The sequence below is a fragment of the Giraffa tippelskirchi genome, chromosome 3 (genome assembly GCF_054371585.1).
Source record: "Giraffa tippelskirchi isolate mGirTip1 chromosome 3, T2T-mGirTip1v1.2.pri, whole genome shotgun sequence".
Classification (NCBI taxonomy): Eukaryota; Metazoa; Chordata; class Mammalia; order Artiodactyla; family Giraffidae; genus Giraffa; species Giraffa tippelskirchi.
In genome coordinates, this window is record NC_137277.1 from 36,197,101 (window position 1) to 36,474,515 (window position 277,415).

The following is a 277,415-nucleotide window of genomic DNA, read 5'->3' on the forward strand; positions in this document are numbered from 1 at the left end:
CAGGGATCCCCCAGCCTCTCTGTTGGGAGCACAGAGTCTTAGTCACTGGACCACCAGGGAAGTTCCAAGAAAATGAATTTCTGTTGTTTAAACCCTCCAGTCTGCGGTACTTTGTCACAGCAGCACTAGCAAACAAAGGCAGCTTCCTTCCTGGATGGATGCTTGTAAAAATCAGAGTCACCTCTGAAAACCTGTGATGCTACCAGAGAACCAAATCCACCAATAAAAAATCTCTCTCCAAAGCATTTAGGATTATTAAGGAATAAAACCCTACAAGGGAGGAAGGCACCCAGCAAGGTTTGTACTGATGAATTCCTGTTTTGGAATCCCAATTGATTGATGACATTCCTCCTTTGCATGAAGTCAGTGTGGGCAGAGAAGGCTGATGTGAAAGGATAGCACTGTCTTTTTTTCTCTTTTTTTAGGCCACGCTGTATGACATGTGGGATCTTAGTTCCCCAACCAGGGATTGAACCTGCTCCACCTGCTTTGGGAGCATGGAGTCTTGACCACTGGCTGCTGCTGCTGCTGCTGCTGCTGCTGCTAAGTCGCTTCAGTCATGTCCGACTCTGTGCGACCCCATAGATGGCAGCCCACCAGGCTCCTCCGCCCCTGGGATTCTCCAGGCAAAAATACTGGAGTGGGTTGCCATTTCCTTCTCCAGCACATGAAAGGGAAAAGTGAAAGTAAAGTCGCTCAGTCGTGTCTGACTCTTAGCGACCCCATGGACTGTAGCCTACCAGGCTCCTCCGTCCATGGGATTTTCCAGGCAAGAGTATGGAGTGGGGTGCCATTGCCTTCTCCCTTGACCACTGGACCGCCAGGAAAGTCCCAAGACAGCACTGCTTTGAACACAGATACATGCTGAGAGCGCTGTCAAGAGGTTAGCTCCCTGTGCCCTTGTAGGCACATGCCCCCACCCTATCCCCTCTGCAGTTTCTAGGCCATGAAGCAGAGGAAAAGCCTTCTTTCTTCCAATCTAAACCCTCACCGTCATAGCGACTGGCATTCCATCATCCATAAAGCGGAGGAGGGGCTTTGCTATCAAACAAGCCGCCCTTGTATTTTTAGCAGTTTGTTTTGCTGTGGAGAAATTTCTGGAGTGAAAGGAGCAAAAGTTCAACAGGCAGCTTTGAACTTCGGTTTGGATTTTGTCGTCCTTCTCAGTCAGCTCCTTCTCTCTCTCCTGCGGTTGGAGGCTTTATCACATGGGGAAACCGTTCTGCCCTCCCACTCACTCCCGAAGCAGGGCTGTGTTTTCTGCTTTTAGGGAGAAAAAGAGAACAACTCACAAACCAAAATACAAAATTAGTTATTCGCAATTCAATTCAACGTATAAATAACATTTTCTGATCTAACAACTCCAGTTCAACAACAACAGTCTACCTGGTATTCTTTGTCTTCGATACTGTTCAGAAGCATAATAAAGATATTCTAACCTCCCCTAACAAGAGGACGGTGCTCCAACCACAAGGTTTGTGGTTCAAGGGAGAGGCTCAGTCCTTAAACAAATGCATAACTGTATTTTTATTGCAAACATTCAAGAACCTCAAAAAAAAAAAAAAAAAAAAGAGGGTCATGTTCCCACGAAGGAAAGAATAACTTAGGTTTGTTATAGGAACAAGTAAACTCTTTTGTTATCAGCCCTTTCTGGGTTTGGGCTTCCCAGATGGCACTAGTAGTAAAGAACCCATCTGCCAATGCAAGAGACGTAAGAGACATGGGTTTGACCCCTGGGCTCGGGAAGTCCCCTGGAGGAGGGCATGGCAACCCACTCCAGTATGCTTGCCTGGAGAATCCCATGGACAGAGGAGCCTGGCGGGCTATGGTCCATGGGATTGCACAGAGTCAGACCCGACTGAAGTGACTTAGCATGCAGGGATGCACTAGGGAGGGCTTCACTGTGTGTGTTTTTTTTAAGTCATTTCCTCAAGTAAAGAAGACTTTTGATCTTGTCATTTTTGACAACAGTAAGGACATTATGCTGAGTGAAATAAGACAAAGATAAATATCGCATGATCTCACTCACATGTGGAATCTTAGGGAAAAAAACCTCCCCAAACAGAAATTGAAATCATAGATCCAGAGAACAGACTGGTGGTTGCCAGAGGTGGGGTGTATGCAGGGGTGAGTGAAATGTCCCCACGTCCTCTCAGCAGCCTCTCTGCACCAAGGCCTACGGAGAGGAGTGGTCTTGGCCAAACCTGGGGATAAATCCTGCGTTCCCTCCCGTGGCAGGCCGCTGGGCTCCTGACTTAAACAGCTGAGGAGAGGCTGCAGGGCTTCTAGCAGAGCACCGTCTCTTGCAAGGTCACTTGCTGACAGAGGATTTGTTAGCAAGTTTTACCTGTCAACTTGGGCAAACAGAACAAGCTTCTGTTCCTCTAATCAGACGCTGTGTTTCATCACGAACAGTTAATTAAAGGGACTTCTTTGGAGGTTCAGGGGCTAAGTCTTCACCTTTCAATGCAGGGGGTGTTGGTTCCACCCCTGGTTGGGAAGCTAAGATTCCTCATGGCTTATGGCCAAAAAGACCAAAACATAAAAAAGAAATCATATTGTGACAAATTCAATAAAGACTTTAAAAATGGTCCACATTAAAACAACAACAAAAAAGTTAATTAGAAGAAAAGCTATTGCCTAGGTGGGTCACAGGCAGCCAGGTGGCCCTGAACCAGAACTGGAGGGAGGGGGCTGGACTGAGAGTGTCAGTGGACAGACCCCAGAGGCCTATGCGGTGTGAAAGGAGTGGCGAGCAACCTGGGAGATGAATCCAAGATGAAACCAGGAAGTGTAGAACTCACCCACCGCCAACTGCTGACCAGTTTAAGACCTGGATGGTGGTTTACATTCAGAACCAGCCCAGGAGGAGGCCCAGGACTGAGCATGAGTCAAGCCTGAGCCTGGAGAGGACACAGGGTACTCTCCGGATGGGGGTGGGGAGACAGAGGGTCCCTAGCGGAGGCAGAGGGTGGTAGAGCAGGGAGTGGGCCATGGATCTCCACCTCCACCCACCCCTCACCCTCACCCCGAGGCCTGGCAGATGCCCTTCATCACACTTTCTGGACAGAGCTGGTGACAAGGGCACCCCCGCCTCCGCCTCCAGCACAGACTTGGGGAAACGGCGGGAGACTCCAACGTGAGCGAAGGCCGCTGGGTCCCGCTGGCCGCCCAGAACACTGGCCTCCTCAGCCTCTGCTCCCAGGTGCTCTCAGGCAGATTTGCATATTGCAAAACCACATGGAACTTCCCTGTCGGAAACTTGCCAAGGGGGTTGCTAAAAGGATGATGGGTAAAGATATGCTTATGGACATGAGCTTGGGCGAACTCCAGGAGATTGTGAGGGACAGGGAAGCCTGGCGTGCTGCAGTCCATGGGGTCTCGAGTTAAGAGACGACTTGGCTTGGAGACTGAAAAACAACAACAAAGATATGCTTTCATCTTACCCTGAAGGGAACAGCCCGAGGGTTTGCTGAGGCCGGTTGTCAAGCTGGCAGTCTGCTGAGTCATCAGCAGGGTGATGCTGGCAGAGGTGCCTTGGCCTTGGAGGTGTTTGTTGATACTGCTTGGCAGGAGTGGCCCATCTTTCTCCCACAAAAGCCTTTCTCCTTCCTGGAGAACGAAGACAGGGGGAGAGTGGAGTTGCTCTGTGTAGGTCCCTCCACTTTCCTAATTTGACTAAGAGACAGAAGGGAAGCAAAGATCTGATAGACGCTGCCCAGTAATTAAGTACTTTTGTGGAAAGTGTGGACTGAAAAAAGACGCACAAGGTCAGAGTTGAGAATTAAGTTTTATTTGGGGGCAAACTGAGGACTGCAGCCCAGGAGACAGCATCTCAGATAGCTCTGAGAAAGAGGTAGTGGGGCAAGGGCAATATATATGATTTGAGTGAAGGGGGGAGTTCAATGCAATCAAGCACTTACTTTACAAAAGATGTTCTGCTAGTCATGAGGAGCTGATGTCACCATGAAGGGATTTAGTACTTTTCTAGATATGAGGAGCAAGGATTGGGACCATGAAATCAGTTCCTGAAAATACCTAACTATCTAAATACCTGTTCCACCAGTTTCCCTGGAGCACAGAGTGCCTCACTCTCCACCCTGGACCCCGTTTAGTGGGTGTTGAAGGTCGACAGCTGCAGCAGCACAGGGTTCAATCTCCGCAGAGGCAGACAGCAAATGCCCTAGGCAAGCACGTCTGTAGTTGACAAAAGTAGAACTCAAGAACCCCTCCCCACTCCAGCTCTTGTAAACCTCTATGTGTGTGTGTGTGTGTGTGTGTGTGTGTGCGCGCGCGTGCTCAGTCACTAAGTCGTGTCCAACTCTGCAACCCCACGGACAGTAGCCCACCAGGCTCCTCTGTCCATGGGATTCTCCAGACAATAATACTGGAGTGGGTTGCCATTTCCTCATCCAGAGGATCTTCCCGACCCAGAAATAGAAGCTTCATCTTCTATGTCTTCTGCAATGGCAGGCAGATTCTTTACCACTGAGCCACCTGGGAAGGCCTTTCTTATAAATCTGGGGCTTATAAACTCAGTCATCCTGGTTTCTGAACTTGAGTTCAGGGGATCTGGTCATTTCACAGAAACTATCATCTTCTCATGCCCCTGGGACACCTTCAGTGTCTTTGCAAACCTTTACTAACTCTAACTCAGAGTAACCAGAAAGTGTATAGGATTGGAACTAAGTGAATGAAAGTTAATAAAAGAGAAACGATCAGAGGAAGAAGTTGCCACATTGCCCCCAGGAATTGATTTGTGGGAAATTTTTAGCTATTAGAATGATCCCTTTTGCTGTTTCATGTTCGCTTCAGCTATTTGGAGAGAGGTAAGATGTTAAATGGATGTGAGAGTTGGACTATAAAGAAAGCTGAGCGCTGAAGAATTGATGCTTTTGAACTGTGGTGTTGGAAAAGACTCTTGAGAGTCCCTTGGACTGCAAGGAGATCCAACCAGTCCATCCTAAAGGAGATCAGTCCTGGGTGTTCATTGGAAGGAATGATGTTGAAGCTGCAACTCCAATACTTGGGCCACCTGGTGTGAAGAGCTGACTCATTGGAAAAGACCCTGATGCTGGGAAAGATTGAGGGCGGGAGGAGAAGGGGACGACAGAGGATGAGATGTTTGGATGGCATCATCAACTCGATGGACATGGGTTTGGGTGGATTCAGGGTGTTGGTGATGGACAGGGAGGCCTGGCGTGCTGCAGTTCATGGGGTCGCAAAGAGTCGGACACGACTGAGCGACTGAACTGAACTGAACTGAAGATGTTAAAAGAATATTAAGGCGCAGGTCACTGGCAGAGTCTCCCTCCTCGAAGACACGTGCATCATGCAGGTATGACCACGAGGTGGCGTTACTATCCTGGATGTTGGGAATATAATAGCAAAAGGAAAGAAAAACCTAGCTGCTTAAGTGGTGAAAGAGTAAACCAAAACACGAAGTGACTTTGAAAGCCTGTTACAGTATTTTTTTTTTTTTAAATAAGACTGATCACATTTATTTATTTATTTTTGGCTGTGCTGGGTCTTCGTTGCTGTGTGAGTTTTTCTCTAGTTGCGGCTTGCGGGGGCTACTCTCTAGTTGTGGTGCGCCAGCTTCCCATTGGGATGGCTTCTCTTGTTGCAGAGCCTGGGCTCTAGGATGCAAGGGCTTCAGTAGTTGAGGTTCCCCAGCTCTAGAGCACAGACTCAATAGTGTGGTGCATGGGGCTTAGTTGCATATAGTATCCTCTCTGACCAGGAATTGAACCCATGTCTCCTGCATTGGCAGGTGGATTCTTTACCACTAAGCCATCTGGGAAGCCCTCCATCTCTTCCTTAGATCTCTTAAATTTATTATGATGACATGCATTTTTAAGGCCAGGCTCTCAAATTTCACTAGTTAGCATTCTAAGAGAAAAAGTCAACTTCTAGGCAGAAATACAGAGAGTTTAATAAGATTTTATTTAATAATAACAGAAAGTCCCATACTGAGATATTCTTTTATGTATCTTGTTTCTGGATTATTTCTTCACTTTCTATGGTACTGGTAAACATAGTAGAAATACAATATAAATATTCCGAGCCCTGGTATGTCTGAAAGTTATTTTTTTTTAAGTTTTTAAAAATTTTATTTATTTATGTAATTTATTTATTTGGCTGTGCTTGGTCTTAGTTACCACATGCAAGATATGCCTCCAATCAGCAAAGTGAATCCAGAAAACCCAATAGAAAAATGGATATAGGATGTGGAAAAGCCGTCCGTACAAGAGGAAATCTGAGCAAATAGAAAATAGATGGTGAAACGTTCAAACCCTCTATTAACCAGAAATGTAACATAGAAGAGCAGTGAGATGTCATTAGGGTGGTGAGAAGCTGAATAGTAACAAGTGTTGAGAAGGATGACCCAAAAGAGGGAGCCCTCAAATGCTGGTGATGGAAATGTCAACAGGCACAGCCGTTCTGGAAGATGTATAGCTTGGCTGGACTCAGATGAAATTAAGCTTGAGAATCCTTTGTGATGTGACACTTTCACGCCCGGATATGGTTCACAGGGAAATTCTCACCAAGCTCCACATGGGAACTTGATGAAGCATTAATAGCAGAGATAAAACAGTAAGACCATTAATATCACAGGAGGGGCAAGGATGGAGGATGTAGTGAATGGGTGAGGAGTATGAGGTAAGTGAGAAATGAAAGGGAATAAAAACTGTACTGAAAAAGAGTATTGTGAATAGGATCTCACTGATGCAAAAAAAAAAATGTGTGTGTGTGCACATTAAATTAAGTGTGAGAATCTTCTGTGACTTGGCAATTTCAGTCTTGGATATAGTCCTGAGAGATAGTCTCACCTAGGACCTCATGGGGACATGATGTGTCCATTGCTGTAGCTGGGTGTTCCTCATTTGGGGACTGGGTAAATATACAATGATGGATACGCACCATTGAATATTGTGCAGAGGTTCATAGCAACAAATCAGATGTACAAATAGCAACACAGATAGATCTTAAACATTTATTCTTGGGTGAAAAAGTCAGGAACAAATGAGATGTATGAAAACTTCACTTATCTATCTAAAAAATAAGCACGCAAACTATGCCACATATTTGATAAGGATGCATACTTAAGAATATATTTTATTTCAGTTACCTATTGATGCATAACAGTCTAACCCAAAGCTTCAGCGGCTTAAAACAAACAACTACAGTTGACCCTTGAACACAACGGGTTTGAACTGCACAGTTTCACTTTATAAACAGATTTTTTTCCACAAAAAATGTGTTACATCATCTGCAGACACTGATCAGGGGATACAAAGGGTATGGTAAAGTCATACTCAAGTTTTCAACTGCAGGGAGAGGGTCGGTGCCCCTAATTCCTGCACCATTCAAGCACCAGTTGTATTTATTTCTCAAGATTCTCTGGGTCAGGAACCTGTGCAGGGCTAGGCCAGGTGGACCATGTGGTCTTGGCTAGGGTCATACACTTGGATGCATTCAGCTGTTGGCTAGACTGGAAGCTCCCAGAAGGCTTTGTTCACATGTGGGGGTCCTCGGTTCTCCTTTGTGTTCTCTCTGACTCCATATGGTGTCAGGGAACTGGATCCCACATGCTGCAACTGAAGACCCCTTGTGCCATAACGAAGACCCAGTGTAGCCAAATAACTGATGTGTATGTATGGATATACATACACAGGAATGAAAACTGGGTTTTCTCTCTCAAGCTGTTGTTAGCGCAAGTGTAGATGGTGAAAGTGAAAGTCGCTCAGTCGAATCCGACTCTTTGCAACCCCATACAGTCCATGGAATTCTCCAGGCCAGAATACTGGAGTGGGTAGCCTTTCCGTTCTCCAGGGGATCTTCCCAACCCAGGGATCAAACCCAGGTCTCCCTCACTGCAGGCGGATTCTTTACCAACTGAGCTATGATTTCTCGGTTCGTGAAGCCCCGTCTTCCTCACAGGACTGTGAAGAACCCCACTCTGATGGGATGGCATTTTCCCTCGATCCATTTTCCCTCCCTCTGTTCCCCCTTCCTGCCCCCACCGTCCCCTGCTATACAGTCAAGTCACTTAATCTCCTCCAGGTTGTTTCCTCCTCTGTGAAGTGGGAACAGCATAAGTGAAGTGATCTGTTGTGACATGTTGTGCGAATTACCAGAGAGCATGTCTGTGGGTCATTTAGCACCGCGCCTGTATGTGAGGCCCAAGGCTTATGGATCCAGGGCCGCAAAAAGGCCTGCTCAGTCGCTCAGTCGTGTGACCCCATGGACTGTAGCCCACCAGGCTCCTCTGTCCATGGGATTTCTCAGGCAAGAATGCTGGGGTGGATTGCCCTTTCCTCCTCCAAGGGATCTTCCTGACCTGGGGATTGTACTCATGTCTCCTGTATCGCAGGCAGATTCTTTACCACTGAGCCACCAGGGAAGCCCAGCCAGGGCCGCAGAAGGGGCTTATTTACAAGGTTGAACCTCTCCTATCCACTGCTTTCTGGATGCTCTTTCCTCCTCTCCGCCCTCCCTGAATTTCTGGTCTCTGAGGGGCTTTACTCCCATGGAGAGTGAAGCCAGTTGGCCCAAAGCTGGGAAGCCTGAGGGCTGAGCCTACAGGACATGGGGCCTTGGCTCAGATGCCAGATTGGGCAAGAGCGCAGAAGCGGCCCCTCCAATCCTGGTCAGGGTTGTCTGACTAACACTTCCAGGAATCTGAGGCAGGAAGTGAAAGGGGAGTGGGGCAGAGAGGAACTAGCCAATTGCACCCTGGCTCCTCCTGGCTGGCCCCCCTCCCAAATATGCCGTGAAGAGTGAGGTGACTAGCTTCCGAGGGTAGAGAGGACAGGCCAGGAGATCCCTTCTCTGTGAAGGATAGAGACACAGTCCTGCCCTCCGCCCCCACCACATATTGACTGAGTTTCCAACTCAGTTTCCACTCTGTTTACTGTCCAAAGTCCCAGGGGCAGGAGATGCCAAGTTAGAAGCGCTTGGACACTCAGACACACAGGTTCAGGGCCCTCACCTGAACTAGTGCTCACCCCTTCCCTCCTCTCCTCCAGCACCACCTGGCCCCCAGTTCTCCTGGTTCAAGCCTTCCTGCATTCTGGGGCCTGGGCGGCCCTCTAGACCTTGAACAGGTAAACTGAGGTCACTGGGGAGGCAGGCGGGCCTGGGATGTCTGGGATTAGACGGACCCTGGTTCAGAGACAGTGGGGAGTGTCGATGGGAAGTTGTGGGGTGATTGGCACATGTGGAGGGGAGGCTCGAGGCCCAAGCAGTCTCCTGAGAGGGGATAGGACCCAGCGGCATTTCAGCTTCCATCTCCCCTCCAGCCTCAGATCCAACCCAAGCCATTGCCTAGACCCACTCTGAGCCTACATCCATCAGCCTCCACTTCAATTAGCATCTTAGCACGAGCATCAGCCCCAACTCAGTCCCAGCCCTAAAGCAGCCCAGAGCCCAGGCGGAGTCCAGCCACACCCAGAACCCAGCATGGCCAGGGACTTCCAGGACATCCAGCAGCTGGACTCCGAGGAGAACGACCACCAGCTCGGCAGAGGCGAGGGCCCAGGCACTGGTGAGCACAGCCCCAGAAGAGAAGAACCATTCTGGAAAGGCAAGTGTTTGGTGTCTGGGGCTCTTCTCCACCCTAGTCTAGATCCCAGTCACTCTCTGTCCCTCCAAGGCCTTTGTCACATTCACCCTGTGACCAGGGACTGTCCCTGACCTCACCCCCTTCTCCACCCCCAGAACCCCAGGAAAGGGGTCTCCCCTCTTCCTTCCAACCTGACCAGTATGTGCTGTGTGTGGTGGGGGGGGGGGGGGAAGGGTGTGTGTTGGAGGGAAAGGGCACAGAGAAATTCTGGAAGATCCTCACTCCCCTCCAAGCCCCCTGCCTGGAGCCTTCTCTAGCAAATCTTGACCAAAGTCCCCAAGTGTCTAGGAGAAGGTTTTCAGGCGAGAAAGAGCTGAGCCATTTCCAGGATGAAGGGCGGGAGCCGGGATGAGGGAGGGGGTGTCAGGTGTGGGTGCTGGTGATGGAGTGAAGCTCTGTGGAGACCAGGAGGGGTTGGGGGTCGAAGCTCAAGGAGGGGGACTGGTTAGCCTGGGCTGGGAGGAGGGACCCCCTCCTGCCTGAGCCTGGAAGAACTGCCGCTGTTGCAGCTGAGGGTGGGAGCTGGGCAGGGTAGAAAACTCCCGTCCCACCAGGCTTCTCCTTTTCCCGGTAGCAGGTTCACAAGCCTTTTCAACACACTGCGTGGGGCAGAGGCCACACCCACCTACACCCCTTTGCCCCTTCAGGTCCCACCAGCTGCCCGGTAGGTAGTAAACACTCAAAAGTAACTTTGGATATTATTGGATCTTCTGAGAATGAGAGGCTTCGTGTTTCAGCAGGAGGCTTGGAGAGAGTCCAGTGGTTTTGGATTTCACGGGACAGGGGGCTCGCCTGAAAGAGGCGGGGTGGACAGCCTGGCAGAGCGTGCCTGAGGGGTGCAACCATCAGCCAGCCTCTAGCAGCCTCTGCTGCCTGCAAGTGGGTTGACAGCTGGCCTGCTCACCTGGGAGCAGCTTCCACTCTTCCCAGCCTTTTATAGGCCTAGAGTTTTCAGAAGATTTGGAGATACACTGGCTATTGTTTCCTCAAAAAATTTTTCTTTCTGCCTCTCCAGCTCCCCCATCAATTATGCATATATTAGTGATCCCACAGCCCATTGGTGCTCTTCCTATTTTATGGGGGAGTGTGGGATTCTTTTCTTTCCTGGCGTTTCTTTTTATACAGCTGTTGTTGCTATGCCTCTAAGTTCATTGAGATGTATGCATGTCTCATCTATTAATTTTATCCAGAGTGTTTTTCATCTTAGAATCTACTTTCTCCGCCTGCCCTTGCCCCGCAAGGCTGTACTTCCTCAGGCTCTGCTCCTCTGATGCTCCATGAGGTTGGCTCTCTGGCCCCCTGCCTCCGACGCCCCTTGTCCTGACACCCCTTCTCTTGCAGGGATGCCTCCTCCCCAGCCTCTTGTGCTGCAGCGTCTCTGCTCCAAGTTCCGCCTCAGTTTGCTTGTCCTGGTCTTCAACATCCTGCTGCTGGTGGCCATCTGTGTGACAGGGTCCCAAAGTGAGGGTCGCAGGGGTGGGGCAGCGATGGGGGCGGGGGATTCGGGCAGTGCTGGAGACAGTGAGAGCCACGATAGGGAAGAGATGGAAGCAGCAAGGAGGCAGTGCTGGGGCGGGGAAGGGGACCATCCCACGGACAGTGATGAGGGCTGTCAGGTGGGACAGAGTGCGATCCACTTTGTCCTGTTTTGTCTCCTGACAAGGAGCACAGCTGCAAGGGGAGCTGCAGACGCTACAGGAAACTTTCAGCAACTTCTCGTCAAGCACCCTGATGGACATCCTGAATCTCAGCTCCTTTGGTGAGTGGGCGAGCCCCGAGGGGAGGGACTGGGATGTGCTGGGTGGTCGAGGGGTTGGTTTAGCAGCGAGGGTTGGCTGGGCTCCGTGCTAGGTGCTTCCCTGGTGGCTCAGACAGTAAAGAGTCTGCTTGCAATACATGAGAACTGGGTTTGATACCCGGTTCAGGAAGATCCCCTGGAGGAGGGGATGGCTACCCACTCCAGCACCCTTGCCTGGAGAATCCCAAGGATGGAGGATCCCGGCAGGCTACAGTCCATGGGGTTGCAAAAAGTCGGACATGACTGTGTGACTAAGCACACATGCATGCATGCTGGGTGCAACAGGGGAGTGTTTGGGGGTACCGGGGAGGAAGCACAGGCTAGAGCGGATAACCCAACCTGAGAAGCCAGGCAAGGGTTCCAAGGACGCTGCTTCCTGAGCCGAGGGTCCCTGAAGGATGAGTAAGGGTTAGAGTAGAGGGTGGAGGTGGGAACCAGGTAGAGAACAGAGTCTGATGACCAGGACATGAGGATGATCACTGCATGTCCTGGACTCTCAACATTTCCAGCGTGGCTGGAGGGGTGGGCCAAGGGTGGGCTAGAGTGGTGGGTAGGGGCCAGTCCATGCAGGCAAGCTGTGCTAACTCGTGGGGCTTTACTTTGAGAACATAGGGAGCTACGGGAAGGATTTAACAAGGGAGTGGCCTGAGCAGGTTGTGCTTCAGAACACCACTGTGCAGCCAGGAGAAGAGCAGGTGGGGTTGAGGAGACCAGAGAGCAGAGCATGCAACATCCCAGGTCAAGGTGGTGGTGGCCCGGACTGATGCGTCAGTGGCATGAGGATGGAGAAATGTTGGGGAGGCAGAGCGGAGGGGAGACAGTTTAGCTTTCCTCTGTTGCAGGAGGCTTCGTCAGGGACAATGTGAGATTTCTGGAAGCCAAGCTGGGAAAACAGCAGCAAGACCTGAAAGAAGGTCAGAGACTCTCTCTTGAGTGTGCGTGTGTGTGCTAGTGTTGTATCTCCCCAGCCAGATGCTGGAGTCCTGGTCTGTGGGCCATCCACACAGCCCACCACACCCTTGCCACCACTCTGACCCTTAGATCATGCCACTTTGCTGCTCCATCTGAAGCACTTCCCCATGGATCTGCGCACACTGACTTGTCAGATGGCACACTTCCAGAGCAACGGTAGGGATGTGGTGGGTTGGGGTTGGGGGGGGTGCGTCTCCAGTCCCTCTGCCTGTCCCCTCCAGCTGGATCTTATCTCCCTCTGTCTCTCCAACCCCCTCAGGCACAGAATGCTGCCCAGTGAACTGGGTGGACCATGAAGGCAGCTGCTACTGGTTCTCTCGCTCAGGGAAGTCCTGGCTCGAGGCTGAGAAGTACTGCCAGCTGGAGAATGCCCACCTGGTGGTCATCAACTCCAAAGAGGAGCAGGTGAAACCACAACCTTCCCAAAGGCAGGAGGAAACCTTGGGAATGCAAACTCTGGGAGGCTGGGTCAGGCTTGTTTTGTTATTTTTTTCTAACCCGAGGAAGAATCCAGAAGCAGAAATCTGTCCCCGCTCTGGGAGGTTCATGATGGAGCAGCCGTTGATTCTAAGAGGTGGGAGATTACATCCAGGAGCCAGGGCATAGGATAGGAGCCAGGAGACCAGGTGATGAGGATCAGGGCAGGAGACAGAATGAGTGGCAGGATGAACTAAAGGGCCAGGACTTCGGTGGAGAACAGCACTGTGGAGGCGCTGACAGTCCCTGCTTGCTCTGTGCTGGCCTGAGGAACGTGATGGGTCTTTGGGTGAAAGGAACAGAGTGGGTGGGATTTCCAGGAATGCACCTGGTATGAGTTACTGGGTCCTTCCAAAACGCCCCAAGTCTCCCTGCCCACTGCTGCCACCAGATCACAGCTCCAAAGTCCAGAGGGAAGACTCAACCCATTCGAACAAGTGGGACATGTTTGGGCAAAGGAGGGTATTAATGATGACATTTACTGAGCCCTTACTATGTGTCAGGCACTTTCATATATCCATTGCTTTAACCCTCACAACCCTGTGGAGCAGGCACTCTTGTTATCCCCACTTTGAGGTGAGGGTAGAGATGAGGGAACTAAAGAACACAGAGGTTAAGTACCTTACTGCACAGCTAATTAATCAAAATAAATATGTGTATTTATATACATACATACATATATATATGGATTACAGACATATTTTACTTAACTGATCAGGTTGAAATTGCCAGTATTCTATCAGTATTGGCCTATAAAGTTTCATGTGGGTCAATCTAAGACTCAGTCTGTGATTTGGCTCACAAGTTCATGCCACCTACAACTTTATGGGGCTTCCCTGGTAGCTCAGAGGGTAAAGCGTCTGCCTGCAATGCAGGAGACCTGGGTTCGATCCCTGGGTCGGGAAGATCCCCTGGAGAAGGAAATGGCAACCCACTCCAGTACTCTTGCCTGGAAAATCCCATGGACAGAGAAGCCTGATAGACTACAGTCCATGGGATTGCAAAGAGTCGGACACGACTGAGCGACTTCACTTTCACTTTCACAACTTTATGGAGGATGGGATGGTACCTTTATCATTTTGAAATGAACATCAGTACCCGATTAATGCTTTTTGCCTTGAATTCATCTTCATGTGATATGAAGGGACCGGTCCTTGATTTCTTTCCACTTACATTTGCTTCGTGTATCTCTGCCCATCCCTCTTGTTTCCAAACGTTTTGAGTCTCTGTTTTAGATGAATGATTCTCAGCCATTGCAGTGTATTGTAACCCCTTGAGGAGTTTAAAACATATTGATGCTTGGTCTTGCACTCAAAGACTCTGATTTAATTAATCTTGGATTCATCCTGAGTATTGAGAACTTTTTAGGCACCCCCACCCCACCCCCCATAAATGATGCTACTCTATTGTTCAGCCAAGCTTAAGGTATTTCTCCTATAGGTTGCATATAAGTTGTTTTATTTTATTTATTTAAAAAATATTTATTTGGTTGCATTGGGTCTTAGTGGGGGCACACTGGATCTTCACTGCATCATAAAAGATCTTTCATTGTGGTGTCCGGATTCTCGCTGTGTAAAGTGCACAGACTCAGTAGTTTCAGTGCACAGGTTTAGTTGCTTTTCAGCCTGTGGGATCTCAGTTTCCCACCATGGACCAAACCCCTCTCTGCCCGCTGCAGTGGAAACTCAGGGTCTTAATCACTGGACCCCCAGGGAAGTCCCTATTTTTAGTTTTTTAACGAACCTCTAGGCTGTTCTCCACAATGGCTGCACCAATTCACATTCCCACCAAGAGTATAGTAGGGTTCTCTTTTCTCCACACCCTCTTAACACTTATTACTTGTAGATTTTTTGATGATGGCCATTCTGACCTATGTGAGGTAAATCCTTATTGTGATTTTGATTTGCATTTCTTAGTAATTAGTAATGTTGAGCATCTTTTCACATGCCTGCTGGCTATCTGTATGTCTTCTTTGGAGAAATGTCTGTTTAGGTCTTCTGCCAATTTTTTTGTTGAGTTGTTTTTTTTGATGTTGTATGGGGTGTTTTTATATTTTGAATATTAACCCCTTGTCAGTTGCATCATTTGCAAATATTTTCTTTCATTCCATAAGGTGTCTTTTTGTTCTGTTGATAGTTTTCTTTGCTGTTGCAAAAGCTTTTAAGTTTGGTTAGGTCCCATTTGTTTATTTTTGCTTTTATTTCTTTTGCCTTGGGAGACTGGTCTAAGAAAATACTGCTGTGATTTATGTCTGAGAATATTTTGCCTATGTTCTCTTCTAGGAGTTTTAGGGTGTCATGTCTTATATTTAGGTTTTTAAACCATTTTGAGTTTATTTTTGTATATGGTGTGGGGGAGTGTTCTAATTTCATTGATTTACATGTAGTGTCCAGTTTTCCCAACACCAGGTGTTGAAGAGACTGTCTTTTCTCCATTGTATATTTTTGCCACCTTTGTCATAGATTAATTGACTGTAAGTGTGTGGGTTTATTTCTGGGCTCTCCCACTTGCATTTATTTTAAAATAGATATCTTTAATTAGTCTCCTTTTGTTCTGTTTTATATGCTTCTTTTGTTTTCTCCCATTTGCTATGTGAGATGTATTCTTTCTGTTTTCTCCACTGTGTTATTTTGGACTAAATGTGGCTTGTTTTTAGCTACACTAGTAAACACTGTCATAACTTTAAATAATGGGCTGAAACTTCTTGGCTTTAAAAACCAAAAGAGTTTATATAACTTTCATATGAAAGGTGAGGAAACCAGTACACTTCTTCACACGCCTCACTCTTTTCTCTTTTTTAAAACTGAGATATCATTGACATGTAACACTGTAAGTTTGAGGTGCACAACACCCTGGTTTGATATATTTATATGTTGCAATATGATGAATAAAGTAGTAGTAGCTCTTACCTTTACCATGTCACACAATCATCATTTCTTTTTAATTGAGAACAATTCAGATCTAGTCTCTTAGCAACTTAGAAGTTTATAATGCCTTGTTCATATCTCTCCCACATTCCTTACATGTGTGTGCAAATAGTTTTTCTTTGAATTTCATTAATCTCAGATATATCTCAGTGTTGCACATTCTCTATATTTTTGCTCTGAGGCTAGGAGAGTTCTTTTAACATATGAAGTTAGGTTTTCATATGTTTTGGAAACATATGTTTCATATGTTTTCGTATGTTTCATATGTTTTGTTTTCTTAAGCCATTTATTTGAATAGTTTTTCTTGCCCATTTGTTTGTTCTCTTTTCCTCTGGAGCACACCATTTAAAATGACCTCCATTGTCTACCCTCCATAGCCACTACTGTTTACTACCTTCTTTCTTTCTTTTCCTTTGTTTTCTGGGCTCTTTTCTCAAGCCTATCTTTTGTATCTCAGACTTGATTTTTTGTTGAGTTGTTTGTTTTTTTTTTAATGTAGCTCAAAATTTTCTCTTCACTCCTTCTCTTTATTTATCATTGTTATCTTTCTTCTTTGATCTCTTCTTTTGTAGTTTTATGTCGTGCATCTCCTCTTTAACGTTTCTGAGGATATAAGCTGTTCTCCAATAGCTTCTTAGGTTTGGAAATATGCTTTCTTTACAAAGTATATTTTTCACCTCTCTTTTTGATATCACAGTGCTTTTTTCTTCCTCTTCTTCCTTTCCATCCTCTTTATTTTTTCTCAGTTTCCATGATAAAACTCCCCCATGCTCCTTCTTTGAATGGGCTGAATTCTTTCTTGCCTGTTATTTACTCATGAATAGGACAGACGTGTTCTCATGGACTATCTTTTCTGATCATCTGACACTATTTCATCCCTCCCCTCAGTCTTCACCTGGGTTTCCCAGGTGGCACAATGGTAAAGAATCTGCCTGACAATGCAGGAGATGCAGGTTCAATCCCTGGGTTGGGAAGATCTTCTGGAGTAGGAAATGGGAATCTACTCCAGTCCTCTTGCCTGGAAAATTCCATGGACAGAGGAACCTGGTGGGCTACAGACCATGAGGTCACCAAGAGTCAGACATGACTGAGCACCCACATGCACACACACACTCAGGCTTCAACACAGAGGGCTGGATATTGATGCTTTGTATTGTTCATTCAGTTATTCAACTTCTTGTGGTGATGGGAAGAGGGGACTGGGGTGGTGGGCAGCAGCAAAGAGAATATCTTGCCTCCAGGCACTTTCCCTCTAGCTCTGTTGACCCTCCTGAATTTGGGGAATAGTCCTACGAGCCCCTAAGAGCTGTCCCTTCATGCACAGGATATTGACCTATTTGCAGGAGTCTCAAATTCAAGAATGCTACTGTATCTGCCTTCAGATGAGGTGACTAACTGCAGTTTTAGTTAGGTGTCTAGGAAGGGAGAGTGGAATTAGGAAATTTTCCTCCAGATGCAGTTGGAGACCCTTCATATGCTATCAAAGGATAGCATGCTACATATGCATGTTGGTGAACTGACCCCCTCTGTTTCCTTAATAAAACAAGGTGACTACACCCTATGCTGCTGCCCTCCCAAACCAGGGGGCTTAAGGCCTCAGAAAGAGCCATATCTCTTAGGAGAAAGCCACTTCCTCTTAGGAGGTATGCATGGGTCCTGGGAAGCTATCTCAAAGACCGCTTTTGTCCAGCCAGCTGTACAGCTTGGCTGCTCCTCACATATAGGGCGTCTTCTTATTTTCAGCCAGACTGCCAGAGCCCCTGTAGCCAAGTCATAACAGAGCTATGGGCAGTGGGTCCAAACTTGGAAGCTGTAGGGCCTGGAGAACAACAGAAATGACAGCTATATGTAGAAGTGAAGTGAAAGTGAAAGTTGCTCAGTTGTGTCTGACTCTTTGCAACCCTGTGGACTGTAGTCTGCCATATTTTTCTATCCATGGAATTCTCCAGGCAAGAATATTGAAGTGGGTAGCTGTTGCCTTCTCCAGGGGATCTTTCTAAGACAGGGATTGAACCCAGGTCTCCCACATTGCAGGCAGATTCTTTACCATCTGAGCCACCAAGGAAACCCATATGTAGAAGTAGGAGCAGATAAATGTACCTGAGAGACAAGTGAAACCCAGATCTTTACTGGGTCATTGAGTCACCCTGGGGGTGGCAGGGGTCAGGATCCAAGAGTTTGAGGCTGTGGGCAGAAGACAGGGAGAAGACTAGAATAGGGGCCTAGCAGCCGTGAGTTAGGAATGAAGTGGGAGGCCAGGTCAGGGGACAAGGGTCACCAACTCAGGCACTGAGTTGATACCCTGGGCTCCACAGATACCCTCAGTTCCTTCATCTCACATGTAAAGTATGAATCATTAGGGTGTCCAATTTACAGAGCTTTATGGGGATGAAACAAGATAATCCTTGTAAAGCAATTAGTGCAAGGTTTAGCCCAGTAAATGTTCACTAAATAATAGATATGGTTGCAGAAGAAAAAGCCAGGAACTTGTACTGGGAGCTGTTGCTCCAAGGTGGGGACAGATCAGACTGAGGGGTAGGGTGAGGGAGCCACAGCTAAGGCCTGCATGGAGGCACAAGGGACTAGAAACTTCCCTCCCACCTGTTTTCCAGAAGTTCATTGTACAATACACGAACCCCTTTAGAGTCTGGATAGGTCTCACCGACAGCGATGGCTCCTGGAAATGGGTGGACGGCACAGACTACAAGCACGGCTACAAGTAAGTGGCTTCTCCTTGTCTCTCCCCATTAATTTGTCCTGGGGATGGCCATCTGGTCTCTGCCCCCAGGACACTCCCAGTCGTCCCTCAGTGGCCAAATCCTCCCACCATCTCCCCCCTCACCCAGATTCTCAGCTCCCAAGACTGCAGCCACGTAACCCTGAACCCCACAAAGCCATGCATTTCTGAGGTGGGGGGTGAGGGTTGTTGGGATGAGGGGCCCATCTGGAGCGGAGCTCTGTCCTGCCTTCCTAGGAACTGGGCTGCCACTCAGCCCGATGACTGGCAGGGACACGAGCTGGGGGGCAGCGAGGACTGTGCAGAGATCCACTGGGATGGGCGCTGGAATGACGATTTCTGCCAGCAAGTGAAACGCTGGGTGTGTGAGATAAAGCGGAACATCACCATCTAGCCGCCCACCTCCCCCAGCCTCCAGCAGACCTCTGACCCGCAAACCCCCCTGCCTGGGCATTTTGAAGAAAGGAAGGAGAGGAGAGTGTTCAGAAGCATGGGGAGAGCTTGAAGAGGGATAGAAGCAGGTGGCTGAAGAAGCTCTGACCCTGGGTAGACAGATCCTGCCTTCTTCTGAAATTCACTGTAATTATTATTATTATAACTTTCAGCTTCCTCAGTGGAGTAGTGTGTAACTTGTGCTTAGTCACTTAGTCATGTGCGACTCTTTACGACCCATTGGACAGTAGCCTGGCAGGCTCTTCTGTCCATGGGATTTCCCAGGCAAGAATATCGGAAAGGGTTGCCATTTCCTTCTCCAGGGGTTTCTCCCCAACCCAGGGATCGAACCCACGTCTCCTGTGTCTCCTGCATGGCAGGCAGATTCTTTACCTGCTGAGCCATCAGGGAGTAGGAAAAGGACAAATACTTGAAACTTTGTGTGGACTGGTTATTTGGAACTGGGAAGTGTAGGATTCAAAGAAGAGGGAGGGAAAGGGTCTGGAAGAGAGAGCTCAAGGGTTGGACAGCTGTCTCTGACACTTAATCTTTTTTTTTGTGCTCCCCTACCTATGAAATTTTATATTTTTATTTGCTTATTTGTTTGGTAATTTGCTGTTTTATTTTTTTAATATTTTATTTTTTATTTTTTGAATTATGGAAGTATGATAACACATTTATAGGAGACTTGGAAAATACAGAACAAAGTTATATATAGTTTCACTATATATTACAAATTATTTTTTTTAAGTAGATAAAGATTTTTAATTGGAGTTTTATTATCAAACTCTCAAAAATTAATAAACTGAATAGACAGAAAAGTAAAAGGCTCTAGCAGACCTGAAAAGCACTATGAACCAATTCAACATAATTAATATTTATACAGTTTTCACACAACAGTCAGATACAAATTCTATTCAGGTTTCCATAGGCTGTAAACCAGGACACTGGAACATATCCAGGGATGTAAAACAAGGCTTGATACCTAATTTTTTTTTTTTTTTTTTTTTACCACCATAGCTTTATTGAACACCTCCTTCATGTTAAACAATTACCATTTATTGCAGTGTGGACATTTAACATTTACTGTCTTAGCAACCTTCAACTACATATATAGTATTATTAACTATAATAATCATGCTGTAAAAAAAAAAAACAAACAACAACAAAAAATAATCATGCTGTACATTAGATTCCCAGAACTTATTCCTCTTAAAACTGGAAGCATGTACCCTTTGACCGTCGTCTCCCCCTCCCCCACCAACCCCTGGTAACCAATGCTCTATGTATGACACCTAATCTTAAAGCACACAGGCCAGAGATGGGCACAGAGGAGCCCCTGGCTGGCACTAGTGCGGCTGGCATGGGGTGGGGGTGGAGCCAGCTTGGCTGGGGCTGCAGAGTCTGCCCTGAGGGCTTCACTGCAAAAGAGGTTTCAAAGAACACCCCTGCTCCACTGAACATCCCTGTTCCAAAGAACACCCCTGTCAGTCTGGGAACCGTGAACTGGGCTGGCAAAGGCCAGTGAGCAAGTTTGCTAAGAGAAGCAGGATTGAAAAGACCCCAGACTGACCTAGATGGCTCTCCAGTACAGGGTGTCTCCAACAGTCTCCACAGTGGGTAAACTGCACCTTCCAAGATCACTACAACCAACCTTAAACGAGTCTTGAAGCAATTAGGTTTTTTGGTTTTATTTTTATTTACAAAAGTAGTATAAACTAGTAGCAAAAAATGTTTTGCACACACACATACACACACAGCACGTGTCCTCCCTTCACCACTCCTACTTCTACCCAGAGTTAACCATTTCATGGATATTGTATTAGTCAAGGGTCTCCACAGAAACAGAACCAATGGGATCTATGTGTACCAATAGGAGATATATTGGCTCCTGGGAGTACGCATAAGTTCTGTAGATGAGTTGGTGATCTGGAAACCCCCAAAATCCATCAGAGTAAGATGCAGTCTGAGTCTAAAGGCTCAAGACCCAGGAAAAGTCAACGTCTCCATCTGAGTCTGCAGGTAGGAAAATAACTGATGTCCCAGTTTGGAGAGGGCCAGGCAGGAAGAACTCTCTTACCTTAAGAGGGTCGGCCTTGATCTATTCAGGGCTTCAGTGGTGTGGGTGAGGCCAGCCCATGTTAGGGAGGGCAATCTGCTTTCCCAATTCAAATGTTCATCTCATCCCCAAACACCCTCACAGACATACCCAGAATAATGTTGGACCCACTATCTGTGTCCCAGTCAAGCTGACACTTAAAAATGAACCATTTCAGGGTTTCTATAGGAAGTTTCCTGTGTACGTGCCCATATGCGATACCATGTACCATGATGTAGTTAGCTTTTTTCACTTTCCCATGTCCTATGGACATTGATCCAATCTACGCTGTTCCCTGAGAGGTTTTACTTCATTGAATTTAGCTGGGGTAGAGAATTCCAAAATATAGATGTGCCAGATGTTATTAAATAATCCTCTGTGGTGGGCAGGTAGTTGCTGTTTTTGTTTTCACATCTAATACTTCAAGTGATTTTTGCTTCTAAGCTTGTTCTGGGTCAAGACTTCCCAATTTTCAGTTGCAAATTTTTCTAGGACTTCTCCTTCAAAACGTATATAATTGGCATTGAATTAAAAAACTTATGACAGAAATAATACATACAATTTAAAGTCTTGTAGGGCTAAAAGCAGTTACCAGACCCTGTTTTTCACCTTCAGCCATTCCTGCTGTTCTGAGTAACCACATTCAGTGTTTTAGCTGTTTCCCTTAGACATTTGTACTTTCAAATAACACACACAAATTGATATCTCTTTATTTATCAATTGTAGACATTATTCAGTCACTTTTTATCATGTAGATGGGTATAATTTTCCAATTTAGTCTATAACAGTTTTTACTTGAATCCTAATTCAGAATCTGTGTTGGTTAGGGCTGTGGCTGCTGCTGCTGCTAAGTCGCTTCAGTCGTGTCCGACAGTATGGTTAATTGCTGAGCCAAGTAGTATAATCTGCTTAGGTTTCCTTTTTTGAACAACTTCTGTTTCTTCTGAAGTGAATACTTGAAAATTTTGCTTCGGATTCTGTGAATCGATTGCTAAGTCTTCCTTAACTGTAAAAAGCCTGACAACGTAATTTTCTGCACATGTGATCTGGTCACATCACCAGCACTTGAGTTGTACTCTTCTAAGAGCCATCAGGGTGAATCCAAGTTTTACAGGGCATGAAATATGCACAACTCGGGGCGCCTTCCTTAGGAAAAGATGCAAAATTATGAATACAAAATTAAGCATAAAAGTTACTATTTCCTTAAATTAGAAAAGAAGACACAAAAGCTGAAAGCTACTACAAACATCACAAAATCCAGACAACTGATATAACATTTTTAATAAACTTCCAACACACCTGTGAAATCCATTCTCCCCCCCTTCCCCGCTTTTTGGCTGCATACTTATTGTTTTCTTCTGCCTGTGACAAAATTATTGTAAGGAGACTTTCAGAAGAGAAAGATCGTTGAGGGTTTCCTCCAGCATATTTCTTCTTTACTACTGACGCCAGTGCTTCAGGGAGGCTCATGGCCCACCTTCATTCACCCCCAACGGAGTCTACACAATGGGTGCTAACAGTGCCCCCAAAAGCCATGACTGGGTAGGTGGGCCAACCCTAAGGATAAATTGACTGTAAAGCAAGTAACAGGGTCCCTCTCTATTCAAGCCAAACTGGTTTTTCAACCCAATTGCTTGGTTGGATTAAAAAAAATGCCACCTGACACAGAGGAAGATGTGAAGGAGGGGAAGTTGAAGTGGAAAGTGATGGTGGTCATCCTAACCGATTATATTATATATATAGTATATATTATTATATATATTATATTGAGTCCTTTGGACAGCAAGGAGATCAAACCAGTCAATCCTAAAGGAAATCAACCCTAAATATTCATTGGAAGGACGGATGCTGAAGCTGAAGCTCCAATCTTTTGGCCACCTGATGCAAAGAGCTGACTCACTGGAAAAGACCCTGACGTTGGGAAAGATTGAGGGCAGGAGGAGAAGGGGTCAACAGAGGATGAGATGGTTGGATGGCATCACTGACTCAATGGACGTGAGTTTGAGCAAACTCTGGGAGATAATGAAGGACAGGGAAGCCTGCTGTGCTGTAGTCCATGGGGTCACAAAGAACTGACTATTACATATGTTGCTGTGGTTGTTCAGTGGCTAAGTCAATAGTCAGTTAATCATTTTCATGGCCTCAGAGACGTTGTAAGGGGCCTACAGCTGGCTCCTTGAGTTCAAGCTCCCATAGACTTCCTGTTGATCCACTTCTGTGACTTCGGCTCCCCCTTCCTCTCCCCTCCTCCTGCCAGCAGTTTTCTTGGGACTTACCACTCCTCCTGAGATATCCCTGGACCGCCTCTTTCTTCTGGGCTGGATCCTCTCTTCCCTGGATCCATGTGTTCTTTCTTGGTTTATTCCTTCATTCTGTTGAAGCATCCCCTTCAGTAGCTTCCTGGGAAAGGAATGGACTCTTTCGGGATAGAATGATTGATCATTTGTGGAAATATGGAATTCTAGGTTGAAAATGATCTGTCATCATTTCCATTTGCAATGTGCTTCAGTGAAAGCTGACCCTATTCTAGGCCTGATCTCTTGGACAGGAAATCCCTCCCCCATTTTGTGATGTTCCCTTTATCCCACAGGTCTGAAAATCACCACTGAAGCCTCGGTATGGGGCTCAGAGTCATTACACTCAGCTCTCTCCAGGCTTCTTTCACCTGGAAGAGAGGAAAGATATGGTGTAAGGGATGTGCGGCTGAGAGCCAGGCGCTTGGTGGTCTTTGGGGCCATCATGAAGGTACTGATGCTATTTGCTCAAGTTCTGCTCCTGTGTCCCATGCTGTGTTCTGCCCTGTCCATTGCCCTTAACTTCCAGAGAGGTTTGTTCACATCCCCACCTCCATTTGGTCGCAATCACTATTCTTTAATCCCAGGGGTGCCTCCAGAGGTGTTTATTGCTTTGAGGTTTCCAGGTGGTGCTAGTGGTAAAGAACCTGTCTGCCAATGCAGGAGATTTAAAAGAAGTGGATTTGATCCTGGGGTTTGGAAGATCCCCTGAAGAAGGAAATGGCAACCCACTCCAATATTCTTGCCTGGAGAATTCCATGGACAGAGGAGCCTCATGAGCTACAGTCCATGGGGTCACACAGTGAGACACAACTGAGGTAACTTAGCACACACATACTATTTTTAAAAGAATTTTAACCATTCTGATAGGTGTGAGGTAATATATTACTGTGGTTTTAACTTGCATTTTCCTGATGGTTAATATTGTGCATCTTTTTATGTGCTTATTGTCCATCTGTATATCCTCTTTGACACAATGTCTCTTCATGTCTTTGTCCATTTTCTAACCGGATTTTCTTTCTTTTACTGTTGAGTCTTTAGAATTCTTTATTTATTCTAGATACCAGCCTTTAGTTGAAGATGTGGATTGCAAGCATTTTCTCCAAATCTGTCAAATCTGTGGCTTGTTTATCCTTTTAACAAAATCTCACGTCCTTTTTTTTTTTTTTGGCTGCGTAGGGTCTTAGTTGTGGAATGTGGGATCTAGTTCCCTGACCAGAGATCAAACCCAGGCCCCCTGTTTGGGAGTGCAGAGTCTTAGCCACTGGACCACCAGGGAATTCCCCAAATGTCATTTCTGAAAAGGCTAATGGGATAAATAAAAATTTGGCAAGGCCGATTAAGGAATTGAGAGACATGACAAGGCCATTTGAAATAGGAAGTTAAATGATGCTTTTCCTGTTTTGATAGAACATTGGTTGAATTCTGCAAAGTGAGAATGATTGTTGACAAATGCTTTAATTAATACATTTAAAGCCAAGAAGATCTGAGGAATGGGGGGAATGGGGAGATATAGGTCAAAGGGCACAAACTTCCATGATAAGATTCACAAGTTTGGGGAATCTAATGTACAGCATGGTGATTATATCTAACGATATTATATCATATACCTGAATGTTGCTAACAGAGGAGTTCTTAAATATTCTCACCACAAAAAAAAAAGAAATGGTAAATATGAAATGGGCTGGAAGTGGTAGGTAATACTGTGGAGACAGTCGTTTTACAACTTATAAATATATCAAATCAACACATTGTATATCTTAAACTTACACAATGTTACATGTCAATTACATCTCAATAAACCTGGAAAAGAAACTCAGAGAGGAGCAGGAGACATGGAGTCAGGACTTACTAAGAGGTGATAAAAAAGAAACCATTCTCCTTCCCAGACTCTGTAAGTGAGAAGTAGGAAGTTGAGATGATTTCGAGGGAATTCGTGCATGTAGCCAGAGAGTCATACAGGGGAGAGGACCGCTTCTTCACCTGCTCCTAGCCCAATGTGCTCAGTTGCTTCAGTCATGTCCAATTCTTTGCAACCCCATGGACGGTAGCCTGCCAGGCTCCTCTGTCCATGGGATTTTCCTGGCGAGAATACTGGAATGGGTTGCCATTTCCTTCTCCAGGGGATCTTCCCAACCCAGAGTCTGAATCCAAACGGGTTCTTTACCGCTGAGCCACCTGGGAAGCCTGTAGTTAAGCTGCAAACTTTGTTGGGATCCTGGAGCACTATTTGAGAGAGGCAAGAAGAGTGCAGGGAGGCTGTGGATGTGCTCTTATGTATTTCAAATTTTGGAGTAACGGCTCTGGGAAGTCCCGAGTAACAGCAATCTGGAATCCTAATTGGGAAAAGGTCCCGGGCAGTGCGTCCACTCCATGGGTTGAGACTTCAGACTGCAGTTTCGGGGGCTCCTGCTTGTAATCCCAGGCTGCAAACTGATATCATCAACAGTTTGCTTGCAAAAATGCAGCCCTGGTTTCACTTTAGCTTTATACAATGCGGTGTGTTTTATCTTGTGAGTCTTAGGATTTCATTAAACCCTGAGCCACCGGCCAGACTCCAGGGGCCCTAGAATTCCAAGACCCACTCCCTTTCTTATCTAAAGTGCCTTGCTTCAGGGCAGGGATGGAATCCAGGCAGTATCTGGACAATGTCCAGGCAGATCAGAAGCGAGGTCAAGGGCCTGCTCTCCTGTTTCTGAAGCCTGGACGAGACTTCCTCCCTCTTAATTTGCCTAACATCGCAATATGCGGGGTCTTTAGTTGTGGCTGTGGAACTCTTAGTTGTGCTACATGGGGTCTAGTTCCCTGATCAGGGATCAAATTCATGCCCCTTGCATTGTGAGCACAGAGTCTTAGCCACTGGACTACCAAGGAAGTCCCTATACTTAATCTTTTCTTACTCTAAAAAAAATTAAATCCCACCTCAGATCAAAGAAAGAACATTATCTGGATCACTGAAAGTGTAACAGGAGGGAAAGGGGCAGGGCACAACTTTTGAAAGAATGACATAGACCAAGGACACAACATAAACCGATTAAAATCAAATGGGACCAAGATGGCAGAGAAGACTAGACCTTGATCCTCAATCAGCAAGTGAAATGACACACTCAGAGGTGCCTTGACAGTTCCAAGCCTCTGTTAAAAGACCAAGGAGTGGTCAGTGGCCCAAATCCTGGAAATCTCCGCCCCTTCCCAAAAATAGTCGGAATAATCCTCCCACTCATTCAGTTCAATCACTCAGTCCAACTCTCTGAGACCCCATGGACTGCAGCACGCCAAGCTTCCCTGTCCACCACCAACTGCTGGAGTTTACTCAAACTCATGTCCATCGAGTTGGTGATGCCATCCAACCATCTCATCCTCTGTCGTCTGCTTCTCCTCCCACCTTCAATCTTTCGCAGCATCAGGGTCTTTTCCAATGAGTCAGTTCTACGAATTAGGTGGCCAAAGTATTGGGATTTCAGCTTCAGCATCAGTCCTTCCAATGAATAGTCAGGACTAATTTCCTTTACGATTGACTCATTAGCATATGAAATTACCCAGCCTATAAAAACTAACCATGCCGCATTTCCTCACTACACTCGCCCTCTGTGATGGCCCACACTCTGTGGAGTGTGCTTCTCTCTGTATCTGAATAAATCCAATTCTTACCTATCACTTTGTCTCTCACTGAATTCTTTCTGTGGTGAGACATCAAGAACCCGAGCTTCATTAGGTCCTGAAACCAGGTACCATGGGTTTTGGCTGGGCTTGAGTCCCGGCCACGTGGGTTTGAGTCCCAAACTGGGTTTTGGCTGGGTTGGAGTCCCAGTCTGCGGTAAACGGTTTCAACAGCATATCTCACTAAGTTCTCGTTTGTTGGCTCTTTTGTGTGTGGGTTCCCAGGAGGACAGGGACTGTTTCAGACCTGTGTCATGATTGATATGTAAACAATACAAGCCTCTTGGTAACAGTTTTTGAGAAAAATTAAATAGCAATATGGATAATAAATATATTTACAAGGAATGAGTTAGAGGGATATAAATTAAACTGCCTGACTGAAACTAAAACAAAAAATTGTAAGGGAAGCAGACTTTGGTAGGGCAGCCTTATCAAGTAAATCATATCACATATCTAAAGAAAAATTATGCATGATTACCAGATTTAACAAATTTTTATCAGTCTACTTCTGATGGCAAAACAGAACTTCTGTCAATGATTATCCTATTCACAAAATGTCATGACAGATCTAAAGATATCAGTAACGAAAAGCCAGGGGAAGGTTGTTTTTCCTAGAGAGTTAGCAACTTACGGAAAATGCTCAAAATTTCATATATTTAGAGGCACAGAAGGAGAACTGTTTTATGTGTGTGAAATCCACATACAATTTATCAGCAAAAACTCCCATCAATTATACCTTCACAATGTGTTCAGAATCAAAATGTTTTTCACCAGCACCATGCACAAACCACCATCATCTCTCACCCAGATATTACAATAGTTTTTTCTTAATTTTACTGGAGTCTAGTTGATTTACGTTGTGTTAGTTTCAGGTGTACAGTGAAGTGATTGTGTTATACGTATACTGTATATATATATTCATTCTTTTTCAGATTTGTTACCCATATAGGTTATTACAGAATGTTGAGTAGTTTCCCATGTGATACTGGAAGTTCTTTTTAGTTATCTATTTTATATGTGAAAGTGAAAGCTGCTCACTTGTGTCCAACTCTCTGCGACCCCCATGGTCTATACAGTCCATGGAATTCTCCAGGCCAGAATATTGGAGTGGGTAGCCTTTCCCTTCTCCAGGGGATCTTCCCAACCCAGGGATCAAACCCAGGGCTCCCGCATTGCAGGCAGATTCTTTACCAGCTGAGCCACTATGTAGTAGTGTGTATATATGTTCATCCCAAGCTCCTCATTTATCTCTCATCCCTCGCCGCCACCCCCCACTCTGGTCCCTTTCCACGAAATTCACAAGAGTCACATTGTCACAGTTAAAATGTAAATCAGCTCACTCACTCCTCTGCTCTCACCCCCACAAAGCCTGCCCCTCTTGGTCAAATCCGTGACAATAGCCTACAAAAGGCCCTGAAGAGCTGGAGCTCCAGGTTTCCTAGCTGAGCCTCATCTACTTCTCCCTCACCTCCTTCTGGGCTTTTGCTCAGATAATCAACTTCCCACTAAGATTATTCTTTTGAAAAATAAATTATTTTTTATTGAATCGGGTCTAAGTTGCAGCATGCTGGATCTTTTGTTGCTGCGGGCTTAGCTGCCCCAAGGCACGTGGAATCTTAATTCCCCAACCAGGGATTGAATGAACCCTTGTTCCCTGCCTTGGAAGGTGGATTCTTAACCACTGGACCACCAGGGAAGTCCCTCAGTAAGGTTGTTCTTGACATCCTAGTCTTGACAGCCTGTTAAAAATTGACCTTATTGTACCCACCTCCTTGCTATGTTGTCTTCCTTAGCATTTATCACTGTGTGACATTATATGTGTTTTACTCACTTATTCTGTTTATCTGTCACCCAGTAGAATATAAGGTCTGTGACCAGGTCCTTTCTTACCTGTTTGTATACTTCTGCAGGATGTCTCTTCTGAAGGAGGGGGCCTGACATATTGTAGACACTGTTGATGAAAATAATCAATAAGCCATAATAAGAATAGAAAAGAATTCTGTTTGAGCCCAGTTGAGGACTACAGCCCTGAAGCCAGCTTCTCAGATTTCTCTGAGAAATTAACAGGTCCGGAGTTTCAGCACAGTTTTCTATTGTGTCAGAACAAAGAACGTTAAATAATTCAGAAATATGTTTCTTCAAGGTTTTAAAAACAACCAGACCAAAACATACACAGTAAGAAGTATGGCTTTGGCACCTGGGAAGGGAGTCTTATGGTCAAAGGAGGAGCAGCGTTGGCATCCCAGGAAGAGGAGAATTTCATCTTTATTTTTGACATGGACATTCTTTACGTCTGATCAGTGTGCTCTTCCCTTTAAATAATTAAAGTGGATGCACAATGTGTATTTGATAGTTCACAAACACACTGTCATAACTTGGCATAAAATTCAAGTTAGCTCATGAAAAAGCCAGAATGACTTTCCCATATCTCCATATGTGACATTTTCTTTTATTAACACTCAATAAATATTTTTGAATGGATGGGTAAATGCTTGTGAAACCGACTGATGTCATTTCAGGCGGGCTCCAAAGAGCTCCAGTATCATAGTCCTTTATGTCTCATTGCAGAGAAGAATTCAGCAAGAGCAAAGTGGTAGATAAGCTATTTATTAGACAAGCATACTTGGGGGCCTACAAGTGGGTGAGCGAGAAATGCTGTGCCCTAAAAACTTAGTGGGCTGCAGTTTTTTAATCAAAGGGAAAGTAAGGGGGGGGGAAACCCTTCTTTGTCTTTCTTGAGTAGACATCATGCTTCAATCATTGGCTCCTCCTCCAAGTTGAGCATGAGAGTTTCCCTGTCCCTGTGTGGTCAAGCTAGGCCCACAAATTATTTTTTTGTGTGTATTCAGAGAACATGTACTAGGGATCATTAACTGACAGAGTTCACTGGGCATTCGCTATGTAGGTCTTAATGCAACCATTGTTTTATTGTTTTGGGGCATGTCCTGTGCTTTTTATGCATGGTTCTATTGCTAAGCAAACCTGCTTTCTCGAGTAATCATTAACTTATAGGGGTCTCCCATATTTTTCTACTTACACACCCCTGGTGGGATTAACTATTTAATCACCTATTTTGTCCCTTCATTCTGTCCCTACCACTTGGATAAATGAATGGAGAAACATACCATGTTCTTTGTGGGAAAGATTCAATAAAGCAAAAATTTGATTATCCCCCAATTAATGTGTGAATGTGAAGAAGGAATTCATGGGGCCTGGACTCCATTTTAGGCCTGTTCGTGCTGATCATGTTCGGCCACCTCTCTAATGGACTCTGAACTCTGTGCTTAGTGCCTGTGGAAACGACAATAGAAGGACAAGACCCTCTCCGGACAGGGGAATCTTGAAGATTGTATTCAGGTTACTCATCACCTAAGGGAAAACATACACTAATCCCCCTACCTCCGGACAGGTCATCGATTTTTTTCTGTCACCTCGGGCTTATTGATAATTGATTGTTTGAATATGGGGTTATTGTGATTGTATTTACCTTTCCTTTGTTTATGTAAGTCACAAGGAAATTGGGGTGGTGGGTTCAGACACGTACACATGGGGTATAAAAGATTTTCACAAATGCTGGTCAGGGTCTTTGGCTAAGAGAAGACTCTGCCTTGGGCCCGCCGGTGTAATAAACTGCACTCCACTACCTGCATTGTCCTTCTGAGTGAGTTTGTTTCCCAAAACGTGTGGCTATAACATTTGGTGCGTTGGCCGGGAAACTCCTCACTTTGAGGAGACAAGTCCCGTTTGGGACTATTCCGAGGCCTTGTGGCTTGAGTCTTCTAGAGGGGGGACGGCGCCTTGCCCTTCTAGAAAGATTCTGCTTCTCAATGCCCAGACCTTTCAGGTTAGCAGGTAGTGAATGGCAGCAGGGCAACTGAGCGCTCAGGTGAGGAGGAACCCACCCGGCAGGGTGGAAGAGGGGGCCTGATCATCCCCCTGGGAGGGACTAAAAGGGGCACGGACCCATAGGAGCCCGGAATAGGCAGGCGGCGATTGCTTGGTACACAGGTCGACGAGTGTGTTAGGGCTTAGGAAGGGAATTTGTGAAGGTCATTTAGGAGGTGTGTCCACGCCGTCTCAGGGGAAATTATTACCAAGCTATCGCCAGAGGATTTTTAGGATAGAGAACTGGTCCTTGTATGCTCGTATTTTGCCCTCCCCCAGGAGGTGTCCCGTCTGCTGTGAAATTCTTGACCCCCTCAGAATTGTCAGGCTAAAAGGAGGGGGATACATAAGTAACTATGAATTGGCTTTTCCGGAGACGGCCTGGGACATGGGATATTTAACCCAACTGTGTTTTCATCTGCACCTGATGAAGCCCACCAAGGCAGAACAGACTTTCATGGAGAAACAGTCTTGGACCACGTGGTGTTCTGGTTCGGCCGTGCTGACCAGCAGGTGAAGACACGCCGATCCCCCTTCTCCCTCTGGGATCTGGCAAGATTTGGACGAGGATGAGCTGCCCCTCCCCCATACTGGATGATGATGCGCCTGCAGCCCAGTGCTCCACCAGGACCGGAGGCCACCTTAATGCCCAATCCAGGGCCAGGTGATGTTCTTGCAGTAACCGTGGCTCCTCCGGCAGCTCTCCCGGAGGTTGTAGAGCCGCCACCTCGGCAGGCTCCGATCCCGGTGGCAAAAGCCTCTGGCCAACACTTCCAGGATCCGGCTCCAGCTGAACCGCCCAAGTTATACCCGTCTCTCCAGGTGAGTACTGACAAGAAGGGGAGGGAGACATTAGAATTAAGCAGAGACTGCGCTCTGCCAGAGAGCCGGAGGGAACGAAAGAGAACAGACAAGAGATTCCCAATGCTAGCTGCTACTCTGGGAAAGTCTATCTCGGGCCCTCCAAAAACCTCTGCCCCAGGGACAGGACAGTCCTTCAACCGGTCCCAACGGAGGCCCTGGTCCCCATTACAGCCAAACCAGTGTGCCCTGTGCTGAGGTTTTGGCCTCTGGAAAAATGAATGCCCTAAGGCAAGGGAGGAAGAGGAAGCTCCTGCAGTTGTGGGGCTTGCTGACTTGGAAATTAAATAGGGCTGCCGGGGCTCAGAGATATTAGGTCCCCGAGAGCCCATGGTAACCTTAAAAGTGGGGGACCAAACATTCCTGAGTGCCCAGTACCCCTGTTGGGAAGAGACTTGCTCTCCAAGCTAGGAGCACAAGTGACTTTCTCCCCTGAAGAGAGGCCCACCTTCTGGATGGGACTATGACTTGTTTGTTCTCTCTCTCAATACCCACCCCAAGATGAGTGGAGGTTGCATGAGCCTCCAAAGGAAGAACCAGGTGGGCTGGAAAAACATGAGAGAGAGATAACTCTATTCCCTGAGGTCTGGGCGGAAGACAACCGCCACCCCCCCACCCCCCGCAGGCTGGCTAAACATCAAGCCCCAGTGATAATAGAACTCAAGCCCAGTTAAAAAGCACCAGTACCCACTACCAACAGAGGCCCGGGCTGGCATACTACCCCACATCAATAGATTGAAACAAGTGGGCATTCTGGTAGAGGGCCAGTTGGCTTGGAATACGCCAATCCTGCCAGCCAAAAAGGAAGGAAGACAAGACTATAGGCCTCTACAAGATCTCAGGCTAGTCAACCAGGCTACTGTGACTTTACACCTCACTGTTCCAAACCCCTATACCTTACTTAGCCTCCTCCCACCGAGGACTAAAGTTTATACTTGCCTAGATCTCAAGGATGCCTTCTTCTGCATACGCCTTGCCCCAGTGTCACAGCCCGTCTTTGCCTTTGAATGGGAAGATCCAGTCGGGGGCACCAAACAACACCTCACCTGGGCTCCCCCACAAGGGTTTAAGAATTCCCCAGCCATCTTTGGGGAAGCCTTGGCTTCTGACCTGGACTCATTCCAGCTGGACAAGTATGGATGTTGGCTCCTACAATACATGGATGACCTGCTGCTGGCTGCCGAGACCAATTTAAAATGCTGGGAAGGGACAAAAGCACTACTCCAGCTGCTGATGGAATCAGGTTACCCGGTGTCGAAAAAGAAGGCACAGATCTGTGAGGAGGGGGTAAGGTATCTGGGGTTTGTTTTAAAAAAGGGCACAAGGTTACCATTACCTGCTGGTCATGGTGTGTACATTCTCGAGATGGGTAGAAGCTTTTCCTACCTGGACTGAAAGAGCATCAGAAGTAGCCCAGTGCCTGCTTAGAAAAATAAGTTTCCAGATTTGGATTTCCTACCAGCATTGGATCAGACAGGGGCCTGGCTTTTGTAGCTGATTTAGAACAACAAATAAACAAAACTTTAAACATCAAATGGAAACTGCACACTACATATAGGCCCAGAGTTCTGAGATGGTGAAATGAACCAACCGGACACTTAAAGAGACTCTCCAGGTGGATCATAGAGACTGACTGCTCCTGGGTGGACTTGCTTCCGACGGCTCTGCTCAGACTCAGGATGAACCCACGGTCCCAAAGCTACTCTCCATACGAAATTGTGTATGGGAGTCCCCCTCCCATAATAAAACAGGTGTCAACAAATTTGCCTCAGGTAAGGGGAGATAGAATTTCACAGCAGATGGAACTAGGTAAGGTAATAAATCAGGTAACTAAATTTGTACAAAAAAGGGTGCCGTTCCCCCTTGGGGAACAGATTCATAAGTTTATGCTTGGTGAGCAAGTACAGACCTACAGTCAATAGACTTGGGTCATGGAGTTACATATTATGTAAACAGCAGTTTCATAAAAGTAACAAAAGCGGTAATTCAAAATAAGATGGCATTAGACATACTCACAGCAGCCCAGGGGGGGGACTTGCGCCATAATTAAAGTCAAATGTTGTGTATACATCCCTGACCTGTCTGAAAATGTATCTACTGCCTTAGAGAATATGTAAAATCAAGTGAAAGCAGTGTCTGATGAAAATATTCCCTTTTGGACTTCGGTCCTGTTCTGGGTAAAGGGAGATTGGTGGAAAACTATTGTTACTGTTGTCATAATAGTTCTAATCATACTGCTTTGTGGGCCCTGCTTCTTACAATGTCTTGTGAACTTTGTAACCCGGAGGTTGATAGCGTTCTCTCATGTGGGTGGCCAGAGGGCTAAAGTACAATATATCTCAATGAATGATGCTCGTTATGAAAACTAGGAGCATCAAGAGGGGGGAATGAAGAAGGAATTCATGGGGCCTGGACTCCATCTTAGGCCTGTTCATGCTGATCACGTTCGGCCACCTCTCTAATGGACTCTGAACTCTGTGCTTAGTGCCTGTGGAAACGACAATAGAAGGACAAGACCCCCTCCAGACAGGGGAATCTTGAAGATTGTATTCAGGTTACTCATCACCTAAGGGAAAACATACACTAATCCCCCTACCTCCGGACAGGTCATCGATTTTTTTCTGTCACCTCGGGCTTATTGATAATTGATTGTTTGAATATGGGGTTATTGTGATTGTATTTACCTTTCCTTTGTTTATGTAAGTCACAAGGAAATTGGGGTGGTGGGTTCAGACACGTACACATGGGGTATAAAAGATTTTCACAAATGCTGGTCGGGGTCCTTGGCTAAGAGAAGACTCTGCCTTGGGCCCGCCGGTGTAATAAACTGCACTCCACTACCTGCATTGTCCTGAGTGAGTTTGTTTCCCAAAACGCGTGGCTATAACAAATGAAGCAGTACTGTGGTAGACGCAAAGATAAGACAGCCAGACCTCACTTCCAAAAAGGACTTGGTACCCAGTCATGGGGTGTGTAACCTGTGCACACAGCCACCTCCCCTGAGGTCCCACCCCTGCTGTGGTAGCCATATCCAGTAACAGCGAGATCAGGTAATAAAGGCCCCATTTCTATGCAGCAATGGGCAACTCTGACAGCCAATGCAGTTTGAACCCCTAGAAGCCCCTATCTGATGGGCTAAAGCTTTGAGGGGTCTTTGTAACTCTTTAACTTCTCCCTCTACCACCACCTTCTTTCCCCTTCCTTTCACAGGTGCTGATCCCTAATAACTAAACTGTACCCCAAATTCAGTCTCCACATTGATTCCAAAAACCCAGCCTGTAACAGATACTAATCAAAACACCGAATAAATGCAAAGCAAGAAAGCAAAGGAAAACTGGAAACAATCTAAATGTTTATCATAAGGGGAAAAGCTTAGTCAATAAATTATGGCACAGCTTATGAAATGAGATGAAGTTAAAAAAGGAATAAAGGACATCTTATGAACTGATGTGGCCAAATATTCCTGATACAATGTTAAATGAGTTTTAAAATGCAATTATCAGAGCACAATCGCATTTAACTAGAAAATAGAATCTGAAATGTATTTGCTTTCCTTCTTCCCCTTTTAAGACAATAAGAATCTTTCCTATGAAAAGATTGTGTGTGTGAATTCAGGGAAAACCCCTTAGAGGGATTTAGAGAGCTGACAGGATTAAACTGAACCCCTTTCATGAAGATAGTATATTCAGAGAGAGCCCAGGCTAGGGTGTAGGGCAGCCCTAGGCTGAAATTCTAGCTCTTAGGCTTATAGGCGAGTGATCTTGGGCAAGTCACAGGATGGTTCTGAGCCTAAGTCCTTCATCCGAAATCCCTCCCAACATTCTTGTGAGAATTGAATGGTTAATGCAAATGTCTGGCACAATCCTCATCACAGATTTGTGCTCAATAAGTTCTGTTCTTTCTCCTGGATCCTCCCTTCCCATTCCAGCCAGGAGATCCTATTCTCCGCCACCTCTTCCCTCCATTCAAATGAAATGAGGATGTGGCAGGGAAAAGCCAATTCTCACTCCATGTTGGAACTGTTTCTCTGAGTTGAATTTTGTTATTATAATCATACATAAAGACCTACCTCAGAGCATCTGCCCCTCTGCCTGACTGTTAAAGTGTTCAGGACTCTGTCCACCTGTGGATGGAAGGAAGGAAGAAATCAACACATCCCTGCCTGAGGTTTGCCATTCTGGGAGATATTTGCAAGACTAATGGCCTTTATACTTTGTTTCCTCACCCCTTTCCTGACCCCATCTCTGTTCTATAAAAGAAGATGGTTATTTTGAGACATTATTCTGCCATCTTCTGGCAGTCCAGCGCCTGCTTTCTGAATAAAGCCTTTTTCCTTGCCTCAACACCTCGTCCCTGTCATTCAGTGATCAGAGCAAGCTTGGACTTGATAATAAGGAGAGCTGGCCAGAACTCCAGGAGCTTGATGGCTGAGGCCCCAGAGGAACATGCCAGGGGCCCTGAGTCAGGATTGAGCAAGAGTAGAGCAAAGGGCTCCTCTGGACCTGGGTTTGCAACGATGGAGACATCAACAATTCCGAGATGTTCACATCAAGGAACTGTAAAGAAGGTGTGGGGCAGAGGAAAAGCAACACTGGAGCTCTGATTCCTTCTGATCCAATGTTTCACTGCCAAATAGTAAAATTAAGGAAGTCACAGGAGGTCTAAAAAAGTCCAGCTGCCCCACACATGCCACCTCTGCCTGAGTTTTGATTTCAATTCCTTCTTTTTTTTTTTTTTATTGCAGTTAATAACTTTATTTTTTTTATTTTTATTTTTTTAGTTTATGTAAAATTTATTTTTTTTTCTTTTTTTTTTATAAATTTATTTATTTTAGTTGGGGGCTAATTACTTTACAATATTGTAATAATTCCTTCTTATTAGTTACTGCCCCAAATTGAGGAAATGGGAGTTTCTCAGATTATAGCCTCTTGGTCATTCAGACACAAAGACCAGCAGGTCTCCACTCAGTTAGGTGACTCTTCCATCAGCCGCCCCCATCCCAACTGTCCAGGATTTAGTTTTTTCCAACTCTGGTCATTGCTGCACAAAGAACTCAAGAATCACAGCCTCTTGACTTCTCACAGATAAGGGGGCTGGGGATGCATGTGAGACTAAAAGGGCAGGGAGGGTGTCAGAGAAAGGAAGGAGAAGGGACCATGGGTCTTTGGTGGAACTGAATGGTAAGATATATAAGGGGGCAGGTTGGGGATTTAATGACTCAGTGGAGATTTTAGACTCTATTCCCTTCATTGGATTCAGTTTAAATTAGGGCAGATACAACCTTGGTCACAAACTGATACTCACAGTCAACCCCTTCCCTAGCCCGGTTCTAGCCCTGTCTTCAGCCTGCACTCCAGCCACATCTCAAACTCCATACCAACCCCAGTGGCAGCTTCACCCCCAGAGTTCTTACATCATTTAAAAAAAAAAAATTGGGGGCAGCCCAGCAGGGCACACAGGATCCTAGTTCCTGACTAGGGATCAAACTCCTGCCTTGTGAAGTGGAAGCATGGAGCCTTAACCATTGGACTGCCAGAGAATTCCCAAGTTAGCTTGACTCTTAACACCAGCCTGCCCTCCCCCGCAAAGCTTGAACCTCAACTCTGTCCTATTTTCAACTTCGCCACCAAGCCTAGGTCCATCTCCATTCATGGCTTCAACATGAGTACTGACCCCAGTACGAGTTCTGATCCTAGCAGGAGATGCAACCTCAGTTCCAGCCCCAACATCAGACCCAGTCCTAGCAATGCATTTAGCTCCAACTTTACCTCCACCGTCACTCCAAACTCAACCTGACCCTAGCTCAAACCCCATCCCTGACCCCACCTCTGACCTCAGCTGCAAACCCAAGTCCATCCCCATTCCTAGCCTTCACCATGGGTTCCTTTTCAAACCTCACTCTTCTCTCATCTCCAGCCCTGCCTGCAGCTCCTCCCTGGTCCCCACGTTCCCCTTTAATCCACCTCCTGCCCCAGCCTGCCTACTGGCCCTGCCTCCACTTCTACTCCAACAGACTCAGAGACCATGTTGGTCCAGACATGTCAGTGAAGTACAAAGACCTTCAGTACTTGGAGAGAAAAAAAGCCAGGGGTTTACAGAGTGTAAGGGAAAAGGGAAATGGTCTTTGCTAAAATCTCTTCTTAATATGTTTAGAAGGCTTTCTGCTGTCAAGTGTGTCATGTCTGCACCTCTACCATGTGTCCTGGTGGGGTCTCCCACTCTGAAGGGGATCAGGGCCTAGCCTCTGGGGGACCCAACATGAAGAGAATTCAAGATCCATAGTGGGCCTGACTTCCTGTGCCCTGAGGAAGAGCAAGAGTGCAAACTGTCTTTCTAATGTGTTTTCACCCTTGAGTGTGAGCTTTCCCTAAACCTTGTGGGCTTAGAGTGTGGGCTGCCCCTAGCTCTCTCTGGGTCCTCCTGCTACCTCCCCAACTCTAATGAGAGGACCTTACACATTGCGACGGTCCTCTGTCTGTGTGTCTTTGCGTACACGTGCCCCCAGGCATGTGAGGGGCCCCTGTATCTGAGCACTTGGGCTGGTCCATGAGGGGTCAGAGACCTGGACACCCCTTGCCCCACAGTTCTCATCCAGCCTCCAACCAGAATGAGCTGCACCAGCCTCCTCCCTGAGAGGTCCCTGTGGCCCCATCCTCGGCCCCATCTGTCCCACCAGCTGGACCCCCTCCTCCTGACACCCTCTCCTCCTGCAGCGCTGTTTTCTTCTCAGACTTTCCTGAAGTGGCTCCTCTCCAGCCCTTTCCTCCTCCTGCTCTCCCTGGGCCTCAGCCTCCTGCTGGCCAGCGTTTGTGTGAGGGGATACCAAAGTCAGTGGCACATGGTGGGCAAGGAAGAGAGAAATAATGAGGTGTGGTGGGGATGCTGAATGCAAGAGTGATTGGATGAGGATGACTGCTGGCTCTGTCACTTGTCAGCTGGGGAATGTAGTCAAATTATGTCCTCTGAGCCTTAATTGCCTCACCTGCGGTATCAGATAACAATAGGGCCCGTCCCTTTGGGTGGGGTCACTGAAGGGACCCATGAGATGATGCATGTTAGGGGCCTGATGCTGGCACAGAGAGGGCCTGATAACCCTTAGCACTGATTGTCCCATCCGCCAGATCAGATTTCAAGTTTCAGAGTGACCTGCAGACCCTGAGAACAAGTTTCAGTAACTTCACTTCAAACACTACTGCCGAGGTCCAGGCACTGAACTCCCAGGGTGAGCCTGGCATGAAACAGGCTCTGGACTGGGGTGAGGTGGTGTGGGGGAGGGGTGGAGGCTGACTCCCGAGTCCCTGAGTCCTCCAGGAGGCAACTTGCAAGAAATGAAAACATCACTGAAAGCTGAGGTGGAAAGTCACAAGCAAGAACTGCCAGCTGGTAAGAGACCCTCAGGGAGAGGGTGTGGAGAGTTGGGGGCTGGGCTCTCAGACTGGAGGGTGGGGGATGGGAGCAGTCACAGGGTGCTGAGTGTCCTCCCCTCCAGCCCGTAGCTTGAATGACAAGGTGCTTTCTCTGGAGAACAGGCTAGAAAAGCAACTGGAAGAACTCAAAGCAGGTCAGGCCCCTACTGCCTTCTATCTGGGCATGAGGTGTGTGGGAGGGCAGGGGGGTTCCTAGGCTGGGTCCTGGGCATGGACTCCCAGTCTCCAGGGACTTGTGGAGCAGAAGCCACACCCAGGGCACTGTACCCACTGCCCATCTGTGTGCATCCCAGGTGATTCTGAAAGGCTCCTTCGAGTCCAGCAGCTGGTCAAGAATCTGAACTCCCTGACCTGCAAGATGGATGCTCTCAAGAGCAATTGTAAGAGCTGTGTGGGGCATGCCTGGAGCCAGTTCCTGCCCACATCCCCCTGGGCAGCATCTCAACCACTCCTCCAACCCTGGTCCCTTAGGCTCTCAAAACACAGCCTGCTGTCCCCTCAACTGGCTGGAGCATGAAGGCCGCTGCTACTGGTTCTCTTCCTTGGGGAAGCCCTGGCCAGAAGCTGAGAAAGACTGCCAACTGAAGAATGCCCACCTGGTAGTCATCAACTCCAGAGAGGAGCAGTTGAGCCCCTCAAGCTCAGGTCCCAAGACTGGTCTCATTGGCATCACCTGGGGAGTTTTAACAACCTTTGCCATCTGAGCCAGATCCTCAGAGGTTCCACTGGTCCCAGCATTGGGATCAACACCCTGAATCTCCTCCATGGCTTTAATGAACCCATGAAGTTCAGAACTGCTAGTTCAAGGAGCTGGCCTGGCAGGGGCAGAAGTCACCACTGCCCTTCTGTCATCCCAGGATTTTATCCAGGCCAACCTACGTCCTCACTTCACCTGGATGGGCCTCAGTGATCTGGATGGAGTCTGGAAATGGGTGGATGGGTTGGACTATGAGACCAACATCAAGTGAGTGCCTTGGCTTTCTATGCCTTCTTCCTCCTTCAGCTCTGCTCCTCCAGAGTCTGACCCACAGCCCCTTCTCCTCAACCTGGATTCTGTTCCATCTGTTCTTCCTAGCTGGCTGTTTTCCTCTCACCCTCCCCCTCACCCACGAATTGGAAGCCAGGCCAGCTGGATGACTTTCATGGGCATGGGCTGGGTGGGGGTGAGGAGTGTGCCCATTTCTACCCCCATGGCGAGTGGAATGACGATGCCTGCCAAAGACTCTACCGCTGGATCTTCGAGGCTGGACTGAGCAAAGGCAACTAAGAGAATGGCCCCCTGCCTGGGAAATGGCAGGGTGGGGAAGGGGGACCCTTCTCCTTGTAGGACAGCAATAAACCCTGGGAGATTAGAGCACTGCCATTGATTTGAGGTTCTTTTTTTCCCCTTAACTTTTAAAAGACTAGAGTTCCTAAGGTATTTTTTAAAAATTTCTGCTTTATTGAGGTACAATTGACATATGAAATTGTAAGATATTTAAATATTGGGATTTGATACATGTATACTTTGTGAGAGGATTCTCACATCTAGTTAATTAACATATCCATAACCTCACAGGTTTATTATTTTTCCTAGGTGAGAACACTTAAGTTCTACTCTCTTAGCAAATTTCAATTGTAAAATACAGTGTTATCAACTATGGTTACCATGTTTTATGTTAGATTTTCAGCTATAAGACTTATTTTATAGTTGAAAGCTTGTTCCCTTTTACCAAACTCTTCCTATTCCCCTCAACCCCCAGCCACTGGCAACGACTTTTGCACTTTCTATTTTTCTTCCTGACTTTTTTTTTTAATGATTCTGCAGATAAGTGATATCATGCAGTACTGTCTTTCTCTACCTGGCTTATACTACTTGATATAAATACCCTCTAGTTCAATTCATATTGTTGCAAATGGCAGGATTTCCTTCTTTGTCAAGGCTGAATAATATTCTGTCATTATATATATATACGATAGAATATTATATATGTATATATGATAGAATATTATATTATTCTTTATCCGTTCATCCACTGATAGACACTTAGGTTGTTTCCATATCTTGATCATGGTGAACGATGCTCCAATAAACACGGGAGTGCAGGTATCTCTTTGATATCCTGTTTTAATTTCCTTTGGATATAAACCCAGAAATGGAATTACTGGATCATATGGTAGTTCTATTTTTCATTTTTTGAGAAACTTCTATTATGCTTTCCATACTGGCTGTACCAATTTACATTCCCACCAAGAGTGCATAGGTGTTTCTTTTTCTATACATCCTCACTAACCTAAGGTTTTTTTTTAACCTGAAAAATCAATTTTACTGAAGTGTAATCCTTACACAATAAAATGCACCACTTAAAGAGTAGAGATGACTTTTGGTGTGGCCCAAAAGTGTATTGTATATTGGTGTTGATAGACAATACAGTGTTATCAACTATGGTTACCATGTTTTTTTAATGTTATATTCTCAGACCTTTTCATCTTATAGCTGAAAGTTTGTTCTCTTTTACCAATCTCTTCCTATTCCCTTCCAACCCCCAGCCCCTGGCAACCACTTTTCCACTTTCTTTTTTTAATGATTCTGCAGATAAGTGATACCATATTGTATTGTCTTTCTCTATCTGGCTTATATTACTTGTTATAAATGCTCTTGAGTTCCATTCATCTTGTTGCAAATGGCAGGGTTTCCTTCTTTCACAAGGCTGAATAATATGCTGTCATTTTATACATACATATATGTATATATTGGATATGGACTTCCTAGGTGGCACTAATGGTAAAGAACCCACTTGCCAATGCACAAGACGTAAGAGATGCAGGTTCCATCCCTGGGTTGGGAAGATCCCCTGAAGAAGGGCATGGCAATCTACTCCAGTATTCTTGCCTGGAGATTCCCATGGACAGAGGAGGAGCCTGGTGGGCTACAGTCCATAGGGTCACAAAGAGTCGGACATGACTGAAGTTACTCAGCATGCACAATATATATTGGCTATATGATAGAATATTATATATAAGTATATATGATGTATAGATCATATATACTATTTTCCAGTAGTCATGTACAAATGTGAGAGTTGGACCATAAAGAAGGCTGAGCACTAAAGAACTGATACTTTCAAACTGTGGTGTTGGAGAAGACTCTTGAGAGTCCCTTGGACCACAAGGAAATCAAACCAGTCAATCCTAAAGGAAATCAATCCTGAATATTTATTGGAAGGATTGATGCTGAAACTAAAGCTCTAATACTTTGGCCACCAATGTGAAGAGCTGAGTCATTGGAAAAGATCCTGAAACTGGGAAGGATTGAGGGCAGGAGGAGAAGGGGGTGACAGAGGATGAGATGGTTGGATAGCATCACTGACTCAATGGACAAAATTTTGAGCAAACTCTGGGAGATAGTGAAGGACATGGAAGCCTGACATGCTTCAGCCCATGGGGTCACAAAGAGTTGGACACGACTTAGCCACTGGACAACAAACTAATGGAGTATTATATTATTCTTTATCCATTCATTCATTGTTAGACACTTAGGTTGTTTCCATATCTTGACTATTGTGAATGATGCTCCAATGAACACACAAGTGCAGATATCTCTTTGATGCCCTGTACAGAATCTGCCTGCAATGAAGGAGACCTGGGTTCGATCCCTGGATTGGGAAGATTCCCTGGAGGAGGGCATGGTAATCCACTCTAGTATTCTTGCCTGGAGAATCCCCATGGACAGAAGAACCTGCTGGGCTACAGTTCATGTGGTTGCAGAGTCAGACATGACTGAGAGACGAAGCACAGCACAGCATGGCAGTTCTATTTTTTATTTTTTGAGGCACTTCTATATACTGGCTATACCAGTTTACACTTCCATCAGTAGTGCTAAGTGTTTCTTTTTCTCCACATCCTCACCAATCTAAGATTTTTTTTAACCTTAAAAATCAGCTTTATTGAGATGTAATTCTTACACAATAAAACGTGTGTGTGTACTCAGTCATTCGTTGCGTCTGACTCTTTTCAACGCCATGGACTGTAGCCTGCCAGGTCCCTTTGTCCATGGGATTCTCCAGGCATGAATAGTGGTGTGGGTTCATAAGTATCTTATAAAGGTGCTCAGCATCACTTTGTACAACTCCCAGGCCCTAAGGACCCAGTCTCCTCTTTCACCCCCTCTGCAATTCTACTTCATCATGGGGAGGGAGTGCTTTGTTTCACTTGGCCTCATTCACCTTGGAGCAGGGTCCTCACGGGCCATTGCTGGAAGTGGGGTCCCTGCCCTCCCTGGTGCCTGAGGATAGGCTGGTTCTGCCTTCCAGGTGCCTTTCACAGCAGCACCTCAGGCTAGGGAAACTGGTGAGACCACTTTCCTAGGGTGGTACCTGGCAAGGCTCCTGTACCCCCTCCAGGACATTTCAAGCACAGAGCATGACATATTAAAAAATCTAGGAGTGAGAAAAAGCTAGAAACGCCCATAGAGCAGGTGAGCTGCTAATAGTTGATGGAAGGGTGTAGAAAAGAGGGGAGGGAGGGCTGGGATGGAAAGATAGTCTGGGTCTACCTCTGATTGGGAAAGGCTTTTATCCAAAGTAGAGAATTTTGTTTTGTTTTGTTTCCTCTTATAGGCAGTAGAGAGCCCTCGAAGACCATATTGTGTCGTTAGGTTCACAGTTTCACTAATTAAGTTGTTTTTATTTGCAGTTTCTCAACAATTAGAAAACACTGCCACCATGTGGCCGTCGGCCAAACTGTAATGCAAACGGCCAGGTTTTCTCTGATGTTGCTTAAACGAGAGAACACATCCCTTGATTCAAAGTAAATCAATGATAACCTTAATCTTAATGTAAAAAGGAAAGTTTTCCCAAGAAATCAATACCTGGGTTCAATTTTCGGATTTCTTACTTTGTTTTTAAAATTCCCATCTAAATCTTCAGGGATTCTGATCTCAAGAATCCTTTCTATTCCCAGAAATCCCTAGCTCAGAATCTATCTACCATTTCCAGGTCAGTTTGGCATCAAATTGTCTCCAGGCCGTTTCCCTCCGTGGTGGCAGATTCTATTTCAGTAGTAGGTCTGTTCTTGGATGGTTCCACAGTTGGACAGACCTAAACTCAAATATTTCTTTTTTTTTTTCTTTAAAGTTTGGTGATTCAGGCAAATCACCTAACCTCTCTAAGTCTCAGTGACTTCATCTGTAAAATGGGGGGAACACCTTTTCACAGCGTGATTGTGAAGATGCAACATGACGTGTATATGTCCCTGGCCCATCACAAGGAAGTCTTCCTTCCGCTCTGTCCTGGAGGGCGTATTGTCGTTGAGAACGCAACATGCACTGCATGGAGGTCTGTGATTTAACACCCGAGGTTTACCAGGTTCTCCAGCAACGTTCCCTGAGAACGTTGGAGCTACTCATCCCCTCAGGCTTTGGGAGGACCACTCCTATTTCCGTGCGTTGCCTACCAACGTTGGGTAGGCTGGCGATTGCAATCCATGCATCTCCCAGGTGCGCAGCCAGCCGCAGGTGCGTGGGCATGGGCGGGGAGGTGTTCATTCCTCGCCCCTCCCTTCCCTGGGATTGGGGGGTGTAAATGGATAATTCAATCCCCGTGGGACTCGGCTCGGTGGATTGGCTGTCTCAGCTCGCCTCCGCCCTCGGCACCCCCCGCGTCCCAGGTGGCTCAGGCGCCCTGTGGCGTTCTCTGTTTACCTTGAGAGCCGGTCCAAGTTGGGCTCCATCTCTGCATTTGCTCCCCTCTAAGGCCCCGCCCTCCGGGGAAGCGGGGAGAAAACCAGGCCGAGCCATTCTTCGCCCTTCCCCTTCCCCGGACCGCCCGGAGAGGTAGGGTTAGGGGAACCTGGTGTGTGTGGGAGGGGGAGTCTCAGAACTGGGGGATCTGGCTGTTATCCCGCTCTTGTACGGCGCGTACCTGAAGTTCTAGTCCTAGGCCCGAACACCGCCCTCACCCCACCCCACTCCCTCCCCGCCTCTGTCCTGATGTGCTCAGGGCTGGATCTCAGGTATGCCCAGGTCCCTAAAGGAGACACAGATTTGGCGACTTATCTGATAGATGTTCCCCCTTTCCCAGGAGGCGATGACCCCCAAGCCAACCGGACCCCCGGACGGGGGCTGGGGCTGGGTGGTGGCGGCCGCAGGGTTCGCGGTGAATGGGCTCTCCTACGGGGTGTTACGCTCCCTGGGCCTCGCCTTCCCTGACTTCGCGGAGTATTTTGACCGAAATGCTCAGGAGACGGCGTGGGTCAGCGCTCTGGCCCTGGCAGTGCAGCAGGCAGCCAGTGAGGAGGGGCCCCGAGGTGGGAGGCAGGAACTGGGGTGAGGGGAGGTGCCGTGAGAGCAGTGGTAGGGGACACACCTGACTGGTTACCAGACAACCTAAGAAAAGCCGACCTTTAGAGTTCGACCTTCAGACCTAGGTCGAATTTAGAATTCTAAGTTCTAGAGTTGAGTGGGTCTTGAGATGAAGCGGGGCGGGGTGGTGGTGTTGCTATAAGGCGGGGGAGAAGTTTAGGCCAGGAAAACAGACAATGAGAAGTGTTGGAGCGAGTTTGGGGGTCCAGGGGGCGTGCCTTCGCTTGACTCCGCCCCCTTCCAGGCCCAGTGGGCAGTGCCCTGAGCACCCGCTGGGGGGCGCGCCCCGTCGTGATGGTTGGGGGCGTCCTCACCTCGCTCGGCTTCGTCTTCTCGGCTTTCGCGCACAGTCTGCTGCACCTCTACCTTGGCCTGGGCGTCCTTGCTGGTGAGGGGAGAGGGATACCCGGGTTCTTAAGGGGGTGATGGTGGAGATAGGAGCTTGTCAGGTACGGAAGCCAAGAGGGCGGGGGCCTCCTGCGAGAAACAGAGCTGGGATGGCAGGGCCTGGCATCCCTGGTTTCTGTCTTTACCCGGTCCTATCCATTCGCAGGCTCCGGCTGGGCCCTGGTGTTCGCCCCTGCCCTGGGGACCATCTCCCGTTACTTCTCCCGCCGTCGAGTCTTGGCCGTGGGGCTGGCACTCACGGGCAACGGGGCCTCCTCGCTGCTCCTGGCGCCCGCTTTACAGCTCCTCCTTGATAATTTCGGCTGGCGGGGCGCCCTGCTCCTCCTTGGAGCCGTCACCCTCCACCTCACCCCCTGTGGCGCCCTGCTACGACCCCTGGCGCTTCCTGGCGACCCTCTGGCCCCACCCCGAAGCCCTCTAGCTGCCCTCGGCCTCAGTCTCTTCAGACGCCGGGCCTTCCTAGTATTGACACTAGGCACGGCCTTAGTGGGGGTCGGTTACTTCATCCCCTACGTGCACTTGGCTCCTCACGCTTTAGATCGCGGCCTGGGCGGGTATGGGGCGGCGCTGGTGGTGGCGGCGGCTGCGGTGGGGGATATGGGCGCTCGGATCCTCTGCGGGTGGCTGGCGGACCAGGGTTGGGTGCCCCTCCCGCGGTTGCTGACGATATTCGGGGCTCTGACAGGCCTGGGGCTGCTGGCGGTGGGATTGGTGCCCGTGGTGGGGAACGAGGACAGCTGGGGCGGCCCCCTGCTGGCCGCGGCTGGGGTCTACGGCCTGAGCGCCGGAAGTTACGCCCCGTTGGTTTTCTGTGTGCTCCCGGAGCTGGTGGGCATCGGAGATGTGGTACAGGCCACCGGGCTGGTGATGATGCTGCTGAGCCTCGGGGGGCTTCTAGGCCCTCCCCTGTCAGGTAAGGGCCAGAGCCAGCAGATCCGCTCGCCACCCCCCATCCACCTGCATCTGGGGACCCAGGCCTCTAAGTTCCTTTCCCTCTCCTCTCAGGCTTCCTAAGAGATGAGACCGGAGACTTCACCGCCTCCTTCCTCACGTGCGGCTCTTTCGTCCTCTCTGGCAGCTTCATCTATTTGGGGCTGCCCAAGGCGCTGCCCTCCTGCCATCCGGCCTCACGTCCAGGCACTACACCCCCTGAGATGGGGGAGCTGCTCCCGGTCCCTCAGGTTGCCCTGCTCTCCCCGGGAGACCCTCCCTCCACTCTGGACACCACTTGTTGAGCCCCTCCCCCAATAAAGACTTTTTATCTGCTTTTCCTGCAAGCTCCAATTGTTAGGCAATCTATGCTGCAAACATTCTGCTTAAGATATCCAGAAAAGCTGGTTGATGGGAACAGGATCCCCCTAAGCCATGGCGGGTGGGAAGGGTGTTTGTCCTGTCAGTCCATTTCTCTTTGCCCAAGTGCTTGCCATTATAACAGGAAAACTTTGAGGAACTGCTTGTCTGTCTGCTTCAGGTTTGTTGGGGGCAGGGGGGTGCTCATGAGTGCTAGCTGCCCCATCCTCATTTCCCAGATAAGTATTTCTGCATTTCAGTCCCCCTTTACTGGCCTGAGGAAAATACAAGCATCCCAGACTTCAGCTCTGAGATAAAGCTAAGAGCTTTATCTCTCCCTTCCAAACTAGCACCCCTCCCCCACATCTCACACCATTTTCTTCATTTCTAAGTTACAGGGGAGAGTAGGAAAGAGGGAGGTCAGTGGGCAAGTGGGAGGAACTGTGGTCCAGAGAGCACAGTCCAGAGTTAAATGCTCTGGGTCACCAGAGGTCCTGGATACCTCCCCTCCGCTCCCCAGTGTGACCCCATTCAGCCCACTCAGGCTTATGAGCCCAAGCACTTTCTGAGGTTCTGAATTTTGTCCAGTTTTCTTATTCAGTTTTATCCCAAAGACAGATCTTTTCCAAGGAGGGCAACACTAGAGATCACATGTAAAAAAACTATGATAAGCCTCTTGGCTTTTGATTTTCCACAGTTGATTCACAGCTCAGTGGAGCAGGCTGAACTCCTGGATCCTTCAGAAAAGGTTGTGGGAGCAAACATGAGACAAGAATCCTCGAGAAAATACAAAGGGTTGGCACACACATTGCAGGAGCCCCAGGCCTGCTCTGAGGGGCGGGGAGGGGGCACAGATCAAGATGTTTAAGGTATTGTGGTTCTGTGGGTGCCAAGATGGGGCAAGAGAAGACCTGGAGCCACCAACCTCTTGTTTTGTGGGTCTGTCTGCCCCTTCTTGGAGTTCAATCCTCTCCCAGCCCCTCCTCAGGTAGGGGGACTTTGGTATCCAGTGCCTCTGTTGCAAGGTCCTGGGGCTTGGAGGTAGGAGCTGAGAAGCAGAAGAAGTGGGGCAAAGTGATGAGAACTCCACTTCCTGCCAGAAGGAAGGCCCCAGCTACCACAAAAGAAGCTGTATAGTTGCCTGTCACATCCCGGAGGTGGCCTAGGTTCAAGAGAGAAAAAGAATACACATGGGTGATCTGTTTCCTGAGACTGATGGCTCTGACACATTTTGGGGTGGAGGGATGAAAATGATCCTTAACCCATCATCTTGGAAGAGTTCAGACTGGGTGAGCGTGAGAACTCTGGCTTCCCTAGGGGCCTCACGAGGTCATTTCAACCACCTTCCTGCCTTCAGAAAGGACCACCAAACTAGCCAGTTTAGGGCATCCCCAGATTTGGGGATACAGATTGAGTTAGACACACCTGTGCCTTTCTTTCCCTTCCATGCCTTCAGTTAATAGTTAGAGGAAAACGTTAAGGGTCTGAAGGTTCTGGCTTCTGAAGCATGGAGAACTTTGACCAGATGGCTCAGACCCCTGGCCTGGGGCCCTGTGGGCCAAGAGAGAAGGCAGGCACTAGCATGCTATGTCTGGTGGAGTCCTCTGAAAACCCCAGCTGTAGGTACACTGCCAAGGGTGCCTCCGAGGTCCTCTTAATCTTTCCACAGCCTCAGTTTCTTTCCCCGGACCTGTTTCAAGGCTGCTGTAACTGACCATATGGGCTGTGTATCTACCATGGCAGAGGGCAGTATTAACATACACTCTGTCAATTCCCCTCCCCCCCCCCATGGTAAAACAGAGCAGCCCTGGCCCACCTGGAAATCCTATTCCCCTTACCTGACAGAGGAGCCCCCAGCAGCCCCCCGACGCTTTCTACCATCTGCATCAGTCCCAGGCCACAGTATATCTTTCCAGTCCCCACCAGTTCAGGCAGCACGGAGAAGGCCACTGGGGTCAGGGCCCCTGATGTGAAGCCATAGGCCACAGTCAGGGCCACCAAGCCAGTGGGTGCCTCAGCCACAGGGTACAAGGCCAGTATCACTCCAGTCAGGGTGGTCCAGAGCATCAGGAGTCTTGCCACAGGCCCTGGGACAGCATCGCCTAGCCACCCAGAAGCCACACGCCCCACAAGGTCAGAAATAGCCGCCACCGAGAGGAGGAAGGCAGAGGGCAGTGGGTCCCAACCCAGGTCCCGAAGATGGGCCACCAGGTGCACGTAGGGAATGAAGTAGCCAGTGTTGATCAGGGTGAGGGCAATGGTGTAACGGAGGAAGGGGCTGTGACGCAGGAGGGAGGTAAGTTGGGCCCCAGGGCCACCCACGACAGGGTCCTCAGCCAGGGAGAGTGGACGGAGAAGAGCACCGCAGGCCACCAAGTGAAGGGAGAGGGCGGACACCAGCAGTAGGGCCCCCCGCCAGGCGTAGTGGTTGAGCAGCCATTGGAAGAGTGGGGCAAAAGCAAAGGAGGATAGGCCCACGCCCGTCAGTGCCAGCCCAGTGGCCAGGGATCGCCGGCGAGAGAAGTAACGGGACAGGCAGGCCAGGGTTGGAGTGAAGGTCAAGGCCCAGCCAGATCCTGTCAAAAAGGAAGAAATGGGGGTTGAGTTGAGGACCCCTTAAGGAACTCAGAGCACCCAGTCATCCCAACACTGCCCAGCAACAGAATGGAGCACAGGCCTAAATCACAACCCTGGCTCGATATTTTCTAGCTGTATAACCTTGTGTACTTTAACCTCCTGACCTCAATCTCATCTGCAAAATGGAGGTAATATAACTTAGCAGACTCTGGAAGCTTAGAGACAATGTTTGTAAAGTCACTACCACAGAACTTTGGAATTAGACCTGGGCTCTACCGTTGCTGGCTGTGTGAACTTCATTTGCCAAATTGCATAAGCTTTAAAGATTTTCTGCATCTGTAAATAGGATAATGATGTTTATTTCACAGCCACAGTATCTTACACAACTTTACAGTAATTCTTCCTTTTACATTCCAGTTCCACTAGTCCTTGCTTTGCATCTTTGAATTTCCTGATTTCCCCTAACCTGTTTATCACTTTAGTTACCTCTGTTAAGAATTCCCTTTAGGGCAGAGGTGCTAGCCAAAACTTTCTGTGAGAGTTTCCCCTAAGTCTTGCGGAAGGAGCAGGAAGAAGGTAAAAGTCCTGAGGCCAAGAAGACTCAGGTTTTGACTCACCGGCCCTGCTCAGGGTCTCACCTGAGAGCAACCCAATACTCAGGTACACGTGGGTCAAGGAGGTAGCAAAGGAGGCGAGTAGCATCCCCAGCGCAGCCAGGATACCCCCGGTCATCACCACAGGCCTGGGACCGAACTTCGTGCTCAGCGCACTGCCCACTGGGCCTGGAGAACAGGAAGAGTTCTGCGAGAAGATCTCAGGCGACCTTCTCCAGCACCGCTCCCCCTCACCATGTCCTTTATTGTCCCCGCATCCCCCACTGCCTTCCGAGGGTCGAGGGTCACAGGAGTCCGGGCCCAGGCGCAGCACTCACTCCCGAACTGCTGCACCGCGATTCCTATGGAGGCGATCCAGGAGACTCGCGCGGCCTGCTCTTCAAACGCCGCCACAAATTCCACAAAGAAGACGCCAAAAGAACGGAGCACCCCGAACACCAGCGCCGACTGGAAGAACGCTGAGAGCACCACCATCCATCCCCAGCCCCCGTCGGGGGGCTCGGCTCTATATGCCATCTGGGTGGTAACAGGGCTGCCTCTTTAAGCCTCTTCGGGAGCGGAGCTCGGGTAGTTCCACCTCTGCCCACCTACCCAGCCGGACAGCTCGGGGCAGCGCCGGAGAGGCGAGGATGGCAGAGAGGAAAGTACCAACGAGGGCTTGAAAGCTGCAGAGAGGCTGCGTGAGACGCCTGCGCTTCTCCCCTAGTGGGGGCGATTATAATGGGGAGACCAGGCCCGCGCTGACCCCCACGTTCAGCGCCGGGGGGGCGTGGCTCCGCCGGCTTCAAGTCTGGAGTCGAGGCCTGGGCGGGACAGACAGGGGAGGGGGCTGAACTGGGCCCCACCCCTGAGGTGCGCCCGTCTCCAGGTGGATTATCTATTTTATCATTGGAAGTGTTAGCACCTGGCCAGCCAGGGCTGCATCCCTGTCCGAAGCCCACCAATAAGGACTCGGGACTCCTCAGCAGGGGGCGGAGCCAGAGGGGCGGGGCGGAGTTTAGAACCTGTCCTGTACTGGGCAACGAATGGGGCGCATGCGTGAAGAGGGGACTTTCGGAGGCCAAATAGTCGGGCGGCACGTGACCCAGGATCGTGCCCTGCTGCAGCTTCAGTCTCCTGTCCACCTAGCGGGCTAATTTGATCGGAATTCTGCACAGAGATGCGCATGTAAGGAGTCCGTGGGGATTGGTGGTGGATAAACTGGTTCAGGAGAGGAAAATATATTTAATGAGGGGTCCAGGAGTTGAAACGCGGGGCGGGGGTGGGGGGCGTAGAGCGATTATGAGATAAGATTAAATCTAGATGCCGGGATCCCGGAGAGGGTTCAGAGGCCAAGGAAAGAGGAGAATGGGCTGTTGGACTCCTGGCTTATATTTCTGTAATGGGAACTTGTTCCTGTCCCTTCTGTTCCCACTAACAGGAAACCTACAGGTCACGGAGACCAAAAATAACTGGGCAGAGGAAGTGCATCTGTGAACTCACTCAGAGCCCCACCAGCACCCGTCTTCAGTGGGGCTGGAAACTTTCCCTCTGCCCTCCTATCCACTTCCTAACCACATTTTTCGATCCCATGATGGGATAGACTAAAGAGACAAGCCATGACCACTGGCTCAATCAGCCCTTCCTTCCCAACCAGTACCCAGTTCCTCCAACCTTATGTAGCACTAACAATTTGGCTTCAAGCTCCTTAAAACACTGACCTTGAAGTCTGAGCTCAAGGGGTCAGACAAGTGAGGCTGGGGTGGGGAGGGCGGCTGTGTAATTTTAAAAAGTGTATTGAGCCTTATACTTTTTTATATGTGGGAAATAAAAATAATCATACCCAAAAAGTTTTTTTCTTACTCTTTCTGTTTTTTTTGTAAGTGGAGTCAGAACTTTGGCCGGTAGGGACTATATCAAAGATGTAGAAGTTGGTGTGGCTATATAACATAATAGTTAAGAGCACAGTCTGTAGAATCAAATTGTAGTTCCAGTCCTGGCTTCATCACTTATTAACTTGGCCAAGATACTGAATCTCTCAGTTGGTTTCCCTACTTGTAAACTGAGGCTAATAATAGTTCCTACTTCTAGGTTGTCAGGGGGTTGAATTAGAAAATCTATACACTAAAATGCCTCGGGCTTCCCAGGTGGTGTTAGTGGTAAAGAACCTGCCTGCCAGTGCAGGAGACGTAAGAAATGTGGGTTAGATCTCTGGGTCAGGAAGATCCCCTGGAGGAGGGCATGGCAGTCTACTCCAGTCTTCTTTCCTGGAGAATCCCAGAATCTCTCCTGTGGACATAGGAATCTGGTGGGTTATAGTCCATAGGGTCAAAAAGAGTCAGACATGATTGAAGTGACTTAGCATGCACATGAAGCAGGAGATAAGTAATATTAGCTGGTCTTATTTTAAACGGGATAAGCTGTAGAGGGAGGGGAAGGGAAGTTTTAGCTTAGTTTGTTTTGTGCTTAAAAAACATCTAACCCATTCGTGGGTTTTAAAAGACTGAGACACACAACCACAAACTGTAAATGTTAGAAGGAAATTATTCCTCCCATGTTAATGGACTTATTTCACAGATGAGGAATTTAAGTCCAAGAGGGAGGTAATTTATCAGAATTAGTGACCTTTTACCCTCTGGGCAGAACAAAGCTGTGCATCCAAGACACACAGGACAAGAGAGGGTGGAAGATAATTGAGTACTAGGCACTGGATGGATTCCAAGACATGACTGCTGGGGGAGGGCTAGCGCTGGCACACTGGCTCTAACTACATGGTCTTCTCACTGGCACCTCTAGCATCTGTTGTCCTTAGGGGACCCAAGTCCTATCCATTTTCCATGGTGGTAGGGGGCGTCCCAAGCATTAAGTTCCCCTGCACAGATGCATCCCCCAGCATCTTGGTATTATTTGTGGCTTCCTGGTTTCTCCCTGCTGCCTCCACACTTCAGGCAGGAAGTGACTTCAGAGCAGCAGGATGCAGGTGGCTCCGGAGAGACTTCATGAAGTCACTGGTTCCTACACAATGAGCCGGAAGGCAAGGGCAGGGAAGGGGAGAACAAGGGCCGCTTAAAATGGATGGCACAGTGGGATGGGCACAGAATCCAAGATGGTATCCATGAGGAAGAACTCTCTTTCCCCAGTCCCCAGATCGCCACAGGCAAGAACCCAGGACACAACAGACAGCACAGAGAGGCTTCTTTATTCCATGATTCTGATCTTGCAAGATCTAACATCTCCCCTTGGCACTCTCCACCTGCCCACCCAATCTGCTTAAAATATATATATATATATATATATATATATATAGTTTCTTCTCAACTCTTTCCTCTGCTTTCCCTCCCTCCTTCAATTCTGCACTGAGGTTAAGAGGGAAAGAGGGAAAAGAGTAGCTTTCTAACCAGTCCTCAAGTGACAGCCACTAGGACTGACCTGTCTTGAGGAAGCTCCATCCCACAAATTCAAAGTGCTTCTTACCCTCTACCCCATGTCCCTAAACCAACAGGCCCCAGAGTAACAGGGGCAGGACTGTAATACTTCAGAGTATCATCTAACATTCCAGACGCTGCACACAGTTAAGAGGCAACCCATTTCTAACTTTCTACCTACTTGGCCTACACCAGAGACTGTGTCCCTCAAACAACCTCTTAATCCTACGGGATACTTGGTCAACTAGATGGTCCATCAGTCAGTCTTTTAAATCTTTAAACCCAACATTAATCTCGATCATAATCCCAAATATAGCAAATCCATAATGGAATTCAGCCCCCTTTCTCTCCCTGTGGAAGGGTCTACTGCTTTCACTGGTTCCAGACAGGAATGTAGTGATGGGAAGACCAGGTCACAGACTCAGCTTTTCTAAGGTAAGAAAGTTACCAAGCACCTATGACTTCTAGAGGAAAAGAAGTTTCTGAAATCTGGACACTTGCCAGAAGATGTCCAAATACCTACTAAAGGAAGAAGAGGTTCATCTCATGTAGAACCCCCAAGGAACATTCTAACCCAGATGACTGCAGTAAAGGAAGGGTCATACTCTTTACTCAAGATAATTCTCCCCTAGGTCATAGCATTCTTAGAGACTGGGCAGACTCAGAAAAGATTGCATCATTTCTGATAAGGAATTGCAGATCTCTCCTGCATGGAGGGATCAACTTCGTGCTAAGAACAGGCCCTAGTGGGAGGATTGTGGGCTCAACTCAAGCTCCTGGGTGAGTTCTATCAGATAAAAACTACCATGGAGCCAAACCTAGGTGACCAGACTAATAGGACAGTCAGGGGCCTAAGAGAAAGCCTCTCAAGTCATCCCCCAACTTCCAGGACTGACAAAGGCCCCACACCCGCTGCCTCCAGGAGGTATATATTACCTCCACTTCATCACAGGTTCCTTAAAGAACAGAATAAGTCTATATCCAGTGCTAGCCTGCTAGAAAACCTATAATATCCAGAATATTAGAGAGGGTTCCTGACCCAATTCCACAAACCCACATGTTCCCAGAGCTGCCCTAGAACAAATAAAGGTTCCAGACCTAGAATTGAAGGGGCAGGGTACAGGGAACCCTTTTCTCCATTTTAAACAAACCAACGAGCAAGTGGGAAAAGAACAATTCTAAAGATAAAAGTTAAGACAATAATAATATAAAACACTCAAGCCAAAGGAGGCGGCCAAGTGCTAATCTCTGCCAGCAGAGCTGTGACCTCACATTCCGTGTTTCAGGTCACTTTTGATCACACTTGTAGAAGAGGAACATGAGAAATGCGATAGTATGAAGGCCCTGGTGCCACCCAGAAGCCTCAATAAATTATATTTACAGATAAATGAGATGGGGGCTGTAGGTGGAGGCCTGATTCCTTAAGGAAATCAGGCTTCCAGTCTCTCTGCTCCTCCAGCTCCTAGCTTGTTCTCTGCTCAGAAACAATGTCGATTGCGGGGAAGAGGTTTTGACCAGCAAAACAGAGGCAGATCAAGCCAGGATCTCCCACCCCTGCTCCCCGCAGTGAGAAATTAAAGGGGGTGGCCGTCGCTGATATCCAGGGGCCTCGCACACCAGCACGCCCAAGCCTGGCAGCGAACCCAGGCGTGAGCCGCAGCTTTCGGTCTTCCGGGAAGGGAGTGGGGCCGGGGCGGCGCTCGGCTAGGGTCCCCCTAGAATGTGGTAGTGCACTTTGGTGTTGGTAGCAGCTCCGTGTTTCTGGCGCAGATGTAGCCGAAGTTGACTCTTGTGCCGGAAATGCAGACCGCAGGGGTCGCACTGTAGGATGACAGCCGGGTCAGGTCTCTTCCCCACCCACGACCACCTTTTAGATATTGAGCGAGGGAGAACCGCCCAGCACTCCACCTGAGAGAAGCTCTTGGGGATACAGGGAAGCCCCTTGAGGCCCCACATCCTCCCAAATCCTCGGGGGAAGGCCTAGGCGGCCCCATTCAACAAAGCACTTTTCCACCTGTCACCTCCTCTCCAGGAGGACTGTGCCCGGTCCAGGAGCCTAACTTCCATACCTGCCACCCCTACCTCCGACCCCACCCCTTTCTCACATGGACACCGCCCACCTAGCCTCGATCTAAAGGCCTCCAGGCCCGCTCCTTTCAGAGTCCCGCCCATCGGTAAACAGGAGGTAATTCCAAGGCTTTGGACCAGGCCAGGTCGCGTACTCACGTGGTAAGGCTTCTCTCCGGTATGGATGCGAACGTGACTCTTGAGGGTCTGTAGGTGGCGGAAGCGAGTCCCGCAGGTGGGGCAAGGATAGGGCTTCTCCCCGGTGTGGATCAGCACGTGCGCGCGCAGATGCGCTACCTGGGAAAGGAGGGAATCTCAGGCCGCGCCCCTGGGAGGGACGGAACCCTCCCCATTCGGCCCACCTCGCCCTCTCGCAAATTTGCCTGCGATCAGTCTCTGAAGCTGACTCCGTACCTGTACAAAGCGCGAGCCGCACGTCTCGCACTTATAGGGCTTCTCTCCCGAATGGATGCGGCTATGCGTTTTCAGGTTAGCCGGCCGGTTAAAGCGGGCTCCGCAGATGGAGCAGTGGTAGGGCTTTTCCCCTGGAGGCGGGGAGGAAGGGAGGTCAAGGAGAATAGCAGTGGGCACCAAGGCCAGGGTCCTCTCCCTGCTCCTCCCCTACCTGTGTGCACCGTGCGGTGACTGGCCAGGTTGCCCTTATAGCGGAAGGCAGACCGGCAGAGCTGACACTTGTAGGGCTTGTCCTCATCCCCAGAAGCCATGGGGTCCAGCCCCGATGAGCACCCAGCCACAGCCTCACAGTTCTGGCAGCTGAAAAATTCACCTCCTGGGGAGGGGGTGAGTCATGACAACAATGCCAGTGAATTCTCAGACCACAGGGTAGCAGGTTTTGTTTTGTTTTTCCCCCAATTTACTGTTAAGGCTGCTGAGGCTCATTTGACCTGCTCTGGGTCACATGGTTATTCGAGAGGACAAGCCAGGATCTGTCTCTATGTCTGTATAATATAAGAGTATTCTGCTAATCACTCCAATAGTGGTGGTAGGAAGTGGAGGCCCCTACTTATGGGTGGAAGTTTCTGTTTCTCTCTTTCTCTCTCACCTCTTTTGTTTTTAATTTTAAAATATTTGTTTCTTTGGCTGCATCGGTCTTAGTGGAGGCATGTGGGATCTAGTTCTTTGACCAGGGATTGAACCCAGGCCCTCTGCATTGGGAGTATGAAGTTTTAGCCATTGGACCACCAGGGAAGTCACCCCTCTCTTCTCTCTTGCACTACCCTGGATGACAGCTTGCCAGAGAGGCTTTGAAAGCCCTGGGCTGACCACTCAGCCCTGGAAGAGAACACGCCAGAAGTTCCCGAACACTGCTGCTCATTGGAAGCTTTAAAAAAATACTGATGCCTGGCTCCCACTTGCAGACATTCCGATCTATGGGGTGTAATCTGGGCAATGGGATTTTAAAAAGCTCTCTAGGTGATTCTAATTTGAAAATGGACTAGGCCTTCCCTGAGGTCTTTTGGCGAAAATCCTATGGATGGAGGAGCCTGGTAGGCTGCAGTCCATGGGGTCGCTCAGAGTCAGACAGGACTGAGTGACTTCACTTTCACTTTTCACTTTCATGCATTGGAGAAGGAAATGGCAACCTGCTCCAGTGTTCTTGCCTGGAGAATCCCAGGGACGGGGGAGCCTGGTGGGTTGCTGTCTATGGGGTCGCACAGAGTCGGACACCACTGAAGCGACTTAGCAGCAGCAGCAGCAGGCCTTGAGAAGCCACAGGAGAAAAGCCAAGGGGGTAGAAGGAGAGGCTCTTACCTGGTGGTGGATGAGCCCTCCCAGAAGGTGACCCAGTGGTCTCTGGAGCCTGGGGTGTGAGCTGATGGGGGGTATTGACTGGAGCCCCACATTTGAACTGTACAATGGCAGCAGTTGGAGAAAGCCTAGGCAGATGTCAAGGCCCAGAAAAATGGTTAGGAGACATCATATGGTGGGGTATTGACCAATGTGCCCTATCCAGTTGTATTGCCAAGGGCCCACCTCACCAAGTAAGCCTGGCTTCTGGCCAGCTCCCTAAGGTGAAGCCCACTCCCTCACTTCCTGTTACTGATCACCCAGGCCCAATGGCTGTGGCTCTTGAGCTGAGGCTGCTGCTACAAATTCTGGGGTTGGGGAGGGGTGGGGTGGTTTCCAGTTTCTGTACCTGCTCTGGGGACTGGAAATGGGTCCTTCTTCACTGCTGCTGCTGCTGCTGCTGCTGAAAGCCTCATCTCCACTGGGGAGCCGGGCCTGGGAGCAAAGTTGACCAGAACTCCTCTCCCCCGCCAGGCTCCCTGCTTGGGAGGCCTGAGAGTTCAGTACAATGAACTTGTATTTTTTCCAGTTGCAGGCCTTGGGGTCCGGGCTGTGTGGACTGGGGGGCCCTTGACTGCAGCTGCGAGACTCAGTAGGTGGGTCAGGGTGCCCTTCCGAGCGCCTGGGACTGCCTGGCGGAGGGGCCGTTGGTGGCGTGGGGGGTTCTGCCTCCAGGGGCCGCAGAGATATGCCCAGAGGTTCATAGCTGAGAAAAAGTGTGATGGACATTAGTGCTATTTCCTAATCTTGGCCTCTGCCCTTGATACCTGGGATGCCATTTCACCCACGAGGAACACCAAGTTGGGGCTCCCTCACCTGGCCTGGATGAAGCGGTGGCATGCCTGGACCACATGCTCCATCTGCAAGTAGGTGGCGGCCGCGAGGACTGCTGGTGCAGTGGCCGGAGAGAGGCGTAGGCGCGAAGTGTACATGAAGTCCAGAAGGGGAGCGAAGCCTCCGGCTTCGGGGCCCCCGGGCAGGGAGAGCATGTCTACCCCCACTCCTGCACGGCCTCGGAAAATTGAATAGAAGAAGCCACTGGAAAGGGGGAAGATAGGTCGGGTTAGGGGCTGGGGAATCAAGGGGGGTACTCGACCCTGTCGAAAGCCCCGCCCCTATAGAAAGCCCCGCCTCCCTGGCTATCACCCCGCCCTCAATTCCTTGTCGCTCCGCCTCCTGCTTGTGGAGGGCTTGGCTTCCGGGTCCTACCAAAGACCTTATAGCTCCGCCCCTTTCCCATTTGGTTCCACCCCACACCACGAGCCACCCCTCGAACCTGCAGGCAATAAGAACTGCCTTGTGAGCTCGAAGGGGTTGCCCGCCAACCAGCAGCGTGACGTCAGTGAGGATCCCGCGCAGGCGCAGCTCATTTAGGTTGCCGAGCACGTCGGAGGAGTGACGAGTAAACTCGCGGACGTAGCCCAGCGCTCCCTCCTGGGTAGCGGTGGAACCCATAGCGACGGAGGCCTGCGGGTTCCAAGGAAAGGGCTCAGGGATCCTTGTCGTCCCAAGACGGCTTCCCTTCCGCAGTTTGCCTCTTCCTCCTGAGATGCACGGGAAAGCCCTCGGCCCCGGCTTACGCAGTTTTACTTAATTCATCTCGATCTGTCAGCCCTCAATCTCAGTATCGCTCGATTTCCTCCTCTAAGATTCCCCAGCGCTTGGAGCGAGTTGAAGTTTCCCACACCGCTGCGTCGATGGCAAGCGTTGGGAATCCAGTCCGCAGCGCTCTTACTTAGACTCCCAAAGCCCTTCCAGTATCCCCATTTCCCCTCTGCCTCACCGCGCGCCTGGTCTCAGGTGTACGATCCTGCCTGGAGACCCCAGACGACCTGTGGTCCTCATCCCTCCATATCCCAATCGAGGCTCCCTTCCCTGAACCACGAGATTCCACTCTCTAGCCCTGGATTCCTAGTTTAGCCCAGTTTCTGGGCCTCGGTCTTCCTACCATCAACAAGCCCCAACTCTCTTAAGGGACCCAGGAGTCTGCCTCCCTCAGTCTCTGGTTCTTACCCCCGTCCTGCAGGGGCTTCAGCTTCTCTTCTCAAGGGGGGCGGGGTCTCTCTCCCCTCTTGGCCTCGGCTCCTTTATCTGGCCGGGATGTCGGGGGCGGGGGTGGAGGTGGGGTGAACGCCTGGGTCTGTATCCTTCCTTCCTCCCTCGCTCTCCAGATGGCGAACCCGGGGCGGGGTCTCCGGCTCCAGGGCGGGACCTCGGAAACGCTTGGGTGGTCGTAACGTAAGGGGTCTTGGGCCACTGAAAGTGGAACCGAGGGTGGGACACTGGTATTGGGGAGGAGGTTGGGGATATTGAGATGGGAAACATGGGTGACCTAGGTCGTTGGGTGACCTAGGTCGTCGGGGGACCTGGGACAGCGAAAATTGATGTGTCGGCTTTAGAAAGGAGCCTGTTACAGGAGAGTGAATACAGCAACCCCCCGCCCCTGCAATGTACGGTATTAAGGGAGATTGAGGGGAGTCCAAAGAAACACCGGGTTTGGGGAGGAGACAGTGGGCTCCCGTGGGGTCTCAGATAGGGAGGGTGTGGTCATTCAACAGGCTTCTTTAGCGGGGCCTGCAAAAGAGGGGCTCTGACCGGGCGCGTTAGGGAGGGGGCGGATATGATTTCTAGTTCGTTTCCTTCCATTGTCCTGCGACCGGACGGCTCCGCCAGCTGCTTCCCCTCGAAGAGGTGGGGAAAGCCCCGGGTGGCGGCCGAGAGACGCTCAAGAGACCTAGGGTCCGAACTTTTCGCTCCTGACGCTCTTCTGAATCCTTTTAGGGATCCAGAGAGGCAGACTCCCGCCCAAAGCCCGCTCGCCCTCCCCCAGTCCCAGCTCTTTAGGGCTTCGAGCACCCGCCCGTCGGCGACGCTTAGAGGCTGGCGGGACGCCGCGGTCCAGCGCGGCAAGCAGGCGAAGCTCGGCAATGTTCGGCTCCTTCCACGAGGGGGCGGAAGAGGACTAGCCTCGCCGCGCCCTTGGTCTCCACTCGGCTGGGGGTCCATTCAGCCGGGAGCGCAGGATCGATTAGGTCTGGGCGGTCATTCTCCCCCTCTTTGCTCGCATTTACGTTGTCCAGGGGACTAGGGTTGGGCGGAGGGAGGGCGAGTTAGGCGACAGAGGGGACTTCCCTCTGAACTTGGGGTTCCTGCCTGGGGTGAGAAATCCGCGGGCTTTGGGAACCAGGGAAATGAGCGGGGGATCTGAGCCCTGGGAGCCCAGGATTTCTTTCCTTATTAACCTAGATGCTATTATCTGTATTTAGAGGTGAATTTTTTAGTGAACATTAATATAAAAGTTAGATGCACTGAACAGACAGAAGAGGAAAGGGAGGGTCTCAGGGTAACAGAAGGGAGAGAGGGCAGAAGGGGCTGATAACCCCAATTTAAGTCTCTGATCTGGAAGGTAGGCACGGGTCACACCCTCGTATTTTGTTTGGGGAGACGAGGTTCATTTGGAGAATGGAGACGAGGTTCATTTGGATAACGGGGGCCAGAGCTGAGTCTAGCTGCCAAGCAGGACTTGCTCAGGAACGTCTACAGTTGCCCAGTAATGACTGGCCATAATCCGTGGAGCTGCATATAGAGACCTAGGGCCCTCCTCTTCAGAACTGAGGATGTCTTTATTTGGGTGCAGGAAAGAACTGCTGAGACATTGGGAATGGGGAACTAGGGATTCGAGATGGTGTGGTGGCTTCTGCAAATGAGGGTTACTTTGGTCTCTGCCCAGTTGGAGGTGGGAGTTAGACCTGCGGCTCCTTTGGTATCAGGGCAGAGTTACTTTTATGTTATCTGGTCTGTCAATTGTGGGGTGTTGAGTTTGATCATTCTGGGCCCTGAGGGCTGCATTCAGGGTTCAGGGCCAGTAGTAAGTCTGAGGTATGGAGCTGATTTTGAAGCTACATTGGGCTTCCCAGTGGCTCAGTTGGTAAAGAATCTGCCTGCAATACAGGAGACCTGGGTTCAATCCCTGGGTCGGGAAGATCCCATAGCGAAGGAAATAGCAACCCACTCCAGTATCCTTGGCTGGAAAATCCCATGGACAGAGGAGCCTGGTGGGCTTCAGTCCATGGGACTGCAAAGAGTTGGGCACGACTGAGTGCCTAACACTTTCATGGAGCTGATTTTGAAGCTACATTAGTTCTGGGGATTCTGACACCCCCAGTCAGCTAGGTATTCTTCAGAGATGGATGAAAATTTGGTTTAGGGGATTCATAGTCATTGGTGTATGTGGACAATCTGATTTCAAATAGAGTAATCATGGTGGTTTTAGGGTACAGTTGGATGGGGGTACCAGATAAGTTTTGAGCTTCAGATTATATTTGGGGGACATGAAATTCAATTTGGGGTTTTTATTAGCTTGAGGTTTAACATAATAGGAACCTGGGAGCAAGTTTGAAGGCTTTCTGTGATTGTGGGTCCTTGCTGGGAGCAAGGCTTTATATTTGAATGTTGTGCAAGCTTACTTTGAGGAGGGGGATATTTCTGTGTATGCATGAGAGCCAGGAGGCTTTTTCCAGGGGAAAAACACAAGGTGAGGGCCGAGGGTAGGAGACTAAAGTTTTGGGGTGTCCTTATTTTGGGGTGTTTTGCCACTCTTTGGTGCATTTGTTGAAGCTGAGTGGTGGATCATGATGTGAGATTGATTTTAGGGTTCACTTAATTTGGACTATGATAATGGTTTGGGAGATCCTTTGCTTTTAGCTCCCTCTCACCCTAGACTCTAGAAGTCTCTTTAGTGAACCTCCAAATATGCCCAAGATTTGAAGGAAGAAATTTGGAAAGGGCGTGTATCTCCTCTTATTTTTATGTGGCCTGGATAGATCTGAGGGAGGAAAGGTGGTTTCAGATTCTGAACCCCAATTTATTAAGGGCGCACACCTCGACTTAGGGGAAGGTGGGGGGAAGTGGGGTATCTTGTGGTCAAGTGGACACTCCCGACTAGGGCAGTGCTGTTGAAATTATGGCAAGGAGAGGTGGTGATGAGGTACAAGGAGGTGAATCTTGTACCCTGATTTTCTAGGATAAGAGCCCCAAACAGAAAGCAGACAGAGGACTGGGAGTGTGGGTGAGATGAGGGGGGGGTTCCCCACGGCAGCAGGGACTGGGGGGTAAGCCAGGCCAGCTCTGCACACCCCGGTCCCTGCTCTCTTCGGCTCTCCTCCCCTCTCTCCCTCCCACCGCCCACCCCCCCAACCCAAGGAAAAAAAAACTGCCTGTGCAATAGCAATGGCAGATTCCAATCCTCCAGGCTTTCCTAAACCACCACGGAGACCAGCCAGGGGGGAGGGGAAGGGAGGATCGGGCTTTCCTGCTTCCCTAAGACTGGGGCTATGAGCTTGACCTCCTGGCCCCTAGCCCTTCGAGGAGTGCCCCCCTCCCCCGGCCTGGAAGCCAGGTGTCCTGGACCCTAGCCCCCGAGCGGGGGGGCCTGGAGAGACGGGAGGAGGAAGGAGGGAGTGACTTCCAAAATTGGCATCGGGACAGAGCAGGGCTGGCGGGAGGCAGGTGAAAGACGGAATTTTCCTGAAAAAACGGGGGGATCTGAGGACCCCAAATTTGGGGAGCTAGTCCAGGATCGTCCTGCCAACATCCTAGATTTTTTTGGGATTTTTTGGGGCCCCCGGGACCCCTCTAGATGGGGTGAGGAATGTAGTGTTGGGGGAATCTGACTGGGGCACTGCAGCTGCCTCTCCCGCCGAGTTGGAGACGGATGGGCTGGGACGGGTTTGGGGGGGGGTGTCCCCAATTCTGACTGGAAGTGGAGGAACCCCCTCCTGTGCTCTCTTGTGGGGGTCCCCCCTCCCTAGGGCACTCCCCAATCCCTGAGCCAGCCGAGAGGAAGGAGGCCAGCGATGCGACTGGGGCGGCTCCTTTCTCCTGCACCCCAAATGTAAGGGATGCACCCCAAATTTTGTTCCTTTCAAAATAGGGGACCAGGATCTCAGGGGAGAGTAGCTGAGGTAAGTGGGGAGGAAAGTGTCCCCTGTTTTCAGGAGAGACGTGGCGGTTGGGGGGGAGGTTTGGAGGTGCGTGCTGGGGTGGGGTTGGGCTTTGTCAGTCTTGAAATTGGGGGGATGATTGAAGAGGCTTTCTCTTACACCCCGAAACTGCAGTCCCCCAGATGGAAACCAAAGACTGAGACCAGAGGGCCCCCCAACATCCCCAGCCGTTAGTATAGTGTTTGATTTCTGTTTCATCCATCCCCACAAAGGCTCTGCCGAGGATGGGAGCTGGGGGCAGCTGTTCAGTTTTGGGGTTATGGAGGGGGATGTGAGGAGCAGGAAGCCTTGGCAAGATTTGATGTGGGACAGATAGGGGTCTCGTCTGAAAGGGTCTGGCATCCCCCGGGGCCTAAAAAGACTGCTTACACCACCATCTTAGATCTTTTTGATTGCTAAGAGTTTTGGGGGGTGTGTCGGAAGCGGGGGTGGTAAAGGGAGGATAACTTTTGGGTTTTAGAGGATATTATTTTGATTTGCGGAAGAGATTTTGGCCCTTGGATTTTGCTTTCTGGGGGTTGTTTTTTAAAAATCAAGTCCTGAACAGGAGAAAAAGGCTGAGGGAAGGCCTAGGGTGGGGGTGGGGAGAGGCATGTTTGTCAGCTTAAACGTGGCTTTCTGGGGTGGGCCCGCCTTCCTGGGCCTGGTGAATAGACTGGTAGGGGTTGTTGCGGGGGGTGGGACTTGGGTCCTGGGGGGCCATGAGGAGTGGGGACAGTCCTGGGGGTTGAATACCTGGCCCCCAGGTCCAGAAGGCCCTCTTCCTGGGCCCTGCTGCTCCCCTTTCCCCCTGGCCTCCATTTCCTGCCTTTGGCCTCCATCTTGTGGCAGGCCCAGGGCCCAGGGCGACTTCCGGCCCCCCTCTCCCAACCATGTTCCGGCCCCACCACCTCTGGACTGCCAACTCCCAACACTGCTGTCCTTGGCCTTCTGTCTTTCCTTGCTTTCTCTTGGGTTCTGACCCAGGGAGGGGAGGAACGGACACAGGAAGCCTTGGGTCCCTGCCCTTGCTGAGTCGAGAGGCAGTCTGTTGGTCACCCACAGTCATTCCCTATTTCCTCAGATCCCACCCCCCCACACACTAGGGATCCCTTGAGCAGAGTTCTTACAGGGAAGATGGTTCCAGTCTTACTACACTGTAAGCTCACCCCATAGGCCTCTCTCCCTTCAGTTGTCTGCTCAGCTCCTATCTTTAGTGTCTTGTTTTCCCCAACCCTTCTTGGGGCCATATTTGCCTTTCAGCCTTCTCTATCTCCCCACCCTTAGTGGTGGGGGGTCTTCACAGCACTGTCTTGTGCTCCCTTTCTCTCAACCCACCCCAGTCCTGCTCCCGCCCCAGCAGCACACTGTGGTTTGTACGGCACTGTGGCCACGTCCAAACCACACTGTGGTGTTAGAGCGAGGGTGGGGGAGGCACCGCTGAGGCTTGGCTCGGGAGGCCACCCTGGAGAAGCGACACAGAAAACATCTGGGGCCTTCTGGTGAGGTGGGAGGTGTGATGGGGTGGGGCGGGGTGGGGCGGGGAATGGGAGATGTGAAAGCCCTGGAAGCTGCCCCTCTGAAGTCCCCAGGGCAGTCTCAGGAGTGCTGGCTACCAGAGACCCCGGAGTACATGCTGCCTCCAGAGAGCAAAGTGGAGTCTTTGTTGCCCACGCCCAGCTCCCCTGGCTCTAGCAGCACAGAAATATTGGCACTGGGAAGAGAGCCTGCCAATATTGGCTGTGCTGCTCCAGGCAGGGTGGTGAGAGCTGCCGAGGAGGGGCTAAGCCCTGGGGACTAAGCAGAGAGAGAAGTGTCCCCTGTACTCCAGTAATGTCAGGCAGAAAGCACCAGGCTGAGAGGGAGATCTTTATTGTTTTCTGTATAAAAACGTCCATCAGTCGGGGGGGGCCCAGGGGTTGGGGTACAGATGCTCATACAGGAACAGCAAGGTGGATCGCTCCTGGCAGCCTTTCCACCCTGTCTCATGCATGCCTTGCTCAGAGTCCCAAGCGATCCACAGGTCCAGGGTGAACAGTGAGAGGGGTCAGAGGTGGAAGGCTCAGCATGAGAGCAGAGGAGGATCAGCGGAGGTCAAGAGAAGGCCAGAATCCAGGGTCAGGCTGTCTGGAACAGGAAGTAAAATGGGCCGAGATGGAGCGAGTCCCAAGTATGACTCCTGCCTCCCCAGAGCACCTAGCTCCTTACAGACCTGACCCCTTCATGCAGAGCAGGGAACTTTCTCTTCCCCAGCTCACGGGAGGGGGCTCCTGCTGAGACCCTCCCCACCATCCCCCATCCCTTCAGCTGTTGTGGGAGGAAGAGGACTCCTACCCTGGTCGAAGTTGAGTTTCTTGGCTGGAGGAGTTTCTCCTAGTCCCTCAATATCCACCAGGTCACTGTTGGCGTCCGAGTCGTTCAGAGCACTGAGTGTCACATCTGGGAGGGGGGCACAAGCTAGGTTCTAGGTTCCCTGATGGTTCTCCCCCCACCCCACCCACTTCCCAAAGTTTCAATCTCTCCTTCCCTCCCTTCCCCACCCCAGCCAGTTTCTGGAACCTTCACTGAGAGAGGAAAAGAGATCTGTCCTCTGACCAAAGCCCAACTCTCTCACTGAACCTTGGATGGGACATCTAATCCCCAGGCAGCAACTCCACCGCCCTCACCAGCCTTCTGTTTCTTTATGGGGGGACCCCCGGCCTCAGGGACACTGGAGCTGCTCGGTGGAGGGGCAGTTGCAGGAGGCGACAATACACCAGATGCCACCTTCTTGGGCCCTTTCTTGGGTGAATCGGCTGGAAGAGGGATACCAGAGTCTTCATATACCTTTCGTTTCACGGTGGCCTTTATCTGAGCCCTAAAGAGACGAGAGAGCAAGTTAGGAAGGGAGTCATAAGAAAGGCTGAGGGAATAAAGGGGAGGGGGCAGGAGAGATGGGCCACTCTGAAGGACACTGGGGAGCCCCTTCATAGGAATCCAGGTGAGGGCCTCAATGACCTTTGCTAGGGTTCTTGTTTTCCCGGAAGCTTTGCAGCCAATGAGGGCAAATGGAGCGTGAAGAGTGGAGTCCCTCAACTGAGGAGTAGGAAAGGCCCACCTCCTAATTCTCTTATGGGAGAGATGTATGGATGTGGAAGGCTACCAGGTAAGCCTGGGTGACCTACAGGTAGATCAAAACTTATTAACAGATCCTGATCGACTAGTTCAGGATCATAATATCCCTGGAAACACCACAGAAGTGTTTAAAAGATCTGTATAAAAAACCAGGGAATTCTATTAGCAAATTCAACTATTGGGTATCTTAAACTACTGGGCAACCTAAAATTAAATTCATGTAAGGTCCTGATGATCACAGCATTTTAGTAACTTCTGACCAATTGTAACAATTCTTTTATTCTTTCAGTTCTTGAGGGACTCTGTTGCTAACAAAACTAGCAACGGAGTAGGAAAGATGTTGAGCTGGAAGGGAGTTTGAGGAAGATGGAACAAATGGGTATGGAGGAAGAAAGCTGCCCACCCGCCCTTTCTCTGCCAGCCAGCCCTCCCTCACACTGTCCGTTCCTTGATGACACAGCTGATGTGATTAAGATCGTCCCCAAATCGCTTCACAGCAGCCCTCAGCATCTCTATCTCCGTCTCCGTCCACTTGGCACTGTCAGAAGGGGAGAGGGGAATAGCGAAAGTGGGAGGAGGAGGGGTGTGGAGCCAGCCCACAGGCTACGCATTCCACAGCAACCAGCCTCCTCCCTGCAATGTCCGGGGCCCCCTCCATAAAGAGGTCCTCTTTAAAAAACAAACAGACAAAAAAAGCAAAAAAATTCTTAAGGCCCTGTGGGAACCCAGAGGACCCCCATCCAAACGATAATGCAACAACCTTAGAAGAAAACCGTTCCCCCATCAACGTGAAACAGCTGCTGTAAACAGCCCACTGAAACCAATTCAACAAGTGGGGGTGGTGAGGGTGGTGGTGTGTGTGTCTTACAAACAGATCCCCTAAACACAATCTGTTGCAGTCTGTCGGAATTCCACATGATTTGGGGTGAATGAGTAGTGGTGGTGGTCTATGCTCTGCCAATGCGCAGCAGGACAGAGCTGTGAAATGAGTCCGGATTACGAGCCCCAGTCTGTGGTTTATCTGTCATTCATTCATTCATTCAATAGTCATTTATTAAGACCTACTCTGCGATGTGCCAGGCACGAAGGGAAACTAACATCTGTCCCTGCCCTAGAGAGTGTCGGTGTCTGTGATCGAGTCTCAGCGTTTGCTCTCAGCGTCCAGGTCCCCAGCCCGGGCTCACGTACCCCGCGGGGGAAGAGTCGGCCACGGGATGCAGCTGCATCGTCAGTTCTCCGAGCTTCGTGAAGGCGGCGCCCGCCGCGGAGAAGATCTCTCCGACCTGGGGGCGGGGCAGCGTTACGGGGGGCCGGCGCACAGCTCCGCGCCGTCCCGCCCGGAGCCCCTAGCCCCACCCCAGGTTGGACTCCCGCCCGCCCCCCGCCCGGGACGGAAGAGCCGCGAGCCAACCGGGGGGCCCGCCCTCCCGTGGCCGCCAGGGAGCGCTGTCAGCGAGGGAGGTCGAACCTTTGTGGACGCTGACGTCATGGCCCCGCGCGCCTCCTCACGGAGACGCCGCCGCCGCCGCTACCTCGGAGCCGGGACCACGAAGAGCCAGGCAGTGCAACGGCTCCGGCCCCCGCGCAGGAAGTCCCGCCCCTTCCCGGAGCTGATTGGCTCCAGCTCGGGCGCTCACCGCCTCACCAGCCGCGGTTACTTAGGCCGCCTCGGCGCGCGGGAAGGAGAGTGGAAGACACCGCCTCACTTCCGGCCCGGTTTCACTCCACTTCCGTCGAGGGGTCGGGATTCCCTATTTGGAGGCCGACCTCTAGCCCGGGTACCCGCCTCCCAATCCAGACACACACACGTCTTAAGAGAGCAGTTTCTCTTTATTGTGGAACGGGACGAGACGAGGGGGCCGGAGGGACAGGGACCGGTCAAACCCAACCTCCCTCCACAGGAGCCGGGCGCTAGAGGTTGGAGAACAAGGGATGAGTCTCTCGCCAAGAAAACCTAGTCCGCAGAGGGCGCCAGAATGGGGGACGGGGGGTTGTGACCTGGTAGGGAGAGTCTTTAAATAGAGGAGGGGGCTGGAGAGGGGGAGCGCGACCGTGCTCTAGCGCACCATGTATTCCTTGCGCTTATTGAGACGAACTTGACAGAAAGAGAAGCCTCCGAGGAGGAGGTAAAGGCCCGCCGCGATGAAACAGTTGTAGCTGACTTGCTCGTAAAGGTTGTATATGTTCTGGGGGCCATTCCTAGAGGTGGGGATTAGGCAGAGAAATATCAGAAACATTAACAGCACACAACATTTACGGAGCACTTACTACATGCCCTGTACCGTTCTAAACGCTTTAACGTGTATTATCTTATTCAATCTTCATAACCCTTTGGGGTGAGTTCTGTTATAGCATCCACTTTGCAGGAGTGGACGGAGGCACAGAGAAGTCCAGTAAAATTCTTAACAGCCACATCTAAAGCGGTGGGTTTAGGATGGTCTCTGAGGTCTGACTCCCAAGACTGCTCCTGGGTACTAGAGAGAGCATCCAGTTTCCCATCCTCCGGGCCCCAAGTGTCCAGCCTCCTGCGATTGCCCCCCCCCGCCCCCGCAATTCTGACCACATCCCCCGCCTCTCCACTTACTCAAAATCTTTCTCCGTGAAGGGAACGTCCTCAATTAGCACAGCAGAATGGACATTGAAAAAGATTCCGAGCATTATCTGAAAAAAAGAAAGGGTAGGTTGTTTTAACTCAGGCATCGGACCTGGTCGCTGCCTGAACTCCTCCCACTTCGAATGTTGCCACAACATCTGGGTCTGGTAATTACCAGAATGAGCTGGGATTAGGGATGGTTGTTTCCGGATCTGGACTCCGGTCACCTGGAATAGAGCTTGAATGGTGACACAGAGAAGACGTGGTTGGGGCAAGGGCAGGAATAGTGAGCAACCCAGGAACCCTGATTATCCTCCTCTCTGGAGGCGTCATTATCACGGGACAGGGCAAAGGGGGGTAGAGGGAATCGGCACTTCTCCATATTATTTCTCCCTTTAGTGGAGCGGGTAGAGTCCTGAGGAAACAAGCCCTAGCTACCCATTTCGGGAACAAGCGGTCCCTCTCCCCACTGCCTGCCCTCCATTCAGCTCAAGGATCTCAAGAACCTAGGTCTCCTTCCTCTTACCTTGAGGGTACTCCAGATTTACCAGCCCGGCTCCCATTCCAAGCTCCAGCTTCCCCTCTCCCTTTCAAATTCCCATTTCTCAATCCAGTTCTGTCTCATTCTCCACAGGCTAATCAACCACCCCCTCCAGCCTGTTTGCTGCTTTTCAAGGCCTGGAGTCTCCTAGCCTTCCAGCCCTCCAACACTGAGCCCCTCAGGCCCTCTCCTCTCCGGTTGTCGCCCGGCAGTCCCCTCACCAACATGATCACTCCCCAGGCGCTGAGGACGATACCGCAGGCGGCCAGCTTGGGCCCACAGCACAGAAGCGACGCCATGAAGAAAGGAGTCGGGGATCGCCTAGATGTGGGCCAGGTAGGAAATAGGTAAGAGGAAGCAGCTAGGAGCTGCGAAAAGCGAGCTGGATTTGGGGGCTCGAGCTGCTGAGGACGCAGAGCCGGGAGGAGACCGAGGGGGCGTGGCCTCCGGGCTCAACCATCGGGCCGGGGGGCGCCAGGCGGAGAACGCTGGAGCCTCCGGGGCCTCTCGGGACTTCCTAGGGGAAGAGCGGTGCTTCTGAAATTAGAGCCCGTTATTGACCAATATGGATCAATAGATGAGGCGCGAGTTTTGTAGGAGCAAAGTCCTCTGGTTTCTTGGCTACCCCCTTCTCCAGTTTGGAATGGGAGGAGCCATGGTGTCACGTGACTAAGTTTGTCAAGTCACGTGACGAGGAAGACGTGGTAGCCCGTCTTGGAACACCGTTTATCTGTGGCGGAGCTCCAGGTAAACTTGGCGATGGGCTGTCAGCAGCCGAAGATTGAGATTATGTCATTTTTGGTCTCAGATACCTTAGTCTTGAGTGGTGTCCTGGGATGGGTAAATGGTAATTGAGACAGATTTACAGCCAGACAGATTTACACCGAGAGAACGCCTCTGTCTCCTCTCTGCTCACCTCTACCCTTTGAAATAGACACTGACACGGTAAAAGGAGATGGCAACCCCTTCCCAAGCCCAGGCGTGCTGTCGTGGCTAGAACGCTTTTAAATTGCTGAGAGTTCTTGGCATTGGAAATCCTTAAGTAACGTTTTGTTACCAAACATGGAATACTGAAGAGTTTTGGATACCAAATCCAGGAAAAATATGGGCGTTAGGAAAAGTCCAGGGAAAGCAGACTCAATGAACAAACTGTTAAGGTGAGTGGCCCTGCCAAGTGTGCTGAAGAAGGCAGTAAGCGCACAGAAATGTCACTTTTCTTCCTTACTGTAAACTGAGTTAACGGAAACTTTGAACACGATAGAGTCCAAGATTTTAAAGATATGAGTAGATTATATACCTTCCAAAGAAAAATTTTGTATACCTCACTGGTGAAAAACAGATCTATAAACATTAATCAGGGAAATAGTGGTCTTTGAGGAACATAATTTTTCACTGAGTTTCTTGTACCTTTTCTAGTGAGGACAGTGGTCATAGTATAATTGAGAGGGGTCATTTTGATCCCAAGACCCCAGAACCAGACAGACACTGCCAGTGGTTAGCATAACTTTGTGATATTTTCCCCTTTATTTTGTACATATTGTTCTTTAAAGGGTCCTGAAAGAGAACTGGGAACGTGAGAAACACTTAGAGACCCCAGGGCACTGAAGCTCCTGAGGAAGTGACCTTGAGAGATGTACCTGTGTCTTTTTTGTTTGAGACCGTCTGGAAGGAAACCATTTTGGAGTGAAAGTTTTTCTTTTGTCTTAGAAACACCATTCTCATTCAGGGACTTTGGGGTAGGTGTATGAATAGGAGAAACAGGGGTGGAGGGAAAGCTGCCAAGGTAGTCAGGAATTTTTAAGTTGGCCACCAAGCTTCTGGGAAAGGAGGATGAGTTGAGGTTGTTGCTTTCTCCAAGAAATCTTCCCTGCTCCCCCCCCCCCCCAGCATTCTCTGGATGTTTCTCAGGTAAGGTCAGTGCCTCAGGCTGCTGCAGGGGCACGCTGGTGCAGGTACTGCCCCTGAGGGTGAAAATCCACAGGGTTTTGTTGTTGTGATTTTTGCATTTTAAAATGGTTGGCTAAACTGAAAAGAGAATATTCTGTGCCACAAGAAGTTCATATTTCACTGTCCATAAATAAAGTTTTATTGGAACATAGTCACATTCATTTACACGTTGCCTGTGGCTGCTTTTGTGCTACAACAGGAGAGTTGAATAGCTGTGACAAGAGTCAGTGTGGCCTCCAAAGTGTAACATATTATCAGACCCTTTCCTTAGGGGCTTCCCAGGTGCAATGGTAAAGAATCCAACTGCCAGTGCAGGAGATGCAGGTTTGATCCCTGTATTGAGAAGATCCCCTGGAATAGGAAATGGCGACCCACTCCAGTATTCTTGCCTGGAGAATCCCATGGACAGAGGAGCCTGGTGGGCTACAGTCCATGGAGGTCGCATAAGAGTTGGACACAACTGAGCGACTCAGCATGCATACCTGCAAAGGCCCTTGGGCTCATAGGATACAGATGTAGGTGGTTTAATTGGGAAAGGAAATAACCTCAGCAGCAGGATGAATTTGAGCATACTCTGGGAGATAATGGAGGACAGAGGAGCCTGGGGTGCTTCAGTCTAGGGGGTTGCAAAGTGTCAGACACGACTTAGCAACTGAACAGCAGCACAGCAGAGACTTTAGGAAACGGTGCAACTCAAGATGGAATTGTCAGTCCCAGAGCTGATCTTCAGTCTTCCTATGGGGGGCGCCCTTGAGCTCAAATAGTGACGGAGCTCAAATAGTGACGCTGTTCTCTATGTGGCTGGGCTTTAGGTATTCATAGGGCAGGTCAAGTTGCTCATTTCGGGCTGTAATTTCCCTTTCCAGGTTTTCCAGATCTGTTTGGAATTGGATTAGTACCGACTTGGCCTTGGGGTCTGAGAAATACTTTTCTTTGTGATGCCCCAGAGGCACCTAAGGAAGAACAAACATCAGTTTTGAGTTCAAAGGCAGACACACCTAGAGCCTTGCCCTTCACTCTGCTGTTCCCTTCCAACTGTCATTTCCATTTCCCCAGAGTCCTCTCTTACCATGTCTGGCTGGCGGCGACCCAGATGCCATGTGATGGCCATTTGAAGACAGGCTTTTCGGACATCAGGTAGTGAGCCCATCACTGTGGCCATTGTCACATCTTCCTTGGTGGTGGGTGGGGGCATCCGCATTGTGCATGGGGCATTAGGGACCCAGGCATACCAGTCCAGCTGGGGGAAGAAACTGCAACCCTAGGATCCTAGTACTTAGGTTTGAACCCCCATCTCTCCCATGGGCATCCCAAGTCCAGACACTTGCCTTCAGGGATCTGGGCTTTCAGCGCTCCATACCTGGCCCTGGTTGATGGCCCCATGCTGAGCAGTGCACGTGAAGACACACATGGTAAGGAAATGGCAGAGCTGATTCTGGGACTGGAAGGAGACAGGGAAACCTGGGCAGAAAAGGAACAGGATTTAGAGGCTGCAGTCTGAGAGGAGAGAAATAAAGGCCGATGTCTTCGGATGTCTACATTTTGGAATTGACGGATGTTTGTTTAGTTCATTTGTTCAAATATATTTGCATCAGACATGGGCTTCAACTCAGACTCAAGTAACACAGTTGGGTTACTTAACCTCTCTGAACCTCAATTTCTTGACCTGTAAAGTGTGAGTGATACCTACTTTATAAATGAGTTAATCACCTGGTATGGAACAAGTGTTCCAATAAGCAGTTATTGTTATTTTGGAAGGGTGGGAGGCTGAAAAGGTTTGAGTGATCAGAAACCCTTTGCCTCAAAAAGTGGTTGAGAATTTAGAGATGTTTCCTCCTGTTTGCAGACAGGGAATTGCAGGTGTCTAATTTATAATGTGAAAGATAAGTGAAGTTATAGATTTACAATGTCACAGGCAAGAGAGGCTTTCTGCAAAGATTATGTTCAAGCCACTCAATTTACAGTGGAGGTGGGGGCTCACAGACCCAGTAATCCTGTCAGTTAAGGTGAACAAATGTAATCACTCCCTTTTTATAGATTAAAAAAAAATCAAAGGCTAAAGAGATTAAACTGCTTCTAGAGCTTTCCTGGTGGCTCAGTGATAAAGAATCCACCTGCCGATGCAGATGTGCAGTTCACTGGGTGGGGAAGATCCCATGGTGGAGGAAATGGCAACCCACTTTAGTATCCTTGCCTGGGAAATCCCATGGACAGAGGAGCCTGGTGAGCTACAGTCTAGGCCGTCTCATAAAAGTTAGACACGACTGAGCGGCTAAACAAAGAACAGGACTGTGGTAATTTGGGAAAAGGCAGAGGCTGACCTTGAACTTGGGTTCCTAACTGCTAATCTCAGGTTTGTTTTTACTTTAGCACATTTTTTTCTAAAAAGTCTGTTGAGAAAATGAGGCGAAAGTGATCTGTGAGAACTGAGGGAGAGTGGATGAAGAGAGAATGAGAAGCACTTATTGGAGGCTAAAGTTGACATGTGGGTTTTTATTTTCATTTTCCCAATGTAGATGCTGGTTGGGGAAAAGATGGCCAAGGAGAGGAGGAGGGTCTCCTGGGAGCCTGTGGAGCCCAGGGGATAGACTGAGATGTACTAGAGAAAGTTTGGTTCTGGAAGCGGGGTGGTGCAGCCATTGATGCCCCAGAGGGACGCTCCGTCTTGAGGGCGAGTGTCAGGCTAGTGCTCACGGCACCTCCCGAGGCTGGCCATAGCGGCTCCCCAGTAAATATCTCTAGTTGCCCCACAGAGGCAGAGATTTCGGTGTAAAATGTGAGGGACAGGGATGGAAGGAAGATTTGGAGCAGGCCATGCTGGCCTGTATGTGTTAGAGAGAGGAGGTGGAAGCCAGGAAGAGCTGAGAAAGGCTGCTTCTTCCCCAGAGGGTAGAATGCCAGTGGGGGTGCTGAAAGCAGTGACTTGGTTGTGGGGGAGGCTGGATCGGCCAAAGCGACGTGAGCCCCAAGGGGGCACTGACTTCAGGGTTGAGCCAAAGCCTGTAGAGCATTGTGTTTACATCTAAAAATGACCTTGCACTGTGGTCATTGTGCAGTGGGCCTGGACTTCCTCTGTGTATGCTGGACAGTGGGAGGCAGGAGAAGAAGAGGGAAAACAGAAGGGGTCATCATGGACTTTGGTGGAAAACTCTTCCCATTTATATCCTCAGGAAAGAATAGACAGCCATGAGGAAAGAACGTGAGCCCCAGCAGGGCCTGGGAAGATCCCCCACTGTTCCTGGGAGGTGCCATGCTGTGGCAGGTTAGGGGAGGGGATGGAAGTGAAGGATGATGGCCAGGGTCTCTAAGGAGGCTGATCCTTGGCCATCAGGAATTGTCCTCAGTCTTAGGAGGTGGGAATGATATTCAGATGTTTGAAGTGTGGAGGACGGGGATTGTGATGAACGGGCGGGGTTCTGAACTCAGACTCTGCTCTGGGCAGAGTGTCTGAGGAGCTCCCATCTCTGGGAGGGATCTCACCTCGCTCCTGGGCCTGGCAGAGCCCCACCTCAGTGATCTCCCGACACCAGGCCTGCAGCTCAGGGTCCCCTCTCACAACGTCATCCCCGCAGTAGAAGAGGTGGACGATCCCCTCCACATACCTGCCCCGGGGAGAAGGGAGGTGGGCTCCTTAAGAGGAGAAGGCTCTGGCCTCTGACCTCTACACTTTTCCATGGTCTCTGGCCAGCTGACTGTTGCTGCGTCTGAGTATAGAGTCTTCTAGACCTGCCTTTTGGGTCACTCCTAGCTGTTTCTACAACCTAGCCTAGAGAGGAAGAACACGTGGGTCCTTAGTTCTAGGCACTCCCAGACATTGTTGACAGCCTTTCTTCCTAACAAAACAGCTGATTTGTCCAGATCCCTCAGCCTCTGCATCCACAGCTTTCCCAATCTATGCTCTCTGTCCCCAGTCTGCTCCTCAGACCCTACCCACCGACTCCTCACTCTTCCTCATCTCTCCCCAGGATCCCTTCCTCTGCTCCTCCTGTCTGGACCTTCTCGTTTTCATGTTCTTTCTGCCCCATGCTGACCTTGAGAGCAGAGCCCCACTCGCCTTCTCCCCCCTTCACCCCCCTGACTCATTTCTTGGCTTCCCCCTCACCCACCGAGCAGTGATTTCCCAGAGCCGTAAAGCATCGCGGGCATAGAGAGCACCCGGGGTTCCCAGCAGGCGGCGATCAGCCAGATCATCAAGAGGACAGAGGGAGCGGTAGGTCAGCTGAGCCAGGGCCCGGCGGAGCAAGTGCACATGGCCCCCTCCACCGGTGCTCACTGCCTGGGACAAGAGAGATGCGAGGCCTTGAGGAAGAAGCCAGTGGACAGTATATAAGGGGTTCTCAGATGTGGGGTTTTCACATTTAGAGACATGGATATAAAGGGCTCATAGGTTTAAGGGTCAGGACATTCATCCAGGTTGGTCTGGGATCTTGAAAGCAGCAAGAGATGGTAGAAAGTCGGACAGTGATGCAGCCCCACTCACTTTATCAAATATGCCTCCGTCTGAGATGAGCTGAGTCCGTGCCCGCGTGTTGATTTCCATCGTGTAGCGGATGTGTGGCATCAGGAGCTGGGATGGAGGAGAGCAGAGGGGGCCGATTATAGGGGACATGCTCAGGTCCTTCCTTGTAGGCAGCATGATGGCCTTCTCTTCTCTTGATGCTTTCCTTCCTTGACAGGCTGGTCTCTTCCTGTTTCTGTAATCATTCCCTCATGATCTTGTCACCTCTGTGAGTCATCATTCTCTCTAGCCACACTTGACCTGGGTTTCACTTCAGCAGTCACTTTATATTTGTTCAAGGTACAGGACCCCCTGAGTGTTGATCTTTCTCACCTCCTATCCTCATGTGACAATAGCAGGTGATTATAGGGTCTTTTGTCTTAGGAGGCTGCAGTGATGCTTTCATGAGTGATGCCCTTGTGTAGCAGCTGCTATTTATCTGATGATTTCCACCTGGAGTGTAGGTGGCCTTTGAGAATCAGCCCCTTTTGATTTGCTTTTACTTTTTTTCTTACCCCCTTTGGCTTTGTGGCATGTGGGATCTTAGTTCCCTGACCAGGGATCGAACCTGCAGCCCCTGCATTGTAAGCGTGGAGTCTTAACCACTGGACCACCAGGGTCCCTAATATGCTTTTTTTTTTTTTTAATACTATACATTTATTAAAAAGGTCAAAAGTTTAAAGAGACTAAACATATTGGCAAGGATATGGAAGCATTGCAAGTCCCAAACTCTTCTGGTAGGAATACAAAAGAAAATAACCGTTTTAAATCGTAGTATGTGCTGATGTGCTCAGTCACTTAGTCATGTCTGACTCTTTGCAACCCCATGGACTGTAGCCCACCTGGCTCCTCTGTCCATGGGATTTTCCAGGCAAGAATACTGGAGTGGTTTGCTGTTTCCTAGTCCAGGCCTGAAATGCTTTTATACTCTGTCATCTTCACAGCTTAAATTAGTCTCTCTACCTCATTTCCAAAGCCACACCTCCATCCCCTGGTTGCTTCATTGTTAGGTTTTGGGGGGTAGGGTTGGGTACCTTCAGTGAGGAGGAGCCATACTGTGCCACCTGTGTAAGCAGCAGAGGTGAAGTGAAAGTCATTCAGTCACGTCTGACTCTTTGCGACCTCATGGACTATACAGTCCATGGAATTCTCCAGGCCAGAGTACTAGAGCGGGTCGCCGTTCCCTTCTCCAGAGAGGATCTTCCCAACCCAGGGATCGAACTCAGGTCTCCCGCATTGCAGGTGGATTTGAGCCACCAGGGCAGCAGAGAGGCTGTCATCAAATCTCCTCCCACCCCCAATTAGGCAGTTAGACTCCCTCTATTTTGCAAGCTTTTCAAGAAATAGCTTTTCCTTAGCTATTAAAAAAGGCCATCTGATCCTCCATGTGTTTCTTTTTATCTCAGACTATTTTGTTTTCATTTCCACCCAGTTTATGTAGAGATTTCACAAAGGGTTGGTATGTACTTAAGTAGTTGTTGCTGGAGACAGAATGAGCCAGAGAGAACTATGGGGTCAGAAGGTCAAAGCAGCTCGCATTGGACTGAAACTTTTCAGAAAGTTCATGAAAGATGCTGAATGTCATGGAAAGCCCAACATCCACTTGAGGAGAGGAGAAGCCTGAGGACCGACAACTCTTAATAATAGTAATAATCGGGACCTCCTTGATGGTCCAGTGGTTAGCCATCCACCTGCCAATTCAGGGGATGCTGGTTCGATCCCTGGTCCAACAACTAATATCCTACATGCCAGGGGGACAACTAAGCCGTATGCCAACTACTGAGCCCAAGCTCTAGAGCCCACAAGCTTCAACTACTGAAGTCCACTTGCCCTAGAGCCCATTCTCCACAAGAGACGCCACCACAGTGAGAAGCCTGTTCACCATAACTAGAAGGTAGCCCCTGCTCACCACAACTAGAGAAAGCCTGCGCACAGCAATGAAGACCCAGCACAGCTCCCCCCCCCAAAAGGTAATAATAATAAAAATTGCAAGAACTAATTTTTTTCTAGCTTTTAGCCTGTGTCATGCTATTAGGTCATTTTATCTTTTAGCAGCCCCACGATGGTGTTCCTTTCATCCCCTTTTAGACATGAGGACACTGAGCTCACACCTGAACAGAGGTTAGGACTCAGGATTCAAGCCTTGGCAGTCTGAATCCAGAGCCTGCACAGATCACCTCTGGGACATTGGCCAGCTTGGCTCGCCTGTGTGTGCTGATAACAGTGCAGCTCTTTGACATGATATTGCTCTGGGAGTGCAGACAGGTAGGCACAGGGCTCAACTCGTAAAGGGGGGATATTTTCAGTGTGAATAGAGGCTTAGCCTATCCAAGGTGAGCAGAAGATAGTGGTGTAGGAGCACCATGAGATGAGTAAAATCCAAGATTCTGCTCATCACACTGGACTCCCATCTTGTCGGTGCCACCCCAGCCTCCCGAGAGGCCACAGCTACTGCTGGCCAGGCTTTAAGGCACCTGGCAGGCCCCTGGCTGAAGTATAGTTCAGTCCTTCTCCCTGCCAGGTGCTCACCTGCATGTCCTGCTAACACTTCCGATTCCATGAACCTCAAACTGAATCTCATCTTTGCTTCCCAGCTGGCTTCTTTCCCTGCTTTCCTGTTTCTAACAATTGCTCTGGTTCATATGCTTGTTTCATAAGCATATGTTCATATGCAGTTTCGTCCCTTTTGCCTTGTTCCCTATATCTAAAATGTCATCAAGATCTTGAGGACATTTTTAAGCAAGCATGAGCCTTATGTTGCTGCTGTCAGCTGAGCAGTAGATGCTGAGCTCACTCTTTTATAAAATTACAGGATTTCTAAGTCAGTCTCCCACACCCACCCTTGGGCTTCTGAGTGTTGTAGAAGGTTAGACCTCTCACTTTTCTGTCTCTGGTCTGATATCCAGGCTTGCTGCAGCTACTGTTCCTTCTCTTTCCCAAGTCTGATGATTATTATTTTTTTAGCTGAGCCATGTGGCATGTGGGATCTTAATTCCCAGACCAGGGATCGAACCTGTACCCCCTGCAGTGGAAGTGTGGTGTCTTAACCAGTGGACAGCCAGGGAAGTCCCTGATTTTCTTTTTAAATTCTGGTCACCACCTTGCCAACATGTCTTTCTCCATTTCTCTCCTGGGCTGGGATAAGCACCCTGTTGGGCTGCTCTCCTCACCTCTTGCTCTGTTCCTACTTAGCACTCTCAGTTGGGGTGGAACGTTCTCCATCAATATTCTAATGTTTACCAGCTGTCTTGTGATTTCAAATTCTAGGTCCAGGTATTGTTCTCTGAGTAGTTCTTAGGGGCACCACATGTCTTTCTGGCTAAACTGTAAATCTACTAAGGCAGGAACAAGGCTTTTGTTTTACTGGCAATATTCTGGCTATACTCTCGGCCCATTGCTAGATTGTCAGATCTGAGAATTTCAGAGGGTTCCTTTGTAATATGTCCTGAAGAAATGTTAAGTGACTCAACTTAATTAAAACACAAGTCTCAAAATATTGATACAGTCTTTCTTCCTTCTGTTCTCCCTTCTTTTACAAAGTGATAAAATTTTTTTGCTGCTATAATATCATATGATGGGGCTTCCCAGGTGGTGCTAGTGATAAAGAACCTGCCTGCCAGTGCAGGAGATGTAAAAGTCCTGGTTCGATCCCTGGTTCAGGAAAATCCCCCAGAGGAGGGCATGGCAACCCACTCCAGTAGTCTTGCCTGGAGAATCCCATGGACAGAGGAGCCTGGTGAGCTACAGTCCATAGGGCCGCAGAGTCAGAAACGACTGAAGCAACTTAGCATGCACACATGCAGTATCATATGACATTGGCCTCTTTCCTTTCTCTGGGGTCTGAATGAAGTAGGACATGGAGGGTAGAGGTAGTACCTTGAAGACAGGGTGCAGCCCTGGGAGGCACCTCATGGTGGCCACAGCGATGACCTCAGCCAGGAGATGGGTGTTGAGCAGATGGTATTGGAGCTGGTGCAGTTGGAAATCTGAATTTCGGACCCAAGTCTTTGCCAGGAGCCAGGCGAGTGGAGGATCTGAGGGCAGGAACAGTGGTGGGGTCGGGGAGATGGGGCTGGGAGGCTGGATCTGGGAAAAAGAAATTAAGCCTTCATTGAATTCCCACTTTATGTGTGACCTTATGGTCAGCCATCTTGGGAAAACAGATGAGTAAGTATGATTATTGCCAGCCAGGAGGTTGTAATCTAGAGGATTAGGAGAAGGAAGAATGAGGCCCCTTCCACCCTGCCTCTCACTGCTGTGGCACCGCGCACCCATCGTGGTCTTCGGGGTGAATGCAGGGGGTCTGAAGCAGGGAGTCCAGTGAGGAGGTCCTGATGGTGGTTTGGGAGAAATGTGATGGGGGTCTGAGTTATGGTGGGGGATGGAAGGGGAAGCTGGGTGTATGAGATAACTGACAGGGTTTGTTAAACTGACTATTGAGAACAGTGGGAGAAAGAGTGGACTGAGGGGTTAATTAGTAACTCTTAAAATGTGTTCCCAATCTCGAAGCATCCACGTCACTTTGGAACTTAGAAAAACAAATTCTCACTCCCCATCCCAGACGGACTGAATCAGAAAATCTCAGGCTGGGACCCAGCAAACTGTGTTTTAACAAGCCCTCTAGGTCATTCTGAGGCACACTGCAGTTCGAGAACCACCGGGTATAGGATGAGAACTCCAAAAGGCCATTATGACTCTTGAACAAGTCCTTCCAGTTGGGCGAGTCAGGAGAAACCAGGCTGTAAGCAGAGTGACATGAGGACAGGTCTCACTGTGTGAGGATGGAGCTTGGGAGCCAAGAACCAGGGGGCTGGGTCCTCAGGAGCAGAGGTGGAGGTGAACAGCAGCAGAGTTGGGAGGGGGTGCCTGGGGCACCTCACCTGGATGACCATAGGTAGCAGCTTCCCACTGGGGTCCATCTTGAGCATGACGAGGGGGGCAGCCAGGTACTGCTGCTCTCCTCGGATCACGTTGGCTGGAATTCCGTCCAGGAGGATGAAATCAGCCTCAAACAGGGAACCGTTCTGGGGAAAGGAGGAATGTATCCATCCTTTGAGTTTAAAGTCTAACGCAAGAGGGCAGAGGCAAAGGGGGAAGACATTTCAAGACATTTATCTTGATTCTTGCCATCATCCTGTGTCAGTTATGGAGTCTTATTGGCAGAACCAGAGCATCTGGCCTGATTCCTCTCATTTTAAGTGACAGACAGCCTAGTGAAGGTAAGCGTCTTGTGCAGGTCCGATTTCAGAACAGGCCTGCCCAGTCCAGTGTACAAGCTGGCGCCTTGTCCAGATGACCAGGCCCCTGCCCCACCATCCTGCAGTGATCTGCTTCCTGTGTTCAGCTGTCACCAGTTCAGCAAACACTCTTTCACTCCCTCTCCAAAACTCAGCTCCTCTGTCAAGGAATCTGCAGAGGTTGCCCTGCCAGCACTGCTGCCTAGTCCAGTGCATACATGCCCATGACATGCTCACATCTGGCCTCGCTCATCATCCTCACGTGCAGCTCATCTCCTCCAAACCCAAGTAACCTCCACAGTTCTCCCCACTGATGGCACATTTTCCATCTTTCTTCCTCCCTTTGAACACTGGTGTCCAGGGCACTGACATCAACCAGGAGATGACATTGTCCCTGCTAACACCACTGGCCTTGTCTGTGCCCTGGGGATCCATCCTGTTTCCCCTCCATGCTGGGAGCTCCTCAGAGTTTTCCCTGTGTACTGTATCACCTCTAGTTTTTTTCAGCACTGGAGTCTGGACCAAAGGTTACCACAGCCTCCCTTCTTCATCCCATCTTTGGTCCCTCCCCTTCACCACTTCTGGCTGCACTGCCAAGGTGAGAACAGCATAGGGTGGGAGGGATACCTGGAGCTCTCTCTCCAGCTGGGCCCGTAGCTCCTCCATCCCCGAAGGCAGCACCAGCCGGGAGGGCAGAGAGGTGCAGCGTCTCAACAGCATGGGGTTGGCGCCATTGAGGAACTGGTAGCCAAACAACTCATCGTCCCGCCAGTGCTTGTGAACCTTCTCTGTGGGGTCAGGTTGGAGTGGAGTGGAGTGGAGGAGGAGGTTTACACAGTCAGGATGTCCCTCCTCCAGGTCCTACCCCAGCGATGTAGGCATGTGACCACCCCGTATCCAGTCCCTATCTTTTCATCTTGGGGCCTCTGAGAAATGACCCAGCACAATATAGTCTCATCTGTGAAACACTTATGAGGGACTGTGGAGTGTGAAGGTCAGGACATGAAAAGAGGCCATCGACAGGTTATAGAGACCTGGGGAACCACTGACCAGCCAGGGGACTCTTCTGGCCCCAGAAGATGAGATCAAAATCCTCCAGACTGGTCCAGGAGCTCAGGAGGGTGTAAACGCGTTTGAGGACCGTCTCCAGAGCCCTAGGACAGGAATCAAGGTGTGAACCCACTCGCCCATCCCTCAGCCCCTCACCATCTACCACCATTTTTAGATCTCCCGGCCCTTTCACCACTCTGAACTCCAGGCCTGTTCTCACCCCGCCTTCAGTGTCCACTCAAAGTCCAGCCTCTTCTCCTCGTGGAATCTCATATTTGCAGGTAGATCGTCCTCACAGCCCGCAGCTATTGTCAGGGGTAACCCTTCTTTCCAGGTGGCCCAGCTAGGAAATGGGGACAAGGCTTCAGGAAGGGTGCCCAGGTCAGTAGTGGGGGCGGGGTCAGGGAAGGGGGGTACCGCTGAGAGGCTATGTGGGTGGGTGGTCACCGGTATATCTGATGTCTTTCTTTCAGTTCCTTCTCTCGATGTCTCTGGAACACGTCCAGTGCATTGTTTCCTGCCAGGCGGGCTGGGGAGATGTTAAGACAGTTGGCCACAGTCTGTGTGGTCCTGGGCTCTCCCCTGGTTGTCCTCATCTTCTTTTCAGCAGTCATGGGCCCTGTGTTCAGTTCTGTTCTGCTGCTTTTATCTCTGGCCTTGCATCACTCCATTGATCTCTGAGACACATTTACCTTGTCATTGCCAACTGTGTACTCTGGGTTTTGTTAATCTCAACCCTTATCTCTTGCCTTGAGACAATCTCATGTTTGACATCTTTTCTTGTCCGTTAACTCACCTTTCCCCACTTGATCCTATTTCATCAGTATCTATTGTTGGAAAAATCACCGTAATTAAGGTGATTAAATCTTGTGAATCCCTGGCATCCCAGTGGTTAAGACTCTGCAAGTCCATTGCAGGGGGCCCGGGTTCAATCCCTGGTTGGGGAACTAAAGTCCCACATGCTGAGCAGTGCAGCCAAAAAAAAAAAAAAAGTGATAAAGTCTTAGTCACCCATATGCCCTTACCTGTTTTCTACTATATATTGCCTTGGTTAATTTCACATGTGCTGAACCTCACCTACCACACCTCAGCTGTCTTTGGAAAGCTATGAGGAACAGCTCTTGCTTTCTTTCTCTGACTTCATTCTGCTGAGACCATCAGAGTCTATTATCACCTTGTTCCTGCTCTTAGCTGCATGTATACTCACCAGTGTCAAAGTGATGTTTTTCTATCCTTACTTGCCCTGGCCTGCATTTTCCTCCGTGATCATCTCTCTTACTATTTCCCATGGTAACAGATTCTGTATTGGCTGTCCTCATTCACCCCCACCCGCTGTCAGTGTGCACCCTGTCCCTCATGGTTTGCTTCCATGTTTTTCCAACCAAACCAGCTCTCCAAGTCACATTGTTTATTATTTCCCATAGCTGTCTCCTCTCAGGGTCGCTTCCATCCGCTATTCCACATGCTACCTGTACCTGCCCTGCCCCAACTTGTTCCTCATCCCATACAGATCTTTCTGCTTTTACTTGGGCGCTTCTGTTTCCCATCATTGCTGCGACTCCCATCCCCTGCCCTCATCTTCTTGGAGGGTGCGATCTGCACGCGAACTTATGTCCTTGTCCAGCTCCACTTGCAGCTTTTTTTTTTCTGTGTATAAATTTGGTATTTTATAACTTTCCAGTGTTCTGCCTTCTCCACACTTAACTTACTGAACGCTCACTTTCCTCAAGGCCCTCTGACCTTCCTCAGCTCCCCCCTCCCCACCCTTTCCCATCTGTTCTCCAGGACCGTACACCCCTCCTCCCGACACTGTTCCTCACCGGTGGCCTCGGGCAGGCACAGCACGCCGTCACCCTGCACCCAGCGGTAGCACGGGAACGCGGCCTCTTCGCAGGCTCCAGGGCCCCGCACTGTGATGCGGTCGCAGAACCACGCGTCGTCCACTAGGGAGTGGTGTTTGCGCAACTTCACGAACTGCAACGGTCCCAGGTCCTCCGGAACTTCGTGCTCAAACTCCTCCTTCTGTGGGACCAGAACCCAGAGACAGTAGCAGGGTTCCAGGAGAGGCCGTTTTGCCGGGGTGGGTGGGGGGTAAGTAATGCGGTGGGGACAAGAGAGGAGGGGACCTTTGTGGAGCCTCGGTTGGCAAGGCCTCCAAATACAGCATTCCTCGTTCTGCCTCCGGACCCTTGCGCGGTGGGTCTCACCCGCATCGCACCGGCAGAATGAGGGAGGCCGGCGCGTGGCCCGCAGTGTCTTGAACTGATGTCTGAGCATCAGCACCTCAGTCGGTCCTTTAACTGAGCTCCCCCCGCACCCTCCTTACTAGGAGCATCCCGCTTGACTTCAGATCCTATACTGACACTGGCACGGGTCATTTGGAAAAGGAGTTGGAGGGTGTGAGGAACAGGGCCGTCGGGGATGGAGAAGGGTGTGCGCCCTGCCTGGACCCTGGCTCCCGATCCTCTCCTGGCCCAGGCATCGGCGTCCCAACACCTGAAGGCCCCAGCGGACACGGTCCTGCCGTCGTTTCGCCCCCTATCCCGCCGCCCCCTCGCCGGCCTCCCGAGTCCCGTCTCGCCCGCTAACCTGGCCCCGCGCCGGCCGCAGCTGCAGCTCCAGCTCCGTTTCCCCGCGCGCCCCGACCAGCCACAGCTGCACGCGGTTGTGCGAGCCGGCAAAGAGCGAGGCCCCGGTGGCCACGAGGATGCGATAGCGGCCCATGGCCGCCCCGGCGGCTGAAGCGAGGGGAGCCGGGTCCGTGCGCGTTTCTCGAGGCCACCCGGGGCCGCCGGCAAGTGTCGAGGCGCCTCAGGGCCGGTCCCGGGCCTTTAAAGATGGGCCCGCATCCCCGCCCTCCTCACCACATTCAGGCGTTCCCAGTCTCCGCCCCAGACTAGCCCGAACCTGCGAGCCGCCGCAGAGCCGGCTGTGGGGAAGAGCCGCGCCTCCCGGCCCGAGCGCAGCTGCGAGGGAGATAAAGGGGCTCCGGCCTGGGGAAAGCCGAGAGGACGGATGTGACCGGGTTTCTCCTCCTTCCGAGGAGGTCAGGGGCCTCGGGATTGAAGGGAGCAGGACGAGGACACTCTCCGAGGTCGCCGGGACTTTTGGGGAGCTCGAAGGAAGAGGGAGCGTGTCGATCTTCCAAACGGAGGAGGAAGTCCCTGTTTTTGTGGGCTAGGACCTAGTGAAGACCGTGGGCCGAGCCCTGGAAGGTCGACCTGGGTGGCTGCGATGGGACATTCCTGGAGAGTGGGCTTCTCTGGACCCAGTGCAGCCCAGTCAGTCTTCAGTTTCGGATTGCTACCTGATTTGAGCGCAGTCCTTCAATAAATGACCAGCGTTTCCCCAGGTTGCCTAAAACTTGGAAAAGTAACGGCTGAGAGACTTGCTCCCCACCCCACCCCCAACCTCGTGTCAAACATGGCTGGGTTAGGACACCCCCCACAAACACATACACGTCAGATACTGAATGCTATGCATGTTAAGTCGCTTCAGTCGTGTCTGACTCTTTGGGACCCTATGTACTATATAGCCCACCAGGCTCCTCTGTCCCAGGGATTCTCCAGGAAAGAATACTGGAGCGGGTTGCCATTTTCTTCTCCAGGGGGTCTTCCGGACCCAGGGATTGAACGAACCCTCATCACTTTATGTTTCCTTCATTGGCAGTTGGTTCTTTACCGCTAGCTCCACCTGCCAACCCCTTCAGACACTGCTGCTGCTAAGTCGCTTCAGTCGTGTCCGACTCGAGGGAGGCCTAACTGAGGCAGGGCAGTGAGAGTCTCCTTTTGTCCTGTTTTCATAGTGGGTGCAGAGAATGTTAGGGACCCAGGTGTGAGGGTGCAATGTGGAGCCACTTAGGGACTCAGCATCCTTGGGCGATTCCCATGGACTTTGTCCCTCCAGAATGAGTGCAGCCTCTTTCTCTTCTATATGTTCCAGGTACACTTTTATTCTGGCCTCACTGACCCTGGTGCTTGCTTTCCCCACAAGAATCCAATTTTCTTCTAAAAAAAAAATCAGGTGTAAAGTTCTTATTAGTCATGAAGTTCTGCTTCTTTCATCTTCCCCCTTGTCTTTATCCCACTTTGAGCACACACCCCAACTCCCACTGTTTCCTGGTCATTTGTGGCACTTAGGGCCAGAAACTGGGGAACCAGGGAGCAGCGGTGGGATTTTGTCAGGAGGATGATTTCACGGCTCAGGCTTTAGCACCCACCCAGGAAGCCTCTTGCTGGTCCCTACCCAAGTCTTCTTGGCCCTAGCCTTTATAAGCATTTGGCTCACAGTGGACGTGTTTGGCAGCCTGGGCTAGGCCAGGGCAAGGTAAACCTGCTTTCTTGAGCCAGACCCTCATAAATGACTTGACATGTTGGTCTTTGGTGGGCATGAGAGGGATTCCAGTCCTGCCTTCCAACCTCCAGACCCTACAGAAGTGTCTGATCCTTACTGGGTGCCCTCCCCCTTCTTATCTTCTGGGCCCACTCCCACCTACTGCATCCTCAGTGCTGGGGGCTGGTGTCTGCTGGCCCCCGGTTTCCTCCAGTTTGGGGTATCTTGTAATATCCAAATAGTGTGGCTCACATTCCCCATCTTTTGTAGTAGCTGAACCTGGCCTTTCCACACATGCCCTTCAGGTGTCACTTTTACCTAAAAAGAAAGTTTGTGTGATACTTCCAAGACTAGTCCATACTTCAGCCTGCTTCTCTGCTGTTCCGTGACACCTTTTCTGCCTGCTGGAGCATACTCAGAGGCAGGGTGGGGATGGATAATTAAGAACAATAATCCAAGCTACTACATATGCTAATAAGTTAATGTTTAAAACAGAACAATACCTGGCAGTAGTCTCCATATGTATTCATTGCTATTATTCTATTACTTACATTCTGGAAACAGTTTTCAATTGAATGTCAGCATCACTGTTTCTAGAACTTTCTCTGCCTCTCCTCACCCCATACTATTTTTCTGTGTCCTTTCCATTTAGAGGTCTTACTCCTCAAAACCTCACTTCTTTTTTTTCTTTTTCAGCTCATGCATTATATTGGGAAATATAACGAAAAACAAGATTTCCCAACTCAGGAAAAGCTCTCCACAAAGGCAGTGGAGGAAAGAAAATAGTTTTATACTTGAATAAGCATTACCAGAATGTGATGTGCGTCACAGGCCATCTGCTAAGAGATTGTAAAGATAAAGTAATCCCATCCTGTTATAGTGCCAAACAGATGCAGCCTTTACACATGTTCTCAAGATAAACAGTAACTAGTTCTCAAGTAAGAGGCTTGAGAGCACCATTTGTCACACACCGTTCATCCTAACTTTACCTGGTGATTGGTGATCCTTGGTGTTATCAATAGGGTTAATCACAGGAAAACCAATATCCTCATATCTTTATGACAAGAGGTAGTTTTGCAACTCAGAGCAAGGTGCTCACTTCAGTTAGGGTCCTACCCTCTCACAGAAACTGGGAGGTGGGGGTGCTCTCTCTCCAGATTCTTCCATTTCAAAAAGATGAATGCCAGGGCCTTGGGAGACATTCCTGGGTTGTAAAGCTTACAGAGGCTGGCTTAGCTTCTAAAAAGATTCCCATACATTTCAAAGAGACAGAGAAAGAACTTACAAGTTCTCTATCATTAATGCTCTAAGGAAGGGATTGAAGATACTTCCCTGGTGAGTCCAGTGCCTATGACTCCACACTCCCAATGCAGGGAGTCCAGGTTCCATCCCTGGTCAGGGAACTAGACCCCATGTGCTGCAGCTACGAGGTCTCATGCTGCAGCTGAACAGCCCACATGCAGCAACGAAGGTCGAAAATTTGCCTGTGCCTCAACTAAGACCCGACGCAGCCAAATAAATAGTAAAAGAAAAGAAAGGCTTGGAAGAAGTCTCTTATTTTCAACAGGGAGAATTAAGCTTCTTATTTTAAAATGTTTCCTGGTCCTTACAGTTACGTTTGTTCTGTTTACCACAGGAAGGACCAGGGGCTGGGTTTTGCAGTAGGGAAGCCCATATGTGCACTCCAAAGCTGAACTCTCCTCTTCTTCCAGATCCCCAGGGCCCTGTTTTCTGTCTCACATTCCCACCACCTCTCTTTGCAGAACGATTTAGCTTCTTGATCAAAGCTTCTCTTATACTTCCCCAGGGACTGTGGGCGAGGGGGATGGACCTTGCATTTCATAGCCAAAAAGGCTTATTTAAGTGTTCTGAACACAAGAGCAATTTCATCCCCTTCTTTTCTCCTGTACCATTGTGGCTCAGACTTCAGTTGTCTAGAGGGTCACCCCACTGTCCCCACTCCATGAGTGTTTGGAGCCCATATTTGGCACAGGACTACAGAAGTTTGTGTTTATTCCTTGAGGACAAATTGGACATACAAACACAACATTATAAACTATGTAACTTTAAACATAGGCTCCGATTTGAGGGTAGACTTTATATCACATATTTTTCCAGTTAGTAATTTGAGTACCCCTCCCCAGTGTGTAGGAAGCCCAACACCCCCTCTCTGAGTGTGGTACTCACTCCTGTTCTTGTTCACTGGTGGCACTAGGGAAACATTGTTCCTGGACCATCTGATGGGTCATTTCTAGTGCCACATGGGCCTGCTGCACAGGCCGCAACAGTGACCCACACTTGGGCTTCCCAGCTCTTAGCTCACGCAGGGTCTCCCAGCGTGACTGTGCTGCCAGGGGCCAGGGTCAGGGCCATGTCCAGCCTTAGCCCCTTAAACCTTGAGGCCTTGATGCTGAGCCTGGTCATTTGACCAGATGACTTTGCTCACAGGGGCTTCCCTTTGGAGAACTTTAGGGTTCTTTCCTGCTGGTGGATCTCTGTTGGAACCTTCTCAATCTTTCAGAGAGAACTTCATTAGTGTCAAACAGTGTGAAAAAGAATTCAGTCTCAACCTCTTTTCTTCCAGGTAGAGTCTTGGTCCTTGAGGCGTATTTGCCCCCTTGTCCTCATACCAGCTCTGCCTACGAAGGGAGTATTGGGATGGGGTTGAGAGGGAAGAGCCTTGGTGGGACCTCAAAAGGGTGCTGGTGAGGGGATGCTCAAGGCTCAGAGGAGAGTCAAAGAAGGTTTGCTCCCAGGGAGCTATGTCCATTCAGAGAGAAGAAAGCTGGCAGATTCTTGGCCCCTTGCCACCTGTCCCCACCACCTCTGCTGCCTTGATCCCAAGTATCCCCAAGTCAAGACCAAAGAGAATCTGCTCAGGTTTCTGTGGATTGCATAGAATCATCTTCAATCATGAATACACTTCTGGGAGTGGCTGGTTCTTGTTGTTTAAAAAATCTGTGCCCTACTGTATACTTCTTCCTTTCTTAAGAGCTCTATCTCATGGACATCTCTGTAGTTCAGTAGTTATGCCTTGGACTCATTCTTTCTTTTTTGGCCAGGCCATTGGCACTTGGGATCTGAATTCCCTGACCAGGGATTGAACCCATACCCCACTTCAGTGGAAGTATGTAGTCCTAACCACTGGACAACCAGGGAATTCCTTGGACTTTTTCTTTTTAACAGCTGCATGGTGCTCCACGTTGGTTTTAACCATTCCTCTGCCAGTGATCATTCAGTTTACACTTTTTAGACATATGATGAATGTTACAGAGAGCATGTTTGTATTTATATCCTTATATACTTGGTGGCTTTATTTCTATGGGTTAAAGTTCAAGAAAAGGTACAAAGTGTGAAAGACCACCAAATAAAAAAACAAGAACAAAATAAAATGAACAGATAAAAACAGTCAACAAAATTGTCTTTTTTTTGTCAGGCAGAAGAACCCACTAGAGAAGACATTAACTGAATTATTCATGGAGGAGCCTAAGTCAGGGATTTCTGACTGCTTGAAAGGGGCTGTTCTTAATGTTTATGATGATTAAAAGTTGCAAGTTGTACACTGGAGAGGCTGGAGAGAATCCACAGGTTTGTACACGGCGGAGACAAGTCCTGTTGTTCCAAGGGAGTCTTAAGTTAGGACCACTAAGGATTGGGCAGAGCAATGTTACTCAATAGTCACAACTGTTTAAAATCTTCCACTGGTTAGAAAGAGTTGTGGTGAAACATAGTGTTCAGTTTTGCTATCTTCTAGGCACATGCTGGTAAAGTTTCTTTGACATGGAGATTGCTGGGTGGAAGAGTATGTGTTGAGGTCAGGGGGCTTGGAGTTCGTTTGTAGTATTATGGAGAGCAGGTTCAGTAGACAGAAGGAGACAGAATGCAGATCAGAGTGTAGCATGTTGTTCAAGAAATAAGGCTGGGCACTTCCCTGGTGGTCCAGTGGTTAAGACTCCATGCTTCCATTTCATGGGGCATGGGTTCCATCCCTGGTCAGGGTACTAAATCCCTCATGCCACATAGCCAAAAACTAAAATAAAAATAAAACATATTTACAGGAGAAGGAAATGACAACCCACTCCCGTGTTCTTGCCTGGAGAATCCCAGGGATGGGGGAGCCTGGTGGGCTGCTGTCTATGGGGCTGCACAGAGTCAGACACAACTGAAGCAACTTAGCAGCAGCAGCAGCAGCAGAGGTACCCTCTAGGTACTCCCTGCTTCTCTGCTGTGGGAATTTGGTCCTAAAAGTGTGGCTGTGCTGTCACGGGGTCCTTCTGGATCATGCTGGTCCCATCAACTCAAGACTGGTTGCTCCTCCTCAAAACCAGGATGAAAAAGTTCTGAGGTCCATGGATGAGAAGAAACATGATTGTGTGATCTGAAATAAGCCACTTTATTTCAGGTTTTGAATAAAATCTTTCAAAGGCGAAAAGGAAAACATATGTCAATTCACTTAACCAGTATCTATTTTTCTCCTGATCAAATTGTATAATTTTAGTATCTGATGAAGTTTATCTTTCATTGCCATTTTGCTCTTTGTATTAGGAAGCTAAGTCATGAAAAATGTGTTTCAAAACTGAAAATAAATGGAAGCTGCTTTGACTAGTTAAAAAAGAAAAAAAAAACTTATTTATAATGTATTACCCTTAAAAAAAATTTTTTTAAGTAGATCATCTAAAATTCTAAACCTAACAGTGTACTACAAGGCCTTTCATTTACACCCCATTTCAATTAAACCAGAATTTCTTGAAAGAAAGAAAAAGGGCCAGGCAGGGAACAGAGAGGGGGCTATGGCTGGAGGTAGGTGGAGAGGTTGAGATGTGGAGGAACAAGAGTGTAAGTGATGAGGGGAAGTCCCTGAGGGGGGAAATAAAATCCAGAAAGTGTGGGGAGGAACTGGCTACAGACCATGCATTCTCATGGGTGGAGCCACATCATAGATTCTATAATGGCTTATGGCCCTTCAAAGGGCCACATACATAAACAGATACCTGACAGTAAAGGCTTTGTAAGGGGGCAATCAGAAAAAAGGTAGAGAAACATGACTTGAGGTGTGATTTCCCTAGCAGTACTCACTGCTTGGTTGCTGATGGGAGAAAAATCAAAGATTGGAATCATCCAGAACATTATCCTGAGACTCCGTCTGGCAGAGGATGATGTGAGCCCCTCCCGTATCCTTATCTCCCCAGCATCACTAGTAGAGCAGGCAGGGACCCACACTTGTATGTTACCAATTAGCATTTTATGTAAACCTTGTATCAAGAAAGGCCTCTCAGAATCCCTTTCCACTAGATTGACATTTTGAAACTACTTGGATTTACTTGTTCTGACACTGGCTTTTCTCAACATTTCTGTAAAGATGTTGAGAAGTTAATCCTAGGCCTTTCTCCAGCCCCCACTACTTATCTCTGTTCCTCAGGGATCCAGTCTCAAACCCTTGCACTCTCTTCTCAGGACTGAACTGCAAGCCCAGACCTGTGGCATCTCAGGCTTCTCACTCCATCTTGGAGAGACAAAGATTAAGGGACAAATGAGTTGTGGGGTTCATCAGAAGATATAGGGAACACAGAAATTCCACCTCTTCTCTGGGATCCCTGCCAATACCCGAAACCAGCCTAAACTCTTTGTTCTAAGTATTCAAATTTTTTCTTTTTTTAAAAAATAATCTTGTTTATTTAGTTTTGGCTGTGTTGGGTCTTCATTGCTGCATGGGCTTTTCTCTAGTTGCAGCGCAAAATATGCCAGATGACTTGTTGCAAAATATGGGCTGTAGAACATGTGGGCTTCAGTGTTTGCAGCACCTGGGCCCAGTAGTTGCAGCTTCCAGGCTCTCGAGCACAGGCTTGCTCAGTAGTTGTGGCATACAGGCTTAGTTGCTCCTCAGCATGTGGGATCTTCCCCGACCAAGGACTGAACCTGTGTCTCCTGCATTGGCAGGTGGATTCTTTACCACTGAGCCACCAGGAAAGCCCCAGATTTCTTATTCACACTGATTTCTAGGTGATTTTCATGTCTTGTCCACTGCTGATGAATCTCTGCTCCACCCTGTGTTGGACCATGTTTAAAAGCGATCACTAACCCAAAGCTATTCCTTGAAACAGATTTGTGCTAAAGGTTTGACAAGGCAGTAACCTAGGTGAGGACTAGAAAGAGGGAAGTGAGGCACTTAGCTTGGGTGCCTCAAAACCTGGTAATCAAGGTAAATAGTATTTGAATGCAATATTTGAAAAAAATCAGTTAGTGCAAAAAATTAACAGTCAACAAAATATCAGAATTTTAAATAAAGACAGGATCGGTTGAAAGACTTAATATTAGCTATCTCCATGTAGTCTAAAAATTTTTTGCGATCGTTTGTGCCACCAGAAATTTCTCTCTGATGAACTTGAGCCCCAGTTCATTAACCCAGGGATTAATGGAGGCTGTTTGCTTGCTTTTCATACAGATTTTCAGTCAGTCTTACTGTGTTCAGTCTTAACCTGCACCCGTGTCTTCAGGGATCACTGGAGCTCTAATTTCTGAGCCTTTCTGGGGACCTGAGCTAATTGCTCCCAACATACCCTGGAGCCATTTGACTTTTAAAAAAATCATCCGTTATTTTATTTATTCTTTTATTTTTTAAATTGAACTTTAGTTGATGTACAATGTTGTGTTAGTTTCAGGTGTACAGCAAAGTGATCTAAGGGTGTGTGTGTGTGTGTGTGTGTGTGTATGCGTGCGCATTTTTTTTCAGATTCATTTCCATTATGGGTAGAGTTTGCTGTAGGAGAGTGGACTCCAGAATCTATCAGTCCACCATCTTGTAATCAGTATTGAGTATTTATTCACTCCCAAATCCCCTTGTAGAGATGACTGAAAAGATATTTTAAAACAATCATGTGGCAAACTCTGGATCAAAGAAGCAAAAAGTAGTTTAACCAATATAGCCTGTTTTACCAGTTTGTTACAAAATTAGGTTACACTCCTTTCAATTTTTTTTTTTTTTTTTTGGCCACACCACTCTGTGGCATGCAGGATCTCAGTTCCCCAACCAGGGATCAAACCCGTGCCCCCTACAGTGGATGTGTGGAGTCTCAACCACCGGACCACCAGGGAAGTTCCTCCTTTCAGCAGTATTGAAACTATTCTATACCTCTACCCTGCTTGTTATGATGTTTTTCCTTCTCCAGGATCCTTCTTCCATGATGATAGTTAACAGTTCTGTAATATTTACATTGGGTCAGACTTTCTTGTAAGTGCTTTTTACATATATTAGCTCATAGTAATTCCAGACTCCTCAGGGAAGCTTTTTAAAGTATAATGCTTGTTATTATTATCTTGAGGAGAACAAACTCTAAAAGACTGCTCAGTCTACCAGAGAGGCCTCGCTGTTGTGTGTGTGTTGACTGTTGTTGCTCTTACTCAGATGTGGATTGTTGGTGAAACTCAGGTTGCCTAATGATTTTGATTCTTGTCTACTAATAAGTGACCCATTGAACACTAGTCAATGACAGTAACATATCCTCTTGGGCAGTGATTGCTTAAGAAGTGGACACATGACCTAGGCTGGGCTAATCAGAGCCAAAGATGCTTGCTTCTGGAATTTGGATGGAAATGGAAAGAATGAAGTCTCTGTGTTTCCATGGTGGCTCCCAAACTTGCAGACTATAGGCCTGTTGATGGCAGTGGCCTCCACTTAAAGAAAACCTAACAGAGAATATAGCCAACGTCAAGGAAAGCAAAGCTGAATCATGGAGGGAGACACTGAGTCCTGATGGTATTGTTTGAACCCCATGATTTAGCCACATTTGAGGTCAGATTGCTCCTGACTTTTCAGACTACAGGAACCAATCAATGTCTTTTCCTTTTTTAAAAGCCACTTTGAATCGACTTTCTGATACATGGATACAAAGAATCCTAATAATGTGAAGTGTAGGGCAGTGATAGTCTGTAGGCTGGAGCACCTGGGCGCCTGTAATCTGAGTTCAAGAGATAGTGACTTATCACATGATGCCAGCCTGTGAGCACCATTCTCCCCAGGCAGCCTAGAATCTGTATAAGTCTGTTTGGATATGGATTTCTCACTCTCTTTCTAGGGTCCTTTTCCAGGTTATACTCTTCCTTTTAAAATATTTATTTTTATTTATTTGACTGTGCCTGGTCTTTAGTTGTGGTGCACAGGATCTTTGATCTTTGTTTTGGCATGCAAACCCACAGTTGTGCCAAGTGGGATCTAGTTCCCTGACCAGAGATCAGACCAGGGCCCCCTGCAGTGGGAGCTCGGAATCTTAGCCACTGGATCACCAGGGAAGTCCTGGTACTCTTTTCTTAATTGCTGGGACTTTCTCCTCTCAGGGGCGGGAACCTGGCATGTCCTGACTTTTTTCCTATTTCTAGAAACTCTCTGGGTGAGTCAGTTAGTTTAAAAGGCATTGCATTTGGGTATGGGAAGACTGCCCAGTGACTGGCCTTATATTTTCACTTTGAGTCACTATTTAATATTTCCTCTTTCCTCCTATATATAATTGGCAGTAGAAATTCTGGGTGGTTTTTTTTTTTTTTCTTTTCTGAACAACTGTGGTAGGTATTTTTTTTTTGGAGGGGGTGGATTTTGTCCCAGTGCCTACCTGCCTAGCTTCGGAGGGGTGGCAGGACAGTTCTGTCCACCAGCTGGCTTAGATGAGCTACTTTAAAGTAAGTCTCCTTACGAATCAGTGTGTCTTCGAAGCAGAAATAGACTCATAGACATAGAGAACAGGCTTGTGGCTGCCAAGAGCGGGGGTGGAAGAGGGAAGGACTGGGAGTTTGGGGTTAGAGGCAAACTATTATTTATAGGATGGATAAACAACACGGCCCTACTGCATAGCACAGGGAACTATATTCAGTATCCTCTGATAAACCTTAATGGGAAAGAATATGAAAAAGAATACATTTTATGTATAAGTGAATCACTTTGCTGTGTAGCAGAAATTAACATAACATTGTAAATGAACCATACTTCAGTAAAGAAAAAAGTAGATCTCCTTAATGTGGCCTCTCTCATTCAATTTGTATTTGTTGACAGTTATTATTCCAGATCTTTTCATCAATAGGCAGAGAGCAACTGTCCACTGGTCAACAAGTTTATGTTATTTTTATAGTAGTATTGGTTATCTTTTCCATCGTTCCTGGCATCTAAAAGCATTTTTATGAGCAGCAGCAATAGTTAACTGATAGGTTTTGGGGGGTGTATTTTGAGTGTGGTTTTCTAAGTCTCTCTTCCACAAATCCACTCTAGAGCATTCATCTGTGAACACTTTTGTAGTCTCCACCTAACATCAAAAAGCAGCATGTAAAGCTGGTGACGTCATGAAGGTTTCACCAATTCATGTTTCAAAAATGTCACAACTCCTGCTCAGGTCGCAGTGTCAACAGTATTTGTATATAAAGTTCAGTGGGTTATTTTATAAAGGAATAAGTTCTTTTTTTTCCGGACTTCCCTGATGGCTCAGATGGTAAAGCGTCTGCTTAATGTGGGAGACCCGGGTTCAATGCCTGGGTCTGGAAGCTCTCCTGGAGAAGGAAATGGCAACCCACTCCAGTATTCTTGCCTGGAAAATCCCATGGACAGAGGAGCCTGGTAGGCTACAGTCCATGGGGTCGCAAAGAGTCGGACATGACTGAGCGACTTCACTTACTTACTTAAGTTCTTTTTAAAAGAAGATAAACTTTAATTTTATAATAGTTTTAGATTTACAGGAAAACTGTGAAGATAGTGTAGAGTTTTTGTCGTCAATAATTTGCACTTTGTTTGAAAAGTTTTAAATTGAGGGTTGTCTCTGGGGTTATATGGTGGTGACTCTGTACTTCTGTGCACTGTTGACTGTTTCAGGCGGTGGCTAGATCTCACCCTCTCTGTCTCATAATCAGAGTGGATTATAGTAAGAAACCCTTATACTGAAGCATCACTTCCCCTCCATTATATTTGTGCAACTGTGGTCACTTTCTGGCTTCAGGTGGGCTACACCATACACAGCTAGTGAAGTAATTGATCAACATATGTGCCTTTCTGAAGGCTCCAACTCTCAGTCTTTGAGGATGATCTGAGGGTATACAATGTCCAAATATTACCTGGAAGACCTATGTAAAGTGTCAGTGTTAGCAAGGCTTTTATGTAAATATTGGGTATTACAATTGGATGTGACTTTCTCATCTATCTTATACTCAAATGGCCAAAAAAATGCCATATTTTATAATGAAAACATAAAATTTAATATCTTACTGTACATTAAAATATTTTCTTTTTTCTTTGATTTGATAATCTTCTTTCATTTTATTGTGATCTTAAATCAGCTTTAATGAGGAATAGTTTAGGTATGATAAAATGCATTCATTTTAAGTGTAAATTCCCATGAGTTTTGACCTTCTATCTGTGACCACATAAATATATGGAACATTTTTATTAACCTAAAATGTTCTTTTGTGCCCCACACCTGTCAACCTCCTTAGCCCCAGGCAACCACTGGTTCGCTTTCAGTCACCATAGATTAGATTTCTCTTTTCTAGAGTTATATAAATGGAATCATATTTAAAAAAATGCACACACACACACATATATATATATAGCTTTATCCACTCAACATAATGTCTTTGTGATGTCTACTTTATTATGGATATCATTAGTTCATTCCTTTTTAAAAACCTTTTATTTTGAAATATTTATAGGTTCACAGGAAACTGCAAAGAGGTCCTTAATGTTAACTATAGTACAAGATCAAAACCCAGAAATTAACACTGGTACAATAGGTATGTATAGTAGTCTACCATTTCATCATATGTGAAGATTTGTGTAACCACCACTGCAAGTGAGATACATAACTGTTCCCTTAACCCAGAGGTCTCCCAGTTTCGGGGCTTCCCAGGTGATGTAGTGTAAAGAATCCTCCTGCCAATGCAGGAGATGCTAGGGTTCGATCACAAAGAGTCAGCTATGACTGAGCATGCATGCACTCATCCTCCCTGGTTTCACATTCTCCCTCTTCCCTTCAACATCCCTGACCCTTGGCAACCAACGAATCTGTTCTCCATCTCTGTAATTTTGTCATTTCTAGAATATTATACAAATGGAATGAATAGTATATGGCCTTTTGAGACTGGCTTATTTTTTTTCTTACTCAGCATAGTGTTCTTGCATCTAGTTGAGTCATGTTTTTTAATCTACTCTACCAATGCCCTTGGCCTCCTCTGAGTCTGGTGGGGAGTGGGAGTGGCACCTGGTTATCACTGGGTGGGTATGGGAGTCTGTGATCACCTTGTGAAGGGAGGCTCCATCGATACCAAATAGGGATGAAAGTCCTAGATCTCTACCACGTCTTCTCCCATACCACCCCAGCAGTACCTATTAGAGGTACCTTGTTACAGCCAGGCAAGAATGGAAGTCTAGGGACTTCCCTGGTGGTCCAGTGGCTAAGACTCCACATTTCCAATGCAGGGGCCCTGGATTCAATCCCTAGTCAGGGAACTGGATATTACATGCCACACCTGAGAGTTCACATGCCACAACTAAAATAAATATCCTGAATGCCACAACTACAGAACCCACCTGCTGCAACAAAGATTGAAGATCCTATGTACCGCTACTAAGATCCAGGTGCAGCTAAATAAATGAGTAATAAATGTTTTAAAAAAAAGAAAAAGCATGGAAGTCTGGGTTCCTCATTCAGCTGATAGGAATGGTGATGGGGCTGTGGTTCTTCCCTTGGTGTTTGGCTGGAATAGGAAGGAAGGAAGGAGGTTTTTGTCTTGCTGATTTGCCCCTTTTCTATTCTTTTGACCAGATAGATTTCTTGGGGATTATTTTGTTTGTGCCCATTGGTGTTCCAGGTTGGTAGCTTCTCCAGCGTCCAGACTGAGCTATGTGAGGCAAAAAGAAAACCTAGGAAACTCACTGCCATGTTGTTCCCAAGGTGCCTAGCTGGTCTGTTTTATTATCTCTACCTTTTAGAGTCTTCTTAATTTTTTTTCTTATGTATGATGTTCATAGTTTTTAGCTGTACTTAGTGGGAAGTAGAGGAGGAAGTGTATCATCTATTTCATCTTCAATTCATTCCTTTTTTTGGACACTTTTTTTTTCTGAGTAATAATCTAGTCTATAGAAATGCCACAATTGGTTTATTCAGTTACCTGTTGATGTATGTTTGGATTGTTTCCAACTTGGGGCTTTATGAATAATTCTGCTTTGAACATGATTTAATGCTTCTATGAATATACATCATCAAGGCTTTGTGTGGACACATGTTTTCATTTCTCTTGGATAAACACATGGGGTGAAATTGCTGAGTCATATGGTAATTATATGTTTAACTTCATAAGAAACTGTGAAATTGTTTTCCAAAGTAGTTGTACCATTTGACTTTCCCACCAGCAATGTTCTAGTTGCTCTGCATCCTCACTGACATTTGGTATTGACAGTCTTTTAAGGTTTAGTCATTCCGGTTTTAATTTGCATTTCTCTGATGACTGATGATCTTGAACATCCTTTCATATGCTTGTGTGCCATTCATATGTCTTCTTTGGTTATGTGTCTGTTAAAATATTTGACCTATTTTGTTTTATTATGTTGTTTGTCTTCTTATTATGGAATTGTAAAAGTTCTTTATATATTCTGGATGCAATTCTTTTATTAGATATATGTTTTACAGATATTTTCTCCCAGTCTGTGGCATGTCTCTTCATTGTCTTTTGTGTGTGTGTGTGTGTGTGTGTGGTTTTCACATATTTATTTGGTGCCATTGGGGAGGGGGCCTTTCCCTGGGTAGTTGTAGGGTGTGGCCTGGTTGATCGTGAGTGAGTACTTGGTGTAGGGACTGAGTGCGGGAAGAATTACAGCAAGGCCCCCCAATGGTGAAGGATGCCACTAGCACTGGTTCCTTGGCCCAGACATTCTTAAGGAAGGCTGCGATTCTTGTGGTCATCTTGGTCTCGGCGGTGGCATCTTCATTGTCTTAATAGTGTCTTTTGAAGTTTTTAATTTTGATGAAGTCTGATTTATCAGTTTTTTTCTTTCATAGTTGATATGTTTTTTGTCTTAACCTAAGAAAACTTTACCCAAATCAAAATTGAAAAATTTTCCTATGTTTTTTGTCTAAACATATTATAGTTTCAGTTATTACTGAAGCTTATAATTTATTTTGAGTTATTTTTGTGTATGGTATGAGGTAAGAGTTGAGATCCATTCTTTTGCATCGTATGTGTGTGTATGTGTGTGTGTGTGTGTGTGTGTGTGTGTGTTTTAGTTGCTTAGTCGTGTCTAACTCTTTGTGACCCCATAGAGCGTAGCCTGCCAGGCTTCTCTATCCATGGAATTCTCCAGGCAAGAAGACTGAAGTGGGTTGCATAAGGATATCCAATTATTCTGGGCTTCCCAGGTGGCTCAGTGCTGAAGAATCTGCCTGCCAATGCAGGAGATGCAAGAGACACAGGTTTGATCCCTGGGTCGGGAATATCCTCTGGAGAAGGAAATGGCAACCTGCTCTAGTATTCTTGCCTGGAAAATTCCGTGGACAGAGGAGCCTGGCGGGTTACAGTCCATGGGGTCGCAAAGAGTCGGACATGACTGAGCATGCACATACATCCAATTATTCTAGGACCTTTTGTTGAGAAGACTAATCTTTTGTTGAAAAAACTGTCCTAAATTACCTCAGAATCTTTGTTCATGATCAATTGACTATATATATGTGGGTCTATATCTGTACTCTATTCCAGTGATTTATACATCTATCCTTATGCCAATATACTGCTAGCAACCAAACACACACACTATATATATGTTGCTATTCAATAAATTAACATATATTAATATGTAGTAACAGAGTAGGTTATCAGCTTGATCCGTCTACTGTAGAGTGCCGTGTTGACCATTTACCTCATGATTTTACTAGTTGTTACGGCTATTACCTAGATCTGTTGTTTCATCAGGGATTATAAAATGGTGATGTTCTGTCCTTGCTTTTGTACTTATGAATTGTAATTCTTCTATACCAATCTATATTTTACTTATGAATTGTAATTCTTCTATACCAATCTATATTTAACAGAAGAAAGGGATTAATCAGGAAGAAAGTGTACAGTCATTTTTTTGAAGAGTTGGTGGCCCAGTGTAGCCAGGTTAGGTGGTATGGAAAGAACCATTTGTAAAAACCTGGGGTGCTTTTGGGATTTCCCTGGTGATCCAGTGGTTAAGACTCCATGCTTCCAATGCAGGGGGTGCAAGTTGGATCCCTGGTCAGGGAACTAAGATCTCACATGTTGTATGGTGCAGCCAGCCAAAAAATAAAAGTAAGGCTTGGGGTGCTTTCCAAGAGGATCCCCCCTCTCGTTCCTAGGTGGATGCTGGTTAAGCCACAAAAAGGAGGCTGCCTTGTGCTGCTTCCTGAATATGAGGAAAGTGTGGAGAAAGATTTCTTGGAATAATTTGAGTTACACCATCTGGAGATTGGGGAGGTACACAGAAAGGTACCTGATCTTTGCTCTTTCACCTTTCATCCTTTTCCTCATCCTGATTCTGGAGAAGCCAGAGCAGTATAGGTAGGTGAGAGGAAGGAAGGGAAAAACCAGAAAGAAAATATTTAAAGTTATAGACTACTCCCTCCATTTTCCTTTTTGTACGGTTTCTGAGTCTCAAACCTGAACTAGGAGGAAGTGAATATGCTTTGAATTGGATGAGAAATGCAAATTTAGTAATAGATTAGACTAGGCCTTTTAATATCTGAAATTATCGTAATTCCAACAGCCAAAGTAACACAATGGCTATAGGATCTCAGATGCTACTTATACAAGTCTATTCAGTTTGTGAAAATTCACTGGACTGTATATACATGATATGTATACTTTTCTATATGTATCTTATATTTTGATAACAATTTAAAAGAAAGCTACAGGTGGTAATATAATCCAGAGGTCCAGAAGGGAGATACTACACAGCAGGTCTGAGAACAGTGGAAGGTTAAGAAGAAAGAGATTTGGGGATTCCCTGGTGGTCCAGTGGCTAAGACTTGTGCTCCCAATGCAGGGGGCCCAGATTTAATCTCTGGTCAGTGAACTAGATCCCACATGCTGCAACGATTAATAAGAATTCTCATGCTGCAACCAAGACCTGGCACAGCCAAATAAATAAAAATAATTTTGAAATAATAAAAAAACAAAGTGGGATTTATATATACATATTTGAAAATAATTTTTTAAATTTATTTTTGACTGTACTGGGTCTTCATTGCTGCACAGGCTTTCTCTAATTATGGAGAGCAGGGGCTACTCTCTAGTTGTGGTGTGTGGGCTTCTCATTGCAGTAGCTTCTCTCGTTGCGGAGCACTGGCACTAGGGCACCATCAAGTGGCCTCAGTAGTTGGGCTTTCAGGTCCTAGACCACAGGCTCAGTAGTTGTGGTGCATGGGCTCAGTTGCTTCGCAGCATGTGCAATCTTCCTGGACCAGAGATTGAACCCGGGTCTCCTGCATTGGCAGGCTGAGTCACGAGGGAAGCCCTATATATACATTTTTTCTTTTAAAAAAAGGAATAAAGAGATTTTTTTATTGTGCCCTATTGAATCCTGCCCTTTTATACCAGTGTCAGGTTGATTATTATCTGACCTTCTGTTGTGTCCAGTCTGATGTAGTCAGGCAAATACCAAGAATCTGTGCCCTGCTGGGAAATTCTATCATGAAATTAACGGAAAGGATTCCATACTGGGGAGTGACATTCCGAACCATTCACTGTAGTTTCCATGTCAGTAGATTGGAGGAGACCAGTGGATTAGGCAACACAGTCAAGGGGCTCTGATGGAAGTCGGGGGTGGACTAGAGCACTGCATGGCAACAAGGATTAAGATTACATTTAGTTTTAATTCCCACCAACAGTGCAAGAAGGTTCCCTTTACTCCACACCCTCGCCAGCAATTGATACAGTTACTATGGAGAATAGTATAGAGATTCCTTAAAAAACTAGGAATAAAACTACCATATAACCCAACAGTCCCACTGCTGGGCATATGCCCTGAGGAAACCATGATTTAAAAAGACACATGCACCCTAGTGTTTATCACAGCACTATGTAGAGTAGCCAGGACATGGAAGCAGCCTAGACATCCGTCAACGGATAAATGGATAAAGAAACTGGGGTATATATACGCAATGGAATATTACTCAGCCATAAAAAGCAATGTATTTGACTCAGTTCTAATAAGGTGGATGAACCTAGAGCCTATTATACAGAATGAAGTAAGTCAGAAAGAGAAAGACAAATATCATGTATTAACACATACATATGGAATCTAGAAAGATGGTACGGATGAACCTAGTTGCAGGGCAGCAGTGGAGATGCAGACATAGAGAACAGACTTGTGGACACAGCAGGGGAAGGGAGAGGGTGGGACGAATTGAGAGAATAGCATTGAAACATACATATTACCATATGTAAAATTAGATAGGCAGTGGAAATTTACTGTATGACACAGGGAGCTCAAACCGGTACTCTGTGATACCTAGAGGGATGGGATGGGGTGGGAGGTGGGAGGGAGGTTCAAGAGGGAGAAGACATATATATATATATATATATATATATATGGCTGATTCATGTTGATATATGTCAGAAACCAACACAATATTGTAAAGCAATTATCCTCCAATTAAAAATAAATTAATTTTAATAAGATTACATTTATACCTCCAGCCCATACCTCTCCACCGAGGTTCCCTGTACACAGTTGCCTGCTGTGTATCATCTTTTCAATATTAAAAGACTCATCAGTCTCAATACATTCAACTTGAACTCATGATCTTCCTCCCAAAACCTGATCCTATTCCAATGTTCCCAACCTCTGAATCATCTTCATCAGATATTAGTTATGCATGTCAAAATCTAGAAGTTACTCTTGTCTCCTCTCCTTTTCTAAGCCTTGTTGATTTTATCTCTTAAATGTCTCTTGAATTCTTCAGTATCCCTGCATCTCCATGATCTTTTTCCCCTGTTGAAGTTGTCTGGGCTATTGCAGCAGGACCCTAATTTGTCCACCTTTCCCCACCTCCTCTGACCTGCATCTGTTTCATTTACCACACCAAAGCCAATTAATCTGAATTATTTAGGATTCTCATGGCTGGATCCATTCCCAGAAGGTTTTCATATGTGTTGGCTCCCAGTGCCTCTAGGCTTATGTCCTGCTATATGGATGACTCTGCTGTCTAAATATTGGGTGCCAAAATCACTGTGGACAGTGACTGCAACCATGAAGTTAAAAGACTCTTCTTGGAAGGAAAGCTATGACATAGACAGCATATTAAAAAGCAGAGACATCACTTTGCTAACAAAGGTCTATACAGTCAAAGCTATGGTTTTTCCAATAGTAATGTACCAATGTGAGAGTTGGACCATAAAGAAGGCTGAGAGCTGAAGAATTGATGCTTTCATCAACTGAAAGAATTGTGGTGCTGGAGAAGACTCTTGAGAGTCCCTTGGACAGCAAGAAGATCAAACCAGTCAATCCTAAGGAAAATCAGCCCTGAATATTCATTAGAAGGACTGATGCTGAAGCTTAAGCTCTAATACTTTGGCCACCTGATATGAGGAGCCAACTCATTGGAAAAGACCCTGATGATGCTGGGAAAGATTGAGGGCAGGAGGAGAAGGGGACGACCGAAGATGAGTTAGTTGGATGGCAACACCAACTCAGTGGACATGAACTTGAGCAAACTCTGAGAGATAGTGAAGGACATGGGAGCCTGGCGTGCTGTAGTCCATGGTTGCAAAATTTGGACACGACTTAGAAACCAAACAACAACAGTCAACATATAGATGGTGTTTCAAGGCATAGGAAATAGATGAGCTTTGCCAAGGATGGTTATGTGAAGAGAAGATGGCCATGGTCAGAATCCTGACCCAGGGGGCACTGCCTGCACCTGGTTGCTAAATATGGAGATAGCCAGGATGCCAGGACTCAATCCAGCCTCCTCCACCCAAAAGGGAATGTCTAGAATATTTGACCAAATCAGGAAGTCTGCCCCCTCCCCATTTTTGTTCCCTCCTCTAAGCTTTTTTTTTTGGAAAAGACCCTGATGCTGGGAAAGATTGAAGGCAAAAGGAGTAGGGGGCTGCAGAGGATGAGATGGTTGGATGGCATTACTGACTCAATGGACATGAGTTTGAGCAAACTCCGGGAGATAGTGAAGGACAGGGAAGCCTGGCATGCTGCAGTCCATGGGGTCGCAGAGTCAGACACAACTTATCGACTAAACGATAAGCTTTTTCTTCTGTGAGGCTTAGGGGCTCTGAGTCACCCGAAGGACTCATTTATCTATTGCTCTGCTCCCAATGCCAGGTATCTGGGAATTTGACCTCCCCGAATCCTCAGGTTCACACCCTTTTCTTGGGTGAGGTTGATTGCTTTAGAGATAAGTACCTGAATGTGGCTGGACAGTCCTTCCTAGGAATTTGGAAGTAAGGCTGAGACTTCAGCTCAGACTGATGAGATAAACAGGACTTCCGGTGTCTCCGGAAGCACTCTAGTCCCTGATTCCAAACTCTTGAGCCTGTTTTTGAGGACCAGCCAGATCTCTGCCCTTGAGTTCTGTGGCTAACTCCAGGTCCTTAAAATACAATTTCCTTCACAAATGTAAGCTGGTTTAAGTGGATTTGTAGGACCGGTACTCAAAATACTCCTACTCTATGACTCTCAGGAAACACTGTTTAAATTCCTGTTTATAAGCAGAAAACCTCCCTGACATTAGTCATAAAATTGTTTTTTTTTTCTTCTTTTTGGAGAAGAAGATGGCGATGACAGACTTCATATTAAACAAATAACCACAAAGTTCTACCCTCCTTGCAAAAGATAAATGTCGCAACAAAGGAAGAACTTTGTTGCTTGCAGAATTCCTACTTGAGCTCTTTGAGTATAAATCCTGTTCATCTTTGCTTACTTAAACTTTATTGTTGCTATTCAAGAATAAAAGGGAGTTTCCCTTGAACCTGACCCCACCCCCCACCCCACCCCCGCCACTGCCGTGTCTCCAATAACAGAACAGTTACGAGTAGATATTCACACATGGAGTTAGGTGGCTATCACTGCTGTCATTTCTGTCTGTTTGAAGGATTTACCTACTTGTTCTTCCTGAGTCTGGGGGCAATCTTCAGGAAGGTGGAGCCTCAAAAATACTCGAAAGGGTTGGGGGAAAAAAAAGTATCTCAACAGTGAGGGTTAAAACTTGTGTGGAAATTGTTGAGTGTCTCTTAGTTCTGATTTGTTGTTATTGTTCAGTCACTAAGTCGTGTCCGACTTGCTGCGACCGCATGGATGGCAGCATGCCAGGCTTCCCTGTCCTCCACTATCTCTGGGAGTTTGCTCAAATTCATGTCCATTGAGTCGGTGATGCTATCTAACTATCTCATCCTCTGCAGCACCCTACTCCTTTGCGTTCAATCTTTCCCAGCATCAGAGACTTTTCCAATGAGTCAGTTCTTCACAACAGGTGGCCAAAGTATTGCAGCTTCAGCTTCAGCATGAGTCTTTCCAATGAATATTCAGGGTTGATTTCCTTTTGGATTGACTAGTTTGATCTCCTTACCAGGGACTCTCAAGAGTCTTCTCCAGCACCACAGCTCGAAAGTATCAATTATTCGGCACTCAGCTTTCTTTATGGTCCAACTCACATCCATACATACCTACTGGAAAAACCACAGCTTTGACTATACAGACCTTTGTTGGCAAAGTGATGTCTTTGCTTTTTAATATGCTGTCTAGGTTTGTCATAACTTTCCTTCCAAGGAGCAAGCATCTTCAAAGAAAATAATGTTGGAGTATAATTTTAATAACATGAAAATATGGTAATGATACATTAAGTGAAATACTTAAGTTCAAAATGGTATGTTCTCATTGTGTTGCAATTTGTCTGTGCAAGTGATGAAAACTCAACTAAAAGTGGCTTCAGAGAAAGAAATGTATTGATTCATAGCACTAGAAAGTCAGGGCGCGTAATACCTCAGGCAGGTTGGATCTGGGCACTCACGTCATCATGAGTAATCTGTTTCCACCTCTTAATTCTTATTTTGTGTTGGTTTTACTTTCACATAGACTCTCCTTGAGAGCTGTTAAAGAGAGTGTATTAGTCAGTTTTCTCCAGATGAACAGAGCCAAGGGGACCCAGAAAGCTGATGCTGTAATTCAAAGGCTGACAGCCAGAGAGCTGATGGTATAGACTCTAGGCTGAGTCTGAGGGCCCAAGAACCCAAACTGCTGAGAGCAAAAGATTGAAGTCCTGACTCAAAGGATCGGGTGGAATGTGAATGCAGCCTTCCTCCACCATTTTGTTCTATTGGGCTCTCAGTGGATTTGATGAGCCCCACCCACACTGGGGAGGGCCGTCTTCTTTCCTCAGTCCACTAATTCAAAAGCTAATCTCCTCTTGGAACACCTTCAGGCACACCCAGAAATAATTTGTAGCCAGCTGTCTGGGCACCCTTGTGGCCCAATCCGGTTGACACATAAAATTAACCATCACAAGTCCAGCCCCTGTTAAGCTGACACTCATATGTATCTCCTTAAACCATACTAATCTCCAAGTAAAGAAAAACAAAGGTTTAGTTCCACCGGACACAATACAACTGAAAATGCACTAGCCCCTTCCTCAGAAGAGATAAAGCCCCTGAGTGATGTTTACTCTCCTTGTTATCCTCTAACTTAAAACAGTATGATGTAGAATTAACAATACTTAAATACTATGATCTCAAGTCAGTACATCTTATGTTGCATAATAAGGAAATAAGAGAGGAAAGAAAAGGTAACTCACACACAATCATAACAAAATAAGAAGGAAACCTCTGTGAGTTAACAATCCTCATTTCTCTGACTAGCCATGTGGCTGATAACATTGATAACTACCTTCTACTCGCTGAATTTTTGTTGGGTTTATTTTCCACCTTCTGGTGGGCAAGAGTCTTACCAAGTGTAGAGTAGTTGCTACTTCTTGCTCACTAGTGCTGTAGTCACTAGTCTGACTAGAATAATGTCAGTGTAGTGTGGGCTTCTGTCTATGGGGTCGCACAGAGTCGGACACGACTGAAGCGACTTAGCAGCAGCAGCAGCAGCAGTGCACCAGAGTGATAGCTTGTGGAAAGGAAGTGTGTGAAGTGTTAGTTGCTCAGTCGTGTCCGACTCTTTGCAACCCCATGGACTGTAGCTTGACAGGCTTTTCTGTCCATGGGATTCTCCAGGCAAGAATACCGGAGTGAGTTGCCATAAAGGAATAAAATCCATTTTTCCAGGGGATTTTTCTGACCCAGGGATTGAACCTGGGTCTCCCACATTGCCGGCAGATTCTTTACTGTCTGAGCCACCAGGGAAGCCCCAGGGAAAGGTGATCAAGATTCCTGTGAACTAAATTATGACATCAGGCTAGAGAGGTGAAATATCCCTGAGGTAGGACTGCTGCTGCTGCTAAGTCGCTTCAGTCGTGTCCAACTCTGTGCGACCCCATAGACGGCAGCCCACCAGGCTCCACCGTCCCCGGGATTCTCCAGGCGAGAATACTGGAGTGGGTTGCCATTTCCTTCTCCAGTGCATGAAAATGAAAAGTGAAAGTGAAGTCGCTCAGTCGTGTCTGACTCTTAGCGACCCCATGGGCTGTAGCCTACCAGTCTCCTCCATCCATGGGATTTTCCAGGCAAGAGTACTGGAGTGGGGTGCCATTGCCTTCTCCGTGAGGTAGGACAGTAAAGGTCTATTGTTGGCAGTGCCACCTAAAGCAGAGTGCTTGATGAGGTGAAGAAAAAGGCATTTGCCAGATGAGTAGCTGCAGGTGAGGTGCCAGGAGATGTGTTACTTTGCTCAGTCAAAGAAACCACCTCTGGTACAGTAGCTGCTATCAGAGTTATCACCTGGTTAAGCTTACGATAATCCACTGTTATTCTCCAGGACCCATCTTCTGCACAGACCAGAAAGGCAGGTTGAATGGGGATGTGGTGGGGATCAACACTCCTTTATCCTTGACGTCCTTGATGGTGGCACTGATCTCTGTGATGCCTCCAGGAATGCAGTATTGCTTTTGGTTTACTACCTTCCTATGTAGAGGCAGCTCTGGGGGCTTCCACATGGCTTTTCCCACCATACTAGCTAGCATTTCACAGTTCAGGGAACCAGTGAGGGGATTCTGCTAGCTTCTGAGCATATTTATTGCAATTAAGCATTCTGGAACTGAGGAAATAACTACAAGATGGGTTCAAGGGCCCCTAAACCTCTATGAGACAGACCTGAGTTAAAACTCCATTGATCTCTTGTCTTACATCAGGCTCTCCTCTGACTGGTGGGTTCATAATGACATTTTGGGTCTCCTGGAATTAATTTCAGTTCAGAGCCAATGTCCCAAAGTCTTGAAAAGTCTGATTGTTTTCTTTCCACCAATGCACAGTTACTCTGCTAAAAGCTATAGGTCCCCTTAGGGGAACGCTGGGAGAAAGATCAACAGCATAAATTTTGGGTAGCATACCAGGGTCCTTCCTCAAGGGAACTGGCCTCCCTTTCATTCAAGGGGTTCTGGGTCTGTAAACTGGCTCAAGTCTGGGAACTGACTGTCGAACCATTATTCCAGTTAACATTTTGTTCACTTGACCTGGAATTCTTTTGCTTATACAGATCAAATTTAATAGGCTTCCTATCTGTTTCACTTCTGGAACACCACCATCAACCATCCAACTAGGTCAGCGAGAGTCTGATTAATACTTCTGATTACTACTTTGACTCTGCTATCCATTATGGTGATCAAGCCCATCTTGCCTTTGGGCAGTTGCGTGCTACCGCTTGGTCTTTGCCATCCTGAAATCCGGTTACTCCTGTCACCTTTTGTTGTTGTCGTTTAGTCACTAAGTCGTGTCTGACTCTTATGCGACCCCCTGGATTGTAACCTGCCAGCCTCCTCTGTCCATGGGTTCCCAGGCAAGAATACTGGAGTGGGTTGCCATTTCCTTCTTGAGGGGATTTTCCTGACTCAGGGATCGAACCTGGGTCTCCTATTCCCATCGCCTTTAGGTTTCCCAGTTCACTGGCTGCAGTTCCCACTGGGAGGTCTGGCCAATAGGGAAGAGCAATCTCAGAGCTCCTCCAGGCTCTGAGGAGGCTCCCCTCACAAGTTTACTTCTCACAGTAGCAGTGGTGCTGTCTTCCAGACCCTCCCAGGTGGGTGAGCCATAAATGACAGATCCCCTGTAACATTCGCATCTCCCTAATCCTTTGAATCCTTTCCTCCACATTCAACCAAGGTGGGTTCAGCATTTCCAATTCACTCACTGCGCCCCCCCCCCCCGCTTTTGGCCCATGTTTCAGCCAATCAACCTAACTGTCAGAGCCCTTTCTAACTTCCCAAGCTGCAGACTAAATGCAGAATCTCTGCTTAGTGAGCCCATAGCAATAAATTTGGCCTGATCAACTTTATGTTCCTTCCACTATCATCTCACACTCTTATTATCCATTCCTACATGGTCCTTACTCCTTGGAAGGAAGGTTATGGCCAACCTAGATAGCATATTTAAAAGCAGAGACATTACTTTGCCAACAAAAGTCCGTCTAGTCAAGGCTATGGTTTTTCCAGTGGTCATGTATGGATGTGAGAGTTGGACGTTGAAGAAAGCTGAGCGCCGCAGAATTGATGCTTTTGAACGGTGGTGTTGGAGAAGACTCTTGAGAGTCCCTTGGACTGCAAGGGGATCCAATCAATCCATCCTAAAAGAGATCAATCCTGGGTGTTCATTGGAAGGTCTGATGTTGAAGCTGAAACTCCAATACTTTGGCCACCTGATGCGAAGAGTTGACTCATTGGAAAAGACCCTGATGCTGGGTAGGATTGGGGGCGGGAGGAGAAGGGGACGACAGAGGATGAGATGGTTGGATGGCATCACCGACTCGATGAACATGGGTTTGGATAGACTCCGGGAGTTGGTGATGGACAGGGAGGCCTGGCGTGCTGCAATTCATGGGGTCACAGAGAGTCGGACACGACTGAGTGACTGAACTGAACTGACATGGTCCTCAGATTTTTATCTGTATAAATTAGGGAATCTTAAATTATATATTGTTATAAATTATACGTGAATATGAATACTAGAAAGAGATTTATTATAAGGTGCTGGCCCATGTGATTATGGAGGCTGAGAAGTCCCATAATCTGCCGTCTGTAAGCTGGAGACTAAAGAGAGCTGATGGTGCATCAAAGGCCAGAGAGCTGGAGAGCTGATGGCATAGGTTCTAGTCTGAGTTTGAAGGCTAGGGGACTAGGAGTACTTGAGGACAAATTAAACAGTCAGGCAGAGTGCAACCTCTTCACACGTTTTTGTTCTAGTCAGCCCTCAGTGGATTGGATAAGGCCACCCACATTGGGGAGGGCCTTCTGCTTTACTCAGCCCACTCATTCAAATGCTAGTCTCTTCTGGAAACACCTTCACGGACCACCCAGAAATAAGGTTTAACCAGCTAGTGCCTAGTCAATTTGACATAAAACGTTAGCCATCACAGAAGGCTAGTAGCAGCTCTGGGATGGTGTTTTATCAACTTAATAACCTAATAAGAAGAGTCTTTCCTTTCAAATCATTCCAGTAACAATCCCAGTGCTGAATCTCTTTGGCCAAGCTTGGATTGTGTGCTCCTCTCTTCTAAACTGTTATTACATAATAGTAAAATTTATGGAGTACTAATTATGTGTCAAATCATAAATCTAAGTCTGAGTTTTCTATGATTAGATGTGTAACCTTGGACAATTTAGACTTCCCAAGCTTGAAAAGGCACTTAATCAGTGTCCTCTGTATAATGTTACTTAATCCTCAACAACCCCAATAAAATAGATTCTATCATCATCCTCATTTACTTGATGAAGAAACTAAAGACCAGGCAAGTTAAGTATGTTATTCAGGACAAAAGAATTAGCAAATGGTAAGTCCACTTGTATGGGTTGAAAATGTGAGTGGAAGCAAGTTCCCTGCAAAAGAATCAGATGCTGCTTCTGACATTGAAGGTAAGAGTTAAAAACAAAAGAAAAAAACACAGCAAAACAACCACACAGGGTACAGGGGTATAAATACTTTAAAAATCTCTCACTAATAAATTCTTAAAGATAAGAGAATATATCAGATTCATGTTGTAAGAACACGTATGCATGCTCACTTAGTCGTGTCCAACTCTTTGTGACCCCATGGACTATAGCCCACCAGGCTCCTCTGTCCATGGGATTTTCTTGGCAAGAATACTGGAGTGGATTGCCATTTCCTTCTCCAGGGGATCTTCCTGACCCAGGGATCAAACCCGAGTCTCCTATGTCTCCTGAATTGGCAGGCAGATTCTTTACCACTGAACCACCTGAGAGGCCTGTTGTAAGAACAAGATTATATAATTATAAATATTAAGAGAATAAAAAAGAGCCTTAAAAATTAAGGCAAGATAGTAGACCTGAAAAATGTAATAGAAGAGTTGGAAGATAAACTTAAAAAAATCCTGAAGAAGATGAAGAGATGGATAGGAGAGTAAAGATGAGACTATTAGGGTATAAGCCTGGGAGGTTCAATATCTGAATAACAGGCGCTCTAGACAGAGAGAACAGAGAACATTTACAGGAGGTAGTCATCGATAAAAGTGAAAGTGAAAGTTGCTCAGTTGTGTCCGACTCTTTCCAACTGTATAGTCCATGGAATTCTCCAGGCCAGAATACTGGAGTGGGTAGCCTTTCCCTTCTCCAGGGGATCTTCCCAACCCAGGGATCAAACCCAGGTCTCCCACATTGCAGGCAAATTCTTTACTGTCTAAGCCATCAATAAAACAGTACAGAAAAATTTATCAAGCTCGAGGACATGAGTTTCCAGACTGAAGGGTCCTTCGAATGCCCAGAGAAAAGGATGAAAAGAGTCCCACCCAGCCAGACACATCATCATGAAATTTCAGGACACAGGGTTAGAGAGATTTAAAAATCTTTGAGAGAGAAAAAGAGATGGAGATCAGGAATTAGATTTGGCTTTTCATACTTCAGTGAATAACACTGGAAGCAGCAGAGCAATGCCTTCAAAATACTGAAGCAGGGACTTCCCTGGTCCAGGAGTTAAGAATCCACCTTCCAATACAGGGGACTTGGGTTCAATCCCTGGTTGGGGAACTAGGATCCCACATGCTGAAGGGCTACTGAGCCCATACACCGCAACTAGAGAAAACCCATTCACCACAATGAAGACTCAGCTCAGCCAAACAAATAAATAAATAAAGCAAAATTAAAAAAAAAATATGTCAAAGCAGAATGATTTCCAACCTAGAATTCTCCACTTAACTAAATTATCAGTCAAATTTGAGGGTATTATAATAAAGACATTTTCAGATAGGCAAGATTTCAAGGATGCATTTCCCTCCCATGCATCCTTTCTGAAGAAGCTACTGGAAGCTGTGCTTTTTGAACAAGAGAGTAAACCAAGAGGAAGGTGTGCATGCATGCTCAGTCACTCAATCGTATCCAACTCTGTGTGACCCCATGGACTGTAGCCCGCCAGGCTCCTCTGTCCATGGTATTCTCCAGGAAAATATACCAGAGTAGTTTGCCATTTCCTCCTCCAGCATGGAATACCATAAATAGGAATCTGACACAGGAGAAAGGTGAAAGGAATCTGAGGATGATGGGCGATCTGAGGATGACAGCTGTGCACTAGATGCAGAAGGAAACAAATTAGATTGAAGCAGTACAACCCCAGAGAGAGACAAAATGGTGAAGGGCCACCACCACCATTGCCCCCACCCCCCCACCCCACTCTCATACAGACTTTTAAATCAAGAACAAAATGCTCAGAGAGTCTGGCCCAAATTTTTCTCTGAACTTCATCAACCCACTGATCACTCTTGCGTGCCCTGCTGCCTGACCTGCTGTGGATGGTGTCTAGAAATGCTCCGCTTTGAACTCTTGGAAGAGTTGGAGGGCAAGTCCTGATGAACAGAAGATACAGAACAGCCTTTCCTTCTGACTCTGTCCTGGCCGAACACCTAAAACCTGGCCCATGCTGCAGCACTGCCTCATGTCTCAACGGTGCTGAGCCTGATGCCCAGTGTTACTCATCGTCTTACTCAATGATTTTCCCATAAAAGTCTCGTAAATGCTCAGGGAAGCTGAAGCCCACACAATGACCCAGAGACAGTTCAGTTCATCTCCTTCAACAGTTGAAGCATCACCCTTTTCTTACCCTCCTTCACTGGTGCTTGCTATTCAGATTTTCAAAACTAAGTCATGTTTAGGGATGAATATCTAGGCGGAAAAATGAAGAGAAAATGATCAATGCAGAAGTCATCACAGTGTTTAGTGCTGAGAGGTAGAGAAGAGACTGCAGTTGAGGAGTAAACAGAGACTTTGGAAAGACTGGCTTTGTTTTATATTTCAAACTTAGTGGATGGTTGTTTACACTGTAATTATATTTAGGTTGCATGAATGATTTTATCCCCCCTTTTATTTGATGATGCATTTCACAACAAACCATTGAAAAAAATCAGGTGCTGTTAATAAATAAGGAAATGAATGGGGACAAGCACAACTAAGAGATATTCATCAGACTCTTTTGAAAACATCTGCAGAGAGAAAAGATAGGGGGGGACATTTGTGTCTGGCTCTTTCTATTACAGGGAACAGAGACCTGCTTAATTTATTCATTTAAAAAATATATATACTGAAGTATAGTTGATTTACATTGTTGTGTTAATTTCTGCAGTACAGCAAATTGATTCAGTTATATATATATATACATTTTTCATGTTCTTTTCCATTAAGGTTTATCACATATAGTTCTCTGTGCTATACTTTAGGACCGTTCTCTATATAATAGTTTGCATCTGCTAATCCCAAACTCCCAATCCATCCCTCCCCACCTCTGCTTAATTTAACTCAAGAAAGGAGTGGGGGTTGTTTTGAGTTTACCAGTGGAATGGCCTGGAATGATAAAACTCAGAAAGTTTTTCACTCTCCTTACAGGCATCTCTGTGTCCCTGACTGTCTGCTGTGTTCCCTATTGGCTACATAGTAAACCTCCCTCAAATTCTTTAACTTAAAACAACAATAGCCATTTATTTATTGGCTCATGATACTCTGATTTAGGAAGGGATTGGCAGGGACAGCTCATCCTTGCTCTGTCAGATGTTGGCTGGGTCGGCTTGACTGGAGCTGGAGGATGATGCTGGCTTCACTAACAAGTGTGGCTTCTCAGCTAAGGTGTCTAGAATAGCTGTGAGCTGGCTGGACCAGTCTCTCCAGCAGGTCTTCTTTACATGGTGACTCAAGGCTCCAACAGGAATAAAGCAGTCAGGCACCTTCAGCCCTAGGTCCAGAGCTGGCACTGTGTCACTTCTGCTGCATTTCTTTGGTCAAAGCAAGTTCATATCAGACAGGAGAAATAGACTTCACCTCCCGATGGGGGAACTGGCATGTGCTTACAGAGATGGGAAGAATACTTGGCTGCTGTTTTTCAAACAGTGCTATGTACCATTTCTCCCACCATGTAATTTTGATTTGCATATAATTTTAGTTTGTTGGGACTTTTTATTTTGTTTCTGCTTTTGCCCTTGCAGCATGCAGGATCTTAGTTCTCCAACGAGGGATCCTACCTGCTGCCCTGCTGCAGAAGCACGGAGTCTTAACCACTGGACTGTCGGGGAATTCCCTAGTTTGTTGTTGCGCTGGATTTCGCAGGTGGCTCAGATGGCCCTGGGTCAGGAATATCCTCTGGAAAAGGGAATGGCAACCTACTCCAGTTTTCTTGCCTAAAGAATCCCATAGACAGAGAAGCCTGGTGGGCTACAGTCCATGGGGTCGCAAAGAGTCGAACGTGACTGAGCAACTTTCATTTTCTTTCACTTAACTCCAGCCATGTTTTTCTGTCACCTACAACTTTATTGCTAACTAGCAGTTTCTTTTTTTTTAACTAATCTTTTTAATTTTTCACATTTTATTCCTTATATTAATAGGTTAAGAAAGTGAAATCTTCTTAAGTACGGATTCATAGATAATGTTTATAAGTGGCACACAAAACATTCCGTTTCACGAAGAGTAGTATCCAGTGATCCCTTTAAATGCAATTTTAACCCTTACTTTAAGCTAAGTGCAGGAATAATACAATGAGCTAAATACACACAAAATTTGTATATCCTGAACTACAAAAGTGGTTTCCATAGCCACACATGGTTTTAGTCAAGTACATGTTTTCACAATAAATACTAACAAATATGTTAATAAAACACGACCCCAAATGCTTACCCGCCATCAACTTTTTCAGCAATGCCATTCCTGCTCCTGAAAGCACTTTCAGAAGTTTTAATCTGACCTGGGGAAATGAGTTCTTTTAAAATATGATGAATAGTGTATTATAAACCCCCCAAATTTTTAATCCAGTAAGTCTTCCAACACAGAAACATTCATAGGATATTTTTAGTTTCTCAAAAAATTAAAATTAAATCACTCTTGTTATCTAAAGAAGAGTATTAAAACAAATTATATTAAGACAAACATTCCTACAAAAGGCTGTATTTTCTAATATCATTTTCTCCTTAAAAGAAACACAAACAATTCACTATCTTTTAATAACTTACACTACCGTAGTCTGAAAGCTTTAGAAATACATGAAACACATCTTAGCTATCAAAGTCAAAGGTGCCATTTAGATTTCACATATTAAATAGCTACAGTACAATGTACAATGGCCCAATATAATTAATGGCATATATAAATATTAATTCATCATTGACATGGTCAAGAGTCAGAAGAAACTGAGTGGTTTGCAAACCAAAGATACTTTGACTTACATGTGGTCATTAAAATCTAATAAGTAATGCAAGTATGGTAATATAATGGCAGGCAATTGAAGGCTCATATATCACTGTAAAATTGAAGATGTGAAAATAAAGCCTGAAAACTTTGCGGTTCTCCGTTTTTCATTCACATGGTTAGGTATCAGGACCTTACTGTGGAAAATATAGTTACTAAGTATCATTTCCCCAGAAGATAATGAAGCTTCAGAAAGTGCAATAGGTGTCAAGATCCATAGTTGGCTTCATCAAATGCTTTTCTAGTGTGTTTCAAATTGTCATTCATAGCAAGCAAGTCTTTAAGCCTAGCAAACTTTCTTGGGTCCTTTGAATCAAGAAGACGATATCTTCAAGTTGTACCCGACCATGACTTCCTCCAATTGACTTTGCCTTATGAGCAAACTCTTTGACAAGGTCTTCAAGAATATCTACTGATTCAGTATAAGGATTCTGATCATCTCCAAACCCATACCTCATACACCTTAATTCTTTAGAAAAAAAGTCTCTTTCCTTTACCCTGTCTACCTTCTGCACCTCCTCCAATCTCTTCATTTTCTTCCTCAAAGATGGGATTCTCTTCTTCATGTGCCATCCCACCAGCCAGCCACTTCCGCAGGGCACCCACCTCCCTTGGAGCTAGCAGTTTCTTTTTATGCTTTTAGGTTCAAATTCCTAAGAACTGATTGGTTCAGTTCATCTTTTTCACCTTATGCCACTGGTCAAAGCCTATTTTTTTTCTTAAGTTTTTAGTTTGAAAACTGTTCAGCTTTTGGAATGGTCACACGTATAGTACATTGAAAGTCTATAGACCCTTTCCTTAGGGTCACTGATTTTATCATTTGCTACATTTGCTTGATCACACTTTCTTGCTCCATGTATATATGTATGCAGTCAGTTGAAGATATCAAATACTTTGGTATATCTCCTGAGATCGAGGGCATTCTCCTGCATAACCACAGTCAAACAGTCACACTCAAGAAGTTTAGCAATTATATACAACTGTAATCTAATCTGCTACTCAGATTCCTACTTCCACAATTGACATATGATTTTTTTTGGAGCCAGTATTCAAATAATGAGGACACACAGAAATTAGTTTTCATGTCTCCCCAGTGTCCTTTAATTTAGACAAGTTCTCTGGCTATTTTTCATCTTTTGTGACATTGACTTTCTAGAGAGTCTAGGCCAGCTGTTTTGCACAATTTCTTTCAATTTGATTTGCCTGATTATTTCCTCTTGATTAGATTCAGCTTAAACCTTTTTGGTAAGAATATTACATAGGTAGGATTTCTCTGGTGGTCCAGTGGCTAAGACTCCATGCTCCCAATGCAGGGGGCCCGGGTTCGATCCCTGGTGTGGGACTTAAGAGTTCACATGCTGCGACTAAAGACCCCACATGCCACAAGGAAGATGGAAGATCCTGCAAGCTGCAACTAAGACTCGGTGCAGCCAAAATTAATTAATTAACTTCAAAAAAAAAGAATACTACATAGGTGATGCGTGGCTAACCCATTGATTGGCTGCTTTTAGACAATTGCTGGCCAGTTGCCGATTTGTACTCACTCCCATCCCCCTTCCCTTGTCCCCTTCCCCATCACTCCTCAGGCTCCTTAGCCCAGAGCCTTCTAGGTAAGTTTGGCCAAGGGAAGACGGATGGTTGGAGAACAGGAGGGGGGAAAAGGCTGGGATAGTTCCCCCCCTTTCTTTCTTCCTGTGAGGTCCTTGACTGTGGCTACTTCTCTCCCAAGAAGTCTCCTCTCCCCAACAAACAGACCCTGCCTCTGTGATTCCAGCTCCCTGGAAATCCCCCTCCTTGGTTCTAGCTCCTTCTGACTGGCCCCGAACTCTGTGCTCTGATAAAACCTCCTTCTCCTGCCGTCCCTTCTGCCTAGAGCGGCAGTTGTTTCTGGCCAGTTGCTAACCTTCAGTCTCCTCACCATCCTGTGTTTGGCTTCTCAGCTTTTCCATTTCCTGTGGAACCAATTTCCTTTATTTGGTTTGAAAAACCCAGGGTGGCGTCTGCTTTCCTGACTAAACCCTGACTAATACAGGGAGGGTGTCTAATCCTGGTGACCTGTGGGATGGAGTTATGTGGTATAAACTAAGGCAGGGGCTGTAAGAGGGGAAATTCTTTTAGACGGAGGAATATGCACTGTAGGTCTCCTCCCTGGTTACATGGAAAAGAAGTGTACAAAAAGGTAACATCACTGGGTGGTAGAATTTTGGGTGATTTTCATATCATTTTTTTTCTTCTCTTTTGTTTATCCATATTACCTACATTTTCTGCAATGGACATGAATTGTTTTGGCATGAAGAAAAAAATCTAGCATGCCATATTTAGCAAGCAAATGAGAGAATGGTACACATGTACAATAAGCTATATCAGAGAATATGGAAGTGGCTAACCCCCATAAGAGTACTTTGGCTCCCAAATATTTTTTTCCAGCTTTATTGAAATACAATCAATAAATAAAATTTTAATATTAATAGATTTAAAGTGTACACTGTAATGATTTGATTATGCATGTATGTTGTGAAGTGATTCCCATAATTGAGTTAACGCAGCCATCATCTCACATATTTATCATTTATTTATTTATTTGGGAAAAGGAGAAGGGAACGGCAGAGGATAAGATGGTTAGATAGCATCACCAACTCAATGGACATGAGTTTGAGCAAACTCCATGGAGAGCAGAGGACAGAGGAGCCTGGTGTGCTGCAGTCCATGGGTCACAAAGAGTCAGACATGACTGAGCTGCTCAACAACAACAAATTTATTTTGGTGCAAACACTAAAGTTCTATTCTCTTAATAAATTTCAATCATACAATGCAGCATTATCAACTATAGTCACTGTGTTATACATTAGATATATATATCCCCCAGCCCCTAGCAAACACCATTCTATTCTTGGTTTCTATGAGTTCAACTTTCTTTTTTTTTTTTTTGGCTGTGTGGCATGTGGGATCTTAGTTCCTCCACCAGGGATTGAACCCACATCCCCTGCATTGATTGGAAGGCAGATTCATAACCACTGGACCACCAAGGAAGTCCCTATTGAATTCCTTCTGGAGAGTAAATTTCCAAGAGAAGAATTAGTGGGGAAAAGGTCATGGATATTTTTATGTTTCTGGACCCCTAAAGACAAATCATTTCCTATAAGATAGTACTAATACCTCCTGTCTCTAAGCACTTATAATTGCTTTAGTTTCACTTCAATTTTTAGAATAAATAGAAAGGTAGAGAATGAAAACCTTCTTCCTGTTCCAATCTTTCTAGTTCCTACACACGTCTTTCCTGGAGACCATGGTATTCATTTCTCATATGATTAGAGTTTCTCATGAACAAGCCAGCAAAATGAATGCCTGTAAAGAGAGCATGCTAAACACACTATTCTTAATTTTGGCTTTTAAATTTGTATTTTGGAAATCTTTTTATATCAGAACAGAGTACTTCCTCATTCTTTTTACAACTGTAGAATATTCCATTGAATGAATTTGCTATGATGTACTTAAGCAGTCATCTAATGATGGACATTTAGATTTTTTACCCCAATCTTTTGCTAAAGCAGACAAGGAGATGATTAACCTTCCCCTCACATTATTTTGCCTGTGTGCAAGTAGATTTGAATAATGAATTCTCAGAAACATTACTGCTGGTTCAAAGGGTAGATGCACTTGTGATCTTGTTGAAGAAGTGAAGTTGCTCAGTTGTGTCCGACTCTTTGCAACCCCATGGACTGTAGTCCACCAGGCTCCTCCATCCATGGAATTTTCCAGGCAAGAGTACTGGAGTGGGTTGCCGTTTCCTTCTCCAGGGGATCTTCCTGACCCAGGGATCGAACCTGGGTCTCCCGCATTGCAGACAGACGGTTTACCGTCTGAGCTACCCGGGAAGCCTGTGATCTTGTTAGATGTTACCAAATTGCCTTTCAGAAGGATGATATCCATTTATATCCCCACTAGCAATGTTTGAGACGTGATCACTCTATTATCCTATTATGCACAGAAGAGGGTGTTATTAAATCTGTGAGTCCATGTGTCTCGTGAAATGTTTATTGTAGTTATATTTATCTTCTCTCGATCTACCATTTGATTATTTTGTATCTTTAATTCTCTGTTTATTATCTTATTGTAATACTTATAGTAGTTGTTTTACAGCCCTTGTCTTCTGATTCCATCATCTCTGTCATATCTGGTCTGTTTCCATTGATTCTGTTTTCTTCTGATTATTGGTAATATTTTCTTGCCTCTTTGCATTGCTAGTAATTTTTTAATATCATTTATTATTTATTTTTAGCTGCAATGAGTCTTCATTGCTGCACGCAGGCTTTCTCTAGTTGAAGGCAAACGGGGGCTACTTTCTATTTGTGATGAGCAGGCTCACTAGTTGCAGCGCTTGGGTTTAGTTGCTCTGTAGCATGTGAGAGCTTCCTGGACTAGGGATCAAACCCATGTCCTGAATTGGCAGGCAGATTCTTATCAACCACTGGATCACCAGGGAAATTCCCCAGGACTGGTTGCTTGTTTCACAAAAAAGAAGGGTAAAGATAGGAAAGTATTTTGTTTGTTTACTGGATTCATTCACAAAATGTTTACTTAGCACCTATTATATGCGTGTGTGCTCAGTCATGTTGATTCTTTGTGACCCTATGAACTGTAGCCCAGTAGGCTTCTCTGTCCATGAGATCCTCCAAGCAAGAATACTGGAGTGGGTTGACATTTCCTCCTCCACCCCTCCCCCACCCAGGGACAGAACCCACATTTCCTGCATCTCCTTGCATTGGCAGGCAAATTCTTACCACTGCGCCGCCTGGGAAGCCCTTATTACACACAAGGCATTAAGAATATTAAATTTGTGCCCTCAAGGAGTTCCTAGCCTGGTGGGGGAAACAAAATGATAAAAAAATAAATGTAACTATGTACTACTGTGGGAGAAGGCAATGGCACCCCACTCCAGTACTCTTGCCTGGAAAATCCCATGGACAGAGGAGCCTGGTAGGCTACAGTCCATGGGGTTGCTAAGAGTCGGACACGACTGAGCGATTTCACTTTCACTTTTCCCTTTCATGCACTGGAGAAGGAAATGGCAACCCACTCCAGTATTCTTGCCTGGAGAATCCCGAGGACGGTGGAGCCTTGTGGGCTGCCGTCTATGGGGTCGCATAGAGTCGGACACGACTGAAGCGACTTAGCAGCAGCATGTACTACTGTGAAGAATGAATTCTGTATAGGATGTGGCGCACAAGGCAGGGAGGGGTCAGTTTATGTTGGGGAGACAGAAGAGACTCCATGGGGAGCAAGTTGAACTGAGTCTTGAAATTTGAGTAGGCATCTGCCAGGTTGGCAGAGATGGAGGAGAGTTGGGGAGAAGGTAGGCATTCTGGGCAAATAGGCAGCACGAGTTCCAGGATGCTGCTGAAATTTCAGGGAAATCCATGAGGTTGGGGCCAGGAAGAGACAAGTGATGTGGTTGCAAAGGAAACAGGAGACCCATGACAATAGTTCTTTGGAGTGCTGGTGAGAGATGATAAGGACCAGAAACCAGGCAGGGTTAGGAGAAATAGAGATGGGGGAGGGTGAAGGAGATGCTAAGGAAGTGGCATTGTCAAGACTGTTGTTCCATTGGTGATGGCAGGGAGAGAGAAAGGAGAGAGAGAGGGCAGAGAAGAGGGTGAGATGGCAAAAGAGATTGATCCAGTATGACTCCCTGGTTCTTGACTGGGGCAAGTAGGTGTATGATGGTGTCATTTACAGAGATGTGGGACATGTAAAGAAAGATTGGGAAATGTGATCAAGTTAGTTTTTGATTAAGTCAAGTTTGAAGCACCAGGACTTCCCTAGTGGTTCAGTGGTTAAGAAGACATCTTCCAGTGCAGGGGATGCAGGTTCGATCCCTGGTTGGGGAACTAGAATCCCACATGTTGCAGGGCAACTAAGCCCAAGTGCTTTAGAGCCCATGCGACACAGCTAGAGAAGCCCTCGCGCTGCAAGGAAGAGCCTGCATGCTGCAACTAAGACCTGACACAGCCAAATAAATAAACGCTAAAAGAAAAGATTAAAAAAAAGTTTGAAGAACCTCTTGAAATTGTAGATGGGTACTTCATGGCCCACTTTACTGTCCACTGCTTTGCATGTGTAAGGCTTTGATGTCTGAGAAAGGTCAAAAGTTACCTGCCAAAAGTTCTTTGGTAGAAGAACTATAGGCACATGCAATTCAATTCAAAATAAGTTATTGAGCATTTACTATGTGCCACATGGTGCAACACACACTAATCTCCAAGGGGAGAGAGATTCTATCTACCTTGTTCACATTTGCATCCTAATACCTGTTACAGTGACTGATATACAGTGGACATTTAATTAGTGTTTGTTGAATGACTAACTGAATGTATGAATGAACATGTTTGGTAATGAAAATACCAACGAGTATCTCCTGAATCCCAAATGCTTGGGGAGACAAATGCATAGACAGGGTCAAACAGCATATTAAATGCTTGAATGTAAGTTGGATGTAATGGGCAAGGAGGACTTGGGGGAAAAGGAGTGACTTGTGCTGGGTTTTAAAGTTTTCTGAGCAGAGAAGAGGAAAAGACATTCCAGGAAGAAAGAATAGACCATATAAAGGCCTAGAAGGGTGAAAGTGCATGACATGGTTCTCAGACTAACAGTTTAGTGCAGCTATACTCCACCTGGCAGCCATCATGCCTGCCATCCCCTTAGAAGGCAATAGTCTATCCACAGCCTGTGCTGAGGGGAAGCTCTGGCTGTTCTTACTTTATACAAAATGAAACTGTTGTTCAGCCACAGGCAAATCATAAGCTGTCTAGGCCCCTAAGAGTTACACTTGAGTGGAACTACTGACCAAACCAGAAGGAACAGGGCCAGTCTCTCGCTTTGATGTGAGTGAGTGAGTGTGTGTAGTTGTGGTGGCAGCGATGGTATGGAAACCACAGAGAGAATCAGGCAGTAGCCATAGCATCAAAGATGGAGAGAAGCCAGAGAAGCCAAGATGACCATAGGAAACAGAAGTCACAAAAAAACTAGAAGCCACATGGCAGAGAAAAGACATGCTGAGCAGAGGGAGAAACAGTTGCTTTCAGAGAAGCAGATGGAATCAGAGATCAGCCTGTTATATCACATCTACATAGACTGAAACCCATTATAATGTTATAATGTGTGTGTGTGTGTGTGCTTACTTAGTGGTGTCTGACTCTTTGCAACCCCCCAGACTGTAGCCCACCAGGCCCCTTTCTCCATGGGATTCTCCAGGCAAGAATACTGGAGTGGGTTGCCATTTCCTCCTCCAGAGGATCTTCCTGACCCAGGATCCAGCCCATGTCTCTTGCATTGGCAGGTGGATTCTTTGCCACCCTGTCACCTGGGAAGCTCTAGTGATGCTATAATACTTGCTATCAACCATCAAACATGTTGAATAATTCACTAGGAGAGGATATTTAAAATTTCTGTTGTTCTTTATTCCCAATGACCCAAGTTTCCTGCTCATATCATTTCCATTCTGTCTGAATAACTTCTTTTAGCAATTCTTTTGGAGCAGCTCTGTTGGCAATGGATTCTCTTAGTTTTTCTTCATTTGAGAATGTCTTTATTTCATCATCATCCTCCAGGTTTTTTTTTTTTGCTGGATATAGAATTCTGAGTTAACAGGGTTTTTTTTCCCTCTCTCAGCCCTTAAAGAAATATGATTCTACTTTATTTTGGCCTCCATTGTTTCTTTTCTTTTTTTAACATTCATCTTTATTTATTTATTTGGCTGCACCAGGTCTTAGTTGCAGCATGTGCGATCTTCAATATTCATTGTGGCATGCAGGGTCTTTTTTTAGTTGTGGTATACAAACATGTGGGATCTAGTTCCCTGCTGCTGCTGCTGCTGCTAAGTTGCTTCAGTCGTGTCCGACTCTGTTGCGACCCCGTAGACGGCAGCCCACCAGGCTCCTCCATCCATGGGATTTTCCAGGCAAGAGTACTGGAGTGGGTTGCCATTGCCTTCTCCTCTAGTTCCCTGACCAGGGATCAAACCCTGGCCCTCTGCACTGGGAGCACAGAATCTTAGCCACTGGACCACTATGGAAGACTCCAGAAGTTGTTTTCCAGTATATTTTTAGGAGTAAATTTCCTCTTTATTATTATTTTTTAGTTTGAAAATACATTTGCATTTTGGCGTGTTCACATTTCTTGGTTCACCTGTGCCTTCTTTCAGTGTGATAAATACCCAATCCCATTGTTTTCTGGCTTCCATTGTTGCTATTGAGACTTCTGTTGTCATGCTAAGTCTTGCCCTTGGTGATGATCTTTCATTCTTTATGGCTGTTTTCAGGACCTTTTCATCTGTGGTATTCTGAAATTTTACTCCAATGTTTCTGGTTATCAACTTATGTTCATTTTTTTCTCTTTGGGATACACTTATCTGTGAGTTTTAATGCTTCATTTGTTCTAGAATACTGTTAACCAATATTGGTTAAAATATTTCTGTTGTCTCTTACAACCATACTTTCCTTTCTAAACTTCAGTTATTTCTATGGTATACCTTCTCATTTTATCTTCCATGTCTCTAAATCTTTCATATTTTTCATTTCCATATCTATTTTTCTCATATTCTGGATATATCCTTTTGACAAATCTTCTAATTCTCTAATCCTTTCTTCAGTTGTCCCAAATCTGCTTTTTAAGCCATCCTTTAAGACTTTAATTTCAACAATCCTGTTTTTTCTTATTTCTAGAATATATTTTTTCCTGATCTATCCATTCAATCTTGATCATCTTTTTATATGCTTTCATTTGTAAATCAACTCTTTTTACTCTTTAACATTTCTTATGTGTATGTGTGTTCTATATTCTGTATTTGTCACTTTAAAATTTTAATTAATTTATTTATTTGATGTGCTGGATCTTCATTGCTGCACGCAGGCTTTTCTCTAGTTGTGGTGAATGGGGGCCACTCTCCAGCTGCGGTGCACAGGCTTCTTCTGTTGCAGCTCCCAGGCTCTAGAGCACAGACTCAGTGTAGTTCTGATGCACAGGTTCAGTTGCTCTGAGGCATATGGGATCTTTCCAAACCAGGGATGAAACCCATGTTTCCTGCTTTAGCAGGTGGACTCCTTACACCTGAGCCACCAGGGAAGCCCTGTATTTGTTGCTTCTAACAGCTTTATCCCCTTGGAATCTAACTCTGTTTTTTTCCTTGCTACTTCTGATTTTTACTCATAGTGGCTGGCTTCCTTATATAGTTGATAATCTTTGTGAATCCATTGATTTGATTGATTGCCTGCATGCTCAGTGGTGTCTGACTCTTTGTGATTCCATGGACTGCAGGCTCCTCCATCCAAGGGATTTCCTAGGCATTGCTTGATCTTAGTATGTGGAAGAAGCTTTCTTCCAGAGAGTGTTTGCTTTGGCTTCTGGAATAGTCAGGGAGTGCTCCAACGTAAGACCACTTTATCCTTTTTTTGACGGTATTGGCTCAGATTAGGAGTTGCATGCTGGTGTTTCAAGGTTAAATGCCCCCTACAACATTATTCCCCTAGAAATCTGGACTCTGTGCATCCCTGCCTTTCCTGGCTGCCTGACTACACAGGCTGAAAACTTGCCTCTCTTTCTCCACAACACTCTAGCTCCCTGCTAACCAGCACATGTAAAAGAACCATTTAGAATTCCTGGAAAGGAAATTTATACTCACTGAAAACCAAAACAGTATACATGAAAAGTTCTAGACTGAAAACAGTCTATTTTACTAAACAGTTATCATTCAATTCAAATTTATTTGCATGATGTTGAGCAAAGTCAGTTATGGTATTTTGTTGTTAAGTCGCTAACTCACATTAAGTCATAACTCTTTGCGACCGCATGGACTGCAGCACCCCAGACTCCTCTGTCCTCCACTGTTTCCTGGAATTTGCTCAGATTCGTGTCCATTGAGTCAGTGATGCTATCTAACTATCTCATCCTCTGCTACCCCTTTCTCCTTTTGCCTTCAATCTTTCCCAGCATCAGGGTCTTTTCCAATGAGTCAGCTCTTCGAATCAGGTGGCCAAAGTATTGGAGCTCCAGCTTCAGCATCAGTCCTTGCAATGAATATTGAGGGTTGATTTCCTTTAGGGTTGATTGGTTTGATCTCCTTGCAGTCCAAGGGACTCTCAAGAGTCAGCACCACAATTCCTAACCATCAATTCTTCCGTTATTGTCCAACTCTCACATCCATATATGACTACTGGGAAAACTATAGCTTTGACTATATGGACTTTTATCTGCAAAATGATGTCGTTGCTTTTTAATACATTGTCTAGTTTTGTCATGGCTTTCCTTCCAAGGAGCAAGCATTTTTTGGTTTCTTGGCTGTAGTCATTGTCCACAGTGGTTTTGGAGCCCAGGAAAATAAAATCTGTCACTGCTTCCACTTTTTCTCCTTCTGTGTATTTTGAATATCTTCTATCTCTTTATTTCCTTCCACATTTGTTCTTTTTTGTATTTGCACCTTCTCACTTCCTCAGTTTTGTTTGGGCTAATGAGTTATTTGCTTTTAAAAAAAGTATTTTAGATTTATATAGTAGTTCTGCTTTTCTTGTTTTCTAAAATTTATTATAATTTGTTTTTTCATTTATTCCTTTCTGCAGCATTCCTTTAGTTTATTTTGTTATTATTTTCTAATTTTTAAAGAGGAATTCTGATTTCTGCATTTTGTTTTGAAATATGTATTTAAGATGATTAAGTATTCCTCTGAGTACTACTTGAACTGCATTTCATAGATTCTGGTATATATTCTTTACATTATTTTTATTATTATTTCCATTAATTCCTTAGTTTGGGGTATGTTTTCCTTTTGACCCAATAATTATATGAAAGAGAGTTTTGGGACTTCCCTGGTGGTCCAGTGGTTAAGAATTAGCCTTCCAATGCAGAGGATTCGAGTTCAATCCCTGGCTGGGGAACTAAGATCCCGTATACTGCAGGGCAACTAAAGCCCGTGCTCTGCAACAAGAAGCCCACACGCTGCAGTGAAGACCCACCACAGTCAAATAAATAAATAAATAGCCCATAGGAATATGGGTGAATGAAAAAAAAAAAGAAAGAGAGTTTTATTTTTAAACTTCCAAATAGAGAGGACTCTTTGATTTTCTTATTAAATTCATTTGTTGCAATGTTATTATAGGATAGTTTGTGCATTATTTCTGTAGGTAGGGGGTTGCAATAGTCCTTAAGTGTTAAATATGATGAATTTTCATAAATATGATTGGACACTTGAAAAAATGGAGTGTCCTCCACTTTCAGGATGCAGTTTGTTATATATTAGTAAGGTCTACTATGTTAATTATATTGTTTAGAGTCACTCTGTTTTTAGCTTTTTAAAATATTATAACTTGTTTTGGATTGGATGAGACAAGTAAATGTGAAAGCCTCTTTTAAAAAAAAAAATAATGTATTTATTTATTTGACTGCTGCGTCTTAGTTGTGGCATACAGGATCTTTTAGTTGAAGCATATGTGACCTAGTTCCCTGACCAGGGATCCAACCCAGGCCCACCCACTCCCTGCACTGGGAACATGGAGTCTTAGCCACTGGACCACCAGGAAAGTCCCTAAAGCTTCCTTTTTATTAGCATGTTTCTGTTTCCTTTTCCTTGCTTATCTTGTAATTTCTGCTGTATAAAGGTTACTTTTATGTTATTTGGAAAATCAGTATTCATAACTGTTATATTTTCATTGCCAGTTGTACCCTTTAGCTTTCTAAAGTAACCTTGCTTTCTTGGCTCATAGTCCACCTTGTCTATTATTAAGATGATGACTTCTGTTTTAAATAGTTTGTTGTATACCCTTGCCAATCTTTTAATCTTTAAAATAAACTCTAAGATTGATTTTAGAGTTACAGGAAAATTATGAAGATTGTACTGAGAGTTTTCACGTACCTACACACCCTAGTTTTCTCCATTATTAAAATCTTAGATTAGTAGAAGGCTTTAAACATGAAGAGAGTAGAAGGAAGCAAATAACACAAATTGATAATGTAGAAGATGGAGAAACAAGAATACATATAAAACATTTAAAAATAAAACCAATAAAATAAGCAAATATCAAAGGAGCTTAATTTTTTTTTCCACAAAGTCAGAGAATAAAAATAAGCCACATTAGGAAAGAATAAAAAAAACATTACTTATACAACATAGGTTTAAAACAAAAGCAAAAACAAAAACCAACCGAGAGTAACTGTAGCAGGGATAGAAAAGAGGGAGTGCTCTAGGAATCCCTGATAATTTTCAGAGCCTGCTGCTGGAACTTCATCATTTTGCTACGTCTGGTGTTCATGCTGTAACATTTTATCCAGTTAAGTGTCAGCGGTCCTCTTTTTAAGTAATCGGAACTGTTGCTTCGATTTCAGCCAGTCCACATAGTGAAAAATGTAACCCATCTACCTGGTCTGAAGATGAGACGCTCTAGAACCACACATTTTAATTCCTCAGTTTATTGTTCACGGTTTAAATAGAGAGCCCTCTAGGGGGCAGCAGTGGAATAACAGGAGCTGCTGTTTGGCTGTTGCGGAGAGAGGAGACAAAATGGTGACCTCCAGTCTAGAGCTTCTAGCTCAAAGAGAACACTTAGCATTACAACCCTTGACCCTTTCTCTTACTGTTTACAGGTGGCCACCATGTCACATACGGCAGTGTAAACCATTCACGGAGAATCCAGTGTGAGTGCCTACCTGGATTTGGTGCAACAGTACCACCCTGCATGAGTACAGATAGAGTAAGAGTTAAGAACTGATCCAAGTCACATCAAAGGAATGTGACCAGGATTGCTGAAGGTGGTTTGAGCCTGGTATAAAAGGAGGGGAGAAAGATGATTGATGGGAAAATTAGGGGTGTGGAGTTCATACAGGAATCAACATTAACAAAGATTTAGAGCCTCTTATGTCCAATGATGCCTGGGCAGATTTTGTCAGTAAAAGAAGAATGATTGTACCAGATTCTCCTGGCAGATTATGGTGGGCTTTTTTTTTTTTGGAAGTATAGTTGATTTACAGTGTTGTGTTAATTTCTACTATAGAGCAAAGTGATTCAGTTATGTGTATATATATATGTACATTTTTTTTAGCATATTATTTTTCATTATGGTTTATCATAGATACTGAATATAGTTCTCTGTGCTGTGCAGGAGGACCTTATTGTTTATTATGGTGGAATGATTTGAAGACTGGAGTGAGTCCTTGGCCTACTCACATTCAGTCTTGATAGTTTAATTTGGGTCTCAGTAATCCTGGTCCAATTGTCTGCTTAATTTCTTCACGTAAATGTCCATTGTTCATCTAACTCAATTTTTCTCCACTCCAGCCCAGTCATGCCCATACTCATAAACTCAGACTCAGTCTTTTAATTTCTTTCATCCACTCCTTTTCTGAAACTCAGTCTTCAAGTTCTTTTAATCTTTACCTCACAGAGTTTCTCCAGAAAAGCTTATGACCAGTGAAAAAATTCTGAGAGTTTATTTCTGAGACTGTCTTTTATTATCCTTCTGAGAAGGCAAGTTCTAAGCTCAAACTCCACCTCCTGCTGGATGAGATGGTGACTGAGTTGTTGAAAGGTTGGCAGCAGTGGGTGATTTTTAATGGGCCATATGTGTCTGTTTCTACCTTATTAACTGTATTATGTTGTTATTGTTGTTTTGTTGTGGCACACGGACTCTCTAGTTGTGGCTCACAGGCTCCAAAGCGTGTGAGCTCAGTAGTCGCAGTTCACAGGCTTAGTTGTTCCATGGCATGTAGGATCTTATTTCCCTGACCAGGAATCAAACCCACGTCCCCTGCACTGCCGGGGAAGCCCCATTCTTTTTTTTTACGGCTGAGTATATTGGGAAGAAAAAATATATATATATGATATTTCTTAATCCAACCATATGTTAATGGGCACTTGGGTTGCTTCCTTGTCTCGGCTGTTGTAAATGTGCTGTGCTGTGCCCAGTCGCTCGGTCGTATCTGACTCTCTTGTGACCCCATGAACTGCAGCCCACCAAACTCCTCTGTTCGTGGAATTTTCCAGGCAAGAAACTGAAGTAGGTTGCCATTTCCTACTCCAGGGAATCTTCCTGACTTAGGGATCGAACCAGAGTCTCCTGCATCTCCTGTATTGGCAGGCAGATTCTTTTACCACTGAGCTGTTGTAAATAGTGTGTATCAAAGTTTTAAGTGAGAGTCCCAGAAATTCATGTTCTGTTAACAAGGCCCCCCTCTCCTTCCTCATCCTCCCCAAACCCCTCACCGTCTTTATCTCCGGATCAGAGACTGAAATTCCATGTCCTTTATCTATGTTTATATCAATTGTTATAAGAACAGGTTTAGCGTTGTTAACATGATTCTTCTCATCGCTAGAAGTATTTATTTATACTTTCATCCCTTTTTTTGTTTGACCAGTCTTGACAGAAGTTTGTCAGTTTTGTTAGTCTTCTCAAGGAGTCAGTTCTTTACTTTATTGATCCTATCAAATGTATCTTTATTCCTAATGATTATCTTAAAATTTTTAATTCATTGTTTCAGCTCCCTGATAGTTTATGGATTTTTTCTTCTCCTTTTTCTAACTATCATGGTGGTCTGAGGTCTTTGAAAAGGGAATAGATTGGGGCTAATATACTGATGCTGTTCTCTATGCAGCTGGGCTTTAGGTATTCATAGGGAAGGTCTACACTCTCATTTCTGGTCTTGTGTCCTTTGCTGCCGAGGGTAATTGATAAATAAAACAATATTTTAAATACAAAATGATAATAAATTTGATGAAGTGTTGACAGATTCCCAAAGTAGAACTAAATCTTCCTCAAGAATAGAAAATCTAAATATATTTTAAACTATTAAAGAATTTTATCATATAGTTAAAAATCTTCCTACCAAAACAAACAAGCAAACAAAACAACAGCAACAAAAATCACACACACACACACACTCAAACAGACCTAGAAGTTTTAGAGAGTTGTGTAAAATATTCTAGGAAAAGATAATTCCAGTCTTAGATAAGATATTTCCAAAAATAGCAACAACAACAGAAAGAGAAACACTATCCAAATAACTCTACTGGGCAGTTAAAACCTTGACCAAATCAGAGAAGGATTGCTTAAGAAAAGAAAATTATAGGCATTTCTTTCAGTAACATAGAGGTAAAAATTGCAAAATGTTAACGAATTAAATTCAGCAGTATAAAAAATGACTGGGTTAGATACATCTCAAATGTACAAAGTTAGCTTAAGACTTAAAAAGTCATGTAGATGCAGTACAATGTCAATCAAAATCACAACAGGTTTGGACTTTCCTGGTGATCGAATGGATAAGAATCCGCCTGCCAATGCAGTGAACATGGGTTCGATCCCTGGTTCAGGAAGATCCCACTTGCTAAGGGGTAACTAAGCCCGAGTGCCACAACTACTGAAGCCTAAATGCTCTAGAGCCCATGTTCTGAAACAAGAGAAGCCACTGCAGTGAGAAGCCTATACATCGCAGCTTGAGAGCAGCTCCTGCTCATCTCAGTTAGAGAAAGCCTGTGCACAGCAACATAAGACCCAGAGCAACAACAGCAACAAAATCACAACAGGTTTTCTTTATGGAACTTCACAAACAGAATCTAATATTTATATGGAAGGCCAGAAGTCAAAGAAAAGTGAAAGTACCCTTAAGGACAAATTAAATGAATATGTATTTTCAAATAATAGGCTATGTTCATCATAAAAATGTAGTAATTATGTTAGTGTGGAATAGAGAAAGACAAACTGATAAAGGAAATAAAATAGCCAGAAATAGTCCCATTCATACATGGCAACTTGATTTATGTCAGCATTATAACCTAGTTGGGAAAGATGGACTTCTCAACAAACAGTGCTTGGATAACTAATTATCCAGGTGGGAAAAAAATGGAATTGGACCATTATTTCACACCATATCTTAAAATTTTATTTTAATTAATTAATTAATTTTTGGCTGCGGTGAGTCTCTGTTGCTGCGAGTGGGCTTTCTCTAGCTGTGGCAAGGGGGGCTACTCTTCCTTGCAGTACACAGGCTTCTCATTGCAGTGGCTTCTCTTGTTGCGGAGCTTGAACTCTAGTGCATGTGGGCTTCAGTAGTTGTGATGCACAGGCTTAGTTGTCCTGTGGCATGTGGAATCTTCCCGGAGTAGGGATCAAACCTGTGTCCCCTGCATTGGCAGGTGGATTATTCACCACTGGACCACCATAGAAGTCCCCATATTTTAAAAAAGTCAGTTTCAAGATGAATAAATGGAGAAGTCAGGGTTCATGCAAAGCCACAGAAAGATAGATACTATATAATTCCACTTGCACAAAATACTTAGAAGAATCAAAATCATGTAGACAGAAAGTATAATGGTGGTTTCCAGGGTCTGGGGGAAGGGTAGGATATAGAATTATTGTTTAATGGCTATAGAGTTTCAGTTTTATAAGATGAAGAGAGCAGTGGATGATGGTGATGTCCACACAACAGCGTGAATGTATTTAATGCCACTGAACTGCAATAGTTTAAAATGGTTAAGGTGGCAAATTTTATATTATGTCTATTTTAACACAATAAAAAAAGAAAGAAAGGAAAAAGAATTCACAGATAGGAAAAATCCTTGGCTCACTTTTTCCTTGAATATTTTGAAGGGATAGACCCACTGCTATTTGGCATTGACTACTGTGACTTGATCTTCTTGCCCTTCTGCCTACAGGATTGTTTACTCATCTTTAAAATCCAGTAACTTTAGGGATATACCTCTGAGTTGACAATTCTAGGTCAGTTTTCACTGGTACTTGATTTTTCCTTTCAATATGTAGATTTTTATTTCAAGAGAGATTTCTTCCATTATATACATTTAACATATGTATTCTATTCCATTGTTCTATCTCATTGTTTCTTTTCTAGGAATTGCAATTAATCTGTCTGTTCTTTACTCTCAGTCATTCATACCCATTGTGTATTTTCCCTCTAAACCTTTCATCTTTATTTTTGTTTGCATTATGTTTTATTAGCTTTTAGATTTCTAACCTTTATACTGTGCTTTCTATGTCTAGTCCCTGTTTTGCTCTTCCTAATTTTATATTTCTTCCATGTTTTTTTCTTTTGCCTTGTGTTTCTTCCCAGAATTCTGCTAGTTCCCTACTTTATATATATATATATATATTTCTTAAATATTTTTATTTTCTTTTTTGTGCTCCTGATCTTCCCCCTACCCTGTGTTCTCTTAATTAACTCTTTTTTTTCATATTCCATTGATTTTATTTATTGAAGTATAGTTTATTTACAATATTGTATTAATTTCTGCTGTACAGCAAAGTGATTCAGTTATATATATATATTGTTTTTTAAAAATGATTATATATCTATTTATTTTTGGCTGTGCTGGATCTTCATTGCTGTACTTGGGCTTTTCTCTAGTTGTGGTGAACAGGGGCTGCTCTCTAGTTGTGGTGCGCAAGCTTCTAGTTGTGGTGCGCAAGCTTCTAATTGTGGTGACTTCTGTTGCAGAGCTCTGGTTCTAGGGCACGCTGGCTTCAGTAGTTGCAGCACATGGGCTCAGTAGTTGTGGTGCACGGACTGAGTTGCTCCGCAACATGTGGGTTCTTCCTGGATCAGAGATCCAACCTGTGTCTCCTGCATTGGCACGTGGATTCTTTACCACTGAGCCACCATGGAAGTCCATATATACCTTCTTTTTTAATATGCTTTCCATTACAGTTTATCATAGGATATTGACTATAGTTCCCCATGCTGTACAGTAGGACTCTGTCGTTTATCCATTTTATATATAATAGCTAACATCTGCTAACACCAACCTCCTGCTACATCCCTTCCCCAAAACCCTCCCCTTTGGCAAGTGCAGATCTGTTCTCTGTATCTGTGAGTCTGTTTCTGTTTCATCAATGGGTTTCAGTTCAGTTAAGTTGCTCAGTCGTGTCCAACTCTTTGCGACCCCATGAACCACAGCACGCCAGGCCTCCCTGTCCATCACTAACTCCCTAAGTCCACCCAAACCCATGTCCATCGAGTCAGTGATGCCATCCAGCCATCTCATCCTCTGTTGTCCCCTTCTCCTCCTGCCCTCAATCTTTCCCAGCATCAGGGTCTTTTCCAATGAGTCAACTCTTCACATCAGGTGGCCAAAGTATTGGAGTTTCAGCTTCAACATCAGTCCTTCCAATGAACACCCAGGACTGATCTCCTTTAGGATGGACTGGTTGGATCTCCTTGAAGTCCAAGGGACTCTCAAGAGTCTTCTCCAACACCACAGTTCAAAAGCATCAATTCTTCAGCGCTCAGCTTTCTTTATAGTCCAACTCTCACATCCATACATGACCACTGGAAAAACCATAGCCTTGACTAGATGGACCTTTGTTGGCAAAGTAATGTCTCTGCTTTTTAATATGCTATCTAGATTGGTCATAACTTTCCTTCCAAGGAGTAAGCGTCTTTTAATTTCATGGCTGCAGTCACCATCTGCAGTGATTTTGGAGCCCAGAAAAATAAAGTCAGCCACTGTTTCCACTGTTTGTTTCCCCATCTATCTGCCATGAAGTGATGGGACTGGATGCCCTGATCTTAGTTTTCTGAATGTTGAGCTTTAAGCCAACTTCTTCACTGTCCTCTTTCACTTTCATCAAGAGGCTCTTTAGTTCTTCTTCACTTTCTGCCATAAGGGTGGTGTCATCTGCATATCTGAGGTATCAATGGGTTAATTTGTGTCATATTTTAGATTTCACATATAAGTGATATTGTATGATATTTGTCTTTCTCTTTCTGACTTACTTCACTTAGTATGATAATCTCTAGTTGCATCTATGTTGCTGAAAATGGCATTATTTTATTATTTTTATGGCTGAGTAGTATTCCGTTGTGTATATGTACCACATCTTTATCCATTCATCTGTTAATGGACTTTCAGGTTGTTTCCATGTCTTGGCTATTGTGAATAGTGCGCATGTACTTTTTTGAATTAGAGTTTTGCCTGGATATATGCTGAGGAGTGGGATTGCTGGATCATGTGATGATTCTGTTTTTAGTTTTCTGAGGAACCTCCATACTGTTCTCCATAGTGGCTGCATCAACTTACATTCCACTAACAGTATAGGAGGGTTCCCTTTTCTTCACACCCTCTCCAGCATTTGTTTTTTGTAGAGTTTTTGGTGATGGCCATTCTGACCAGTGTGAGGTGGTACCTCATTGTAGTTTCAATTCCATTTCTCTGATAATTCTCCTAGTTCCCTTCTTACCTCTTCTTTTTGATATTCCTTCACAGTTGTGATTAAATCATGAGGTTTTTTTCTGAACTCATATTGGAAGTATAATTTTGATCTGCTCCCTAGCAGTATGTTCTGGTGAGAGTCCTCTTCATACAGAAGATATTTTTGTTCTTTTCCACATGTGTCTCTGTACAGATGCAGGTGGAAAAGAACAAGAAGAATCTTCCAGGGTGTGCAACTCCTGTTTTTAAGGACTGTTTTCTTAAAATGTGTTTTCCTACAACTATAAGCAGAATTCAAATGGATTCTATTCTAAATCCTACATGCCCCTATTTATTTCACTGGCCCCTGTCAAAGGTACAGACCTAGTCATCCAGGGTAACCCCTTGACATATACATTTCACATGTCTATTTTCCTTGGTGATTTCTCAGTTCTACCAATAGGCCCTCCCTGCCTTCTCCTTTCTTCCACGCTGCTCTCAACCCTGATTTATACAGTTTCCTATACAGCTTTGCTGGTATTAAATGGTTTGGGCAATCAGTCAGAACTTCCCTAATTTAGGTTTAAAAGGTTTAAGAAAACCCTTGAAGGATATCTTAATTACAGGAAGAAATTTTTGTTCCAGGAAAGCATCTTTATTTTTCTTCCTTGGAATGTGAATGAGAGGACAGGAAACAAACTAAGATCTTTTTTCCTACCTCCTTCCCTCACCATGCATAACCAACTTTATTATTTAATTAGATCTTTTCATTTATTTTATATATCTTTTCATTTCATTTATATACAAACTAGATTCTTTGAGAAAGAGGATACGGGGATAAAGGACAAAGAAGTGTAGGGCTAGGTGGACATTAAGGTAGGGCAGCTATGGGTAGGGATGGGATCCAAAATTCAGTGGGAACCATTAATTATGTATTCCCTAGAGTTGGGTGATGCAGCATCCCTGAGCACTCACCACACAGCTTAGGGGACAATCTGTTCACTAGAGGCTGTGGCCAAGGAGGGTGGGGTACTCAAAGGGTACTTAGGCAGGGCAGAGTTTGGGAATGATGTATGGAAGGCATCAGATGGTCACACTGTTGTCTACCATGCTGGGTCGAAGATACTCATAGAGCATATCCAGGCCTGCATTCCGGACCTCAATCTCCTTGCCCAGGGCAGCCAACTCCTCCTGGAATTGCTTCAGCACAGCTTGAGGCCCAGGGTCGGAGAAATAGTTTTCTTTGTGCTGCCCCAAAGCCACCTGACAGGGGAGAACAAAAAGGCTCAGCCCGTGGACCCCTCAGCCAAGAACACTGCTCCTTCTTCCCTAGGGTGTAGGCATCCATCTCTAACCATGACAGGCTGGCGTCGGCCAAGGAATTTTATGAAGGTCTTCTGTGTTTGGGCCTGGTGCAGACTGGGCAGCGAGTCTACTATATCCTTCTCTGTCACATCCTTGGAGATGGGCGGAGGCTTCTGCATGGTGCATGGACCGTTCGGGATCCAGGAGTACCAGTCCAGCTGCAGGTAGGAGAGCCTCTCAGAAACCCAGGCTGATGATCCAGGCATTTGGTCCCCTATCTTCTACCTCCCAGGAGCCCCAGGGGGTGAGGATCACAACAGGTTACCTGGCCCTGGTGGGTGGAAGCATGCTGACCAGTGCACGTGAAGACGCACATGGTGATGAAGTGGCAGAGCTGAGCTTGGGACTCTAAGGAGATGGGGAACTTGTGTGAGGTAAGAATTAGAGACTTTGAGACCAGGACAGGAGACAGTTGATCTCAGGCAGTGAAAGATATCTGGGGATACAGAAAAGAATTCCTGTGTGTGGTTGTGCCTCTAGTACACACAGTGTTTATTCACATGTTTATGGGCTTGGATGAACATTGGCATTAGGGAGAGAAGGTAGGAAAAGGTGAGAGGAAATAACTAAGGGAAATGTATTTGGTTCCAGAGGAAATTCTTAGCAAGTTGCATAAGGATGGGGAATGCTGTTTGAGAGGGTGAGAAAGGAAAGGGGCTGGGGAATCAGGAGTGATTAGAATTAGAATTTCTGGAGGAAGCTCTGAGTCTTGAGGTAGGGTGTCTTAATTTTTTTTTAGGCTTTAAACTTTTTTTTTTTTTGCACTGAGGTATAGCCAGTTAACAAACTTGTAAGTTTCAGGTGAACAGCAAAGGGATTCAGGGGTACATATCCATGTATCCATTTCCCCCCAAACTCCCCTAGGGTGACTTACAGTATTGTGAAAAGGTGTGAATTGTTGACAGCTGGGTGTGAGTTGACACAGGGTCAGTGGGGCAGGATCGGCCTTACCCCCAGTCCTGGGCCCCCTGCAGTCCAGTCTCAGTGATCTCTCTACACCAGGCCTGCAGTTCTGGATCATCCGTCACAGCTCCATCACTCTTGTAGAAAAGACTAACCATCTTCTCTACATACCTGCTCCCCAGGGAACAAGACACTGGGTCTCAGATGGCCAGCCTAGGACCTTCTGGATCTGCATTCCCCCTTGTTCTCACCAGAGGGCCCACTGGGTCTTCCCTGTTGGTGTTGCTTTCACCGGCTGATAACTCCCCAGAGCCTGAGCGCATCTTGGCCATAGAGAGAAGACTTCATACCCAGGAGCCCACCGTCTGCCAGGTCATCAGGAGGGCAGAAGGAGTGATAGGTCAGACCAGCTGTGGCTCTTTGGAGAATGTCTACATGGCCGCCACTCCCAGTGCTCACCACCTGAGGGCAACCCACAGCAGATAAATTAGTGTTTGCCATGTCAGCTGAGGGCTTCCCTGGTGGCTCAGATGGTAAAGAATCCGCCTGCAATGTGGGAGACCTGGGTTCGACCCCTGGGTTGGGAAGATCCCCTGGAGAAGAGCATGGCAACCCTCTTCAGTATTCTTGCCTGGAGAATTCCATGGACAGAGGAGCCTGGAGGGCTACAGTCCATGGGGTTGCAAAGAGGACATGACTGAGCGACTAAGCACACAGCACATGTCAGCCAAGGGGGATGGCAGTCAGGGTCCGGAGATTCAAACTCAGTGGCCCTACTCAGGCCCCTTATGAAGGAAGCTACTCAGTTGTGAGGCAGATCAGGGGGAGGACACACAGCTTCAGGGAGGAATGGGAAAGTGAATTCCTTCATCCTTGTACCCTCCTCCCCCTTTACCCATCCCTCTCCATACCAGATCAAAAATTCCCCATTCAGAGACAAGATTACTCCGGGCCAGCACGTTAATCTCCATGGTGTAGCGAAAGTGTGGAATCAGGAGCTGATTATGGAAGAAAGAATTGGGACACAGTCCAATAAGAGGGGTCCCAGGACCCATGAGTGGAAAGGAGATTAAAGGACCAGAGAGAGGAAATAAACAGGGGAGAGGATGGATCTTCATGAAAAGAAGAGAGTGCCTGTTGGATTGTATTGGGTCAGGTTAAGATTTGGGAGAAGCAAGATGAGGAACTGTCTTCTTGGGGACACCCAAGGTCAAAGGTTTTAGGAGTTCACTTATTTGCACAGTTTCATGTAATATATAAGAATTTTAGGAGTCCTTTGTCTCACATCACAAAAACTAGAAAGTTTCCTACATGTGAAATTCTATCTTACACCTGTGTCTTATTCCTATCAGTAAAGTATCTCTACTGCCTTCCAACGCAAACTCCTTACATCCTCTTTGCCTTCCCTAGGGATGTCACTCCTGCTCGTTCTCTCTCTCTCCTCTCTCTCTCACTTAGTATTTGATACTCTAAAGAAAAAAAACCTTTGGCTTAAACTTAAACCACTCTCTAGCAGCATCCTCATTGCTTGCTTCTCCTTTCATAGCAAGTCTTCTTTTTTAAAAAACTTTCTATCTCATATTGGAGTATAGTTGATTAATAAAGTACTAGTTTCAGGTGTACAGCAAAGTGATTCAGTTGTATATATACATGTATCTATTCTTTTTCAAATTCTTTTCCCATTTAGGTTGTTACATAATAATGAACAGAGTTCCCTATGCTATACAGTAGGTCCTTGTTGACTGTCCATCTTTTTTTGTTGTTTGTTTTGTTTTAAATTAATTAATTTATTTTAATTGGAGGCTAATTACTTTACAGTATTGTGGTGGTTTTTGCCATACATCGACATGAATCAGCCACAGGGTACATGTGTCCCCCATCCTGAACCCCTCTCCCACCTCCCTCCCCACCCCATCCCTCTGGGTTGTCCCACAGCACCAGCTTTGAGTGCCCTGCTTCATGCATAGTACTTGCATTGGTCATCTATTTTACATATGGTAATATACATGTCTCAATGCTATTTTCTCAAATCGTCCCACGCTCACCTTTTACCACATAGTCCGAAAGTCAGTTCTTTACATCTGTGTCTCTTTTGCTGTCTTGCATACAGGGTCGTCATTACCGTCTTTCTAAATTCCATATATATGCATTAATAATATACTGTATTGGTGTTTCTCTTTCTGACTTACTTCACTCTGTATAATAAGCTCCAGTTTCATCCACCTCATTAGAACTGACTCAAATGAGTTCTTTTTTATAGCCTAGTAATATTCCATTGTGTATATGTACCACAACTTCCTTATCCATTCATCTGCCAATGGACATCTTTAATATAGCAGTGTGTACATGTCAATCCCAAACTCCCTAACTATTCCTCCCCACTCCCCCACCCTGGTAACCGTAAGTTCGTTCTGTCAGTCTGTAAGTCTGTTTCTCATCGCAAGTCTTAAAGGAGTCACCTAGGATTGTCTCTGCTTCCTCACATGATATTTTTCTGCTCAGCCCACACTGATCAGGCTTCTGCCACCTCCACTGCTCTGAGATAGGATTAACCAGTGGATTAACCAATGACTTCCATATCAACAAATCAAATGTCGCTTCTCTGTTTGTAACTATGTGTGCTTCTCAGCAGCATTGGGCACAGTCACACCTCTCTCTTGAAACATTTTTTCCTTTTGGCTGCCCTGGTATCACACTTGTTTCCCTCTTTCCTCAGTAGATAGCTCTCCTCTTGCTCCTTTTCTTACTTCATTCCCTCCTTTCAATTTATAAGGGTTGTGACACCCTAGAGTTATATCTGGGCCAAATTCTCTGCTGTAGCTATAAACCCTGGACACCTTAATCTAGTCTTCAGAATGACTTTAGATATGTCTGTTTTCTGATAACTCAAAATCTATACCTTCAGCCACACTCGCCTTCTAAGATGGCCCACACTCTGTCTGTAGAGTGTTTCTCTCAAAATAAATCCACTTCTTACCTAAAAAAAAAAAAAAGAAAGAAAGAAATCTACACCTTTAACCCTGACCTGTTCCAAGAACTCCAGGCTCATATATCTAACTGCCCTCCTGACTTTTTCTTTTCTTTACTTCTTTTTTTTTTTTTTTTTTTTTTGCCGCACCACATGACTTGTGGGATTTCAGTTTCCCAACCAAGGAATGAACTCAGGCCTTGGCAGTACAAGCTCGAATCCTAACCACTAGGCCACCAGGGAACTCCCTTTCCTGACATTTCAAGCAGAGCTCTTGATTCTTCTCCCCACCAAGTGACAGGGCTTTCCCCCTCATCTTCTCCCACCTCCCTTTCCTCCTAGCCAGCACTTCGATCACTCACACCTTACTCTCCAGTCATACCTGATATCAGTCATCATCCATGTACCTCCACAGATCTCTCTGACTGGAATGTCCCACCCCTTACTATCCAACCGACAACATCCTCAGCCCAAATTTCAATTTCTTTGTAAAACCCATTCTCACTCTTTCTTTAATCCTAGGCATTTCCATAGCACTGTGTGTGTGTGTGTGTGTGTGTGTGTGTGTGTGTATGTGTAAACTGAGATTGCTACTAACCTAACATGCCACAAGGTCATGTGTAAACATCTCCAGAGTCTAGGAGTGTGAAATCTGAAGGGCAGTCAGATGTAGAATTAAGAGATGCTGAAAGGTGGTGCTAGTGGTAAAGAACCTGCCTGCCAATGCAGGAGGCATAAGAGATACGAGTTCTATCCCTTGGTTGGGAAGATCCCCTGGAGGAGGAAATGGCAACCCACTCCGTATTCTTGCCTGGAGAATCCCCTGGACAGAGGAGCCTGGCGGGCTACAGTCCATAGGGTCTCACAGAGGTGGACACGACTGAAGCGACTTAGCATGCACGCATGCATAAAATACCTTGTAGATAGGATGCAGGCTGGGCAGGCTCCTCATGGTGGCCACAGAAATAACCTCGGCTATCATCTGGCCCCTCAGGAGGTGTGACTGTAGCTGGTGCAGCTGGAAATCAGAGCTCCGGACCCAGGTCTTGGCAAGGAGCCAGGCCATGGAGGGATCCGAAGGCAGGAACAACACAGGTGGGGGGCATCTATTCCGAGGTGGCTGGAGCTAGAGCAGGAGAGAGAGTTGGGGGTTAAGGACCTAGGTGTCCAAGTCCGTAAGGAAGATCAATGACTGGGGGCAGGACACCTGGGTGCTCTCACCTGGATGACCATAGGTAAGAGTCTTCCATCGGGCTGGAGCTTCAGCGTGACCAGAGGGGCTGCTACATACTGTTGCTTAAAAATGATGACATTAGGCTTGACCCCATCCAGCAGGGAGAAGTCAGCTTCAAACAGAGATCCAGTCTAGGGGGTGGGGAGCAGGGATAGGTAAAGGGGTTGAGGTTAGTTCTGGACCTGACCTGCGCTTCTCTCATTGGTCAGGCTGATTCCTTTCCCTATCCATCAAGTCTTTTACTTAAATGCCAATCACTTCTCCCATAACCAAAGCCCTAAATGCAGAGTTTCCGTGTCCAGTATCTTTTTCATCAGAGTTGGAGCTCTCTGATGTGAACTTTGTGGTTTTTCTTATACCCCCTTCCCCCACAACAAAACTCTTCCCTTATCGCCCTCCTTCAGGCTTTAGCCAAATGTGGCACATTTCTTTGATCTGAATTCCCCTCCCAAAAAACATAGCCCCAGCTGTCTCCAGGGCTTTGTTTAGTCTCTCTTGCTATTTCCCTCCAAAAGCTTGGGCTCTTCCCTAAGGCTGAGAAATAACTAATGAAGAAAGAAGAGATGAAAGTGGAGATGGAAGAGGAGTAATAGCAGAAGGAGATAACAGAAGGAGTTGGTGTAGATCAGTGGTTCTCAACCCAAGATGTTACCCCCTAGAAGATGTTTGGCAAAGCCTGAAGACAACTGGGGGGTGCTACTGGCAGCTAGTGGGTTGTAGCCAGAGATGCCACTAAGCATTCTACAATGCACAGGACAGCCTCCCACAACAGAGAGTTATCTGACCCAAAAATATCAGTGCCAAAGTTGAGAAACCCTGAAGTATAGATGGAGGAGGGTGTAGATTAAACAGGTGCTGATGGAGGAAATGAGGGAAGGGGGAAGAGAAGAATGAGGCAAAGAGGAGACCAGAATGATAGCTGGGGTGGTGGATGAACAGATGAAGCACAGCACCTGGAGTTCTTTCTCCAGCTGTGTCTTCAAGTCTTCCATTTCCGGAGGCAGCACCAACCGAGACTCGTGGAACGTCTCAGGAGCACGGGGTTTGCCCCATTGAGGAACTGGTACCCAAATAGGGCATCATCCTTCCAGGAATTGCGGACTCGCTCTAGGGACATCAGGTGGGAGGATGCTGTAAGCTCCGAGCTCCTGATGTCACTGCCCTATTACTCTCCATCCCTCTCCCCTCTCCTTTCAGATCCCTGAGTTAGAAATATGTGAGTAGATCTGGGGAGGTTAACATAACTGATCAGCCAGAGGAGTTTTTCCTCGTGGGAATACTTTATTGAAGTCTTCCAGTCTTCTTACAGAATTTGTGAGATCTAATGTCCCCTTTAAGGCCAAGTCCTTCAACCTGTGGAGAGAAGGCCAGTGCAAGAAGTTCAGGAAAGAATCCCACCTTGCATCCTGGGATGAAGATGTCAGCCTTAACTTGGCACTCGAGAGTTGGACCACAAAGAAGGCTGAGTGCCGAAGAACTGATGCTCTCGAATTGTGGTGCTGGGGAAGACTCGAGGGTCCCTTGGACATCAAGGAGATCAAACCAGTCAATCTTAAAGGAAATCAACCCTGAATATTCATTGGAAGGACTGATGCTGAAGCTGAAGCTCCAGTACTTTGGCCACCTGATACAAAGAGCTGACTCATTGGAAAAGACCCTGATGCTGGGAAGGATTAGGGGCAGGAGGAGAAGAGGGTGACAGAGGATGAGATGGTTGGATGGCATCATTGACTCAATGGACAAAAGTTTGAGCAAACTCGGGGAGTTAATCAAGGATAGGGACGCCTCATGTGCTACATACAGTCCATGGGGTGGCAAAGAGTTGGACATGACTTAGCAACTGAACAGCAGCAACCTGGCACTCACGCTTTTGCCAGAGAGAGACTGAAGTCTAAATCCTTATCTTCAAGAAATCTCTCGTTTCTGGAAAGATCCCATTGCGTATTCCCTGCTATAGGCAGGATTAATCCCTCTTTCCAGAAACCCCATCTGGAGGAAGAAGATGGAATCAGTGTAAGTAGGGTGGTGGGTTTCTTGGGATCTGTTAGGGATCAAAGGCTTCCTGGGGCTCACCGGTACACCTTCCTTCTTTCCTCAAGCTCTTGCTCCCGATGTTTCTTAAACTGGTTCTGGGGATCATCCCTCGCGGTCCGGGCTGGGGAAGGGGTCGCAACAGAACAGGGTCTCGGTTAACAAGGCTTCGTGCTCGGACCCCTTCCACAACCGAGCTGCTCAGCCCCATCCTTTCCCTTCTCCCTTTCCCTCCATCTCTCTCTCCTTTCCCTCTTACATCAGAGCATCCAGCCCACCAGGTGCCGCCCCCTGTTTTCCCACTGCCCTCACCGGTGCCCTCGGGCAGGCAGATGATCTCGTTGCCCTGCACCCAGCGGTAGCAGGGAAAAAGGCCTCGCCTTGGGTGCCGGGACCCTGGACCGCGATCCACTTGCAGAACCAGTCGAAACCCACCAGGCTTTTGTGCTTGCGCAGCTTCACCACCAGGAGGCGCCCCAGGTATAGGGAGACTTCGACCTCGAGCTGCACCTCCTGCAGCACAGGACCGCGCTCAGACGCAGGGTGCAGGGTTCTCGGAGAGAGCGAGTCAGAGAACCCTCCCAGAAGCCGGGCTTCTCTTTCTCCTCCGACCGCTCCCCGGAAGAGACCTGAATCCGGGTTGGAGGCGAGGAAAAACAAGCCACTCCGAGGGGGCTCAGCCCGGCAGGCGTCTCCTTCTCTCTGCCCCTCCACCCTGGCAATGAAGTGCAGCGCTTCTCTCCCAGACCTCTCGCCTTCTCTTTTGCTACCTGGCACCCCACCTCCTTGCGTATTCCCTGCTATAGGCAGGATTAATCCCTCTTTCCAGAAACCCCATCTAGAGGAAGAAGATGGAATCAGTGTAAGTAAGTGTGCCTGACCTCCTTCCCCAGATGCCCAGGAGTCCCTCGCTGCCGAGGCCCCAGCGCCCGCCACGTGCGCCCCTCCGCGACCGCCGCAGTCCCCACTTTCTCCACTAACCCTGGTCCGTATCGGCCGCAGTATCTTCCCCAGGTCCTTTTCCCCGTGCTCGCCCACCAGCCACAGCTGCACCAGGTTGCTGGAGCCTGCCAAGAGCGAGTCTCCGGTGGCGAAGCGAATCCTGTACTTGCCCATCTTGCCCGGACTTGGACCTGGGGTGGGGGACCTGAAAGAAAATAAGCTATTTATAGGAATCTGAGGCCCAGCCCCCGAGGAAACCAGACCAGTGTCTCTGTTGTGTCTGGTTTCAGGGTCCCCACCTAACACCCACTGGTTCGTCTCGCCCTCAGATGCGCTGGTCCCTGTCTCGTCGGCTGCCCTGTGTCCGCAGGGTTTCTCACGGAAGCTCAGGCAGGGGAGCAAAGAGCAAAACTCACCCACCCTTATGCACTTGGCAAGCACTCCCTGATGCTAATTCCACTCCCAACTAGGAGTTGAACACACACACCCGCCTGCGTATGATGACAGCTAAACAGTAGCCTGTCATGCGCACCCAATTTTGGTGAATAAATAAGATAGTAACAGGCAAGAGAGATAAGGGAGGTGGGATCATTTGAAGTGTGGGGGTGTTTTCAGTGAAGAGTGAGTTAACCATCTTGGCATTTTGTCAAGGGTGAGGATGAGATAATGCCAGGCAGGTGAAACAGAGGAGTTTGTTGTCCAGACTCCTCAGCCAAGCGGAGAGAGTTTGGAATTCCCCTTCAAGTCCAGTCCTGAAGCTTCCATTGGACTTCCCCTGAAATGGGCTCCTTGGGGCCAGCACCGTAGATCGAGCACCTGTCATGTACCCCGTAAGCACACTCCCTTTGCAGCCAGTTTTCCACACCCCCACCTCCAAATCTTTGCTCTCCGAAGCCTCTTTAGGGACCACTGCTGTCCCAGGCACAAATCCCTTCCAGATTCCTTCTTTGGATGTTCATTTCTACCCACCCGTCTAAGGCACTCCATCTCTCCAGTCCACTTGCCTCTTCCCTGGATGTCCTGTTCCATTGTGAACAAAAAGGTTTTGAATCCACTTTTTGCTTAAACCCTGCTTCCATCTCCTCTGCTGCAATAGTTAATCAGAATAGTTGGATCAAGTGAGAATCAAAAAGTATACAGACATATGTAAACATTTTAAAGTGAAATCATAAATGTATAGCTACTGGTGAGCTTCCCTCATAACTCAGTTGGTAAGGAATCTGCCTGCACTGCAGGAGACCCTGGTTTGATTCCTGGGTCGGGAAGATCCCCTGGAGAAGGGATGGGCTACCCACTCCAGTATCCTTGGGCTTCTCTTATGGCTCAGCTGGTAAAGAATCTGCTTGCAATGTGGGAGACCTGGGTTCAATCCCTGGGTTGGGAAGATCCCCTGGAGAAGGGATGGGTTACCCACTCCAGTATCCTTGGGCTTCTCTTATGGCTCAGCTGGTAAAGAATCTGCCTGCAATGTGGGAGACCTGGGTTCAATCCCTGGGTTGGGAAGATACCCTGGAGAAGGGAAAGGCTACCCACTCCAGTATTCTGTCCTGGAGACTACAGTCCTTAGGGTCACAATGAGTCGGGCACGACTGAGCAACTTTCCCTTTCATAGCTAGCTACTGGTCAATGTTTTTATATAGGGCAGGGAGTTTTCGAGAGTAGGTCCAACATAAGAGATTATTTAAGTCTTTCTTAGGAAACCACACCCAAGTGAGTTGACATTTATTTTCTTTGATATTTGTATGGAAGTAGTTGATTTACAGTGTCATGCTAGTTTTAGATATACAACACAGTGATTCAGTTTATACATACATTATTCTTTTTCAGATTTTTTTCCCTTATAGGTCATTACAAATACTGAAAATATCTCCCTGTGCTGTACAGTAGGTCCTATTGTTTGTCTGTTTTATATATAATAGTGTGTATAGCAATATTCCATTCTTCTTATGGCCAAGTAATATTCCATTCTATATATACCACGTTTTCTTTATTCATTCATTTGCACTTAGGTTGCTTCCATGTCTTGGCTATTATAAATAGGTGCACATATCTTTTTGAATTAAAGTTTTCATCTTTTCCAGACATAAGCCCAGGAGTGGGATTGCTGGATTGCATGGTAGCTCTATTTGTAGTTTTTTAAGGAATCTCCCTACTGTTTTCCATAGTGGCTGCACTAATTTACATTCCCACCAAGAGTGTGGGGAGGGTTTCCTTTTCTCCACAGCTTCTCCAGCACTTATTATTTATGGACTTTTTGATGATGGCCATTCTGACCAATGTAAGATGATACCTCATTATGGTTTTGATTTGCATTTCTCTAATAATTAGTGATTTTAATATCATTTTGTGTGCTTCTTGGTCACCTGTATGTCTTTTTTGAAGAAATATTTTATTTCAGTCTTGTACCCATTTATTATTGGATTGTTTGAATTTTTTTGATGCTGAGTTGTATGAGCTGTTTGTGTATTTTGGAAATTAGCCCCTTGTTGGTTGCAGCATTCGCAAATATTTTCTCCCAGTCAGTAGGTTGTCTCTTTGTTTTGTTGATGGTTTCCTTTACTGTGCAGAAGCTTTCATGTTTGATTAGGTCTCATTTGTTTATTTTTTTATTGCAAAATCTTTTATGCAAATATACTACAACTAACATATCTCTTTCATTGTTGATTGGCATTTGGGTAGTTTCCAGTTTGGAGATATTGTGAATAGTACTGCTATAAACATTCTAGTGAATTTTAGCAAACATATATACATACATCTATTGGCTATATAATTAGGAGTGGAATTACTGGGTCATGGGGTATGTATATGTTCATTCTTAGTAAATACTGCCAAATAGTTTTCTAGAGTAGTTGTACCCTCTCTGAGCGGCACCATGGCGGTCAGCAAGAACAAGCGCCTTACGAAAGGAGGCAAAAAGGGAGCCAAGTAGAAAGTGGTTGACCCATTTTCTAAAAAAGATTGGTATGGTGTGAAAGCACCAGCTATGTTCAATATAAGGAATATTGGAAAAACATTGGTCACGAGAACTCAAGGAACCAAAACCACGTCTGATGGCCTCAAAGATTGTGTTTTTGAAGTGAGTCTTGCTGATCTGCAGAATGATGAAGTAGCATTTAGAAAATTCAAGCTAATTACTGAGGATGTTCAGGGCAAAAACTGCCTGACTAATTTTCATGGTATGGATCTTACCCCTGACAAAATGTGCTCCATGGTCAAAAAATGGCAGACCATGATTGAAGCTCACGTTGATGTCAAGACTACCGATGGTTACTCGCTCCGTCTGTTCTGTGTGGGTTTTACTAAAAAGTGCAACAATCAGATTTGGAAGACCTTTTATGCCCATCACCAGCAGGTGCGCCAGATCCGCAAGAAGATGATGGAAATCATGACCCGAGAGGTGCAGACAAATGACTTGAAAGAAGTGGTCAATAAATTGATTCCAGATAGCACTGGAAAAGACATAGAAAAGGCTTGCCAATCCATTTATCTGTTCCATGATGTCTTTGTTAGAAAAGTAAAAATGCTGAAGAAGCCCAAATTTAAATTGGGAAAACTCATGGAGCTACATGGTGAAGGTAGTAGTTCTGGAAAAGCTACTGGGGACGAGACAGGTGCTAAAGTTGAATGAGCTGATGGATATGAGCCACCAGTCCAAGAATCGGTTTAAAATGCAGGCTCTTAATGGTGACAAATAAAACATCTTATTTGTGGTAAAAATAAATAAATAAATAAAGTAGTTGTATCAGTTTATACTCCCACCATCAGTGCAGGAGGGTTCTGTCTGCTCTACCATCTCACTCCACTGCACTTGGTATTTTCCATGCAGGTATGTTCCCTCCTAAAGAGGACAGTGGATATTGGAGAGCAATTAGCAGTCTCTGCCTCAAATAGAGAAGGAAATGGCAACCCACTCTAGTATTCTTGCCTGGAGAATCCCATGGACAGAGGAGCTGGTGGGCTACAGTCCATGGAGTTGCAAAGAGTTGGACATAACTGAATCAACTTAGCACACATGCACGCCTCAAATAGAAACACCTTAATACAGAAATTTACTCTGGGACAACGACACCTTCACTTTCTCAAGTACTTTCCAGACAGTTTTCCATTTTAGATAGAGAAGTAGTTTTCCATTTTGTCCCATTTTTGGACAAAAACTGCTAGGGTTTTTGTCTAGGAAGTGAACACCTGGGTGCTGGGTATTCTGTGAATGGGGGTAGAAGAAATCAACCATTTTGAACACAATATTTAAATTAAAGTCTATTTTTAACCCTACTTCTCAGTTCCCTTTCAGCGTACTTTGTACCTGTAATGCATGACCCTATCTAAGGATCTAAAAGAAGGATCAGCTCATCCACAATACAAGCTTCTCACCTTTTCAAGTCTGCAGCTTCCTTTACCCCACTTCAGCATTCAACCCCGCATCTCCTTTCCATCTAAAAGTTGTTGGAATTTTCCATTCACTTCAGATCTTCCCCAGCCCTTTTCAGTATGGGTCCTTCCTTGTTCCTTTATAATCATTTTAATAGCATCGTGGGAAGAAAAGGAGAAAAAGAGCCCTCAGTTCTTCATAGCCAATCAGAAAATCTTTTTTTTGATTGAGTAAATAGTTTGCTAGGGTATGATCCTTGCTGATGGAAACTAAACACTTTCTGATGGGCCATAACTATCTATTGAAAGGGAAAGAAATAGAATGAGTACTTTTGTGCACAAAAAGAAGGAACTAAAGAAGATGGAATAGAAAATGTAGGAGGGGAGTTCCTCTTCTGACATGACACTGTGAGGAGCTCATGGATCCAATCTCTAGTGAAACTAGTGCAAATTATTTTTAAATAACAACCATTTAAAATTTCTGGAGGGCTACCCTGGTGGCTCAGTGGTGAAGCATCCACCTGCTAATGCTGGAGACATGGTTTTCATCCTTGATCTGGGAAATCTCACATGCCGTGGAGCAACTAAGCCCTTGTGCCACAGCTACTGAGCATGCTCTCTAGAGCCAGGGAGCCGCAACTACTGAGCCCACGCACCCCAGAGCCAGTGCTTCAGAAGCCACCGCAGTGAGAAACCAGTGCACCACAACTAAAGAGTAGCCCCGACTCGCTGCAACCAGAGAAAGGCCCATGCAGCAACGAAGACCCAGCACAGCCAAAAATAAATAAATAAATTTTAAAAAGAGATAAAAACTACTATGTATAAAATAAATAAGCTACAAGGATATATTGTACAGCACAGGGACTAGAGCCAAAATAGCTGTTCAGTTCAGTCCAGTCGCTCAGTCGTGTCTGACTCTGCAACTCCATGAACCGCAGCACGCCAGGCCTCCCTGTCCATCACCAACTCCCGGAGTTTACTCAAACTCATGTCCATTGAGTCAGTGATGCCATCCAACCATCTCATCCTCTGTCATCCCCTTCTCCTCCCACCTTCAATCCTTCCCAACATCAGGGTCTTTTCAAATGAGTTAGCTCTTCACATCAGGTGGCCAAATTATTGGAGTTTCAGCTTCAACATCAGTCCTGCTCTAAATGGAGTTATAATCTATAAACATTCTAAATCACTGTCTTGCACACATGAAAGTAATATAATATTGTAAACCAACTAACTATACCTCATTTTAAGAAGATAAATATTACATACTGATGAGAAAAATAAAATCTATATAAATTAACTGTGCAAAACAACTGTTATTATTAACAAAAATTTACTCAATATTCTTATCTCAAAATACATTCTTCCTACCTCTCCAAAGTGTTTGGATGAGTAAAGGGAAATTTTTGCTCATATGAATTTACATCAAGCCAACTATTAGTGATCATAAAAAGCCTTAAACACTTTTTACTGAGACTTTTAATTAAGACATAGAAGAACTTACTTTTAATCAGTAGAAGAAAAAATAAGTGAATCATATTTTAATCACTCTAAATTTTTAAATCAAGGCAAACCTTCTGGTAGCTTAAGTTGTTCTGTAAACTTTGGGTAGAAGGTGGCTCTACATAGTGTCCTGGAATTTTCCAAAATGTGAAATAAAAGTACAAAATGATATTTAAGTTTATGGAAGAATTGAGATATGTCTTTTTAAAAGGCTAAAATAAATGTAACTTTCTAAATTCCCTATACTTGCTTTATAGGTCAGATAAGTTACATTACACTATTATTGAAGAATATATAAAAGTGTATGTGTGTGTGTTAAGTTGCTTCAGTCATGTCCAACTCTTTGCAACCATATCGACTATAGCCCACCAGGCTCCTTTGTCCATGGGATTCTCCAGGCAAGAATATTGCAGTGGATTGCCATGCCCTCCTCTAGGGGATCTTCCCCATCCAGGGATTGAACTCGCATCTTTTACATCTCCTGCATTGGCAGGCAGGTTCTTTACCACTAGCTCCACCTGGGAAGCCCATATGAAAATATATATGTGTTCAGCTAAATTGGTTTTATTTAAATTAAAAAATGCAGATGACTCCCAAATGTGTGTCTAGCGTGGATCTTTTGCTGAGCTCCATACATTCATACACAACATCTCTATCTTGCATCAAACTCAAGTTTTCAAAAAATTACTCACCCCTCTCCCTCAGCCCCTTCACTCTCACTGTCACCAGACCCTCATGCTCATCTCTACTGATGTCTGGGGCAATGCCACTGCCCTCGACATTCATCCTGGGAATTTTCAATTGACTCTGACTCCTCTCTAACTCTCCTTAATCACCAAGCCACTTGATTTAGCCTGTTTTGTATTTCTCATGTCTATTTCTTGCCATTCCCCTCACCTCTTCCTTATTATAATCCCCTATTAGGAATAAAGAAATACTGTCATAATTGGTCCTCCCACTCCAGTATCTTTCTCTAGTCACTAAACCTCTGCCAAGTTGATCTTTCAAGTGAGCTGGTGTGATAATGACACTCCCATTCTCAGGAATCAACACTGGCTCCCTGATATCACTGCAACCTTAGAAAATCCCACTACAAACTAATTACCAATGAATCTTCCTATACCTCAGTTTTTTACTATAAAATGTAGTGCGTAGAGATTCTGGAAGATGGTATCAGCAGAGGCAGCAACAGATTTTGGATTTTCCTGAATGTTCACATAAAAACAGACAAACAGCTACATAGCAAAACCAAAAACCCATTGATTTTTTCCCCTTTTTTGGCTGTGCTGCATGATATGCAAGATCTTAGTTCCCTAGCCAAGGATTGAACCTGTGCCCCTTGCAGTGAAAGTGCTGACTCCCAACCATTGGACCGACAGGGAAGTCCCCAAAACCCATTGATTTTTACATTTATATTTTTATATTTACAAAAATTTGGGCAGCAAGTTGTCCCACAAATCTTGTAATACAAGTGAATTGGGACAAACCACTAAGAGCCACAAGAACTATGAGTTTTCAGCATCTCATCTGGCAAGAGAACACAGAAGGAAGCAACAGGAAACCTGGGAACAGGATAGATGGTAGCAGGCCAATTTGGGAACAGCATTTGAAACTAGAGAGGGATTTTTTTTTCCCCTACTCTAATAAAAGGTAGGTGCTCAGGCCTGTGATTAGACCTAAAGGAACTAGAACGGTCCACGAACTCTTGAAACTGACCAACTAAGGCCAGGACAAAGCTTCACACTGAGGAGAAACTCCTTGGACAAGTTCAACAAAGATGAAGGGAAGAAAAGATCCCGATAAAAGTAGGGAAGGGAAACAGGTCCAGGAAATCTCAACAATCAAGACACCATGGTTGTGAACATTACAAGAAAAAAAAAATAGAAGGAGATCTAGGAAGTTAGAAATGCTAGCTGAGCAGAGCCTCTTCCAGTAACACAGGAAAACTAAATTTACCTAGAAACAGCAATACAAAGGGAGTAAGGTAAAATGCATGCAAAGTTACTATAAGGAAAAGAGAGAATAAAGAACAAAACTATAAGAATACACACACAGATGTTTATAGCATCTTTATTTGTAATTACCAAAACTTTGAAGCAACCAAGTTGCCCTTCAGTAGGTGAGTGGGTAAATAAACTGTGGTACATACAGACAGTGGAATATTATTCAGCACTGAAGAGAAATGAGCTATCAAGCCATGAAAAGACATGGAGGAACCCCAAATACATATCACTAAGTGAAAGAAGCCAATCTTAAAAGGCTACATACCATGTGATTCCAGCTATATAGCATTTCAAAAAAGGCAAACCTGTGTAGACAGGTTATGATATAAAAATATCATAGTTGCCAGGGATTAGGAAAGAGGAAGGAATGAATAGGTGGATCACAGAGGGTTTTTAGGGCAGTGAGAAAACTCTGTATGAGACTATAATGATGGATACATGTCATTATCCAACTGTTCAAACCCACAGAATATAATGCCAAGTGTGAGCCCTAATGTAAACTCTGGGCTTTGGGTGACTTCGATGTTTCAGTGTAGGTTCCTCAGTTTTAACAAAGGTACCACTCTGGTGGGGGATGCTGATAATGGGTGAAGCTGTGCTTGTGTAGGGGTAAGGGTCTTTGGGAAATCTCTACTTTCCTCTCAGTGTTGCAGTGAACCTAAAACTACTCTTAAAAATTGTCTTTAAAAAGAAAGTACTAAAAAAATAAATAAAAAGAAAGTACAAAATAACATCATTACAGAAAATGAAAGCACACCAGAAAGACAATCAAAAACCAGAGCAAGGGCTCAGAACAAATATTAAAACTTATAATCAAGAAAATTTTCTTGAAATAAAAAACAAGAGCAAATACGATGCAACATATTATGAGTATAATATACACCTAAGAAAATCAACCTAGAATGACCAGCACTAAGACATGATTTGATAAAATCACTGACCTTTAAAGAAACAGAAAAAAAGATATTTGATGCATCTAGACAAAAGGGATATGACTTGTTAGGGAAATAGAATTAAATTGTCATCAGACCTTTTTAACAGCATAGTAATGTACTATGTCATTTTAGTTAAACTCAAATTTACCAGAACTGCTTTCCCTCTGTGGTTCTGGATGAGGGTTGATCAAGAGAGAAATTTGCATAAGATTTGGAAAGCTTAAGAGAAAGAGCAGCTATTTTGTTGTTGTTGTTTTCACACTTGGAGGGTTGGAGGAGGGCCCCAGGCACTGTGCCAACTCATGCACGTTGCTGCTTGTCTGCTGGCTCACCTTATTGACATGGGATACCACCTGGGACCACAGCTCCTTCAAATTCCCACCAGATCACTTCCTTCAGATCTTTAAGTCCTGGGCCAGAAGCATACAGAGCTCCATGGTGAATGCACTAAATTCTCTGTGGGTCTTCACACCATTGACCCTGACAGTAGAAAGAGACATATACAGGTTCCAGTTTGTCCTTACAAGTTCCAATTTGTCCTTTCTCTCTTCCACTTCACATCTGAATTTCCATCTGCTAGCTGAGCTGGCTTTAGTCTCTACGCTAGTCAGAGGCAGCAGACACGCATGGTCTTCTCCAACAGCTCCTTCAATTGTGTAAGGTCTAATCCCTGTATTAATCCCTAATTTTGTATCACTCACAGGATTCTGCTTCTCTGATTGAACGCTGACTGATACAACCGATGCTTTGTACCAAAAGAAAATGAAAAGATATATTTAAGTCGCTCATTGAAAGAAAATGTGAGTTAGGGATTTTAGATCTAACAAAATTGGTTTTCAAATATAAAAGGTCTAGACAGACTGTTATCAAAATGCAAGAAGTTGGAGAAAACTATTCCTGTGAGTCCTTCCTAAACTATCCGGTACTAGAAAATGACCTTGAGACAAAACTAAAACAAAATTGCTGGAGAATCAGAACTGGTGATAAGCATTGAACTGATTGTTTCTTGTAGAACAAAATAAGGATTAAAAGGAAGATATTATAGATTTTTAATTGAAGTAGAGTTGACTTACAATTATTCAAGTGTACAGCAAAGTGATCCGGTTACACACATCTCTACATACTTTTTCAGATTCTTTTAATTATTGCTGCAAGATATTATTGGGCTTCCCTGGTGGCTCAGTTGGTAAAGAATCTGCCTGCAATGCAGGAGACCCAGGTTCGATCCCTGGGTCGGGAAAATCCCCCTGGAGAAGGGAAAGGCAACCCACTCCAGTATTCTTGCCTGGTGAATCCCATGGTCAGAGGATCTGAGTCGGCTACAGTCTGTGGGGTTGCAAAGGGTCGGACACTACTGAGCAACTTTGACGTTCAGGTTCACAAGACATTGAAATAGGTCCCTGTGCTAAACAGTTAATTCTTGTTGTTTATCTAATGTATATGTAGTAATGTGTATCTGTTAATCCCAAATTCCCAATTTATCCCACCACCCCTTTCCCCTTTGGTAACCATCTGTGCGTCTGTTTCTGTCTTATAAATAAGTTCATTTGTATCATTTTTTTTATAGTCCACATATAAATGATATCACATGATATTTGATCTCTCTCTGTTTGGCTTACTTTTCAGTTAGTGTGATAATCTCTAGGTCCATCTATGGTGCTACATCTGGTATTTATTATTCTTTTTATGGCTGAGTAGTGTAACATTGTATATATGTACCACATCTTCTTTATCCATTCATCTGTTGATGGACATTTAGGTTGCTTCCATGTCTTGGCTGTTGTATATAGCGCTGCTATGAATATGATGTGCATATATCTTTTCAAATTAGAGTTCTCATCTTTATCAGATACATGCCCAGGAATGAGATTGCAGGATCATAAGGTAGCTCTATTTTTAGTTTTTTAAGGAATCTCCATACTGTTTTCCACGGTGGCTGCACCAGCTTACATTCCCACCAATAGTGTAGGAGAGTTCCCTTTTCTCTACACCCTCTCCAGCATTTATTATTTGTAGACATTTAAATGATGGCTGTTCTGACTGGTGTGAGGTGATACCTCATTATGGTTTTGATTTGCATTTCTCTAATAATTAGCAGTTAAGCATCTTTTCATGTAGGTTAGGGTCTTGAATTTGTACAGCCATAGAGTTCTGAGTGGGCTACAGGTGCTGTTCCAGGATGGGTGGGGAGGGAAGGGGAGAGACTCAAAGAGATTCAAAATGCTAATCTTGGCATTAGCAAAGATTATACCTATGGGATGAAAGCTGATAAATCTGCAGGAGTTTCAAAGTAGCTGTGCTGGTCATTGGTTCCTATTTCAGTATCTAAAGCTGCTGAGTTTATTTCAACGGTAGCCGGTCACTGACCACAGTCATTCCTACTGTATCATTACTATTAGCAGATGCTGCTCTTCTTTCTTGTTCCTAACTGTATCCATATGTGTTAGCTTTGCTGGTCTGGATGGGATGAAATATATACACGGCCTTCCTAAGGTGCCCCCAAAGTCTGGGGAACCTGCTTGTTTACTCCACTCTTTCTTTCCTGACAAAAGGAATGATGACAACATTAATGTAGGCTTGCAAAAGGGATTAAATCTGGATCAGAGCAAGTCTCTTGATCTAGCTGCTTGGTTGTGGAAAATACACGGGACAGAGGTGTTGAACTGCACCATGAATAGGCAATCACCCAAATCCAGTAACTCCACTGGTCAAACAGCCTGGGTTCTCCAACATAAATTATAAGGGTAAGGGAAAAGAGGGAAGGAGAAACAATGCAATAAAGGAGATGTAAAAGACAAATCATGTTTAATTAATGAGCAATACTACAGTGTTTACACATGCACACTTGAAGTGATAAAACCAAGAAGAAGTGCAATGAAATGATGGCTATAAAAGTCAGTATGTTAGTTACTTTTGAGAGAAAGGTACGTGGGGAGGAAGGAATTGTGATCAAGGTTGGTTTGTCCTTTTTGGTCAAACATTAGGGTGACATCTACTCGATTATAAGCACCTCAGTAGTGGCAGAGACCACATGTCAACTCATCCTCACCTCCCAGAGCACAGGGACAGGAAGTAATAAATGCTCAATACATACATATTAAGTGAGTGAACATGTGATTGGGTTTGTATTTCTTTTGTCTGTCAAGGAAGTATCCCTGGTTTGTTCATAGTTCCACTGGACAGACACCTGTTGCTTTTTTCTTTTTAGCATGCTTGTTTAATCAGCCCAGCCAGTAGGCAAGGATGTCTAGGGACAAAGTATAATCCTGCTCAGGGTCACACAGCTGATAAGTGCTGTGTGGATCCAGGATTGGACAGAGGAGCCAGCTACAGTCCATGGGTTCACAGAGTTGGACACGACTGAGCACACACATTCAATCTTCCTTCTTCCAGGACTGGAACCTAAGCAGTACAAGTCCAGAGCCTGTGTTCTTAACCACCACTCTTCTGAAATCCTGTGATGGAGAGACTGTAGGAAGTGGGAGCCTCTGAGCGCATCAGGGACTCCATTCCTCCATCTTGGATTTCAAGTATCTATTCATTCATTCAATTTTTGAAAAATGAAATCTTTTTTTTTATGTAAAAATGTATATATAAAATAAATGCACAATGGTGGTGTTGTCATTTTGCCCCAGGATTGTGATCACTATGTTAAGAATCCCCAGCCCATCCATAAACTGCAGAAGGAAAATTCAGGCCCTTCTGGCCACTCTCGTTTTATTCACAGGGAGGCAGGAAGTGTTCAAAGTTCTTAGGCCAGCTCTGAAGTCCCCACAGCTGGCCTGTTTCTCTTGGCTTTATGGGCACCCTGAGGTTCCTCCATCTAGTACTACTTAGTAGTCAGCAGGTGGCGCACAAAGCTCAAAGTAGGCTAAAGAGCCTTCCTGCATTTGTCAGTTATCTTTTAGATGGGGGCTTCCCAGGTGTTGTTGTCAGTCTCTCAGTCCTGTCTGACTCTTTGTGACCACATGGACTGCAGCACACCAGGCTTCCCTGTCCTTCACCATTTCCCGGAGATTGCTCAAACTCACATCCATTGAGTCGATGATGCCATCCAACCATCTCGTCCTCTGTTGTCCCCTTCTCCTCCTGCCTTCAATCATCAGGGTCTTTTCTAATGAGTCAGTCCTTTGCATCAGGTGGACAAAGTATTGGAGCTTCAGCTTCAGCATCACTCCTTCCAATGAATATTCAGGGTTGATTTCCTTTAGGATTGACTGGTTTGATCTCCTTGCTGTCCAAGGAATTCCTAAGAGTCTTCTCCAACACAACAGTTTGAAAGCATCAGATCTTCAGCCCTCAGCCTTTTTTGTGGTCCAACTCTCACATCCATGCATGACTACTAGAAAAACCATAACTTTGACAAGACAGATCTTTGTCGGCAAGGTGATATCTTTGCTTTTTAATGTGCTGTCTGGGTTTGTCATAGCTTTTCTTCCAAGGAGCAAGCACCTTTTAATTTAATTTCTATAGTCACTGTCCACAGTGACTTTGGAACCCAAGAAAATAAAGTGAGGACAGGGTGATATAGGGCAGATAACACAAGGATGGTTAAATGCCCTGGGACTCAAGCAGTCAGGTTCACTTCTCATAGATGAAGCACATTGTCCATCACTGACGGAACCATTGCTTCTTTTTTTCCCCCTTAAGATGTATTTATTTACTTTGACTGTGCTCTGTCTTCGTTGCTGCGTGGGCTTTCTTTATTTGCAGGGAGCAGGGGCTACTAGTTTCGGTGCACAGGCTTCTCATTGCGGTGGCTTCTCTTGTTTCGGAGCATGGGCTCCAGAGCTCAGGTTTCAGTAGTTGCTGCTCACAGGCTCTATGGACTCTAGAGCGCTGTTTCAGTACTTGTGGTGGATGGGTTTAGTTGGTTCACAGCATATGAGATCTTCCCAGACCAGGGATCAAACCCACGTCCCCTGCATTGGCAGGTGAATTCTCAACCAGTGGACCAGGAGGGAAACCCCAGGAATTGCTTCTTAACTAAGAAGAAAGTGGCTCGAAGTCCAAGTAATGGTGGAAATTCAGGCATCAGGAGTATGTGCATCGATGGCCCAAGGTCAGGGTGAGCAGGATAGATGGGGTGGAGAGGACTGGCCCCTTTTGTTGGCTTTACTGTTCCTCCCCAGTCACAAATGCCTCTCTTCAGCTTCCCTATAGCTCAGATGGTAAAGAATCTGCCTGCAATGCAGGAGACCTGGGTTCAATCCCTGGGTCAGGAAGATCCCCTGGAGAAGGAAATGGCAGTTCACTCCAGTATTCTTGCTTGGAGAATCCCATGGGCAGAAGAGCCTGGTAGGCTACAGTCCATGGGGTCACAAAGAGTCAGACACAACTAAGTGACTAACACACACATTGTTCCTCCCCAGTCACAAATGCCTCTCTTCAGCTCGTAGTTAAGGATGGATCTACTTTCGCAGAGACCAACATTGTACCCTGGGATGCTGCGTCTCTGATCCACGATGCGCAGTGGCCCCCTCTCTTTCTCTCAGATCCTGGCGCTGGCGCAGCAGCATGTTTCTCTGGCTCCTAGCGTCTGCTTCTGGACTTTGTTCTGAGCTTGGTCCCCAGATATCTGTGTTTCAAACACTGTTACCAGGAGATCATGCCTATCAGAGCAAGGCTGGGTGCCCTGAGCCCCAACATCCATTCTGGGGTCATGACTGGAATTGGACCACCATGGCCAATGGATTGAGTATCTTAGCTTGGTTCTTTGACATAGGTTCTAACAGTTTAGGTCAGGAGGGCAGATCCTGGGTAGAAAAAGGAATGTCTTAATGCTCTCCACCAGCCTGGACTACTTCTCACCCTCAGGGAAACACTGGTGCTTCAACTTTCTAAGCACCCTCCTTCCCCAGTGAGAGCTGTGAATTTTGAATGACTGGTCTGCCTCCAACTGGCAAGCGGAAGTGGATTGAAAGTCCTTATTAACCTTTTCCTAAAGATGCTGCTCCTCCCTGGCTTAGACATGGTGTTACCAGCTCACTAGAGGAAGACCTGGATTTACAATAAGATAGTAATTCTCCCTCAGACTCACTCCCCGTCGCACAATAGGTTAGAAATCTGGGAGCCTCACCAAATTTGGAGAGTCACTACTGTCCTTCCTCTGCTCTTTTTAGAGTTGACCGCCACCTAATGTTGCATTTTAAAAGCTGCTAGTGGACTTCCCTGGTGGCCCAGTGAATAAGAATCCACCTGCCAATGCAGGGGACCCTTGAGCTGCAGCTACTGAAGCCCATGCGCCCTAGAACCTGGGCTCCGCCACGAGAAGCCACCATATTGAGAAGCCCATGTTTCGCAACAAAGAGTAATCCTCGCTCGCTACAACTAGAGAAAGCCTGCACACAGCAGTGAAGACCCAGCGCAATCAAAAAGAAATAAATAATCTTTATGAAGATAAGAAGCTGCTAGCCAAGCTCCAAATGCTTTGCTTCAAACACTCTTATGTAATAGAATGTTTATTCGTCCCCAAAACAGTTACGTTATCACTGCATGTTATCTTGTATTACTTAGTCAGTTGGGTTATTGCCTGGAAAGAAGGTTCATAGGAACTTTATCTTCTACTCTCCCCGTTAGGTGAAATTCCATAGTTAAGTGGATATCCAAGAAAGGGAGTCGGGCTCCTGGCATTGGTGCTGTTAGAGATGAACCTTCCCTCCCCTCCTGTTCACTGGCATAGACACAATGGAGCCACCTCACTAGAGGAAGATCCCATGCAAGAAAACCAACCAACAGCTCCCCTCAGGACCCACTCCTCAACAAGAGCCAGTCCTCAGAAAGGGACCAGTGACATGTAAATGTAAACCACACTTCAGTGTGATACCAGATTCTGGAAGAGAAAGTTTGCATGTTGAGAAGATCAGAGATATTTTGTTTATTACTGTCAATACGATTCCAAGGACTTTTCTGGGAAGCCGATTTTGAGGGCAGCCAGCCAATGGAACGGAGAAGGCAATGGCACCCCACTCCAGTGTTCTTGCCTGGAGAATCCCAGGGACGGGGAAGCCTAGTGGGCTGCCGTCTATGGGGTCGCACAGAGTCGGACATGACTGAAGTGACTTAGCAGCAGCAGCAGCAGCAGCAGCAGCAGCAGCCAATGGAAGAGGAGCATTATTTTACATCAAGCTGAAATTGTTAATATAGGTGGGCTTAACAGAGATTCTGAGTTCAGTATGTTGTGTCACATGTGGGTGTGATTCTAATAGCTTGAATAGATTGAGCAGTAAATTGCCAGGTACAGTTCTGGGTGATATAAAGGAAGTTTAGATGCCATGAAACCTGGGCATTTTGGACAGGAAGAAACTAAGACCCAGAGACATAAGAATGCTGGGTTAGTTCCAATGTATGTCCCACCCATTCACATGCTATGTCCCTTTATAGGACCCAGAATTTCCTCCCCTCACTGAGACTAAGAAATCCATCAGTATGGGAAGCATTGTGTGTGTGTGCGTGTGCTCCGTTGTGTCCGACTCTTTGCGACCCCATGGACTATAGCCCATGAGGCTCCTTGGTCCATGGGATTTTCCAGGCAAGAATACTGGAGTGGGTTGACATTTCCTCCTCTAGAAGATCTCCCTGACCCAGAGATCGAACCCATGTCTCCCGAGTCTCCTGCATTGGAAGGCAGATTCTTTAACTGCACATGTGGGGAGCTCGTGGGAAGCTCATGGGAAGCATTGGTTCTTTCAAATGAGTTTTACTGGTTCTCCTAAAAAAAAAATATATATATATATATATATATATGTTACTCAAGAAGATAGCTGAAAGCTGTACGATGACCATGCTTTATTTCCTCTGCTCTGTAATTTTTAATTTCACTAGTAGCCTCCATATAAAGTAAAACTAGCCACTCAGTTACCTCAACTTTGATTTAGATTAAGGTCTCATAAGCAATTAAGAATTTTAGAAAGTACTAGGACTTCCCTAGTGGTCCATGCCGGAGTCCAGCTCCAGGAGCCAGGGAATCGTCCTGAAGGGATGAGCAGTGTCGATGGAGAATGATGCAGCCTCTGACTCAAAGTGCAGAACTGCATGTTTATTTCAAGTGTCAGGTTTTCTTTTATACTTTTACAAAAGCATTAGGTCAGAAGTTTGACATCTTAGTTTCCCCTCACCCAGATTTACTGTCTCCATAAATCATTGTTGTCCTTCAGAGTTCCCTCTTAAGTGTCATTATAACTCATGTTTGTCTCTGGGCTGTATACTACATTCCTCAGTTTATTTCTTATCTTTCTAAATCCTGCTATCCCCTAGTAACTTGAGCTCATTATCTCCTAAAAAGGCTTCTAGCTATTAGTATCTCTAAAATTTCTAGTCTCTATAAGCTATAGTAAAATATGCCAACACTACAACATACCTTAAACTTTTAGCTTCTAACTATCCTTAATTCCTAAACCCTAAACTCAGCAAACTTCTTTTGCCATAAACATTTCCCTCACAAGCAGGTTTCAGATAACAGTGTTTCCCATGGCCTCAAGCTGCAGCTTATGTGCTCATCCTGGAACATTCTTTATAAAGGTCCTTGAACAAATGTAACTTTATGGATTATTTCCTGGACAACTGCAGAAGGCTTTGTGCTTTCTCATGCAAGAACAATAAGCACCTTAACGTACTTTCCAGCCAACTCAACTGAAGGAAGGAAAGGACAAGTCAGAATCGCAAGACCTAACTCCTTCATCCCAGGACCATGCCTGCGGGATGAGGAGAGGGGGTTGGGGCCGTGCCTCCATTTTGTCAGTAATGCCTAACGCAGCTCCCGACAGGTCCAGTGGCTAAGACTCCGTGCTCCCAATGCAGGGGGCCCAGGTTCTATCCCTGGTCAGGGAACTGGATCCCACATGCCACAACTAAGAATTCACAGGCCACAAATAAAGATCTCAAATGCTACAACTAAAACTTGGCAAGGCAAATAAATAAATAAATAAAATTTAAAAAGAAAGAATTTTAGAAAGTATGCTTAAACTAATACCATAAAACATAATCATTATTGAGAATAAGCATTCATCAGAAAAATTATTGTCCTTCAGTTGCTAAGTCTTGTCCGACTCTTTGTAACCCCATGGACTGTAGCACACCAGCCTTCTCTGTCTTCCACCATCTCCCAGAGTTTGCTCAAATTCAAGTTGATGGAGTTGGTGATGCTATCTAACAATCTCCTCCTCCTCCTCCTTCTTTTGCCTTCAGCCTTTCCCAGCGGCAGGGTCAGAAATATATGCCATCTTAAAACTTTCTACCCAGATAATATAAATGGAATAACTCATAGCTACACATATTTTTAAATTTTATCTAATACTTGTAAGAGCTAGTTTATAAAGATTTTTTAAATTTAAATCGTACCAATTTAGTTGGACACATGTATGGCTTAGTCACTGAGTCATGTCCGACTCTTGTAACCCCATGGACTGTAGCCCTCCAGGCTCCTCTGTCCATAGGATTCTCCAGGCAAGAATATTGGAGTGGGTTGCTATTTCCTTCTCACTTTTATATATTTTTAAATAATAGTGTGGTGTAACTTTTCTGACCTATAAAGCAAGTATAGGGAATTTAGAAAGTGACGTTTGTTTTAGCCTTTTAAAAAGACATCTCTAGGGGACTTCCCTGGCAGTCCAGTGGTTAAGAATCTGCCTTGCACTGCAGGAGTTGTGGGTTCCATCCCTGTTTGGGGAACTAAGATACCACACGCTGCACAGCATGACCAAAATTTTTTTTTTAACTAAACAAATAGAACACTGTCAATTTGGTATTATCTCTATCTAGCCCCAGCCCAGCTAGTCTTTGCACTTTTCCTTTTTTTAAAAAAAAAAAAATTCATTTATTTGGCTACGCTGGGTCTTAGTTTTGGCACAAGGAGTCTTCCGTCTTCGTTATAGCATGCAGGATCTTTTTTTTTTCCTTGAAGCATGTGAACTCTTGCCCCGTGGGCATGAGGGATCTAGTTCCCTGACCAGGGACTGAACCAGGGCCCCCTAGATTGGGAGCTTGGGGTCTTAGCCACTGGACCACCAGGAAGTCCTGCCACTTCGTCATTTTAGGTTTTTACAAGTGCTCACTGATTTCTTATAATTAAACAAAATAGAATTCTGTTTAACTTGGAAGATTTCATGACATTTATAATATTTCAAACTCAAAGATACTCCTTTCTGAAGGAAATTATTTTTCTTTGTTATCCTTGAAGTATGTATAGTGCCAATCCTTGGGGGACTGACAACTTTGGCAAGCATTCTGTTTTTTTTTAATTAAAGTATAGTTGATTTACAATACTGTGTTAGTTTCAGGTTACAGCAGAGTCATTCCGGGTTTGTTTTTTTTTTTTTTGTAGGTTACATTACTGGTTATTACAAGATATTTGGTGTAATATACAGTATATTGCTATACAGAAAATCCTTGTTGCTTATCTATTTTATGTATAGTAGTTTCTATATTTAATCCTATACTCCTAATTTGTCTCTCCCACCTTCCTCTGGCCTCTGTGGAGAAGGGGGTGTGGCCTCCAAGCAGAAGGGATGCCTCTGTGGGTGTGACTTCCAGGACCCTGTCATACCCTTACTTACAGTTCTTCCGTGGCTGTTTCCAAAGGGTCAAGCCTAATTTCCTGATGTGAACCACATTGTTCTGGAGACTTCCCCTCTTTCCAGGCAAGAATACTGGAGTGGGTAGCCATTCCCTTCTCCAGGGGATCTTCCTGACCCAGGGATCAAACCTAGGTCTCCTGCACTGCAAGCAGATTCTTTACCCTCTGAGCCACCAGGGAAGCCCCTTTGGGTTCTCCTAGATAGACCCCTTGGAAAAGACCCCGATGCTGGGAAAGATTGAAGGCAGGAGGAGAAGGGGATGACAGAGGATGAGATGGTTGGATGGCATCACTTACTCGATGGACATGAGTTTGAGCAAGCTCCAGGAGTTGGTGATGGACAGGGAAGCCTGGCGTGCTGCAGTCCATGGGGTTGCAAAGAGTCGGACACAACTGAGCAACTGAGCTGAACTGAGATAGACCCCATCATTAAACTCCACCCCCACCTCTCCACTGTTTATTTCCTATTCTTCCTTCAAGGATCAGACCAAGCATCACCCATATGTCTTCTGCCAAACTAAACAGAATCAGAAGCAAGAAGCAACTTTGACTGTACTGTAAAGGAAACACTTCTGGCTTGTGTTTACTGTTAGTTTCTATTTTAAAATATCCACAGACAATCATATTAAGAAATCAAACTTCCTAGTTTATTTTTCCAAAATTTTAATCAGATACAGAAGTTGGATTTTACTGACTCCTTTGTTGTCGCTTGTTAAAATAATGAGATTTTTAGTACTTCTCCAGCTAATCATTTTTATTTGGTGCTTCCCAACTGATGAAGTGCAAATGGGTTACAGATAATGATCCTTTGGGCAAAACACTGAGGCCAGATACCTCCAGCTGAGAGCAGTTTCTGTCCTTTAACCAGTTTCCTTCCATTGATCATTTTCTAGCTGAGTGAGTCATGAAATGAAAATTGTGAGAACTGCTATGTTAATATTAACTGCTTCGTGTTGTGTCTGGTTTCAGGACAAGTGGTGAATCCCACCCGGTTCAAAAGTTATGCTGTATATTCTTCTGCCACTATTTGATTTAGGATGCATGTGTGTGTGCTCAGTCACTACAGTTGTGTCCAACTCTTTGTGACACAATGGACCATAGCTCTCCAGGCTCTGTCCATGGGATTCTCCAGGCAAGAATACTGGAATAGGTTGCCATGCCCTCCTCCAGGGGATCTTCCCCACGCAGGGATCAAACCTGCATCTCCTGCATTGCAGGTGGATTCTTGACCACTGAGCCACCAGGGAAGCCCTTGATTTAGGAGATTGGACTAAATTATTTTCTTTCCTTAGTCTAAAATGCCATTTTTCTTGTCATTAAACTCAATTTAGGTTCAAAGTCATATTGATTCTAAAGGTATGGAGTAATATGTATTATACCCTATTCTATTCTTGAAACTGTTTGTATAAATGTGGCTATTACCTGCTCAATGGGAGATCTGAATGATCAAGGAGGAAGGGCGGGGGCGGGGAGAAAGAAATGGGAATGACTTCCCTAGGTGGTGTATCTAAACTCAGATTTGTTTATGGTGGGTGTGAACAGTGGAAAGGTGATTTTGGGGAAGGTGGAAATTGGGAAGAGGATGGGGTTTGGTGGAAGAGAGCTGAAACAACCCATGGCTGGGGGTGCTCATATGGCCACACTGTTTTCCACCAGGCTGGGCCGCAGGTATTCGTAGGGCCAGTCCAGCTGGGCATTCCGGATCTCGATGTCTTTTTCCAGGGCAGCCAGCTCCTCCCTGAACTTCTTCAGAACAGCCTTGGGCTCAGGGCCTGAGAAGTACTCTTCCTCATGCTGACCCAGAGCCACCTGGGACAGAGAGAAAAGGCAGCTGAGAGCTTTACTGGCCCTCAGTTTGGAGTGCCCCACCTCCCTGTACCTGCCCCCTTCCTTGGGACCCGGTGCCTAGCTCTCACCATGATGGGCTGGCGTCTGCCCAGTTGCCAAGTGATGGACATCTGGAGAGAAGCCTGATGGAAGTTCGGCAGTGTTGCCATCACTTTCTCCATTGTCACGTCCTTGGTGGTCGGTGGGGGCAGCCGCATTGTGCAGGGTGCATTAGGGACCCAAGAGTACCAGTCCAGCTACAAAGGGCAAATATCTAAACTCACTGTCTGCTAGGCATGAGAATCCCTTAGCCCTCCTGCACATGGCCCCCTTCCCCACTCCAGGCACAAATGCCCAGCTGGCCCTCTGTGATAAGTACCTGGCCCAGGTGAGTGGAGGAGTGCTGGCCAGTGCAGGTGAAGATACACATGGTCACAAAGTGGCAAAGCTGGTCCTTGGACTGTAGGGTGATGGGAAACCCTGCAGTTTATAAGGAGAGTTAGAAGCTGGGAGGCCAAGGCTAGAGGCAGAGCTCATAGGAACTGAGGAGGAGAACAAGAGAGGTGAGAAGGAGACCTAGGGCTCTCAGTAACCATGATGGGAAGTGACTTGAGTGTGGGTTGGGGTGGTAGAAGCAGGGAGATTTTTGGGAGGGTCCCACTCAGTGGGGTGCTGGTGCAGCTCACACTGGCTCACAGGAGCCAAGGATGTCAAATGTTCAAGTATTTAGCAAGCCAGATAACATCACCCTGGTAGCCACGGTGGGACTATTTACACCATGGGGATGGGTAAATGCTACAAATCATGGCTGTTTGTTTTGTTGTTTTTTCTCAGAGAACAAACACTGGTCCCACTACATCTGGGACCTAGAGGGGCTCCCCCTGCACAGAATGGAGACCTGCCTCTAGCTGAGAGGAAAAGGAGTCTGGGAAAGCTTTGGGTGTGTTCATAGGAGTTGGAAATGCTTCTGGAAGGTTCCACAGAAGTAGAGAGGATTCTGGGAAAGTTCTAGGGAAGAGTCACTCACATGTTGGAGTCTTGGGGCTCATCCTACCTCGGTCCTGGGCACCCAGCAGCCCGATCTCAGTGATCTCTCGACACCAGGCCTGCAGCTCAGTGTCATCTCTCACAGACTCGTCCGTCTTATAGTGGAGACTCACAATCCCCTCCACGTAGCTGCCAGTGGAGGGGTCAGGGCGGGAGAGTGGAGGCTGACCACATGGAGCCCCCAGGCCCTCTACTCCTTACCCACATGGCCAGGCCAGGGCCCGCAGCCCCCTGGCTGGGGCACAGACCTCCTCTTCTCCCAGCCTTCCCCCACCACCAGCCCTGCCTTCCTCCACCACCAGCCCTGCCTTCCTCCCACCTCACCGAGAGAGAATTTCCCAAAGCCTCAGGGCATCTTGGGCATAGAAAGAAGACTTGACTCCCAGGAGCCCGCGGTCAGCCAGGTCATCGGGGGGACAGAAGGAGCTATAGGTTAGTAAGGTTCCTGCTCGCTGGAGCAGCTCCACATGGCCGCCCCCACCGGTGCTCACCACCTGAGGAGCAAAGACAGCGGGGTCAGGCAAATACACCTGCCCTCAGGCCAGAGGGAGCATGAATCCCACTTCCTCTCCTCCTAATACCTGGTCGAAGACTCCAAAGTCAGAGACCAGCCCAGTCCTGGCCCGGATGTTAATTTCCATGGTGTATCGCAGGTGTGGAATGAGAAGCTGGAAGAGCAACAGGGAAGGACAGGGTCAGAAGACAGCTTTGGCTGGTCCCTGAAGGAAATACGGGCTGAAAAGCAGGAAAGGTGTCAAGTCTTCAGGAAAAGCAAACTGAAGTCCAGTGGCCTCTCGACAATAATGTTCTTTGATAATTGAAGGAAGCCATTCCCCTTTTCTCTTCGTGTAAGACCGTTCAAGGTCTAGCTCAGTGTTTCTCCACTTTTTCATTATCACTTCTCTAAGGAGGCTTCTTAGATTTTTTTTTTTTGTACTCTCACCTGCCCCATGACATTTAGTGCTACAGATATGCCATCTGTAATGTACTCTATGTACATATGTGCTTTATACAAAAAAAAAATGATAAGATTTTTTGCCTCCCCCAGAACATGATCTAATCCACTACCTCCAGAACTTTACCCAGCTCCCTCCCCTTTGTCCATTACACTCACTCTCTTTCTGTCCTTCAAACACACCAAGCTTGTTCCTGCCTCAGGGCCTTGGCACTGTTTGTCCCCCCTGCCTAGAGCAATACGCCCCTTCCTCATCCTGTGACTGGCTCCCTGTAATTTCTTTTTATTATTTATTTATTTTTGGGTGCACTAGGTCTTCCTGGCTGCACTCGGGCTTTTACTAGTTGAGGCAAGGGGAGCTACTCTCTTTTGGGGAGCAGGGATTTCTCATTGTGATGGTTTCTCTTGTTGCGGGGCATGGGCCCTGGGCACATGGCCTCAGTAGTTGTGGCTCACGGGCTTACTCCTCAGCATCTTCCTGAACCAAGAATTGAACCCATGTCCCCAGCACTGGCAGAGGGATTCTTAATCACTGTATCACCAGGGAAGTCCATCCATATAATTTCATTCTCTCTTCCACCTCCTTAAAGGAGCATTTCCCCACCACCCAGTCTAAACTCACTATCACATCACCCTGCTGTGATTCTCTGCAGTGCGCTCTTCACAGCTGATCTATTACAGTACTGTCTGTTAGCCCTTAATGGAAATGACAACTCCCAAAGACTAGAACCTTGCCTGTCTTACTTAGCACTGGCATCTAGAATAGCTTTTTTTTTTTTTTTTTTGCCACATCAGAGGCTCTCAAGAAAAGTTAATGGATGAACACCCTGTTCTAATTGTAATAAGCCAGGCCACTCTTGTTGACCTGAGCCCCTGTAACTGGCCTCTGTGTTACTACTATTTGAGAACCCTTCAAAACTGACTGGAAAAGTCTTCTATATTATTTGCACAGTCCCCTCTTGTTGGAGGGAATCCTCAGTCATTTGTGTATTCTGTTTTTACACTGTATATGTAACTGTGCTTTATACATAAAAAGTGTAAGATTTCTCACTCCCCACTTCTCCCCTTCCCACCACTCCCCACCCCTCCCCTTCCCACCACTCCCCACCCCTCACCTTCCCACCACTCCCCACCCCTCACCTTCCCACCACTTCCCACCCCTCACCTTCCCACCACTCCCCACCCCACCAGGGAGTCACTTTCATCTCCTCAAGCAGTGATATCAACGTTAAAAATGCAAGGCAAGCCATGCTCTCACGTCTTGTTCACTTGTCTTTTATTGGTTGTTTCTCCCCAAAAGCTGAGATTCCACGGAGAAGGTGCCTCCAGAGATGGAACCTCACTGTGGGGTAGAGAGTTTGGGGGCGGAAGGAGGCGGTTTAAAGTGTTACCTTGAACATAGGATGTATCGATGGCAGGCACCTCCTGGTGGCCACAGCGATGACCTCAGCCATCAAGTGTCCCCTCAGGAGATGAGAGTACAGCTCGTGAAGCTGGAAGTCAGAGCTCCGGACCCAGCATTTGGCCAGGAGCCAGGTCATTGGGGGATCCGTGGGCAGGAAAAGCGGTGGTGGTGGGGACCCCTTGTGTGGCAGTTGGAGCTGGAGCAGGGACAAGAGTGGAGGGAAGGGAGGGGTGAGGGCCAGTGCACAGCAGACTCCCGCACCCCTTGCGTGTTTAAGCTCTTCCCTCTCTCTCCAGAGTCACTTAGCGTTCTCTATCTGACCGCTGCCACTCCCCTACAGCCTGGGTCCTCTCACCTGGATGACCATGGGTAAGAGTTTCCCATCGGGCTGCAGTTTCAACATAACCAGAGGGGCAGCCACGTACTGCTGGGTACACAGAATGACGTTGGCCTTGATCCCATCCAGCAAGGAGAAGTCAGCTTCAAACAGCGTGCCTCCCTGAATCGGGGCAGAGGGCAAGGGCTACATCAACATAAGGCATCTCTTCCTGCCTTGATTCCCCGAAGGAAGAAAGAACTAACTTGTTTCCATCACCTATTTAATACCGGGTAGTGGTTCCTTTACTTACGGCCTCATACAATTCTTAGGTGCACTTGAATTAGCCCCAGGTTTATGAAAGAGGAAACCGATGATCAGAGAGGATAGATATGTTGCCTGAAGTCACACAGCTTATAAAACAGCAGAGCCAAGATTCAACCTCAAGTCTGTCTCACCCTAAATCTCATGAGTTTTCTCTTTTTTTTAACTTTAAATTTTTTTTCAAATGTACTATTATTTTGGGGAAGCTTGTTGGGTCTTTGTTAACACTAAGGCTCTTCCTTGCAGCACCTGGGCTTTCTGTAGTTGCGGCATGCGGGCTTAGTTGCATCACAGCAAGTGGTTTCTTAGTTCCCTGACCAAAGTTCGAACACATGTCCCCTGCAGTGGAAGGAGGGTTCTTTACCACTGGACTACTAGTAAAGTCGCCTGAGTTTTCTCTCTGAATTGTTCCGTGCTGACCCCCTCAAAAACCCCAGCCCTGATCCTGATTCTCTTACTCCGCACTCTCCCTAAATTCCCAGTTATAGCTCTTCATTTTGACTCTGTCCCTCATCACATTCTCTCCCTCCACAGCATGCTATTCTCATTAGGAGAGGAGAGCCATGGAGGGTCACTCCAGGATCAGTCAAGATTTCTACTGTGGAATTCTGTCTTGCCATCTGGCAGCAGGCTGGGTCCACAGTGGACCCTGCAGCAGCACAGACGCTGACCCCACCCCCATTCCACTGTGCGGTCTCCAGAGGGCTCTTCTGTGCTTACCTGGAGCTCCTTCTCCAGCTCGGCCTGCAGCTCCCCCATCCCCGGAGGAAACTCCAGGCGGTCAGGAAGGTGAATGGAACGTCTCAGCAACATGGGGTTGGTGCCATTGAGAAACTGGTACCCAAATAAGGCATCCTCCTTCCAGGAGTCCCGCACCCGCTCTGGGGATGGCATTTGTGGAGCTTGCTGTGGGATCTGAGCTCCTGGTCCTTCCAACCCCCACTGAACCATCCCCACTTGACCCCAGCCTACCAGGCCTCTGTTCTTCCATCCCTGGTTCCCTAGAATGGATAGGATCTGGGAGTAAGGGTCTTGAGATAAATACTGGGGTAGGGATACTAACCAGCCAGCTTGCTCTGGCCACACCAGAAAATCCTGTTGAAGTCATCCACACTTTTCCAGCAAGTCAGAAAATTTAAAGTGTCTTTGATGGCTAGGTCTGCCAGCCTTTGAGGAAGGATGGGTGGAGTTCGTTATTCTCAGAATCAAACTTTACAACCCCGTGCATCCCTCTTGGGCTGGTCCAGCCCTGTGAAGTCCATAAGCCTGGACTGACCACTGGACCAGGACACCTCCCTGTCACCCAGCTTGTCTTGTTCTTACCCCTTGGTCAGCGAGGCCTCAAAGTCAATTCTTTTGTCCTCTAGAAATCTCTCATCTACAGGAAGGTCGTTTATTGTGGCCCCAGCTATATTCAGAATTAACCCGTCCTTCCAGTTACCCCACCTGTGGTGGAAAAGAAACCAGGCATTGGTACTGGGAAAGGGTCAGTAGCTCCCGGGTGGGGTCAGGAGGCACGGGTGGGGCTGACCGGTACAGCTTCCTTCTCTCTACCAGCTCCTCTTCCCTGTGTTTCTTGAACAGACCCTGAGGGTCATCCACCACTGTGCGACCTGAAAGTTGGGAGAAGGGCAGGGGCTATGAGGCTCCTCCTGAGAGCCTCTCCCCTGTCCCTGCCAGGGGACCCTCAGCCCGCCCTCGTGGCTGGCCCCTGACCCTTCAGCATCTCTTCCCTCTCCCAGCCTCCACTGCCTTGTGCCAGCTGCTGCATTCCGCCTCTTCTGTAACCCCAAAGGCCACGCTCCCTTCTCCCCTCCCCCTTAACTTCTCTCCAGCCCCGGGGTCTTACACTCCCAAGCCTCCTGCCCCTCCCCCCAGCCGCCGCTGCTCACCAGTGCCCTCGGGCAGGCTCAGGATGCCGTCGCCTTCCACCCAGCGATAGCACGGGAACCTGAACTCGTTCCCACTGGCCCCGGGGCCCTGCACGGAGATCCAGTTGCAGAACCATGCGTCATCCGAGAGACAGTGCCATTTGCGCAATTTCACAAACAGCAGCCGCCCCAGGTACTCGGACACGTCCACCTGGAATTCCACCTCCTGCCGGCGACAAAAGAGGATCAGCTAGAGGGGCTCTCTGGAAGGGATCCTCGGATGAGCCGTGGACGCCCTTCCCTCTGGGCCCCTGGAAAGCGGCGCAAAAGGAGCCAGAGAGGAAGCGGGCGCACGCACCAAGCAGTTGGCTCCACGACCCCATTCTCGGTCATAGAATTCCTCAGCCCCGGGTGAGGTGGCGGACAGAAGATGGAGAGGAGCAAGACTCCCCGAAGTCACTGATTGTGTGGAGCACTGGGCTGCTCCCTGAGCGAGCTTACTGGTGACCAGACAGTTACAGCGTCCCCCTACCCTGTCACCAAGGCCGTGGGCTCAGCACTTGTGGCTCCCCGGCTCTGGAGCACAGACTCCATAGATGTGGCGCAGGGCCTTAGTTGCTCGGAGGCATGTGGGATCTTCCCGGACCAAGGATGGAAGCCGAGGCTCCTGCATTGGCAGGTGGATTCTTTACCACTGGGCCCCCAGGGTACCCCTGGGGGGATGTTTTAAGGGTGGGAATGTATTGGGAGGAAATCGCTGACTGCAGAAGGGCTTGGAAGGGTAGGGGCTGGAGCAATGAGGCGGGCGAAGAGGAAGAAGGTGATGTAGTAGGTTCGAGGGGACATTGGTGGTCAGAGTGGGATGGACATCAGGGCACGGATGCAAGAAATGTCTAAGAGATGAACTGGACTACGCTGGATTTTTGGTTAGACGCAGGCGAAAAGAGGCGGAGGTGCGAGTGCACCTGGGAGACCAGAGGACCGGTTTGGGAGGTGCGAAGAGGGGAGGACCTCACGTGAGCACAGTTCTCTGAAGCGTCCATGGGATAAACGTCGGGTCTGGGGGTCTTGGGGAGAGCCGGATGGGATATGGAAATCTGGGACTCGACGGAGGCAAAAAGTAACAGGAGCCAGGGGCGAATACCGGGTAGATGTGATGGGAAAGAGAGTAGGTCGGGAAATCAGAATGCTCTCGCCGGTGGGCTTCTTCCGTCCTCCCCCGCTTCCCGCGTCCCCATTCCCGCTCCATCCCGGAGATAAAGCCTGCAAGGTCGGAGATCTAGCAACCTTACAGAAGATCTGAAATAGCAGCTTTTAAGAAGAGGAAACAGGAGACCGATGTCCGCTCCTAGGACCCCGGAGTTTCCGGAAAAGACCGAGTTCTGAAGAACTACGGGACTATCCCAATTCCAAGCAGGCCGAGGGGCAAGAACACTTATTGAGCATTTGCTGTGTGCCGCGTCCCGCCCTAAAGCGCTTTACCCAGCGGCCTCTGAGCGCTCTCCGGGCGAGGGCGTGCGCCAGGAGCCGCCCGGGAAAGCTGGAGGCCATCTGGGGCGCGTCTCTTCTCGGAGACTCGCGGGCCTGGGGGCCAGGGGCACAGCGCACCCCGCCCAGCCCTGGCCAGCTCACCTTGCCCCTCGCCGGCCGCAGGCGCCACCCGAGAGCCGCCTCCCCGTGCTCGCCGACCAGCCACAGGTGCACCTGGTTATTGGAGCCCGCGGAGAACGAGGATCCGGTGGACACGCGGACGCGGTAGAGACCCATCTTGCCAAAAGGCGTTTCGCCCCTACTGAGGGGGAAGAAGAGAGGACGCGCCAAATAACCGGGCGCGAGACCCCGCCCCTCCAAAGCCTTGCGAAGTTCAGGGTGTGGGTGGCAGATCTCCAACCAACCCCGTCTGGCCATGCTCTGGGCCCCCAAGCTCCGTGCCTCCCAGAGCTAAACCCTGATCTCGAGAAGGCGGGGCCCTGGCGTGGGGAGTGTAGGGCGCGCAAACCAGTATCTTGGTGGGAGGAAGATGGTAGGCGCAAGCAGATGAGGATTTGGGCGGAAAACATGCAGGAAGAAGAAATCGATGTATGGCCCAGCAGACAGATGGTGGGTGTGGCTGGAAGCCCCCTCCATCTAAACACACACACAGACACAAACTCACGCATGCACACGCGTGCCTCCCAAGTTGGCTCACTTCTGCTAGGGGTCGTGCTTAAGGTTGCAAGGGAAGATGGAAAGGGCAAGGAGATGTGGTCACCACAGCATTTGTGTGCCAAGTAGTCCCAGGAAAAGAATAAGAACTGTTCCAAGAACAGGAAAGACAGAGCAGCCCACCTGGCTGCCCAGGATAACTAGGTAGAAAGGAGGTCCAACCAGTTAACCAACACTGGCACTCACACTCTGTGACCAAGGAGAAAGAGGGTCCTGAGATGCTGAGTTAGCCACATGCCCTAACGAGAAGCAAACACAGTCCTCCTCTTCCAGGAGATGAATGCACTAGATGCCCTCTTAACCGTAACAAGGTATTAGTAATGCATGCATAAGTCAATTTATCATAATGACAAAATCGGGAGTTCCAGAACTCTGGCCAAGTGAAACTTGGAATCCATCATTTCAGAGGAGAGAGACTGGGGAAATTAAAAAGTTATGTAGAAAATGAAATTTTGAGGTAACAGGAGAAGTTTTACTGGAGCGAAGATAGCTCCTTGGGAGAAACAATAAGCTTCGGAGGCCCAAGCATGAATCAATCTGCTGAGAAGCCTGAGATTCTGTAGCCTCAGTGCATTTGAGGATCTGAGACAATATTCTTTGGAGGGAATGAGGGAATCTGGCAAGATTTCGGTAACACCAAGAAAATATCTGAAGTATTTTAACAACCTTAAGAAAGTATCTTATTCCTAGAAAAAAACAAGAACAAAGAGAACCAACAAAGTAATTAAATCCATGATATTGGTGTTTGAAAATAGATATAATGACAGTAAATATTTTAATCATTGCCTTTGTGATTCTTTTCTGTACTATTTAAAGTATATTCAAAAGAATCATCATATTAAATTTGTAATTGCAGTTTAGATTTTTTAAGGGAATTTAATCAACTCTGTAATCAATCTTTAAATATTAAAATGCGGATGGTATGGGGTGGCAGGTGGAAGGGAGGTTCAAAAGGGAGTGGATATATGTATACTTATGACTGGTTCCAGAGAAGGCAATGGCACCCCACTCCAGTACTCTTGCCTGGAAAATCCCTGGACGGAGGAGCCTGGTAGGCTGCAGTCCATGGGGTCGCTAAGAGTCGGACACGACTGAGCGACTTCACTTTCACTTTTCCCTTTCATGCACTGGAGAAGGAGATGGCAACCCACTCCAGTATTCTTGCCTGGAGAATCCTAGGGACGGCGGAGTCTGGTGGACTGCTGTCTATAGGGTCGCACAGAGTCGGACACGACTGAAGCGACTTAGCAGCAGCAGCAGCAGTAGCATGACTGGTTCATGTTGAGGTTTAACAGAAAACAACAAAATTCTGTAAAGCAATTATCCTTGAATAAAAAAATAAATTTAAAAAATATTAAAATGTATTTTTCAAAGTTCTGTGTATAGATATTTGTTTAGTAAGTCAGGCATTAAGTAAAATACAGATATTTGTGGGGTGTCCTCTCCAAGGACAAAAATTTTCCTCAAACTTTAAAAACTCTGTCAACAATGAGCATAATATATGTCCAAAATAAGCATAGAAAAATAGCTGAAAGAGTGGAGATCAAAGTATTACCAAGGATTATTTCTATGGAGTGGGAAAAGGTGGAGAAGAGACTTTCATTTTTTACATAATTTAGAATTTTTCAAATGTTTAGAGAAGCATGAGTTATTTTTGTAATCTCAAAAACTTAATCTTGAACAAGATTCAAGGCTATAAGATAAACGCTATCATAAAAGCAGTAACTGTAATCGAGTGTGGCTATGAGGGAAGCCCCAAAACTGAAGTTCAAGTTTTCTTTTCTAAATGAAATTCAGAAAAATTGAAATATAGTGGATAAAAGTCATTACCTGTAGCAGTAGCACAAGCCTAATGATTTTCTTGCAGATTAAAAGTGTGATTGAGGCACTTCCCTGGTGGTCCAGTGGGTCGGACTCTGAACTTCCACCGCAGAGAAGGTGAGAACTAAGATTCCACCTGCAGCACAGCACAGCTAAAAAAATTAAGCAAACCCAGGACATTTTCCCTACTTTTGGTTTTTTATTTGTTTTGTTTTTCTTTTTAGAATTTTAAAAATGAACTCATAGTTACTGCATGTGGGATCTAATTGCCTGATTAGGGATGTCTTAACCACTGGACCACCAGGGAGGTCCTCCCCTCCCCCTTTGAATAGGAATGACTAGGTTACCCTATGCCTTTTCCACCCTTGTATTGGAGAAGGCAACGGCACCCCACTCCAGTACTCTTGCCTGGAAAATCCCATGGACGGAGGAGCCTGGTGGGCTGCAGTCCATGAGGTCGCTAAGAGTCGGACACGACTGAGCAACTTCACTTTCACTTTTCCCTTTCATGCACTGAAGAAGGAAATGGCAACCCACTCCAGTATTCTTGCCGGAGAATCCCAGGGATGGGGGAGCCTGGTGGGCTGCCGTCTATGGGGTTGCACAGAGTCGGACACGACTGAAGCGACTTAGCAGCAGCATAAGGGATGGGGGAGGTGGGGAAGCAGTTGACTTCCTCTTTAGTTCACAGATCTTCAGAAGGAGAGGCATTTCACTGGAGAAACAATGCTTAAGGATATATACTTGAGAAGCCTCATCTATGCCTGAACCTGATTTAGATGATAGAACTCTGGAATTCAGGGCTTCCCTGATAGCTCAGTTGGTAAAGAATCCGTGTGCAACGCAGGAGACCCCGGTTCAATGCCTGGGGCGGGAAGATCCCCTGGAGAAGGAATAGGCTACCCACTCCAGTATTCTTGGGCTTCCCTTGTGGCTCAGCTGGTAAAGGATCTGCCCGCAATGTGGGAGACCTGGGTTGGATCCCTGGCTTGGAAAGATGCCCTGGAGAAAGGAAATGCTACCTGCTCCAGTATTCTGGCCTGGAGAATTCCATGGACTGTATAGTCCATGGGGTTGCAAAGAGTCAGACACAACCGAGTGACTTTCACGTCACTGGGCTTCAGGCTGATACAGTAATGGGATTAGACTTTGGGGTGCCTTGAGAGGGGATGGGTGTATTTGGCATGTGGGAAAAATATGAATTATCAGGGGCCAGAGGGCATACAGTGGTAGCCAGGCTCCAGAGCAGCCCCCAGGGACCCATACCTCATGGTATTCATGCCTTTGCATCATCTCCTCCCAAATTGTATCAGAGTTGGTCTTTGTAACCAATAGAATATGGCAGAAGTGATGGCATGTGACTTCTGAAGCTAGGTCCTAAAAGATGTCTCCTGCATGTCCTGCATGTCCTGCATTGCAGACGGATTCTTCACCAGTTGAGCTACCCGGGAAGCCCCTTACTCAGCTATTTCTCCCTTATTAGTACCAGTTACCAACCTTGCTTATCTCTTTGGTTGCAGAATGAAACTCCAAGTGTTGAAAAAGAAGATTGAACCAAGTCCATGGAAGTGCTATTAGAAAACTGATCAATCAGCGAAGTGTTAACAAATAACACGGATGTAGTAAGAAGGATGGGCTTCTCTGGTGGCTCAGATGGTAAAGAATCTGCCTGCAGTGAGGGAGACCTGGGTTCAGTCCCTGTGTTGGGAAGATCCCCTGGAGAAGGAAACAGCAACCTGATCTAGTATTCTTGCCTGGAGAATTCCATGGACAGAGGAGCCTGGTGTGCTGTTGTCCGTGGGGTCTCAGATTCGGACACAACTTAACAACTAACACACATACACAGTAAGAAGGGTCACCCACCTGAGATAATTCAGACAGGGGCTAAGCAGGGTTTTAGGGCAAACAGTCAACAGGTGACACATTGGCCACAATCAAAGGGACAGGCGTAGCTTGTCTTTTCCCACAGCCATTATCTATGCAGGAATCTTTTCCAATCCCAGGCTTTGCGGCTCAGAAATCCAAAACTAAGGCCCAAATAGAGTAGGGCCAGCTGAAATTGTAGAAGAAAGTATCAGGACCTTAACCTGTGTTTCCATTGTGTTTTACAAGTACTATTACATCAAAGTGGGACCCAGCTATGTAACTTAACTGATTATAAATATTGCTCCTAAAAGTCATGGGAGAAAGGTAGCAGGGGACAGAAGGTCAAAGAGATTGCTGAGTATTCTGTGCTGTGTGATGTGGTTCCTCCAGTAAACCTTCCAGACCTTCCATAAATGTTCTGAAATACTTGATGTGATGTGATCTGATGTGAACCGAATTTTGCATCTAAGTTTGTTCAGGAGCCATCCCCATGTTGGGAGTTGGGGTCAGAGGCCAGAGTTATACTGAGAATAAACTGAGTCTTCGGTGGAAGACGTCTACAGAAATTTGGGGAACCTTTTGGATTTCTCTAGGCCTTAAAAATGTGAGGAGTATAAGGAGATTTCCCCTAGAATGTAAGGAACAAGGGTGTTCCTAATTGATCATCATGCTACATTTTGAGTATCTATCCAGGATAATTTGAACTAAGGTGGTGTAAACACACACACACAACAAAATGAACTAAGGTGGTGTAACCAGCTACACCTTGATCCTGAGCAAAGAGTACACCCTCCCCACTACTGCCAACTCTTGGATGGTTGATGCCAGGATACTGATGCTAATTCCACAGAACCCTCTATGGTCCTGGGGAATCCACTTCAAAGATAAAGGGAAGTTGTGTTAATTACTTTAAAATCACCCAAATAGTTTTCAGAGAATGAATGTACAATCTTGAACTGGGTGTTTCAACAGGAAGCTTTCTGTGAACTTAGAGCCACTGGGGCCTAAGAAATTCTCTGGTGAAATAAGTAGTGGCAGAAGACCTCAACATCTGGTGTCCACCAGCATCTGTAGACATCCCATTCCTTAGGAGAATGGATTTTTTTCAGGAAACTTATGATTTGCTTGAAATTATCTTCCTCTACTCTGTTTCTTTGCTGAAACAGTGTTCCATTATCCACTTGAAGGACATTGGGTTGTTTATATTTTGGGGTGATTATAAATAAGACTACTATAAAGATTTGCATATGGGAACTCATTTCCTCATGGATAAATAGCTAGGAGTGAGATTGCTGGATCATACGGTGAGTGTGTGTTTAACTTTATAAGAAATCCCCCAACAGTTACAAATAGTGGTTATCATTTTGCATTGCCACCAATGAGGAAATAAACAAAGATTGCCCAAAGGAGAACAAACAGGCTGTTTACTTAGAGCTTACTATATAGCAAGGGAACCAGCCATTATCACTCGCGTTTGGCAAGCAGGGTAGTTCAAAAGCTTTATGGTAGGAAAAAAGGGAAGATTTCAGCTATTTCCTGATTGGAAGCTGTTAGCATGGAAAAGTTGTAAGTGAGTTGAATAGAAGTGGGGCATCCTATGTGATTGGTTAGAGGAGCAAGTATGTCTTTCTCTGATACATCTGAAATTGGAAACAGGGGCAAAAAATAGGGAAGCTGGCAGTTACTGACCAAGTCTTGACCGTTAGGTCCAATTGCTGCAGAAGTTGTGGTTTGACTTCTCTGGCTGGTTGCTTCAGAGGTTGTAGGTCATGGCTCTGTTTCTTTATATGACTCTGGTCATTGCCTTTGTGTTGATTCAGTCTCTCACTAGCAGTTCCAGTTTCTGATTTTTTTTTTTTTTTTTTTTGATGAGGGTTCAAGTTGCAATGCATCCTCGCCAGTACAGCTGGCAGAGATGGGGTGACTGGTGGCGGGGAGTGTTGGCCATCCTAGTAGGTATATAGAAGTATACCATCATGGTTTTAGTTTACACTTTGCTAATGACTATAATGAGCATCTGTTCATGTCCTTCTTTGAGCCTTGTATATCTTTCTTGGGGAAGTAACTTTGCCCACGTTTTTTTAGTGTGTTGCTTCTCATTGTTTTGAAAGTGTTTTATATATTCTAGATATAAGACCTTTCTAAGATATGTGATTTGCAAATACTTTTTCTCAACAAGCAAGATCTCAGGAAGTGAGGATATCTTTTCATCTCTTATCGGTGTTTTCAGCAGAGCAGAAGTTTTCAATTATGATAAGATACACTTTTCTTTTATGAATTGTGTTTGCCTATGCCTAACAAAAGGTCATAAAGATTCTCTACTGTGCTTTCTTCTCAAAGTTTTACTTTTCCCCTTTTTTTGTTTTTGGCTGCACAGCTTGCAGAATCTTATCTCCTTGACCAGGGATTGTGGCAGTGAAAGCACTGAGTCCTAACCACTGGACTACCAGAGAATTCCCATTTTTTCACATTTTGCATTTAGGTCTGTGACCCATTCCAAGTTAATTTTTGTATGAAGTATGAGGAATGGGCCAAGGCTGATTCTTTTTTCATGTGCTTGCCTATGGAAATGGTGTTCTAGCACATCTTCTTTTTATTATTCGTTGTTATTGGAGTATAGTTGCTTTACACTGTTGTGTTAGTTTCTGCTGTACAGCAAGGTGAATCAGCTATACATATACGTATATCCCCTCTTTTATGAATTTCCTTTCCATTTAGGTCACCAAAGAGCTTTGACTAGAGTTCCCTGTGCTATACAGTAGGCTTGCTTTGGTTCTGCAAAAACTTGCATGTCCTTCAAGCATCATGTAGCCTAAACAATAAGGTGTTTGCCCAAGTTGTTTTTTCAGAAACTTGGAGTCAGCTGTTTCCAGTTCAAGCTAGAGCTGGTTAAGACTGGTAGGAACTACCTACAGACCAACTGGGCACGTACACATGTCCAGTAACATTTTGAGGTCAGAAGGCCAGGAGCTTCAGCCTCAGAACATGCTATGCTGCCACTCTCTGGACTTGCTGCCACTTTTTGGACATGCATCCCAAGAAGTCTGAGGTTAGTTGTGCAGAATGGTGCTTGTTATTTGCTTATCTCCATCCCCTTTCTCCATGCTCCTTATGCTCCCCACACTCCCCACTCCCAGCTGCATCTTATAAATACTCCAAGCCTCTCTCGTTGAGGGAGGTAGAGCTGAGATTTGTTCTCTTCATTTGGCTGCTCTGTGAATAAATCCTTCCTCTACCACAAACCTCGGCATCTCAGTGTTTGGCTGGCTGTGCATCAGATAAACGAACCTGGTTCAGCATCTTTACCTGGCTTCAGTGATTGGGTAAGACTGGCTTCATCAGATGAGCTGGGGAGTCTTCTCTCTTGTGGTTCTCAGAAGATTTTGTGTAGAACTGGTATTATTTCGCCCCCAAACGGCTGGTAGCAAAGCTCTCAGGACCTGGAGTTTTTATTGTTGGAAGGTTTTTAACTATAAATTCAATTTATTTAATAGCTATATTAATGTTGTGATTTTTAATAAATATGTATTTGGTCTTCATCACCATTTCTGGCAAAGAGCTCCTAGAATGCTTGGAATTTCCTAAATGATAAGAGCAATAAGGTGTTTTTAATGTCAATAAAGTGACTTTTTGGAAAGTACCTAAGGATGGGAGCTGGTCGCTAGAGAAGCCGACTAAGTAATTAGATGGTTGGAATTTCCATCCAATCAACCTGACCTCTGGCGAGAGGAGAGGGGCTGGAGGTTGGATTAATCACCAAAAGCTAATGATTTAATCAATTGTGACTGTTACCAAACCAAACTTGGGTCTGCTCACCTGAGTGCAATAAAGTCAATCTACTGACACAAGGTTGTAGAGAAGGAAAGTGCAGTGTTTGCTCTAAGGCCAAGCAAGTTCTCTAGGCAGCTACTACTCAGAAGAATGGTTTTTGAAGATGCGGTGGAGACGGTTGTGGGGTGCATTTTCAGCTCATGGACATTCTTCTGACTGGTTGGTGGTGAGGTAATTGGGGGTCAGCATCATCAAATTTCTGGTTCCAACCTATCTGGGGTCTACGTGCTCGTGGTCAGCATCCAGTTAAGTACTTTCACTGGGTGGGGATTTCAGTATCTGCAAAACAGCTCAAAGGACAAGACTCAGAATATTTTCTGGAGCCCTTGAGGAGGTACTAAAGGTCTTTGACTTTGTTTAATGGGTAAGCTATTATTATTTCGTTTTGCTTAACTGTTTTCCTTTGTTTCTGCATTTTCTCTCTTCCCATTAAATTTGTTCTTTGGAGCTCTGGGAAGGCCTCAGAGGCTAAAGGTTTTCTACAAACAAGGCAGGTGGGGGGCAGGAGAGTGGGGATCTGTCCTGGGAAGCCCTCATAGGGTCCTGCTCAGTCACAATCCCCCCTTTTCTCTGATCCTTCTCAATCTTGAGGGGGATCATGTATGGGACAAGAAAATGAGTAAAGTTTTGGATAGAAAGGTTAATCATAAATTTGGGTGAAGAACTTGGTTTTAGGGGAACTCTGCTTCATAACGATGTGTATGTGTGTTAGTCTCTCAGTCGTGTCTGACTCTTTGCGACCCCATGGACCACAGCCCACCAGGGTCCTCCGTCCATGGGATTCTCCAGGCAAGAATACTGAAGTGGGTTGCCATTTCCTCCTCCAGGGAATCTTCCCAACCCAGGGATCGAAGCTGCATCTCTTATATCTCCTGCATTGTCAGGCGGTCTCTTTACTGCCAGTGCCACCTTGGAAGCCCCATGACAATGTATGAAGCCTCCATAAAAACCCAAAATGATTGAGTGTCTGGGTTAGTGAGCACGTGAAGATTTAGGGAGAGTGTTACCCGCAGAGCGAGCCTGGGAGCTCTGAGCCCTTCCTCATACCTTCCCCTATGCATCTCTTCTATCAAGCTATTCCCGAGTTACATCCTTTTACAACAGACCAGTGGTCTAGTAAGTAAAATGTTGCTCTGAGTTCTATGAGGCTCTCTGGCAAGTTAATTGAACCCAATTCGGGGCGGGGGGGAGGCGGGCAGCGGTTTGCTGGAACCATCTGTAGCCAGTTGGTTAGAAGCACAGTTGATAACTTGGACTCACAGTTAGCATCTGACATGTGTGCATGCGCCCTCGTGTGTGTGTGCGTGCGTGGGGGCCGAGGAAGGGAGAGGCAGTCTTGTAAGACTGAACTTTGGGGACTTCCCTGGTGGTCCAGTGGTTAGGACTCTGTGCTTTCACTGCTATGGGGCATCTGGGTTCAATCCCTGGTCAGGAAACTAAGATCCCACAAGCCATGCAGTGTGGCCAAAAAAGAAAAAAAACTGAACCTTTCTTTTTCAATATTTATTTTTAGTTGCAGTGAGCAGGAACTACTCTTTGTTGTGATGCTCAGGCTTCTCACTGTGGTGGCTTCTCTTGTTGAGGAGCACAGGCTCAGTAGTTGTAGCTTGTGGACCTTAGGGTTCATCAGCTTCGGTAGTTGTGGCATGCATGCACAGAATCTGTGCTGCACGGGCTTAGTTGCTCCGAGGCATGTGGGATCTTCCTGGACCAGGGATTGAACCCTGCATTAGCAGGAAGATTCTTACCCATTGCACCACCCAGAAAGTCCAAGACTGAACTCTTAATGTGTGAGATCTGGTGCTATCTCCAGGTAGATAAGAGTGAGAATTGTGTTGAATTATAGGGCTTCTCCAGAGAAGGCAATGGGCAACCCACTCCAGTACTCTTGCTTGGAAAATCCTGTGGACAGAGGAGCTTGGTAGGCTGCAGTCCATGGGGTCACTAAGAGTCGGACACGACTGAGCGACTTCACTTTCACTTTTCCCTTTCATGCACTGAAGAAGGAAATGGCAACCCACTCCAGTGTTCTTGCCTGGAGAATCCCAGGGACAGGGGAGCCTGGTGGGCTGCCGTCTATGGGATCGCACAGAGTCGGACATGACTGAAGCGACTTAGCAGCAGCAGCATAGGGCTTCCCTGGTGGCTCAGACAGTAAAGAATCTGCCTGCAATGCTGGAGACCTGGGTTCAATCCCTGGGTTGGAAAGACCCCCTAGAGAAGGGAAAGGCTACCTGCTCCAGTATTCTTGTCTGGAGAATCCCATGGACAGAGGAGCCTGGCAGGCTACAGTCCATGGGGTCACAAAGAGTTGGACACAACTGAGCGAATAAGCACCTAGGACACCCAGCTAGTATTGGAGAACTGTTGATGTAGAAAAGCCCTCCAGCCCTCATGTTGGAACTGGGTCCAGAACTCTCTTTAATATAGAACTATTCAAATTATCTGTTTCTTCCCAGGTGGCACTAGTGGTAAAGAACTAGCCTGCCAATGCAGGAGACATAAGAGATATGTGATCTATCCCTGGTTTGGGAAGATCCCCTGGAGGAGGGCATGGCAGCCCACTCCAGTATTCTTGCCTGGAGAATCCCCGTGGACGGAGGAGCCTGGCGGGCTACAGTCCATGGAGTTGCAAAGAGTCAGACATGACTAAGCCAACTTAACACACACACATCTTTCAAGTAGTTAGTGCATTTCATCTGAGCTGTCAGATATGTGGTGGAACTCGTAATATTCCCTTATTAGTCTTTTAATGAGTAGAATCTATAGTGAAGCTGTGCAAACAGCAAAGGTGATTTTTTTTAAACTTAAATCTCTGAAGTACACTTGCATTTTTTAAAAATGCAGACACAAGAGGATCAGTGCTGGGACTTCCTTGGTGGTCCAGTGGCTAAGACTCCCCACTCCCAGGGCAGGAGTAGGGGCAAGGTTTGATCCCTGGTCAGGGAACTAGATCAATGTTACAACTAAAGATCCCTCATGCTGCCTACAACTAAGATCCAGTGCAGCCAAATCAATAAATTAATTTTTTAAAAACAGACTTGGCTGAGATGGTGCCCTCAGCTGTATGCAGTTTTTCTATCCTGAGTTACCTTTTTTCTGCTGTGAAGTTAATGTAATTACTCAGGTACAAAAATAGTTGCAATCAACTGGAATTAACCTTAAGCAACTCATAGTGAAGCACCAAGCTCTAAACTGTTCTTTGAAGACAGGCCAGAATTGTGGAGAAGGCCATTAACCATCCAACAGCCAAATGTTAAGAAAATAGGTATTTACATAGAAAAAAATCAAATGTCAAAGAAGAGATTAATTTTTTTAAAAGTGGAAATCCATATCTTTTAAACTATTTATATAATTTTAATATATAATTTATATTATATAATTAATAAAATTTATATTTATAATTTATATAATTTTATTTTTATAATTTTTAAATTCACTTAAAACCTTTACTCACATGATATAGACTTAAGTTCAATAAAAGAAATGCTTCATTATCTTCCATTTTCTAGCCATGATTATTATAATTATTTTCACATCATGACTGCTAGCTGCTGCTAAGTCACTTCAGTTGCGTCTGACTCTGTGCGACCCCATAGACGGCAGCCCACCAGGCTCCCCTGTCCCTGGGATTCTCCAGGCAAGAATACTGGAGTGGGCTGCCATTTCCTTCTCCAATGCATGAAAGGGAAAAGTGAAAGTGAAGTCGCTCAGTCATGTCCGACTCTTAGCGACCCCATGGACTGTAGCCTACCAGGCTCCTCTGTCCATGGGATTTTCCAGGTAAGAGTACTGGAGTGGAAAACATAAGCATATTAAAAAGTATCTGTTCTGGGTGTCAAAGAACCTAGATATACAGCTGCCCCCTGGTTTCTATTGTAGCAAGAATGGCACTTGTGATTAAAACTTAATCTGGGCCATTAAGATGGATTGTATTTTCCAAACATGGCTGCCTTACTGCTTTCTTCCCATTGAGAGATGCTCTTTATGTTTAGTCACCTTGTTTTTGAGTGGACCCTGGTGACAGCCTCGACCAAGAGAGTACAATAGAAATGATGTTCTGTGACTCCCAAGGCTAGGTCATAAAAATTTCATGCATCCCCTCCACCTTATTCTCTTGGAGCCCAGCCACCATGTTATGAGGAAGCCCAAGCTACACGGCAAGACCACACATAGGTGTTCCAACTGATAACAAGCATCAGAGATGAATGTCTGCCTAAGGAAGCCTTCAAGACAACTCCAGTTCCAGTCACAGCCTGATTGTAGTCACATGAGATTCCAAGTGAGACCCACCTAGCTCTGGTGACCCTCAGAACCATTAGAGATGATAAAATTGTCTGTCTTTTAAGTCTCCAAGTTTTGGGGTGATTTGTTACTAGCAAGAGGCATCCGGAACAGATTTTGGGACTGTGAGTGGGGTGCTGCTGAAACAAAAACCTGAAATGTGTGGCGCTGGCTTTAGGATCAGATGTTGAGCAGAAGTCTAAAGTACTTTAAGAAGGATATTGATAAGGACATAAAGAAAATAAAAATGTTACTGGAAACTAGAAGAAAAAAATGATGTATGCAAGGGAACTTTGTTATATGTATAGTATCTTTATGAAATAGTGGAATCTTGTCCCCTGTATTAGATGAAAAGTGGGAAATGTAGCTAATTAGCCCAGTTGGCTAAGGAAATTTCTAGGCAAAATGTTGAAAGTACCACTTGACTTCTCGCTACCTGAGATTAAAACTAAGAGAGTGAAGTTAAAAGATCAAATATTGTATGTGAATGATTCAGAATTTGCTGAGTTCAGAAATAAAGCTGTTTCTTAGCCACTCTAGATGATTAGCAATGCCAAAATTAAGAAATGGCTCATAGGCAGAGGTCAAATCCAGTGTGTTTCTCAGGAAAACATGTTCTAAAGATTAAGCCAAAAATGTAATGGTAGGCTTTTGTTAAAGCCTCAGAAAGATTTAAGGTGGTGTTTCAAATAAAGGCCTTTTAAGGATATTAAGAGTATGCCTGGCAAAATTTCTCTGATAGGACAATAGGTTTCTAAGACTTGTAAGGGCAAATACTAGAGCAGGAATTATCAGGAAGAGATTTGTGTATGGATTTTTGTCTGACAAATTGGATTATAATTGCATGCAATACCCACAAGTTTTTTTTTTTTTAAATTATATGTGCTAGAACTGAAAGGAACAATACAAACAGAAAAAAGAATTTGGACCCCAAAATTCTATAGGCTAGGATTAGGCTAAGAAAACTACTCACCTGCAAACAGAGACTACTGTACAGAAAAGGGAGGACTTAGAAGAGGAAACAAAGATCCTAGGTGTAATGCCAAGAGCCACAGTGGACTTGCAGGAAATAGAACTGAGCCCTAATTAAGTAGCTATACTTGAGAAACCACACCCAAGAACCTCCATCCACACCTGGATGAGACCTTGGGCTATAAGCTGAGGCCATTGTTGTTCAGTTTCTCAGTCGTGTCTGACTCTGCAACCCCATGGACTACAGCACGCCAGGGTTCCCTGTCTTTCACTAACTCTCAGAATTTGCTCAAACTCATGCCCATTGAGTCAGTGATGCCATCCAACCATCTCATCCTCTGTCATCCCCTTCTCCTCCTGCTTTCAATCTTTCCCACCATCAGGGTCTTTTCCAATGAGTTGGCTCTTCACATCAGGTGGCCAAAGTATTGGAGCTTTAGCATCAGTCCTTGCAATGAATATTCAGGGTTGATTTCCTTTAGGATTGACTGATTTGATCTCCTTGCTGTCCAAGGGACTCTCAAAAGTCTTCTCCAGCACCACAATTCAAAAGCATCAGTTCTTCAGCTCTCAGCCTTCTTTATGGTCCAACTCTCACATCTATACATGACTACTGGAAAAACCATAGCTTAGACACCATAAATGAGATGCAACTTGAGGGAGGTACTGAGTGTACCTGTGAAACAGGAGGGAAGGGGGCAGGGCACAACCTTTAAAAGAACGACAAAGCCCAAGGACACAACAGAAACTGATAGAACCAAGTAGGTCCAAGATGGTGGATGAGTTGATTTCCAGTAGACTGTGAGCCTCAGTATATGCTCATTGTAACACATCAGGAAGCTAAATGACACACCCACAGGTGCCATGACAGTTCCAAGTGAGTGAAGTGAAAGTTGCTCAGTCGTGTCTGGCTCTTTTTGACCCCATGGACTGTAGTCCTCCAGGCTCCTTTGTCCATGGAATTCTCCAGGCAAGAATACTGGAGTGGGTTGTCATTCCCTTCTCCAGGGGATCTTCACAACCCAAGGACTGAACCCAGGTCTCCTGCATTGCAGGCAGATTCTTTACCATCTGGAGCCATCAGAGAAACTCAGGCCAACCATAAAGATAAAAAAATTGGGTCTGGCCCAATTCCTGGAAATCCCCACCCTTTCCCGAAAATAGCTAGAATACTACAACTCATTAGCCAATGAAATAATCCACTCCTATAAAAACTGAACCCCATACCATGGGGCTGCTGCTCTCACCTTGTGAGATGACTCACACTGTGTGGAGTGTGTTTTTCTTTAAATAAATCCACTCCTTACCTATCACTTTGTCTCTCACTGAATTCTTTCTGCAATAAGATATTAAGAACCTCAGCTGCATTAAGTCCTGAGATCAGGTGTGATCTTAGTTAAAAGACTGTAAGTTCAAGTCCCAATCTGGGTTTCAGCTGAGTTCAAGTCCCAGCTCACGGGTTGAAACCCCAATCTGAGTTACACGGTTTCATCTGCACATGGAAGGGATGTGACTTGTGGTCAGAGGGTGGACTGTGACCAATTGTGTTTTGCAAATATCCTCCTCCAGGGGATCCAACCTGAGTTTCTTATGTCTCCTGCACTGGCAGGCGGGTTCTTTACTAGTGCCACCTGGGAAGCCCCACAATTATAAAAGCATCCGAAGTGTTTTTTGTAGTAGATATTCCTCTCATTGATTGAATGGTGGGGTCTAGTTGCTCCTCCGTGTCTATGTGGACCCAGCTGATGGTGTGGCTGAGGAAAACGACATTTTAAATTTCAGAACACCCAGAATTCTTTTTAAGTCCCGAGTGTTTATATGGGAGTAAAGTCTAAGAGATGATTATAAAATAAAAATGCCTTGTAGAAAACTCTTGAATGATTTTAAATTAAAAGCACCAGTAGGTGGATTTGGCTAAATCAATAAGCAGTAGTACTTCACATTACAGAAATTGATTGAATAAAACATTAAATACCACAAAGAAGGAGAGCCGCAAGTGAGGCAGATTGACTTTATTTTGATTTTGTCTTCCTAATTTTGTCTTAAAATAGAACAGCTAAATATAGAGAATTCAATAAATTAGATTTCTATCTGGCTCTGTCTAATGGAAAATCTGTGTGTGCGTGTGTGATCAGTTATATTCAGGGTATAATCCAAACCATTGGAAACAAGAATTATTTGTAAAATTGACTCAAACTATGGATGTTCTCAGAATGAGGTTATTTGTGTTTTGGTCATTTGGAAGTGATAATATAATAAGCTTAAACTTGGCTACAGTGTATTAAGAAACAAAGGACGTTTCTGAGAGACTTAGGTCAGGGACTTGGAAAGGGAGATGTCATTTTTCAGGAACTCCAGAACCCAGAAGAAGAAATGGCGGCTGGAAATTTTTCTAGCGAAATTCCAAGTGATATGGTGTCACTTGAAAAGTGATACTTAATCTTGCAAAAATTTTCAAAGAAATTAGATGTTGGTTGTTGTTCAGTTGGTTTACTTTGGAAGTAATTTAGGGTGTGGATTTTAAAGTGAAGTATTAAGAAGCCTGGACCACCCAAACCCATCTATGACGTCATGAATATATGACTGAAATTTTAGAAACATCTCAGATTCAATATAGGTAACTTGAGCCATAAGACTCTAAGAGACAAGATTAAGAAAAGCGAAACAGGAACTTCCCTGGTGGTCCAGTGGTTAAGAATCCAGCTGGGAATGCAGGGGACACGGGTTTGATCCCTGATCCAGATATGAAGATCCCACATGCCATGGGGCAGCTGAGCCTGTGCACCATGACTATAAAGCCCACACTTCATATATAACATCCATAACAAATCAGAGACAGTTGTAAATACAGAGAACAAACAGGTGGTTACCAGAGGGGAGAGGGGTGAGGGAAGGAAAGAAATGGATGAGGAAGATTTAGAGGTACAAATTCCAGGTGCAAAATAAAATGAATAACAGATATGAAATGTACAGCGTGGGAAATACAGTCAACATCTATATAATATCTTTGTATGGTGACATATGGAGAAGGCAATGGCACCCCACTCCAGTACTCCTGCCTGGAAAATCCCATGGACGGAGGAGCCTGGTAGGCTAAAGTCCATGGGGTCGCTAAGAGTCGGACATGACTGAGCGACTTCACTTTCACTTTTCCCTTTCATGCACTGGAGACGGAAATGGCAACCCACTCCAGTATTCTTGCCTGGAGAATCCCAGGGACAGGGGAGCCTGGTGGGCTGCCGTCTATGGGGTCGCACAGAGTCGGACACCACTGAAGCGACTTAGCAGCATGGTGACGTATTAGAACTAGTCTTATCATGGTGATCTGTTTGAAATGTATAGAAATATCAAATAACTATGTTGTATAACAGGAACTATCATAGTATTGTAGAGCAACTGTACTTCAAAAATAATTTACAGGAAAAAAAGATCAAATTTGTGGTTACTGAGGCAGGTGGGAACTGGATGAAGGCAGTCAAAGAGTACAAACTTCCAGTTATAAGATTAAATACTAGGGATGTGACATACAACATGATAAGTAATACTGCTGTATATTATATATGAAAGTTAAGAGTAAGTCCCCCTGGTAGCTCAGCTGGTAAAGAATCCGCCTGCAATGCGGGAGATGTGGATTTGATCCCTGGGTTGGGAAGATCCCCGGGAGAAGGGAAAGGCTACCCACTCCAGTATTCTGGCCTGGAGAATTCCACAGACTGTATAGTCCATGGGGTCGCAAAGAGTCTGCTACGACTGGGCAACTTTCACTTTCAAGAGTAAATCCTGTGTTCTCATCACAAGGAAAGATAGTTTCTATTTCTTTAATTTTGTAACTACATGAGATGACGGATGTTCCCTAAACATATTGTGATAATCATTTCATGATATATGAAAGTCAAATCACTACGCTCTCCACCTTAAATTTATCCAGTGCTGTATGTCAATTATATCTCAACAAAACTGAAAGGGAAAAAAAATAATGGAATGGCTCACACCAATCCCAGACTTCCTTTTCCCGCCACCTGCTGTCTAGCCAATTCCTGGCTCCCCCATCCCTTCTGTTTTATGTTTCATTTATTCCACCAAAATATGAATGCCTCCTGTGTTATCAAAAGGGCAGTTGTATCACCTAATCAGCCTGACACCCAAGTTCAGAGGGGTTTTTGAGCACCAACCTCCATGTTCTGGGAAAACTGAAGAAGTGATGCAAGTGGTGAGTCTAGGTTAGATGTTTGTGTGCGTCTCATTCCAGCAGTCAGGGGCCTCACCTTTCATGACTGTGTGAGCAGATGAAAGGAGAGAGATGGTTGGCGGGAGCTTGATGGTCTATCAGTCCTGCCCACAACCTGAACCTTACCTTTGTCTGCACGCACGGCATTTTTGTTTGACAGGCTTCTTTTTAGTAGAAAGTTATGAATCTCTTGCTAGTTGGGATTATTTTGGCTTTTGATCAGAGAGAAAGGGAGAAGTAAATGCTAATTCTAGAATCAAATGCTTTAACAACAAAGCAGGGGTTAGCAGAGGTGGCCCATGCTACAGAGATTCAACTAAGGGCTGTAGATGATATAGGTGACCTATATGTATATGGATATAGGTCAGGGAAGGGAGGACACTCCGGAAAAGGACGAGGGAGAGAGTTCAGTTCACAGATGGGACAAAGGTGCCATGACTTAGTGATATAAAAAGCTGAAATTCACAAATAGCTATAATGGAAACTAGTGGGACAACTGAATTTCGAATATGGGCAGCATATTATTAGGTAAAGGACCAGCGTGCCAATGAAGAAGACATAAGAGACAAGGGTTTGATCCCTGGGTTGGGACGATCCCCTGGAGGAGGGCATGGCAACCCACTCCAGTATTCTTGCCTGGAGAATCCCATGGACAGGGGAGCCTGGCAGGCTATGGTCCATGGGGTCACCAAGAGTCAGACATAACTGACGTGACTTAGCACGCACTCACTCACTCACGCATTAGGTAATAGTACTCTCTCAATTGTTAAGTGTAATTGTTAATGGTTGGATGGCATCACAGACTCTAAGGACATGAGTTTGAGCAAGCTCTGGGAGTTGGTGTAGGACAGGGAAGCCTAGTGTGCTGCAGTTCACGGGGTGGCAAAGAGTTGGACATGACTGAGCGACTGAACTGACTGAACTGAATTGTTAAATGTCTTGACTGATAATCATATCATGATTGTGTCAGAGAACATCCTTAATCTTATGAAATACTGTATCAATATTTAGAGGTGTGGGAGTATTGAAAGTATCATGACATTGCAACTTACTGTCAAAGGGTTCAAGATACAGAAAAAGTAAATGTGTCAAAATGTTAATATTTGATTAAGTGAAAGGTATATGGGGATCTGTTGTACTGCTCTTCTGTTTACTTTTCTACAGTTTTGAATTTTTTTTAAATTTTACTGTGAAATGTCCTTCCTCTTGGCTCTAGTCACTTAGGATTGATGTTCCCCAACCTTCTATCCCAAATGTCCCCAGACAAGGGGCACTGCTCTCCAAAGCCCTGATACTCATATTTCTCCCCACCCTCCCTGCCCGTTCATGGACCCAGCATCTCTCTTCCAGGACTCCCACTGTGCTCTGTCATCACATGACAGATTCTCTTCCTGCACTCCTCTATTTAGCCTCCTCTTCCCCAGGAGTCTGAGCTATCCTTGGAGACAGTGCCTGGGTAGTTCTCATGTGTGTTTCCGCCAGCACGTGGCATCATGTGTGGCCTCCAGGAGGTACATTACAGGTGTACTGATGCTGTGGAAGCAGTGAGGGAGTGAACGACTCATGGGATGGAGAGAGAAACGAGATGGTAGGTGGAGTGTGACACATGAAAGCAAGTAACCTCCAGGCAGGCTGATAGCGACTAAATGATCAACATGTAAATGGGTGTAGATTCTTGGTGTCTTTAGGCTCAAAAATGTGGCTTAACAGACTTCCCTGGTGGTCCAGTGGTTAAGACTCCAAGTTTCCACTGCAGGGAGCATAGGTTCAATCCCTGATCTGGGAATTAAGATACCATGCCCTGGTGGCTCAGATGGTAAAGAATCCGCCTGCAATGTAGGAAACCCCAGTTCGATCCCTGGGTGGGGAACATCCCCTGGAGGAGGGCATGGCAACTCACTCCAGTATTCTTGCCTGGGAAATCCTGTGGACAGAGGAGCCTGGCAGGCTACAGTCCATGGGGTGGCAAAGACTTGGGCACCAATGGAGCAGCTGACTCACACACACATCAGGGCAGGCGCAGCATCCAGCATCAGTAAGCAGCTCTCCACATGGGCCTGGGCAGCTAGAGCCCGAAACGGGGAGACTGCACCAGGCCCATTGGCAGGAGATCAGTGTGACCCCAGGAAGACAGAGGCCCAGGTAGGTGCCCCTTGTGGGCTCTGCAGGACCAGTGCTCTGAGAGCCACCCCTGGAAAGGTCCCCTTGGCTGGCAGGGGCAGAGCGGTCCTGGGGGGCCCTATACCCCAGCCCAGGCTTCATTCAACACTGCCTTCAGCCTTTTAAGAGGGACAATCACTGTGTGAGCTGAATACTGGGTGACCTCTTCAGATGGGTGAGGGAAGAACAGCTTGGCAACCTCAGCTTGACAGGATAAACTCTGCTGAACTCTCTCTCTACAAACACACCCGTCAGTGGGGAGGGAGCCTCATGGGCCCCTGCAGAGCATATCAAGTTGTGGGTGAGGCTGGCTCAGGCCCCACTTTCAGCTCCGACAGGACCGAGGGGACCTCAGTTACCAGTGTCATGATACCTCCCAGGGCCCCAAAGAGATTCTGCCTCAGTGACTCATTCACTTGTTCACTCATTCAGTGGTTGCCAAGCCCCCACCTCAGACCAGGAACCTGGGACAGAGTTATTTCAGTGGACAGACCGAAACAAAACAGTCTCTGCTCTGATGATGCTTACATTCTATTGGGAGGAGACAAGACCATATAAATTCATACAGCTCATATATGTCACGTGGTGATAAGTGCTAGAGTGGAGAGTAGGGAAGCAGGGGGAGGGCTGGATGATGGGAGACAGGAACAGGCAGGATGGTTTTATTTAATTTTTTGGTTGCACCACACGGTATGTGGGATCTTAGTGTCCTGACCAGGAATCAAACCCTCATTCCCTACAGTGGAAGTGCAGCATTGATCACTGGACTGCCAAGGCAGTCCCTGGAGCAGTGACTTTACATAGGATGTCCAAAGCCCCTCAGAACACATCAGCACTCCACCTCGGTTAGGGGTGGCCAGAGCCTGAGATCTGCCTGGGGAGCTGCGCCTGGAGGTTGGGGCAGGAACCACGGGCCGGGCTGAGGAGTGCCGTCTCGAGAGACGGAAACAGTGCAGAGGACAGGACAGGAGCGGGGTGGGGCAGGCAGTGGGCTGCACAGTGGACAGTCCCTGGGTGGAAGGAGGTGGCACAGAGCCTGCCCCCCCCCCAGCGCCCCCACTGCCCTATTTTCTCTCATCTCCTTCCTGGCAGAATCTCGCTGTGCTCTTTTCTTGCCTCCCAACTGTCCCTGAGATCCACCCCCACCACGCTTCTGAGACTGCTTTGCCCAAACTCACTGATGGCTGACAAGTCCCATGGACTCTGATGTTTTCCTCCTCCTGTTTGAAGCTCTTCTCTCATTTTCTGGGACATCACTCTCTCCAAATTCCCTTCAAGGCTCCTCTTGCCCCTAAAATGTTGGTGTTCTGAGTTCCACATGTAGCCCACTTTTTTCCCTCCAGTCGTATTCCTGGGGTGACTTGCCCCCTAAAATCTCTCAGCAGCCCCCATCCCCCTCCTCAGCTCCAAACCCCACATATCCAGCTGCTGGCTATCCTAGAGGAGCCCTTACTCAGAGTGTTCTGATTATTGCCAGATTGTACATCCCTTTAGAGAAAGATCTTGAATAATGTACTATTGATTTCCCCAATGCCTGCTACCCTGCTTAGTTCAGTTCAGTCACTTAGTCGTGTCCGACTCTTTGCAACCCCATGGACTGCAGCATGCCAGGCTTCCCTGTCCATCACCAACTCCTGGAGCTTGCTCAAACTCATGTCCATCGAGTCAGTGATGGCATCCAGCCATCTTATCCTCTGTTGTCCCCTTCTCCTTCTGTCTTCAATCTTTCACAGCATCAGGGTCTTTTCTAGTAACTCGGCTCTTCACATCAGGTGGCCAAACTATTGGAGCTTCAGTATCAGTCCTTCCAAAGAATATTCAGGACTGATTTCCGTTAGGCTTGACTAGTTTGATCTCCTTGCTGTCCAAGGGACTCTCAAGAGTCTTCTCTACTTGAGAGTTTTGAACACAGTTTAAAAACATCAATTCTTCAGCACTCAGCCTTCTTTATACTCCAACTTTCACATCCATACATGACTACTGGAAAAACCATAGCTTTGTAGATGGACCTTTGTTGGCAAAGTAATGTCTCTGCTTTTTAATATGCTGTCTAGGTTGGTCATAGCTTTTCTTCCAAGGAGCAAGGGTCTTTTAATTTCATGGCTGCAGTCACCATCTGCAGTGATTTTGGAGTCCAAGAAAATAAATTCTGTTTGCATTGTTTCCCCTATTCCCCACGAGGTGATGGGACTGGATGCCTTGATCTTCATTTTTTGAATGTTGAGTTTTAATCCAGCTTTTTCACTCTCCTCTTTCACTTTCATCAAGAGGCTCTTTAGTTCTTCTTGGCTTTCTGCCACAAGGGTGGTGTCATCTGCATATCTGAGGTTATGGATATTTCTCCAGGCAATCTTGATTCCAGCTTGTGCTTCATCCAGCCTGGCATTTTGCATGATGTACTCTGCATATAAGTTAAATGAGTGTAACATAAGGGTGACAATATACAGCCTTGTCATACTCCTTTCCCAATTTGGAACCAGTCCGTGTCCAGTTCTAACTGTTGCCTCTTGACCCACATACAGGTTTTGCAGAAGGCAGCTAAGGTGGTCTGGTATTCCCATCTCTTTAAGAATTTTCCAGTTTGTGGTGATCCACACAGTCAAAGGCTTTGGCGTAGTCAATAAAGCAGAAGTAGATGTTTTTCTGGAATTATTTTCCTTTTTCAATGATCCAAAGGATGTTGGCAATTTGATCTCTGGTTCCTCTGCCTTTTCTAAATCCAGCTTGAACATCTGGAAGTTCTTGGTTCATGTACTGTTGAAGCTTAGATTGGACAATTTTGAGCATTACTTTGCTAGTGTGTGAGATGGATGCAGTTGTGCAGCAGTTTGATATTCTTTGGCATTGCTACCCTGCTTAACACACAATTTAATAACCTACTCTTTCTACCAGATGTTGGAACATTCCATAAAGCCACAATAAATAAGCATGCACAGGGCGATCAATGGAATAGAACACAAGGTCAAGAAATAGACCCAAATACACACATACAGGAATTCAGAATATAACAAATGTGGGAAGACATTACTTTCACGTACCTCTTGGCCATCTATACATCTCCCTGGGAGAAATGTCTATTTAGATCCTCTGCCCATTTTTTGATTGGGTTGGTTTGGGGTTTTTTGTTTTTGATATTGAGCTACATGAGCTGTTTGAATATTGTGGAGATTAATCCTTTGTCAGTCGTTTCATTTGCAAATATTTTCTCCCATTGCAAGGGTTTTCTGTTTATAATTTCCTTTGCTGTGCAAAAGTTTTTAAGTTTCATTGGGTCTCATTGGTTTCTGTTTTTATTTCCATTACTCTAGGAGGCAGATCCAAAAAAATCTTGCTGTGATCTATGTCAAAGATTGTTCTGTCTCTGCTTTTCTCTAAGAGTTTCACAGTGGCGGCCCCCAGCCTTTTTGGCACCAGGGACCAGTTTTGCGGAAGACAGTTTTTCCACAGACTGGGGGTGGAAAGTGGTTTCAGAATGATTCAAGCATATTACATTTATTGTGCACTTTATTTCTGTTATTATTACTACACCAGCTCCACCTCAGATCATCAGGCATTATATCCCGGAGGTTGGGGACCCCTGTTTTACACTATCCGAAGTTACATTTAGGTCTTTAATCCATTTTGAGTTTATTTTTCTGTGTGACTTTAATGTTCTAGTTTTATTCTTTGACATCTAGCTGTCCAATCTTCCCAGCACCACTTTTTGAAGAGAACTGTCTTTTCTCCATTGTATATTCTTGCTTCCATTGTCACAGATTAACTGACTATAGGTGTGTGGGTTTATTTCCAGGCTTTCTATCCTGTTCTATTGATCCTGAGAGAGCTCCCATCAATGAACATTCCCTGGGGCCTCTGCTCCCCGTGTCCTTGTCCCCACAGTGAGCCACAGCCGACCCCCATCTCCCCAGGAGATCCTCCAAGACCCACAGGTAGGTCTCGCCCAGGCTCCTATGGAGTTACAGCCTGTGCCCTGGGTCACAGTGCACGTGAGAACTTGTGTGCTCCCTCCAGTCCTGTGCAGCTCCTGCACTCAAGTCCCACTGGCTTTCAAAGCCAAATGCTCTGGGGGCTCCTCCTCACCATACCAGGCCCCCAGGCTGGGGAGCCTGACGTGGGGCTCAGAACTCTCCTGTGGGTCTGAGATGTATAATTATCTTCCAGTTTGTGGGTCATCCACCCAGCAGATACGAGATTTGATGTCATGAAAGCACCCCTTCCACCGTCTTTCTTCTTGGTTTCTTCTTTGCATATACAGCATTGTTTTTAAGTTCGTTTTGTCAATGGTTGTTCAGCAGTGAGCAGTGATTTTGGTGTTTCCATGAGACGAAGTGAGCTCCAGTCCTTCTACTCCATCTTATCTCCTCCCTTCTGGGGGGTTGGGGGAGGGAGGGCAGGAATATTTTTTAAACATCTACTTATCTTCCACAAATTAGCTCAGATGTCACTCCTCAAAAGAGGCTGTTCAGGATACGTGCAGCTGGGAAGTCATTCCCTTTTCTGCATGTGCAAGGCGCTTAGGTTCACAGACTGAAAAAACCCACAAGGCATCTACCTCAAGCCCATAAGCCTCAATACCGTCTCACATACACACCCCTGCATTGATGCTCACATAGGCACCCCAGTTCTAGGATCTGTAGTCTCCTAGGATCTGTAGTCTCCTAGGATCTGTAGTCTCCTAGGATCTGTAGTCTCCTAGGATCTGTAGTCTCCTAGGATCTGTAGTCTCCTAGGATCTGTAGTCTCCTAGGATCTGTAGTCTCCTAGGATCTGTAGTCTCCTAGGATCTGTAGTCTCCTAGGATCTGTAGTCTCCTAGGATCTGTAGTCTCCCAATGCTCAAAGGGATCAAATCCTGGCTGGGAAACGTCCAAACCTCAAGAGCAGGTAGGAAGGCCAGCAGTGAGCTTGTCAGATTCCTGCCAGGGGTACTGTCACTGCAAGAATCAGCCCTAAAACGCATTGTCCATACCCACAATGGATGCCCCTGTAATGTGGGATGCCCCAGGTTCCAATTCACAGGAGTCCGACTAAACTCTGTACCTTATCATAACTTTCTAAACTTCCACCACAGTCACTCAGCCTACTCTTTTAGACCAAGGCAGTGTGTATGTGTGTTTTAACAAGTTCACTCATTAGGATACACAGTCCCGTACATCCCCTCACAGCCCCAACCCTGGACTAACAGAGGCAGGGCTGCTTGCTTCTCCAGGTAACCGAGCACACACTTAGTGCAGCAAGAGCAGTGGGCCAACGCTCTGAACTTCTGACACTGGCTTGTAGAGCGACCCCTTTAGGTCAATGGCTCCTCTATGGACAGCTGGGCTCACAGGACGCCTGGGAAACACTGTGGGTACAGGCCAAGCCCAGCAGACACCTGGGCTTCTGGCTGGGGACAGAATGGTGGCAAAAGGCAGAAGCAGCAGTCACTATTGAAGGATGTAAATTTATTGGAAAAGAAAAGGGGGAGGTGGGGCGGGGCTAGGAGTCAGCCTCTGAGGCAGGTGGTGGCTTCTCGTCGTCCGGGGGGCAGTCAATGAAGTCAGCCAGCATGGCAGCGGTGTCACTCTGCTCCTTCCAGGGACAAACAAAAAGTTCAGAACAGTCGCAGGCACAAACCAGCGGGTCGAGATGCATGTCGCTCCCACCCCTCCTCCCTGCCAGGCCCCCTCACCTTTTCCAGGGGGAGAGCTGCCGCCTCCACCTCCATCTCTTCCGCCGCAGACGCCTCTGGTGGAGGTGATACCTTGTCACCCCCACCATCGGCCCCCTCTTCCAGCAGGGTTGGTGGTCCAGAGGGCTCCTCCTCCACAAGCTCCTGAGGCAGTGGCCCTGCAGGGGGGCTCCCTGCTTCCCTCTCCACCTCCCCCTGGGTGGGGAGCACCTCGGGCGCCAGCGTGGGGGCCGTCTCGGGCCCAGGTGCCTCCTCGGCCCCTGGTTCCTCCACTTCCAACAGCAGCCCGGGTTCCAGTCCTGGCTCCGGGGGCCCCTTGGGAGACTCGGCCGGGGGCAACGCCGGAGGCAGGCTCGGGGGCAGGCTCGGGGGCGCAGGCCCTCCTCCTTCCACCTCTGCACCTGCTGGGCCGAACTCCACCTCTTCCAGCTCTTCCAGCTCCTCGTCCTCCTCCTCGTCCTCCTCGTCCTCCAGCTCACCTTCCTCCTCCTCAAACTCCTCCTCAAACTCTTCTTCCTCCTCTTCCTCCTCCTCAAAGTACTCCTCTTCCTCCTCCTCGTCTTCCTCAAAATCTTCCTCCTCATCCTCCTCTTCGTCTTCCTCCTCCTCCTCCTCCTCTTCCTCCTCCTCATCACTGCTGTTGATGTTAATGACCGTCAGGTCTTCTTCCAGGGCTGGGGGGCCTCCCCCACCAGGCGTCCCTTCCGGAACCAGCTGGGGTGGTGGCAGCGTCACTGGGCCGGGAACAGGAGGTGGGGGAGGGGGCGGGAGCGGCCCCGGGGCTGCAGGCAGCTCTTCTGGCTCCTCCTTGGCAGGCGCAGGAGGGGAGGCTGCAGGTGGCCCAGTGGGGGCTACTGGTGGGGGGGTGGTGCCCGAGGAGGGCGGGGGTGGGGGCGGGAGCCCTTCAGGCACGATCACCACGCTGTCATCAGAGTCGCTCTCCAAGGAGATTTCCACGTCGGACGCCTCCTCTTTGTCATAGTGGACAAAGGCTGGTCTGGGCACTCGCCCCCCAAAAGTCTCATCTGGGGGGACAGTAGGTGGGGGGCTGCCACTTGGGGCCAGGACAGGGTCCTCACTGGAGCCTGCCCGGTGGTTCTCAGGGCCAGGAAGGAGCCGGGGGGGTACAGACACCAGGCCTGGCACAGATAGGCCCAAGTGGTTGGCTGTGGCTGGAGGTCCAGGGCGTGTGGGGGGCAGGGGGCCCACCGGGGGCATGGGGCCTGCGGAAGGCATGGGGCCCGCCGAGGGCAGGGGGCCCGGGGCATGGAAGGCTGGAGCCCTGAAGGGAGCTGGAGCCTCGGGAGGCGGGGCTGGGGCTGGGGCGGGGCAGGCAGGGCCCACAGACTGCAGGGGAGGAACTCGGGGGTGGGTCAGAGCCGCACAGGTCACCAGTGCTTCTGAGCAGAAAGAGGAGACCTGGGGGAAGAAGGGGCAACAGCAATGGTCAGGACATGGGCTATCACAGTACTAGGGGGGCGGGGGAACACCGAGGTGGACACGGCCCGCGCAGCAGTTACCTCCAGGCTGTCCTCTCGCTGGCCCAGGGAGAAGGCCCGCAGTGCACAAGCGAGAGGTGGTGGGCAGCGAGGAGAGGGCGCCAGCAGCAGGGCCAGCAGCAGGCGGTAGAGCTCCCGGCGGCAGTGGGAGCTGGTGTATGGGGAGCTGCCGAGTGCCTCGCCCTGCTGGACACCCATGACCAGGGGGAGCACCAGCTCGTGCAGTCGCTGGAAGGACAGAGCGTACACCTGGAGATGCCGCCAGACGACCCGCCCATCCTCCAGGGCCTGCACCCAGGTCCGAATGAACCCCCACCAGTACTGAGCAGCAGTCCCCTGCCCCTTCCAGCGGGGACCAGGCTCCCCTCACCCTGTGAGTCTCCTCCTTGATGAGAGGCCCGCACATGAGGATGGTCCGGCTGAGGCCTGGGGAAGGACACAAGTGTGAGGGGCTGACACGAAGGGCAGCCCCAGGGGAGTACCCACTCTGCCGGGCCAACCTCGGGCAAGTCACGTGACTCCTCTGTTTTCTCAACTATAAAATCCTCTGTTTTCTCAACTATAAAATGGGGCTCATGAGTGGACCTGTACAACACAAAGCTGTGAACATTACGTACTTGAGATGGAGATACATTATAAACGTGCATTTACACATCTGGGGAGTGCTGGCACTGCTCCTCACAGGTGGCTGGAGGGCAGTGCACACGTGGGCCCCAAAGGAAAGTCACTGCTGCTTCCAGCAGTGGGCCTGGGGCGTGCCAAGCTCTGCCGGGTAGGGGTCTCGTCCTCTTCCTCCCCCGCCCTCTGGGACAGAAGCGCACTGGCGATGGACAGAGAATGTGCAAACGAAGATGCTTGAGACCTGGAGGGGGCGGGTAAACACTCCGTCCAACACCAGGACCCAAGGCCCCACCTGCAGCCCTGGGGGGAGTGCGGCTCCTCAGCAGGCTCTTAGGCGGGTCTGCGTGTTTTCTACCCCCTCCACCAGGACACCCGGTCCCTCCCAGCCCCGAGGTGCAGGGCCCAGGCCTCACCCACCTCTCAGTGCAGCTGCACACACGTCACTGTTGGCATTGCTGTCCCCCTTCCGGTGGCTGGGCGGAGCCATGGCCTCCCCCACATCCAGCTTCAGCTTCTTGGGGGCACTGGGCTTCCCAGACTGCAAACCTCCGTCAGGGCTCCCCCGGGGGCTGCGCAGCTGGAGGGGGAGGGAACACAGATCACACACCAGCCAACAGGAAGGCAGTCCGGTCGGGAAGCTGGACCGGGTGAGGACCAGGGGCACTGGGAGGCCTCTCTCACCCTGAGGGCATCTGCCGGTGGGGAGATGTCGCTGAGCAGGTGGGAGAGCAGGGCCTCCCCTGAGGCGCCCCCCTGCAGCACCCCCGCCGAGGCCCCGCACACCTGCACCCAGAGCTCCAGGACGGTGTACACCTTGGTCCGCACGGTGCTGCAGGGAGCGCAGAGGGTGCCCGTGAGAGGGAGGCCATGTCCCTGCCCCCAGCCCGGCAACACCCTCCTCTTTATTCTCTTCCTGAATGGTCACCTGTAGGGCCTCTCCTGGCCCGGTCCGAGGTTCTCCCTCCCAATGCTCCAGGCATTGAGGACCTGGGGAAGCAGGCGGCTGATCAGGGCCCCGAAGCGCAAGAGCCGTGCTCCACACCTGGGGGCGAAGACAGAATGGTGACCCCCGCTCCCAGCATGTTCCAAACCCTGCGCCGCTTCCTCCCGACCCCACTCACGCGAGGATGAGTGCCGAGAGCAGGTCCAGGGCTTCGAGGTGGAGAGAGGGCAGCAGCAGCAACCGCAGGGGACCGTCTCCCAGCAGACTCTGGAAAAAAACCAACAAATAAGGAGTGGGGAAAGAGAGTGAGACTGGGAGTTTGGAAATGGAGACAGGGTGGAGGCGCAAGACTGCATACACGCGCGTAAAGAAGCCATCTCCGGCCGGATGAAACCACTGTCCTCCTCAACAGATGGGGGAAGGAGGATGGGGCAGGGAGGCTGAACCCCTCAGCGGTGACTCAGTGGACCCCCAGCTCACTGTCGCCTGGGGAAGCCCCTGTTCAAGCGCTCCCGTAGCACAGGAGCCCATCCCCGCTGGTGGGTGCCGTCAGGAATGTGGGAATAAGAGCAGCTGGACGAGTCAGGACCATGCGCTGTGGGAGCCCCAGCCCAGGCTGCCTGCCCAGCCGCCCAGGGTCCCGGGGAGGGGCCGCCAGCGGGGCCGGCTCCACTCACGACATTCTTGGCACTGACGCTGAGGGTCCGGCAGATGAGATCCAGGATGTCCTGTACGGGGACGGACACAGGTGCCCCGAACTCGGAGCTGGAGAGGATCGAGCAGGGAGACCCTCAGTGCAGGGCCCCCACTGCGGTCCTCCACCTCCCTCCTCACTCCCTCACGCACCTGAGCATGAGCCCCAGGCAGCGGGCCAGCCCCGAAAACCTCTGCCGAAGCTGGAGAAGGGTGTGGGCGTCCGCGTCTTCTGAGGGGGACAGCAACGTTTCCACCCCAGGGCTCTCATACTGCATGGGTGCTGGACAGACACACAGCAACCTTTACTCGCCAGCCCCGCCTCCATTCAGGTGGAGGACCCACCCATACTCTACCTACTGCCTTTTGCCTAGAAACCAGCGGCCCCGCTTCTCTGGATCAGTCCCCTGGTCCCCTCAATGCCCCCGCCGGGTCCCCTCACCCCCACGCCCCAGAGCGTCAGCCGGGCCCTACCCGCCTCCGCGCCCTCGTACAGGCCCCCAAGCAGGCTGTGCAGAGAGGCCAGCAGGCTGCGCAGCTCCTGCTCCCAGCTGTCCGTGTGCTTCAGGCCCTGGGAGAAGCCAGCCCCCAGAGACGGCAGCCGGGAGTAACACTCGCAGGCCAACTGCCGGAGAGAGGGGGTACCTGATCAGGCGGGGATCAGCCCAGCCGTGGATCCCAACCCCACCAGCGCCCAGGAAAATGGAGGTCAGAGCACTCGGAGGGGAGACAGAATGGAAGAAGGGGCAGAAAGACACAGATGGAGACCGGGAGGCAGAAGCCCCTACTGGTATGTACTGCGTGTTAACAGGGACGGGAATGAGAACGCGGAGAAAAGCAGCAACAGAAAACAGAGGTGGAGGGAAGCACCAGCTCAGACCCCAGGCTCCCCGCTGTCTCCCTCCTTCCCCTTACCTGCTGGAGTTGAGGGCTCAAGGCATCCACCCGCGAGAGGAAAAATGAGGCCAGCTTGCCCTGGATCATGGGGAGAGAGGGGGGGAGGCTGGGGAGTCAGCTCCAAGGGCCAGAGACAGAGCCCCGGCCATCCCAGCAGCAGGGTCCAGGCCCAGGATCTCAGGCCTTCCTCTTTCCTGCAGATGAGTAAGCAGCGCACCCTCAGGGGTCCTGTGCCCAGGAGCAGATGCACGCTTGTGGTAGAAAATGAATGTCGGCCCCTGTCCTCAGCCTCCCTGCTGGGGCCTGAGTCCCACAGACCACGGGGCCCCTCCTCCAATGTTTGCAGAGAGACAGTCATCACCCTCAGGCCAAAAGGACACAGCACTGAACAGCAAGCGCCTCCACACCCCAACTCCCTGCCAGCTCAGACCAGGAGCAACGGGCCGGGGACAGGAGCAGTGAGAGCAGCACAAAGTAGACAGAGAAGGGAAGGTAGACCAGCAAGACGGGGGCAGTGTCTGGTGGCACTCATGAGGGAACATGTAACTGGGGCCCCACTTATCTGGGGGCAGAATCAAAGGGACCTGTGAACATGGACGGGAAGTTTTTTTTAAAAAATCATTTTCACTTGCCTTTAAATAAAATGTAAAATTGTTTTTTCAATTATAAATGGAGACAAAAAGCCACAGTAGTATTAGCAGTCCCTTTGTCACCAGCAGAGATCATTCACTTTCACTTCACGTTACAGCCGTCAACAGGCATCTCATTCACGGGCATCACTATCGTGAAACTTCAGGACTCATCAGACCTGCTGCTGGATTCTGTTACTTGACATGTGCATTTTATCACACGTTCCCTGCAATTCCATGTATTTTACTGATTGAAAAACATCCTGAGAAGAGATCCACAGCACAGAAAGACGAAGAACACTGAAGCAGAAAAGGATTTCCACCTCCAGTGGGTGTAACAGGAAGACAAATGTGTGAAAAACCATGACCTGGACCCAAAGAGGGCGGCTCTGGAGGGGCTGAGCAGGGAGGCAGGACCAAGCTGGGCTTGGGAGAAAATGGAGAAGCCAGGTAAGGAGATGGAGGGGCCAGCACAGTGAGGAGAGCGACAGTCTCCCAGGGAGAAGCAGGCTGGGCCTTAAATCCCAGGCAAGTGTGTATGTACCCCATCGGGATCGGGGCATCACAGGCACAAAGGTCGACTTCCAGAAAACAAGGCAGACAGCATGGGGAACCAGGCGCAGAGCCCAGCAGGGCGAAGTTCAGGAGCCACCCTCCAGGGCTCCCTGCCGTCGCCCTGAGGCGGTAACCACACCTGGTTTCCCAGGCTCCACTGCAGGACTCTCAGTGGGAGAGAGACAGCACTGTGACAGCTGATCCCAGGGTAGGAGAAGGCCTACAACGACCGGGACAGCACTTTCATGTCTGGTGGGGCAGGGCTCTGAACACTTCAAACCAAAAGCAGCAACCACCCCCTGGGCTCCTGACCGGCTTCTCCAGGGATGCTATTTCTTAGAGTCACCAAAGCATCATCCACACTGGCGCTGAGCCCTTGGGACCAACTTCCTGCTCACGTTCTCCCCGAGACCCAGGAAGCCAGGCTGAGGCCAACAGAGGTCTGCTTATGTGACTGTGGTAAAGCAGAGTGCAGGGACACGGCCCTGACCACACAGTTCCACCCCAAATGACCTGCAACGCAAACCAAAGAAATGGTTCACTTGGGACATTTCACCAGGAACGAAAGCACGAGTGTGTACATGGTACGTCCTGGTGCCCCTCAAGAGGGGGGTGAGTTTTCCCACTCATTCCAGAACAAATAATCAATGTGTTGAGGAGGAGGAGAGGTGAAGCCTGGACAGACTGACTTCATGGACCCAGAATGCTGAGATGCCTCACTGGGAGGAGTCCTGAACTTGGAGACGGCAGCTGCCCTGGGAGCTTCCCGGAGGTGGAACAAAGAGCAGATACACACTCTAGCTATCCACTTCCCAAGCACTGGTCTGCAAGATGTTCCAAGTACAAACTGCCCCTGGGGCGTCTGTGCACGACAGATTCATGTCTGCCACGCTGGCAACAGACGAAGCCAGACTCCTAACAGAGGGGCATTCTCTAGGCGATGCTGTGTCCTTACAGAAATAAAGGCATATGCATGCTATAACAGCATAAGTTCTGTTGCTTGGTTTGGAGAGGGAAATGAAAATGCACGCCATGCCTTCAAAAATGCCACCTGACAAAAGGCTGTGAGTTATAGATGAATTCTCCTGACCACTTACAATGAAAATTAAGGGCCCTAGCTTCCCCAATGGCTCAGTGGTAAAGAATCCACCAATGCAGGAAACTTGGGTTCGATCCCTGGGTCGGGAAGATCCCTTGGAGAATGAAATGAAAACCCGCCCCAGTATTCTTGCCTGGAAAGCCTATGGACAGAGGAACCTGGTGGGCCACAGTCCACAGGTCGCAAGAGAGTCGGACATGACTGAGAGACTAAACAACAAGCAGAGGACTCACAGGCAGTCTAGTCTGACTACTCAAATCCTGACCCCACAGGTAACCCTCAGTTCTCCCTCCACTTTCTGGGGGGGATGCAGGGAGACACTGTTGCTGCTGCTGCTGCTGCTAAGTCACTTCAGCCGTGTCCAACTCTGTGCGACCCTATGGATAGCAGCCCACCAGGCTCCTCTGTCCACAGGATTCTCTAGGCAAAAATACTGGAGTGGGTTGCCAGATCCTTTTCCAGCAGGGAGACACAGATAACCCCAAACCAAGCTCAACAGAAACAGGTTTATGCAATAAAATCTCACAAACCATCACCAATAAAAGTCAAAGACACAGAGCTAGCCTGTGCAATTCGAGAAGTTAATTTATAGAGTTTTAGAAGAAAGGCAGTTTTTACTAAACCTAGTAAACTCTAGTAAAAAACAAAACAAAACAAAAAAATTCAGTAAAATCCCTGAGTTATTCCAAATGCCTTCTTGACAAAGTCCTGCCCTGCTAACCAAAGATTCTATCACCTGCCAGGAGTGGCATTCCTATGAAAACAAAGCATCACTAAGGACATGACCCCACGTTCACCGAGAAATACCATGTGCTCTGGGGCTCTTCAAATACTGCAAGTAGCCAGTTAGCAAAGCCTCAGTAAGGACACACCCAGACCACAGCACAGGTGCCTGTGACACGCTCACAACCCTTCCCATGCCACCAACAATGGAGCAGAGCTGCCATCAGTGTGGAAGCCTAGCTGCCAATCCTGTCCACATTCTTCAAACCACCTGTGGAGTTCGGTTTGGTGAAAAAAACACAGGCTTGAAGGGCAACCAATTCCTGCTCACACCCTGATTTGACAACTACAGATACATAGGCTTGTGTTAGTCAAACCATTCTGGGCCCGTCTCCTGTTTCATTCGGTGACAGCAACTCCACAGAATTACTGTAAAATGAGATGACACATGGCAGACACACAGCAGAGAGCCTGGCATGTAGGGGGTACCAGTCCCCTTTATGTTTCTTTTTACTTTTTTGACTTGGTCATAGAACTATGTAACTTGACTTTCAAGAAAACCTGAATGGCAAACTCCCCTTTAACTGGCAATACCGAGTATGGTAATATCAATTACTGTGATTAATCACGAGTTACACAAAAAAATTATTAATTTGCCACTAATTCCAGTTCTCCAGAGATCTGTGCTTCCATCTGAGAAAATCCAGTGATTTGTCGAGCAATGACGAGTATACCAAAGCAAGTGAGAACATTTAATCAGGATAGGAACACCTACTTGTTCTTAGGTAATAGTTGGCATCAAAATTATTCTGCAGACAACAAATGTATCAATTCCAGAGGCCCTTTAACTGTTACTGCTTTGGCCAAATCTGATGACCATTTATATTTGTTTTTGTTATCTCCTTAAAAATAAAACTCTAATTCTTTCACTGACCTCCTTCCTCCCGCCCTGACCCACGTCCACCCTGCCTATCTGACCGAGTACGGCCCTGCTGCTCAGCACCCCTCACACGGCCATCACAGCCCAGGGAACTGGGTGGGGAAGGGACAGAGGGAGATTAGTCAGGAACAGGAGAGGAAAGAGCTGGGGAAGTTGATGTAGGGAAACAGTAAGTCAGGAAGGCTTCCTGGAGGCAATTACAAGAGTTTTAGGAACAGAGTAAAATAGGACGGTAGAAAAATGGGCAGGGCATCCAAGAGGTACAGAGAAGGCAGGGCAGAGAGAGGAGAGTCCAGCGGGGAGAGTCTGGGCTTGGCCTCAGACCTTAGGCAAGTTATTTAATTTCGGTTTCTTCATCTGTGAGAATTAAATGAGAATGCACTTAAAGCTACGAGGTGAGGGCTTCCCTGGTGGCTCAGTGGTGAAGAATCTGCCTGCCAATGCAAGAGACATAGGTTTGATCCCTACACTGGGAAGACCCGACATGCCACGGAATGGCTAGGCCTGTCTGTTCTCAGAACCTTGGAGCCCAAACTACCGAGCCCATGTGCCACAACTACTGAAGAGCAAACACCCTACAGCCTGTGCTCCACAACAAGAGCAGCCACTGCAACGAGAAGCCTGCGCACAGCAACGAAGACCCAGCACAGCCTAAAATAAATAAATGAAATCATTAGAAAATTAAAAAAAAAAAGCTATGGTGATATAATTAGAGCTGTGGAGACAGGCGCTTATAAATCTCAGTGGCGGAACCTGAAGTAAGACAGCGATCGTGTTGGTACGAAGAGGAGTTTCTATGAACACTTACTTTGAGAGACCCGCACGCCCGAGGAAAATGGGTCATACAGGCCTTCATTCCTTCCAGCGCTGAGAGCTCGCACTATGTGAAGAACAGACGGTCAGCAAGAGCCCAGCGCCCCCAGAACCCATCCATCTCCGCCCCACCACCCCTCAGGGTCCCTTCTCCTTACACTTTTTTTCAGCCCCTCCTTCTTCTCACTTCTTCAATCCCATTCCCCAATCACTTCCCATCAAGTTCTCTAATCCAGTGGGTGTGAATGAGAGCAAGCACTGGAGGGGCCCAGGGTCCGGGGAGCTGAGAGGCAGCTCACCTCTGGTCTGAGGCCCAGCAGGGAGGTGAGGAGGCCGGGTAGGTGGTTCATGGAGATGTCCCGGAAGACTGCAGGAAGCTGGGCCGCGTAGCGAAGTAGGTCCTTCAGCACAGTCACAGCCAGCTCCATGGTGGGGGGCGGGTCCTGGGACTAAACAGCGACAACAGCCCATGCTCCCACCTGGCCTTCAAGGTCACCAAGAGGAGGAGGAACAAGCCACATGACAACATGGAGCTTCTGACAAACTCCACAGCGAACGCCCCCATTCCCGTCAAATCCCCTGGGGTCAGAGTGTATCAGAGACATGGAGCAACCGAGTAACACATTCATCCAGAGAAAGGGTGTGTGTGCACACTTTAGTACCGTGGTGTTGGGGTCCTGGAAATGTCTGGGGGGTGGGAGGAGAAAAAGTAACGAAGCCACACCTTAAAGATCTCACTAAATGACCTCAAGAGTTTCTTGCTGCTCCCACACCACAATTCCCTGCTAGGATGGAGAGGAGCACTTCCCGGACCAAAGTCTCAGCCACAACAGAGCTACCTCATCTCACCAAGCTTGCGTGTGGCTGGCTCAAACCTACCCTGAACTCACGGAGGAAAAATGGTTTGAAGTCTGAGGACTTTTCCTAACAAATTAACATATACCTAAGGAAAAAGCATTCAGCACATTACCTCCTGCTAGACCAGTGGCCACATGTCAATGAAACAAACAAGGACCCTTGTGAGGAAGTCAGACTCGGTGGGTCTACCAGCCACAAACGGGCCTCAACACCGTCTGGCACTCCTACTGCGTCTCTCACTGGTTAGCTCCCTCCGCTGTTCAGCTCTTCTCTGGCACCGTCACTTCTGTGTAACCTGACTTACAATTTCAACTCCCTCAGCTTCCCACCACAAAACTGAAAACTCCATCTCGGTCTTCATCCCACTAGAGGGGGTGTACCTCCATCTGAGCAAAATCCCCCCCATCCCTTCCTCTCAGAACCACCTCACACTGTCAACTAGCGCCCTGTCTCCAGCCCCCTCAGAAGGATTCCTCCCACTGGCATTTGTGCCTGCTCCCATCCTAGACATCTCTCCCACCCTGAAAATCCTCGCCCGAGCCCGTACTCCATGTGCCCGATCTCAGGTGGTGCCGAGCTTCTGTCCTCTACCAGCGAAGCCAGATGTCTTGACTGTCTTATCTTCCCCAATCCCATGCCTTCTCCCACTCACTGCTCATCCCAGGGCAATCTGGCTTCAGTGTCCACTGCTCCACTTTCTGCTGCCATTCTGGCTCCGTTCTAATCCTGTCTCCACACGGTGGCCAGAATGGCGTTTGCAAATGAAAATTTGCTCACATCACCACTACCACCACATGACCACCTCCTTCCCCCTGCTCAAAACCTTCCATGAATTCCCGCTGTTCCAAGAGTAAACGCCAAACTTCTTAATATGCCTACACCACCACACACGGCATAGTCCTCCCCAGTTGCATCTCATCAACCCCTGCCACACCCGCCTGCTTATAATTCTTCAAATGAGTCAAAAGCCTTTTCTCTCAGGGCTTTTGCACACTTAGAACACTTCAAAAACTTCCTCAGCCCAATGTACTCCTACTCATCAGAGCAGAAAAGCCCTCCCTGAACCACTGACCCCGATTGTCACACGCACACCACCCTGGTCTGGCTCAGAGTCTCTCGTTAACATGCTTTCAGAGAACTATATTTTTTCTTTACCTCCAGAGCACCTACCACAGTTTAGTTCTTCACACTCATTATATAATTATTCTCTTCCACTAGAACACAGGTCAGCAAACTCTGGTCTGTGGGTGCCTGTTTTTGCACAGCCCACAGGCTAAGAATGGTTTATTATATTTTTAAAGGGTTGGAAAACAAACCAACAAAGAAACACTAGGCAACAGAAACCATGGGAATTTGTGGCTGTCCAGTGGAAGGACTCCTCACTTCTGCTGTAGGGGGCTCAGGTTTGACCCTGGGTCGGGGAACTAAGATCTCACAGCCTATGCAGCACAGCCCCCCAAAAACCAACCAGAAACCACATATGGTTTGTAAAACCTACAATATTTTACTATCTGGTAACACCTACAAAGTTTCCCAACCCCTGCCAAGAGACTCTAAACACCATGAAAGCAGGGTCCAACTGCATCTCCCCACCATCTCTCCAGAACTCAGCACACAGGCTGTCATGTGTGCCCAGAACACACTTGTGGAAGAACTAAGTGGGGATGTAATCAAAGGATGTAAAAGTAGAAACAAATTCAAATGTTAAAAGAGGAAGAGATCCATGGCTGATTCATGTCGACATATGGCAAAAACCATCACAATACTGTGAAGTAATTAGCCTCCAATTGAAATAAATTAATTTAAAAAAAAAGAGGAAGAGAGAAGAAGGAAAAAAAAAAAATTGGGGAATTCTCTGGCAGTCCAATGGTTAGGACTCTGAGCTTTCACCACTGAGGGTATGGGTTCAGTCCCTAGCTGGGGAACTAAGATTCCCATGAGCTACAAGGTGCACAGACAAAACAATAAAAATAATTTAAATAAACAAATTCTAAAAATCCAACACCTGGAGAAAGGAGCTTCAGAGATATCACTCATTAGAAAAGCTCACAAGGAAGTGAAACAGTCAGAGGTCACAGTGAGTGTGTGAAAGGTCAGATGAATTAAAATAACCCAGTGGATAAAAATAACAAAATCTTTAAAAGCATGTTTCTATTTGCGGCTTATCCTGCTAGAAAGAACTTGCCCTGGGAACTGAAAGTCTCTGCCGCAAAGATGTAGCGCTGCGTCTGAATGGAGACCAGGGTGTGGCTGGGGCAGAGGCAGGGAGGCGCAGGTGGTGGACTCACCTGCAAGATCTGCTGGATGCTGCGAAGCCAGGAGACGCAGTGCTGCTGGAACATCTCTGTGGGGCTCTCCCCCACCAGCAGCGACAGCAGACACAGGCCTTCAAACCTGGTAAGACAGAGGTGAGTGACGACACAGGAGAGGTGGTTAGACTGCAGAGAAAGCCACTCAACGCCCTCTTACTCTCACCGGCCAGAGTGAGACCTGACTCCAGATCCACGGCAGCTTCTCATTTCCGAGATACTCGAGGACTTGGAGTGAGACACGGGCAGCAAGGGAAGAAGGGGACAGAAGGCAGGCTGAGGGACTCTTGGAAGCCGCCATAGGTGGGTTTCAACGCAAGTGAGCTCGTGAAAAGAATCAAACTCTCCACCTTGGGAATGGAGAAACCTCCTGGCTCCATGGGGTGGTGACAATGGATGGACAGATGGATGGCCCTCTTACTAAAAGAAACATCCCCCCTGGAGAAAAAACAGGGTTAGAGACTTACCGAGTTTTGATAGAACCGAGACGAGCATTACTGAGACCCACCAACGCCCCAACAGCAGAAAGGTTCTGGAGGAAAGAAAACCGTTAGGAACAGGATGCTAGAAACATAGGATTCCTCCAAGCCTGTCCCTGCCCCGGCCCTTCCAGAGCCTGTTCTAAGTCACACCTCCAGTGAGGCCCAGAAACCATTCCCCTCGACGCCTTTAGCCTCTGCCCTATTTTCAGTAGGGGGCACACACAGAAGCCTGTCCCATGGGCTTTCCTCAAGTCCCATCTCACCGGCACCACCCCCCCACAACTTCCCACCCAGCAAATCAGGGCTACGCAGAAGGCTAGTGAGTCTGACTCAGCCCAGTGGCCAGACTTCAAAGACAGGCTCCTGCCCCTCTGTCTCCCAGGACAGCACTGAGCACAAAGGGACATCCCTAAATGCACGCTGCCTGGACACAGAACTCGTGATCCCTTACTCTTTCACCCCAAATCCTCCTCCTGGTCTGGCTTCCTTCGAGTCGCTAATGCCCACACAGACAAGTCAGCCAGAACCTCCTTCCCACACATTCTGGGAGCCCTGAAAGAGGTCCCCTCTTCAGGGCCCCCACAAGTAACTTCTCCACCCTCTGAAGGGCCAGCCTCCTCTGACAGGCCTATTATCTTCCTAACCGTACTCTTCACTCATTCTCTCAACAAACACATCTTATGCACTGAGTCAGATGAAGGAATCCAGAGCAGAGTAAAAGAAACAAGGTCCCTGGTTCTCATGAAGGGGAAGTGTTGATTCACTTAACAACATTTATTTACCTATTTCATGTGAGACACTGAGGTGCTAGCGAGCCTATATTCTAGTTAGAGGACGCAGAAAATCAACAAGTGACCAAATAAGAAAAAGCATGTTGGATGGTGCTTGGTGCTCAGAGGAAAATAAAGTAGACTGAGGAAGGAAAGGAGAGCCTGGAGTAGGGCAGGCAGACAGCACTTCATGTGGCGTGGGCCTGGGGCCTTCCGAAAGGAGGTCACCTGAGTAGAGCAAAGTTGAGAGCAAGATGTACTGATACACTCACACACACTGATGGGAACAGAAAATGGTGCAGCCACTTCAGAAAACAGTCAAGCAGCTCCTCAAAGGTTAAACATCTTTTACGTATGACCCAACAATTCCACTCTGAAGTATATGCCCAAGAGAAACGAAAACATATGTTCTCATCAGAACTCATATACGGGGCTTTGCTCGTGGCTCAATGATAAAGAAACTGCCTGCCAGTGCAGGGGACACAGGTTCAATCCCTCATCCGGAAAGATCCCACATGCCTCGGAGCAACTAAGCCCATGGCCACAAGTATTGAGCCTACGTTCTGAAGCCCAGAAACAGCAACTACTGAAGCCCATCCACCCTAGAACCTGTGCTCCACAACAAAAGAAGCCCCGCAATAAGAAGCCTGCACACTGTAACACAAGAGTAGCCCCTGCTTTCTGCAACTAAAAAGAAAGCCCACACAGCAAATAAGACCTAGCACAGCCAAAAATAAATAAATAATTTTTTTTTAAAAAAGAACTCGTACATGAACATTCATAGTAGCATCACTTGTAACAGCCAGAAAGTGGAAACGACCCAAATGTCCATCAACCGTGACTGGATAAACAAAATGAAGTATATCTACACAATGGAATATTACTTGGTCATAAAAAGGAATGAAGTTCTGAGACAGGAATGAACCTTAAAAACATTACGCTAAGGGAAAGAGGTCAGACCCCAAAAGCCACATGTGCTATGATTCACTTCTATGAAATGGTCAGAGTAGGCAAACCTATAGAAAAAAAAAGTAGATTTGCAGTAGGCAAGACCGGGAGCAGACTGTGGCTCAGATCATGAACTGCTTATTGCCAAATTCAGACTTAAATTGAAGAAAGTAGGGAAAACCACTAGTCCATTCAGGTATGACCTAGATCAAATCCCTTATGAGTATACAGCAGAAGTGACAAATAGATTTAAGGGACTAGATCTGATAGACAGAGTGCCTGATGAACTATGGACAGAGGTTCGTGACATTGTACAGGAGACAGGGATCAAGACCATCCCCATGGAAAAGAAATGCAAAAAAGCAAAATGGCTGTCTGAGGAGGCCTTACAGACAGCTGGGAAGAGAAGAGAAGTGAAAAGCAAAGGAGAAAAGGAAAGATATTCCCATCTGAATGCAGAGTTTCAAAGAATAGCAAGGAGAGATAAGAAAGCCTTCCTCAGCGATCAATGCAAAGAAATAGAGGAAAACAAGAGATTGGGAAAGACTAGAGATCTCTTCAAGAAAATTAGAGATACCAAAGGAACATTTCATGCAAAGATAGGCTCGATAAAGGAGAGAAATGATATGGACTTAACAGAAACAGAAGATATTAAGAAGAGATGGCAAGAATACACAGAACTGTACAAAAAAGATCTTCACGACCCAGATAATCACGATGGTGTGATCACTCACCTAGAGCCAGACATCCTGGAATGTGAAGTCAAGTGGGCCTGAGAAAGCATCACTACAAAGCTAGTGGAGGTGATAGAATTCCAGTTGAGCTATTTCAAATCCTGAAAGATGATGCTGTGAAAGTGCTGCACTCGATATGCCAGCAAATTTGGAAAACTCAGCAGTGGCCACAGGACTGGAAAAGGTCAGTTTTCGTTCCAATCCCAAAGAAAGGCAATGCCAAAGAATGCTCAAACTACTGCACAATTGCACTCATCTCACATGCTAGTAAAGTAATGCTCAAAATTCTCCAAGTCAGGTTTCACCAATACGTGAACCGTGAACTTCCAGATGTTCAAGCTGGTTTTAGAAAAGGCAGAGGAACCAGAGATCAAATTGCCAATATCTGCTGGATCATCGAAAAAGCAAGAGAGTTCCAGAAAAACACCTATTTCTACTTTATTGACTATGCCAAAGCCTTTGACTGTGTGGATCACAATAAACTGTGGAAAATTCTGAAAGAGATGGGAATACCAGAACACCTGACCTGTCTCTTGAGAAACCTGTATGCAGGTCAGGAAGCAACAGTTAGAACTGGACATGGAACAACAGATTGGTTCCAAATAGGAAAAGGAGTACGTCAAGGCTGTATATTGTCACCCTGCTTATTTAACTTCTATGCAGAGTACATCATGAGAAACGCTGGGCTGGAAGAAACACAAGCTGGAATCAAGATTGCCGGGAAAAATATCAATAACCTCAGATATGCAGATGACACCACCCTTATGGCAGAAAGTGAAGAGGAACTAAAGAGCCTCTTGATGAAAGTGAAAGAGAAGAGTGAAAAGGTTGGCTTAAAGCTCAATGTTCAGAAAGCTAAGATCATGGCATCTGGTCCCATCATTTCATGGGAAATAGATGGGGAACAGTGGAAATAGTGTCAGACTCGATTTTTTGGGGCTCCAAAATCACTGCTGATGGTGACTGCAGCCATGAAATTAAAAGACGTTTACTCCTTGGAAGGAAGGTTATGGCCAACCTAGATAGCATATTTAAAAGCAGAGACATTACTTTGCCAACAAAAGTCCATCTAGTCAAGGCCATGGTTTTTCCAGTGGTCATGTATGGATGTGAGAGTTGGACGGTGAAGAGAGCTGAGCGCCGAAGAATTGATGCTTTTGAACTGTGGTGTTGGAGAAGACTCTTGAGAGTCCCTTGGACTGCAAGGAGATCCAATCAATCCATCCTAAAGGAGATCAATCCTGGGTGTTCATTGGAAGGACTGATGTTGAGGCTGAAACTCCAATACTTTGGCCACCTCATGCGAAGAGTTGACTCATTGGAAAAGACCCTAATGCTGGGTAGGATTGAGGGCAGGAGGAGAAGGGGACGACAGAGGATGAGATGGCTGGATGGCATCACTGACTCGATGGACATGGGTTTGGGTAGACTCTGGGAGTTGGTGATGGACAGAGAGGCCTGGCGTGCTGCAATTCATGGGGTCGCAAAGAGTTGGACATGACTGAGCGACTGAACTGAACTGAGGGCTGAAGGGCAGAGAGGTGTTTGGTGGGGGGAAATAGGGAGCAACTACCTTTAATGGGAAAGTGGGTGAAAGGGTAACAAGACACAAAAATATACAATCTTCCCACAGGAATAAATCATAACTTCATAATGAAGATACATGGCAACTATCACCTTAACCCATGATCAAAGTTAACACCAACAGTAATGGGACAAAGAGGCCTTATGTGCTGCCTAATAAAATGTAACAGGAATGTTACATATCATTTCTACAGTATTCCTGCCAAAAATGTACAACCTGAACTTAATCATCAGAAAACAGCAGACAAACCAACCTGAGGGACATCCTATAAAATAACTAAAATTCTAAATGTTAAGATTGTAAGAAATGTTTCTCTTACTATAAAGGACACTTTTAGCACAACTGAAAAAACTGGAATAAGATAGTATCAACGCTGATTTTCTGAGTTTCATGATGGAATGTGGTCAGCTAAGGGAATGTTGTTTTTAAGGAAATAGAAGGGCATCCAATCTCCAACTTCCTCCTTTACGGTCCTAGAAAAAACATGCACAGAGAATGATAAATATGAATTTAAAATGTTGACATTCAAGGAATCTGGGTGAAGTGCATATTCCTTCAAATTCTCTATAAATCGCAAGTCATTTTCAAAGCAATTTTTTTTTAAAAAAAGAAGAAGAATGGGAGAAAGTACAAGTGCAAACAACTCTTCTGAGGAGTTTTGCCATAAAGAGAAGTAGAGAAATGGGGCAGGAGCTGGAGGGGGACTTTTTTATAAGCAGTTTTGAGCTATATGCTGATGAAAACAACCTAACAAAGGGAAACGCTGATGAAGGAGAAGTGAACTTGCCTAAGTGGGGAGGGGACAGACATCGTGTGCAAGCAGAGGCCTGGCCGTAGAATGGGCACGGACCAGCTCACCCCCAATAATGGCAGGGACAGCAGAGCACAGGGCACAGGCATCGGTAAGCTGGCAGACGTAGTGGTGGCAGCACCTATGCGAATTCCCATCCCACTGTTCTTTTCTGAGTGAAACAGGAAGTGACGTCATCAGCTAAGAGTGAGGATGGAGAAAAGTCATTAGAAGTTGCAGAAGAAAGAAATGTAACAGGACTGCTAGGCAACAGCAAGAGTCTACTTGAGATGATTGCCTTGGATTTAAAATGAGATCAGCCAATCAGGATACGTGCTCTTTTTCAGCTACACTGAGCTGGGCAGGTGCAGGCACCAAATAAGCGAGAGTTGGATTTAACACAATCAGGGTGTTGTCAGGCAAGTACAATGAAGGGAGAAAGGCAAAGAAGTAAGTATAACGGAATTTAAACAGGGTGAGAGGAGACAACATGGCAGATAATAAATTAATTTATTTAAAATAGTGATAAACACTACAAAATAATCAAAACAGAACAATGTGACAGAAAATGATGGAAATGGGAAGGACCACTGTATGCTCAGTGCTCAGCAGGGTGCTCAGGAATGACTCATCTGAAATGGTGGCAGGGAAGCTGGGACCTAAACACGCAGCTCACTTCCCCAGGAGATTCCCAGCAGGGTGAAGGATGTGAGGAGCCGTGGCCTCAGATGCTGCAGAAATAAGGTTGGCCTGGGTGGCTGGAGTCCAGTGAAGACAGGCCAGGAGCCGTGTGAAAGGAGGTCAAGAGGTGACACTATGTAAGGCCTGGTGCAATAAGTAACTGCACGGTTTTAAGCAGGAGAATGCTCTAATCTTGGTGATATTTTTAAAAAGATCATTGGCTACTGGCTACAGAATGGGACAATACAAAGCCCTAGGGATACAAGGTGGAACAAGACACTCTGTCCTTCGAAGTTTGTGCAATTTTAAGGGAAATGTGATGTGGGATGTGCTTTAAAATGCTGCGGGGGCAGGGGAGGTTGGAGGCTGAGCTGGGCAAGTGGGAATGAAACAAGATGAGCAAAATGTTCGCTGTTAGATCTGGGTGACAGAGACAGCAAAGATAAGGGTGGTTTTCTTGAACTTCTACGGTGGTCCAGCAGTTAAGAATCTGCCTGCCAATACAGGGGACACGGGTTTGATCCCTGCTCCAGCAAGATTTCACATGCCCTGACATGCCACAGGGCAACTAAGCCCGTGTGCCATAACTACTAAAGCCCATGAGCTCTAGAGCCCATGCTCTGCAATAAAAGAAGCCAGTGCAATGAGAAGCCCGCTTATCACAACTAGAGAGTAGTCTCTGCTTGCCCCAACTAGAGAAAGCCCAAACACAGCAACAAAGACCCAGAGAAGACCCAGAGAAGACCCAGTGAAGTCAAAAATAATTAAGTTTTTAAAATACTATTTTCTCTATTTTTGTGTCATCTGAAATTTTCCATAAATTGTTTTAATTAATTTATTTTTTAATTGAAGGATAACTGCTTTACAGAATTTTGTTTTCTGTCAAATCTCAACATGAATCATCCATAGGTATTACATATATCCCCTCCCTTTTGAACTTCATTAGAAGAGCTGACAAGGAAGTGAAACAGTCAAGAGGTAAGAGTGAGTGAAACTCCCTCCCATCTCCCTCCTCATCCCACCCCTCTAAGTTGATACAGAGCCCCGGTTTCCTGAGCCATACAGCAAATTCCCATTGGCTATCTATTTTACATACGGTAATGTAAGTTTCCATACATCTCTCCTCTCCTCCCCTCTCCCCATGTCTATAAGTCTATTTTCTCCACTGCTGCCCTGTAAATAAATTCTTCAGTACCATTTTTCTAGATTCTACATATATGCATTAGAATATGATATTTTTCTCTTTCTGACTTACTTCACTCTGTATAATAGGTTCTAGGTTCATCCACCTCATTAGAATTGACTCAAATGAGTTCCTTTTTATGGCTGAGTAATACTCCATCGTGCATATTTACAACTTCTTTATCCATGCATCTACTGATATAAATTGTTTTTTTTTAAAACACCACCACAAAAACAAAACAAATCAAAGCCCAGTTGTGTGGGTACTAAGTGTATATGAAAAATGAATATATAATTTCAATATGGTGTAATAAAGAGTAGCCAATCATAGGTAGTTTGGAAAGGTTTCCCAAAGGCAGTGACAAACACTGAGTTGAAAAGATGTGGGGGGTTGGGGGTGGGGAATGGAGAAGCAGCTCAGGGAGGGTTTCCAAGCAGAGGACAGTAAGTGCAAAGGCCGAGTCAGGAAAGTCCAGGTGCTTTTAAGAGGCAAGAAACAGGATCAGCTGTGGGAAGTGGATTAAAAGAGCAAGACCAGTTAGGAGACCAGCTGCTAGGACGCAAGCCAGAAATTGTCAACTGTTCTAAGGTAGTTCCATTTTGGAACTACTGAGTTTACAGTACCTGTGGGAAAGCAAAGTTGGTGATTTAAGCTTCGATGGATGCGTCAATCAATGGATCTCTTTGTCTCTCAAGCTCCAGGCCTATTTACAACAATAGTGTGTTACTTATCTACCTGGATAAGTAGCTACATAACAGACAGTAAATGTCCGTTGAAGGAAAATCTACAGGGAAGTGAAGGAAACCCACCACATGGTTCCCCGTACTGAGAACACAATATAACACACACAAGTAGAAAAAAATTCAAGGCAAGATATACCCCAAAATATAATACAGGAAATAATAAAGGGGTGTCCCACAACACCCTTAGCTTCTTCACTCAAAGTACTTCTAAGGGAACAGAGGGTAGGGAAGGGATGGGCTGGGAGTTTGGGACTAGTAGATGTCAACTATTACATATAGGCTGGATAGACAAGATCCTACTGTGTAGCATGGGAAACCATAGTCAACATTCTGGGATAAATCATAATGGAAAAGAATATAAAAAAGAATGTATATGTAACTGAGTCACTCTGCTGTACAGCATAAATTGATACATTGTAAATCAACTACACTTCGATTAAAAATCAATGTTTCTACACTTCAGACATTTAAAAGAATATAAGCAAGACATTAAGTTCATGTAGCTCACCCTGAGGAAGAAGGGGAAGACTTCAAAGAGATGAGGAAGGAAATCACACATTTACAGGCAGAAGAAATGATAGTATTTCAGAAACACTTAGGAAACACATAAATCACTGGGTTGAGCTACCAGAGGAACAGTCCTGTCACCCTCAAAGAGAACTAATGTTAATATAAATAAATGAGGTCATCGCTGATAAATTTGGGGCTTAGATTATTGAAACACCCAGCAGGTTGTGACAACCCTCTTCCTGGAAGGAAGCATAGAGCTGGGAAGGTTCCAGTAACAAAGGTGGGACAAGGAAGACCTCATCTACCTGGGTCTTACAGGATGGGCAGAATTTGGTGGAGGGTAGAAGGCGATGGCACCCCATTCCAGTGCTCTTGCCTGGAAAATCCCATGGACAGAGGAGCCTGGTAGGCTGCAGTCCATGGGATCGTTAAGAGTCAGACGCGACTGAGCGACTTCACTTTCACTTTCCACTTTCATGCATTGGAGAAGGAAATGGCAACCCACTCCAGTGTTCTTGCCTGGAGAATCCCAGGGACGGCAGAGCCTGGTGGGCTGCCATCTATGGGGTCGCACAGAGTCGGACACGGCTGAAGCGACTTAGCAGCAGCAGCAGCAAGGGGGAGAAAGATGAAGCACAGCAGATAATATTAAAGGTGAACCTATTATAGGTTAGACAGTTACGTCTTATTAGTATCTCGGTCAGATAACGAGGATTCAAGCCAGTATGGGGGCAATGGGAAAGATATGGAAAGGAGTGGACAGATCTGAAAGCTACATAAAGGATAAAATCAAAAGGACTTAACAGACTGCATAAAGAGGTGTTGTGAGCAAGACGAAAGTGTCTAGAATGACATCTGGGTTTCAAGCTTACAGGACTGAAAAGATGTTAGATTCTACTCTGTACAATCCAAAGGACCCTTCTAGGCTAGTCTACAAAGTGCTGCATGACCTGTCCACAGCCTACCCACCTCATCGCACCCACTCTCTTCCTCTCCATCTCTAAACCCCAAGCACCAGGCCCTTCTTTTCAGTTCCTACCAGAGGACCTTCCCATGGAAGCCTTACACTGACCCAACTGCCTCTTCCCTCTTCCTCCCCTACCAAACCTCCTACTCATCCTTGCGGATCTCAGCTTAAACTCTGGTACCTCAGAAAAATCTCTCAGTGCTCTACATTAGATTAGGGGGCTATACAATTCTATACAATTATTGTATACCACTACACAATTCTGACAGTGTTTCATAACATTTTGTTCATCGCCATCGCATCTATAACTGGAGCGCCCAGGATGTGGCCCTCAGTAAGAGCTCAGTAAATATTTGCTGAATACATCCATTCACTCAGTCGAAACAATCCCCAAAACAGATACTGCTGAAGGAAAAAGAGGCTAAAGATCATACATCTAGTAAGTGAGAGGGCCTGGGATCGAACCCATTCATGAGCGTCTACCGATAGCCTAGCAACAGAGCAAACGAGGTCCTTCCTCTTCCCTGAGTTTCTACTCACGGCTGATAAAGAAGTGAGTGAATCTCATCCAGATACCTGGATCCGCCTTCTGACCCAGCTCTCCTTCCCTCTACCCGCCACTGCAAGCAGCTACAGGGCAATAAGACCCCGGCGCAAAACAAGCTGAGCCAACCTACCAACACGGCCGCGGGCCTGCGGGCTAGACTCACCTGGGCCCCGCCCACCGTCCCATGTAGCCGCAATAAGCACATGAGCCCTGGCAAATGTGGGGCCGAGCGGGCTGGGGGATGCACGGGAGCAACGGCGGACCCCGTTCGCGGCTGCAGCAACCCCGACACGCTCTCCAGCAGCATCAGGCGGAGACGGGGACCCGAGCCCATCGCCGAGAGACCCCCGGTCCCGCCGGGAACCCCAGCCGTAGACCCCGCAGAGGGCCCGCTGAGAACGGCTGCCGCCATCTTCAACCGGGCTCTAGTGGTGGCGTGGCGCGATGACGCAAACACACCGCGACGGATGCCTCGAGGGGAGGGGTCGTGAGGAGGGGGCCCTGGTCCTGCCCATTGGGCTCCGCGCGCCTGCTGAGAGTGAGCATGCGCGGTGTGGAGGTGCCGGGACTCAAAGCCGGGCGGATGGGCCGGGTAGAGAACCGACTGGGGGCGGGCCCGTGGGGCATAAAGAGCACGTGGTCAGGACTAAAGGCGCCAGAATCTAAATAATGTAACGGAGCTTCTGGACACTTTCCTTGCAGACATCACTGCTACCTAAGGAAGAACTAGTAGTCTCCTTGTCTGAAATCACAGACACTGTCAACTACATTTACAACGAGAGAAATGATACAATACACTCGCCTTGCAAAACAAATTCAAACAACAAAGAGGGCATAAAGTAAAAAAAAGGAACTCCCCCTCCACCTAAGTCCTTACTCCAGTAATGGGCATACGTTCCTAATATTAGCCTACGCACAAACATATAAATACAGTTTATTTTATAATAAATAGTTTTATTCCGTGCAGTTAGGTCTTAAGCTACTTGCTGCAGCTGCTGCTGCTGCTAAGTCGCTTCAGTCGTGTCCGACTCTGTGCGACCCCAAAGAGCAGCCCACCAGGCTTCCCCGTCCCTGGGATTCTCCAGGCAAGAACATTGGAGTGGGTTGCCATTGCCTTCTCCGCTTAAGCTGCTTAGAATTTACTTTAAGGTATGCGAAGTATATAACTTTTCCCCCCAAATGGATAGCCAATTGTCCCAACTCTATCTAGTCAATCTGCCATTAGTTCTCTATGGACTTGAAGTAACACCACGTTAGTCTGTGCGTGCGTGCTCAGTCGCTTCAGTCCTTCCAGTCGTGTCCACTCTTTGTAACCCCAGGGACCACAGCCGGCCAGGCTCCTCTGTCCATGGAATTTTCCCAGCAAGAATACTAGAGTAGATTGCCATGCTCTCCTCTAGGGGATCTTCCCCACCCAAGGATCCAACCTGAGTCCCTGCACTGCAGGCGGATTCTTTACCCCTGAGCCACGGAGGAAGCCCCCCACATGGGTCTGTATCTGGACACTATTCTGTTTCACTGCTACATTTATTATGATTGCACCCATAACACTATTTTAATTATCATAACGTAATAAACTATCTGGCAAGACAAATGCCTGCTCTACTCCAGTTTTTCAGAATTTTCCTGACTACACTTGAAAGTTGATTCTTTTGATTATGTTTAAAATTCGGTTCCCTTCCAAAAAAGTCTGTTATTTTGATATGGCATTAAACTTACAGACAACATGAAGAGAAATTATGTCTTTATAAAATGATGGTTTTTCCCACCACCATTATATGGTGTATCTCTTTCATTCTTTCTGGCCTTCTTTAATATCTTTCTAAAGGGAACATTTCATGCAAAGATGGGCTCAATAAAGGACAGAAATGGTATGGACCTAACAGAAGCAGAAGATATTAAGAAGAGGTGGCAAGAATGCACAGAAGAACTGTACAAGAAAGATCTTCACGACCCAGATAATCACGAAGGTGTGATCACTCACCTAGAGCCAGACATCCTGGAATGTGAAGTCAAGTGGGCCTTAGGAAGCATCACTACAAACAAAGCTAGTGGAGGTGATGGAATTCCAGTTGAGCTATTTCAAATCCTAAAAGATGATGCTGTTAAAGTGCTGCACTCAATATGCCAGCAAATTTGGAAAACTCAGCAGTGGCCACAGGACTGAAAAATGTCAGTTTTCATTTCAATCCCTAAGAAAGGCGATGCCAAAGAATGCTCAAACTACCGCACAATTGCACTCACCTCACATGCTAGTAAAGTAATGCTCAAAATTCTCCAAGCCAGGCTTCAGCAATACGTGAACCATGAACTTCCAGATGTTCAAGCTGGATTTAGAAAAGGTGGAGGAACCAGAGATCAAATTGCCAACATCCACTGGATCATCAAAAAAGCAAGAGAGTTCCAGAAAAACATCTACTTCTGCTTTATTGACTATGCCAAAGCCTTTGACTGTGTGGATCACAGTAAACTGTGGAAAATTCTGAAAGAAATGGGAATACCAGACCGCCTGACCTGCCTCTTGAGAAATCTGTATGCAGGTCAGGAAGCAACAATTAGAATTGGACATGGAACAACAGACTGGTTCCAAATAGGAAAAGGAGTACGTCAAGGCTGTATATTGTCACCCTGCTTATTTAACTTCTATGCTGAGTACATCATGAGAAATGCTGGGCTGGATGAAGCACAAACTGGAATCAAGATTGCTGGGAGAAGTATCAATAACCTCAGATATGCAGATGACACCACCCTTATGGCAGAAAGTGAAGAAGAACTAAAGAGCCTCTTGATGAAAGTGAAAGAGGAGAGTGAACAAGTTGGCTTAAAGCTCAACATTCAGAAAACAAAGATCATGGCATCCAGTCCCATCACTTCATGGGAAATAGATGGGGAAACAGTGGAAACAGTGGCAGACTTTATTTTTTTGGGCTCCAAAATCACTGCAGATGGTGACTGCAGCCATGAAATTAAAAGATGCTTACTCCTTGGAAGAAAAGTTATGACCAACCTAGACAGCTTATTAAAAAGCGGAGATGTTACTTTGCCAATGAAGGTCCATCTCATCAAGGCTATGGTTTTTCCAGTAGTCATGTATGGATGTGAGAGTTGGACGGTGAAGAGAGCTGAGCGCAGAAGAATTGATGCTTTTGAACTGTGGTGTTGGAGAAGACTCTTGAGAGTCCCTTGGACTGCAAGGAGATCCAACCAGTCAATCCTAAAGGAAATCAGTCCTGAATATTCACTGGAAGGACTGATGTTGAAGCTGAAACTCCAATACTTTGGCCACCTGATGTGAAGAACTGACTCATTTGAAAAGATCCTGATGCTGGGAAAGATTGAAGGCGGGAGGAGAAGGGGACAGCAGAGGATGAGATGGTTGGATGGTATCACTGACTAATGGACATGAGTTTCAATAAACTCTGGGAGCTGGTGATGGACAGGGAGGCCTGGTATGCTGCAGTCCACAGGGTCGCAAAGAGCTGGACACAACTGAGCAACTGATCTGAAGTGAACTGAAAGTTGTCTTTACATTAGTATTTTTTTAATACAGCAAATGTAATGCCATGCAAATCGTAGCCTTTCAGTTCCAAAATCACTTTAGATATGTAGCAATATAGATCTCATTACCTTCTGGTCATGACCCTTTGACATAAATGATTCATGAGTCCAAAAGAAATGTACCAGCTAAAGCTTGATGGGGGTGAAGGGTGAGCTTAGAAGGTGGTAGGAGAACTGGAGGTGGGAGGTGGCAGCTGGTAAGGCCTGCATTTGACCTTAAAGATGATCTCAGAATCTTGTGCACATTACTTTTTGTTGCACAGAAAAGTGGAGAAAAATGAAGTCAGCTCATTTGGGGAAGATGGGGGAGTATGGGAAAACAGATGGAAGAAGGAGAATACCTTAGCTTCTTAAGTCCATAAATGTCCATCATTCATCATCCTCCCCCAGTCTGCTCAATTTTGCCCTAGAAATGACTCTTCAGCCTGGTCCCCCTTCTCTCTTCCATTCTACTGTTCATCTTCTCTCCTTGATTAGTTTCAGTCTATGACAGTTGTGCCCCACTCCCTTCACCCTCCACACTGCCCAGAATTATCTTCCTAAAGGAGGAGTCTCATCATGCCAGTCCACTCCTTGCCTTAAAGAGCAGATCCACTACTGGATCCACCTATCACCCTCCAGGGGAGGCTCCTGGCTCATTTCTTTAGCTGCTGAGCTGCTCCTGCTCATTCATGTCCGACTCTTTTGTGACCTCATGGACTGTAGCCTGCCAGGCTCCTCTGTCCATGGGATTTTCCAGGCAAGAATACTGGAGTGGGTTGTCATTTCCTACTCCAGGGGATCTTCCTGACCCAGGGATTGAACCCGCATCTCTTGCATTGGTAAGTGAATTCTTTACCACTCCATCACCTAGGAAGCCTCATTCCTTTACCTGCTATACAAAATCCTTCACACCCTGTTCCAGTCATCCTTCTCAGCCTTCTCTCTCCTGCCCTCTACCCCCACAAACACCTCATAATAGGATGTGCCTTGCCTTTCTCTCTCTTTGGAATACCCTTTCTCAACTTCTGTCCACTCTTCAGAAAGATTATCCTCAAATGTCCCCTCCTCTGGACAGCCTGCACTGCCTCCATCTCTCCCCCAGCCAAGCTCTGGGAGTCACTTTGTCTTCTGAGTCATACCTCTATTATAGCATTCCTGGAATCATAATACCTCTTCATATGTCTCCTCAACCATACGAAGAAGGCAGGGGCGATGTTAATTCATTTCTGAGTTCCCATTGCCTAGTATAGTGATTACCAGAAAATAGACATGGATAGATGTATGGATGGATGGATGCAAGAATGGATGTTAACTTCGATGAATGGACAGAGAAGAGTAGTAAGAGAATTTCGGAGAAGTAACCCTGTGAAGATCAAAGAGAGACACCAGAGGGAGCTGACACACCACAATAAAGAAGTGGGAGGGCGGGCCAAAGACGGCTACGAGCTCTGGGGTGAGCAGCGCGCAATAGGCGAGCATCACGCAACTTGAACCGCTCACGCACCTGTGCATCCCCTTATCCTCCTTCCTAGACTGTGTTCGAGCTCACCCACCGCCCCCACCACGCCGGTAGCCTCCAACGCCACTCAGAAAGCAAACAAAGGGGAGGGAACCCCTGCAGGGTGCTGGATGCAGGGAGCCAATCAGAATGCTTTAATCTCCTGGAAGGCGAGAGGAGGGGCGGAGAGATGGGCGGGAGGAGCAGGGTGTAGAGACCGCGGGCGCTGGGGAGGGATCCCTCAGCAGGGCTGGGGATGGGATGGCGGAGGGGGGCGGGCGGAGCCAATCACCGCGCGTGTCTGTGAGGAGAGGGCGGGCAGCGCAGTGGCGCGCGCGATCCGGGCTGACGCATCTGGCCTCCGTTCCCCAGGATCCAAGTTGGGGCGGAGGGGGGAGGAGAGGCGGGGGTAGTGGAGAGAGCGCGGGGGCGCGCGTGCGCAGTGGCGCGGGGAGGAGCAGGGACCTGGCAGCGGGTTAGGAGGCTGTGAGCTATCCGCGAACCGGGCGGGCGGCGGGCGCGCGCACCATGGGGGAGAAACCCGGGACCAGGTAAGAGAGGTGGGGCCATTCGGCGGGACGTGGGCGGCGGCTCCGGGCGGGTGCCGGGACGGTCCGCAGACAGGAACACCGGGGAGAGAATTCGGGGGCCGGACGCCTGGGTCCCTAGGGGACAGCCATCCGGGGCCGCACGCCTAGGTCCTCCAGGATAATGAGGGGAAGGCATGCCACAGCCCCTGCAGAAAGCGAGGGCTGAAGGAAATCAAGAAACCTGCATCGGGGTTCTCGCAGAGATGTGGGGGGCCGGACGACTGGGTTCTCCGGTGCAGCCTGCGTTGCAGGGGCAGAGGAAGGAGGAGCAGGTGGCCGGCCCGGAGGGGACGGGTGTGGGCAGACTAGATGCCAGAGGCGGGATCCCCCCAAGACTCGTGCCCAGCCACTTGAAAGCCTCCTGTCCAGTACCCCACAGGCAGTCGGGCTGCCCCCACCGGTCCCAAGGGCCGGGTGGCTCTGTTTCCAAACTTCTGCTTTCTCCCCGGGTTGCTAGGAGCAACAGCTTCATTTTGGGGGAGCAAAGAGTGCTTGGCGACCCTCCCCAATTCTGGGCCTTATCCCTCTTCCCGGGGGTGAGGGGAGGTTGTATCTGCCCAGGGCACGCCATCCACTCCCCGGATGTTTTCTGTGCAATCGAGGCTCCTTCCTTCCACTGACACCCCGAGTTCTCTTTTTTGGTCTCTAGCAAAATCCACTTCCTGTTGTGACCCAACACCTCCGGGGGTGAATGCCTGAGTCTCTGGGGAGCAGGAGCAAAAGAGGAAAAAAATTGGGGCTATTTGCTTCTCTCCAGAGAGGCTCAGGAATGGGGACCTGGTTCTGAGCTGTCACTTGTTCTGCAAAACATTTTACCAGCCCCACAGCTCCCCACCCATAGAGTAGAAAATCACAGGTTCCAGAGCACCCAGTCAATTGATACTGGAGAGGTGATCAGAGGGAGGACAGGTGTCATGGATTAGGGGTTAAACACAGCAAAAGGGGAAGTCGCTGACTTGAGGGAGGCCCCAGATTTCCGTTATGTGGTTCAGGGAGGGGGACGGATGGACCACACGGGGACTGCTGACTTGGCACAATTCCTCCCACCTCCATCAAATTCTGGGCCACAGGAAATGGAGAGAATAGCAGGAAGTGTGAAGGGGCATCTGCTTCTGCTGCCCCCCCCACCCGCTGGGCACCTCTCAGGTCACCCCAACACTCTGCCTTGGCCAGCCTCAGTATACACATGCTTACTCCTCCCTAGCCGGCGGGAGGTTGGCTGGGTTAGGATCCAAAGGGCAGGTGCCCTGCAGCTGCTTCAGGGCAATTACTCCAGAACCACACTCCAGTTGTCCAACGGACTGTGGCTGTCCCAACCCTCTGCCAAGGACTCCTAATAGGAAGAAACACTGGGACAAAGAGGAAAACCAGAAGCAAAGGGGAGGGAGAGCTGAAGGCTGCCACAGCAGTCAGCCCCCAGGTGGGGACAAGAGATAGGGTGCTTATCCTAGTTCCCACCACACCAGTGTCTGCCCTCCTTTACTGGATGGGGGCACCTGGGGGCCTCTGTACCCTATGCCTTACGGTCTTTGGATAGCTTGGCCGCCTAGGAAGAAGGGGCATGTGACGTTGTTACAGTGGATGGGCCAGGTGGCAGGATTTCAGTTTCTACTACCTGGAGACCCTTCCCGGGTATCACTGATGAGGCAGAGTGGATTGGTAGGAGTAAGGGGGGGCAGCAAAGAACAGGCCCACAAGTGGCCAGGCACAGGGGTTGCTAGACATCTCCCCATCCTCCCAGCAGTGGGTGGAGTCCAGGCTTAGACAATTTCAGCAACCAGAAAGCAAATCTCCTTCACTCCAACAGACATAATGCCAAGAACAGAGGCAGGATAGTACATTTAGTGATGAAGAGCTAGAGTACCTCTGTCTGTACCCGAATTCCACCATTTACACTCTCCGTGACCTCAGGCAAAATACTTGACCTCTCCTGGGCTTCAGTTTCCTCACCTGTAAAATAGGAATATTAGGACCTCCATCACTGGGTTGCTAAGAGTATTAAATGCAATAACACACCTGAAACACTTGCAACGCTACAGGGCATGAACCATTCACCCAATAAATATTAGGCAGCATCATGGTGTCTGGCTTATGGCTGGAACTGTGCTGGGGACGCCTAAATCAATAAGGCCTCTGTTGCTCACAGTCTAGTGAAATAGATGATACACAGCTAACTGCACGTTATCACACTACATGTGTGCTAAGTCATTCAGTTGTGTCCAGTTCTTTGTGACCCCACCTGGCTCCTCTGTCCATGGGATTCTCCAAGCAAGAATACTGGAGTGGGTTGCCATGCCCTCCTCCAGGGCATCTTCCTGACCCAGGGAGCGAACCCTTGTCTCTTACGTCTCCTGCATTGGCAGGTGGGTTCTTGACCACTAGCACCACCTGGGAAGCCCTATCATACTACAGGTAAAGCATAAACAAGGTGTGACAGAAACCTCAAAAAAGGGAGTGACTAGAGTGGGGCTGGATCTACTTTCTAAAGGAGGTGACATCTGAGCTGGGCCTTGAAAGACAAATAACCTTTTAAGCTGCTGAGATCAGAGACAGGGACAGTTGGAAGTTAATGGAGAGCAGGGTCACACTTAGGAACTGCCCATAATAGAAACCAGTTGAGAGCCACTGCTCTTTCCAGTACTCCAGTTCTTGTGGGAGGTGGAGACCAGAGATGGAAAGAGGGAGAGGTCTTACACAGACAACCTGCAACCTGCCCATTCAGGTCCCCCTGGAGGAGATCCTCTGGGAAGAGCCTGAGCAGTTCCTCTGGCAACCCGAGGCCATTGCCAGGGGAGGAGGGGAACTAGTGAGGGTGGAGCAAGGGGGTTGCCATGGCAACCAGCTTGGAGGGGCTGCCATGCTGGGAGTATTAAGGACTTGTGGTTACCTGTTCTTCTGGGGAGACGTGGGACGAGATAGAGCTAGGTAAAGCCCCAAAGCCTCCAGGTGGGAATCTCGGGTGAGCTCTGCCTTCTCTGGCTGGGGAGGGACGAGGTCCTGGCATCAGGGTCCCTGCTGAGTCTGAGGCAGGCAGTGGGGTTTCCCTTTCTGTTTTGTTAGGGTCTTCAAGAAGTCGAGTCCTAACTGCAAGGTGAGTCCCCCACAGCGCTTCTCCTCCCGACCCTCCCTGGGCCCTCACAAGGCCCGGCCTGCCCCTAGACGATCCCCAACCCCAAGCTCCCCACTTCCTGTGACAGCTAAGAGCTGACTTCCTTCCCTCCTGAAGCCCCTGGCCACAAAGGCCTAAGCCAGCCACAGGGCTGGGTGGGGACAGGCTGGGGTCCTAAGTGAGACTCAGGGGGAGGGGCCAGAAGCCCAGGCCTGGAGCCCTCACAGGGGCCAAGCCAGGCTACCTCCCCCGGGCTATGGCCTGTTTATCCAAGGTCCTTGAGGGCATCTGGTGAGGCTCTCTAACCTCTCTAACCGCCTGCCCAGGGCCAGGTTCTCCTGGACACACAGACACACCCACCCACCTGGAAACGATATTAGGGAGCAGTAAAAACCTTCAAGTTTGGCTAGTCTGGGGAAAGCCCGCCACTTTCCTCTTGCAACCCTACAAAAACCCAGAGAAACGCCTTCAGAGACCCCAGGCTGGAAGGCCCAGGGGCAGGGCAGCCACTTTTGAGGGCTCTGAAGCCCTGCCAGCCCCCTCCCCAGTCTTCCTGTGACCCCTCTGCGTCCTCAGCTCACCGTGTACCTGGGCAAGCGGGACTTTGTGGACCACCTGGACAAAGTGGATCCTGTAGGTAAGAATGCCCAGAAGGGAGCATCATGTCCCCCGAGACAGGAGGCAGTTCCTGGACCCAGGAATGGAGGAGAGGCCCTGACAGGAACTGTGCTCCTGTGCCCTCTTCCCCAGATGGCGTGGTGCTAGTGGACCCGGACTACTTGAAGGACCGCAAAGGTACCGGTCCCGAGGCCAGGGGCCTGAGGGAAGGGAGTCAGGGAGGCGGGGCTGGCACTGAGACGGGCCTCAAGGAGACAGGAGGGGAGCCGAGGCGAAAGCCAGGAGCGGGGTGAGATTCAGGCCTGTGCTATGCTGCTGAGGAAGGAGCAGCTGCTGCTACAAACTGGGGGGACTTTGGGAGGGGGGCTCCTGACCACCCTGCCTTGCCCTCCCTTGCTAGTGTTTGTGACCCTCACCTGCGCCTTCCGCTATGGCCGCGAAGACCTGGACGTGCTGGGCTTGTCCTTCCGCAAAGACCTGTTCATCGCCAACTACCAGGCCTTCCCCCCAACGCCCAACCCACCCCGGCCCCCCACCCGCCTGCAGGAGCGGCTGCTGAGGAAGTTGGGCCAGCATGCCCACCCCTTTTTTTTCACAGTGAGGATGCCCCCACTCTCTGCAGAGCAAGGGGTCCGGGACTGTGTTGGGGGGCAGGGGTGAGGCAACTGTTACAAGAAGGTCTGGGAGTAACACTGTGGGACCCTAGACCCCCAGATCCCTTCAGGGTCACCCTGCACTCCTAGCCCCTCTGCCTCCTCCCTGGGCCCCCTCCGTTTTCCTTTCTCATCCCCAGGAGTCCTTCTCCAGTGCTTCTCTTAAGTTGAGATTGGGAGGAAGATTTGGGGACTTTCTGGAAGAACTGAACTCTTTTCCTCCACCACAGATACCCCAGAACCTGCCCTGCTCCGTCACCCTGCAGCCAGGCCCAGAGGACACAGGGAAGGTACTGGAGGAGCAGAGTCCAGCAGGAGCTCGGGGCATACCCGAGGCGGGCTGGGGTGCTGAGGAGACATCAGGGTGGGACTCGGGGCAGGGAAATGTGCCCCGTGGCGGTGGCCCTGTGGAATGGGTGCTGTCCCCTGTCCCTGTGTGATACTGCCTCCTGCTCTTGACCTGCTGGTAAGGGTAGAAGGGCTCACCTTGCACAGCCAGGACCGAGCCCCACCCGAGCCGGGCCTTGGGGAGGCAGAGGCGGGAGACCCAGGCCCTAGGCTCCTCAGACCAAGAGTGCCTGCCCAAGGCGAGGGAAGCAGGAAGGAAGGGAGTGGCGGTGGTGGCAGGGACCTTGTGTAAGATGTGACCTTTTCTACCCCCTTGAGGCCTGCGGGGTAGACTTTGAGATTCGAGCCTTCTGCGCCAAATCACTAGAAGAGAAAAGCCACAAACGGTGAGGAAAGCAACCTCCCCTCGGGCCTGGCCCCGACCCCTGTGGAAGGTGGGAGCCAGTATCTGACCCTCTGAGGACTGACCCTCTCGCCGCTCACCCCCTGCCCCCAGGAACTCTGTGCGTCTGGTGATCCGAAAGGTGCAGTTTGCCCCAGAGAAACCCGGCCCCCAGCCTTCAGCTGAAACCACACGCAACTTCCTCATGTCTGACCGGTCCCTGCACCTTGAGGCTTCGCTGGACAAGGAGGTGGGGTGGAGACGCAGGTGCTGCAGTGCAGGCCCTGGGGGGAGGGCTGGAACCACAGGGAGGGATGATGTTTTCAAAGGAGGCCACCTTAGCTGAGGGTGGGCTTGGGTACAGGCTGGGAGGAGGCCCAGCCCTGTGTGTGTATGGCGGGGGTGAGGAGGGGGGCATGCTAATAACAGGACCAGTGAAAACACCCAATTAACCTGACCCCTTCCCCTCAAAAGCTGTACTACCATGGGGAGCCCCTCAATGTCAATGTCCACGTCACCAATAACTCCACCAAGACTGTCAAGAAGATCAAAGTCTCTGGTAGGAGGTGGGGGTTGGAAGGGGGCCTTATGGTGGGGGTGGGGGGGGGCAGTTTCTGCCAACGTGGCCTCAAGCATCAGCTCAGCCCCAGGACGGAGCCCAGTTTGGGAGACCCATGGGGCTCAAAGACTTGAGGCTGTCTGTCCCGGGATGAGATGAAGGGGCAGTGCGGGTCCTCAGAGGGGCCGGGGCCCTTGCCTGGGTCTGGGGCTAAGTAGGGGGTTGTCCATACCCCATGCCCAGCGGCTTGGCACTGGCCCCTCCCCCACAGTGAGACAGTACGCCGACATCTGCCTCTTCAGCACTGCCCAGTACAAGTGTCCCGTGGCTCAGGTCGAACAGGAGTGAGTAGCAGAGCAGCCCTGGGGAGGGTGGGCCCTGGGAACGTGGGGGCATGGGTGGTTCTTCTCAAACTGTCTCTACTTACAAGGGCATTCCCTCCAGTCTGAGGGTGGCTCTGAGCTGCCCGTTTTCTTGAGCAGGTTGAGCCAAAACCTACTCCCTGTGACCCATGCCCGCAGAGAGGAGGGGCTGGTGATGGGGGAGAAGCCGCTGGGGGTGGGAGCTGCCCCTTTGCCCCCTCAGAATTTCTCTCTCTTGTCCTCACCCCGCAGTGACCAAGTGTCGCCCAGTTCCACGTTCTGTAAGGTGTACACCATAACCCCCCTGCTCAGCAACAACCGGGAGAAGCGCGGCCTCGCCCTGGACGGGAAGCTCAAGCATGAGGACACCAACCTGGCATCCAGCACCATGTGAGGGGGAGTTGGGGGGTGGCTGCAGCGTAGGAGACTAGACACCCATTCTGTGCAGCTTTGTGCCAGGTTCTGTCCCCGGGGCCAGGGCTCTATCACTGAACAGACCCCACACAACTCTCCCGTTCTCAGAGGGAGGCCAGACAAATCAGATACAGGACAGAATGTGTAGCGTGTTTAGTGACAGGCGTTAAGGAGAAAAAGCAAGGCCGACATGGGAGATATAAAGGGGAAAGGTGGTGGGAGGGATGGGGAGGCCTGATCCAGAGGTAGATTCTGGGTGAAGATGCCAAGGGAGTAGGTGAGGTGGATGTGCAGGGCAGGAGTGCTCCAGGCAGAGGGTACCACAGGCACCAAGACCCTGAGGTGGACCACCCAGGTGTCTGAAGCAGGCCCTCTAGGGGCAACAGCTTCATAAAGTAGGGGCTGGATTACACCCCCACCCACCCCTCTGTACATGACCACACACAGCAAGCCTGGAGGCCAGCCTGGGAGCCGAAGTAGGGTCAGAGGGCTGATGGAGAGCAAGACAGTGCAGGGTGGCTGGGTTGCAAGGACTTGGGCTTTTACTGAGAGAGGGATGAGAAGGACCACAGCAGCGTGCTTTATGTGACATGAGCATGCTGGTATCTGTAGTCCTGCCTCCTCATGGGGGCCCCAGGGTGGGCAGTGGGCAGAGGAGTGGGCTCTGGTCCAAGCCCTTCCCCCAATTGCAGCGTGAAGGAGGGTGCCAACAAGGAGGTGCTGGGGATCCTGGTGTCCTACAGGGTCAAGGTGAAGCTGGTGGTGTCTCGAGGCGGGTGAGTGCTGGGTAGGGGGATCCTGGGGCGGGGTGCAGGGGTATCCTCTGGCTCTGCGTTATCATCTCTTCTTGCCACCTCTTCCCCAACCCCAGGGACGTCTCAGTGGAGCTGCCTTTTGTTCTCATGCACCCCAAGCCCCATGATCACATCGCCCTTCCCAGGCCCCAGTCAGGTGAGCTTGCCACCCACCCAAGCCCCCAAAGGGAGGGTCTGAAGCAAGGCCAGCAGAGAGGAAAGCTGGTCCTTTTAGCACCCACCCACCCCCCAACTCTCCTCCCCTCAGCTGCTCCTGAAACAGATGCCCCTGTGGACACCAACCTCATTGAATTCGATACCAAGTAAGAGACTCGTGCCCCACCCCTTCGAGCTTTGACTCTGTGGACAGATTCCTGTAACATTCAGATCTACCCCGTTTTTTTCTCTTCGGGAGGTGGGATGGTTGAAACATCCAACTGAGAGGACTTAGGCTCATGAGCTGCCAACTACCACCCCTTCTCTGTCCCTTCTGCAAACATCTCCAGTCCCAAGGCTGCTCTGGCACCTCTGTCTCTGGGAGGGGAGGGGACTGGGAGGTGGATGAGGAGGAGGCCTGGGGCCCCCACCTCACCCCTCCTCTCTACCACCAAGCTATGCCACAGACGACGACATTGTGTTTGAGGATTTTGCCCGGCTGCGGCTCAAGGGGCTGAAGGACGAGGACTACGATGACCAGTTCTGCTAGGAAGAGGGGCTGGAAGAAGGAAGTGGATGGTGGGGGGAGAGGTAGGGGCAGGACCAAGACTTCCACTGTCACTGAGGGGGGATCCCAGCCCCTCTTCCCTTCCCCTCCACCCAGCAGCTTCCTCAACCAACCTCTCCCCCTCCCTCCCTCCCCGAATCCCCACCAGATACACACTGGACCCAGCTCTTGTGGAACATGGGCATTAATTTTTTGACTTCGGCTGTGCTTCCCCAATCCCCCAGTGGGTGGCAAGCTGTGTTCACACCTCAATTTTTTGGAGGGGGAGCCGAAGAGGAGTGATAGTAGGAAAAGGGGGGGGAAGCACTCCCACATTCAACCTCACACCGACACCCCCTCCTGTCACTATCTCTGCCTCCCATTCCTTCAGGATGAGACCCCTTGGGGGGCAAAACCACTTCGTTGTTTCTGAGCTTAAGGAAGAAAATAAACCTTTTAATAGGCCTGAGTGTGTGTGTTTTCTGTGTGGCATTTAAGGAGCGCACATTGTGCTCATCCATGACGGTCAGCTGTGGGTAGGGACTCAGTCCCTTCTCTGCACCCACGTGGCACCTGGCCCGGAGGCTGTCAATAAACATTTATGGAATGGCTGAACTGTACCTGTGCCCCAAGGTGAACATAAAAACTTGATTTGGTCAGTCCCAACTCAAAGGTAGTTTGATAAAGACACAGAGCAAACTCTCTCATTTACAGAGAGAGTAACAACTCACTTTCCTGCAGACTAGATGCTTGGAGCTGGGCAGGGCAGGCCCGTCCCCGTTGGGGCTGACATACACAACCACAGGGTGACCTGTTTTGACAGCTGTTTCCACTGTTCCGTGTGGCTGCTCCCGCTGTCCGTTCCTAGGGCTCAGCAGGGCCACAGCTGCAGGCAGAAGCCACACAACTGACATCTCTGTGGAGCCTGGTACTTACACTGTCACACAGAAACCGAGGCTTCAGGCAGCCAAAGGCAGTCGTGCTGCTGTGGACAAGTCCAAGAAGCTATAGCCCACTGCTGCTCCTCTGACGCTCGTCAGGGACTCCCACAGGCTCGGCCCAAGCCCCTGGCTGGGCTGGAGGGAGGGAGTGATACTCCCGATATCCCTCACCCCCACCACCCACTCCCACTCCTGCAGTCCAACCTTTCTTTTTCTCTTAATGCTCATTCATTCATGCCATGAACCACCTTGATTTAAATCCCCATCATGTGCTAAGCATAGTACAGGGATGGCAGTGATCAAAACAAACTTGAGATCATTACAATATCTGCTCCGAAGGAGAAACGCAGCAGCTAGGGAGCTCTGACTAAGGCGAGGGCTAGAGACTATCTCCCTGGAGGTGGTGGTGACCTTGGAACAGAGCCCTGGAAGATGAGGAGGAGGCCAGTATCCCAGGCAACAGTAACACCATGTGTGAGGGCAGCGGGAACAGAGCACATTTCAGAGGCTGAAAGAGGCCAGAGGGACTGGGACAGAGACATCCTGGGGCAAAGTAGTTCCAGAGGAGGCCGGTGAGGCAATGGGGCCCCTCCTACCGGCGTTTAGTGGCTCAGTGGTAAAGAATCCGCCTGCCAATGCAGGAGATGCGGGTTCGATCCCTGGGTTGGGACAATCCCCATGGAGGAGGAAATGGCAACCCAATCCAGTACTCTTGCCTGGAAAATTCCATGGACAGAGGACCCTGGTAGGCTGCAGCTCATGGGGTCACAGTCAGTCACAGAGTCAGACAATGACAAAGCATTCACGCACGCACACGGCTCATGAAACCTAATTAAATCGTGATTTACCCACAGGCTTTAAGTGCCCCCAGAATGCCAGTGACCTTGCTTACCTCTCCACAGTAGCAGTCTATTTGCACACCCTGGTCGTTTTCATGCGGAGAAACTGCCATCATCCCTCTGACTCCCGGGAACCTGCTCCTTGACCTTGGAGCTCTTGGCCTGTAGACCTCACAGCTTTTCAGGTGAATCCGAATCCTCTGGGGTGCACGATAAAGACACGGAGTCCTAGGCTTCCACCTTCCCCGATTCTGATTCAGTTAGTCCCAAGAAGAATCCATGAATCAGGATTTTGAATTAGAATACAGTTTGAGAAACAAGGCCTTTTTTCTTTTAGCTTAAAAACATCTTTAATGCTTTTAAGTGAAACATGCACGTAGTTTAAAAAAAAAAAAACTGCAGGGAAGAGAAGCCTCCCTCCTGCCCTTGATCCCCAGCCTCCCATTTCTCATTCCCAGAGGCAGCCAGTATCACCAGTTCCTTGATTATTCTTCCAAAGACATTCTTCAGACACAGTCATGCCCGTATAATCCATATTTCTCCCTTATTTTAAATACAGATAACAGCAAACAGTTAGCGCCAGACATGGAACAACAGACTGGTTCCAAATAGGGAAAGGAGTATGTCAAGGCTGTATATTGTCACCCTGCTTATTTAACTTCTATGCTGAGTACATCATGAGAAATGCTGGGCTGGAAGAAACACAAGCTGGAATCAAGATTGCCAGGAGAAATATCAATAACCTCAGATATGCAGATGACACCACCCTTATGGCAGAAAGCGAAGAACTAAAGAGCCTCTTGATGAAAGTGAAAGAGGAGAGTGAAAAAGTTGGTTTAAAGCTCAACGTTCAGAAAACTAAGATCATGGCATCTGGTCCCATCACTTCATGGCAAGATGGGGAAACAGTGGAAACAGTGAGAGATTTCATTTGGGGGGACTCCAAAATCACTGCAGATGGTGAATGCAGCCATGAAATTAAAAGACACTTGCTCCTTGGAAGAAAAGCCATGACCAACCTAGACAGCTTATTAAAAAGCAGAGACATTACTTTGCCAACAAAGGTCCATCTAGTCAAAGCTATGGTTTTTCCAGTAGTCATGTACAGATGTGAGAGTTGGACTATAAATAAAGCTGAGTGCCGAAGAACTGATGCTTTTGAACTGTGGTGTTGGAAAAGCCTCTTGAGAGTCCCTTGGACTGCAAGGAGATCCAATCAGTCCATCCTAAAGGAGATCAGTCCTGGGTGTTCACTGGAAGGACTGATGTTGAAGCTGAGACTCCAATACTTTGGCCACCTGATGCAAAGAGCTGACTCATTTGAAAAGACCCTGATGCTGGGAAAGATTGAGGGCAGGAGAAGAAAGGGACGACAGAGGATGAGATGGTTGGATGGCATCACCGACTCAATGGACATGAGTTTGGGTGGACTCCGGGAGTTGGTGATGGACCGGGAGGCCTGGCATGCTGAGGTTCAAAGACTCAGACTCAGACACGACTGAGCACCTGAACTGAACTGAACTGAACAGCATACTATGCACTCTTCAACACCTGGCTTTTTTCCCTTAGTCATGCGGCTAGAAGAACATTCCTTTAGCAATCCATATACATCTATCTCATTCTTTATTTATTTTCATGTATTTATACATTTGGTTGCATCAAGCCTTAGTTGTGGCACATGGGCTCTTTTTTCACATGCAAAGTGCATATGTAGAACAAACTCTTAAAACTAGAATTGGTGGGGGAATTCCCTGGGTGTCCAGTGGTTAAGACTCCTTGCGCTTTCACTGCCGAGGGTCCGCTTTCAATCCCTGGCGGGGGAACTAAGATCCCACAAGCCACATAGGTTGCAATACACAGGGTTTAGTTGCCCTGTAGCGTGTGGGATCTTAGTTCCCTGACCAGGGATCAAACTTGCGCCCCCTGCACTGGAAGGCAGATTCTTAACCATTGGGCCACCATCGAAGTCCCTAGATCTCCCTCATTGCTTTAAAGAGTTGCCTGGCTTCCATTTCCTAGATGTCATTTACTTTTCAGTTGTCTATCGATGAACATGAAGGATGTCTACTCTTGCTAATTCAAACACTATTACAATAATTATCCTTGAAGATATGTCTTTTTTCACATGCAAAGTGCATATGTAGAACAAACTCTTAAAACTAGAATTGGTGGGGGAATTCCCTGGGTGTCCAGTGGTTAAGACTCCTTGCGCTTTCACTGCCGAGGGTCCGCTTTCAATCCCTGGCGGGGGAACTAAGATCCCACAAGCCACAAAACACAACCAAAAAGAAAAAGTAGAATTGATGGGTCAAGAGGGTGAGCATCAATGCTATATATAAAACAGATAACCAACAAGGACCTGATGTATAGCACAGGGAACACACTCAGTATCTTGTAATAACCTAATATAATCGAAAAGAATCTGAAAAAGTATATATAGGCTTCGTAGGTGACGCAGTGGTAAAGAATCCACCTGCCAATGCAGGAGACATAGGTTCAATCCCTGGGTTGGGAAGATCCCCTGGAGAAGGAAACAGCAACCTGCTCCAGCACTCTTGCCTGGAAAATCCCACAGACAGAGGAGTCTGGCACATTATAGTCCATGGGGTTGCAAAAAAGTCAGGCATGACTTAGCAACTAAACAACAAGGATACAGGAATTTCTCTTGCAGTGCAGGATGTAGCCCCAAAAAAGTATACATATAAAAAAGTATATACATTTTTAAAGTATATATATATATATATATATATATATAATTGAATCACTTTTCTGTACACCTGAAACTAACACAACATTATAAATCAACTACACTCCTATAAAAAATTTTTTTTAAATGAGAGAAAAAAGGGTGAGCATCTTTTCGATCCCTGGGTCAAGAAGCTCCCATGGAGAAGGAAATGGCAACCATTTCGAGCCTGGAGAATCTCAAGGACAGAAGAACCTGGTGGGCTACAGTCCCTGGGGTCGCAAGGAGTCAGACACAACTTTACCAACTAAACAACAAAATTGTTGACTATACATTACAATTTAAAAACTCATGAATTTTAAATTGTGATATATAGTCAGGTACAATCACTTTTTTTTAATAGCTTCTTGGTTTTTTATCACAAAACTCTTGCCCCTTCGGCTTTCTCACAATTTAACACTTCCTTTTCTTTCCAGACAAAACTTCAAGATCATCATATCAACCACCATCTCAGCAGCTTCAAATGTTCCTCCTTTCACAAAACCTACTCTCAAGCCCCACCCTTGGCTCTGCCTAACCAACACCTCACCCTTCTCCGCTCCAACAAGGGTTGCTGAGGCACTGCCAGAGAAAAATCGCACAATCACAGTTACTTGTTCATTCATCACATTTTTTTGGCCATGCTGTGCGGCATGTGGGATCTTAGTTCTTCTCACCAGAGCCCCCTGCGCTGGAAGCCCAGAGTCTTAACCACTGGACAGGGGACTTAATCACAAGTCTCTCAACAAATATTTTTAACACATCCTAGGTGCCAACACCATGCTAAGTGATGGGTACGGATCTCGGCCACTACAAACTTATAGCTTCTAACCTCAGCTGGGCCCTCAATACCTGAAAACTCCCAGTCCTCCTCCCCTCCATGTCCCTGGTCACCTCCTTTCTCCTTCTCCCACCCTACTCACTAATTTTCCAAACCTTTCTCACGTTCAGAGTGATTTCTCCCCCGCTTTTCACAGAGATTAGGCTCTAAGGGATAAATGAATCCCATCTCCTACCGACAAGCACTGACACTGTTTCTCCTACACCACCCAAGTTAACAAGCCTCTTCCCGGGCCAGGCTAATCCCTCCATCTGTGCTCAGATCACTCCCCTCCCAACTCCTCTGAGACCTTGATTCAGCAAAACGCCCCCAGCTCTTCAACCTCTGCCTCTCTCTCTACTGATTTTTCCTCCATGGTAAATAAACCTGCACAGGTCTCTTTCATTTAAGGAAGAAAGGGAGAGAAGAAGGGAGGAAAGAAAGAAGGGAGAGAAAAAGAAAGAAACCCAAAGAAAAAAACATTCCTCCACACTTGGGGCTCTTTCACAGTAAAGTATTTCTCGAGGTTTTCCTCTCTCACTTTTCACGTTCATTTAATTTTTATTTTCAAAGCTGTATATCCACACAGTGGGAGTCACATACAACTACAAAGCCTATCACAATAAGAAGTAAGCCCCTTCCTTCTCTCCAATTTTCTTCTCCTCAGAGGCAACTACTCTCACCTCATCTAGATGTTTCTTTTGGTATTTACTCCATACTTCCAAACATGTTTATTTTGCTACTTCTTCATGCTTCCTGCCATGTGAGGTGAAGTCTGAGCGCCTTTCACCATCCCCACTGCTCCAGCATGGGATACCCTCTCAAGAGCATTGTCAACATTCAGGATTTATTGCAAATGTTATCTGGACCTGCACTATGTGGTATATTCTGATTACCCTTCTCTACTTGCACAACTGGTTTCCCTGAACAACTGTCATTTTTAAAAGTTGCTTATTCTCTGAATTTATCATTAATTCTGCACTATATTCTCCTCCAAAAAATCTATGTATCCTCTCAATTCATTCAAAACAAAACAGATGTGATCTCCTCTGTCTCCTTGAAAAAAAAAATCTCTCCAAGAGCCGTCTAACTTGGGTCTAACTCTAGTTATCTCCTGAGAGGCATACTTGGGAGACAAACTTGAGACCCTGTACTTGAGACCATGTACATATCAAAATGTCCTTATTCTGTCTTTGTTATTGATAGTTGAGCTGTTGTGACAGTCTAGATATCCCCCAAAATCTCATCTATTCTCCCATGGTGCTAGAAAAATATTGATAGTCAACCACCTAAGTAAGGACTGGATTTCTCCAAACCCTGGAGCTGATGTGAGACCACATGACTGAGTTTTCTTCAAAGGAATGTGAGTAAAAATTACATGAGCCACTCCATGGCCAGACCTCTGAGACAGGTGTGCCTCCTCCATACTTTCTCTTCTGCCTTCCTGCCAGCTGCGATCCATGGATGGCAGCAATCCAGTTATGACACTGCAGACAGCAACGCCCCAGAGCAGTATTTCTCAATGTTTGCTGTTTACACAGAGCATCTGGGGATCTTCAAACACAGATACTGATGCAGTGGGTCTTGGCGGGGCCTGAGAGTCTGCTTTTATAACAAGCATCTAGGTAATGCCAATTCTATGGCCTAAAAAAACAGATTTTTTAATTAATATATTTATTTGACTATGCCGTGACTATGCGGGCTCTTTAGTTGTGGCATGTGAACTCTTAGTTGAGGCATGTGGGATCTAGTTCCCTGACCAGGGATGGAACCCTGGCCCCCTGAATTGGGAGTAAGGAATACTTAGCCACTGGACCACCAGGGAAGTTCCATAAGACCATACTTTTGGGCATAAGAGCCTAAAGGATGGAAGAGCTGCACTGCTAGCCTTGGTCTCTGTCTGATTTGTGGAAAATACTGAACTACCCACAATGAACTGTTTTCTGAGAAAAAATTAAGTTCTGTTTGGTTGAGCCACTGCGTTTTCAGCCTCTCCGAAGCACAGCTTCAGTAGAGAACTGCAGGCTGGAAACCACTTTCCCCCAAAATGTTGAAGGCACTGCTCCACTGGTGCAGGGTGTTACTGTTCAGAGGCTCAGCGCCATTCTGACTGCTGATCTGTTTTTTCTCTAGAAGCTTTTGCAAGACCTCCTTTTCTGAGACTAGTGATCTGACATTTTATGATGTGCCTTGATGTTAGTCACTTAATGGGCCCTTTTCATCTGGAAACACATGTCTGTTCCTCCCCTTTACCTTGTTCTCTTACAGAATTTAAGCCCCTGGACTGATTCTCTAATTTTCTCACTTGCTCTTCAACCTTTTTGCTCAATGTATTCCTTCCCTCATGGTTTTATTTTAAACTGTGTTTTCTTCAAGTCAATCCTCTATTATAACGTGTGCGTGCTAAGTTGCTTCAGTTGTGTCCGACTCTTTGCGACGCTATGGACTGTAGCCCACCAGGCTCGTCTGTCCATAGGATTCTCCAGGCAAGAATACTGGACTGGGTTGCCACATCCTCCTCCAGGAGATGGAACCTGAGTTTCTTAAATCTCCCGAATTGGCAGGCAGATTCTTTACCACTAGCGCCACCTGGGAAGCCCCAATCTCTCACCTAATAGCATCAATATTTTTTTCCTTAAGTTTTACTCTTTGTTATCTAAGGTGTTTTTTGGGTTTTTTTCCCAGTATATTTTGGTCTCTGCCTTTCAGGTTAGAAAGTTTCAGCAAACATCTGGAAATCCTTTGTTTTAGATCTTTCATCTTTCTTTAAAAAATTGCATATTCTTGTTTTAATATTGATCTGGCTGCGTCGGGCCTTACTGAGTTGGGCATACGGGATAGTGTGTCATGGTGCGTGGGCATTTCATCGCAGCACAGAGCTCCAGAGCTCATGGGCTCATGAGTTGCAGCACACAGGCTTAGTTGCCCCATGGCACGTGGGCTCTTAGTTCCCGATCAGGGACTGAACCCACATCCTCAGCACCAGAAGGGTGATTCTTCACCACTGGACCACCAGGGAAGTCCCTGTCTGCTCATCTTTCAGGGGGACATGCTAAGAAGATGACTAGAAGATCTGAGGATACAGTTGGGACTTACCAACGGTGGGTTTCACTGTCGGGTGATCCGGCTAACTGCTCTGTTGAAGAACCTCTGACGTTAATACCCTTAGGTCTTTTCTCTGAATAGTCAAATTCCCCAGGTAAGAGTCTTCCATTCTCTGACCTGGAAAGTATAAGCCTAGTTGCCACAGTTCTAGAAACCACCACTCGTTAAATAACTTTCACTCAATCTGTTTTCAATACAATCATACCCAGGTGCCCTCCATGAGAAAGACTCCGTTTTCCATCACTAACAAAGAAACCTCCAGCAATCTGATGAGTTGGGGGTGAGCAGTTGCTGAGACACATGAAGTAAAGGAGGAGATGGGGGTGTCTAACTACTTCAAATAATCCTCCTAATTTTAGTACTACCTACATTCTAGCTAAAATGGACTGGAATGGGTGAATTTAACTCAGATGACCATTATATCTACTACTGTAGGCAAGAATCCCTTAGAAGAAATAGAGTAGCCATCATAGTCAACAAAAGAGTCCAAAATACAGTACTTGGATGCAATCTCAAAAACGACAGAATGATCTCTGTTTGTTTCCAAAGCAAACCATTCAATATCACAGTAATCCAAGTCTATGCTCTGACCAATAATGCTGAAGAAGCTGAAGTTGAACAGTTCTACGAAGACCTACAAGACCTTCTAGAACTAACACCCAAAAAAGATGTCTTTTCATAATAGGGGACTGGAATGCAAAAGTAGGAAGTCAAGAGAGACCTGGAGTAAAGGGCAAATTTGGCCTTGGAGTACAGAATGAAGCCGGGCAAAGGCTAACAGACTTTTGCCAAGAGAATGCACTGGTCATAGCAAACACCTTCTTCCAACAACACAAGAGAAGACTCTACACAAGGATATCACCAGATGGTCAATACCAAAATCAGATTGATTATATTCTTTGCAGCCAAAGATGGAGGAGCTCTATACAGTCAGCAAAAACAAGACCAGGAGCTGACTGTGGCTCAGATCAGTTCAGTTCAGTTCAGTCGCTCAGTCGTGTCTGACTCTTTGCGACCCCATGAATCGCAGCATGCCAGCCCTCCCTGTCCATCACCAACTCCCGGAGTCTACCCAAACCCATGCCCATCAAGTCGGTGATGCCATCCAGCCATCTCATCCTCTGTCGTCCCCTTCTCCTCCTGCCCCCAATCCTTCCCAGCATTAGGGTCTTTTCCAATGAGTCAACTCTTCGCATGAGGTGGCCAAAGTATTGGAGTTTCAGCTTCAACATCAGTCCTTCCAATGAACACCCAGGACTGATCTCCTTTAGGATGGACTGGTTGGATCTTCTTGCAGTCCAAGGGACTCTCAAGAGTCTTCTCCAACACCACAGTTCAAAAGCATCAATTCTTCAGTGCTTAGCTTTCTTCACGGTCCAACTCTCACATCCATACATGACTACTGGAAAAACCATAGCCTTGACTTTTGTTGGCAAAATAATGTCTCTGCTTTTAAATATGCTATCTAGGTTGGTCATAACTTTCCTTCCAAGGAGTAAGCATCTTTTAATTTCATTGCTGCAAGCACCATCTGCAGTGATTTTGGAGCCCAAAAAAATAAAGCCTGCGACTACTTCCACTGTTTCCCCGTGTATTTCCCATGAAGTGATGGGACCAGATGCCATGATCTTAGCTTTCTGAATGTTGAGCTTTAAGCCAACTTTTTCACTCTCCTCTTTCACTTTCATCAAGAGGCTCTTTAGTTCTTCTTCGCTTTCTGCCATAAGGCAGAAATAATAACCTAGAGCCAGACATCCTGGAATGTAAAGTCAAGGGGGCCTTAGGAAGCATCACTACAAACAAAGCTAGTGGAGGTGATGGAATTCCAGTTGAGCTATTTCAAATCCTGAAAGATGATGCTGGGAAAGTGCTGCACTCAGTATGCCAGAAAATTTGGAAAACTCAGCAGTGGCCACAGGACTGAAAAATGTCAGTTTTCATTTCAATCCCTAAGAAAGGCGATGCCAAAGAATGCTCAAACTACCGCACAGTTGCACTCACTTCACACGCTAGTAAAGTAATGCTCAAAATTCTCCAAGCCAGGCTTCAGCAGTACGTGAACCGTGAACTTCCAGATGTTCAAGCTGGTTTTAGAAAAGGCAGAGGAACCAGAGATCAAATTGCCAACATCCGCTGGATCATCGAAAAAGCAAGAGAGTTCCAGAAAAACATCTACTGCTGCTTTATTGACTATGCCAAAGCCTTTGACTGTGTCGATCACAATAAACTGTGGAAAATTCTTAAAGAGATGGGAATACCAGACCATCTGACCTGTCTCTTGAGAAACCTGTATGCAGGTCAGGAAGCAACAGTTAGAACTGGACATGGAACAACAGACTGGTTCCAAATAGGAAAAGGAATACGTCAAGGCTGTATATTGTCAATCTGCTTATTTAACTTATACGTAGAGTGGCTCAGATCATGAATGCCTTAATGACAAATTCAGACTTGAATTAAAGAAAGTAGGGAAAACCACTAGACCATTCATGTATGACCTAAATCAAATCCCTTACGACTATACAATGGAAGTGACGAATAGATTCAAGGGATTAGATCTGATAGACAGAGTGCCTGAAGAACTACGGATGGAGGTTTGTGACATTGTGCAGGAAGCAGGGATCAAGACCATCCCCAGGAAAAAGAAATACAAAAAGGCAAAACGGTTGTCTGAGGAGGCCTTACAAACAGCTATGACAAGAAGAGAGGAGAAAGGCAAAGGAGAAAAGGAAAGATATACCCATTTGAGCAGAGTTCCAAAGAATAGCAAGGAAAGATAAGAAAGCCTTCCTTAGTGATCAATGCAAAGAAATAGAGGAATACATAGAATGGGAAAAACTAGAGATCTCTTCAAGAAAATTAGAGATACCAAGGAAACATTTCATGCAAAGATGGGCACAATAAAGGACAGAAACAGTATGGACCTAACAGAAGCAGACGATATTAAGAAGAGGTAGCAAGAATACACAGAAGAACTATACAAAAAAGATCTTCATGACCCAGATGACCACGATGGTGTCATCACTCACCTAGAGCTGGACATCCTGGAATTCGAAGTCAAGTAGGCCTTAGGAAGCATCACTATGAACAAAGCTAGTGGAGGTAATGGAATTCCAGTTGAGCTATTTCAAATCCTAAAAGATGATGCTGTGGAAGTGCTGCACTCAATATGCCAGAAAATTTGGAAAACTCAGCAGTGGCCACAGGACTGGAAAAGATCAGTTTTCATTCCAATCCCAAAGAAAGGCAATGCCAAAGAATGCTCAAACTACTGCACAATTGCACTCATCTCACACGCGGGCGAAGTAATGCTCAAAATTCTCCAAGCCAGGCTTCAACAGTACGTGAACCGTGAACTTCCATATGTTCAAGCTGGATTTAGCAAAGGCAGAAGAACCAGAGGTCAAATTGCCAACATCCACTGGATCATCAAAACAACAAGAGAGTTTCAGAAAAACATCTATTTCTGCTTTGCTGACTATGCCAAAGTCATATCCACAAAGTTATTGTGGATCGCATCGAACTGTAGAACATTCTTAAAGAGACGGGAATATCAGACCACCTGACCTGCCTCCTGAGAAATCTGTATGCAGGTCAAGAAGCACGAGTTAGAACTGATCATGGAACAACAGACTGGCTCCAAATCAGGAAAGGAGTAATCAAGGCTGTATATTGTCACCCTGATTATTTAACTTATATGCAGAGTACATCATGAGAAATGCTGGACTGGATGAAGCACAAGCTGGAATCAAGATTGCTGGGAGAAATATCAATAACCTCAGATATGCAGATAACACCACACTTATGGCAGAAAGCGAAGAAGAACTAAAGAGCCTCTTGATGAAAGTGAAAGAGGAGAGTGAAGAAGTTGGCTTAAAGCTCAACATTCAGAAAACTAAGATCATGGCATCTGGTTCCATTACTCCACGGCAAGTAGATGGGGCAACAGTGGAAATAGTCAGACTTTATTTTTGGGGGCTCCAAAATCACTGCAGATGGTGACTGCAGCCATGAAATTAAAAGACGCTTACTGCTTGGAAGGAACGTTATGACCAACCTGCTGCTGATAAGTCGCTTCAGTCATGTCCGACTCTGTGTGACCCCACAGATGGCAGCCCACCAGGCTCCGCGGTCCCTGGGATTCTCCAGGCAAGAATAATGGAGTGGGTTGCCATTTCCTTCTCCAATGCATGAAAGGGAAAAGTGAAAGTGAAGTCGCTCAGTCGTGTCCGACTCTTAGCGACCCCATGGACTGTAGTCTACCAGGCTCCTCCATCCATGGGATTTTCCAGGCAAGAGTACTGGAGTAGGATGCATGCCATTGCCTTCTCCGTATGACCAACCTAGACAGCATATTAAAAAAGCAGAGACATTACTTTGCCAACAAAGGTCTGTCTAGTCAAAGCTATGGTTTTTCCAGTAGTCATGTATGGATGTGAGAGTTGGACTATAAAGAAAGCTGAGCGCAGAATTGATGCTTTTGAACTGTGGTGTTGGAGAAGACTCTTGAGAGTCCCTTGGACTGCAAGGAGATCCAACCAGTCCATCCTAAAGGAAATCAGTCCTGAATATTCATTGGAAGGACTGATGCTGAAGCTGAAACTCCAATACTTTGGCCACCTGATGTGAAGAACTGACTCATTGGAAAAGACCCTGACACTGGGAAAGACTGAAGGCAGAAGAAGAAGGGGATGACAGAAGATGAGATGGTTGAATGTCATCACCGACTAAATGGACATGAGTTTGAGTAAACTCCAGGAGTTGGTGATGGACTGGGAGGCCTGGCCCGCTGCAGTCGATGGGGTGGAAGAGTTCGACAGGACCAAGCAACTGAACTGACTGACAGCCTAGCTCTACTGTAATGCCATTGATTTAGGGGTAAATCAAGTTGCTTCTAAGCTTTCTTCACTGCTGGTTTAGTTAACCATATGACCTTCTGTTTTCCAGTTTCTATTGAAAGTTTTACTATTATTATACTATTATTAATAACTCCTCTCTTTCCTTGACCCCTTTCTTAAATCCTCTTATTGTTATCTTCTTAGGATTTAGAAAAAGAGTGAAGTTAAATACTAGATCCCTCAAATCTAACTAAAAGCCTCCACTCGCTCGCTAACCCTGGGCAAACTGGCTTCATTCTCAACCTTCCATAAACTGTCAAGACTGAATTTTCCCGAAAGATAGAGCTGGTCAGAATCCACTTCTTGAAAACCCTTCAACCGCTCCCAAATGCCTTCAAAATAAAGTCCAAATTCCTTAGCTTGCAAGCCATTTTCCTGGTTTGGCTCCCCACTCCGGTCTCCCCAGTCACATCTAGCCACCAACCACACGGCGTTCAATCCAGTCAAACCTACTGGACTTCCAATGTGTCGGCCCCCTCAAAGCACTACGCGCTTGCTGTGCCTTTCCCTTTTCCACTCCAACGTCTCAGCCACCTGGTTAACCCCCAGATTCAGTTCAAGCAACATTTCCTCCTAGAATCCTTTCTCGGTTCCTAGAGATACACCCCGGGCGTATCCCTAATAAAGCGCCTATCCACTCTCACGTGACAGCCCACCTCACTCACCTTTGTATCCCCAGGGCCAACCACATAATAAGCAATCAGAAAGGGAAACGGCTGACAGGAGCAAGCGCCTCAGAATATATTGACAGTCCGTGTTTTAGCGGAGCTCCCGGTCAGAGGGAAGCGCTACGGCGAATAATGTCACACTCACCAAGTCGTTTTCCCCGGGCCCCGATAGGTGGCGGAGTGGGATAGGCAGACAGAAGGTCCATGGCTGTCCAGTCTGTAACACCCAGAGTTCCTACCATCATCACCTAGCACCCCGCAGACGCTCAAGAAATTCTTGTAGAAGAAATTAAACAGACCACAATAGTATCGTGAAGGTGGACAGGTCTGAATGGCCTTAGGCTGGAGAAATTTTCGATACTCCGTCTTACCACAGGTGGTCACGCGGTGGGGACGCGCAGCAGGGCATGCGCAGGAGACCCTGGGAGTTGTAGTTCACCAGGTGAAACGAGAAGGGAACGACCACACTGAGCATCCTGGGAACTGTAGTGTTGGCTAAGGTGTGCCCTCTGCGCAGGCGCAAACCGACAGTCGCTTCCGGGCGCTTTTCCGCAGTGTTTCGCAAAAGAAAACCCGAGGGTAACGATGGCTACCTACAGCCTGGCGAACGAGCGACTACGCGCCCTGGAAGACATCGAAAGAGAAATTGGAGCCATTCTTCAGAATGCAGGTTCGGGATATGACGACGAGAGGGGTAACGGGCGCGAGCGCGGACCACGTGGGGCTGGACGGGATCCTAACTGGGTGTAGGGGTGGGTGGGGCTGGCCCTGGGCGGGGCTATACCGGCGGTCTCCGGATAGCCTCGCCCGCTCTCCACTCTGGCAGGTACCGTGATCTTGGAGCTGTCCAAGGAAAAAACCAACGAGAGGCTCTTAGACCGACAGGCAGCGGCCTTCACTGCGTCGGTGCAGCACGTGGAGGCGGAGCTGTCGGCTCAGATCCGCTATCTCACTCAGGTGTGTGTGGTGGGACGTGCTACGCTCCCACCCCAGCTCTCTGCCTTGGCCTTATTCTTCAGGAGTCCGGGGCAGACCTTTGGTCCCCGGAGCCAAGCAAGACCAGCCCTACCCAGCAGGCCCGTCGATCCTGGTAGCATCCCTCCCTTCCAGGACAGGTTTCGTGTGTCACTGAGTTGCACCACATGAGCCAGTGGATGGGAAAGTCCTGGGAGAGGGCATCTAAACAATACGAAAGCTATAGGATTTGCCCTTAGACATTTGACCTGACCTCAAGTGTATAGCGCCCCAGATGGCTACCTCACGAGAAAAGGAACAGGGCTGAAGGGGTTCTGAGGTTATTACAACAGGAAGCACCATTTACTAAACTTGTACATTGTGCTAGACATTCTGCATTATCTAATCCTATAACAACTCTGAAAAGTGAAAGTGTTAGTCTCTCAGTTGTGTCCGACTCCTTGTGACCCTGTGGACTGTAGCCCACCAGGCTCCTCTGTCCATGTAATTTCCCAGGCAAGAATACTGGAGTGGGTAGCCATTCCATTCTCCAGGGGATCTTCCTGACCCAGGGATTGAACCTGGGTCTCCTGCATTGCAGGCAGATTCTTTACCATGTGAGCCATCAGGGAAGCCCATAACAACTCTAGGAAGTACTTACAGTCATCCCCACTTTACAGAGGAGGTTAATAGAAGTGCCCTAGGTAATCCAGCTAACCATCTGGCATAGCAAATTCAAACTCAGGGAAGAAATGAGGCAAAAGACCTGATGACTTGTTGGGGAGATGGGTGAGGGAAGGGGTGCTTCACTGATCAATCTGAATGTCCTGTAGGTGGCCACAGGGCAGCCCCACGAGGGCTCCAGCTACTCTTCGAGGAAGGACTGTCAAATGGCCCTGAAGCGAGTGGACTATGCTCGCCTCAAGCTCAGTGAGGTGGCCCGAACCTGTGAGCAGATGCTGGAGAACTAGGCCAAGCAGGTGAACAGCTTGGAGGGAGAGCTCCACATATACCCCAGAACAGAATCTGGAGAGCGTGGGCTGCCCTGTACCAGCCATAGTGGTCAGAGGCCATGAGGACAAGGGTGCAGCAGGTGGGAAGGAAGACATTTAGAGACCAAGCCCGTGCACAGCTGTGCCCTGGCTCCTCCAGCAGGTTGCTCCTGCCATGCACTTCACTGAGTACGGACAAGCTCAGACAAGAGATAGAGACCTAGACACCCAACCCACTTCCTCATGTCCCTGCCCCAGGCTTCCCGCAGACTTGGACCAAGGAAGACACATTTTTGGTTCACCGAAAAAGACAAAATGAGAACTAAGGATTTTGCTAATAAAAATAACAACACTAAAACAAGGAGCTCAGACTCTCATTGGGGCATATATGGTGATGTAAGGGATTGAGGAAGTAAAACCAGGCTGCATGGCAGCTGCTGAGGAGGGAGGGTGGAAAAGCCCAGGCCTTTACTGTGGGGTCGGGGCAGGAAGCAGGAGAGGGTGGAAGCTAGGGAGGAACACTGGTGTGGTGTGAAGTGACAAGAGCAAGATATACGGGTCATGGGACATGGAGGCTGGTGGGGGTTGGGAGGAGACGTTGAGGGGGAAGATGGCAGGTGGCCATCAACAGAGAAGCTGAAGCCAAGAATCAGGCGTGATTAGGGAGCAAGGGCATAAGACCCATGTCTGCAGAAAGAAGAGCCAAAAATTATAAAAATAAGTTTTAGTAGTTAAAAAATAGGGAATTTATACAAGACATAAACAGCAATTTTATATCATGGCATAGAAGCAATCCAAAAGAATAGAGGAAAGGTCTAAGGGAGGTCAGTGGCTGGTTAGTTGTGAATTAAACACTGACCAATAAGGAAAGAGTGTCTACCGTGTGCTATAAATTGTTCTAGTATATTAATTGATGCTGAATAAATCATCACAAGATTCCATTCTGTGCACTGGTTCGTCTGCTGCAGGTGTATAATGAAGCTGCAAGATCTGGAAAAGATAAAGAAATTAACAGATGAGCTCTGAGATCAAGGGAAGTTGGGCAGGGTATCAGGGGCAAGGGGTGACAGCTTAAACTGGGGAATCAGAGTCCAAAACATTAGCTATAGACCAGGTACACAGCAGGTACTCAACAGTAAAGATCTGTGAATTGAATGAATGGCTCCCACCTTCCTCCACAGCTTCATCTCCTACTAGTCTGCTCTAGCCGCCATCTTGATGTTGCTCCAAGCACTGCCTGGCTTTGAGGGCTGGTCCCTGGGCCTATGATGGCGTCCCTCCCTCCCCACTCGGTGGTCGGGCTGACTCTTCACTCATCGCACTTATCCATGGTGCAGGCAGTGTCTGTATCTCTCTCTGGGTCTGCCTGAGAGCTGCTGCTGGCAGAATCCCTGCTAGGGAGGCTCTGGGTCCCTGGAGGAGGAGTTCAGAAGCCCAGGTTACCTAGAGGATGCTGCAGGGACTGCTTCCTTCTCCGCTTGCACACCACATAGAGCAGGATTCCAGTGAGGATGAAAATGATGACCAAGAGAGACAGCACAGGCACCATGGCTGACGTCCCAGCTGCAGGACCCACGTTTTCCTTCAGCTGCTTCTGGTTCTCCCTAGCCTCAGGTTCTGCCCTCAGACTGTGGCCCGAAGTGTAAGTGGTAGTTTCATGGGTGGGGATGAGCTTGCTGTCCAAGGACAGTGCTCCTTCCAGAGGGGTGGGTTGCTGGGTACGCTGCAGAGTGGATGGCAGGTACGTCTGGGAAGTGGTGCCTGTGTCTGAAGGTGCCACTTCTGTGGGCTCAGGAAGCTGGGTGCTGCGAAGAGGTGCATCCCCCTTGTGGGCCACCACCCTAGCTTGAGCAAGTCCACATTCTGAAGAAGCAAAAAGTGAAGAATCAGGGCTACAAGGGGACAAGGTGAAGAACTAGATAGAGGGCAGGGTAGCGGGTCAAGGAGAACATCACGGGAACAGCTGAAGGCCAGGAAAGGAGAGTAGGGGGAAAATATGGGGAGGTGGAAATGAGCAACCACAACATGGAACCCCTGGGGCGATCATGCCCTAGGAAGTCAGGACACCCCGGTTGGAACCCAGATTCTGCTACAAAGTAGCTGTGACCTTGCCCCTTACCTCCTAACCTCTCTGGGGCTCATTTCTTTTAGCTGTAATTTAGGGATAATTTTAGTAACAAAGGCCAGAGTAGCCAGGAAGAGTAAATGAAATCAGATAGGTGCTGGGACCTGGAAGAACACTTGGTGTCTTAATGGTTGTGTGTTTGTTTTAGGAGTAAAATACAACCAGCATATCAAATTTGTGACTTCACAGGTGTTCCTGCTAAGGACAAGTTCCCATTAAGTTTTTCAAAAGTGGCTGTATACACTTATTTATTCATTTCATTGTTTTAAAATTTTACCTCAAAGGAACAATAAAATACAGAACTCTCCTTAATCATATACATGGTGAAATGTCTGGGAATAAAGTATAGTCAAGCCTGCAACTTACTTGGAAGTGTACCAAAAAGATATTAGGCAGATCGATGAGGGATAGAGGGATGCATAGACAGATGGGTGAGCAATAAAGCAAATATAGTTAAAATGCCTTAAACTAGATATTGTAAAATATAAAATATATTTGCTTTATTATGGACATATATAAAATACATCAAATATAAAAATCAAGTACTATAGAATTAGGTGGTGGTTATATGGATGTTCACTGGACAAATCCTTCAACTTTTGTACATGTCTTCAAATTTCCATAATAAAATTGTTCTTGTTGTTGTTTAGTCATCAAGTCATATCTGACTCTTTTTGCAGCTCCATGGACTGTAGCCCATAAGGCTCCTCTGTCCATGGGATTTCCCAGTCAAGAGTGCCATCTCCTTCTCCAGGGGATCTTTCCAACCCAAGGATAGAACCCACTACCTCCTGCACTGGCAGGTAGATTCTTTACCCCTGAGCCACTGGGGAAGCCTCCACCATAAAATACTGGAACATAAAAATAGTGCCTTGATTTCAAGAACATTAAGTAAATGCACAGTGATAGGATGCATTGGCAAAAATCATGAAAATGATGATGAAGGGTTTGTGGTAAACAGGAACTTAAGTCAAAGTATACTGAAGAGGAAAAGGCTGAGGCAAAGAAGGGTGTAAGGTGGACGAACGGAGCCCTGGGGACAGGGCCTGGGGAGGAGGGGGAAGCTCTCACCTCCACTATCAAAGCAGCGCATCAGTTCCTGAACCCAGCGGTCAGTGCTGCCTCCACATACATTTCTGAGGGGTAGCTGGAACCTGCGGAAGGACCTGGTCTCAGATGTGCCCCCACTCTCCGCCCCACCCCCGCTATTCTCAGCTCTTTCCTTGTTCCAAAGAAATGAGGTCACTCCCGAGCTTCAGCAGTTTCTGCTGGGCCTGGGAAATTCCAGGTAGGTGGGACAGGGGAAAAGGGAAACTGAAGGTGCAACGAATTAGGGCGAACGTGAGCGGGAGGAGTGGGGCGGGGGCTAGACGTCCTCCCAGAAGGAAATCGAGTTTGACCAGAGGATCCTGAAGGGCGGGGGGGGGGGCGGCGGGGGAGGCGGGGGACGGTGGTCGCGCAGCCCTCTCAGGGGTGGGAGGTGAGATTACCTGACGTAGGAAATACAGCGCTGATATTCTTTCAGGTATTTTCGTAGATGTCCCATGAGTTGCTCGTTTCGCGGGGAATGGGAAGAGATTGTATGATCGCAGCGACAATTTCCAACCTTGCTGCCTTCGTTGCCATTGCCTGAGCGGGACGGAAGTGGTTCGCACAGGCTCCCCGGTTCAAGGGGCTCATGCAGCTGCTACTAAGACTTCAACCCACAGCCTCGCTACAGCGTCTCCCCTAGACTCCAGGATCTGAGCCCCGACCTCGGCTCAACCCACGCTTCACTCTCCCCAAATATGTCCATAATCATACCTGAACCCAGGTGTTCCCCAGCCCATCCCCAACCCCAGGCAGCTGGCCCTCCCCCTGCCCCGGCTGCCTTGGGGACCCTGGCTCCCCACTTACTCAACTCAACCCCGCGGCGATAGTGTCTCCCGCCCATTTCCTTCCCCGGATTCAGGGCTCCGAGCCCCTGACAAACCTGAAGAAGTGAGACAAGCTACAAACAGTAGGACTAAGAGGAACCGGGATGCCCGGCCCGGCATCATCTCGGCCCGCCGCGTTCTGTCTGACTCCTCGACGTTCTCCGGAGCCTGACGACCAGCCGGTTCCTCAATGGCTTTCGCTTCCTTCTCCCGCTTCGCCTGTGATTCCGCGAGACACGGCGGTCGTCGGCGCCCGGGCCCGGCCGGCCGAGGGGGCGGCGCGTCCCTCCCGGCGTCCTCACCGTCTCAAATCGACAGTGGGGTCACTACCGTCGCAACCGCGTGATCGCCGGCCTGGGGGCGGCGGGGAAACTCCGGTAGGCGGAGTTCCTCCGCCAGCACCCCAGCACCCAGTCCAGAGCCTCGTCGAGGGGGTAGCCAGGAATGATGGAAGAAGGCGAGAGAAAGCGAAAGGAAGCCCAGGGTGCACGGCTAGGCGCAGCTGTATGGCAGCCTATTCGTACGGCAGCCGATTCGTCCGGCCCAGAGACGCCAGCCCTGCCCACCTGCCCTCCGCAGGTCAGTCCCTGTGACCTGCTCCTTAGAGAGGCTTTCATGTTTTGACCCGGGTCCAGTCACGTGGCCGGAGTGACTGGCAGCACCAGTCCGCGTGCCGTGCCGCGCAGACACTGACTCGGGCGCCTCCGCGTGGTGCAAGACTTTGGGGCGTGGCCGTCCGAGCAGCCGGCCGTGGGCTCGGGCAGCCTGACGTCACACCGCACCCCGAGGTATTTACCTTCGAAAAGTGGTGGCGGCTGCAGGTACCGGAGTAGTGGAGCGGCTGGGGCGGGGCTAGGTGTACTGGGGTTCACCGCCAACCCCAACCCCGTCCAGGACGAAGGGATGCCCTGTCTCCGATGCCCTCCTCCCACACCCCATAGACGAGTCCAAAACTCTTCTCCATAGGATTAACCCTCTCCCACTTCGATCCTCAATTCAATTCAACCCCTACCTTTGAGGGTTTGAGCCTCAGATTTGGAGCCCCAAATACTATCTCCCTCCTGACTACTCACTTTTAACCCTAATCACCCACTTTCAAGTCTGGCCCGCGTTCTCATCCTGAACCCGCATCCTCAGCCCTGAAAACTCCTTTCTGGCTCCCAACATCCATCCATAGATTCCACCCTAAGGGACCCCTCCAACCCACACCGTCCCCGGTGCCTCTCCCTCACCATACATCCTTTCCTCTGCTCAATCTGGCCCAGGCCCTGTGCCCCTGAAGACATGGAGTTTGTGTCTGGATACCGGGATGAATTCCTTGATTTTGCTGCCCTCCTCTTCGGCTGGTTCCGCAAGTTCGTGGCAGAGCGCAGGGCTGTAGGGACCAGGCTTGAGGGTCGCTGGCGGCAGCTGGAGGCTCAGATCAGAAGGTTGCCCCAGGACCCGGCCCTTTGGGTGCTCCACGTCTTGCCCAACCGCAGTGTGGGCATCAGCCTGGGGCAAGGGGCAGAGCCAGGCCATGGACCAGGTCTGGGGGCTGCCCGGCTGCTGGGAGATGAGCCCCCACTCCACCTGCGAGACCTAAGTCCCTATGTCAGCTTTGTCAGCCTGGAGGAAGGGGAGGAAGGAGAGGAGGAGGAAGAGGAAGAAGAAAAGAATGGAGAGGAGGAGGGTGCAGGCACCAAAAAGGTAGAAACAGAGGAGGATGGGGAGCCGGCCCCTAGCAGCAGGGAGTCCCCCCAGGAAGCCACCCCTCCAGGGGAACCAGAGGAGGCTGAACAGGAGGCTGGAGGTGGTGAGGATGGCCAAGAGGACAGGGCAGAAGACGAACCGAGGCCTGAGAGGAGGAAGGGACGGAGAAGTGGTAAGAACCCAGGATGGCCCCGCCATGCCCCCTGCCCAGCAGACCCCCCTTCTGAAGCCCTCCTCTGCCCGCTCAGAACACAGTTAGGAGTCACACATGGGTGGTCCTCAGGCCAATGTGGCCTGAAAAGATGTTTTCATTGATCCACATTTTTTTTTTAAGTTTCACCAACATTTAAACATTAAAAGAAAACAAAATTCCAGAAGTTGAGAGTTAACACCTCAAGAAAAATGTGAAGTTCCCACAGCACACCCCTACATTTCTGCCTGGCAGCAAATGCTCATTCTGTGGAGCCGCTGTCCACTTCCAATGAGGCCTGCCCCCTCTACTTAGTCCCCTCTCCTAGCCCCAGGGGTATCTGATTTGGTACCCTGCCCCTGACAATCTTCCCCCTCCACCCCCGACTTTTCCTGTCTTCCGCAGATGCTGCCCCCTTGCACCTTTCCTGCCTCCTACTGGTGACGGATGAACATGGCACCATCCTGGGCATTGACCTGCTGATGGAAGGAGCACAAGGGAGCACAGGCAGGGGCTCAGGGGCTGAGAACCTGGCTCCTCGAGCCTATGCTCTCCTCTGCCACAGCATGGTCTGCCCCATGGGCTCCGGAGACCCCCGAAAGCCCCGACAGCTTACTGTGGGAGATGCCCACCTGCATCGGTACAGAAAGCTAGTAGAGGGTGGGGAAGCCAGGGGGCCTGGGCTCCTGAGCCCCACCCCCCACCTGATGCCATCTCCACCCCCATTCAGGGAGCTGGAGAATCTGGTCCCAAGGCTGGGAGTGAAGTTAGCCAAGACCCCGATGCGGACATGGGGTCCCCGGCCAGGCTTCACCTTTGCCTCCCTTAGGGCTCGAACCTGCCATGTTTGTCATAGGCACAGCTTTGAAGTGAAACTGACACCCTGGTGAGCAACCTGCAAAGACAGAGTGAGGGGGAGGAAGGTCAGGCAAACAGAGAGGAAGCAGGCTAGTGGGGGACACTGTGGACAGACAGAATGAGGAACAGAGAAACAAGAAGATGAAAAAATACCATGCAGTTATAGGCAAAGAAAGTACAAATAGACTGAATGACATATGGGCAGCTGCAGGATAGATGGACAGCAGACAGAGGACCTACATACACTAACACTGGGTACACCTCCTATAACCCCAGCCCCCAGTGTGGTGCTGTCTTGTACTGTGGAGAGGCTTGTCTCCGTGCGGACTGGAAGCGATGCCCAGATGACGTAAGCCACCGATTTTGGTGCCCGAGGCTTGCAGCCTTCATGGAGCGGGCTGGAGAACTGGCAACCCTGCCTTTTACCTACACCGCAGGTACCATGAGGAGGTCAGGATGGATGGGGGAAGTGGAACCAGGTCTTTGGAACAGGGTCCTGGGCTTGAAGGTTAAGTGCCTGTTATTTCAGAGTCTTGATCCCTGGAGTAACAGCTGAGTGCTGGGTATTTGGGGCTGGGAGCTAGACCCCTGGGGTTGGAGATAGCCTCTCTGGAGCTGAGGACTGAGTGCCCAGGTCCCTGAGAGAACTTAGGGGATTCAGGAGTAGAGATACAAATACTTGCTTCCCAGCTTCACAAGCTGGCAACCTGAAACAAATCACTTTACTTCCTTCTTAGAGTTTTTCCTCACCGGTAAAACAGGCAGATTCAGTTCAGTTCAGTTTAGTCGCTCAGTCGTGTCCGACTCTTTGCGACCCCACGAATTGCAGCACGCCAGGCCTCCCTGTCCATCACCCACTCCTGGAGTCTACCCAAACCCATGTCCATCAAGTCGGTGATGCCATCCAACTATCTCATCCTCTGTCGTCCCCCTTCTCCTCCTGCCCCCAATCCTTCCCAGCATCAGGGTCTTTTCCAATGAGTCAACTCTTCTCATGAGGTTGCCAAAAGCAAATGTCAAAACCCATGGGAATTGTTATATGGCTTCTGTAGACTATGCTGTAGCCACTCAGGAATGTTAGTTCTCTGCCTGACTAGAAGCAGACTCAGACCCGGGGTCCCGGGGAGAGGCTGAGGTGAGCCCAAGTCTGGAATCCTGGTCACTGGGTCCTCAACCCCTCCCCTCATCCTTCTCCAGAGGTGACCAGTGAAACCTTTAACAAGGAGGCCTTCCTGGCCTCCCGTGGCCTCACTCGTGGCTACTGGACCCAGCTCAGCATGCTGATTCCAGGCCCTGGTGCCCCCAGGCACCCAAGGAGCAGCACACCCTCCCTCAGCCTTCTTCTCCATGGTGCGTGGGGCCTCTTTCCAGGCATGAGTCCCTCAGACTAGAGAGCAGGAGGGGAGATCAAAAAGTTGTCCAGATCCTAGATAACCCCATATACACCAGACCTCCCCACCTCCAGCACCAGGGTACTGCCTGCCCCTCCCCAACCCTCAGAAAATCACCCCTGCCCACCCTCTCCAGAAGCCCCATCCCTAGGCAGTTCCCCAGCTCCCTGCTGCAGCTCCAGGTCCTCTCAGGGAACACAGCTCCTTTGGAAGAAGGAAGCAGCCAGGTGAGGATCTCCCTGATACCAGGTTTGTCGTCTTTCATCCTCACAGGAGATCCTTACCAGCCTCTCCAGGGGGATGGGCCTGCCCTGATGCCTCCAGTGCCCCCAGATTCACCCAAGGGCCTCTTTGGTGAGCCGGAGGGACCCTGAGGGAGCTAGGGGTAGGGATGCGATCTGGAGGGCCAGAGGTCTTGGGTGGCTGAGAAAGGAGGCCGTTAGACTGGAGGGGGCCTGAGGTCAGGTCCCCAGTAGCCTACTCTCCCCAGGCTCGTGGCAGGATTACTACACGTGGCGGGGCCTCAGCTTGGACTCCCCCATGGCTGTACTCCTCACCTACCCACTGACTGTGTACTACGTCATCACCCACCTGGTGCCCCAGTCCTGTAAGGAGAGCCGAGGCAGGGGGGAGGACTGCGTGGAGCAGAGGGGCCAGGGGGCTGGTAGGGGACAGGAGGGAGGGGAGGAGGAGACCATATTCTTAAGTGGCTAGCTTATCACCCAGTCCCTGAGCTCAACATCCAGAACAAACAGTCACTGAAAATCCACGTGGTGGAGGCCGGGAAGGAGTTTGACCTTGTCATGGTGTTTTGGGTAAGTCCCACCAGGCCTGAAGGGTGGGCGTCTGGGTGTGGAGGTCAACACAGGGTGGGACCCAGATTCGTCCTCTCTGCCCTTCAGGAACTCTTGGTCTTGCTCCCCCACGTGGCCCTGGAGCTGCAGTTTGTGGGTGATGGCCTGCCCCCCGAAAGTGACCAGCAGCACTTTACCCTGCAGAGGGTGAGGGTTGAGTACCCCTTCCCCCCATCCCTCACCCCAATCTCCAGACCTGGTCCCTCTGTTGTCATCCTGGTTGGGCAGTGCCCTTCTGATCCCTGCCTCCTCTCCCTTGTCTTACCTGACACATCTTCCAGCACCATCACTTCCACTTCTGGCCTCTCTCCCACTTCTGACTCTCCAGGATGGCCCTGAAATATCTGTCCGCCCTGGTTCCAGCGTATCAGCACGGCTCAGCTCTGGGGCTAAGGAGAAGGGGGGCCGCAGAGACCTGCAGATCAAGGTGTCTGCAAGGCCCTACCACCTGCTCCAAGGGCCCAAGCCTGACTTGGTCATCGGTAAGAGCCAGGGGTGGGATCGTGGAGAAGGTGGGAGGAAGCCATGGAAGCTAGCTTCTCCCTGCTCTCCTTCCCTCCGCAGGATTTAACTCTGGCTTTGGACTAAAGGACACTTGGCTGAGCTCGCTGCCCCGGTTACAGGTGGGGGATGGGGCAAAGGAGACCTTCTCTCACCCCCTACCCGGTCCCTCATTTTCTAAAAGTGTCTTCTTCTCCATCATCTGCTCCACAGACGTCGGGTGCACCCACGGGTCCTCCTGGCCCCTGTGTCTGCCTCGTGCCTCTCCCCATCCCAGTCCTCTGGGTCCCCGGGAGGTATATGGGGGTGGGAGCTTTTCTGTGAGTGTCTGAGTTCCCGCTCCCACCCCAGTCCCTCCGAGTGCCGGCATTCTTCACCGAGAGCAGCGAGTATGGCTGTGTGATGGACGACCAGACCATGGCGGTGGCCACAGGAGGGGGGACCAGCCCTCCACAGCCCAACCCTTTCCGCTCCCCCTTTCGCCTCAGAGCGGCAGACAATTGCATGCCCTGGTAAGGCCTTCGTACTCTCTGGCGGCTCATCCTGAAAAGCCTACCTCAACCCTCGTCTCTATGGTCCTGGGACCCTCCTGTCCCAGCCCTACCCTCTGCTTGCTCCGCCCGCACTCCTCACGACCCCCACTGGAGGGTCTCGACAACGCCCACACACCCCTCTTTAGAACCAGCTCACAAAATCTCTCCAACCCTTGGTCCTCTACCCACCAAAATATAGCCCTGATTACACCCTGGCTGGCCCGCGGAGCCCTAAGCCTAGCCCCCCACCCCCCGGAACGCAGAATTTAGAAGCCCCGCCCCTTGGGAATATCTCAGCCTCTTGGCCCCGCCCCTGATGGAGCCACGCCCCCTCAGGTACTGCAACGCTTTCATCTTCCACTTGGTCTACAAGCCCTCGCAGGGAAGCGGGGCCCGCCCGGCCCCCGGGCCGGTGACTCCGGCCCCAACTCCTATAGCCCCTCACGCCCCCGCCCGTAGGCGCCGAGGAGAAAAGAAACCTGGGCGGGTGTCCCGCCGGCGCAGGTGAGGGCCGAGAGATAGCAGCCCACCCTCTCCCCCGACACGCCTCAGAAAGGAACACGAAACAGGGGAGGCCGAGGGCGAGGCCGGTTGGCGGAACACGAAAAGCTAAATAAAATTACTTGTTTGAAACCACTGAGTCAAACGCTAATCGTTGGGTCCTTAAATGGAGAGAGGAGAAAAAGGATTTAAGTACGACATTTTTCTCCAGCTTTCTTCAGTTCCTGGACCGCTATCCCCTCTCTCTTTGCTTGGGATTCTAACTTTTCTGGGTAATCCCGTGCGTGCGTGCTAAATCGCTTCAGTCGTATACGACTCTTTGCGACCCCATGGATTGTAGCCCGCTAGGCTCCCCTGTCCATGGGATTCTCCAGGCAAAGATATTGGAGTGGGTTGCTATTTCCTCCTCCAAGGGATCTTCCCGACCCCAAACTTCTTCTAATGTGTGTTGATAAGACACTTTCCGGCCTCAGGAACAATCAGGGACCGGATCCAAGTCAAGATAAGACCAAGAAACAGAAAGTGACCTCTCTGGGGGGCGGGGAGGGGGGTGGCGCGGGGGCAGGGGAGGCATACAACCTCCTAGGGGCCGCACAGCCTTGGTTTAGATTCAGTGAAAGCCCCCAGGCCACCCACCTGTCCAGCTTAGAAACCTCATGGCCATCCTTAACTCCACCTTCTCTCATCTTTCATGTCCCATAAGAACCAACTCCAGCTGAATGAGACTGCTGGTCACTCAACCTCCAGCAATTTATGTCCAGTTCCACTGCAAACGCCCCTTGTATCTCCTGTTCCTCCCAAAACAGACATTCAAAACTTATTCTCTGCTTAAATCCCTTCAGTGACTTTCTTCTGCTTTTTAAAATCCCCATAAGCATAAGCTGGGCCTAAAAGATGCTTGTCACAAAGTATAGAAACGGAAAAAATAGTGGAGAAACCTGGCAGACACCACCTGAATCAACTGACTAGGATTTATGAGAAATAAGAAGTCATGCTGACATCACACTCCCTGACCTGATGCAATGACAAGGCCACACTCCCATCCCCTCTGTAGTATTTTCCCCCAAATCCATAACTTTAGACTAATCACAAGAACACATCAGAAAAAAAAAAATTACTGGGACAATCAACAAAACACTTGACCACTATTTTCAAAAGTATAAGTCACAAAAAGCAAAGAAAGACCAAGAAAGACTGACAGATTGGAAGAGACTAAGGAGACACAACAATTAAATAGGATATAGTAGACTGGATTGGATCTTGAATGGAGAAAAAAATAAAGAAGAATAGGAAAACTGGAGAAATTTGAATAGTCTGCTATTTAGCTAGTGGTATTGTATCAATGTTAACTTCTTAGTTTTGATAAACATATCATGGTCATAGAAGAAGTAACATTAAAGGAAGATGGATGAGGAGTATTTGGAAACACTCTGGTGTCTTTACCAAAATCACTGCAGATGGTGACTGCAGCCAAGAAATTAAAAGACGCTTGTTCCTTGGAAGAAAAGCTATGACCAAACTAGACAGAATATTAAAAAGCAGAGACATTACTTTACCAACAAAGTCCATCTAGTCAAAGCTATGGTTTTTCCCGTAGTCATGTATGGATGTGATAGTTGGACTATAAAGAAAGTTGAGCACAGCAGAATTGATGCTTTTGAACTGTGGTGTTGGAGAAGACTCTTGAGAGTCCCTTAGACTGCAAGGAGATCCAACCAGTCAATCCTAAAGGAAATCAGTCCTGAATATTCATTGAAGGACAGATGCTGAAGCTGAAACTCCAGTAGTTTGGCCACCTGATGCAAAAAGCCTACTCATTGGAAAAGACCCTGACACTAGGAAAGATTAAAGGCAGGAGGAGAAGGGGATGACAGAGGATGAGATGATTGGATGGCATCACTAACGCAATGGACATGAGTTTGAGTAGGCTCAAAGTAGGGAGTTGGTGATGGACAGGGAAGCCTGGCATGCTGCAGTCCATGGGGTCGCAAAGAGTCAGACACAACTGAGTGACTGAACTACTGACTGTCTTTGCAATCTACCTATAAATCTAAAATTATCTCAAAATAAAATGTTTAGAAGATCAGTCTTTAGTATGGCTCTCTTTCCATTATCCTCTTTTTTTCTAAATATTTTATTATCTAAGTTTCCAAATCCACAAAAACCCTGGAAGACTTGGCAGAATGAATCTCTATGTACCCATCACCCAGCTTCGACAATCACCAGCATTTTTCAGTTTTATTATTATTCCTTGTGATGACGTGATAATATAAGAAATATATATTTGGTCTGCATCCTCCATTCTTGGCGAGAGAGCTTCTATGATCTGCATGATAGAGGTGAGAGGAGCCTCTTTTGTTATTCACAATAAGCCCCTTACAACCATACCTGAGTTTATTCTAATAAGGTGACTCTGGATGAGTATTTAGCTTCAGGATAGAGGTTAGATACCAGAGAAACCAACCACGTGAGTTATATCCTTTATAGTAAATCAGTAATAATTAGTATTATTACTAATTCTGAGTTCTGTGAGCAAAAGTTACCAATGGAAATAGAATTTAGAGTTGGAGTCAACCCCAGGAAGTTGTTTCACTAGAGGCATGTGTGTGTGTTAGTCACATAGTCTGTCCAACTCTTTACAACCCCATAGACTGGGGTTGCCAGGCTCTTCTGTCCATGGAATTCTCCAGGCAAGAACACTGTAGTGGGTTGCTATTTCCTTCTCCAGGGGATCTTCCCGACCCAGGGATCGAAGCTGGGTCTCCTGCATTGCAGGTGGATTCTTTACCATTTGAGCCACCAGGGAAGAGCATAGGGAGTGCAAACCAATAAGAAAAAAAATGTGAAGTATGCATCCCTTGGTGATTATTTGTAACAGCTATAATGAAACTTAAAAAAGAGTTCTGGTTTGGGCTTTGATGCTAGACTAAGTTCAGATTTGGGTCAGCCTGAATTTTGGCCACTAACCTCAAAGCTATCCACTAAGTGAAAAATTAGGCTGGGACAACAGAAGGTACCTCTAAGTCTCCTGGTCACCAAGAAGGTAGTTAGCATGCATGCTCATGCATGCTGACTCTTTGCAACTCCATGGACTGTAGCCTGCCAGGTTCCTCTGTCCATGGGGTTTTCCAGGCAAGAATACTGGAGTGGGTTGCCACTTGCTCCTCCAGGGCATCTTCCCAACCCAGGGATTGAACCCCAAATCTCCTGCATTGGCAGGCAGATTCTTTGCCACTGGGCCACCTGGGAAGTTAGCATGGGTGGGGAGGGCAAAAACCAAGAAACTCCTGAAACCAGGAATATAGCTCTGAAGGAGTTAGCTGCTTCATTTTTCAGACTGGTATCACCAGCTTCCTGAAGGACTTTTACTAAAATGGATTGTGAGAGTGACTAATTTAGGGGCAACATCATTGGTAGTAAATGCTGCAATGTAGAAGAGTATGTTTGGGTCGATACAGGACCCACAAGTCCCTGTTAAACAATCACAGATGGCTCTACGCCATCCAGACACACAGGAGGTTATTCCTGAGGAATAATCCTGAAGCTATCCAGGGAACCATTGAGTCACCGCATTAGCATAAACTCAGGTATAGTTAAAAGGGGCCGGTAATAAATAACAGAGGAGAAGGCAATGGCAACCCTCTCCACTACTCTTGCCTCGAAAATCCCATGGACGGAGGATCCTGGTAGGGTTTCACACAATTTTGAGCCAGAAATGTGGGATAAAGGCCAAATATATATTTCTTTCTTTTTGGCTGTATGGGTCTTTGTTGGGAAACTCAGGCTCAGTAGTTAACGCAAGCGGGTTAATTGCCCAGAGGCCTGTGGGATCATAGTTCCACAACCAGGGGTAGAATTTGAGTCCCCTGCATTGGAAGGTGGATCCTTAACCACTGGACCACCAAGGAAGTCCCCCAACTATATATTGTTTATATCAAAATATCACACCCCCCCAGTTTTTTCCCAGAGTGTTATAAAACACACCCGCAGACATCAGTTATCTCACATGCATCTACAACAAATAAGGCCTTTTAAAAGGGTAACTACCATGCTATTATCATACCCAATAAAATTAACAATTATTCTTTAATGTCTTATCATAATACCCAGTTCATATTCACATTTCTTCAATTGTTTCCAAGATGCCTTTTACAGTTGGTTTGCTACAATCAAGAAATAAATAAAGGTGGCTCAACAGTAAAGAATCCGCCTGCCAATGCAGGAGGCATGGATTTGATCCCTGGTCCAGGAAAACCCCACATACCATGGAGCAACAAATCCTTCACACCACAACTATTGAGCCTGTGCTCTAGAGCCCGGGAACCTCAACTATTTAGCCCATATACTGCAACTACTGAAGCCCATGCTCTAGCGTCCTCTAGCCACAGCAAGAGAAGCCACCACAATGAGAAGCCCGAGCTCTGCAATGAAGACCCAGCACACCCATAAATAAATAAATAAATATGTTAAAACAAAGAAATAAAGAAGATCCACAGGTGGCTTTTGGTTGTTATGACTCTTAAGTTTGGGTGTTTTGTTTTGTTTTGTTTTGTTTTCCTATAACAAGCCTCTTTCCCTTTTTTTACGTTCATGCTGAGTCAATGAGTAACTAAATCATTTGTCCTGTAGAATGTTCCTCATTGTGGATTGGGCTGGTTATTTCCTCTGGGAGATTTTATTTTATTTTTTAATCTGTGCATCTGTATTTAGGTTCTGGAAAACTGGCAGTTAGATGTAGATAAAAATGCTCTCTTAATGTGGTCCCTGCCAACCTCCAAAGGCTGATTTCATCCCACTTCCTGTCCCCATCTCTACCCTGGAGCCAGAAGCTCTAAATGAAGACATTCCTCAGTGTGGAACTTACCCATTTTCTTGCACAACAAATTCCTTTACGGCTTAAAGGTCACTTCCTTAGAAGGGTAGCTTTCCTTGACCCCAGATGAGGGTACACATCCCCTCCATAGTACTTTGTGTGTCTCTTAATGCCATAAAAGGGCAGCCTAGGTCTCTGATGGATTAAGAGGAAATAGAACTTTTCGTCACTCCCTTGGCCAGAAAAATAATCTCTCGCTAAGTTCCTGTGCTCTCCTACACAGAAGTACCAAAACATATTGTTATCTCCAAGCGGTAGCATTACTAAGGGTTTGTTTACTATTTTGTTTTGTTGTCATGCTCATTTTTCTTGCATGAACACACAGTACTTTTGTAATAAAAATGTTTAGATTACAAACTGCCTACTTTGATAATTCACTTACTAAATACTGATTGAATGCACACACGGTTTTGCGTTAGAGATGCAAAGGGGAAAAAACACAAAAGAATGGTCCTTGCTTCCATGAAATTTACAAGGATCTCTTACCCCCATCACTCTACTCTTTTATTTTCTTTGAGCATGTGTCACAGTTATTTTATCATGTCATTCATTTATGTTTATTACCCCTCCTCCTCCAATACACACTAAAAACTAAATTCTATGAAAAGGGAAACCTTGCCAGTCTGATTATAACTATGCCCTTGCACAATGCCTGAGACATAATAGCCACTTAGCATTTACTAAAGGTATTTTCTTTCTTGGCTGGGCTGGTGCACAGATCTTTTCAGTTGCAGCATATGGAATCCAGTTCCCTAACCAGGGATAGAACCTGGGCTCCCTTCCTTGGAAGTGTGGAGTCTTAGCCACTGGGCCACTGGAAAGTTCTTCCAGAGGAATTTTTTGAAAGCTATTCCTGCTATACTGGAGGGAAAATGGACTATGAGAGAGTAAGACTTGAGACAGATGAGCTAGGAGTTTTTGGTTAATAATATAGGCAAGAGCTGGCGGCGCCTTGATGCTGGAGACAGACAAGTAAATCCTGGGGCTAATGAGGAGGTAGAAATAACAGGTGGTGAGCAATCATACTGGAACAAGGTAGGGGGCAGAGAAGGAGCTGCAGGTTCCCAGTTGGGGCAACTAGATGGAAGGAGGTGCTGTGTGCAGGCAGTGGGGACACAGGAAGAGGAAGGGTGGAGCTAGAGAGGTTGGAAGGAGTGGGAGACAAAGGTAATGAATTCGTGTTAAGTTTGAAATGCTCGTGGAACCTCATGATAGAAATTCTGGTAGGCACTTAACGTGTGAGAGAGGGAATTCACACAAAGAGGAGAGGATGAGGTGAGAGAGAAGAAGTGGCCTTAAAAACAGAGCCTTGGGGCCTTTCCAGGTGGTCCAGTAGTTAAGACTCCACGTTCCCAAGGCAGGGGGCCCAGGTTCGATCCCTGGTCAGGCAATAAGTTCCCACATGCCACAACTAAGACCCGATGCAGTTAAATACATTAATATTAATTAAGTAAGTAATACATAAGGGTTTTCCCAGGTTGCACAGTGATAAAGAATCCACCTGCCAATGCAGAAGACTCAAGAGATGTGGATTCGATCCCTGGGTCAGGAAGATCCCCTGAAGAAGGGAATGACAATCCACTTCAGTATTCTTGCCTAGAGAATCCCATGGACAGAGGAACCTCGCGGGCTACAGTCCATAGGGTCGCGAAGAGTAGGACACGACTGAGCACACACACACATACACATATATATAGGTGAGTGGTAGGAGGTGGGTAGTAAGTGTTTTATATACATATAACATATATGTGTTTTATATACATATAACATATGTGTGTTTTATATATATGTGGGCTTCCCTGGTAGCTCAGCTGGTAAAGAATCTGCCTGCAATTCAGGAGACCCTGGTTCGATTCCTGGGTCTGGAAGTTTCCCTGGAAAAAGGATAGGCTACCCACTCCAGTATTCTTGGGCTTCCCTGGTGGCTCAAATGGTAAAGAATCTGTTTGCAATGCAGGAGACCTGGGTTCTATCCCTGGGTTGGGAAGATCCCCTGGAGAAGGGCATGGCAACCCACTCCAGTATTCTTGCCTGGAGAATCCCCATGGACAGAGAAGCCTGGTGAGCTACAGTCCACGAGGTCACAAAGAGTTGGACACGACTGAGTGACTAAGTACAATATATATATGTAAAATAGAATCCATAGAATACAATATATATTCTATATATAATATAGAATACTATATATATATATATATAATAGAATCCTGGTGGAGGGAAGGATGATCAGAGGAAGAGGAGCCTGCCCAGAGAGAAAGAAGTGCTGAGGGCAAAGGAAAACCAGGAGGGTTCAGAAACAAAGAAATGGTAGTCAGCCATCCCAGACACTGCTGAGGCCAGGTCAGGTCAGGTGAAGAAATGTCCCCTGTACTTTACAGCAAAGACATGAGACTATTCAACAGACCAGTGGTGGCAGCCTTGAGAAGGTAGATAGTGAGATGGAAGTGAACAGGAAGCAACAATTGGGCAACTTAGAAGATACAGAAAACACGGAAAAGAAAATTCAAATGACCCTCAACCTCAACCCAGAGATGACCACCGTCACGATTTCGGTGTGTTCACAGTCCCTTTCATCAGAATGTGTATTATTTGGCTGTGCCAGGTCTTCATTGCTGCATGTAAGATCTTTAGTTGTGGTATACAGGATCTAGCTCCCTGACCAGGGATTGAACCAAGGCCCCCTGCCTTGGGAGTGCAGAGTCTTACCCACTGGGCCAGAACACACACATTTTCACAAACTTTAATCATATTGTACATCACGTTAACTAGCTTGCTCTTTTAAGAAAACAATACATTATGAATTACTTCTCACATCCTCGTTGTTGTTCAGTCTCTAGGTCATGTCCAACTCTGTGACCCCACGGACTGCTGCACGCCAGGCTCCCCTGTCCTTCACTATCTCCCAGAGTCTGCTCAAACTCATGTCCATTGAGTCGGTAATGCCATCCAACCATCTCATCTCATCCTCTGTTGCCCCTTCTCCTCCTGCCCTCAATCTTTCCTAGCATCAGGGTCTTTTCCAATGAGTCAGCCCTTTGCATCAAGTGGCTAAAGCATTGGAGCTTCAGCTTTAGCATCAATCCTTCCAATTAATATTTAGGGTTGATTTCCTTTAGGATTGACTGGTTGGATCTCAGTTGATGCAGTCCAAGGGACTCTCAAGAGTCTTCTCCAGCACCACAATTTGAAAGCATCAATTTTTGGGCACTCAGCCTTCTTTATAGTCTAACTTTCACTTCTGTACATGCCATGTCATTAGACAGTCTATTTTCATAGATGGCTGTACATTAGTTTACTTTATGAATGTGACACAGTCTATTGGGACATTTAGGCAGTTCTTAATTTTTTTCTCTATTATAAATGAAGGAGGAAGTAGGAAGTGTCCCAGCAGGGAATCAAACCGAACACAAGACTGTCTGTCTCAGCCTCCCTGGAGGGCGGGGGAGTTGATGTACTTGAGCCACTTCACGTAGAGTTTCTGGCCAAAGGAGGAGGGAGGCAGTTTGCAGGGACCGAGGTAGACGCACAGGATGAAGAAGGCAATGTGGGTCTGTGTAGGGTGCTAGTCCCAAGCTAGCTTCGTGGACTCAGATCTGAGGCACAGAACATAGGAACCACAGCAGAAGCCAAACAGCTGCTGTAAACCCACAAAGAGGACAGCACAGCATCTGAAGCCCAGGAAACCACATCATACACTTTCCCTGGCAACAAGCCAGAAGTCCACACTTGCCAAGACACTCATTGACTTATCCCCACACAACTCTGTTTATCCCCTCTTGGGTTCAGTCTCTTATCTCCTCCCTTTCCTGCCCCAGATTCTCTCACTGGACCCTCTGGGATTTAAGGTCAACAAGAACCTCCAAAGCGTCCACCTCTTCTCTTGGTTTTCTCTTTGCATTCTTTTTTTTTTAATCTAATCCACAGATCTTTAATGAGTATTGGTATAGAGGTTACTGGAGATTAATGCCAAGTTTTCCACTGGAAATAATATAGTTATTACTCTTATTGTTTTCCACAAAGAGAACTGTTGCTTAACAGAAGCTGCAATACCAATACAAACACAAAGATTTATCGTGTATCATGTAATACAAGTTGATATCAAATTTAAGTTTAAAATGCTCATATTCATATGGTAAAATGCTTATAATTCAAAAGGCAAAAATCTCAAAGCTGGATGGAACCCTAATCCCTTTGCCTTCTTGCTCTCAGATGCTTGGCTATCCTCCGAAGCTCCCTTTTGAAGAGGTATTTTTCCTCCCACATTCCACACATTTAGGCGTGAGGCCGTTGTCTTCCTTATCTGTTTTTGCTTCCAAAAAATTTCTCCTCCCTTCAAAACTCCAGCCTCTCAGAAGCACATGCCAGCAGCCTAGACCAGCCATCACCCTGCCTTGTGGCAATCATCTTGCAACATCTGCCAGTTTCATCAAGGGCTTATGCATTTGGCTTATATTTACTTCTCTATCATTAATCATGTCTTCATTTGTGTAACTGAGACATCCTCTGAGATAATCCATCCAGCAGCCCAACATCTCAGTTCCTTGTCCTCTTCTCTGCCACCCAACCTCAGCCACACGCTGAGGTAACTGCACCTCTTCCAACCTTTGGATTCCCAGCACTCCACTCTATCCATCCTTCCAGTCTGCTCTCTGATATCCTCAGTTCAACAATCCTTCAACCTTTGGTTTCTCTGGTCTATTGACCAGTCCACATTTTCACTGTTCATCACCCTCTTCACATCTTCACACTCCACTTCACCCAGTTTAAGTTCAACTGTCCATAACTATAATGATTCCTTCGGGTACAGTCTTCTTTAAATTCTTTTTTATCTTATTTACTTATTTATTTGGCTCCACCAGGTCTTAGTTGCAGCATTTGTTGTTGTTCAGTTGCTAAGCTGTGTCTGACTCTTCTCGACCCCATGGGCTGCAGCACGCCAGGCTCCCCTGTCCTTCAGTATCTCCTGGAGTTTGCTCAAATTCATGTCCATTGAGTTGGTGATGCTATCTAACCATCTCATCCTCTACTGCCCTCCTTTCCTTTTGCATTTGATTTTCCCCAGCATCAAGGTCCTTCTAGTTCTCTGACCAGGGATTGAACCCAGGCCCCCTGCACTGGGAGCGCGGAGTCTTGACCACTGGACCACCAAGGAAGTCCCCTTAGTGTACACACTTAATTCTCTTGTCCTTCTCCCACCATCTTCTATACAAAACTGCAAGAAGGATCAAACCAAACTCTACCAACAGTGAGACTTTCTCTGAGCTACTGAGTAAGGCTGAGGATAAATGACTGTGTTGACAAATCTCACTTTGAATCTGTAATGATGAATCACAAGCAGGTTCTTAGCACACCTGGCAATCCTATGGCTTCCCTGCTCAATACTGTACTTTCTTCTGCTCTCTGAAATTCCCCTTCTTGCCTCGAGTCACAACACTGCACCCTTCAACCTCCATTAGTGATATGAAAACTTGTTTTCCAGAGGAAAGAGAACAATCAGAAAAGAACTTCCTCATCGTCTCACCAGTGCTTCTTATGACAGCAATTTCTTACAGTTTCCTTTTTTCTATTTTGGTCCTCTGTGTTAAATTCATTCCTCAAATGTCTGGTCATCCTTTCTTCTCCATTCACATCCCAAACCATTTCGATGAAAGTACTCTTGCTGAGATAAGGCCAAGCCCAGGGGTCATGACTCAGCCTCTTAGCAGCATTTAACAGAGTTGTTAAATGCACTCGTTCTTTGAACTCCTGTGTTGGCCTCTGGGATAGCACACTCTCCTGGTTTTCCTCCCTCCTTACTAGAGGATCCTTTTGCTGGCTCCTCCTCCAGCCTGTTTCCCTATCTTTTCCTTTCTCTGATTACACTCCTTCTCCCATCCCTTCACCTATCTTTCCTGTGCTTCTTCGTGTTTATAAATGGCCTCTCCCACCCCATCACTAAGTCTTAGGGCTCATCAATGCCCAAAGCCCTCAGTAGATTCCAATGGCTCTACATTCAAAATTTACCCCGGGGGACTTTCCTGGTGGTCCAGTGGTTAAGACTCTGGGCTCCCAATGCCCCAAGTTCGATCCCTGGTCAGGGAACAGATCCCCCATGCCGCAACTAAAGATCCTACATGCCACAACTAAGCCCTGGTGTAGCCAAATAAAACACAAAAACAAAACTCTACCCCACATCTGACCACTCGTCACCCTCCTCTGCCTTTACCACACAGTTCAGGCCACCACTATCCCTCACCTGAACCACTGCAATAACCTCCTCACCTGTCTCCCCTCTTCCAGTCTTACCCTCCTTCAATCCATTCTCCTCGTAACAAAGGGTCAACACGTCAACCCCTGCTCCAGGCTGCCCCATGGCTGCCCAACGACTCCGACGACAGCCTTCAAAGCCACCTCTTCCGCTCTTTCTTCACTCACCGAGCTCCATCCACTCCGCCATTCTTCACTGCACCCAGAGCAGGCTAAGCCTGTCTCCCCAGGGACATTGCACTTGCTGTTGCCTTCAATGGAACATTCTTCCTTCCAAAGCCCACTTCCTTTCTGAAGGTCACTGCCTCCAAGAGAACTCCCCCGACCTCCCTAACGAAAATAGCTCTAAACACCTGTCAATCTACCTCCTTATCCTGTTTTCTTTTTCTTCATAACAAGTATTGCTCTAAAGCTGTGTAAGTATCGTTGACCTGTTTATTGTCTGCCTCTCGGCACTGAATCCCCAGCATATTGAACAATGCCTGGTACACAGTAAATGCTCAATAAACCTTTGTTCTATGAAAGAAAGAAAAAGTGGGGAGGGGGAGGGAAAGAAGAGAGGGAAGAAAGAGGGAATGGATAGGCAGGGAAACAAAAAGCCTGAGAAAACAAGTTTTGGTTAAAGCCAGCTTAAATCACTGGCTCCTCCCCTCTACATATTCCATCAATCATACTGATGGTAGCGTAGCAATTACAAACACACGAGTCTGCCAGGCCTGAGTACAAGTCCCAGCTTGACCGCTGTCAACTTTGGTTTTAGGCAAGTTACTTAATCTCTCTGAGCCACATACACCACTTTGGCAAATTTTTATGGGTGACTACATCACAACAGGGGCATTATGCCACATCTGTTGTGAGGATTATATAAAATAACATATGAAAAGTCTCTGGCACCAATTGTAAGTGCTAATCATAAGTACTCAGAAATCTGGAGTCATTTCCGCCAGTTCTCCCAGTTTTGCCATGATACATTCTCATTACCTGTTTATAACTTTCAGTGTTTGCAATTTGGATTTGCTGCTTGGGATTTTCATTATTATTATTATTTGGCCATGCCATGCAGCATGAGATCTTAGTTCCCTGGCCAGGGATTGAACCTGTGCCCTGTCCAGTGGAACTGTGGAGTCTTAACCATTGGACCACCAGGGAAGTCCCCGAACTATTTTGGGGTTTTTAAAAGGTTGGATTTTCTTACTTAAACATTTGTAAATTTCTGGTTTGCTGCATTGTGGTCAGAAAAGGTGGCCAGTACAATTTCAGTTTTGAAGTTATCTGGTATTTCCTTCAGAGCCTTATATTTTATCAATATTTATAAATGTTTCATTAACGTCGAAAAAGGTGTGTTTTCCATTTATGAGATACAAAGTTCAATAAACATCATTTGAAGGCAAGCTCCAGGATGGAGACTTTATTGCTCCATTCCTGGTATCCAGCAAAGGGCATGGTGCACGTCATACACATTCAATAAATATTTGCTGAATGAGTGGCTAATTAATCAATCACCTTATTATCATTTAGATTCTCAACACCTTTGTACCCTTGGGTAATTTTTCTTACTTCATCTGCTACAGACTGTTGAGTTATGCCACAGTTTCTCACTACTAATATATTTTATAGTCCTTATAGCTACATATAGCTATATATATATATATATATGTATATTTGGTTTCCCAGGGTATCTAAATATTTTGACTTTATATATTTCAGTACAATATGATTTTGTGCCTAAAGCTTTATCGTTGTTATATAATCATTGTAAATATACCCTATATCAGTACAAAATGAACACTTAACAAAACATTATCTACACTATATGCTTTAATTTTATTATGCATTTATTATTTTCAATAATCAAAACATAATAATAAAATTCAAAATACCCAATAGGACCCTTCCCTGGTGGTCCACTAGCTAAGACTCCACACTCCCTAGGCAGGGGGTCTGGGTTCGATCCCTGGTCAGGGAACTATATCCTGCATGCTGCAACTAAGACCCAGTGCAGCCAAATAAATAAATAATTGTTTTAAAAAGATGCAATCATACATTTTCATAAAGGTGAAAAGCAATTTTCCTTTCCCTCTTATTGTCCATATCCTGTTTCTCTCCTCTGAGGTAACTACTGTTAACAGAATTTTGTTGATTAGCTTAATTTGAAAACATTAATTTTTTTCATAGAGGAGTTTAAAATATTTTCATGAATTGTTCTGATCCACATATTTGGTATAATAAGGCATCTTACTGTATGCTTTCTCTTTCTTATGCCTCTTGATACTTTATCTCCTGCTATATGGATTAAATTTTTTGTTTTTATCGTCTCTGGAACTTCTTAAAACATATTGCTGTTTAGTCGCTAAGTTATGTTCAACTCTTTTGCAACCCCATGGACTGTAGCCTGCCAGGCTCCTTCCTTCCATGGGATTTTCCAGGCAAGAACACTGGAGTGGGTTGCCATTTCCTATTCAAGGGGATCTTCCCAAACAAGGGATTGAACCCACATCTCCTGCATTGGTAGGCGAGTTCTTTACCACTGAGCCAGCAGAAAGCCCAACTGGCATGTTACTCTCTCATAACTCCCATTTGCTCAGTTGTAAACCAAACTTGCAAAAATCTTTTCACAAGCCAAGAGGGAGGAAAAGGGGCCTTGTGTTTCAGTATTTGTGATACACAGGGTCTTGCTACCATAGAGTGGTCCTTGGAACAGGAGCCTCAGCATCACCCAGCTGCTTGTAAGAAATATAGACCCTCCATCAAAAAATCTACAAACAATAAATACTGGAGAGGGTGAGGAGAAAAGGAAGCCCTCCTACACTGTTGGTGGGAATGTAAATTAGTGAACAGTATGAGGAATGGAGAACAGTATGAGGTTCCTCAAAAAACTAAAAATATAACCACCATATGATCCAGAAATCCCAGGCCTGAACATGTATCTGGAAAAAAATACGGTTCAAAAAATGCATGCACCCCAATGTTCACTGTAGCACTGTTAACAGCAGCCAGTACACAGAAGCAACCCAAATGTCCATCAACAGAGGAATGGATAAAGAAGATGTGGCACATATATACAATGGACTATTACTCAGCCATAAAAAGGAATGAAATAATGCCATTTGCAGAGACATGGATAGACCTAGAGACTGTTACACAGAGGGAAGAAAATCAGAAAGGGAAAAACAAATATATAATATCTCTTATATGTGGAATCTATAAAAATGGTATAGATGAACTCATTTGAAAAGCAGAAATAGAGACACAGATGTAGAGAACAAACTTCTGGATACCAAGGTGGGGGTGCATGGGATGAATTGGGAGATTGGGATTGACATATATACACTACTATGTATGAAACAGATAACTAATGAGCACCTACTGTATAGCACAGGGAACTCTACTCAATGCTCTTTGGTGACCTATATGGAAAGGAAATCCAAAAAAGAGGGGATATATGTATACTTGGAGCTGATTCATTTTGCTGTACAGTAGAAACTAACACAACATTGTAAAGCAACCATGTGCTGTGCTAAGTTGCTTCAGTCATGTCAGATTCTTTGCAACCCCATGGACTGTGGCTTGCCACGCTCCTCTGTCTATGGGATTCTCCACACAAGAATACTGGGGTGTGTTGCCATTTCCTTCTCCCGGGGCTCTTCTGGACCCAGGGGTCAAACCCTGGGTTTGATCGAACCCAGGAGAGATCGAACCCAGGAGTTCTGTTAAGGCTCCTTCATTGGCCAGTGGGTTCTTTACCACTAGCGCCTACTCCAATAAAAATTAATTAAAAACAAATGCAGACTCTCAGGGCTCCCTCAGCCCTGATGAGTCAGAATCTGCATTTTAACAAGATCCCCTGGAAGTATGTATAAAGTTAAGCTGAGAGCCAGGGAGGGGCCCCTCTTGCCAAGGTCTCAGTGTGGTTCTGGCTCTGTAACCACAGGATCTAGAGTAGCCACCAGCCCAAGTTGCTCCCCATCACATCACATTGCTGATTTCCCTCATAAAACTCAGCATAGTCTTGGCACTTCCCTGGTGGTCCAATGGTTAAGAATATGCCTTGAAATGCAGCAGAAGCAGGTTCAATCCCTGATCAGGGACCTAAGATCCCACCTGCTACAGAGCAA

General features: G+C 47.2%; 15 protein-coding genes, 5 long non-coding RNA genes and 2 pseudogenes across 57 annotated transcripts; 12 read left to right on the forward strand and 10 right to left on the reverse strand.

Annotated features, from left to right (window-relative positions):
* Nucleotides 1-8,790: 8,790 nt before the first annotated feature.
* LOC145541691 (asialoglycoprotein receptor 2-like) lies at nucleotides 8,791-19,154 on the forward strand. Of its 5 annotated transcripts, none has more exons than XM_081578850.1 (9): nucleotides 8,791-9,110; nucleotides 9,312-9,589; nucleotides 10,970-11,089; nucleotides 11,292-11,387; nucleotides 12,269-12,340; nucleotides 12,468-12,554; nucleotides 12,658-12,803; nucleotides 18,415-18,521; nucleotides 18,777-19,154. In XM_081578850.1, the coding sequence occupies exons 2-9, from the start codon at nucleotides 9,466-9,468 to the stop codon at nucleotides 18,931-18,933; spliced, it is 909 nt and encodes a 302-aa protein (XP_081434976.1). In that variant the 5' UTR covers nucleotides 8,791-9,110; nucleotides 9,312-9,465; the 3' UTR covers nucleotides 18,934-19,154. The 5 variants fall into 5 exon arrangements, with proteins under 5 accessions (XP_081434976.1, XP_081434977.1, XP_081434978.1 ...); XM_081578851.1 differs by having other exon boundaries at nucleotides 9,033-9,110; nucleotides 9,306-9,589; XM_081578852.1 differs by lacking the exon at nucleotides 8,791-9,110 and having other exon boundaries at nucleotides 9,466-9,589; nucleotides 10,970-11,104.
* Nucleotides 19,155-31,502: 12,348 nt separating this feature from the next.
* Nucleotides 31,503-40,463, forward strand: LOC145540398 (asialoglycoprotein receptor 1-like). The gene is made up of 8 exons (XM_081574962.1): nucleotides 31,503-31,730; nucleotides 32,895-33,061; nucleotides 38,891-39,024; nucleotides 39,259-39,330; nucleotides 39,490-39,576; nucleotides 39,668-39,809; nucleotides 40,041-40,157; nucleotides 40,304-40,463. Exons 1-8 carry the CDS (start codon nucleotides 31,503-31,505, stop codon nucleotides 40,461-40,463), a joined length of 1,107 nt encoding a protein of 368 aa, XP_081431088.1.
* Nucleotides 40,464-44,476: 4,013 nt separating this feature from the next.
* On the forward strand, nucleotides 44,477-47,221 carry SLC16A11 (solute carrier family 16 member 11). Of its 2 annotated transcripts, none has more exons than XM_081578855.1 (6): nucleotides 44,477-44,690; nucleotides 44,929-45,008; nucleotides 45,256-45,463; nucleotides 45,781-45,924; nucleotides 46,090-46,857; nucleotides 46,950-47,221. In XM_081578855.1, exons 1-6 carry the CDS (start codon nucleotides 44,660-44,662, stop codon nucleotides 47,177-47,179), a joined length of 1,461 nt encoding a protein of 486 aa, XP_081434981.1. In that variant the 5' UTR covers nucleotides 44,477-44,659; the 3' UTR covers nucleotides 47,180-47,221. The 2 variants fall into 2 exon arrangements, with proteins under 2 accessions (XP_081434981.1, XP_081434982.1); XM_081578856.1 differs by having other exon boundaries at nucleotides 44,568-44,672.
* Nucleotides 47,222-47,812: 591 nt separating this feature from the next.
* On the reverse strand, nucleotides 47,813-51,364 carry SLC16A13 (solute carrier family 16 member 13). Of its 2 annotated transcripts, none has more exons than XM_081578859.1 (4): nucleotides 50,743-51,364; nucleotides 50,450-50,593; nucleotides 49,073-49,810; nucleotides 47,813-48,396 (listed from the first exon to the last, which is right to left on the reverse strand). In XM_081578859.1, exons 1-4 carry the CDS (start codon nucleotides 50,939-50,941, stop codon nucleotides 48,197-48,199), a joined length of 1,281 nt encoding a protein of 426 aa, XP_081434985.1. In that variant the 5' UTR covers nucleotides 50,942-51,364; the 3' UTR covers nucleotides 47,813-48,196. The 2 variants fall into 2 exon arrangements, with proteins under 2 accessions (XP_081434985.1, XP_081434984.1); XM_081578858.1 differs by having other exon boundaries at nucleotides 50,429-50,593.
* Nucleotides 51,365-51,499: 135 nt separating this feature from the next.
* On the forward strand, nucleotides 51,500-52,254 carry LOC145541694 (uncharacterized). Its single transcript, XR_014079222.1, has 2 exons — nucleotides 51,500-51,592; nucleotides 51,846-52,254. It is a non-coding gene; the product is annotated as an uncharacterized LOC145541694 (long non-coding RNA).
* A 2,906-nt stretch (nucleotides 52,255-55,160) lies between these two features.
* Nucleotides 55,161-60,613, reverse strand: BCL6B (BCL6B transcription repressor). 3 transcript variants are annotated; one of them, XM_081578860.1, is made up of 9 exons: nucleotides 59,719-60,613; nucleotides 58,982-59,172; nucleotides 58,522-58,743; nucleotides 58,055-58,411; nucleotides 57,670-57,794; nucleotides 56,522-56,686; nucleotides 56,311-56,441; nucleotides 56,056-56,193; nucleotides 55,161-55,650 (listed from the first exon to the last, which is right to left on the reverse strand). In XM_081578860.1, the coding sequence occupies exons 2-9, from the start codon at nucleotides 59,158-59,160 to the stop codon at nucleotides 55,534-55,536; spliced, it is 1,434 nt and encodes a 477-aa protein (XP_081434986.1). In that variant the 5' UTR covers nucleotides 59,161-59,172; nucleotides 59,719-60,613; the 3' UTR covers nucleotides 55,161-55,533. The 3 variants fall into 3 exon arrangements, with proteins under 3 accessions (XP_081434986.1, XP_081434988.1, XP_081434987.1); XM_081578862.1 differs by having other exon boundaries at nucleotides 58,915-59,172; XM_081578861.1 differs by lacking the exon at nucleotides 56,522-56,686.
* A 4,929-nt stretch (nucleotides 60,614-65,542) lies between these two features.
* BACC1 (BPTF associated chromatin complex component 1) lies at nucleotides 65,543-68,386 on the reverse strand. 4 transcript variants are annotated; one of them, XM_081578872.1, is made up of 6 exons: nucleotides 68,269-68,386; nucleotides 67,989-68,083; nucleotides 67,237-67,338; nucleotides 66,353-66,543; nucleotides 66,021-66,125; nucleotides 65,543-65,809 (listed from the first exon to the last, which is right to left on the reverse strand). In XM_081578872.1, exons 1-6 carry the CDS (start codon nucleotides 68,287-68,289, stop codon nucleotides 65,805-65,807), a joined length of 519 nt encoding a protein of 172 aa, XP_081434998.1. In that variant the 5' UTR covers nucleotides 68,290-68,386; the 3' UTR covers nucleotides 65,543-65,804. The 4 variants fall into 4 exon arrangements, with proteins under 4 accessions (XP_081434998.1, XP_081434997.1, XP_081435002.1 ...); XM_081578871.1 differs by having other exon boundaries at nucleotides 65,543-65,813; XM_081578876.1 differs by lacking the exon at nucleotides 67,237-67,338.
* Nucleotides 68,387-68,611: 225 nt separating this feature from the next.
* On the reverse strand, nucleotides 68,612-70,346 carry RNASEK (ribonuclease K). The gene is made up of 3 exons (XM_081578877.1): nucleotides 70,156-70,346; nucleotides 69,385-69,461; nucleotides 68,612-68,999 (listed from the first exon to the last, which is right to left on the reverse strand). The coding sequence occupies exons 1-3, from the start codon at nucleotides 70,231-70,233 to the stop codon at nucleotides 68,858-68,860; spliced, it is 297 nt and encodes a 98-aa protein (XP_081435003.1). The 5' UTR covers nucleotides 70,234-70,346; the 3' UTR covers nucleotides 68,612-68,857.
* A 280-nt stretch (nucleotides 70,347-70,626) lies between these two features.
* LOC145541703 (uncharacterized) lies at nucleotides 70,627-179,685 on the forward strand. The gene is made up of 3 exons (XR_014079224.1): nucleotides 70,627-70,681; nucleotides 72,938-73,018; nucleotides 178,102-179,685. It is a non-coding gene; the product is annotated as an uncharacterized LOC145541703 (long non-coding RNA).
* Nucleotides 72,005-91,617, reverse strand: ALOX12 (arachidonate 12-lipoxygenase, 12S type). Of its 5 annotated transcripts, none has more exons than XR_014079223.1 (14): nucleotides 85,256-91,617; nucleotides 84,487-84,688; nucleotides 83,114-83,195; nucleotides 82,887-83,009; nucleotides 82,667-82,770; nucleotides 82,244-82,404; nucleotides 81,260-81,403; nucleotides 80,256-80,465; nucleotides 76,362-76,448; nucleotides 75,988-76,157; nucleotides 75,362-75,483; nucleotides 73,210-73,342; nucleotides 72,951-73,121; nucleotides 72,005-72,834 (listed from the first exon to the last, which is right to left on the reverse strand). XR_014079223.1 is itself a non-coding variant. In XM_081578865.1 (14 exons), the coding sequence occupies exons 1-14, from the start codon at nucleotides 85,388-85,390 to the stop codon at nucleotides 72,149-72,151; spliced, it is 1,896 nt and encodes a 631-aa protein (XP_081434991.1). In that variant the 5' UTR covers nucleotides 85,391-91,617; the 3' UTR covers nucleotides 72,005-72,148. The 5 variants fall into 5 exon arrangements, 4 of the variants coding, with proteins under 4 accessions (XP_081434991.1, XP_081434989.1, XP_081434990.1 ...); XM_081578865.1 differs by having other exon boundaries at nucleotides 72,005-72,232; nucleotides 73,242-73,342; XM_081578863.1 differs by having other exon boundaries at nucleotides 73,242-73,342.
* Nucleotides 117,019-117,384, reverse strand: LOC145541701 (transcription initiation factor TFIID subunit 13 pseudogene; annotated as a pseudogene).
* On the forward strand, nucleotides 126,436-128,220 carry LOC145541704 (uncharacterized). Its single transcript, XR_014079225.1, has 2 exons — nucleotides 126,436-127,161; nucleotides 127,680-128,220. It is a non-coding gene; the product is annotated as an uncharacterized LOC145541704 (long non-coding RNA).
* On the reverse strand, nucleotides 137,072-145,605 carry LOC145541698 (polyunsaturated fatty acid (12S)/(13S)-lipoxygenase, epidermal-type-like). Its single transcript, XM_081578870.1, is given in 16 exon segments — nucleotides 137,072-137,251; nucleotides 137,344-137,511; nucleotides 137,619-137,717; nucleotides 138,277-138,427; nucleotides 138,549-138,718; nucleotides 139,168-139,254; nucleotides 142,141-142,350; nucleotides 142,446-142,589; nucleotides 143,412-143,476; nucleotides 143,479-143,565; nucleotides 143,699-143,811; nucleotides 144,325-144,447; nucleotides 144,532-144,613; nucleotides 144,802-144,861; nucleotides 144,864-145,002; nucleotides 145,471-145,605. Coding segments are annotated over 16 exon segments (2,013 nt in total).
* On the forward strand, nucleotides 148,304-149,059 carry LOC145541699 (small ribosomal subunit protein eS1 pseudogene; annotated as a pseudogene).
* Nucleotides 165,436-174,338, reverse strand: LOC145541697 (polyunsaturated fatty acid lipoxygenase ALOX15). 2 transcript variants are annotated; one of them, XM_081578868.1, is made up of 14 exons: nucleotides 174,188-174,338; nucleotides 172,577-172,781; nucleotides 172,216-172,297; nucleotides 172,008-172,130; nucleotides 171,748-171,851; nucleotides 171,405-171,565; nucleotides 170,400-170,543; nucleotides 170,031-170,240; nucleotides 168,266-168,352; nucleotides 168,009-168,178; nucleotides 167,692-167,813; nucleotides 167,017-167,117; nucleotides 166,727-166,894; nucleotides 165,436-166,619 (listed from the first exon to the last, which is right to left on the reverse strand). In XM_081578868.1, exons 1-14 carry the CDS (start codon nucleotides 174,320-174,322, stop codon nucleotides 166,440-166,442), a joined length of 1,992 nt encoding a protein of 663 aa, XP_081434994.1. In that variant the 5' UTR covers nucleotides 174,323-174,338; the 3' UTR covers nucleotides 165,436-166,439. The 2 variants fall into 2 exon arrangements, with proteins under 2 accessions (XP_081434994.1, XP_081434995.1); XM_081578869.1 differs by lacking the exon at nucleotides 171,748-171,851 and having other exon boundaries at nucleotides 171,405-171,486; nucleotides 174,188-174,322.
* Nucleotides 179,686-199,346: 19,661 nt separating the features above from the next.
* On the reverse strand, nucleotides 199,347-250,114 carry PELP1 (proline, glutamate and leucine rich protein 1). Of its 7 annotated transcripts, XM_081578882.1 has the most exons (23): nucleotides 250,046-250,096; nucleotides 249,820-249,950; nucleotides 237,515-237,712; nucleotides 232,580-232,830; nucleotides 231,213-231,292; nucleotides 230,627-230,760; nucleotides 229,604-229,689; nucleotides 212,639-212,703; nucleotides 212,151-212,256; nucleotides 209,304-209,453; nucleotides 209,000-209,071; nucleotides 204,264-204,323; nucleotides 203,823-203,973; nucleotides 203,502-203,631; nucleotides 203,333-203,420; nucleotides 202,834-202,922; nucleotides 202,638-202,754; nucleotides 202,394-202,541; nucleotides 202,130-202,289; nucleotides 201,462-201,517; nucleotides 201,113-201,319; nucleotides 199,593-201,011; nucleotides 199,347-199,492 (listed from the first exon to the last, which is right to left on the reverse strand). In XM_081578882.1, the coding sequence occupies exons 9-23, from the start codon at nucleotides 212,202-212,204 to the stop codon at nucleotides 199,400-199,402; spliced, it is 2,994 nt and encodes a 997-aa protein (XP_081435008.1). In that variant the 5' UTR covers nucleotides 212,205-212,256; nucleotides 212,639-212,703; nucleotides 229,604-229,689; nucleotides 230,627-230,760; nucleotides 231,213-231,292; nucleotides 232,580-232,830; nucleotides 237,515-237,712; nucleotides 249,820-249,950; nucleotides 250,046-250,096; the 3' UTR covers nucleotides 199,347-199,399. The 7 variants fall into 7 exon arrangements, with proteins under 7 accessions (XP_081435008.1, XP_081435007.1, XP_081435006.1 ...); XM_081578881.1 differs by lacking the exons at nucleotides 230,627-230,760; nucleotides 231,213-231,292; nucleotides 232,580-232,830; nucleotides 249,820-249,950 and adding an exon at nucleotides 244,103-244,228 and having other exon boundaries at nucleotides 250,046-250,111; XM_081578880.1 differs by lacking the exons at nucleotides 230,627-230,760; nucleotides 231,213-231,292; nucleotides 232,580-232,830 and having other exon boundaries at nucleotides 249,820-249,891; nucleotides 250,046-250,081.
* LOC145541710 (uncharacterized) lies at nucleotides 201,140-206,413 on the forward strand. Its single transcript, XR_014079231.1, has 2 exons — nucleotides 201,140-204,138; nucleotides 204,994-206,413. It is a non-coding gene; the product is annotated as an uncharacterized LOC145541710 (long non-coding RNA).
* Nucleotides 227,589-236,146, forward strand: ARRB2 (arrestin beta 2). Of its 11 annotated transcripts, XM_081578893.1 has the most exons (16): nucleotides 227,589-227,700; nucleotides 230,800-230,830; nucleotides 231,425-231,485; nucleotides 231,599-231,643; nucleotides 231,867-232,122; nucleotide 232,191; nucleotides 232,350-232,409; nucleotides 232,786-232,853; nucleotides 232,964-233,099; nucleotides 233,324-233,408; nucleotides 233,680-233,752; nucleotides 234,023-234,160; nucleotides 234,877-234,960; nucleotides 235,056-235,135; nucleotides 235,247-235,301; nucleotides 235,591-236,146. In XM_081578893.1, the coding sequence occupies exons 1-16, from the start codon at nucleotides 227,678-227,680 to the stop codon at nucleotides 235,682-235,684; spliced, it is 1,290 nt and encodes a 429-aa protein (XP_081435019.1). In that variant the 5' UTR covers nucleotides 227,589-227,677; the 3' UTR covers nucleotides 235,685-236,146. The 11 variants fall into 11 exon arrangements, with proteins under 11 accessions (XP_081435019.1, XP_081435018.1, XP_081435020.1 ...); XM_081578892.1 differs by lacking the exon at nucleotide 232,191 and having other exon boundaries at nucleotides 231,867-232,063; nucleotides 235,214-235,301; XM_081578894.1 differs by lacking the exon at nucleotide 232,191 and having other exon boundaries at nucleotides 231,867-232,063.
* Nucleotides 243,655-250,075, forward strand: LOC145541711 (uncharacterized). Its single transcript, XR_014079232.1, has 2 exons — nucleotides 243,655-245,319; nucleotides 248,740-250,075. It is a non-coding gene; the product is annotated as an uncharacterized LOC145541711 (long non-coding RNA).
* A 121-nt stretch (nucleotides 250,115-250,235) lies between the features above and the next one.
* On the forward strand, nucleotides 250,236-251,978 carry MED11 (mediator complex subunit 11). Of its 2 annotated transcripts, none has more exons than XM_081578902.1 (3): nucleotides 250,236-250,344; nucleotides 250,501-250,631; nucleotides 251,462-251,978. In XM_081578902.1, exons 1-3 carry the CDS (start codon nucleotides 250,260-250,262, stop codon nucleotides 251,597-251,599), a joined length of 354 nt encoding a protein of 117 aa, XP_081435028.1. In that variant the 5' UTR covers nucleotides 250,236-250,259; the 3' UTR covers nucleotides 251,600-251,978. The 2 variants fall into 2 exon arrangements, with proteins under 2 accessions (XP_081435028.1, XP_081435029.1); XM_081578903.1 differs by lacking the exon at nucleotides 251,462-251,978 and adding an exon at nucleotides 251,342-251,345 and having other exon boundaries at nucleotides 250,501-250,633.
* Nucleotides 251,979-252,331: 353 nt separating this feature from the next.
* On the reverse strand, nucleotides 252,332-257,498 carry CXCL16 (C-X-C motif chemokine ligand 16). Its single transcript, XM_081578901.1, has 6 exons — nucleotides 256,894-257,498; nucleotides 255,718-255,880; nucleotides 255,236-255,374; nucleotides 254,817-254,899; nucleotides 253,064-253,483; nucleotides 252,332-252,610 (listed from the first exon to the last, which is right to left on the reverse strand). The coding sequence occupies exons 1-6, from the start codon at nucleotides 256,945-256,947 to the stop codon at nucleotides 252,549-252,551; spliced, it is 921 nt and encodes a 306-aa protein (XP_081435027.1). The 5' UTR covers nucleotides 256,948-257,498; the 3' UTR covers nucleotides 252,332-252,548.
* On the forward strand, nucleotides 256,456-262,313 carry ZMYND15 (zinc finger MYND-type containing 15). 5 transcript variants are annotated; one of them, XM_081578885.1, is made up of 14 exons: nucleotides 256,456-256,482; nucleotides 256,927-257,525; nucleotides 257,949-258,183; nucleotides 258,274-258,429; nucleotides 258,678-258,838; nucleotides 259,599-259,751; nucleotides 260,066-260,146; nucleotides 260,283-260,399; nucleotides 260,519-260,607; nucleotides 260,695-260,793; nucleotides 260,975-261,128; nucleotides 261,211-261,269; nucleotides 261,499-261,659; nucleotides 262,017-262,313. In XM_081578885.1, the coding sequence occupies exons 2-14, from the start codon at nucleotides 256,946-256,948 to the stop codon at nucleotides 262,186-262,188; spliced, it is 2,217 nt and encodes a 738-aa protein (XP_081435011.1). In that variant the 5' UTR covers nucleotides 256,456-256,482; nucleotides 256,927-256,945; the 3' UTR covers nucleotides 262,189-262,313. The 5 variants fall into 5 exon arrangements, with proteins under 5 accessions (XP_081435011.1, XP_081435014.1, XP_081435012.1 ...); XM_081578888.1 differs by having other exon boundaries at nucleotides 262,140-262,313; XM_081578886.1 differs by having other exon boundaries at nucleotides 256,927-257,522.
* Nucleotides 262,314-277,415: the final 15,102 nt, after the last annotated feature.

Excerpts from the sequence above, each read along its gene's own strand:
- SLC16A13 (XM_081578858.1), bottom strand. The coding sequence starts at position 50,941 with ATGGCATATAGAGCCGAGCCCCCCGACGGGGGCTGGGGATGGATGGTG. Across the intron at positions 50,594-50,742 it reads CGCGGTGCAGCAGTTCGGGA|GCCCAGTGGGCAGTGCGCTG; the intron begins GTGAGTGCTGCG and ends CCTGTTCTCCAG. Across the intron at positions 49,811-50,428 it reads TGAGACCCTGAGCAGGGCCG|GATCTGGCTGGGCCTTGACC; the intron begins GTGAGTCAAAAC and ends CCTTTTTGACAG.
- MED11 (XM_081578902.1), top strand. The coding sequence starts at position 250,260 with ATGGCTACCTACAGCCTGGCGAACGAGCGACTACGCGCCCTGGAAGAC. Across the intron at positions 250,345-250,500 it reads AGCCATTCTTCAGAATGCAG|GTACCGTGATCTTGGAGCTG; the intron begins GTTCGGGATATG and ends CCACTCTGGCAG. Across the intron at positions 250,632-251,461 it reads AGATCCGCTATCTCACTCAG|GTGGCCACAGGGCAGCCCCA; the intron begins GTGTGTGTGGTG and ends AATGTCCTGTAG.
- ZMYND15 (XM_081578885.1), top strand. The coding sequence starts at position 256,946 with ATGGAGTTTGTGTCTGGATACCGGGATGAATTCCTTGATTTTGCTGCC. Across the intron at positions 259,752-260,065 it reads CCTCAGCCTTCTTCTCCATG|GAGATCCTTACCAGCCTCTC; the intron begins GTGCGTGGGGCC and ends TCATCCTCACAG. Across the intron at positions 260,147-260,282 it reads TTCACCCAAGGGCCTCTTTG|GCTCGTGGCAGGATTACTAC; the intron begins GTGAGCCGGAGG and ends TACTCTCCCCAG.
- LOC145540398 (XM_081574962.1), top strand. The coding sequence starts at position 31,503 with ATGATGATGCGCCTGCAGCCCAGTGCTCCACCAGGACCGGAGGCCACC. Across the intron at positions 39,577-39,667 it reads GGATGCTCTCAAGAGCAATT|GCTCTCAAAACACAGCCTGC; the intron begins GTAAGAGCTGTG and ends CTGGTCCCTTAG. Across the intron at positions 39,810-40,040 it reads CACCTGGTAGTCATCAACTC|TCTGTCATCCCAGGATTTTA; the intron begins CAGAGAGGAGCA and ends CACCACTGCCCT.
- LOC145541691 (XM_081578852.1), top strand. The coding sequence starts at position 9,466 with ATGGCCAGGGACTTCCAGGACATCCAGCAGCTGGACTCCGAGGAGAAC. Across the intron at positions 11,105-11,291 it reads CCAAAGTGAGGGTCGCAGGG|GAGCACAGCTGCAAGGGGAG; the intron begins GTGGGGCAGCGA and ends TCTCCTGACAAG. Across the intron at positions 18,522-18,776 it reads GACTACAAGCACGGCTACAA|GAACTGGGCTGCCACTCAGC; the intron begins GTAAGTGGCTTC and ends CTGCCTTCCTAG.
- CXCL16 (XM_081578901.1), bottom strand. The coding sequence starts at position 256,947 with ATGTCTTCAGGGGCACAGGGCCTGGGCCAGATTGAGCAGAGGAAAGGA. Across the intron at positions 254,900-255,235 it reads CGCTGTATTTCCTACGTCAG|GTTCCAGCTACCCCTCAGAA; the intron begins GTAATCTCACCT and ends GTCCTTCCGCAG. Across the intron at positions 252,611-253,063 it reads GTCCCTGCAGCATCCTCTAG|ATCTTGCAGCTTCATTATAC; the intron begins GTAACCTGGGCT and ends TATCTTTTCCAG.
- SLC16A11 (XM_081578855.1), top strand. The coding sequence starts at position 44,660 with ATGCATCTCCCAGGTGCGCAGCCAGCCGCAG. Across the intron at positions 44,691-44,928 it reads AGGTGCGCAGCCAGCCGCAG|GCCCCGCCCTCCGGGGAAGC; the intron begins GTGCGTGGGCAT and ends CTCCCCTCTAAG. Across the intron at positions 45,464-45,780 it reads GGCAGTGCAGCAGGCAGCCA|GCCCAGTGGGCAGTGCCCTG; the intron begins GTGAGGAGGGGC and ends GCCCCCTTCCAG.
- ALOX12 (XM_081578863.1), bottom strand. The coding sequence starts at position 85,390 with ATGGGCCGCTATCGCATCCTCGTGGCCACCGGGGCCTCGCTCTTTGCC. Across the intron at positions 81,404-82,243 it reads AGCTGGAGAGAGAGCTCCAG|AACGGTTCCCTGTTTGAGGC; the intron begins GTATCCCTCCCA and ends TCCTTTCCCCAG. Across the intron at positions 75,484-75,987 it reads CTCTGGGAAATCACTGCTCG|GTATGTGGAGGGGATCGTCC; the intron begins GTGGGTGAGGGG and ends TCCCCGGGGCAG.
- RNASEK (XM_081578877.1), bottom strand. The coding sequence starts at position 70,233 with ATGGCGTCGCTTCTGTGCTGTGGGCCCAAGCTGGCCGCCTGCGGTATC. Across the intron at positions 69,462-70,155 it reads CCTGGGGAGTGATCATGTTG|ATAATGCTCGGAATCTTTTT; the intron begins GTGAGGGGACTG and ends TCTTTTTTTCAG. Across the intron at positions 69,000-69,384 it reads TTCACGGAGAAAGATTTTGA|GAATGGCCCCCAGAACATAT; the intron begins GTAAGTGGAGAG and ends CCCCACCTCTAG.
- ARRB2 (XM_081578890.1), top strand. The coding sequence starts at position 230,597 with ATGCTGGGAGTATTAAGGACTTGTGGTTACCTGTTCTTCTGGGGAGAC. Across the intron at positions 231,486-231,598 it reads GGACAAAGTGGATCCTGTAG|ATGGCGTGGTGCTAGTGGAC; the intron begins GTAAGAATGCCC and ends CCTCTTCCCCAG. Across the intron at positions 232,854-232,963 it reads GAAGAGAAAAGCCACAAACG|GAACTCTGTGCGTCTGGTGA; the intron begins GTGAGGAAAGCA and ends CCCTGCCCCCAG.
- PELP1 (XM_081578878.1), bottom strand. The coding sequence starts at position 222,523 with ATGGCGGCAGCCGTTCTCAGCGGGCCCTCTGCGGGGTCTACGGCTGGG. Across the intron at positions 203,974-204,263 it reads TGAGCCCTCAACTCCAGCAG|TTGGCCTGCGAGTGTTACTC; the intron begins GTAAGGGGAAGG and ends TCTCTCCGGCAG. Across the intron at positions 199,493-199,592 it reads CAGCTCTCCCCCTGGAAAAG|GAGCAGAGTGACACCGCTGC; the intron begins GTGAGGGGGCCT and ends TGTCCCTGGAAG.
- BCL6B (XM_081578860.1), bottom strand. The coding sequence starts at position 59,160 with ATGGGTTCCACCGCTACCCAGGAGGGAGCGCTGGGCTACGTCCGCGAG. Across the intron at positions 58,744-58,981 it reads GCAGTTCTTATTGCCTGCAG|TGGCTTCTTCTATTCAATTT; the intron begins GTTCGAGGGGTG and ends CCCCCTTTCCAG. Across the intron at positions 58,412-58,521 it reads CACCGCTTCATCCAGGCCAG|CTATGAACCTCTGGGCATAT; the intron begins GTGAGGGAGCCC and ends ACTTTTTCTCAG.
- LOC145541697 (XM_081578868.1), bottom strand. The coding sequence starts at position 174,322 with ATGGGTCTCTACCGCGTCCGCGTGTCCACCGGATCCTCGTTCTCCGCG. Across the intron at positions 172,131-172,215 it reads GAGAGAAGGAAGCTGTACCG|GTGGGGTAACTGGAAGGACG; the intron begins GTCAGCCCCACC and ends TTTCCACCACAG. Across the intron at positions 167,118-167,691 it reads GCTGGGTGCCCAGGACCGAG|GGTTTCCCATCACCCTACAG; the intron begins GTAGGATGAGCC and ends TATAAACTGCAG.
- BACC1 (XM_081578871.1), bottom strand. The coding sequence starts at position 68,289 with ATGACGTCAGCGTCCACAAAG. Across the intron at positions 68,084-68,268 it reads TGACGTCAGCGTCCACAAAG|GTCGGAGAGATCTTCTCCGC; the intron begins GTTCGACCTCCC and ends CCCCGCCCCCAG. Across the intron at positions 66,126-66,352 it reads CATAAAGAAACAGAAGGCTG|ATGTGACACTCAGTGCTCTG; the intron begins GTGAGGGCGGTG and ends CCCCCCTCCCAG.